The sequence below is a fragment of the Rhipicephalus microplus genome, chromosome 5 (assembly GCF_043290135.1).
Source record: "Rhipicephalus microplus isolate Deutch F79 chromosome 5, USDA_Rmic, whole genome shotgun sequence".
NCBI classification, from domain to species: domain Eukaryota; kingdom Metazoa; phylum Arthropoda; class Arachnida; order Ixodida; family Ixodidae; genus Rhipicephalus; species Rhipicephalus microplus.
In genome coordinates this window covers 30,156,255-30,418,951 of record NC_134704.1, presented here as the reverse complement: position 1 = coordinate 30,418,951, position 262,697 = coordinate 30,156,255, and the positions used below count along the sequence as shown (strand labels likewise).

The 262,697-nt window shown below is 45.7% G+C and overlaps 6 protein-coding genes across 14 annotated transcripts; 3 read left to right on the top strand and 3 right to left on the bottom strand.

The window, feature by feature from the left end:
- Window positions 1-3,024: 3,024 nt before the first annotated feature.
- Window positions 3,025-47,625, bottom strand: LOC119174786 (transient receptor potential cation channel subfamily A member 1 homolog). Its single transcript, XM_037425847.2, has 22 exons — window positions 47,243-47,625; window positions 44,286-44,460; window positions 33,925-34,001; window positions 33,124-33,303; window positions 31,161-31,355; window positions 30,208-30,316; window positions 29,049-29,244; window positions 26,358-26,541; window positions 21,756-21,863; window positions 21,275-21,363; window positions 19,945-20,203; window positions 15,579-15,724; window positions 14,747-14,868; window positions 12,549-12,719; window positions 11,308-11,408; window positions 10,549-10,748; window positions 9,203-9,335; window positions 9,008-9,139; window positions 7,179-7,379; window positions 5,389-5,628; window positions 4,457-4,627; window positions 3,025-3,356 (listed from the first exon to the last, which is right to left on the bottom strand). The coding sequence occupies exons 1-22, from the start codon at window positions 47,333-47,335 to the stop codon at window positions 3,162-3,164; spliced, it is 3,477 nt and encodes a 1,158-aa protein (XP_037281744.2). The 5' UTR covers window positions 47,336-47,625; the 3' UTR covers window positions 3,025-3,161.
- Window positions 47,626-72,866: 25,241 nt separating this feature from the next.
- Window positions 72,867-116,918, top strand: LOC119173938 (uncharacterized). Its single transcript, XM_075894301.1, has 11 exons — window positions 72,867-73,038; window positions 75,174-75,298; window positions 76,889-77,093; window positions 80,010-80,185; window positions 87,260-87,353; window positions 90,649-90,854; window positions 91,549-91,681; window positions 104,271-104,327; window positions 112,329-112,453; window positions 116,076-116,280; window positions 116,713-116,918. The coding sequence occupies exons 1-11, from the start codon at window positions 72,988-72,990 to the stop codon at window positions 116,890-116,892; spliced, it is 1,557 nt and encodes a 518-aa protein (XP_075750416.1). The 5' UTR covers window positions 72,867-72,987; the 3' UTR covers window positions 116,893-116,918.
- Window positions 89,624-91,730, bottom strand: LOC142817708 (neprilysin-2-like). The gene has a single exon (XM_075895118.1). The coding sequence runs from the start codon at window positions 91,717-91,719 to the stop codon at window positions 89,650-89,652; it is 2,070 nt and encodes a 689-aa protein (XP_075751233.1). The 5' UTR covers window positions 91,720-91,730; the 3' UTR covers window positions 89,624-89,649.
- A 3,254-nt stretch (window positions 116,919-120,172) lies between the features above and the next one.
- On the bottom strand, window positions 120,173-144,833 carry LOC142817234 (uncharacterized). The gene is made up of 7 exons (XM_075894296.1): window positions 144,668-144,833; window positions 141,797-141,885; window positions 134,347-134,554; window positions 129,892-130,023; window positions 128,645-128,736; window positions 121,481-121,688; window positions 120,173-120,773 (listed from the first exon to the last, which is right to left on the bottom strand). Exons 1-7 carry the CDS (start codon window positions 144,764-144,766, stop codon window positions 120,651-120,653), a joined length of 951 nt encoding a protein of 316 aa, XP_075750411.1. The 5' UTR covers window positions 144,767-144,833; the 3' UTR covers window positions 120,173-120,650.
- A 3,650-nt stretch (window positions 144,834-148,483) lies between these two features.
- On the top strand, window positions 148,484-202,376 carry LOC142817706 (uncharacterized). Of its 3 annotated transcripts, none has more exons than XM_075895113.1 (35): window positions 148,484-148,581; window positions 149,969-149,984; window positions 150,573-150,688; window positions 152,081-152,143; window positions 154,160-154,219; window positions 154,958-154,993; window positions 157,273-157,332; window positions 160,106-160,147; window positions 160,723-160,851; window positions 164,019-164,159; window positions 164,983-165,224; window positions 166,982-167,103; window positions 168,094-168,208; window positions 169,734-169,904; window positions 170,811-170,927; window positions 172,912-173,041; window positions 173,856-173,897; window positions 173,993-174,037; window positions 174,944-175,081; window positions 175,699-175,940; window positions 179,826-179,944; window positions 181,623-181,737; window positions 183,777-183,929; window positions 187,009-187,128; window positions 188,221-188,350; window positions 189,236-189,283; window positions 190,450-190,473; window positions 191,434-191,475; window positions 192,025-192,159; window positions 194,543-194,778; window positions 197,352-197,473; window positions 197,580-197,694; window positions 198,755-198,916; window positions 201,056-201,172; window positions 202,151-202,376. In XM_075895113.1, exons 1-35 carry the CDS (start codon window positions 148,548-148,550, stop codon window positions 202,298-202,300), a joined length of 3,849 nt encoding a protein of 1,282 aa, XP_075751228.1. In that variant the 5' UTR covers window positions 148,484-148,547; the 3' UTR covers window positions 202,301-202,376. The 3 variants fall into 3 exon arrangements, with proteins under 3 accessions (XP_075751228.1, XP_075751229.1, XP_075751227.1); XM_075895114.1 differs by having other exon boundaries at window positions 148,493-148,575; XM_075895112.1 differs by lacking the exon at window positions 148,484-148,581 and adding an exon at window positions 148,667-148,845.
- Window positions 202,377-209,207: 6,831 nt separating this feature from the next.
- LOC119174787 (uncharacterized) lies at window positions 209,208-262,165 on the top strand. Of its 7 annotated transcripts, none has more exons than XM_075895107.1 (28): window positions 209,208-209,296; window positions 211,595-211,822; window positions 221,817-222,191; window positions 224,860-225,007; window positions 226,109-226,175; window positions 226,720-226,801; window positions 229,639-229,734; window positions 231,378-231,449; window positions 231,927-232,004; window positions 232,093-232,155; window positions 232,319-232,456; window positions 233,081-233,179; window positions 241,573-241,630; window positions 241,802-241,888; window positions 242,168-242,230; window positions 242,806-242,874; window positions 242,965-243,030; window positions 245,188-245,304; window positions 247,813-247,875; window positions 251,143-251,205; window positions 252,949-253,098; window positions 254,056-254,181; window positions 255,619-255,681; window positions 256,884-256,946; window positions 257,152-257,296; window positions 259,998-260,199; window positions 260,571-260,705; window positions 261,658-262,165. In XM_075895107.1, exons 2-28 carry the CDS (start codon window positions 211,646-211,648, stop codon window positions 261,760-261,762), a joined length of 2,970 nt encoding a protein of 989 aa, XP_075751222.1. In that variant the 5' UTR covers window positions 209,208-209,296; window positions 211,595-211,645; the 3' UTR covers window positions 261,763-262,165. The 7 variants fall into 7 exon arrangements, with proteins under 7 accessions (XP_075751222.1, XP_075751221.1, XP_075751224.1 ...); XM_075895106.1 differs by having other exon boundaries at window positions 245,188-245,316; XM_075895109.1 differs by lacking the exon at window positions 247,813-247,875.
- Window positions 262,166-262,697: the final 532 nt, after the last annotated feature.

Sequence of the window (262,697 nt, the reverse complement as noted above, 5' to 3'; positions counted from 1 at the left end):
GGCGGCAGGATACTTAAATGAAACTAAAATGAAAATGAAGCCAATCTGAAAAAGTAGTTCAAAAATAATACTACCCCAAAAAAAATGTTTGCTGAGCAAGTGGTCAAACCATCTCTTGTTTATGACAGACATAGCTACGAATTATAAACTAAAAATCTGAAAAGATTGGGGTTCACTAGCATGGTAATCTTTTAGTTGCATTGATGTAATCAAACACAGTGGAGCATACATCCCTGTGGCAGTAACCAACTGAAGTTCCGCCAAGTGATAAAATTACTGGTAGATTTACTCCTTAAGCTTTGCTTCTCAATTAGGATGATGATAATAACACGCGTACTCACTTATAACCATGGATCACTGTGGGGTTGACTTTGTAAGTGTATTAGAAGCATATATACAAGTATACAGACCGGAGTATCAGTTCAAATGTATATTTTGTAGCGTTTCAGGTTACGGCCGTGTGCTCAAGGAGCAGCAAGTGAAGCATCTGTTCCAGTTTAAGCCCAAAAGTCTGATTTCATTGTGACCCAACACGTACATGCATTCTATATGAAGTAGTTCAGTTGCATTTCCTTTAAGGCTCGTATTGAAGTGGTGCTTCTTAAGGAGTGTGATTTCAAATCGCAAATGGTGAAAGATTTAATTATCATTTGTGATGATCAGAGATGCGTTCTTGGAACGTAGATGAGGAGGAAAAGGTGACGTTATGGTGTTGCGTGCTCTTGGCAGAAGGGTGGAAATATCAATAGCTAGACTATGATGCTGAGTTCCCCCTCCCCCCACACTGAATTTTTATCTACAAATGCCTGGTCTAGTGCAGTTACCCTTATGCCCCCACTGCAACGAAAGCGAATCTCTGCATCATTTCTTCTTGACATAAAGGTTATTTACTAATCAAAGGAAACGACTGTTGAAAAAACCTTTCCGTAGGGTGGCTTTAAATTTGTCCCATCTGGTGGTCCTTGTCTTTGGAGCAACTGAAAAGGACTTTAGCCTCAGGCACGTTTGCTAAGCGTTTTGCGATTTCCCAAAAGATTTATTTATCTATTTGGTGTTGTTGTTATTGTTGTTGACTTCACATTGCTGGTTGTTTGCCACTGCTGTCGTGCTAAAAGGTAGCTGTGGGCCTTTGTCAAGCTGCCTCTTTTGGAGAGCAGCTTTTACCTGCAGCTGTCTTTCATCAAACTATCGATGAAAAATAAACATTATTATTATTATTATTATTATTATTATTATTATTCTGATTAAACAACTAAAATATTAAGCTTGGGCATTAATTCACTGTATTTTCAACACTATTAGTTTGTTGGGTTTTCTTGTTTCTTCATTCATTTTATTTATTCTATCTTTAATGCTATTTTATTTGTTTCACCAATACCTTTTTCAAACATTGATATCTCAACGTATTTGGCTGCTAATACAATGTTATTTCTAAAGCAAGGTATTGTCCGTTTCATGGCCGATCCCCCATGGTGGGCTGCGCCAGGAATTCAGGAACCAAACAATCAACCAACCAATCTCCCAGCGTAGGTGTGTGCCACAGATTCAAGGAACTTTACTGTTAGGCATTGTAACAGATTAGTACATTGAATGAGAGAAGAAAAAAGACGAAGCATAAGTGACCTTGTGAGTTTTTATTGCCTCGTTCCTTAAGAGTATGCAAGCGTTGTGCCCCTATCGGTGATGATAATGATGATAATGGTGAAGACCTTATGTTGATGGCGCTCACCCACAAAGGAGGATGAGCGAATAACCGGTTGGCAGGATGCTTAAAGTAATGAGAATAACACCAATCTTAAAAATTCACAGCATATTCATGGAGTGATGATGATGATGATGATGATGATGATGATGATGATGATGATGATGATGAGAATGATGAATGATGCTGATGATGAGTAATAATGAGTGGGGCGAAGCTTCGAAGGGTTTATCGGCAAACCATAAATCATTCGCTGGCCACGTCCATCCGTCTGTCTGTCTGTCTGTCCAACCGCCCGTCCATTCGTCCGTCCATCTAGTGAACCCTTCTAGTGCCGCTATCTCGCATTTTTTCGTCATATACAAGCAACGCCATCCAGCAGACATTCCAAGGACTAAAACGAGAGGTGGCTACTAGATACAGGAGACGCACGACCAACGACTTAAGGAGCTTCGCCATATAATTAGTTTAGGGATAAAACTCTGAATAAATAGAAATGCTTACGAAGCAAACGTTCAAACCATCTGTTTCCTGATAGAAATAACTACGGTCAGATTCGTGAGCCTCTTTCCTCGTTGTTCTTTCTTTCTTTCTTTCTTTCTTTCTTTCTTTCTTTCTTTCTTTCTTTCTTTCTTTCTTTCTTTCTTTCTTTCTTTCTTTCTTTCTTTCTTTCTTTCTTTCTTTCTTTCTTTCTTTCTTTCTTTCTTTGTATGTATGTATGTATGTATGTATGTATGTATGTATGTATGTATGTATGTATGTATGTATGTATGTATGTATGTATGTATGTATGTATGTATGTATGTATGTATGTGTGTGTGTGTGTGTGTGTGTGTGTGTGTGTGTGTGTGTGTGTGTGTGTGTGTGTGTGTGTGTGTGTGTGTGTGTGTGTGTGTGTGTGTGTGTGTGTGTGTGTGTGTGTGTGTGTGTGTGTGCGTGCGTGCGTGCGTGCGTGCGTGCGTGCGTGCGTGCGTGCGTGCGTGCGTGCGTATGTATGTATGTATGTATGTATGTATGTATGTATGTATGTATGTATGTATGTATGTATGTATGTATGTATGTATGTATGTATGTCAACATGGCATAATTATACTTGGTCTTCGTGAGGTTACGCAACGTGGTCTAGGCTAGGACTAGGATTCATTACAGTTAACTCTTCAACCTAATTAATACGGTAACCTTCATTAGTACTTAACGATTTCAGACTGTATGATACGCCGGACTCTAGGCCGGTCCGCCAGAGTGGGTAGTTGCCCAATCATCCCAGGAACATCAGCATTATATGCCTTGACATCACATATTAAAATAACGAAACACTTCGCTAAAGAGAGGCTGCCAGCGTTTGACGTGCAACCGTTTCTTTATTTACCCGTTAAAACGTAAAAAAAAAAAAAAAACGTGAGGACGATCACACAAACACGACACTCTATTAACGATGGACTGCAGTCGGCCCGCGTGGTCACAAATCGTTAGACAACGACGTTCTCGCCGAGCGAGACCTGCCGTCCGAGTCGTCGTCCAAGCGATGCGACAGCGCGTTCAGGGCCTTCTCGAGCCGGTGACCCTGCTGGGTGAGGATGTTCATTCGCTCCTCGAGGTGTCTCAGCATGCGCTCCATGGCCTCCTGGTGCTCGTAGACCTTCTCTACCGTGTACTGGGCGAGAAGGAGCGGATACAACGGGTTAAGCTAACGGCTCCGAAAATTTTAGAGAAAGCGCAGTCAATAAATACGAATATTTATGCATATCTGCGTTGTTTTACAGACAGCGTATTAGAGACTATGTTCGCAGTTTCGGAACTGCGTTCGCGTTTCTATTGTGGCAAGTTTTCATTACTAGCGAAAAAAGACGAGGGGTCGAAGTTTATCCTAGCCTAACGTAGCGTCCTGTCACAAGCTTGAAAAACAACATAATTTGTGTGTTAAGCAAAAACCTTTTTAACAATCCATATATTTTTGAGGTCCATAACAACACATTTACGGTATATTTACATTTCATATGTCTACATATTTACAATCTGTTTTGAATGTACTTATTTTTCACCTCTTTAATTCTAAACTGCCGATGCACGTATGAGCCGTTGCGGAACTGCATTTCTCAGAAAGGAAGGCATCCTAAAATTATATAAAAATGACGTGTTTACGAGTATATACCGATATAAGATTTTTAGGCGGTACATACGAAGAATGGTTGAAATATACAAAGTGAAATATATTAAAGTGTACTTCAAATTATTCTACTAAAACTTAGCACAGCCAAAGAGTGCCACAGTGGGGTAATGATTGTGGCAGTTATTCCAGGTCGAGGTACAGTTCAAGTGCTGACACAGAGCAATTCCTACAGATTGACTGCTAGTGACGTAACCCCCGTATTAAAAAAAAAAACGCTGCTTAACTTGATCTTGACTTGCCACCGACTTCAATGCAGCACAAACGCGTTTCGAACGCTCTGTCTTTACGCCGTGCCAAGGCAGCACAAATGCACAGACACGTTGGGAACGCCCTGCATTGAAGGCGGTTTCAAGACAATTTCAAGTCAAGTAGCGTTTCCGAATACGGGGGTTAGAAGTGCAACTCGGATTTTCACTATAATTAAAAAAAATACCTCATCATACATTTTCAAATCTCGTAGGAAGCATTTAATTTACACTGGTCTTTCACTCTGTTCGGGTAACCGCATTGCGTAGCACGTCCGTCGAATTTCAGTTGATCGAATGTTTAACTTACGTGTGGTGAATTCGAATTTGCTCGCTTACTTTCTCGTCTTGGCCTTTGTGTTGAACCGTGTGGACGTTGATGCCGAACATTCGTCGCAGTAGGATGGCCAGCTTGGTCTTCTTGTTAGGCTTTACGGTCCTCTTCTGCACGATGACTTGGCGTCGGACCCACGTGGGCAGCATCGTCTCCACTGTCAGAACTAGCTTCACCTGTGCGTGAACATTCGTTAATCGTCGACTGCGTCAAGGAAGTTACCATACGCCGTTAACTATATTCACTAACTGTGTCAACGGCTACAGTATCCGATCGTTGTAATTAAAAGTTGTTAGAAAAGATGACGATTGGTGCGGGACGAGATTCATAGCTGTAACGGAGAGAAATTGTTTCATTAATCGCCAACTCAAATAATTATGTAAGCACGTTTCAATAGAGAAAATTGAAGATTCTTTTCGTCTTTCCCTGTGGGATATAGTATGGCAGCAAGAGATCACAGCATTGAACGTGTGCTCTATAACTGTCCCAAGCCCGGAACACATTGCTCACTATTACGTTGCAAGCCACATCGGACAAACAGAATTTCTAAGACATTTGACGAAATTCACGCGATGCTTCGTTGAAATACACCTTTTGTTTTTGTTTTTTTTTCATCTTCATTGTGGTATTCTGTGACTGATCTGCGTGTGTACCCTTCATTTTTTAGATGTACTGCATTCTACAATGGCACCGACGGTGTTCACTGAAAAGAAGTGCTATTTCTAATTCTAAAAAAAAAAAAAGAGTCTTGCGCTAGAATGGTTTCGTACGATAAAATTTCAGCCAGTCACTACTCTGGACATACCATAACTGAAGCCCACTGTTCAATGGGAAAACGAACTTACGAAAAATAAACTTTGCGAATTCAGCTCCCGAATATAATGAAAGCTGTCATTGAATTTCTGTATGTCTTGCGAGCGCATCGGTCTATACATGCCTGCATTCCTAGCCTCTTGAGCTCGGCCTGTTCTAGGACCTCCTTGATGTCGTCGACCGCCAGACCGACGAGCAAGTTGGACGTTATGATGGTCATAAGCACGATGAACAGTGCCATCAGGATGTAGGAGGAGGTCTCGTAGGGCAGCACGTTCTCCGTGAATATGCTGTCGTATTCGATCTCGCCGACCATCATCACTGTGGTCTTCATGATTGCCTTCCATGGGGTGTCGAAGGGGGCCTGCAACGGTACGGGAGAACGCAAGTGGTACTTGTGCAGTTTCTCTAACTTCATCGTTTCGTTATAGAGGACGCTGGAGCTTCTGCAGCGAGAGGACGCATGAGTTATTCCGGCTAGGGTGTGGTAATGTGTCCGACCGACACTGGCGTACCAACTCCCAACTTTTTCACGAGTGGGGGGGGGGGGGGGCTAACCTACCGCACTCGTGAAACAATATTTTGAGCGTTTCTATCTACTTAAAAATTTTATCTTCCCGCTGAGCTCGAGTTCACTGCTTTATTCATTGCGGCTTTGCAAGCTGCCTCCATCGCTCCAAGTTACCGTAAACAAGGCTGATCACATTTATTGGATATTAAAGCGGAAACCTTTCCTGGCGCTTCCAATACAACAAAACTAAAACATTCAGAAGAGATTCGTTTCAATCATCGGCTCACAGCAGCTTTGACAAAGCCGCGGTGATGCTACTCCTTTTCGATAAAAAATTATTTTCCTGAAACAGCAAATGCTTTGACCAATTCTTAAAAGGTGTGTTCGTTCCCACCTATAACTGCATCGGCCAGTCACAGTAGAATACAAACATGAACAAGTTATGTAATATTATAGGGCCGCTGTTCAACGCTAACCTTCTGTGCAGTGCTACAGCAAGCGACGATGGAAAATCGTCACTGCTGAAATGTTTGAAAGTCATCCCTATGTTGTTACATTCTCTCGTAATATTCTCATTTTCTCGTAACAATATAGCTGAGTGATTACAGTGATGAAGGAAAATTTTTGCCTATAGTTGTTATTTTCCCCAGCGTGCAGCCGACAGCGACCACTGTCGAAAATCGGGGGCCTCAGCCCCCCCAACTTTTCTCAATTGGGGGACTAGCGCCCCCCTTGCCCCCCCCCCCTCCCCCTGCTGGTATGCCTACCCGACCGATCACCGCCACCATCATTATCATTGATAGGATATTGCTATAAGTTTTTGTGTTGTTGTACGGCGCGTTTCCTGGTTCACTTCGTGTTCCCTAGCTGCAATATACGTTTAATTTGTTTTGACGGGTGACCTTGCGAATTATAAAAACTGCTGCATGATGTTATGTAACTGGCTCCTCATTGAATCACCCATCGCGTTCGCTAACGTGTAGGTATGAGTGGTAGTACGCTTCGGGAATGTTTTTATTCTAACGCCTGCCTTCATCTGAAGCTCTTCTCAAGTCACCCCTCAGCCCCGAAAAAAAAAAGGTCTCCAATTCACTGTTGAACAGCATGTTTTTGTTTGTTTGCTTGTTTGTTTGTTCTGTATACTTCCCACTTAATTTTATTCAGAAAGAAACGGTCTCGCAGACAGCAATAATGGGAAACCTGGACAACGTTCATCTTTGTACGTATTGCTGTTTTATAGCTGATCACAAGAAGCGGTTTAGCTATGGTCAGGTATGCCAGAAACCTCTAAAACTAAACATAGCACCTCTTTGAACGCAACAGAATGAGCAAATATAAGAAAACTGCATGAGAGTTTTATTTTCATTACCGAGTAATACCGCGTGACGCAATACGATTCCTACCTGATTCTGCAAAAGTGCGAAGAAAGTCAGGGCGAAGGCCACAATGAAGAGGAAGAAGACCATGAAGAACTGGCAGAAGGTGCTGAGCACGTTCGTGAACATCACCACATAGATTCCTAGGAAGGGTAACTTTCTAATGTAGATCACCAGTAGGGCCCAGCTGAGGAACACGGACACAACACCCAGGTGCCACTGCCACGGCTGTAAGACACACGAACGTGACGTCATTTAGAGGTAGGCTGAAGTGCTTAAAAGGATGATCTTGGAGTAATCACAGTTCGATCTCTGTTGGAGTCTAAACCCGATGTGAGAGTAGTTAAAAGTGAACATCAATAGTATTTTTGTCGAAAAAATAGCGGATGCAGTCGCCGTACTTCTGAAGATGCAAGTGAACGCGGCGACGTCATCCTCGATGTGCCGTGTCATGTGCAACAACAGCACCAATTAAAGCTTGGCCTCCGCGAGTAGCTCTGGAAATACGCGCCGCCGGAGCTACTCACGGAGGCCACGTTTGCAGATACGAGAGACACTTGTTCACACTGCACTCGGCTGCGTATCGTTATGGCAGATACTGTAATTCGACTGCATAACTTTCAGAGTATATATGCTCACTTGAGTCCGAGGAACATAAACAGTGCTCTCGAATTTAAGCGGATTAATAAGCGGTGGGAAATTTCCGTCGCAGTGCTGCGCGGCTCCGCCAAAGGTTGCAAATAGGACGTGGTTCCAGTTCGTTTCCACGTCCAAATTTTCAACATGCTCACGTGTACGGGCAAGACAAAATTTCTTTCACGCAAAGTTCCTGCTGCAGCAACTGCGGAAAAAATTACGGCATCGTCGGAAATAATGTCGGTCCTTGTTAACTACAAATATTTACCAAAATATAAAACTACTCCAGCGTCCACTTTAAAGACTGAAACATTCACATTCCTGCACTTGATCAATTCTGTTTCAAGGAGGCCAGTGGGCGAAAAAGTTTGAGGTTATTAGTGCAGTCCCAAATTTCCTCGTATTCGTTTTTTTTTCGTTTTGACAATACGTCATCTTCGAGGCGTTCACTCGGTGCATGTGCTTCCGAATCAATCAGATAGTAGTGGTGCGTGTGCTTGAATGCGCCAGAAACAAAACATACGTGAGTGAATTTGCATAAATGATCATTACATGATTTCTGAAAGTTCGCCCGTACTGCTACTACTGTCTCAGCTGATGTTTCACATTGTGGGTGCGACAAAAAGAGCCACCAGAAGCAGCAGTGTTTTGATTATTGCGAAACTGTTGCCCCCCCCCTCCTCCCGCCAAGAAAAAAAAACGCTGCGAATCTAATCAGTGATGGTAAATGCTGATTGATAAAACTGCGTGATTAACTGATTGATTCGTTATTTCATTTATTAACCTGTCGAGTGATTGCGAGTGTCATCAGTGCTTACCGATAGCGCCTCGGGTACGTCAAGTCGGGCCACAAAATGTTTTAGGAGCCGCCGCAGTGGTACCGTAGTTATGGTTCTTGGATGCTGACCTGAAATGCGTGTGTTCGATCCTGGTGGCGGAGGAACTACGCTGGGGGTAAACTGCTAAAGACCTGTTTTCTTAGATTTGGCGCTCGTTGAGGAGCACCAAATTGTGATTGCAGTCTGAATTTCTGAAGCCTTCTCCTATGGTGCGTCTCATTATCAAATCAAGGCCTGGCATCTAAAACCCTAGAGACTCTTGCTAAAATGTTTTAAGACATGCTAATATCTCGAAATGCACGTGAAAGAAAAAGAAGTATACGACATACGCAATATCAATTGTAGGGCGCTGTACACAACTGAAAATTAGCAGAGGAGTACCTCTGGGACGCCGGTTGATGCTGAACAGTCAGTGAAGTTGAAGACAAAAAGTAGAGAACAGACATAGCAGCTCCATTCCGACAGGTTTTCGAGGTCGAGGTAGTTCCAGCGCGTGTTGTACATTTGGAAAACCTGCGAACATGGTGTTTATTCTATCCACATTTCTGCACGCATTTATATGCGCATAAGACTGACCTCTTTCAACAGGAATATGAGGGACACCATGAATATGATAATTTTAGCTTTCCGAGCGAAGTCCGTCTGCATGTACAGTCCTTCGTCAGATGCTTCACCGATGACGGCGCAGGTGTTGTATCGCGAGATAAACCTGCACAGATAAAACAAAGGAACAAATGGTGTCATCATCATCAGCTGCAGCAGCATCATCATCATAATCATCATCATCCTGACTGCGTCCACTGCTAGACAAAGGCCTCGCCCATGTTCTACTAGTGAACTCGCTTCTGTGCTTGCTGCTGCCACTGTATACCCGCAAACTGTCATTAACTGCCCACTTAACTTTGTCTCCCCCTCACCTGCTTGCCTTCTATGGGAATCCAGTCAGTTATCCTTAATGACCAGTGGTTATCCTGCCTACGTGCTACTTGTCCGACCCATGTCCATTTCTTCTTCTTGATTTGAACTATGATATGCTTAACTCCAGTTTGTTCCCTGACCCACTCTGCTCTCTTGTCTCTTAAAGTTACCTCAATCATTTTCCTTTCCATCGCTCGCTGCGTCGTCCTCAATTAAAGCTGAAACCTCTTTGTGCATCTCCAGTTTTCTGCTCCGGCAAGATGCAGCTCCTATATACCTCCCTCTTGAGGGTTAGAGGCAGATTAACATTCATTATTTGAGAATGCTTGCCGAATGTGATCCACCCTATTCTTATTCTTCTAGTTATCTTGCTCTCATGATTCGGCCCCGTGGTTACTACCTGTCCTAAGTAGACATATTCTTTTAGAACTTCTAGCGTCTCTCCACCTATCGCAAAGTGCTTTTTTTTTCTGCCAAACCTGCCCTGTTGTTTTTTGCTGACAGTGTTAAAAAAAGGTGGTGCATAAAGGCAGGCATCTACAGGACAAGAAAGTTTCTCATGTTGCTCATCAACCTCCTGTATTTAGGTATAAGGATGATTGGTTGTTAAATTATATGCGACATAATAGCAGCATGAATGCGGTAAATACTGAATATTAGTAGTAGTTCATAAACTGTACTGGATGCGTAACATTTTGTGAAACACTAATAAACCAGAATATGGGCAGCCAAGGACTTAACATTCGTATTCTACACCATAAAACGAAAATTCAATTACCGCTGGTGCCTATTGAGTTTAGGTATAATACGCGCAACCGCGTATGTGCTCTTTGTCTTTTGAGTGCGTAGAGCTCTATTTGTCATAGTCTACCAAGTTCTAGTTCCGGCTTGCCCGGTCAGAAGTAGCGAATCACAATAGTAAACAACTGAGCTTTAGAGTTACAATTCGCAATTTCAGTTATGTAATTAGGCTTCAGTGATTAATTCGTAACAACGTCACTCACGAGCACGTGGTGTTGAAATGTGGGAAGTCGAGCGGGCATGGCGCCGGAGTGCCCATGGCGAACGACGTGAGGCATCCCAGGAAGAGCAGGTAGATGGACATGGTGGAGTAGTACACGTAGCGGCCGTAGCTCTCCCATTTGTGCAGCAAGAGGCTCTTGCACAGTTCGTGGCCCAGTAGGGCACGCCGCCTCTCGTTTGCCTGTGGCGAGGAATCAAGGATACGAGAGGATATATGCTCCGCAGCCGCTGGAACTGGGGATCGTATACCCTATACGCAACGGCAGCGCGCGTCCGCTCTACAAGAGTTTCCCACATTTCCATTCTCTCTAGCAGCGTTCAAACCAATGGTGGTTCGTTAGTTTTGCCTGGAATTTTGTCGTCCATTCATCGCAGCGAGCACCATTTGGCCTAACAAGATCCGCACACTGAAGGCTAGAATTGGATAACGCTACTTACGATACTGATCGGTTCTTATATAAGCTATAGTACGTTTATTAGTCACTCCTATAGTCGTTCTTTTATCCATGTCATCAAGGTCCGTCTTGCTCCCCGTGTACCGTAACAAGGTCGGCAGCCCATAAGGAATTCAGTGATGGTGATTTCACAATGTTGCCTCGCTGGATTGACTTCAAAATATGCCATTAACTCTGCTATATACTCAGATGAATTAATGCGGCATCTGTGAATACACTTGAAGAAGGTTAGTTGCACTTAATCTACGCTTCGAGTTGTATTGCAAGAAGGCGCTGATCACTGACCATGATCATGAGTGGGTGATTCTGCTTGAGGGTACCGAAGTCCTTGGAATAGAGTGGCGTACCAGGAAGCACGTTGCCATGGTCATCGTACACTTTCCTCACTGCGAGAGAGGTGAATATGATGTCTTAATAATCATCGTCGTATGTCATGGTAGTTAACAGTAAATTATTATTATTATTATTATTATTATTATTATTATTATTATTATTATTTGATTTGCATACACAGATACACAAGGACCCAAAGGAAAGAGGGAGAGAGCAAGCTGGCAACTGCCACCTGGAGGGGCACAACGCCTGCTCACTCTTTCAGGAAGAGGGAACAGAGGAAACAAAGATTAGAGGGGAGAAAGATGAAAGAAGATGAGGAAGAGAGAGAAAAAAATGACGATGACTTCGACGAGTATGAAAAAGAGAGAGAGAAAGAGAGAGAGAGAGAGAGATACCGCCTATAAACGGGTGGCCAGGTACGTTTGGTTCATAAATGTAAGGATCGTGTGGTTCATTCACGGTGGGCCCACTGGCGGATTCGATGGATCCGCCAGCGTGCCCACCGTGAATGAAAGAGAGTATCTTACAAGCATCAAATTTTTGTTCACGTTGTACACTGCGTGGTACATCGGTTTTGCCACGACTATAATAGTTACTTGTAACTGTGCATCAAATGGACGTATGAATCAGAGCACTGGAATAAGGGTACCTTTGTAAGTCGTTGCTTTTCAGCGCCCGCATCTCAGTCGGTCATTGACATTCGATCAGATGAGTACTCAGATTAGCCAGACTACAATGAATTCTTTTTTCGCTTACTGTCAACTTCGTTACTTATTGGTCCACGGTATGCTGTCGCTTATCGAGTTAGCACAGCACAGTTTCACACATCGATGTAATTGAAGAGCGTTTATCACTTAGATTTCTAAATGACTTTGGCACAATGTGACATATAACACGTTGCGTTGTTCGGGTGCTGTTTATCTTAATTGTCATAGTTATAATCTCGCCTTGAAAGACTTTCCCGCTATCTAGTGGCATGTTCGGCTGTCTAGAGACCCGTACTTAATTCGCGCTGATATGAAGGGGTATTGCACAAACGGGACACCAAAGAGAAAGCAGCTTGCCCGAAGAAGCGGCGCAGAGGTGGAGCTGTAAGAGTGTTGAGATTCTCGCAGCCATCCTTTTGCGTTTATTATTCGACTCGTGTGAGGTGCCACCATTCGTTCTCACGCCCGCACTGAGGCACTCACCTGGGGCGGGCGAGTCCGAGTCCGAGTCGCTCTCATCGTCGGAGTCGTCGGCGCCGCAACCGCAGAAGGCGTCGTCCAGGAACTGGTACTGGTACGTGACCGACTTGTTAGGGTCTTCGTCAGATCCGGCTTCCACCATGACACAACTGTTGAACACGAGCGTGGCCAAGTCTGCGCAGAGTAGCAAGTAGAATCGAAACCGCCGATAGGTTTTGGCAATAAACAGTGAATACCTCGATTAGACATCGCGTTGTGGTTGAAGTCAATGATAAACACTGATTGTTGATGAAATATCGTTCATATTTCATCGTTGATATTTAGGCGTTGATATTTATCATTGATATTTATGACAAAATGATCGTTGCGGACTACCGTATAATTATATCCTTACCTCGTTTTAGCCTAAGTTTAATGTTAATTTACATTTGCTATATTCTGTGACTCCAAGGCGGCTCTTCAGTGTGTGCGAAGCCTACGACGCGGGAACTACCATCAGTTGGTGTCTCAAATCGTTGAAATCAGTCATCGCGTCACTAACCAACGACATGACATCGTCTTTCAATGGCTTCCGGGTCACTGTGGGACCAGTGGTGACCACCGCGCCCACAACGCAGCTCAATGTGCCCACGAGAGAGCGCCCACACTGCTCGTACCCCCTGTCAAGGGGTCAACGCTGCAAGAGAACTTCGCCACATCGCGCATAATGCCACACTTGGGCATTGGAACCTTCCACTGAACTACACTCGACGCCCACAGAACCTCGGTTCATTAGCGCAATTAGTCGCGACGTGACGCTACAATGCTGTGTCGGTTGTAGGTCGGCGTAGCCTTTACCAATTCATTCAGTTATCGCATTGGTATGGCTGACTACCCCAACTGTGATAACTGCAATTGCGAAGAAACTCTCGACCGTGTCCTCTGCCATTGTCCCGGCTTTGAAAAAGATCGCCGGACTCGCCAGTGTGCCTTAAGAAGGCTGAATGATGAACGCTTTACTTTTGAGAAGATTTTGGTTGCGTGGCCTTCAGGTACACCAGCCCAGAATGCCACGCGAGTCTTTCTACAATTCTTGAGGGCGACATCATCACTGAGCGACCACCTGTGAAACCTTGCACTATGTGTGCGGCATGAAATGCCCATTTCCCTCTTTCCCTCTCTCTCTCTCTCTCTCTCTCTCTCTCTCTCTCTATATATATATATATATATATATATATATATATATATATATATATATATATATATATATATATATATATATATATATATATATATATATATATACACAGCCGTACGTTCTTAATTACTTTCGGCTGATTCTTTTCCTCGAGTAAGTCTTTGCGATCGTGTTACCGCTATCGTTAAACACCATAGTTCGCGAGAACGTTTTCACCACTCAACACCAATACACACCCGTCTTTGCCATATCACACCATCCTGAGTGGAGTATAGTGAATTAAAGGGCCTCTAAGCTATCTTTCGCTCGAATGCAAGATGACGACTCGTTTCTTGCCTTCGCTTCCCTGCCTCATTATCTACTGATTTCCACTTACATCTTCAGAAGACACGTGCGAACTACATCACTACTAATCGACAGGTAGTGTTTGCGATCACCTGTAAAAGCTTGACAGCCGATGGATCCGAACTCGTACCCTGGGTATATGAACCAATCAACAATCTATAACCTGTTGTTGTCTCACTCCTCACCCTGTTCACATCAGGAAGTTTGATGAAAATACAAAATGGAGCCGTGGGGGGAGAATGCGACTGACCTTGAATAGTCAGACGTTGATCAGGGACCTATTATTCAACCAACGCAAGCCCCAGCGAATGCACCTGAGCAAAGAAAGTTGATTCGATTACCACCGAGTGGGTTCTCGGCTTTATTGAAACAAGCCGTTAATTTGAATTCTTGGCGCAAGCTAGCCCGCCAGAATATCAGATTAATTTATTGACTTCTGCTTATACTCTTTCTCACCTTTTATCGGCGCCATCGCTTACTGGCGATATAATGTATTAGAGTTTTACTTGCCTAATTGCAGATAATGGGTCGTTCAGGTACGGCTGCACTTTATACGTCATAGCGTTTTACATACAAAACGTGAACGGGTTAGATAATGAAAGACGCCATCGTGGCATAAGTCTAAGACACTTGGTACTTGAACTCTGGCGGATGAATCACAGGGAATCGCCATACTGACCTGGCATAGTGCGAATCAAGTTTCGCAGTGGAGTCTGGTGTGTTCCGTACTGCTCGCTCTCGGTCGAGTTCTGCAGCAGGTCCTTCCAAAACCGGCTCTTCAGCAGCACTTCAACCACATCTCTGAGAATTAGAAAACATCATTCAGCATTCAGGCTTTCAGTGAGTAAGGCTGATAGTTTGCAAGCTTAAGTCTAACAAAGTTGTATTTTTTTATTTTGCATACAGTATAAAAACACACATACGGCTAGGTACATATTTTGCAAAGCTTCCATTTTCGAGGCATATATCACATATGTACCTATACGCAGACCACTGCCAACACCATGACTCATGCGTTATTGATCGCAATTCGCATTAAGGTACGAGGTTTCTGTGTTATCATGACGTCATTCGTATGTGTTGACGTCGTTGAAATTTCGAATATGCTAATGGTAGTGCGAAATACGCAGGAGTAAGCACGGTTCTTCATTTTTCAGGCAGAGAGCACGGGCAATAACATCGTCAGTTAGAAGTGCATTTTCACCCAGTGACTAGCAAATAGCATCAGAATGCATAATTTGAGTTACGAAACTGTTTTAGAAATAAAGAAACGTTGTTGGCAGGTGCTTTCCTTAAATCGAAATGTTCGAAGTGTAGGTCTCGTTTCACTAGTTTGCCATTTTGTTTGCCTAGTTTGGCTATTCTCATTTGGTCACTGATTTTTATATTTTGTTGTAATTAATATCAGTGCTGTCTTCTAGCCCAAGTTTGTCTTAAGAGTTGCCTCGCTTGTAATCTTTGGGGATGACTTAAACTCGAGAAACGTGGACAGTGCCTAGAACCAGCCTCACCTGTGCTCTTCCTCGATGGCCATGTCGAGACAGTTTTTCTTGTTTGCGTTCCTCTTGCAGACGAAGTCCCTTACGTCCTTGCGATTTAGCAGGAGCTTCACAACCGACTCGTTTCCAAACTCGGCCGCGATGTGAAGTGGCCTGTTCTGAGGAAGCAACGCTTTACCTTGGCCGCTGTCACAACGTCACAGAGACACTTTTCAAAGAGAGAGGGAGAGAGAGAGGTACTTATTTCGGAAAGTGACATGGCACTCTACTATGAGAGAGCAGAAAGCCATTCCTGTCTACTAAGCAATATGAGCTTTCACCGTCCCAAACAATGGAATTATGATTGTTAATTTTGCGCAGATTTCACTGCAGCCACCGTAATGGATCCTGACTTGCCTACAATGTGGAATTAGTACAAATCGATGTAAGAAATAATGTAGGCCCGTGTGCTCAGATTTGGGTGCACGTTAAAGAACCCCAGGTGGTCCAAATTTCCGGAGCCCTCCACTACGGCGTCTCTCATAATCATATGGCGGTTTTGGGACGTTAAACCCCTCATATCAATCAATGTAAGAAATAATAATTACAAATTAAGCACGAGGAATTGCGCGCATATATTTAGTTCATTGGTAAATTAAAATGCGCACAAAGTAACCTTTATTTTGTATCCGCTGATGATACGTTGAAAGGAGAATTCGCGGCTCCTGTGGCCATCGCTTTGCATTTATGTTCGACATGGACACTGTTGTTTTTAGCGGGCATTGACCAGAGAAGAACCATAGCGACACACCCAAGGAGGTTTAAAAAAAAAGAATTATATTGATGCCATGCTCGTGCAGTGTGTGGGCATCTCCAAAGAATGCTTTCTGTGTCTTTTCAATCACCAAAACCCAGACGAGACGCGTTGGCGCGACGCTCTGGCTAGCTCAGAATTTGAAGACCAAAATTGGACCATCCCGCAGGCCTGGCACGCAGCGGAAAGGGTGAACCTTACCGCGACCACGCGGGTGGCCCAGGTTCGGCCGCTAATCTGCAGCGCTCTTTTCTGTCCTTGTTTTTTAGCTTCTGTAGTTATGAAGCAACTACTTCTAGGTTGCGCTGTTCCTACATTCAGTTTTAAATAAAGTTTTGTTCATTCCACCCAATGTCATGGTCATGTCCATCCGTCCGTGCATCCGTCTGTCCGTGTCTTGGCCCAGTGCCAGGTGGCCGCCGGGGCGTGCCAACAGATGCCAGTCTAGCGTCGCAATCATGACTTCTTTGCGCAAACACGTACACGGACACAAGGAAAAGAGGCAAACAACACGGGCGCATACTCACAATTGGTTTATTTTGAACAACGAACTGTACTTATATCTTCACGTAGACCACACGCCCCCCCATCGGTGGATCCAGGAACAAACGAGATAACCTAAGGAAAGCTTATTCAGCGCTACGTTATGATAAGAACCACAAAACGGCAAAAAATTGAAGAGTTCACGCATCTGCAGACGGATTGTAGCACGTGCCTTTCAAAAAGTGAAATTCTTTATCGGACAAGGTGACGGAAGCTTGGCTAACACATTTTTTGTGGTTCTTATCATGACGTAGCGCTGAATAAGCTTTCTTTAGGTTATCTCGTTTGTTCCTGGATCCACCGATGGGGGGGGCGTGTGGGCTACGTGAAGATATAAGTACAGTTCGTTGTTCAAAATAAACCAGTTGTGAGTGTGCGCCCGTGTTGTTTGCCTCTTTTCCTTGTGTCCGTGTACGTGTTTGCGCAAAGAAGTCATGAATGAGTACCAACTCGCCCAACTTTCAGTACTGTTGTTAGCGTCGCAATGCCCAGCGTGTCCATTAATGCAAGAAGGGAGACACGCGCGCCGCGTCCCATTCCAACTGACCCCGTCTCAATGGGCACAGGCATTCGCCGAACACACTTTGGAATTTACAAAGCCTTCTTTTTTTTTTTGGAGCTCCTTGGTTTGCTTCTCGAAGAGTGATATCAAGCTCTACACCGGAGATGGCAGCGTAATACCCAGAGTCGACTCCATTCGGGTCCTCGGCATGACCATCGAGTCCAATGGTTCCAACGGCAAGACTATACTCAAGCTCGCCGCCAAGACGGATAATGCGGTTCGGCTGGTTCGGCGGGTGGCCAACCGCTACCAAGGCCTCAAGGAAGACAACCTAATCCGCCTGGTGCTCTGCCACTTTTCATATGTCGCAGCCATGCACAATTGGCAGCGTGCCGAGCGTGACAAGATCAACGTCTTGCTCAGAAAGATTACCAAGCGGGCCCTCGGTATCCCGATCAGGACGCGCACCGAGCGCCTGCTCCAGCTCGGAGTACACAATACGTTGGAGGAGATTGCCGAAGCGCAGGAGCGGGCCCAGCTCGCGCGCCTTTCGAGCTCCCAGACTGGCAGACATATACTCCGAGAGCTCGGTCACTCTCCGGCTGAAGTGGACGAGAAGATGAGACAGGTGCCCCGTGAGATTCGCGACCTCATCACCGTGGCACCGATACCGAGGAATGTCCATCCCGAGCACAATCGTGGTAGGCGACGGGCTAGAGCTGCCACTCTTCTCAAGCAGATTCACAGTGAGGAGCACGGCGTCAGCTTTGTCGACGCGGCAGCGTACCGTGGGAGTCGCGCCTTCTCCGCAGTCGTCGTCGACTCCAAACAACAAATCACCAACTGCGCATCGGTTCACACTGACGATCCGACGATTGCCGAGCAAGTGGCCATCGCCCTGGCCATCCTGGAAGGTGAAAGGGAGGTCATCTATAGTGACTCTAGGTCAGCTATTCGCGCTTTCGAGCGCGGTGTAATCTCCAAAAAAAGCCCTGCGCGTGCTCCAAAGTGGTGGCCGCGACGGCATCAAGCACCACGTACTGATTTGGTTTCCTGCACATGTTGGACAGGTCCAAGGCGCTCCCCCCAACCTCAACGAGTCTGCCCACGAGGCCGCGCGCGCACTAACCGACCGCGCGGGTTCCGGGCAACGATTCGGGGCCAACGGGGTTGCGGAAAACAGGGACGCGCCTGCCACGTACAACGAAGTAACAAAATATTTTTACCTCGCGCGGAGACTATATCCACTCCCTCATCCAAATCTTAATAGGCCACAGGCCCTTACGCTCAGGCTACTGCAAACCGACACGTACCCTAACCTGAAATCCCTTCACGCTATATATCCTGACGTGTTTCCCAATGACGCTTGCCCCGCATGTGGGGATGTATCCACGCTGGCGCACATGCTCTGGGAGTGCAAGGCAATGTACACTAACCCCAACACTACATCGGTCAGGTGGGAGGCGGCCTTACGCAGCTCCCTCCTGGCCGACCAACTTTGGGCCGTCCAGCAGGCCCGCGGAGCGGCCGATAGGCTTGGCCTAACGGTCCCGACGTGGGAGTCGCCCGCTGCGCGCTGACGCGCGCCTTGCAGGACCTCAATAAAGTTTCGCAACCAACCAACCTTGGTTTGCTTCGTTAACAAGTGACCGTTTTCGTATAGTCTTTGTGATCAGGTCGGCATGTTCGTCACTGCGCACAGAAGCTCTCCGCGTTAAATTTTTCGGGGGCGAAACTTCTTAAGCCGTGGGTGGTGCGTCCCCGATGTATGTTGTAGTAGTAGTAGTAGTAGTAGTGGTAGTGGTAGTAGTAGTGGTAGTAGTAGTAGTAGTCATCTCTCGTTTAGTACTTGGAATGTCCGATGGGTGGTGGTACTTGTATATGATGAATACAAGATGAAAATATGCGAGATGGCGGTACTTGGAGTGTTCACTAGATAGACGGACGAATGGACAGACGGACGCACGAACGATTGCACGGACGGACGGAAGCACGAACGGACTGATGAACGCTTCGTCCGACTCATCACCATTCACTCAGTGGGTATGCTGTGGCTGACACCATGTGATTTCATTTTTTGTCTCCACACTTTGTAAGCGCAGTCTAAATTATTTTCTGCCCAGTTTTACATTGTGAATAGAACAACGCAATGCAGAGCACCGATCCCCCGAGGTCACCGGTGCGGATTGTAAAAAGGCGCTTCAGCGATCACCTCCGGAAGATCAGGGCCGGGAGCTGGTATACTATAGTTGCAACAAGCGAAATGCCCTGCTTTCTTTTCGCGCCAACTGTAATGATATGTTTCATTGTTGCGGTACCTCTACTGGCTATAAAGAAAATTTACTTCTGGGACATCTGTTACCCTCGGTTTGTCCGTGCATTATCACACTATCTCAAGGAGTGGGTCCACTTGCTGTTGCGTTACGGACGAGCAAGCTTTTCCCCAAAGAGTAACCTCAGGATGCCGACGAAATAATGAAACGAACACGTTCGCGTGGAGCCGTTTCAGGCAACGTGTCCGAGGTTCGTCTCGTACCGACCTTCATCTTGTCGACGCTGTTGACGGACGCCCCGGCAGCCAGCAAGTTGGAGACGGTGTCGAAGTCTCCGTTCTTGCAGGCCACCGTCAGGGGCGTCCACTCGTAGTAGTTCTTGGCCTCCAGGTAGGCGCCGGCTTCTATCAAGATGGCGGCCGTCTCGCTGAAGCCGCCCTGCGCCGCCACGTGCAGCGGCGTGTTCCAGTGAATGTCCGTCTCGTTCACCAGGCGAGCGTTCTGCTTCACGATCTCGCGCACCACGCTGCGACAGGCGCGCATTACGTGAGCCGCACATTCGTAACGTTTAGTCATAGCGTTTTAGCACGAGCCGCACATTCGTACCGTTTAGTCATAGCGTTTTAGCACTGTCATTACCGTCAATCGGGGCACGTGTCCTGTTGATTAAAGTGCCAGACAACAGGCTCTGAAACGCGCAGGATAAGCTTGCGCATTTTTCCTGTGCGTGACCAACCTCCTTCGACGCGCAGTGACGTCAAGTCGGCGATCGGCGACGTGACGTAGCACGAAGCGCGTCGATTGGTCTAAACGAGGTATCAAATAAAGAGTAACTTAGTGAATGTCGCCGATCGCCGAGTTGACGTACCTGCGTGTGGAAGAAGGTTGGTCAGGCGTACTGAAGATGCGCGAGCTTTTCCTGCACGTTCCGGAGCCTATTGACTGCTTTTTAAATGCACTAAACGCGTTCGATGAAATACGCTCATTCATTCCTACCTCAGGTGGAAAAGCGCAGTGAAACGGTAACGCTGTGCCAGAATGCTCCCCGTTTCGGCGTTTCTCGCCCGCTGTATTAAAGAGGACACTGAGGATGTCTGGCAAACTGTTACGTTAACGTAATACTTAACTATGCATTTGCCGAGGGTTAGTGTCACTGCCACCAAAGCTTTGTGCCGCCGTGTGCACTACTAGTCGCTAATGTAAACCGGGAGTTTGAACCCGGTAGTTTCCTATACACCTGCTAGAACACATGAACTCAGTATTACGTCGAATTTCGCGTGGAAAGTCCCCCCCTCCTTCTTTTTTTCCTTCTTGGCAAACAGTCCATTGCACACAACACACAGACACAGGCTGCCGTTTTTGTGAGCTGTTCCGACAGTTAGCTAACATAGAGTATAGTTGATACACAGGCACTTTATACCTAACTGATATTTATAGAGTTTTTTGTTGTGTGGTTGGCATATACGACAGACTCATTATAATGACTATTAGAGCTTATATTTCTGTATGCCACTCCTATAAAACTAATTTCCACCCCACAATAAAGTTCTGCAACTACTACTATTGGCCTCGACCCATAAAACCAAGTAATGCTCACTTTGGGAAGTTGTAGTGGCAAGCGGCGTGCAGAGTCGTTTCTTCGCTCGAATTTTTCGCCGAAGCTCTGGCCCCATGCTTTAGGAGTACCTGCAATTTTAAACTGGAGGTAAGCACTCAGCTCAAGTGGTTCGGGCAAACGTGCAAGTCACTGCAGGTTGACTGATTGTACATGTGTCAGGGCCTCAGTAAGAGACTGCTGGTAATAACAGAAAGTGAAAAAAATAAGTGACCCACGACAAATTAAAATACACATTTTCATCAATTATAAAGCACTGCAATGGGTGAAAGCATAAAGACGAGTAATTGTCCGTAATTGCAAAACGGACATTAGTGACAGTGATGACGTGGTGAATCCTTCAGGGTCATGAATTTGTTTTTTTGCATGCGTAAAAGATTAAAACACCGTTTGTCATTCCTCATGACCATTTGCCGTTGTTTTTTCTCTTTAGTTTGCATATTCAGGACGTTTAATTACCCACCTGAACAATGTCGAGAAAAGCATTGCGTGCTGCATGGTGAAGAGGAGTGTCCCCATCGCAGTCTTTCCGGTTAATCAGGTGTTCCGACCCTTTGACTGCAAGGAGTAGCTGCAAAAGAATGAAAAGAAAGCAATCCCTATCACGCGAACTCGGTACGCACTTGAAGAACAACCTAAATATCTCCGTTATTCCGGAGCATGTTTTCGTAGATTTGTTCGCAATAATTTGGTGCGTTCTCTACTGTCGCTTCCTCAGCGATCTTTTTTCAGTTTGTATCCGGGGATGGCTCACTCGAAATTGTTAAACTATTTTTAAACCCACAAATAGGCGCATTAAATCACGAACTCAGCTCGAACTCACGTGGCACACTTCGAAGGGATGGCTCAGAAGTCCTATGCTCCGACATTTCTGACAAATCACGTCAGTTAAAATTATACGTATCCTACTGGGCATTAGCTTCAGGAAGCGATTTCTTGGGCACTGACAGCTAGAAAGGGTACGATTTCTTTCGGTACACATCGGAGAACGAAAGTGAAGAAAAAGAAGGGAGTGTGGCTTCTTTGTAAGAGCACATGTCCGGGTCAACTTACGATTTACTTCTCAATTGACGCCACTGCAAGCAAACGTGCAGTGAGAGACCCCGCATGAGGTGCAGAATACTGACATATTATTGGCACGTTTACGTTATGAGCGCAGAACTAATGTGAAGCTTTTATATCATCGCTGCAATCATTTTTTTTCCAATACTGCGACGCGCCTACTGGTCAATATGTATTGTTGGGTTATTTGGTTTCTTTTAAATGGGGCAGGAAGGCCGCCATGTCGCGAACACGCAGCTGTTTCTTTTTTCCAAGCTTTGGTTCTCGTATATGAATGAGCGTGAAAAGAAGGACTTGTCGATTGAATGACCAACCGACTGATTGACCGATTACAGTAGCAAAGGGTGCCAGATAACACATTGCATAAGAAAATAGTCACAGAGACGATCACGAGGCGATAAAACCAGCTTCTTCACAACCTGAAAATGAAAAATGAAGCTCAGCCGCGATGGTTGCGCCGCGCGTGTCATTCATTTGTTCAAGACAGTCCTACTTAGTGGTTCTTGTTCTAAATAAAAGTACTTTTTCTCAGCTAATTTCAGCACTTCTCGTATTATGAATTAAAAGCTCCTCCTTTACTGCGAACTTGACATGTTTAGCTGAGCTGTGAAATCGTGATCTTTGCTGACATTAGTTGGGAAGTTCGAGCTTTTGACAGAAAACTAGCGACGTGAACCTGCGCCTGTATGTGAAAGTCACTTGAAGTGCGCGACACTCGCTCGATGCAAATAAGCTATTGGCTCTAAACATAAGCACCTTTTAACCCGTTGGTTGATTGATAGTGATATTCTCGGGGCGGCTTTAAGCTCTTTCATAGTAGAGTACCCTGTGCTCTAAATCGTTACCACCTTTTTCTACCCCCCCCCCCCCAGCACCTCTTACTCCCGTATTCATAAATGCTGCTTGAATTGATCTTGACTTACCCACCGACTTCAATGCAGCACAAACGCGTTTCGAACGTGCTGCATCGAAGGCAGTGTCAAGTCAAGTAGCGTTTCTGAATACGGGTGTTACAGAGCTTTGAAGCTCGTTCTTGACTTGACCAAGCAAGACAGCCTGAGCGTCTATGAAACGCGAAGGCTGACTTGGGTGTTTTGAAGTCCGCTGCTTGCTTCACGCCGACTTGCTCAAGTTAAGTTGAAGTCGCGAGCCAAGTAACATCTCTGCATTCGGGGGTTAGTCTAACCTTGTCCTGCGTCAGGCGTATCTCCCGAGCAGTGTATTAGATGACGCTCTCTTATCGCCACTTCTCGTCTTATTCCTTAGATGGCGTTGGTTCAACAGAAGTGTGTGCAATAGGAAGGACGGACGCCAGGACGGATGGACAGACAGACAGACAGACAGCCAGACAGACAGACAGACAGACAGACAGACAGACAGACAGACAGATGCTGTGATTTTGTTGTCTGCCGTAATGTTTGCCGACAGGACCTCACCGTGTGCGAAGCCCTAGGGACGGCTTTATGCTCTCCGATAGTAGAGTACCGAGTACTCAAAATTGTCAGCTACATTTTTTAAGCATTCTTTTTATAGATAGAACAGCTACAGATGTGAGCGGAGCCAGGGTTGCCAGGTTACGCTCATAATAAACGGATTTGGGCTTGTTTTACGCCGCGTCACCTGTAAAATTTTCCAGTAGCTTGCCGCGTTTTAGGGCTTATCTACATTTTTACTTTTTTGACGTAAGCATGTGGGAGGTAGTGGCCAGATACTGCACCAGGGTGGCCAATCCTTCTCTGGTGAGGGAGTGCGTTCCCGGCGGTGTTTGCCGTTGAGGCCGCACCCCAGGCCTCTTAATGCAGTTCCATCAACACGCGGATTTTTTTTTAATCCCGCTATAAACTGCGCGGTACCGGCATTTGAACCACGGACCTCTTGCATGCGAGGCGGATGCTCTAACCACTACGCCATCGCCGCGCCTACCATTTTTACTGCAATTATATTTATTACAGCGAAAGCTGTATATTGCTCGGAGAAACAAAAATAAAAACCATTTGGCATTAATGTCATGCATGAGCGGTCCGTGTTGGCTGTGTGTCAGTTACGTCATTCTCAGCGTCGTATAGCAAGCACGTGCGCCATTGGTCAAACTGGGAGCGGTGCCGAGCACGCGCGAATCAGTTTCTACAGAGAGCTTCCACGTGGGTAACCGAAGGATTCTACGAACTTCCCAACAGCGGAGAACTCTAGAAAAGCGCCGACAGGGGAAACGTGAGAGAGCTCGCATTCGTCGAACCGATGGTGCATTCTGGGATCAAAAAACAGGCCCGGGAGGACGAGGGCCGGCAGCAACTGCGTACCGGTGATGTGGCAGTTTTCCAAGTCACGCTAAATAGTGCACGGGAGCGCGAGAACCGGTGGTGGGCAGATCCTGCAAAGCACGCCGCCGTGTTGGCTCACGATGTCAAGCGCTTAACAACGGCGCGCCGTACAAGCGCCGTTGCAGGCACATCAGAATCGACAGTATGGTTGTGGGAGTGCGTTCGGTGGGAGTTTCTCTGGTGGCACGTTGGCTTCGGCTGTGACGTCTGTGACCATCTGTGGTTTGAGAACAACCTGGCAACGATCGACGGAATTTGGTCTCTAGAACAATGGGGTACACTGGAGCCACCGCGTGGAGCCACCGCGTCAGTGTAACAATGGAGCCACCTCGTCAGTGTAATGGAGGTACACTGACGCGGTGGCTCCCGGCTGCTCCAGACATCGGTCAGTTTCGCATGTGGGGCCGTATGTTTCAGGTTTCCCTGGTTAATCAATTGTACGGAGTGGTTGGGCAGTGATATTTAGCGATCACCTCATTGACACATAGCGCGTTTGTTGATGAGCCATGGTGGTCACATTTCGAAAGAGGAAAAATGCTGGAGGCCTGTGTACAGTGCACGCAATGCCAGGGCTCGTAGGACACGTTAAAGAACAAAGGATGGTCAAAATATCTGGAGCCACGGCGTCCCTTTTGACCATGCTGTGATTTTAAAGCGTTCAACGCCTGATATGATTATTATTGTTATTAAGTCGAACATAGGTTTAGAAAATCAATAAGTGACGTTAATAACGCAGTAAAGAACGTGCATAAACCTGTCACTGTTTTTCAAACAGAGGCCTTCGATGACATCCGGTTTCGTCCATCGATGTGCCCTAATAGCATCGGTGAGCAAGAAGAGCTTCAGAAAATAGCCCGCTCATTTTCAAATTTTCTTCCCTTATATGGCAAAATATTTTCAAACAAATGTTGTTTGGAGCTCCATTAAAATAGTGAGAAGTTTACTTGAACTTTATGCACATTTCTTTTAGCTGAAAAGCTAAAGAGACACTTTCATCACCCCTGAAAAAAAAAAAAACTTGAAAACGTGCTTTCAGTTTTGATTTTAGGAACTGGTAAATGAGGTGACTGAAAGTTTTTTTTTTTGGTGGGGGGTGGGGCGGGGGGTACAATGCTTGCAATCTTGAAACCGTCTAAAAAGTAAATATCTACACTCATTTATAAGCACCGCGCACTGACCAGAGGAAGATGCATTGCTCACACTGCTGCGTCTCAAAGTCTTTGACATTCTCCGTTACGGGCACGCAGAAAAGAGACGCGTGTGCGCGTCCCCCATGTATGCCGGCCACAATCCGCCGCCAGATAGAGGGTGCGAGACGCGCACGTTGCGTTCCATTTTCCCCGAAGATGTCTCAAGGTTACTTTTTTTATTCGCTACGCTACGTATTCTGGCGCTGAAGTCAGACTGGAAAAGTAGACTGAAGGGTGCCTATAGTTCAGTACGTTTTCCTTGCAAGAATTAACTAAAGTGGTGTTTTGAACTTTCCTTCGTATTTGAGTGACATTTGCAATGTAATTAACAACATTTTTAACGATCAAAAAATTGTTGAATATTCGCTCTTTTTTGAGGGAGGGAAGTTTTGTGATTATTGGTTGCTCGGCAGCATGTGGCAGCACTAAGCGGCACTTACGATAGTTTTAAGCTTGTGATCGGGAATGTTTTTTTTTTTCGGCCAACCTAACCTGAAGTACATCCTCGTTCTTGGAGAGCACAGCCATGTGCAGTACATTGCGGTCGTCGTTGTTCCGTGACTCGATGTCGGCGCCGCGGCCCAGCAGCAACTTGACCACCTCCACGCTGCCGCTGTCCACGGCTCCCAGCAGAGGGCTGTTGCCTTCCACGTCCCGGTCTTCAATGCCAGCGCCTCTGCGAGAGACACTGCACTATGGCTGAACAGTTCGCACACATGGCCTGGGATGTAGGCAGAATTTTTTTTTGGTGTTAGGGGGGGAGGGGGACATTGATGTGAAGTGGGTCGACGGTCAGGTAGATCTATACTGTCATTTCGGGCTTCACATGCCAAAAAAAAAAAAAAATGAGGAGGTGGATATGGACCCAATGTCCCTGGCTATACGCCACTGCGCACGAAACCACATTTCGTGTGGATCACCACACGAGTCTACAAGTGCTGCACGTGACAGGCCTACCCACGTTTTCTTAAATTGACACTAAGTTTTGGTGTATCCGCAGAGCACGCTCATAAGGGAAGCTGCGTTGTCCAGAACACCAAGGCCCGTATTCACAAGTAAAGCGTCTACGCCGAACATTTTCGTAAGAGAATATTTCAGCCAATAACCATGCGGGGCTTGTCCGTAGTAAAGCCGGCTAGTCAACGGGAAAAGGCACTTACGAAAGGCAAGTTTTGTGGATTTGTATCCAGCTATATATTGATGCGACAGCGTTAAGGAGCTTGTTTGGCGGAAATTCTAACGTAGGCGTCCTTGATTATGAGCGAAAAATTATCTTGTGCGTGACCGAAAACCAGGAAGGCTGCAAATAAAATAAATAATAAAAAATTGCGGGTGCGAGTGAGGATGGAGCCCGGGTCGTACATGTGTCTAGCGAGTGTTCTGCCATGCAACCACGCATTCCTTTTTTTTCCTTCATGGTATTTATTAAAATATGTGCTATAATCAACACAAAATGACACTAATAGTATGGAACTTAAGTACGATCACACAGTGACAATAAGCGCTATAGTGTTACTGAGGAAACAATTGATGATTAACGAGGTTCAATAGAGCAGCGAGAGTTCTTCAAGTCGTGTTATACAGAAAAAGTGGCAAGGCTGAGCACCTCACCAAGATGAGCCACCGGAATTTCCCCGCTTTTAAACATAAAAGCCCGTGGAGCGTTGACGCCCCGCCGCGGTGGTCTAGTGGCTAAGGTACTTGGCTGCTGACCCGCAGGTCGTGGGTTCAAATCCCGGCTGCGGCGGCTGCATTTCCGATGGAGGCGGAAATGTCGAGGCCCGTGTGCTCAGATTTGGGTGCACGTTAAAGAACCCCAGGTGGTCAAAATTTCCGGAGCCCTCCACTACGGCGTCTCTCATAATCATATAGTGGTTTTGGGACGTTAAACCCCACAAATCAATGAACCGTGGAGCGTTGTGATATGACTGTAAAACTTCGTGTACTTAGCACTTTTTCTATTGTCATTATGGGTGACTCTAGCGTTGTCCCGTGTTTTTACTTTTTTTCTTGCCAATATTCTACCACTTTCATTCGCTGAAATATTCACACTACAACTTAATAACGCGTTTAAAAAAGGCAGGCGGTCTAAATTATTCCAGATTCTCACGCTACGGGATGCCTGATAACCACACGGTTTGGCACGTTGAGCATTGGTGTAAATCAATGCATGAACTTATGGCAGCGAATAACCACCAGTTAATGAATATTAGTCATGATTATACAACGCGAGCTGGTGCTATAACGGTGCTGGTAGTATGTGAGAGGTGACGGTATTCAATCTGTTGTATTTCTCTGCATTTTGAATGCGCCCATGTCTTTCGTCAGAAACCGGGACATCGTTCCCCGTTTCAGAGAGAGAGAGGGGGAAAGGAAAAGCAGGGAGCTTAACCAGATTGCACTGTTTTCTACCCTACACGGCATAAGGGGGAAAAGGGGAGGAAATGAACAGAGAAAGGAAGTAGGAAGGAGAGGACAACCAATACGCTCACACGCATGGCAGTGTTAACTACGCATAACCAGAAGGTTTTGATGTGCGACCTGTTGAAGTGAATCCACGACGTTAAAGGAACACTAGAAAAAACGAAAACAGTGACTTCTTTTAGATTGATAAATTTCACTCTGATAACTCCAATGCCATAAGTTTCATGAGTTCATTATTCGCTGAGATAATCGAAAATGAACTTAAGTTTTGTGCCAGAATCTTTGCGCGTGACGTAACAAAATTTGAAATCTATTTTTTTATATTTCCGTGACATTTGCTCGATGAAATTTTCTGAAACTTCGTATGCTAGGCCTATGGCACCGACAGATGACAGTTTACTTTAATTTTGTCGATTAGAAGTTGCGTGTGACCCATCAAAATTTATGACGCCACGGTGTTTGGTGCGGCAGTGTCTTTTCGTGCCTTCTTACGCCTACGAAGCGTGATGTCGCAATAAGAGAGATGTTTTCGTAATTATGAATTTGTTCTTAACTAATACGCAAAAAATCTACGACTTGCCGGCATCCAGGACTTACCGCGGGTTTAAAAACGATGGGGTTGCCGTTCCGGCAGGTGTGTTACGTTTATCAATTAGTTCAGTGATGACAAATTTCAGAAAGCGGCTAAAAGAGGCCAAGGAAAAGAATGCCTCCGGTGTACGCTGAAACTTAATTGCTGCAGTCTGACCAGTGACGCACTTGTCCAGCAGGAAGGCGACGATGCGGGGTCGGTCGTTGGTCGCCGCCAAAAACAGGGGCGTCTTGTTTCCGTCGGCCAGCACGTCGGTGGCGGCACCGTGGTCCATGAGCAGCTGGCACATGGGAACGCCGCCTCGCATAGCCGCAAGGTGCAGAGCTGTCAGGCCGGTCGATGACGAGCAGTTCGGGTCGACGCCTGCGCACGCCAGGCAGGTGGGTTCGAAAAAAGGTTCGGGCGAGTTACGTTGAGTTATGCTTCAAATATAAGTTGTCTCTCTTTTCTTCCCATGTATATATATATCACTCAGCAATATGCTTAGGATATTGTTAATGCATGCCTCATATGTTGACATTAAGAAACTGACTATCGTTTTTCTGAAGTATATGCGTGAATCGTTTTTATAATCTCTATTATCGTTGATGAGATTATACGCTGACGTGGGTTCTCGTGATTGCAGAGGAAGGCCTGACGGTTGATTGATATGTGGGGTTTGACGTCCCAAAACCACCTTATGACTATGAGAGACGCCGTAGTGGAGGACTCCGGAAATTTTGACCACCTGGGGTTCTTTAACGTGCGCCCAAATCTGAGCACACGGGAATACAGCATTTTCGCCTCCATCGAAAATGCAGCCACCGCAGCCGGGATTCGATCTCGCGACCTGCGGGTCAGCAGCCTAGTACCATAGCCACTAGACCACCGCGGCGGGGCTGCAGAGGAAGGCTTGCGTTGTTGCTCTGTTTGCCGGAACTTTTAATTTGTAAAATTTTCTTTCATCTGTTATTATTCAGTGCCAATGTCGGCCATTTCAACGCAGCGTTGGAGTAGCAGGGCGTCGGAGTAATTTAGAGTGCGTGAGCGTTAACCTGAAGTTAACCTAAGGTTATCCTGCAACGCACGCAGATATGAGTACATATACGAGTGTTTTTTTTTCTTTTATTATTCTAGTTGGATTTTGACGGTAGCAGCGAGCGAAATTCCACGACAATCATTATTCTTCTAATCCGTTATTGTGCTGAGTGAAACGGTTTGGCGAAGTTGAGGAATGGGAATGGTACGACACATCGATGAGACCTGGTCATTCTGTCTGTTCTAATACATAGTTCGTTCACGTGTTCGTTGAGACCGTGTCGCGTGGTTCGAGATGAGTGTGCGAACCTTTTTCCAAGAGGAAGCGCGCGATCTCGACGTGGTTGTTCTCGACAGCGTAATGCAGAGGCGTCTTGTTCTGCTTGTCCCTCCTGGAGAGAACAGCCACGGGAATGTCCTGCAGTAGCGAAACACCGCATAAGTGCGTGTTCTTTGCGATTGTCGATGTTCAACTATATACGACAAGCCTTTTCAGGTATACAAACGTGCCTCTTCTTTGCCGATCGACAATAGGTGCAAGTATGCAACCTAACGCATTTTGACATTCTCTGTCCCCGTTTTTTTCGTAGTTTCACTGAATTACTCTGGCGCGAAGATATACTTGAAATCACCTACCTAACAAAATAACTTATTGCTGTCATGTGCAGGATAGTTTGATATATCTGCAACTAACACGTTAAGTGCAGCAATATATAGAAAAATGAAAGCACCGAATTACAGGAGGGACGCTTTGAGTCATGTATTACACGACGAAATTGATTTTAGAGTCATTCCAAAACGTGGAATCAGTGTCAACCTCACAACCTTCAGTTTCACCCTCACAAGCGGTTGACAGTGAAGTAAACAACACGAATGTTTTCTTGGCTTCATGCGCGTATAGTTCTTGTAGAATCTGCTGGAGATGTTGCACTACGAAAACGATGTTTAATCCTTTAAATGCCTGGCGTTTCTGATTTAGTTGGTCGCTGTACGAGCCACATTCACCTAATCAAGGTGCGCATGTGACCTGGCTATAGTTGATATTCCATATTCTATACGTGAGTAACGCGGGAACAGCACAGCGTCAGCCCTCGATGATTCCAATTGTCCTTGTGAATCTCCCGAGCTTTTCACGAAGCTACAGTATCACGAATGACTGAAGGTGCAGTTCTGGGCCAGTGCGCAGGCACTGCGTCAATTGGGGTAAGATTAAAACGTGTTTTTAGTCTACACATATCGTATTGCCGGCGAAAGGTGCTCGCCTCTTTTTGTATTTCCTGGCACAGCAGGCACACGGCCTGCAGGCCCCCCTCCTTGGCGGCGATGTGAAGCGGCGTAAGGCCCTTCTTGTCCACGGCGTGGATGTTGGCGCCGTGACTCAGCAGGAGTCGAACCACCTCGGCATCGCCCAGGGTGGCCGCGTTGTGCAGCGCAGTGCGACCCTGTTTGTCTGTCACCTGCGCGTATACAGACCGACACGTAAGGTGCGTATATACTCCTTGTCGCATCACAAACACTCCAGTGCGAATTTCTTACGACTGACAGCTCTTGAATGCGTCGGACGCATGACAGTTTATTGGTGCACGTTAGGTCGCGGCGGCTGCATTTTTGATGGAGGTGAAAGGTGTTTGAGACCAGTGTACAAAGTTACACGGTCAAAAACACCAGGTGGATGAAATGTTCTGAAGCCTCCGCTATGTCGTTCCTCACAATTATATAGTGGCTTTGCGACGTTGAATTCCAACAAATAATTATTGACAGGCCCCAGACATTTTGTGGAAAAAAACTTAACGCCATAGGATGCCACTCTCATGCTCTTCAGCCACGATGATGGAGGAGTAATTAAAAATGTATCGTTTGAGTTGTCGGTCATGTGGTGCTTTGTCATAAGAATAATTGTTTTACTGACTCGAAGTACATCAAATATTAGTGGATTCTTAACGAAAAATAAAACTGAGATTTTTTATCATTTTCGTGGTTAGTGACATACCGAACATGCAATCAAACCGCACAGAGCCTCTGTCAAAGTGACAGATCTTTAGCATATACCCATAATACTGCTAGTGAAACGAATTCGCATTGAACTTGAAAGAGGTCAAATGCACTCAAAGCTCTACGTCTGTTACTTCTTTGTCATCAGTGACCACAAATGGCAAATGCGAATCGAGTACACAAGTTTTTACACGTATTCCGCAGGAAATATCGCCTAAAACAATACATGTCTTCCCACAAGTGCATAGCTACGAGCAGCAGTTTTAGAAAACACGCTACAATCGAACGGCTGTAGAAATATGTTAAACACTAGGTTTTAAAATATGCCACAATCAAGTGCGACTCGTGACCTAACATGATAATCTGGTACAATAAATTCCGACCGATGCGCTTTCATTACGTAATGGCAATTCGCGATGCATTTTTGGAGTTATCTGTGAAGGTGCTAGAGGCCCGTTTGCTTAGATTGATATAGACAGAAAGAATATAGGAAAAGGGGGCACACATGTTCATGTGCATAGGTGCGGCCTCCTCCTGTTTAATAATCTACTTGGTGGGGGTAGGGGATGTCTGCCTCATACCATTTCTTAGTCGAACATGTTCCGTCATAATTTTGATTGATTTATTGATTGTTTGATTGATTGATTGATTGGATTGATATGTGGGGTTTAACGTTCCAAAACCACTGAATGTTTATGAGAGACGCCGTAGCGGAGTGCTCCAGAAATTTCGACCACCTGGGTCTCTTTAACATGCCTCCAAATCTGAGGACACGGGAGCATACAGCATTTTCACCTCGGTCGAAAATGTAGCCACCACAGCCGGGATTCGATCCCGTGACCTGCGGGTCAGCTGCCGAGTACCTTAGCCACTAGACCACCGCGGCGGGGCGCCGTCATAATTTCAAGTGCCGGGTCAAGGCCATGCAGTTTTTTGGCTGTTGATTTCAATTAACTGTTTGTATTCTACCTTTGCGCACAAGAAGCGAGTGACCGAAGGCAGGCCTTTGTGAGAAGCACGCTATTGCTTCAGTTTCAACTTACAACCCATTGCGGAACTTTTTTTTTTCGGACTCGACCGGGTGTATCGGGAGAGGGAGGAGAGGGCGCTGAGGTAAAACTTTACGTCCTCCTCTCCCTTTAATGGGGGACGCCGTGCCCGCCTATGCGCATGCGGTTAATGCACCCAGCGTATGCGGGATATAGGGATGACCTCTACGAAAGGAAGGCTCACCTCTTTGTCCACGCTGGCGTAGGGCAGCAGACAGCGCACCACGTGACTGTTGCCAGATAAGGACGCATGGTGCAATGGCGTCATGCCCCAAGCGTCGATGGCATTGGCTCCCGTGCCTACCGCCGTCATGAGCGTCTGGATCATCAGCGAAGCCGAATCCTCGCACGCAAGGATTATGCTCTGCACGTAGAAAAAACAAGTGAAACGGAGATAAACAATAAAGTTATGGAAACACCAAAGTAAGAAATGGCAGAAAATTGTAACGGGAATGTTTCTTAAGCCCGCGTCCCGGGCGGGGAGCTGGAATAATTGGTAACTTACGAAGAGCAACTGCGAAATCCGCGGTGTTCATACATTTTTAATCGATAAATCTATTTCTAAAAATCTGTCGCTGTTCAGCGAAAATGTTTGTGCTTTCGAGTGTTAGGAAACGCGGAAGGGCACTGATGAATGAAATGATGGACTGGTCTTGTTGCTAACAATGCCTAAAAGGCTTTATAGGGGGAGTAAAATAGTTATGTTACCAACGTGATGTTAAATTGTAGTGACATATTTAGTGATTGGGTATCCCATCAAGCATAATCTTAAATTGGGCCCAAATGCTGCGGTTGGTGTAAATATGAGAGAGAGAGAAATCAAACTTTGATCTCTGCGTGTCGGCTCCCAGCAAACCACTGCCTTCCTCCGTCTCGAAGAAGGACGAGATAGATAGATAGATAGATAGATAGATAGATAGATAGATGCGAGTGAAAGGGAGTTATGGAGCAAGGTGCGAACAATCATTGTTCAGAACGAACTTACCCTCCTTTTTTCTGGTCTCACAAACTTGGCGACGTAGTGCAGGGGTGTGAAGCCCATTTTATCCTTCACATTTGGATCTGTGGAAAAAAAATAATTCTCATATTCAAACTTGCTACGAGCATCAACGTATACCGGAAATCGCACTGAAAAAACTTCAATAGGCTCTGTTTTGCAGACACCGATGAAACAGTGAAGCTGGTGTCACACAGGTCCCGTTAATCAGGGAGGCGATCGCCGGGCTAATTCCAAGGGCCGAAGTATCGGCCCCCCGAACCGCACCGCGAAAGCTTGGACAATTTAGAAATGGTCCTTTTTGGCGCGCCAGCGGACGCTGGCTGTGGCCCAAAGAACAAGTCAGAGCCGAGAGTTGATAAATAAACAAAGTTATATTCTCAATAATGGCAGATCGAAAACAACACACGAGAATGCACGCTCCACAATAGTTGCATACAATATGTCACCAATCAAACAACGTACTACACAGTACAATCAGCCACACTCGAAACAACGGACACAGACAACAATACGCACTACAATGCAGTCGCATGCATTGAACAACCAAGACACTTAAAGACTAAAGAGATAGGAAACCTATTCAGTCCAAAGTTCTTGGAACAAAAGTCTGGATGATACTCTTCCGAGAATCACTCACTCAAAGTCCAGCGTTGATGTCGTTCCGCTGCCCCTGAAGTTTCTCTTCCAGGAAACCTCGCGTCTTCAATTGGCCCCTCTCCAAGCTTCAAACTTCTTTGCCGCAAACACGTCGGCTTCACACACGCAGCTGTTGCCACGGTAAACACACACTCTTGCCTGTAGCTCGAGTCGTCACCCTTCAGGTGGAAATCATCTTCCTCTCCTGCTTTGTCTCTATGGACAAAACCTTCGCCGACCACACGGCGGAATCCCTACGCGCTCTGGCGCTAACTTCCGTCTTCTCCTGCTCTCGCGTCTCGGCCGCTCAATTAAATACCTTCCGCGTGAGATTCCAAAAGGTTCTCGTCATTTCGTCGGCGCGATACGCAGCGAAGGCTAGGGAGAGGCGCGAGACTACACGAGGGTCGTCCCCGGCAGATGACTCAACCCGGCATAACACGCCCCTTTCCTTCTAGAAATTTCCTGTGCTTGCTCGGCCGCCGTTGTGGGGTGAGGAAGTTCGTCGGCGAAGCCACGCTTCCGCGGGGAGAGGAACCGTGCCCGGGGAGCTTGTTTTCTTTTTCCTTTTTCTTTTATCGTAGACCTCGCGGCGTCACTCCGGTGTTTCGTCGCGAGGAGTTGGCGGCTCGCTCTTTTTGAGCGCTTGTTCTGTGACACTGCCCCCCCCCCCCACTTTAAGAATATTATCTCATAATATTCAAAACCCCACAAACGAGCGCGAACAGTCACCACACACTTAAAGACTGTAACATAGTCCGTCGCTCATGACACTTCACATTCACAATAGATCACTCAATACAATCGTACATTGTAGTTCAATTCCACAACACATGAAATATAGCCACAGGTACATGACTACAACACTTCATCACACATTCCAAACAATACAAACGTACAAAGTTCTGTCTTCACAACAATTATACAACACTATACATCACATCATCGCACAGAACACTTTGACTCGCTCGGCATACACTTGTGACACAGGATAACAAGATTATTGACACAACATATGTCACTCAGCCCTGCCAAACACATTCCGATTCCACCTCAGCACCTATCCTGAGTATTTCGAGCTGCGCTTGCGTCCTTTCTTGCGGTGCTCGCTCGATCTCTTCTTATTCTTTTTGCTCGTTTTGTTCCGGCGAGCCTCTTCCAACGACGGTATCTGAGGCAGCGTCTCAGCCATCGTTGTCACTTCCGACACTGCTAACGGGTCATGACGCTCAACCGATCCTGCCCGGTTATTCACCCGCTTGTTCACGTCCCAACATTTGGCCTGGCTGGCCAACTCCGTCACCTTTACACTGTCGCTGGGTTGAGGTCGTGCCGACGTAAGTCCAGCTGCTCGGCCCGTGAAGTCATTCAACACGATCATGTTCTCATTCGCTGTCTCTTGCGCCGCGGCTTCACCTTGGGCTCTAGTGAGATCCGTCACGGGATGCTCCTCCACTGTATCTCGCGGTCGCTGGGTTGGCGAAGGCTCTATCTTAGGGTCTTCTCCCAAACATTCCGGATCATTCGGTCCTCGCGCCCCGTCGATGTTCCCGATGACAAGGTCGTACAGGGGGGTCGTCATGCATAAAGTAGTAACCTTCCCGCTGAAGTACGGGGTTCCAACCTCAATTTCTTCTTCGGGAAGCATTCGAACCGTACGGTCAATTAGGCAAACCGGTTTCGTTTTGCCTGTTAACTCACTCTCCCGCACCAGATTTCTCCGCACGATAACAGTGGAGCTGCCGGTATCTCTTAACACCGTAATCTTTTTGTCCGCAATTTTTCCAGGCAGCGTTGGCATCCCTTCGTAACACCGGTTGGCTGTTTTGTCATTACAGCACCCACAATGGGAATTTTCTCCCCATTTTTCAACTCTACGAATCCGTCGGTGACGGCATTATTACCGGATTTCGGTGCCGCTTGCACACAGGATACCTGGTGAGTTTGACTCACTCCGTTTCGACAAGCGTCTGCTTTGTGCCCAGTCTGATCACACTTGAAACATTTTACAACCGTAGGGCTCGTAAAGATCACTCGACAGTTTTTCGCGCGATGACCCACTCGGTTACACAGAAAACATCGAGGAATGCTCTCCGGTGCACGCTTCTTTTCTTCGGGAACCGATGTCTTCGAATCTTCGGGACAATCCTTTTTGACGTTGGCCAAATTAGTGCCACTTTGCGCTTCCAAGAATTGATCAGCCAATTCAAGCATTCTTTCAAGTGACTCAGCCTTCCTCTCTTTCAAGTACAGCGACAGGCTTGGGTGGCAACTAGTAACTCTAAGCTCATCGTACTCCTGCGCTGTCCCTGAAAGTTCAATCCATCTGTCGAAATAATGGCAAAGTCGGGTGGCATACTGCGTAGCCGTCTCACCATCAGCTGGATTTCCTGTCCGAAATCTGTCCCGGAAACCTTCTACGGTAAATCTAAATCGCTTCAGCAAAGCAGTTTTCACCTTTGCATAGTTGGCTGCATCGGTCAGCGTCAGCCTACCGTACACACTGAGCGCTTCACCACTCAAGCAAGTGCTCAAAGCAGTTGCCCATTGATGTTCCGGCCAATTCTGGCTCCTTGCAATCGTCTCAAATCGGTGAAGGTACGCGTCAAGGTCGTCCTTCCTTTCATTAAACGCTACGAGCAGCTTGCTCGGGTTCAAGCGGAAGCCATGATCTTCCCGTTCGCTGCTTTCAACTCTAGCTTGGACGGGAGTTTCACTTCGCTGTTGCAAACGGAGCCGCTCGAGTTCCATCTCGTGCTGCCGCTGCCGTTCCCTTTCAGCCATCTCCGCTTCTCTTTCTTCTTTCGCCCTCTCAGCTGCCAGTTTTTCTCTCTCCAGCTCCCACTTCAATTGTTGCTCTCTTTCTTTTTTCAGCTGTCGCTCCTTTGCCTCTCTTTCTTCTCTCGCCCTTTCGGCTGCCATCTTTTCTCTCTCCAGCTCCAACTTCAATTGCTGCTCTCTTTCTTCTTTCAGCTGTCGCTCCTTTGCCTCTCTTTCTTCTTTCTCTCTCGCAGCTGCCAACCTTTCTCGTTCCAATTCAGCTTCCTTTTCCGCTTTGGCTCTTTCGACCGCCAACCTTTCTTTTTCCAGCTCAGCTGCTTTTTCTTCTTTGGCCCTCTCCTTTTCTTCTTTTTCCTTCTGGGTTACCCACTTCCGTAGTTCGACACCAGAAAGACCCATCTTCTCACCAAGAGCTACTAACTTTTCGAGATCCATCGTGTCTCGCAATTAAAGTCTGGCCGTGTGCAAAAAGTAACTGCCTAAATCAGCCTATCGGAACACTCCCCTGCACTTGTTAACGAGAACACTGAACAACACACAAAATAGTTCCGATAGCACTATCAACAACTCGAGGCTCTTTCTCACTACTTTGGACACACTGTGCACCAAAAGGTCTTGTGTCGCGGACGCCAGATTAATTGTCACACAGGTCCCGTTAATCAGGGAGGCGATCGCCGGGCTAATTCCAAAGGCCGAAGTGTCGGCCCCCCGAACTGCACCGCGAAAGCGTGGACAATTTAGAAGTGGTCCTTTTAGGCGCGCCAGCGGACGCCGGCTGTGGCCCAAAGAACAAGTCAGAGCCGAGAGTTGATAAACAAACAAAATTATATTCTCAATAATTGCAGATCGAAAACAACACACGAGAATGCACGCTCCACAATAGTTGCATACAATATGTCGCCAATCAAACAACGTACTACAAAGTACAATCAGCCACACTCGAAACAACGGACACAGACAACAATACGCACTACAATGCAGTCGCATGCATTGAACAACCAAGACACTTAAATACTAAAGAGATAGGAAACCTATTCAGTCCAAAGTTCTTGGAACAAAAGTCTGGATGATACTCTTCCGAGAATCACTCACTCAAAGTCCAGCGTTGTTGTCGTTCCGCTGCCCCTGAAGTTTCTCTTCCAGGAAACCTCGCGTCTTCAATTGGCCTCTCTCCAAGCTTCAAACTTCGCCGGAAACACGTCGGCTTCACACATGCAGCCGTTGCCACGCGTCTTCGCTCGATAGCGGTAAACACACACTCTTGCCTGTAGCTCGAGTCGTCACCCCTCAGGTGGAAATCATCTTCTTCTCCCGCTTTGTCTCTACCGACAAAACCTTCGCCGACTACACGGCGGTATACCCTACGCGCTCTGGCGCTAACATCCGTCTTCTCCTGCTCTCGCGTCTCGGCCGCTCGATTAAATACCTTCCGCGCGAGATTCCAGAAGGTTCTCGTCATTTCGTCGGCGCGATACGCAGTGAAGGCTGGGGAGAGGCGCGAGACTGTACGAGGGTCGTCCCCGACAGATGACTCAACCCGGCATAACACGCCCCTTTCCTTCTAGAAATTTCCAGTGCTTGCTCAGCCGCCGTTGTGGGGTGAGGAAGTTCGTCGGCGAAGCCACGCTTCCGCGGGGAGAGGAAGTGTGCCCAGGGAGCTTGTTTTCTTCTTTCTTTTTCTTTTATCGTTACCTCGCGGCGTCACTCCGGTGTTTCGTCGCGAGGAGTTAGTGGCGCGCTCTTTTTGAGCGCTCGTTTTGTGACAGCTGGGAGCGTTCCCTTTTTCGAGCAAATGCATTTCAATATTTTGCAAGCCTTTCTCATATGTTGTATGACTGCTCTTTGTTGGACGCTCTTTGTTAAGCTTCGAGGTGGTAATATAGCCAACACCTTTTATAGCCGTCAAGCATCGCTTGACAGTGGTGTGACTATAACGCGCACGTCATTTGTTGGGCTGACTGTTGTTTCATTCCTTTTAGTGAAAGTTGTGTGCAGTGGGATTTACCCAATGTGTAAGGGACATGCGCCTTTATGACGATGCTAGTTTCACGGTACACCGCACAGATCTCTGTGGCACGTTCCTGTTTCTTGTGGCTAGCTGTTTCTTTCATTTTAAGCGGACCAGAAAGTAGGGGTGGAATTTATCCAATGTCTGTGCCGCGCAACCGTTTATGATGTTACTAGGCATCCCGTTTTTGATGTTACTAGGCATCCCCAGCGTTACTAGGCATCCCGCGCTAGGAAGGCACAACCACGAACAACTTCGCTGTTAGGAAGAATCAGTATTTTTTTTTAAGAGACAAAGCCTCTTAAAGCGGCACCTGTTCAACGCTCGTAGTAGTGCGTAACATGTCTTACGCTTTGACCTGCAAGGTGGTGCCGGTGGGAGATTTCTCCTGTGCGTTGTTGAGCAATAAAAAATTTGCAGCGTGTGCGTTAACTAAAAGCCGAATTCTCCGCCTCTCATTTCCCATTAGCAGCCATTGGCATGTACATTGAGCACTATCTGACTGAAAAAAGTTTGCTACGTCATACTCGCTGGGCGTAACCTCCTAGGTTTTAGAAAGGTTTAGTGAGCGTTGGGCCGCAGTGCCATGAATACAGTGAACTAGTATATACCATGAACTCGAGGTTGTTAAAGGTGGGAAGTAGACACGAAGCGCAAGCCGTAAAAAAGAATGCATGTGCCACCTCTCGTTTAGTCCTTGGAATATCCGCTGGATGGCGGTGCATATGCGGAATATATGATGAAGAGATGCGAGATGGTGGTACTTGGAGTGTTGACTAGGTGGACGAACGGACACACAGACAGATGCATGGGCGGACGCACCGATGGCTGCACGGAAGGGTGGACGCATGTACGGACGCAGGGGCGGATGCAAGGACGAACGCAGAGATGGACGCACAGATGAACGTGCGGACGCCCGAACAGACGCACGCACGGACGGGTAGATGGACACAAGGACGGTCACACAGACGGACGCATAAACGGACGGAAGCAAGAACGAATGGACGGATGGATGCTTCGCCCCACTCTTCATCATTCACCCCGTGGATATGCTGCCATTTTTTTTTTGAAATAGCTTTACGAAGAAACAGAACGATGATGCCTGCCAAAGTAGGAGAACTATATATTGGTAAAATTACGCGTCGACGTCAACATGGGTGTTTCGTTTCTAATCTGAGCTGGAATATGGTCAACATTAGATGCTAAATACTTGTAATAAGACGGCTCGAAGATGTAAGTCATCTTCTTCTTTTTAGTCTGAGTAAACTGCATTAAACCCCCTTCCCTCATCCTGAATGTTTTCTCCAGCCAACGCGGTTTTTCATCACCTTCTGCACTACTGTTCCACTGCTGTTCTGCTCTGCTGTTACACCATTGTCTGCAATATCAGAAGTGTTGCAGCTCCAACGAGCTGGTCATCTATGAACTCAGCTTGTACTAGTGCGGTACATAAAGGAAGGAAACACGACACAAACGTAAAGAAAAAGGTAGGCGCTATGAAACTAGCGCCAACCTTTTTCTTTTCTTGTGTAGTATTTGCTTCTTGTATATACTATGCTATTACAAGCTAAGTTCTTGCAATATGAAATCTTTGACTGCAAAGGCAGTGGATTTACTAAAATTTCTTTAGTTGTATGTATTACACTACACTTTCTCAATATATGTGCTTCGTGGTCCTTATACGTTATAAGAGTTGTGAACGAAAAAAACAAAAACAAAAATCAAACACATGCATTTTCGGCTAACTTCAGGGATTCTAGAAGACAGTGAATAAAGAAAGGTCATTGTAACTAAGATTCTTCAAGTACAGTTTGCAATCCAACTTTAATGACATAATGGCGCGACCAATGCCTCCGTGGACGTCACGTGATTTTGCGTCGCCTCCGAGATCTGTCCTCCTTTGACCGAGCGACAACGGGATGCAATGACGTCATCGTGTGACGTCACTTCATGTGACTGCCTAGTGACGTTATGATGGCGTCATGGATTTCGCGTGTATTTGGCATCATGATGGCGTCATAAATTGATGTCATCGCGTGATAATACCTTGCACAACTCGGGTTGACGTCGGCGCTGACTATTCGCTTTCGCTGAGGCACTTGAGGCCTTCGTCTTGATAATTTAACCTTATTCAACACTTTCGTCACTCAGGCTGTAACAATTGCTACTCGGGTGAATCCTACTTCAGCACTGGCTACAGAACCGCAATAAAACAAGGAAGAGAAAGAAAGAAATGGGTAAAAAAAAAGATCAGCGTAGTGAGTGACGGTGCGTGTTTCAGCGCGGGGACGAGTGCCAAAGACGAGCGCTTCAGTGAAAGAAAAAGCTGTGGGAAAATACTCTGCAAGTTGGCGTTGGCAAACGCTTGACGAGTGTGCTCGTTCAGCAATCTGTCAACATCTGCGGCTTTCAGAGAGCTAGTAATGCCTCGCTCCGTCACCTTTTATGGTTGTGTTCGTCGTTTGCTAATAAATCATAGTCTCTTTTAGTGGCCTATCTTTTTTTGGGTTGTACTTCAAATTTCGCTAGCTTTCTCGCATTCTCGAGGATGGATTTATTGCTTGGCAGGCTGTGCAGACGATTGACGGGTAGATCGTGGATGCCTTGCCGTTCAACTGAATGAGGTTGAATTTTAAATGGAAAGCCGATAGTCACAACTTTTTTATAATATTGTGTTCGGAAATGGACACCAGGATTACGTGGCGAGGTCGTCTAACTGCGTATGAAAACAAGAACTACAGCAACGACGGGACAGAAATTATGATGAGTATTATAGCACACGCAATCCGTGAAATAGAGCCGAAAATGGTACGAGTTGGTGGCTGTTCGTGGTAATATGTCAGAGATCACGTGCAGCTCAAACTTATTGATTGACTGATACGCGGGGCTCAACGTCTGTCACAAACGACTCCAATTTTCGGATTATCCGTGGGCCCCATCTTCCAAAGAGGGGCGCTTTTGTGTTCGGGGGATGACATCCGGCGACTAACGACCCAGCGTGGCGCCGGCTTGTCTTCCCTGCACCTGTACCGAAAGGGGCACCGGCGGTCTAAAAAAGGAAAATTACCCCCAGATGAGACGGGATCATGTGTACGCCGCTGAAGAGGTTTTGACTGCATCGGGGAAGGGCAGTTGACGTACAGCCAGCAAGAAGTGCGGTCGTCGGTGTCGCTAGTCTCGCGTAGGCGGCGAGCATGGAGTGACCCGCGCAACGTATTGAGACGGCTGCAATTCCGGGCACCCTCGTCGTCTACCAAGCCGGCGAGATCGTCAGCGGCACCCGTCAACTCCCTTACGTGCACCAAGAGCTGGCCTGGTCCGTATGGAACTTTTTATTGTGACATTTTTTTAAACTGTTAAATTATTTTAACCAGCCTTTTTTTTTAAATATTTGTAGGGTGCACTGCGTCGAACGTTGAAATTCAAAAGCGCCACCATGAGCATTCTGTAATTATTGCCTTGTATCTCCTTTGATTCATGCCATTAGTTTAACATTCCGCGTATTTGTCTTCAGTCTGTATCTTTTGTAATGTTTTCTTTTCCATATTTTGTTATAGAGCTGTTCTTTCCATCGCGCCTCAGTGTTATTCCTCTCTGTTATTTTCCTGCCTTTGCCCTTGTTTCGATTAAATGCTTGTTTATGTGTAATCAAACTCTGTGTCTGCTCTATGAGTGCGTCGGTCAGGCCCCCACATCACCACACGTGCAACCCCGCACGGGTCGACCAACTCGCAAATAAATTTGAAATGTGCCACTTCGAGGCCTTTCAGGCGTCGCAGGCCGAAGCGTAAAGTGGAAGCCTGCGAGTCTGCCGCACGTCGATGTTGGATCGGCGGGGCCTCACCCGAAGTGTGTGACAACGTCCCAAAACCACCATATGATTATGAGAGACGCCGTAGAGGAGGGCTCCGGAAATTTCGACCACCTCGGGTTCTTTAACGTGCGCCCAAATCTGAGCACACGGGCCTACGACATTTTCGCCTCCATCGAAAATGCAGCCGCCGCAGCAGGGATTCAATTTCATGACCTGTGGCACTGCAGAAATTCCCCGCCGCGGTGGTCTAGTGGCTAAGGTACTCAGCTGCTGACCCGCAGGTCGCGGGAACGAATCCCGGCTGCGGCGGCTGCATTTCCGATGGAGGCGGAAATGTTGTAGGCCCGTGTGCTCAGATTTGGGTGCACGTTAAAGAACCCCAGGTGGTCGAAATTTCCGGAGTCCTCCATTACGGCGTCTCTCATGATAATAATAATAGGGTGGTTTTGGGACGTTAAACCCCACATATCTATCTATCACTGCAGAAATTAATTGGCTGCTGCTTGTATATTCGGTATTTTTCAAAATAAAGAGCCCAGGGTTGGTTAGTCAGGGTTGGTTAGTTAGGTTTGGCTAGTTAGCTCATGGTTTGTTAGTCTATCTTTTTTTTTGTCGTTTGCCGAGTTTGTCGACTAATATTTGCTGTATTTCATAGGAATTAATCTGTGGGAAACAGAAAAGCGCTAACACCTATTAGAGATCTCGAAACCAGCTATAGTCGGATATTTTGCAAACCGATCTATAACGTTCTGATCAGAATTTGTCGCCCACCTTCGTTGCACCAGTAGTTCATCAACCTTGTTTAATTAAGCAAATAGCAGGAAGACTAAGAACAGTGGGACGTATTTCATGCTATCGCCAGCAAAGCGCATTTGGTCGCGCCAAAGTGCGCCGGCATAATTTTGTACTATTGCCCGAATTAATTAGCTCGGACATCTTTTATAGAGACCATTGAAGTACGAAACGCGAATCAACCTCCGAACGTTGTACTTTTCGTCAAATATCAGCTCTTCGTAACTTGACGACTCATTGTTTGTGGAGATGCTTGCAAACGCAGTAGCTGTCAACTTTTTCCCGTTTCGTTACACGGGCTCGCAGCATGCGTACCTGCACCAAAGGTCAGCAGCATGTCCAGGATGGCGTTGCTCTTCATCTTGACGGCCTGGTGAAGCAGCGTGGCGCCCGTGTTCTTGTCGCGGTCATTGACCTTTATCCTTCGGATAGGGTCACTCAGGTCTTCGAGGTACTGGCTCAAGACCCCCTCCTTGCCCTCGGCGATCGCCTGCACGCGGAAACGCCATATCTTTATGACACCGGAACTCTTTCATGTAAGCTCACCCCGGCTTACATGTCTTAAGCCTTAGCAACACGCGGGAAGCAAACTCATTAGCTCTCTGCGACTCTTTGTACACGTTTTTGTTCCCCTTTTGTTTTTGCTAGTTGTCTCGACTAGCGACATAGAGCAATTACAGAGGTTCGGATGAACTGAACCCCCTTCGTAGGGAATATTTCTTTACTTAACTCTATTTTGTACTATATTGTTGTACATGATCACTTACTAAAGGCACTACTATTCTAAAAAAAAAGTCGTTTGACGTGTCGCTTCCAACTATCCATGTAAAAAGTATGCTTTTTTTGTTGCTTGAAATGAACATAAGCAAGAACTAATCTGCACTATATTTTTAGCCATTGGCCCTATTTATGCAAAAACAGAATACGAATGACCTTGGCATATGAAATCTTAACGGAAACCAGCAAGATATGAGGCCAAGGAAGGCGTAAGGGCGTTAATTGCTTTATTTGGGGTCACTGGAAAATTTTCATATTGTCGCGTCTGCTTTCCGCGTTCCGCCACCGATGCGATTGGCTCACTCTCTTCACGTGACCTAGCACCGCCATATCCCTTCCAAGCGATTTGGAAGTGCGCGTGGTTTAAACGGGCAGCATGGCTGTGCCTTTAGCATTACCACAGTCCGTATAGTATTTCGTCGCCTTCTTAACGCGCCACGCGAACGCGAAGAAGCATACCTCAGCAGCAACCGAACGTGAACCGTGAATCTCGTTTATTTTTGCATTCAATGCGGGAAAAACGTCAAAAAACGACATTCTACGTCACTGCGAGAGTTGGTCGCAAAGAATTCGCCGAGATGACGAGGCTCGTGTTTCTGCAGTAACATGTGCGAAGTTTGCTGATGGGGGAACTCACATTCGAAAGGATATTTGTGAGTACCGACAGCACCAATCGCTAGCTCTTCTTCTCTGTTTTATTCAATATTTCGTCCCTATTGCTGGCGACAGGATGGGTGTGAGCTATCGATTTAGCCTCTGTCAATATGTACGTCTTCCAATATTGACGAAGGATTCACAGATTGGGGGAGATTGGCAATTGCTAAGAGTATCGAAACAGCGTTCCCGCCGCAAAGACCTGTATGCGTCAGAGCTCCCAACGAAAACTATGAGTCCTGACGGTGGCGACAACAGCCCTGGCGAAAAACAAGTTCCTTTGCTTTGATGTTGGCATTGAGCTGATGCTCGCCTTGTTCGGCCACTGCGTTTCGATTGCGCGCAATATTTTTGCAGCAGTTGCTTCAGTGCAAAATAGATTCAAGTACTCTTCGGACATTATGCAGCAGCCTGCACATTTTTTGCTAAGATTTTAGGAAACGTAAGGCACTTTTCTAAGATAGTTGCAGTCGTTACTGTGTGTTATTTGCCATGCACGGTTCAACCCCCCCCCCCCCTCCTCCCACGCCTTCGAAAAAGAAAAGTTTCTTGCTACTTTAGTAAAACACTTGTTGGGCTAGTTGATGAATCCTCGCTACGGGCCTGCCCATGAAATACTCAAATTGCGCACAAAAGTCGGCCCAACTCCCAGCGCTTGACTCAATAAGTCAAATAAATATGGCACAGGCCACTACTATCTTACAGCTTCGCATGATATTGACTCCCAGAATGATTTGAATTTGCCAAATTTTTTCAATATATTGTATCGCCAACAGCTAGAAGTATTACACGCAGGTCTGGTTAAGCGTTACCACTATATCGGTGATTTTTTTCATCATTTTCACGCATAGCGTGAAATTTGCCAAGTTTTGATTGATGTTGTTCAGTGCCGCTTTGTTAGCAATCGGGTCACGTTTAGATAAAAGATATTCAACCACTATAAAAACTTTTGGCACGTTTTGGAAAATCGACTTGTTTTGCAAGAATAACCGTCGTCTGGCCTGCAGGCGTTTACTTTCTTGAAAGCTATGCACTCGCTGCTTTTTTATCAAAAATCTTATGCCAGGCTGATACCAGGCACTTCATTCGTGGGAATAATATATGTCCTGCAAAAGAAATGCTCGACTGCGATATTGAATGAAGGCTATGAATCAAAATAACAATATCGTGCAGTGAGAAGCTTGATTAAGCTTAGTTAATCTTTGAAAAAGTATTAGACTGAAAGTGCCTACGCAAATCTCTGGCACCGGCAGAAAAAAAAAAATCGTGTTTCGGTTAATGTTTAAAAATGGAAAGCTTGGGTCAAGTTTACCTTTTTAACTCCCCGGAGCTACTTACTCTTCGGCTACGAGAGGTGATACTCGAGGAATGATCTCGATTACTTGCGAACGTTGAAACTTCGTCCAAAGAATGTATGTTTTTGCGTTCCGGTACCATTGCTACACTTAAAATGTCACTTCTCAGGCTCGATCTGAAGCCACTATACATTATACGCAGCACCTCGCCGTGGTGGTCTAGCAGTTATCATGCATGACTGCTGATCCTCAGGTCGCGGAATTGAATCCCAACCGCGGCATTCAGATGGAGGTGCTGTGCTGCAGGCCCGTGTGCCTAGATTTTGGCGCACGTTAAAGAACTCCAGGTGGTCGAAATTTCCTAATCCCTCCATTAGGCCATTTCTCAATCATGGTACGTAAAACACCGTGCAGCAAACATTACAGGCATCTGAATGCGCGTGCGTCTGGGTTCAGCTGTCGATGGAAGTGTAATGATTCGAAACACGCAGACAGATGCGTTTCTACGAAGAAAAAGCCCAGAAACCTATGTGTGTAAAGTCAAACCTGGAACAAGTCCATGGTGGGTATCGACTTCGTGGAGCGTAGTGGTAGATGCATGGACAGCAGCGATGGCTGCCTCTTGGGAAACAATGGCATGACGACGCAGGGCCTGTTCCTTCTCGGGATCCGAATGCAAGCAACGCCTACTCACTTTGCACCCTAGCAGAGCACACACACTGTGAGGTCGACGCCACTGTCGCTTGAAACTCAAATCCGCGTGGGTGGTATTAAGGCCATTACGCCGCCGCAGCACATCGCCAGAGAGAAACGTGCTGTGCAGTTGTAGACGTCCAGGTTACACGAACTAACGTATCCGCCGGCGGGGAAACACGACATCCCACAAGCAGATTGTTGAGTCGACGACGGTTTCTCGCCGAGGGAGCAGATAGTGGCGATGTGCGCTGGCTCGCCGAAGAGAGCATTGAGGAGGTGGATGGGGTTTGTGATAAGAGCGTGGCTGCTGCAGCCAGCAACGCAGTGCCGTACGAGATTACAGGGCCCTCGGCGTGTTGTAGTAAAGTGGAAGATTCTAGTAAAGCGTCTGGGGAGAACAGTAAGCATACTTCCGAACAGTAAGCCTTCTTTCGCTCTAAGTTCAAGCACACAGATTCCCCCACACAGCTGATGACAGAAAATGACATCCCCCTCCTCGAAACACGTAGGCACATTCTCCGCCTAAATTTTTTACAATCGCCCCGCCGCGGTGGTCTAGTGGCTAAGGTACTCGGCTGCTGACCCGCAGGGCGCGGGTTCGAATCCCGGCTGCGACGGCTGCATTTCCGATGAAGGCGGAAATGTTGTAGGCCCGTGTGCTCAGGTTTGGGTGCACGTTAAAGAACCCCAGGTGGTCTGAATTTCCGGAGCCCTCCACTGCGGCGTCTCTCATAATCATATAGTGGTTTTGGGACGTTAAACCCCACATATCAATCAATCATTTTCTACAATCACACATTAAACGTGAATTATTCATCGACCCCGCATTGTATGTAACACCTCTGTCCACAAGTAGTACACGTCACGATCACACACACGTGCTTTAACCCCTCATTTTGCTAGGACAAGTATTCACAAACACTCATTTTTTCTCAGGACTGTGTCGGAGTGGAACTCTAGGCATGAAATAAATGACCTTTTTTTGAGTTACCGCAATACCCGCGTTAGGTGTTGTGTTTTGATTTTGTATGATTTTGTATATTGGAGTGGAATTCTGGGCATATATTGAAGGACCCTTTTTAAGTTACCATAATACACGCGTTAGGTGTTGTGTTTCCATTTTGCATGTTTTACTTCATTTTTACTTACTTCTGTTCTAACTACAGCACTGCATTTATTTTATAGTATGTAGTCTGAGTGCCTTTACTAAGTTGAGTGTAACAATTTGCGCATTCCTTGTACTCACTGTATTGATATTTTGGTATTGTATTTATTTTTTTAGTGTACTATGAGTGCCCTACCTGCAAGGACCGAATTCTGGTCTGCAGTATGTTATAAATAAAAATAAAAATAGCAAATCAAGCCTCGGCCATAACGTAAGGGGCAACCATGCGAACATGAGGCGGAGCGCGCACGGGGCTTGCATGAGCATGTAACAAAGCAGGACAGAGAGTCGCTAATTGTGACCACATAAAGGTTTTGAACGGTACATGATACAGTAGGACACGAACGAATTGATAAAGGGATTGCAGTAGGCCCTCACGACATCTTATCAGTGAGTCCCTCGAAAAAGCGTTGGTCGTGGGATCGATCGCTGTGCCAAGACAAATTTTCTTCGACTGAGAACGTTGCTTTCTTAGAAATGCACATGGATTTCGTTGTAGCTGCCTGTACTACGAACTGGTGGTTGTCAATCATACCTTTCATAACGCTAACACCACAATGCGGCATTCTGTGGGACTTGTTTAGCGGATAACCTTCTATAAAGGCCACTAAATATCGGCATGCGTGACTCCTTCTACGTAGGTGGTGTGGATGTTACCACGCTAGCATGCTTGCTTATTAACGTAACATAGATATTTTTTTATCCTTTAGAGGTTCATATATCAGAGCTTAGAATCGTGTGTAGCTTGAACTAGAAAGGCCCGCCATGGTGGTCTTGTGGCTAAGGTACTCGGCTGCTGACCCGCAGGTCGCGGGATCAAATCCCGGCTACAGCGGCTGCATTTCCGATAGAGGCGGAAATGTTGTAGGCCCGTGTTCTCAGATTTGGGTGCACGTTAAAGAACCCCAGGTTATCAAAATTTCCGGAGCCCTCCACTACGGCATCTCTCATAATCATATGCTGGTCTTGGGACGTTAAACCCCACAAATCGATCAATAAATCAGCTTAAAGTAGAATAACACCCATCGTAGGAGAGGCATATTCTTTTCCTCATCGATTTTTGATAGTGTGTCTGTCTTGAAGCTGCAGGCTATTGGCCCAAATTTCGTGAAGGTTCTCGAAAATTTCTCGCAATATAATGTGTTTTAATGTGTTTAACATCCTCATGCGTTAATTCACGTGAGGTGTCAGTAGACTATTTTGTTTAAGAAAAGTAGCGAGAAACTGGTGGAACCATAAGTTTTGTACTTAAATGTTGAATGTGATAGCGATATACTGTTCCTAGTGCGTACTTCAACCACTTAGTTCATAATTTTTATTGTATCATGTTACTCGATAAGATTAAATTGTTGGTTACTACAATGTAGTGGATAAAGTAGAAAGTGGCGTGTGTCAGTGAAGCCTTCGCACTTGGCTGCATTCCGTATAATGGGTAGCATGCTTCAAACCACGGGTAATTATGCACGTCAAATGTTTTAAAACTTGCTATGCACACAAAATGTGGTCCTTAGGAATTACGCGTAGTAACATGCATGCCTTCTGTAATCGGTGGCCGGTTTTAAACCACGAAGTCGTTATGATAATTCGAAGATGATAATTCGAATACATATAATAATCCAAAGATTCTGACGCACGCACGCACACACGCACGCGCGCACGTACGCACGTACACACACACACACACACACACACACACACACACACACACACACACACACACACACACACACACACACACACACACACACACGCACGCACGCACACGCAAACACACACACACACGCACACACACGCACACACACACACACACACACACACACACACACGCACACGCACAACACACACACACACACGCACGCACAACACACACGCACACACAAAAACACACACACACGCAAACACACACACACACACGCAAACACACACACATGCACACACACACACACACGCAAACACACACACACGCACACACGCGCGCACACACACACACGCACACACACACACGTACGCACATACACACACACGCGCGCGCGTGTGCACACACACAAACACACACACACGCACGCACACACGCGCGCGCACAAACACACGCACACGCACACACAACACACACACAAACACACACACACACAACACACACAAACACACACACACACACACACACACACACACACACACACAAATAGGCGCCGGAACGAGTTTTGTATGAACGTTCAGGACAGACTCAGAATATGGGCGTGTTTCCAACTTCGCAGCTTATCTATGCTTAGTAAGGTAGCAGATATGAATTTCGCGCACTATCTCTAGCGCGTTGATTCCCTGGTTTTGCGGTGTTTTGTTTTCTGTTATGCATAAAGTGTACAACTTGGTGGTGAAGCAGCGTGGGTCGACGCCTCAGTCATATCTTGCCCTCGTTTATGTTGAGGAAGGCAGCGATTGGTAACTAACGTCAAAGTGGCACAAGAAATGAAAAAAAAAGGAACGGATAGTTTATTGGTCAGAAAGGTAGAGAAGGTCTGTCTGAGGGATGGCCCCTTGTATTCAACCAATATGAATGTCGTAACTCAGACGTTTATCCAGAGCTTAAAGTTCACGCCTCTGCTATCTGAAACTTCTAAACGCATGGCCTGGAACTCTACAGCTGGGGTAACGTGGAAGAACCCCGTACACCGTTATCTGATGACTACTGCTGTCAGGACACACTATAGTATCAGTCAGCTTCCGTCCACATTAGCATGTATCGAGGGCCATCGCGCAGTGTACAGGATCTCCAGGTTCAAGTGCACGGGCAAAGGTCTCGCGACTCAGTGCGCTGCGTTAGCAACGCGTGATGGCACGATAAGACGTTCCATAGGACACTACCACGAACAAAGAAAAAAATATAGAGGAACATTGGGGAACTCACTGATCTCACCGCAGATGAACACATATGTTGTCTATAACCTTTAGAATGATAGCACAAAAACACAAAATATCACTGACAAGCGCTAACTTTCTACTGAACTTTATAGTGAAATGAAGCAAGATGGGTAAAGACAATGTTCACAGTAACTAATGAAAACAGGATGAGCAGGTACGTATTGAAACAATTGAAGTCAAAATAAAAACTGGGCAGGAACGAAGCATTTGGGGATGGGTGTCTCTGCTCTGCTAACGTCATCCGTTATTTGTTGGGCTAGTTGTCGCCTTCTTCATATTGAGTAGACCAGCGCTTAGAAGTGGGATTTACTCGTTGTGGCGCACACCCGTCTTAATGATGGACCGTGACTGCATGACGCACCGTGACGACAGGTGACACCGACAAGCCTCTAATGTGATTCGCACCTATCAAGCACGTTTTTAAACAGAGTTAACGTATAGTGAGTGCAATAAAAGAGTGGTCACCGCACACGCGAACCAGCACCTCACAAAAAAACGGGAACTGAAATGAATGATTTCATCGCACGGGAGAGCCTCATCGCCTCATGCTTGTAGGTGTCCTCCCTTGTCCTTTGTAGTGGTACCGCGCCTTTACGCTGGCGTTCGTGCTGTGCCAATTAGTCAGAATCACTTCCCTTTCAGGTTATTCACAAGTTTTGCTTACGAAAGTTCATCCTCGACGTGCGGCAGACAGGTGTAGTCAAGAGAGAGAGATAAAGATGCAAGGAAAGGCAGGGAGGTTAACCAGACGCACACCCGGTTTGCTACCCTGCACTGGGGAAGGGATGAAGAGGAGAAAAGAAAAGAGTACTTGGGAGGGCAGGTGTAGTCAAGCTCTTGCAAGAAGTAGAAGGCCTGCATGACCGGTCATGGGTCTCTCTCCAAGTGATTATGCAAGTGAAAAGAAGAGAAAAGTGCCACCCGTAACTCTCCATCACTTGGATGACACCTCAACAGGTCGGCACAAGGGATGGGGTAGTGGGAATAAAAGTGGATAGTTAGGTCACGGATCGTGCAGGCTCCCTAACTAGAAGGTCGTCATCGTGTTCTCCGCCTCTAACTAGCAGTGTAGACAACCAAATGAACACTCGAAAACCAGGCGTTCGCAGAGGGTTGCTCAGACGCGAGGCTAAAGAAAGAACGGTCAGCACCGTAGCGACTGAGGAGGGGTGGTGTACGCGTTCAGTGCGAGGAGGTCCCACTTATATGGAGGCGCTGTGAGGCTTCTCGACCAGAATAGCGACAGCCTCACGCGAGAAGTGCGCCTCTCGCGTCTCGCGTTTACGCCAGGCGCGCGTACTGCGGCGGCGTACAGAGAAACGTATGCGACGGAGGAGGTTCGCGGGCGAGAGAGGCTTGCGGCGTACTCCAAAGCCTCACTTACCGAGCCCCTCTCTGTTTCTTGGCTGCCTCCTGCTGGGCTTGATTTAGAGTCCGTGTTGCGAGGTACTGACCGCAGGATGAGGCAGGAAGAGAGAGAGAGAGACAGAGCCAGATTGGAAAGCTGCCAAGCGTATAGCGAAGGTTTTGTGGACGGGAGCGCACCTCTCGAAAGTGGAGGAGATTTTGCACTTTCATCAACAAACCGACCCGAATGGGGGAAAAGTGAGAGTTATAAAGTAGACTCTAAACAGTAAATAATATAACTTCACTTTCTTTCACCACAAGTGCAATTACTCCAACTCTCATACCTCCTGTAAGGAAACAATGCAACGCGATTTAACGCAATAGCGGTGGCCGCCATGAGTACGCCTACGCAGACAGGCAACACATTTTCTATGTTTATTTATGGTCCGAAGCATGCCATTAACGACAATGAAGGAGGTGAAAATATTGTGTGAACGCTTCAACCAGCCCCACATGTCAGGAAAAGTACTATGACGTCTGGCTTGCGATGGCGTTTATTCAAGGTGAGACCTCGAAAAAAAAAAAACAAACGGGCGGATGATGGGTATTATGATCATGCTGAGGTGAGGAACAACTAAATAACGAATGCCCACACTAATTACCTCGCCCCCCCCCCCCCCTGTGGAAACGGACATTCCTGCCTCCGTAAGTCAAAGTGACGAGGAACGTCATGGAGAGGGTTTTAGGGAGAGAACGTGGCCATCTCGGGGCTGTCAAATGCCCGCAGTGCAAATAAGTTCAATTCAAAGCAATATTGCACACATTAATAAGGATAAGGGAACGAAAAATGTGAAATTTACCTGAGGGAGCAACGGTGAGGTGGGTCAATCAATGACCTATAATTGATAAGTATTGCGAATGACTCATGATCGCCCCTTGTTTGTTTTTCTACTTAAAACCGGTGGCATTTTTTACACTTGTTTGATACTGTTCGTGCAGGTCGAGCTGGCGTCATGTGTAATGTGTTTTTGGTTTTAGACCAAGCAGTGACAAGATGAGAAAAACGTCTACACCACCTTTTAACATCTTTACACCACGCAGAGACTACTAAGAAAGTAGTATGTATATTAGAGCATGATCTGCCACCTTTGCATAGTTGTACTTGTTTAATGTGCCCCCAAAACGAGACACACAAGCCTTTATGTGGCCCTCCCCGTCGAAACCAGGTGATCGCTGTCAGGAATGGAACGCAAGACCTCGTTTTAACCGTGGGAGACCACCAAGACCATTACCACGTGAGGATAATAGACAAAGTTATTTCGTAATAAGCAGAAAGGCATACCCAACTCACAAGAAGAAGAACTTTGTTGTTAAGTTCTCCCGCCTGTTTATGTTTTGGAGGTAAAAGGAGTAGATATCGCCGTATGCCCTACCTTGGTGTCTGGAATCCGGCCATTGTTTATTATCTGCTCTGTCTGCAAGGTTCAGCATTTTTTCAATCATTGTCATGACCAGGTCCACCAAGAGAATAACAAAAATAAATAAAAATATACGCGAAGGTGTTTCGAAGTAAAACGGGAATTTTCCAGGCTGTAACATGGCGCCCATATCATGACTTTTGACTGTGAATTATACTTGTTTATGTATCTAATCGAGCTACATAATGAGGAAATCAGTCATAGCGGTGCATTCAAGGGAAACATGACTGATTGAAATCGAGAAATGAGAATAGAATGCTTGAAAGAAATGACGAAGTGCACAAGAATGCTCCTTTCGTAAAGCGGGAGCTTGGAAAAAAGAAAGCGAAATGACTCAGGTACGCCGTTACAGTCAACGCTGGAAGCCGATTCAGTCAGGCTATAATGGCGAGAGATTTCACAAGCGCTCGGTCTTAAACACTAAAAATGATTGCAGGTACTGCCGCAAGAAACATGGCGTCAGGCCCGGTGCCGAAGCCAGGTGATGAACTGTCTGAGGCACGTTGAAGTTGGCAGCGTAATGCGATGGAGGGGGGGGGGGGAGCGGTCGAGAGGAGATTTTGGAGGAGAGGCAGTCGCCGGGGTACTAGTGCAGTTTCAGTGGCACGCCGCTGGAGCTCTGGCGCCTCTGCGGAGTAGAGGGACGTGCGCAAAAATAGCGCGGTGACCCGGCCGGCTGCGCCTTCTCGGCACACGAGTTCTCGCTCCTGCCGCTGCTTGAGACGTTCTTGTGAGTGTAGGCACCTTCCGAGCCGTTCTTGGTATGTGCCAGCCCGCGTTGCTCAAAATGGACCTCGCGAAGTTTGTTGGTTGCTCGCTCTCTTCATTTTGTACCTTAGATGCCTCACCAAGCACGAAAATTGACTGTCGGCGTGATGATGCACACGAGTGATGCCAAAATGGTCAACCATGTGATGACGTCACCCCATGACGTCATCATAGTGCCACCCATCTTCAACATTTGTGACGTCATCATGAAGTAACTGTGCAATCACATAACGTGACGTGGCATGATGACGTCGTCACATGACATCGTCGCTAGGTCATAGGTGGGACTACCCGCAGGCACGTGAGATGCAAAAACATTCCAATGTCTTCGGTCTTGGTTACGACGATAAATGCCACCGCTGCTGGCGCTAAGAGACGGCATCACACCGAAAACAAACACACCTGTGCGTGGACCAAGACAAGAGAAGATGATTTCGCTGGTGTTGTTCTCCGTTTTGTTTAAATGCGAATGCATTTCTTAGTCGGACTATGTCAGGCGTCCGTCGGGATCCGTCCACCGCCCTCTCCCATAGCAACAGCTTCGGCGGGCGCATCCCTAGGCACCGGAACCCCCACCATGGCACGCTTCGGTGCTGGCAGCTGCCAGCAACAGCCGCGTGCGCGCGCGCTTATCCTCGCCCTCAGCAACTGGAGCCCGCATCCCCTTGGCTTAAACGTGACCTGCCACCGCCTCAATCGAGTGCGTTTGAAACGCGTTTGTGCAGGTTTGTGCTGCCTGGGCACAGCCTGAAAACAGCGCATTCTCAAAGCGTTTGTGCTGCATTGAAGGTGGTGGCAACATCCCTGAGGGGGTTAAGAACGCACGTAGGAACCGGTCGTGAAAGAAGCACTCAAAAGGGAGAAACTTGAGCGCGTTGATGTGTCCAGCGAGTGTTTCATTTTTAGGGGCGAAGCTCTTTATAGCGGCAACCGTTCGTCCCTCGTAGACGTTGTAGTATGTAACAAGTATAACATTTTGACCTCCAAGGTGGGGTCGGTGAGAGAATTCTGTGCGTTGTCAAACAATAAAAAAAGTGCTCAATGTGCATGCCAATGGCCGCTAATGGGGAATGAGAGACAGGAGCATTCGGCTTTTAGTTAACGCGCACGCTGCGATCCCCATTAGCAGCCATTGGCATGTACATTGAGCACTATCTGACAAGAAAGGGTTGCTACGTTATATTCGCTGGATGTAACCTCCTTAGTTTTAGAAAGGTTTAGCGAGCGTTGAGCCGCAGTGCCATGAATACAATGAACTAGTATATACCATGAATGAACTCGAGGTGGTTAAAGGTGGGAAGTAGAGACGAAGCGCAAGCCGTAAGAAAGTGTGCGTGTGCCACCTCTCGTTTAGTCCTTGGAATGTCCGCTTGATGGCGGTGCTTCTATATGGGGAATATATGATGAAAAGATGCGAGATGGTGGTACTTGGAGTGTTGAATAGATGGACGAACGGACACACAGACAGATGCATGAATGGACGCATGAACGGACGCAGGGGCGGATGCATGGACTAACGCAGAGACGGACGCAAGAACAGACGCATGCACGGACGGGTGGATGGGTGCACGGACGGTCACACAGACGGACGCATGGACGGACGGATGCTTCGCCCCACTCTCCATCATTCACTCCGTGGATATGCCGCCATTTTTTTTAACCGTGCACGCTAGCTGCTAGAGGTGAAAACGCATACCGCATTTTTTGCGACAGGTAAACGCCACGTGCGGTTAACGGTGCTATTGGCGGCATGCCGTGGGGAAAAAAAAACACGATTCTTCTAACGCTGGGTTCTCACGTGCGAAACGGAAAGAAATTGTTGTTTTGACGCTTGAACATTAACGTTGTCGCGCCCCTCTATCGCGTGCTTTAGGTAGCGGTGCAAGTTACGGACATATTGCGTATATGCGTGCTTCCTTGCCTTTCATACGCCCAATTAGAGCGGAGCGAGCGATAGCTCCCAACCTTGGACCGCACTAAAGAAAACAACATGCTTTAGGGCACTGGGATTATGGTGTTATCGTGATTAGATTAGCGTGTTTCTTTCTTCAAGGTTGCTCTTGTACCTGTGCGGCAGGAAGATAATGGGGCGGTAAGTGCTTCCATAATACGCGTAGCCAGCCAGCAACCTACTTTCTTTTCTCCGAAATTACCACGCAAAGGGAAATTTGTCACTGTCATGTAAAAAAAAGATAATAATATAATAGCTAGGGTTTTTCGTCTCGAAACCACGTCATGACTACGAGAGACGCTGTAGTGGAGGGCTCCAGAAATTTCGACCGTATGGTGTTTTTTTAACGTGCACTGACATCGAACACTACACGGGCCTCAACCATTTCGCCTCTATCGAAATGCGACTGTCACTACCGGCATCGAACCCGCGACCTTTCGGCCAGCAGCCGAGCACCCTATAGCCACTGTTTCACCGAGACAGACAAAAAAAAAATAAAAAAATAAAAACGCCAGGTCTGTACGGAAGAGCAAAAGCTAGAAGAGTGGCCTTTCAGATTCCTTGTTTTAAGCATTATTTGGGTAATTGCTATCAAGCACGCTTGCCGGGTACCCGCTATGTCGAAAATCATAAAATAACTTTTGCGTAGTAGGCAGGCATTCTTGTTCACCCTCTCTTGTGGCTCATACGCACTGTGTGCGATTGGCCAAACATTCGCTGTGCCATCTGTCGTCATTATTCCGAGAAGCGTGGTACCCGCTAAACAATTGAAAGGAATTTGGCGCGATTTCTTTATGCCGTGGCTGACGACGATGAGGAAGAATGCCCGGTGCTTTTGTAATGGGTTGGAGCGTTCGACGACCCTCTAGTTCGGTCTCGCTTACGACACTAGTTCGGTCTCGGTGTCACAGAATGCTAGCAGTCACATTGTGTGACGCCCGGCTGTTCTTTTGATGTTCTAAAATGCTTTATTACTCATGTTAACCCGATCCCTTTGCCGACATCAAGCCTGCCTAAGGCTAGTTTGCAATGTAGTTCTTAGCAGTGGCGTACATCTGTGGCAGAATACTGGGCTGCACGCAGGGACCCGGGTTCGAATCCCATTGTGCCCTTGTTGTTTTTATTTACTAAGTTTTTTTTTACTTAGTGCGATGGGGGTTATGGACACCGACGGCGGCGGCGGACAACTACCGCGCACGCCACCTTTGTTGAGATCTCATAACAGCTTTCGCTGTAAAATAACTTGGAGCCTTTTGCGTGTTCACCTAAGACGAATTGAAGGCGAAAGCACAGAGTTTCCTAAAATTAACTAGAGAGGACTCTGGCGCTGCGATCATTCAGCGACCATAGGAATGATGAGTAGTACACACATTTGCCTAGTCTTCGTACTTGCGGGTGGCAAATCGTACTTCCGGCTTCGTTTACTGCTGTGTTTCGGTTTTGCTTTGAAAGAAAGATTCAACCCTTTTGAACTTCGTGACCCGATTTGGAAAGGTAAGTCTAAAAGAACGAGGTGGTGAAGTTCAACCGCTGAACATTTGCTGATTTTTGTTTTGTGAGGAAACAGCTCCAAGCCACACGAACACACACGGAGCCAAAGCAGACCAGAAGTACGAAGATTAGACAAATGTGTGTACTACCTGTCATTCCCGTGCTCGCTGAAGCGCCGTGTGTGTCAGCTCCCATAGACACTAGCGCCAGAGTTCCCTGTAGTGTATATTAGGAAACTCTATGGGCGAAAGTATATCTCCTTCGTCTTTTTCGTCTCAGGCAATGTACTGATGCTCCACCGAGCTTCGTTACATTGCCTCATCAGTTCCGTCACAGGATCGCAGGCGCTGCGAGTTAGCGGGGCCTCGGGCCCTGTCCAGCCTCTGCCACTTTTACACGTAGTCAGAATTTTTCACATCAGCGTTATACAATAATGTCAGATGCCCAAATCTCGTCGCCACATAGGTGCAAAATTAAAAAAGCTCGTTGTCGATCAACTGTGGTGGCGTCCCAGGCATACAGGTGCAGGACAGGTTGGTCAAGCTTGCGTATTTCTGCTCAAGCACCGTACATGGTCTCGTCCGAACGAACAGTTCGCCTTCACACATAAAAACATCGACGCGTGCGTAAGGCGTGTCGTTACTGCAAGTACTGCCATTTCGAGCGCAACATCCGACGATGACGTGGAACGTGAAGCGCTCCGCGCGCGCGCGTCGCATTGTTTTGTAAACGTGGCCCGACGCCCAAGCCCGAGGTCGCTCGCGGCATGCGTCGAAAAGGCGCGTTCCGTGCAAGCCCAACGCGTCAGTTAGCGAGTTGGTCGCGTGCCATTAGATGTGACGAGTGTGCCACAATAAGGACTCCTCTCGCCAACCAACGCCTTTCGCGCGAACGGCAGCCGAAGAGGCGGGAAGGGCATCGTTATGCGCTGTTGTATCATCACGGAAGAAACACTTCAGACAGCGGCCGGAGTTAAACATTATAATCATCCACGAGTGCGCAGCAGCGGGCCAGCACAACCAGTAGAGGCACCTCTACTTAACCACTTCGCCGGCGCGACAGCTGCAATCGCATAGTGACGCTGCTGGATCGAATTGAAAAATATGGCGCAAGCGCATGAAACGCGCATTTACGAAACGGCACGCTGTCCTCGTTTCTGCTGTGTCAGCAAGTTATAATTTGATCGTGGGATTACGTTGCGCTCTAGCCAGAAAAGATGTCGCTTCATGGATGATGTAGATTGAATAACAGTTCAGTATGCTGTGTGCACGTCCTGGACGGCTAATTAAAAAAAAATGATCGGGTACTTAGAGCTATGGAAACGAATTCCCTAAACACATTTCTCATGTAGAAATGCAACGCATGCTTGCTTTATTGGGACATAAATAGCCAGGAATAATAGCAGTCAAGATGACTTTCAAATGCAAAAGAGAGAGCAATAAACGTTTATTTTGAAACAGTGTTCCGAGCGATGCCCGATATCACCCTAAAGTGGGAGGGTTCCCTAGTCCCCTCTGGCTTCAACTGATCTCTTGGCCCTGGGGACGAGTTGTCACTGGTCTTCCGAGTCTTCGAAGACGAGCTTGGTCTCCCACGTTTCGATTAAGTGGTCGTAGTTCATTCTTGGTGCTTGGTCCCGCTCCCGTTGCATGTCGTGGTTTGCATGGCACCAGCAGGAGCAAGTGTGCCAGGGTGTCCGGTAAGCTGCAGAGCGGGCACATGTAGCCATGTCTTGTTGGGTAGAGGTGGTGCATTATTATTCCATGTATGTACATGTTGCTTTGCAGCCGTCTGAAGATCACGCTTTCTTCTTTGGTCAGTTTTGGATGGGGTGGAAGGTACACCCGTCGCTCGAGTTTGAAGTAGCGAGGAGTAGGTGCTTTCTACTACCTCCATCTCTGCAGCCACGGATCGGGTCACCTTTGGTCCCGGGGCAGCCCGGCTGACGTGCTCGCGGGCAGCGGTATGGGCCGCTTCATTTCTCTGCTGACCCTCTTGTCCAGGAACTCAGATTACGCAGGTATATGGAAGTGGAGAGCTTCGCCGTTTCAGGATGTTAATTGCGTCTGCTGAGACGCAGCCCTTCACATAATTCCGGCAAGCGGTTTGCGAGTCAGTGATGATCACTGCGGCGTCTCTACGTGTGGTTGTGGCGAGAGCTATTGCCGCTTCTTCCGCTGCGTCTGAGTTGCGTACTAAGTCATGACTTTAAAGCAAAAAGCTTGAACGGTTAAGAACAAGCATGGATGTCCTTAATGAAGCGATTCGAAATGGCGCGACGTCATTGAGCCTAGCAGCGTTGTCTGTCTCATCTGCCCCACTTTTCAGTATAGCGTCACTAGTCTTCGCAAGGAAATTGCTGAGCTTGACGAATGGCTTACCACGGTGTTCCAAGTGCTTATTAAAGTAAGAAAAACATATGCACGAAATGATCGCGCTAGTACAAAGTGCTTGAAATACTCCCGCAGACAACGTACAAACGTTCTCGTTTTACAAATACTTGACCATTCAACTGTCTCCGGGGAAATCTCGTAGAGCTTCGGAAGCCAGTCTTCTCAGCTTGGGTGAATGCACGGTGTTAACCACCCAGCTTGTCGACAAGGCGTACCACGGCTTGCACGAACAAATATAAAGAAAACACAGCTATGTTACAAACGATTGTAACCACCACACTCTTGTAGAAACACGTGTTATTTCCATCTTACACGAACGCCTCCGTGTTTGTTACCTGCATACGCGAGCGCCATGTACTGCTCGATTACGTAACGGCACCGAAATTTCGACACAGTGCGTCGCACCCAAGCCTCGTTCCGTTCCTCTCCGCATCTCATTTTTCTTTCCTGACCTTGTTTCGTGGCGCCGCACATTTTTTTATCTTTGACGCGCACTCCTTGCACCTCTCGAGTGGGCAGCGCAACTAAACGAAGCCTCGCGGGGGAATATGCAGGGTTTGGAGGAAGAAGAGGATGGCCGTTAGAGGGAGAGTTTGAACCCCGACTGCTTGCTTTCACAGTCGAGTGAGAAAGGTACGACGGAAAGTTGCGGGGGGGGGGGGGGGGCAAGCGAGGGCAAACGAGAGGATAGGAGTTAGAGGGAAAGGGCGAGCGTGTATTTTGGGGGGAGAGTGCCTCCCACGCGTTTGCAACTTCACGGCGCACGCCTCCGGGGCCGGAGACCCGAGATTTTGGGGCGCGACGGCTGCTTCTGGAAATAGGCGCCCTTCTGGCCGGCTTCTAGGTCGCCCAACTTGACGCGCGTGCAGGCGCTGGCGGTGGCAGGCGAGACCGGCGTTGTGGGTCATTCGGCTGCGCAGTTAGCGGGCGCATGCTGCGCATTGCGAAGTTGCTGCCATAGCGCAACCGACAGGAAGATGGACACCGGAGATATCACAAGGGTTGACCCGAGTTTCGACCCTGCTATCATCCTTGTGGTATCACTGTAGTGAATACGGAACCACTGTGGTCTGAGGAGAATCTGCCTCAAGGACAGTGGTGGCATGGCTGCCTAGTCTTGCTGGCCCAGACTGGGGGCCGCTCAACGATCCTTGACGGGCCTGTTGGCAAGTTCGCGCGCAGGTGGTATAAAGAGAGGGTGGAGGGATGGGGGAAGCAGTCTTAACGACGCAATAAGAGGAAAGACAAGCGACGTTTTTGTCATGCTGAAACGGGGGTCTCCTTTCGAACAACTGCTGGCGAGCGCGACGAATAGTAGTCGACGATGCCCGATTGGATTGTTGCTCGTGGCAAACAAGCGAACACTGGGAATCATTAGAATAGGCAAGCTTTAGTGGAGCACCTGATACTGGTGGGTAGAAGACAGGGCAGATGGGCCGTGGAAAGTTGCTGTTAAGACTAGTGCTCTAGATACACGAGTTTAAACACACGGGAGAATAAGGAAATTATTTCTGCTGACGTCACCTATATGAAGGATTTTTAATGAACAGGAAGGAACTGAAGCCGAATCTAGTGTCCACTTTTAATTTTAAATACGCATAATTTTTTTTTGTACTGTTTTAGGTATCAACTTTCGCCATAAACACGTGACGGAAAGTGTGTGATAACTGCGTGGAGGTAAAGTAGGATGAAGCAGTAAGAATAATGAAGCTCAAGCGAGCACATAATCATTTTTTCACTAGCATTTACGAACACTCTTGGATGAGATTGGTATGCTGGTGAGCCTGTGTTCGAGCTACAATGATTTAAAAGTGTGCTCAGGGCCGCGCGCAAGTTTCCCTTTCAGGGGTCATTTTTATGTCAATGCAGAGGGCTGACTTTGAGCCTCCACCCTCTTAGGTGACTAGGTGAGGGAAGCGGGAGGCCAACCATGAGAGGTAATGGAGAGTATCTTAGTAAGTTGCGCACCAATACGTCATGAGAGTCGTATGCTGGCCATCGAGAGGCGCGGACACTTGCTCTCCGGCGCCAATTCGGACCTAAACAAAACGTATTTTACACGGACATCGCCGGTCCTTACCGTGGGGGTTGGTATACGGCCGCCGTGGTCTACCAAGACAGGCAAGTGGATGGTCTGTCCTTCCGCGCAACCAATGCTACCCATTCTGAAGAGCTGGCCATAGCTGTGGCTATATCACATGACAGTGCTAGAATGATATTATCGAACTCTAAAGGAGCTTGCCGAAATTTGCAACTGGGATGGATCACAGCTCTAGCTATTAAAATTCTTAAATCTTGTCCTCGAGTAGGTTACCCCTCTCCACGTTCAATAATCTGGTGTCCTGGCCATCAGGGCCTCGTAGGCAATGAGGCGGCGCACGCTGCCGCCCGCGCACTCATTGCCCACGCCCCTGCCGCGCACACAGATGACCCCTGGGTTCCTGAAGAAAACGCTCCTCTCCTAACTTATCGAGAGATAATTACCCATTATCGGGACTCCCACCGCCGTTTTCCTCCGCCCTGCAAATGACTTAGGAAGGCAGACGAGAGAAATCTTCTCCGGCTATTTACCAATACTTTACTGTGCCCGGCAGTGCTTAAACACTTTCGGCCTCTGCTACTACTGTGCGGAGCTGGCTGACACCTACCACATGGTATGGGCATGCCAGCTCAATCCTTCTTTACCTCCGAACCCAAAACCAACAAGAGAGGACTGGGAGGCGGCCTTGCTAGGTTGCCAGGACCTTGCGGCCCAACGAACCATAGTCCAGCGTGCCAGGACAGCGGCCACGACCAATGGGGTCCCTGGCTAAGCACCCCACCTAGTACTGCATGCAGGGAGGCTGACCCACTAGAGGCTGGTCTCTCTAGCAACATCTGTTTTTTCTTAAATAAATGTTTACTACTACTACTACTAGTAGTAAGCTGCAATTCACTGATGGCATTGCATTGATGAATATTTCAGATGACAAATCACAGCTCATGATTACTGAACTGGACACAGAAAGCAGAAGAGTTGGTCTGAAAATTGATATGCATAAAACTAAACTAATGTGCAGTCGCTGCAGAGAACAGCGCTTTGCGATAGGTGACGAGACACTGGAAGTTGTAAAGCAATATGTCTACTTAGGAGAGATATAGTAACCGTGGAGCCGAACCGTGAGAGCGAAATAACCAGAAGAAGAAAGATCCCTCAAGAGGAAGGTACATAACAGCTGCATCTTACCGGTACTTGCCGATGGGGCAGAAACAGAGAGGCTTACAAAGATAATTCAGCTTAAAATGAGGACAACGCAGCTAGCGACGGAAAGGGAATTGATAGGGGTAACCTTAAGAGGCAAGTACAGAGCAGAGTGGGTCAGGAAACAAACAGGGCTTAAGGATATCACAGTTCAAATAAAGACGACGAAATGGACATGGACCGGGCACGTAGTGCGCAAGCAGGATAACCGCTACTGACTGGATTCCCAGAGAAGGAAAACGCACGAAGGGGGGACAGAAAGTTAGGTGGGCCTCGGATGAGATTAAAAAGTTTGCAGGTATAACGTGGTGACAGACAGCACAAGACCGGGTCTATTGCCAGATCATGGGAGAGGCCTTTGCCCTGCAGTGGGCGTGGTCAATCTGATAATGATGATTCTTAAATCACGAATATGTTTTATATATTAATCGCATGCACTATCGTTGAAGCTAGATAGCTTCAAAAATGCATCTCTAAACGTGGTTATGTCATGAAAACGGATCGGTTGAAATTTATTGACCGAGATTATCGCCTTCCGTCATAAAAGACAGGTGACGAGTTTGACAACACTCGAATTACTGATAATGATAATTATGATCATGAGATTCTGAAATTATTGTTTATTGCCTTCAGCAGCCTCACAGAGCGTTATTGTATATCGTACAAGTGCGTTACACACATATGGGGCGCGACGGAGATTATCAAAATGGTATTCCCGACACGTTGCAAGACGTCTGAACGGAGAACAGTTTATCTATCGATGGCGCCGTTGCAGAAAACAAGCACAATCCATGCTTTGTCTGGCAATTCAGTAAATAAAAGAAAACTTAGTATGCATAAATATAGGTGTTCAAACTGTGACTACAACGGCAAGTGTACATAAAGCATGCACTCATAATCAGAGTTCTAGAAAACGGGTTCATTTTAAAGACAATGTCTCGCATTGATTCACCCTGAAAAAAAAAAGGTAGCAATAAATTTAAGAGAACGAAGGTTTATTTGTAAGATGTGTCTCGGGCCTACCTTTCCCGCTTACCCACTCTCCGATCGAAGTGGGAGAGACGACGCCTGCTCCCGTGTCATGCACTTCCTGTAAAAGATGTGTTTAAGACTTAAAGAAACCAATTCACGAAAACCTGAAAAAAAATATTGGCATTTCATGAGGGACCACGAAGCATTAGCAGTCGCCCTTCTTTATACATAGCGCTTTCGCAGCTGTCACATTGAACGCTATACTGAGTATTTTTTGTTGATGGGGCCGAATTGACTTGTTCTTTTTTTTTCTATGTGAGCAAAGTTTTACGTTACGATCATTCGGCATATGCTGAAGCATTCAACAGACTGAGAAGAACATAATGAGATGAACCCTAGCGGTAAGACTCCTAACACGAAGATCTAAACAATGTACCCCTCTTAACGTAAAAAAACAACAACATTGAATCCTCTTATAATGTATCGTGTGTAAATAACATTTTCAGGTCTACTCGGTCATTTTCAACACACTCTTTTTTTCTAGTTTGTCCTGTCTTATTTACAATGTTTTAGAACCATTTCTGCTTCATATGCAAAGTATCATGCCGGCTGTTATCTCCATGCTGGTGAAAATTCTTCAGTACTTGAAGCTTCTCTCATCATCTATTTTTTTATTTTAAGGAAACAATTAAGCCAGTCTTCCAAAATCGCTTGACACATTATTACAATCGCCCATCATCTCCACAAGATGAATGAGAAGGTTTTTTTTTCTTCATTATTTTCTCTGAAGCCGCCGTAAATGCTCCTGGCGCAGTTCTAGAGCTGGTGCCAAATCAACTTTTCTTGCTTGACACGAATTAGCACAACACTTTCCTGCGATGTATCGCGTGGGCATCTCGGAACGTCGGCCGCCCCAAAGAATCATTCGACGCTGTCGTGCGCAGACAGCGTGGGTTTTATTGGTAAGGCGCTTAAGAGAGAGCGCGCGCCAAGGTTTCGACTCGCACTCTCGTCAGTGTGACGCAATCACTCTGCGAGACCCCCCTGTTGTTCTTACCGTTGTAAAGATACAGCGGACCTTTTGAGTGTCACGTCCCGCAGGCTGCTCCAGAACAAACTTCAAGCATCGAAAGCAGCAGTGGCCCGGTGTGCCACTGCTGCTCCACTGATTCTACATGTAGAGTGCACGCATGTAGAGTGCACGCAGGATAATCTATGTTTTTTCTATTTAAACACATGCTCTGTTTTTTCTGTTTTGTACATCTTGTTACTCCCACTCCCCTCTTCAATGCCCATGGCCTTGAGGGTATAATAAATAAATAAATAAATAAATAAATAAATTCTTGCCACGAATTGTGAGATTGTGTGTCAAGGACATCTGAGCTCTGAACTACGGCGTCGTTCATAATTATGTAGAAAGTCTGGGACGTAGAACTTGAACAACTATCATTCCTAACGTAACGACCGTGAAGGTGTTTCGCAATAACGGTGGCCGAGGACTGCAAGTTTTGCATTCTGAGCACTATTTACTTCCCATTGCTACAGCCGAAAACCCGAGGGCAAAGACACGCCGTCGGGATGAGCACGTCATTGCTCTCCATTTTCATATTTTGTTTCGTTCATTGTGACGCTTGTTTTGGATTTTTTAGAATTCACCCAATACAGAGGGTCGCGGGGCTAACGCGGCAATACTTCGCCCTCCCCCTTTCCAGACCCCCTTTGATGAAAGACCGTGCGCAGACGAGTTGCAAAGACTACAAGGCAGCTTTCCTGCGCAACTAAAATGTATGTACAGGGGAGACGCTTCTTGTCCGTGCTGGAACAGTTCGTTTTAACGCATTTTGCGTAAACAAATGAAGAGAGAAGAGTAACCCACGTGCGGGTACACCATTTTTTTTTGACAAGGTATAAGCGGTGATGTTTAAGTTTTCAGTCCTGTGCACGTGTGACTTGGGAGTCCTAGCTTCTTTTCACTACAACCCCGGCCTCCACCAGGTTTACATCGACGTGAAGCTTGGCTTCTCTATCGCCTTTGGCTGGGAGTTGCTTTCACGAAAGCTTATACCACGTTAATCGGGACGACTGACAGTGCAGCATGCGATGTTTGCGACACCGATGAAAATATCGAACACCTTCAGTGCCACAGTCCTCGATTTGCCTCAGACAGACAAGTACTTGCCAACGCAATGCGGCGACTGAATGATCGGCCTCTTTCTGTGCAGGTGCTATTACAGCAGCGTCCACATTCCTCGACAGCCTACAAGGCAATGAAAGCCCTGCTGTGTTTCTTGAGAAAGACAGGTTTGTGTGAACGCCTCTGACATGCGGTGGAGTTCTACACACTGCAGTAAAATTACTGTCAGTCTCTCCTTTTTTTCTTTTTCCTCTCTTCTCTCTTTCTCATCTTTCTTGTCCCCTTCCCTAATCCCCCAGTGTAGGGTAGCTAACTGTCTTTTTGGTTAACCTCCCTGCCTTCTCCCTTTTGTTGCTTTCTTCCTCCTTATTTGTTTTTTTTTTTTTTACGATGCTGCGATCTCCCAGCCGGACCTGATCGAGCCGCGTCAACTCGTCGCTCGAGCCCGGTAGGCTGTCCAAGCCAGAGGGTTCCTGGAATAAGCGACCCTCCCACCTTCACTCACAAGCTTCTTTCAATAAATATTTTCTCTCTCTCTCTCTCTCTTACGATGCTTCAACTTATTCGCAGTTTACCCCTTCCAGCTCGAGTCAGAGTCCTCTACAATGGTAATTCAAAGTTTTAATGTTTTATTTCCACAATCTTCGGCACGAGCTAGAATGGAGCAGGCCCGAATGAACTCGCCTCGCCCAGCCTTGACCCTCTGGCCAACCGAGACCAGACAAACGGCAGCCCTGCCAGGGTTTCCTCTACAGCGCAACGAGCGCGAGATGCGCAACGCTCGTTAAGCGCTTACGAGCGACGCTGCTCTCGCGACGATTCATTAAACCGAACATCTCGCGCGATCGCTCAGAGCCCGGGCTTTGAGAACGGCCGCCGAGGAATAGGAGCCTCCTTCCAGTCTCAAGCCACAGCATCTGCGGTTCTCGTGTCCGGAGCCGAGTATACTATTTATACCGGAACGTTTCGCTTGTCTGCCGACCGAACCGGTGGGAGAACACAAAAGCGTCGTCGTTTGACGACCGGTGCTGCTTTCGTAATCTCCAGCCTCTCACTGATTCAGCGCCCTATTCTGGGACAATAGGGTGGTTGGGAGAGGAGGACCGTCCCTCCTTTAGAACATCTCGTTCTAGACGTGCATCCGTGTGCCGTCCTAGACGTCACAAGAAAGAGGTGTGCTTTGGAATAGGCGTGTTTGAAGAAACAGAGAAGCGTCTGTCAGCGTTCTGTTACACACTAATACAACTGTCGTCTCTTTTTCTTTCTTTTTTGATGGTGTGACAAAAAGACGTTTCTTTAACTAACCCCCGATATGTTAGCTTGGGCACGCGCCTATAGGATGACGTGGTAGATCGCGAACGTGATGTGTAAAACGACTCACTCGTATATGTAAGTTTCTTGCACCTATACCTACACGGCCTGGTCTGGATACACCCACCCTAGTCGGAAAGTCGAATTACATCTCAAAAAAGGTGGCAATACAGGCACGTATTCACTCACGCACAACAGCGCGTATTACACGAAGGTAATTTATAATTCACTAGGCATCTCTCGAGGCTCATGGCGTTTACGATGACGTCACATGTTCATATTGTGGATAAATATGAGTGCGTTGCGTCCCCGATTGGTACACTATACCGCTGGTCTGACTGTCTAACCTAACGCACCAGCCGCAGAGAACTTGGCAAATCACGGGGATAGTTTCCGCGTCGGGACAGGGACGAAGACTCTGGCGAGCTATCAACTTTGCGCGAATTTCGTCAGGCAATCCGAGACATTGCTGTTTCGCCTTCACCGCGCTTATTTTGTTAGTCGTTATTTTTGCAACGCACCTGTTTTCCTGCGTTACCAAACCAGACTCACTTATGGAGTTCGCTCGTGGTATTTCTGGTCTTTCGGTGGGGGAAATCAAGAAGCCAGTCAAGTTTCTTGAAACATGTGGAGTCTGCGTAATCGAGAGACACGCCGGTTGTCGCGCCGCTGGAATCTGAACAGTCAGAGGCGTTGCAGCACCGAAACATAAAAGAGCGCCAACGGCAGCTTGGCGGTCGATTATCGGGATGATCTATATACGCTATGTCTATTCGGAGCGTCTTGTCTGTACAAATTGTTGGCAGTTCGCTCTTGTAGTCATTGTATCTGACTTAAATGTCCAAGAAAGAATGTAAAATCTGTGCGGAACGAAACGCGCAGTTCGGTCACAGCACAAGCTGGAAGAAGGACTTTCTGATAGTCCATTGGAATCTTTTGGAGCAACTATTACAAGTACACTTGCAAGGTAGCCGCTGCATCACAAAGCGTCAGAATTTTGGGGAAGTGGGAAAACACAGACTGTACCATTATTCGTAATTCTGCGGGGAAGCGAGTTATCTGCTGATTGATTGATATGTGAGGTCTAACGTCCCAAAACCACCATATGATTACGATAGACGCAGTAGTGGAGGGCTCCGGAAATATCGACCACCTGGGTTTGTTTAACGTGCACCCAAATCTGAGCACACGGCCCTACAGCGTTTTTGCCTCCATCGAAAATGCAGCCGCCGCAGCCGGGATTCGATCCCGCGACCTGCGGGTAAGCAGCCGAGTACCTTGGCCACTAGGCCACCGCGGCGGGGCGCGAGTTATCTGCTGCACATCTGTAAGGAATCATATGCGCTTTTTTGCAGCGGCTAATGAGAATGGAGTTTTATAGTTCAGCCTTTTGAATTGAGTGGGAAGGTTTATACAACACACCCGCTGTAAAATTCGCGTTGTGCGATGCCTGGTTGTTATTATACTTTTCTACCATGATATATTAATGTTTAAAAAAAATTACCCGATTCCTTGAGTGACATGACGCCTCTAAACTGGTGTTTTACGAAGGACATTCAAGCACCGGTGCGGCTCTGTGGTATAATACTCGACTGTATTGCAGTGTACAGGGTAGCCAGCCGGTCTGAGAACTGGCTAACCTCCCTGTCCTTCCTCTTTCAATCCTCCTTGTATTGCAGTGGGCCCGGGTTCGAATACAATTTAATCCAAGATATTTTTTTCCTCATTTCGCGTGATCGCGGTTCTGAATACCGGAGGCGGCGGACAGCTACGCCACTAAATTACTTGTTATCTCAAAACTGCTTTCGCTGTAAAAGTAGCTAAAACTTTTATGTGGACCTGACGTGCTGTTTATTCAAGGTCGTACATACAGACATACATATATACATGTAGTCATCATCAAAAACTAGATACCACTAGGTAAAAAAAAACTTAAAAATTTTCAGCTTTGAGTGACTTTATCCGGTGGAACTGCATGGTTCATGTTGTCATCTCGTTTTAGAATAGGCCGAAAGCATAAATTAAAGTCTGTCTTGTAAGGCATCCGAAATATCCGGCTTTTTTGTGTGTCTTGGTGTCCTTAAACATTTTACGCTAATACATACATACATACATACATACATACATACATACATACATACATACATACATACATACATACATACATACATACATACATACATACATACATACATACATACATACATACATACATACATACATACATACATACATACATACATACAGACACATACATACATACATACATACATACATACATACATACATACATACATACATACATACATACATACATACATACATACATACATACATACATACATACATACATACATACATACATACATACATACATACATACATACATACATACATACATACATACATACATACGAATGATTCACCCACTGTACTTGCTTGTCACTACTTCGCTTTTTTTTGATGCGTTGAATTCGTAAAATACAGAATACCTCCTCACTCTGCTCCCGAGTCCATCAGGTAGCCGCAGCTGCTCCAAAGTTTCACAAGAAAGGAAGTTTTAATTGTTTCTAATAACTTTCACTGGTTCTGTATACCAATCACTCACAACACTCACAACATAAACAGTAAATTATATTTGTGTGTCACAAGACACGGCGATAGCATCTGGCAGTGTTGTGCTCTGAAAAATATTTCCTTAAAGGCATTATCAGCATATCTAACATCCATGATTTATTACTTGTTCGCAAAATTTCATCGACGGCTTTGTAGAATGTCGTCGATAACTTGAAATTGAACTATCATCTGTTTTTCCGTCTTATGTTACGAGTACCACACTTCACCACTTCACGTTACATTAGCCTTGGCTGCATCGTGCAAAACCTGCGCTGAAGGCGAAGTGAAGTTTGATCATTTTGGTTGCTTAAGCGAGCTACAGCTGTGTCTGGATGCATTATTGTCAAACGAATTCATTCTACATGCGAATTGCATGCTGCAGTCATTGAGTATCACTACGAGAAAAACATGATGTTGCAATTGAGCAAATTGGTGAACTTCAGAGCAAAGTTGGAAGGAAACTACGCCTGATTTGTTGTGGAGCGTATATTTGAGTAATGATAAAGCTAATCGCATTGTTTTTAGTTGAACTTAATAACATCAATAGAGATGGAAGGTAACGCCTAGTCACGCGAAATTATGGGCGCCACGGCGATAAGGAAATGTATGAATCAGCTGATGAGGTCACAGTGACAAGCACCTGCAATTTAATGTCGCTGGAAGGACCAGCAACGGAGATAAAAATTTAATATTCTAACCCTGTATACGTTCCTTAATTTAGGTGGAGGGAATATAAAACGCAGTAAAGTGTGCAGGGGAAACTAACAAGAGTGTACTATTGATTCTTGCGCTAAATTCTGGTATTATACAATGCCAGGCTTTACGTTTATTCTCAGATGTTAACACTAAGAAGCCAGAAATTAAAGAAGCCAAAAGTGGACGTATTGTGGCTGCTGAATGATGTATTTATCGCCATGAATAGATAGCCAGTATTGCTAGTAAAACTAGAGAGACGTTAGGTCCAGCAAGTTGCAGCTGACACACGTTCTTAACACTTCATTTATCCCTCAGAGGGAGTGCCTGCAGTGATTCACGGCATGAACGCGCCGACGTGACGTCAAAGCGAGACCGCTCGTCTCAGTCATCCCCACAACAAACCATGCCACAGGCTTGCTTTATTATTGTTTTCTTTCGTATCCTTCCCTTCAGTTTACCGACACACTATACGCGTTCGCCGTTCGGCTTGCTCTTTTCGAACTGCATAACTCAGCTCCGGCAACCCCCGGTTTCAGTAGAACTGTGCATCGTTGGAAGAGCTGAAGCTGGCGGGAGCTAATCATTCACGAAGTCGTTAGGGCATGATACCCGTTAGCGACCGCACCTTGCGGTTGTATGATTGTCATCAAGACAGTTAAATATACCCGACCAGTGTTATAGCCAGTTCTTAAACAATTTCGCAGCTAGAGAGTATGGAAAACAAAGGCTATTGATAATCTAACGTCCGAGCTAGCCTTCACAGTGCTGCACCGTATTATTGAGCGGGGGAGAGTACGGCATCGCTCGCCATGGTGCGTGTTCCGTGGAAAGCCGAACCGTCCTGTGCCTAGGGATGCCGTCATTGGCTAATTTCTATCGCGGCCCCGTTATGGGGGCGCTTGTGACATCATCGCCGACCAATCGCGTGGCTCCGCGCGGACCCCGGGCGCTGACAGCGGCCCGTGAGGACTGGGTATTTTTAGGAGGCCCGCAGGCACCTTGGCCGCAGCGCATCCCAACACTGTGCCCAGTCGGAGTCCAGTGCTCGCCCCGAACGCACCGAGGAACAGCTCCTTCGCTTAGCACACGCTACCAATACACAACACACAAGCCATGGCTAACCGCGGACCCGCCTACGGACTCAGCGCCCAAGTGCAGAACAAGGTGAGCCTACGCGTACGATGCTGTGACGATGGACTATGCCGTGCGCGTCGTACACGAAGAAAGCGGCTAAGGCCTTTCGGATTACGAAAGTTCTTCGGCGACTTGTGTCTGCGTCCACTCTTCGGCGATGCGACTTATGGTGAATTCGGAGAAAAGAGGCGGGGGATATCGATGAAAGTGGGGAAACTGTCAAGAGACGTAAAGGTTGCGTCAAACCGAGTGTAAACAGTGATGGGGCGTGGCATCTTCGTGAAGCATAGGGAAGACTGGCTATATACTCATACGATGGAAGCGTAGTTTGAATCTAACGGTTTCGTGCAAACGCGAGCTCCTTGTTGTCACGCTCTCTTAAGAGACACGGATACGGCACGCCCTGTTAATATATCCGAATGCAAGAGAAACTACAAGTTTAATGGTGGTCATGTGATCTATAGGATGAGTTGAGGATAAACGTTCTGAACGACACGAAGTGGCAGCCTACTTAAGGTACATGTTTCATTCCAAACAATGCGAAGGAAAAGCTATGACACGTGGATTATCGCATTATCTGCATTAAGGAACGTCGAGCTATTGCATATACATCGCAATCAACGTATCTGGACGAAAGCAAACGCGAAGCTATCTTTTTCTAACCCGTTCTTGATTGTTCTAAGATAAAAAAAAAGTGTTGTCGCCATTCGTATTTGGAAGAAAGTAACTTCACTTACAATGTCAATTTTACGCCGCAATTGTGAAAGCCGACGGCGGCTCGCCAGACACGTCGTCACAAAATATGGCTGACTGCCCGAAATTCCCCAGACGGTGTCAAACTGGAAAGCGCAACGGCGAAATTTTTTTTTCTCGAATTTCTAAAATTAGCGTCTACATTAGCCGGTCACCAAAATTGGCAGCGTGCGCCCAAGACCGCCCAGGCGACGCCTTCCGCCGCCCACGCCAAGAATAGCAACATGTCGGCGAGACCGTGCCAGCTGACACTTCATCGCTGACCGAAAAATTGGACCAAAATGGCGACGCCACGAGCTCAAAAGGCCTTCCGCATTGCTCGGTCCATAGTTTTTTTTTTTCTCGAGATATATGAGCGAAAGCTGTGTTTACAAGCTGACAAGAACAACGCGCTGACAGCCACGACATTCGATGCTGTCAAAGTTGACACAAGCTTTGGAGACTGTTTTAACAGCGTTTCTCGCCAAGAGTTCTTGGCACTAGGGTAAAGAGCATGCTGAAGAATGAGAAGTTGATGGGTTCAAGCTAAAATGACGGCCACTCCAAACATCTAGCAAATAGGAGACGGCATGCTCCCACGGACCAGTTCGAATACGAGAGCTGCTCAAGGAACGTGAACTCCAGATATTTTCATTCAATAGAGGCGTAGTTCAATACACGAGCTTACGTAGAATGGGATGCTACAAAAAGCACATGAAGGGTCGCTAGTCCTCATGCTAACGAGTGTTAAGCAGATTAGCATAAAGGCGCCACAGCTTCATCAAAAGGTTCACGACGCAGATGGCAGATGGCATGAGCTTTGCCCTTCGTATGTCAGTTTCAATAAGTCGATTCCGAACTTATTGCACCGACTTCCCGCTATACCGCTTCCCTTCACACCGATGAATCATTTTGATCGTATGAAAACTTGTTCTTCTAAAAGCTCGGAAGAGCGTACAATGTCACCCGCGTCGTTCGGACAACACCAGCTACAGATTCCAGGTATTTTATCATTATCAGTGTACTTGTATTCAGTGTTTCAATGTGACCGATTGTAGTGAGCACAGGCGTGCTCAGGGTTATTCGTTAGGGAGGGCCATGTTTAGGACGTGGTCCTCATGATAGAGTGCCTTTGGTCACGAACTTTCTAGCGATAACGGTGGTAAGGAATAGTTCTTGGAATCTTAACATTTGAGGTACTGGGCCATCATTATTGTTGAAAACCTGCACGGCCATTACCCTGCACATTAAAAGATGACAGTGCAAGTCCGACTGGATAAGAATAGAAGACAGACTTAGCGGACCCCCCCCCCCCCCCTCTTCTTGTGCGTACAGCTATGTCAATGTGTCAATACACTGCATAAAAGCTACTGTTTTGCGTAACATGCCAGGGGATCGAGAAGTCATTTTAAGTGGAAATAATGGCATTGCAGATCGCTGGCAAGCGTGACCCAGCTCTGGAGGAGAGCATCATGCAGTGGATGGCCGCCATCCTCGGACAGCCCCTGCCGAACGGTGACTTTGGTGACATCCTCCGCGATGGCGTTGTCCTCTGCAAGTGAGTGGCCATTTTTTTACTACCATTTCTACGCACCCGAGCGTCTCAAAGAGACACGAAAGAAAAAAAAATTAATTGAAAAGGCTTAAAATGTCATTCTACAGAACATTTACTTTTCATTTCTGGTACGTTATATTCTAATCCTATTGTATATGCATTCAATAAAACAACGTTACTAATCTTGACATCTTAATCATTCATTTATCATTGAACATTCATCAGTATCGTTATAACTAAGACGCTGCGCGTCTAGACAGCCGAAATCAATAGGTCAACCCCACCGATTAGCAGAAAAGGCCAATCACGCCACGAACACCGAATGCATAACAGAGGCGCTTCGCGAAAACTTGTCACACGTCGCGTGAGACGTAGTTAAAACGTACTGTTACGCACTTCTTTTCAAGCCCGGAGACATAATTCTATACGGCCCCTCTCGCGCTTCAATACAAACAAATGTATGTCAGTGGCAAAGTGAGAACCACACGGTGTGCGAGACTCGAAGGTTACAGAGCAAGGAGGCTCCTCATACTGCCTGAAAACACCGAGAAAGGACAAAAAGGCAGGGCACCCAAATGTACCTGTCACGCCAGCGTACTACCACAGGCGTAATAGGCACACGACCCGTAGGAACGATAGACAAGAACATTGGCGTATGTGATTGAGGGCAAGTGTACCCATTCGATAACTATAGTTAACTATCTAACTCTGACAAAAATAACGGCGATAGTTTGAAAGTGTTCTGCGATAAGGGAATTATGAGGTTTTGTTTTTTTTAATATAGAACACCTTCCGCAAACTCATGTTGGAAGACGACGAATGAGGTCATCCTGTCAAGAATTAGCACTAGTGCGGCTGCAGTATCGCCACACAATGTGTTTTGCTCAGTTTCAAAACTAAGGCGACGTGCACGAGAATTTTCGTTTTGCGCATCGGCACAAACGTGGCCGTGACATCGGCGAGCGCGCTGGCAACCTCGTAGTTAGCAGCGAAACCACCTATTTATTCGTAAGTTGCGGTTGTTATTAGCGTATATATAGAACCCTAGATAAAGAAGAAACTAGAATGAGCGATTCGCATGCTAGTCGATGTAGGGTGAAGTAGTTAATCGCTAATGAGCGTGCGAATTCTCACTCGCTGTTCCTTTTTATGGCTGCGAATTAAGGCGGGTCTTTTCTAGCCAGGACAAACACTGTGCCACATACAAACTACACGACTTCCTTTCATTATTAGAACTACGAAACCCGTCCATGCCTTGCGTAGTGTAGCACCTCAGGGTGTATAGGGATGGCTTGCTGCTCTCCCATAGTTGAGTACCAAGTACTCGAAATCGGTAAACATTTTTTCGAACCCCCCCCCCCCCCCATGTTCTTATTTTAAGGACAGTTTACTGCTCTCATAGTTGAGTACCAAGCACTCAAAATCGTTAAACATCTTTTCTAAACCCCATAAAGTGTGAGGCCCACGGTACATATAAACGCAGAATATGACGTAGACGAAAAAGATAACTAGCCGCTTGCAGGAACCGAACCTGCGACCTTCACATAACGCGTCCGGTGCTCTACCAACGACTTCACTTCTAATTTGTTTTAGCCTGATGAACAAGCTGATGCCCGGCTGCATCCCCAAGATCAACACCTCCGGTGGCCAGTTCAAGCTCATGGAGAACATCACCCACTTCCAGAACGCCGCCAAGGCCTGGGGTGTGCCCGAGATCGACGTCTTCCAGACCGTTGACCTCTGGGAGAAGAGGAACATCCCCCAGGTCGCCCAGTGCCTGATGGCCGTCGGCCGCGCCGTAAGTATTAAAGCGAAAGCTCTTATGTCTCATGCTCACGTTTGTCCGTCCGTCCGTGCCCTCGCATGGTGCCAAGTGGCCGCAGGGGCGCGCCAACGGAGCCGGTCACGTCGAACTCTTCTACAGCGTTCGCATAGCGTCGCTGTGTCCAGTCATGCAAGAAGGGAGACGCGCGCATGAAATCCTATTCTGACCGACCCCATCTCGTTGGGACAGGCATTCGCCGAACACACTTTGGAGTTAACAAAGTGTCCTTCAATTTTTTAGATGCGAAAGCATCTTATACTCGCGCCTTGTAGTGCGCCGTCCGCACCGCTTCTCGAACATTCGACAGCTGACGCGCGCGCATGCGCCGTCGCGCCGTCGCCCACTCTTCCACCATCTGTGCATCCCTTCCTCCTCTACACACCGCGCGCGCTTCACTCCTCCACCATCTGTGCACCCTTCCTCCTCTACGCACCGCGTTCGACATCTACAATTCTCCTGATTCTCCAGTGGACGCGCATGTGGCGTCGCGCTTCGAGAACATTCAACAGCTGACAGTGCATGCGCCGTCGTGCTGTATATATACTCAAGGTCGGCGCTCGCTCGCTCAGTTGCCGCTCGTCGGTTGGTTTGTACGGCGCGTCGACGTCCAAGGTCACGGTGAAATGAATTCCAACGAATCCACAAACACAATGATCGACGTCCCTTCGACCAGCGCCGCCCTTTCGCATACGTGTGTACGTGTTCACTCATTTAACACCCCCTCCTACAACCACGTTAACCAATTTAGCCATCGACCCAAGTAAGTCGCAATTTAACACCCCATTTCACAACCACGTTAACCAATTTAGCCATCGACCCAAGTAAGTCGCACTTTAACACCCCGTTAACCAATTATATGCTCCGCATCCTCCTCAGTGTTCCCCCGAGGGAAGCTGCGGGCAATTTTTTTTCACCAATCCGTTTTAGTGCATTAAGCCATGACGCATCCGTCTTTGCCCTGCCGGGAATGTCGCGTAAGGAGGCGTTAGCGTCTGTGTGCACGCAGTTTGTTTTAGTTACCCCGGTTGTCTCGAATACCCCAGCGAAGCCCCCCCCCCCCCCACACACACACCAGAATGGTAAGGGGTAGAACAGGAGGGTGAAAATGGGCGATTGCACCAAAAGATGCAAAGTACAGAAGTCATTCAAGCTCAGGAGTCTTAGGTACGAAAACTGCAACATGAATATTGGGACCACCCTGCATCTGAACCTGCATCCAAAAATGTGCACACGGGCATTTTTTAAGCATGACTATCAGCAAAGTTAAATTCAGTAACCGTCCGGCCGGGAATCGTATCTGCGACCTCTTGCTTAGCAGTCCAATGCCACAGCTATACTAACCCACTTCTTCGCGTCTCATCTGAGAATCGGACAATGCAAGCCTGTAAAGGGCTCGCTGTTGCTTAACTAGGTCATAATGTAAGGTATAATATGCGACATCGCTCTTGAAAACCGCGACGCCGAGAAAGAAACGAAAGCTGGACAACGAAAGTGTTTCTCTTATCGGCCTGCTATTATGGCATGTACGAAAATCCAGCAAAAGAAAAAGAAGGAGCGACGGCACGTTGTTCAAGACTATCTTAGCTATATGATAGCTTATCACTGCCGTTGCGACAGACTGTGTCAGCGGGGAAAAGGAAGCGACGAATGTCTCGCCATGCACGCATATGAACTCACTTACAAAAGACCATGAACAAATATACTTCTTGGCATGATAAGCAATGAGCTACTTGTACTATAGCGTGCTTATAAACTTAAAAATGTTGAGAGACATTTGAAAAATGCTTTGAATTGAGTACAGCGTCATTTAAGAGAGAATAACAATATGAATTTCAGCCAGGTTCACCAGCCTAAAAACATAAGAACTGTTATTGCCTCATCGATCTGAACACAACTTTCCAAACATCGTCCTTACATCACCTAAACAACGGAAGCTACATTTTGGCATAAGGTTCGCAATACGCGCAGTGAGATTTAGTGAGCGAGTGAGAGAGATATGCGTAGTGAGAAACAGAGCTGTGTTTTATGAAGAATAAAATGCGTAAATGTGAGGTCCTTATTGTCACTGACGCGCGCTTTACTAATAGGAAAAAAATATTAAGCCATAAAGCTACCTCTACGATTACCGTTAGCACATCGAACAGGTCGCACGATTCCGTGTACCAGTGACTAAGGGTGTGGTCAGAAATTCTGTTCAGGAGGCTGTCCGATTTCGCTTTTTGTATGTTCTTGCCTGTGCTCGTACGTGTAAGCATTTCGGAGGCCGGGTGCTGTTTGAGCTCCCCACAACACACACCCCTGGCGATGTCACTGCCTGTGATAAACATTCTGGCTGTATCACTTCTCTTGTTTGATTCAGGATAAAGGAAGGCAGACATTTTGAGACAGGCACAAGCGAAGAGACTAAGGTTGCACGGCGGGCTTGTTGGTTATCCGCAGCGTCCGATGTATAGCGCATTCAGGATGGGACAGAGCAAGAGACAAATAACATACACTAGCACTTTGTGTATGTGTGTTATGTTGCCCTTTCTCTGTGCCGTCCTGGATGTGCTGTACATCGGATACAGAGTAAGACACCAAGATCATGGTTGTGTCCGCGTCTGGGGTTGCGGCTTGTGCGTTTGGTTTATGGTTATAAGAGGGCTCAATTCAGATGGACACTATACAGAAAAGGTGCGACAACAGCGTTGTTGTGCCTTCTTCATTTTTAGTCTGTATGAAGTTTGCACTTTTTTTCTCCTCTTATAAATCCACGTCTGAACGCTGTGAATCCGTACCACGACTTCATGGGTCCGTACCAACTATCTCAACTTTCTGTATTCCGAAACACTGCGCTAACACCTTTATATGTGTGTCCATTCGTCTCATGGCTGTAACCTTGTTGCGCAGTGCTACATGCACCCCGAGTACCGGGGACCCTGCCTCGGACCCAAGCCCGCCGAGGAGCAGAAGCGCGAGTGGACGCAGGAGCAGCTGCGGGCCGGCGAGGGCATCATCAACCTGCAGTACGGCTCCAACAAGGGCGCCACCCAGAGCGGTCAGAACTTCGGCAACACCCGGCACATGTGAAGCGCTCGCCAGAACTTCCCCGACCTGCACGCACGCTTCTCGACACACGCAACAACAAAAGATCACGTGTCATCTTACGCTTGCCGCCAAGCTGCTGCCCCAAGTCGTCGACGAAGAAGAAGATACAAAGCATCCGCGTGAAAGCCTGATGCAACCGTTTAAGGAACTGTACACATTACTAAGTTATTGTTTTAAAAAATGGCACTTTTATCTCGACATTTCCTGTGCGCCTTTACTTTCTCTTCCTTTTCTCCTGTCAACGGTTTGAACACAAACCAAAATTCACGCTGAAACTCGAATAGACTCGTCCCTGTAGCTTTGACGTCCATCTGCAGGGAATTCGGCGATGGACTAAAATTCATAACGGGGGTCTCGTAAGCCCCCTTGGTATGTCCATTTGTCTTTATGCAATCGAGCTATAAAAAAAAAAACCCAGTCCACTCAACACCCTTTCTTTCTGCCCTCTTTCTTTCGTATGCACCTTGCAGCATACTCACAAGTGCTGTAAACATTGATAACGTCCAGAGTTGTTATCAGATACGACCACAGCTGCCCCTCCGCTGCTATCCTAACTTCCTGTTCCCTAGCAATGCTGTGCGTCACAAATCTTTCCGACGTTGAAGCCATGCGAAGATGAACCCTTGATTTGGAATGCCCGATTAAGGAGCATGGCTGGAGTTTCTCCCTTTTTTCTATTAATTATTCGTCCATTAAGACGACTGCGCGAGGGAAGTTCAGTCCTGCTCCTTCGCCGAGTATTTTTGTACGTGACAGGTCACGCGAATGGTTTAAATAAATCATTGAGTATGACTGGTTAAGTCCATGCTTCAGCCTCGTTGTCTCGGCTTTTGCGGTACTTTGATATTATGTCATTGACCAATGGAGCAGTGATAATCAGTTTATTACGGAGAGCTTCTACTTTCTAATGACACGTGTTGCTCTTCTCTTCGTGAGTTTTTCGAGTACTCTCTCGCCAATGTTTCTTTTTTAACGCAAAAGTGTTTTATACCTGGTTCTGCCGAAAGTTGAGGCGCGTCATTTCCGTCACGGAAGTGATGTCAATAAAAGGACACATTGGTTGCTCAGAAGAAAACTAAAAAAAATTGAGCAACCCGACCGAGACGAACCTCTGACTGCTCTACACCGCGACATAGATACGCATACGCTGAGGACTTTCGTGTCAGCCCAATAGCAGCATGCTGTGGCAGTTCTATTTCGTTGCATCAAGCGCAGCCTCACGTTCACGTTCTCTTTACGTGTTATGAATGATTCCTCTAAACAGTGAACAGAAAGAGAGCCGGAGAAATTGATGGATTATCGACGTAAGATGATAACTCGTACCTGTCTAGGAAGCTCCTCGCTTTCTCAAAGGAACAATGGCAGTGGTGGTATATATACTTCTTGCGGTGAAAGCATTAGGGCGTCTTTGTATCAGGGGGTGATTCTGTTGAGAACATAGGAATTATTTACCACACCTGTAATGATGATACTATAGGCGAACAGCACAGGCGTAGAGCCCTCCCGTACTTCCCTTTCGTAATGTTATTTCCACAGAAGATGTCTGATTTCGCACGCACCTTTTGCGTTTACATGTGAGTATGTTTAAGAAAGATGTTTCATGTGGGGGGCACAGGAAACAAAGTACTATAAATTGTCTCTCATTCTCGTGAATACATATGTTTTACTTCACACGAAAACAGCGCAAGAAGACCGAAGATCAACTCGCCCAAGCAACCCCTTTAGCTACATATACGTTTGTTTACGTGATGAAATCCACATTTCTTTTTCGCAATTCCATGACGCATGTGCGTTTCTCCTAGGGGCAAAGTAGCAAACCACCTTTTCATCTCATAGGTGTTTTCTTTCTGGCAATAACTATTGTACTGGCCCCTGCGAAAACGCCGCAGGGAAGCACACACACACACAAAAAAAAACACAGCGCGTGTTCAATCACGGTCGCGGTGCACTTACGGTGTAGGTGAAATGCTGGACGTCCATGTACGTGTATTTGAATGCACGTTAGGAACACCATATGTGGTCGAACATACGCGAAGCCCACCTCTACGGCGAGCCTCGTACTCATAGTTTCAGCATTTTGAAACCACTGAAATTATTATTACACAGCATAATATTCTTACTCGTAGGATCATATTCACGCATCTCCGAAAATCAGGATTAGATCTGCCGGCTACCTACAACACACTAATCCTAATCCGAATATTACTATCGCGCGTGGTCAGTCTTTCCAGCGTGCCCTCAATGACTTTATACGCAACAGCTCGGCCAATACCTTGGACTCAATTCTTGAGCGCTGATTTTTGCTCATTCTCGGTGACACTTCTTTAGTGAGATTTGACGAGACTGTTATAGTATTAAAAAAAGGCTAAATAGACAGGATGAAGCATAGCCATGGTACCGTGGTTTGCGTCTTTTTCTCATTTTGTCTTTTTAGTCCTGTTTATTCGTGCACCAACAGCCTGAGTCAACCTTCATTGGGTCGGACCGATCCCAACATTGCTTTAAGGGTATCCAGGTGGCCATGAAGAAATTTTACGATAACGAACCACCGAGGACCACTGGTCTATTTCAAGAATGGTTTGCTTTCAATATTAACTCCAGAAAAGCTAGGAACGGAAGGCAGGCCGTTGTGGAAAGGACGTCCGCTTAGTTTGTGCGATATAAGCGTGCGATTTTGTTGTGCTATTCGCAATCCGTTCATGATCAAGTTTGCTTTTTGGGACTATAGGACATGGCGACAAGGATGCCAAAGCAATACTTTACCACGGCGAGACGAAATAGAAGACGCTTTTTTTTTTCAGTCTACTGATGTGCTGAGAAATGAGAAGCGCCTGAAATAATAGAAAATTGGCCACATGGACTTCTATAGGTTGCTGCCTTTCAGAAAATGTACAATGCACACTTCATAAAGACCTGAAATTCGCACCCCAGGCACACTTCAAGACGATAGAGTTGTTAAGAATGGTGCGCATAGAAATATTCCCGGAGAAAAGAAAAACGACAGTATTTCTCAAAGTGTTCATTGTATCTCGAAGAATTTTTAAAGACGCGCGGATTTGTAGTAAGGACCCTGTTCGATTCCAGAAAAGTAGCTACCTGCAACTTTCACTTTCAGACAGAACAGCCCACTTTGCGGCCATGCGCAAGGAAGATTACAAAAAAAAAAAACTTCGTAAGTCTTGGGTTAAAACGTTGTTGCAAACATATTGACGTGCAATAAATAAAACAGATAAGCAAGAAATCTGGCAGGATATGGGGAGAAAGGCCTGGTGAAACTTCAGAAACAAGTGGAAGACAACACTGAGTTCACACTACGCCCTATTTTCTCTGCGAAGACGCACAAGGAATGCAACCGGACACAAGGATACATGACATAACCGACTTTCAAGATATTTATTTACAAGTACCTTACAGGCTTCTCGAGGAGCATTGAGTAAGGGGAGCATCACAAGTATAAATGGAAAAGAATGCGATACATGAGTCTGAAAACGTGCAAGAGTAACGTACTTGCGAGACGGTGAAACAAATTGAATTACATGGCAAAATAATACTAAGAATAACACCAACTACAAACTAGCAGCACAATAATATGAAAACAATACTCAGAAAAAAAAAGCATCTATTGCTCATTTCAGTTGATGACGTTTTCCTAATAGATGTATCGAAGTGAGGAATAGAGCAACAGAAAAATTTGTCAGTTGATGTTGCAGCAGTTTTATATTATCCTGCAAGGTAAATCGACTAAGTGTAAGTACGTATCTATATCTATAGTTGAAACTCAATTTAACAAACTGCTGACGATTGTCGAATCAGTTCGTTACATCGGGATATTTGTAAAATCGAGAAAGAGGTTTTGACTCGTGTGCAATCGAAAACTGTTATGTGGAAACGTCCGGAAGTTACCGCAAAATTGTATTTGCCGGCTTCCCGCGCCCGTCCACGTGATAAGCCCGCGATGGCGGCCTGGATTAGCAAAGCTCACATACCGCCCGTATGAGGGAAATACATACGCATGAGGGAAATACAGGCCAGATACACTGTCAAGTGTGTCTATATGACATGCTGTGGATATGCAAAGACGCGGAGAATGACTGCGGTGAATGTCTGACCAGAGCAGGCTGAGCGAGAAAGTTGCGAGATATGTGAGGAAGCTATTAGTGCAATCTGTTGTGTGAACTGTGAAACAACGAGAGCAGCCACCACCGGCTCTAGCGCCATCTGGTACATAGTAGAGTAATGGCTCTACGGACCGTCGAGTCCGTTGTTCCATGCAAGGACATGGCGGGCAGCCTAGTCAAGATATAGCGTCGTGCATAGGGCGTGTATAAATAAGTTTTAACACTGTAGTGATAAAGCGCACGCAAAAAATTAATGAAATTATTCAATGAAAACGAAAAAGAACAAATGCGCGTGAAAATTATAATGAACTCACCGCTTTTTACTCATTTATTTCATAAAAAATGCGGCCAATTCCACTCATTCTGTAAGTCAATGTCATGCGATGCAGTAGGAGAGTAGTGGCTTCTTGCGCTTTTTTTATCTCATTGATTTAAATCAAGCGTTGCGAGTTCTACTCACTTCTTTGTGCATACTGCCCGCGTAGCGAGACACTTTTTTTCTGGAAAAGAGCGACGGTTTACGCACTTGCTGAAGGCCCTGACTATTTAGGAAAAGTACCTGTTTGAAGAAGCCACTACACGGAAGTGGGGCAGCTGCGTAGCCAGAAAATTTTTAGGTGGGAGAGGGGAGCGGTTTAACTATACTTTATATACGTTCGTGCGCGCGTTTTTACGTGAACGCGTATATATATTATATACGGAAGCAAAACGGAAAAATTTTGGGGGGAAAGGGTTTGCGCCTCTATCAACGCCACTGGAGGGGAGGGGGATCTCCTAGGTCCCTTCCCCTTTGGCTACAGAATTGATGGTGGGCTTACTATAAACACGTCCGCTACATGTTAGATCGGGTTTGGTGGCCGAGCTGTTTTCGTGAATTCAGATTGGTGACAGGGCTCAACTGTATGAGTACCTCCCGGGAAAATGTTTTCCTTACATCGGGAACTTCGTTAGATCGAGTTTCGTTATATTTATGGGCACAAGACACGCATTCATTTACTGGAGCCTTCGGGAATGTTATCACCGATTCCCTGGTAAGATGAATTTGTTTTGTATCTAATCGCAGGCATGACGCGAGTATTGGTTTATGCTGCATAACGTACACTAACGCGAGCGATTAAGCCGGAAAGAACGCTGAGTCATGCACGCGACCATGTATAGAGCTGGAGCGTTTCGCTCTATATCCACTTTTGGCGGCTGTGCATGTTCACCACTCTGAGCTTGTGTGTCATTTGCTTTGCTTGAAGCACCGTTTTCCCGTAACAGTTGAATTACTGCTACCGCTGCTGTATTCTGCACGATTTCGACGCTGGTTACTGCGCTCGTCTGCTGATCCGTAGGTAGCGGCTTCGATCGCCGCCGCGGCGGGCGCATTTCGGTAGGCGTGAAGTGCTCGAGACCGGTATATCGTACGATGTCAGTGAACGTTAAAGAACATCAGATCGTCGAAGTTTCCGGAGCCTTCCACCACGACGCCCCTCATAATATTGTCGTTGTTTTGGGACATTAAGCACCGTCATCATCATCAGCATCATCAGCCTGACTACGCCCACTGCAGGACAAAGGCCTCTCCCATGTTCCGCCAGCTAACTCGGTCCTGTGCTTGCTGCTGTCAATTTGTACCCGCAAACTTCTCAATCTCATCTGCCCACCTAACCTTCTGTCTCCGCCTAACCCGCTTGCCTTCTCTGGGAATCCAGTTAGTTACCCTTAATGACCAGCGGTTATCCTGTCTACGCGCTACATGCCCGGCTCATGTCGATTTCTTCTTAATTTCAGCTATGATATCCTAAACCCCCCTTTGTTCCCTAATCCACTCTGCTCTCTTCTTGTCTCTCAAGGTTACACCTACCACATATTATACCTACCATTAAGCACGGTATATTGTTACATAGCTATATTTGGCCACATATCTTTGTGTCATACTGGCAGGTCTTTTACAGCGCACCTACGTAGGAAAAAAGCACAGAGTAGACAGAAAGACCGCTGACATCCAACTAAATTTATTTCGCAGAGTGACAATATATGTTTGTCGAAAAGGAAGATAAACAGGAAGTCTAATATATTTATGAGTATCAAAGCACGTCTTACGGGTCCTCAATGCCTTTGGCTACATTCGGACTGCAATTTTCCTCGCTTTCGGCTGCGCCATCTTGTCCGACCTGGCAACACTGACCATGACCTTCTCGCCCACTTTTCACCCGACTAGCCCGCTTTACACATGTGTGGCTGTCGCCGGCGTCTGCATTTCTCTGTTCATTCGTAGAAGGTGGTGTTGCGAACGAGATTTTTCTTCTTTTAGATGCGGAGCATCTTATACTCGCGCCTTGTAGTGCGCCGTCCGCACCGCTTCTCGAACATTCGACAGCTGACGCGCGCGCATGCGCCGTCGCGCCGTCGCCCACTCTTCCACCATCTGTGCATCCCTTCCTCCTCTACACACCGCGCGCGCTTCACTCCTCCACCATCTGTGCACCCTTCCTCCTCTACACACCGCGTTCGACATCTACAATTCTCCTGATTCTCCAGTGGACGCGCATGTGGCGTCGCGCTTCGAGAACATTCAACAGCTGACAGTGCATGCGCCGTCGTGCTGTATATATACTCAAGGTCGGCGCTCGCTCGCTCAGTTGCCGCTCGTCGGTTGGTTTGTACGGCGCGTCGACGTCCAAGGTCGCGGTGAAATGAATTCCAACGAATCCACAAACACAATGATCGACGTCCCTTCGACCAGCGCCGCCCTTTCGCATACGTGTGTACGTGTTCACTCATTTAACACCCCCTCCTACAACCGCGTTAACCAATTTAGCCATCGACCCAAGTAAGTCGCAATTTAACACCCCATTTCACAACCACGTTAACCAATTTAGCCATCGACCCAAGTAAGTCGCACTTTAACACCCCGTTAACCAATTATATGGTCCGCATCCTCCTCAGTGTTCCCCCGAGGGAAGCTCCGGGCAATTTTTTTCGTCCCAGCAGCGCTCTACAAGACGTCATGGTGTCAACTTCTGCGGTTGACGACAGCAAGGTGAGAACACCGACGTTTGTGTTCCTCTGTGCACGGCGTAATAAGCTTGTTTCCCACACTGCTGCTTAGTAGGCTTACAGCACGTCGACTGCTTAGTGAGCAAGGCAATCAAGGGCGTTTACGAAATCTTCAGGAACGTTTGCGACGCTTTGCATGCCACCCAGGCAAGTATTTCTCCCGGAACTCGCGTTATCAGTTGGATCTTTGAAGTCGATATGTAACGTGGCGCTGCTTCCGCGAGATAAACCACTGATTCCAGAAAACTGCATATGATGCCTCATGATAAAGGCCACGTGATGAAAAGCCGGCGAGTGGTATAAAGAACAACGAATTTAATGCACTACGAAAATATGCCGTCCTTGCGTATAGAGATGGTCTAGTTCTGTAAATCCCGCGCTAAATGCGGTTCCACTACTCGAAAACCTGAGGAAGTGCGTAACTCGGGCAACCAACGATACCGTGTCGTGGTTCCCAGTGCTACGTTTGCGAAACTGTCGATGGCATCAGTATTTGACATAAGCGTGCACCATTTCCCGACACTATCTTGTTAGAGAGATTCGCAAACTTGTTGTGTGTCGTGCGCGCTTCCTGTCGCTGCGTTTTATCGAGTTCCTGCTCGTTACACCAGCTGAGATATGAATGGATGAAAAACTTTTTAATAAGCTTCTAATGAACCCGGGTTTGAGCAAATCTAGCCATGTTTTAGGGCCTGCATTGACCACTTAATTTTGAGCACGACCACGTGATATGATACACTGGATGGACTACCAGCTCCTGAGGCGGTATACGCACTTAAAAAGCACGCATGCACACACCCCCACGTGCCCGTTGGTTTGGAAGCGGCTGGCTTCGTTATTCCGACGTTTGCGTGCGTACGAAAAACAAGCGCCGTCCACGTTAGGCCTAAGATCACATGACCATCCGCATGCTTCGTGGCACACTATAGCTGCGCGTTCACTTGGTCTTTGCGGTGTTCGCGTCATTGAAAAGTAACCGGGGTTCGCGCGACAGACTTCGTCTTCGAGACAGCGTGAAACCCGATGCTAGAGAGTGGGGGGTCTCAATGTGACTTCCGCTATCGGAACACGCGGGTACAGCAGACGAGGTCGAATCGAACCGAACGATTATGTTTAACTGCTTTTACAACGACGATATCGCCAGCCGAATGAAATACGTCACTAGAGACACTCTAGTACAACCTTTTACAATATTCCAGTATACTCATTAACATAACAACAAACGCAACATAACGCGAAGGTGCGGTCGCCAACGCTCGACTCACCACGAGGGACCCACGGGAGACGATCCGCGGCGCGTTCCCCATTGACCCACCGCGGGAGACGACCGTTTTGCGCCAGCTGCGCCACACGCCAAAGAAAGCCGTTCATGTCTCTAGTGCCTAAGCCCGCCAGGCGTTAGTCCTGGTGCTGCCTAGCTCGCCAGCCATAATGATAGGACGGTACAACGCACGCGAACAATGCGCTGCCTACCGCTGGATAAATGTTAACACGAAATGCGGCTTATTCGCGAAATACGTGTGTGCCACGAGGCACAAACGACATTACAGGAGAAGATAGCTCCCCCACAAGAGAAAGAGGACGATATCATGGGCCATCTAGCTGAAGTCAAGCTAACTGATGGATAGGCGATCGAAATTCATGCAAAAAACAAGTGGAACTTTAACTGGGCATAAATAAGGTGATAAGCTAGTTAAGTTGCGAATTCGCAAAATCTGATAATTTTTCCAGTGGTTATTTAATTAATCAGTTAAATGCATGACATGAAATCATGTTGACTGCATCATTAATTTGTGAATGGTAAATAGTGACAGTCAATTCGTAATATTCTTTAGGGAATGTTGCGCGTCGATATAGCGTAAACTGGCCCCACCGCAGGGCTATAGCGTTAGTCTTAAGCAAATGCACAAAGGACTCTGCGAGTTATCGGGGTCCTTCAACCATACATGGTTAATAAAGTGGCTCATTTTCATCTAAAGCAAACATGTAATTTAAATAGTCATTCAAAGTGTTTTTACCTTATGTAAAAAACAAAACGCCGACCACAGATAGATATACACCGTCATCCTCCACTTCGTTATAAATTGGGCGACTCAATTACTACAGCATAGCGGGACCACTTCAACACTATCCGCACAAAACGCCGCAGTGTTTTTGCGCTCCTCATAGCGTGAAAACGTGGGTCTAAAAGATGGCCGGATATCGAGCTAATCTGTTTGAGCGTGTAACTATTATGTTGCTGAAAATAACACATTTTTCTGAGAATACAAGATAAATATTTATTTCTGGTTCGTAAATACAGCGCACTTATGCTGGGGGTTCATGGGGGCGTCCGGCGAACAATTATAAGCCTTCGCGAACGCTTTGAAATTTTTAAGCGGTGCGTTGCATCTTTCCCTCGCATCGAGATCAGTATGGGATGAACACAAGGCACTACAGTATGTCATGAAGAAAAGCTGCTTCTCGGTGTATTGCTCCAGTGATTCAAGCCTCAGACCGGAATCTGAGTGTCGGCGCAAAGCATCTAAAAAAGTGCGATAAGTGATTTCTAAACCAGCCACCAAAGGAAACACTTCCAAATCAACGCGTGTGTCTTTCGTGTACACGCACGCCATTTTTTCTTTGTACGAGTAATATATGCGCTGCCAGTCCTTTACGATAAGCTGACAGTCGGCATCGATTACCCTGCCGAGTAAGTCCATTGTCTTCGCTGCTTCTTGGGCGTACAGCGTTCCAAATCCTCCGTATATCATGGCATCCGTTCCGTCGAAGTAATACACCGGTGCCTTGAGCACAGCCATGGAAACGAGGGCTTGATTGAAGCAGTAGTGGAAGTCGAACGATCCGTGCGGCAGTGCTATTTGCATCGTGTACAAGTCATCGAAGTGCGCGTCAGTCAAAAGACCTCGAAGCGTGCGCAGTGACTGTACGAAGCTCCCGAAGAATGGTCCAGTCATGTCGGGGAACTTTTCGTACAGTTCCTTAGTCGCGTTCTGGTCGAAGAACTGCGTGGCGGGCCAGATTTGCGCTTTCAGCTTGCGAATCTTCGCGAGCGCCGAGTTTTTGGCGTCGACGTCAAGCCACGTCGCGCTTTCGACGCTGTCGTAAAACGTCAGCGTTATCTGTCCCACGAGGCTGTTGACGCGTTTCCGCGTGCGCGCGGGGTACTCGTTTCGCACGTAGTCTTCGGCAGTGAGCAGACCCAGAGACGAGCTGACGTAATCGAGGCAGGCACGCTCGACAAGCCTTCCACTCTTTTCGCTCGTTCCGACCCGCAGGTCCGACCTGCCCGCGACGATCCAGAGATGTTCTTCGATGAACATCCAAGAGATGGCCTCGACTATGGCTCGGTCGGAATGCCTCGTGAAAAGCACGTCGATGTTCTCGAACAGCTTGCTTCCTATAACGACAGGACTATCAGCACCGAACTGATACGGCTTGCTGTGTTTATTGATGAGCTCCAGCAACCAAGTGTCATTCCAAGGCCAGCTCGCTGCTAAGGAAGCGATATTTAAGGGCACGTGATAAGTATCGCCTCGGGCCACATCGATAGACATGCTAACAAAGTGACTTTGCAGTGCCTTTAACGCGCTTATCGAAAACGAAGTGGAAGCGTTCAAAACTTCGAGGTGTTTCCTGACGTACGACTCGTACTCGGCCTCCGAGTCCGGCATGACGTCTTCCGGGTGCCATCGAGAGCTCAGTGTTCCCGGAGTGAAAACGAACACCGGCGTACCAGACGCCGGTGACAGGAGGATGCGAGCCTGGAAAAGCAGACCCATGCGCCAGTTTATGGCCAAATTCAAGAGCATGTCCATCGGATGTGCGGTAGTGGCACCTCGAGGTGGCGCTTCGGGCCAAAACATGCTCAAGTTTCTCCTGAATTCCTCGAAGAGCTTCAGGTTGGACTCGACGTCAGACTTTGACGGCTGAGTGCACGCCCCGAAGAGCTTGGCCGCCTTCTTCGAGCTTCTGGACTTGGATCGTAGACTGCCGATGGCGACGTTCGAGACTTCGGCCACCAGGTCGTCGATCCTGCTGCGGTTCTCATGCGATTCCCAGGAGCCGCAGGAGAACGCGTAGAAGTCGTCGCATGGGTCCACGGACGCGTTTGAAGCCATTCTGAGGAGTTGGGCGTGAAGCATGCAATCCTGACTGGTGCACACGGCGTGCGCTAGCATGGGTGCCTCTGTACTCATTGCGGCGACCAAGGCGGTGACCACGACGACGCAGATGCCGACGAACACGGTGAGCAAGGGAAGCACCAACGTGCTCAGGCCATTCGCCTGTCGAGAGTACGCGCTGCTGCAGGTACGCTGTGATGGGGGTGGTGCACTTACCTGTAACATTGCACAGAAAGACAGCCACCATAAGAATGGCAGCGTACGTATGCGAGATTGATGTTAACCGAAGTATCAACGGCCATATCAGCTGTCGTTAAAAATATAACCCTAAAGGTCGCTTTCGCCCTACATTCTGATTGTTTCACTGGAAGCGAGATGGGAGGAATGGTGAGGTCATGTTTCTCTATCACCTCCAATCCCTAAAGGCGCACGCCTATGACTGTAAAACAGGTTACTTCTTAAAAGAGACTATACATCAATATTTTTAACCCGGAATCCCTTCGACACTGCTGCTACTCTTATCAGCAACCCCGTGGGCTTAGTATCATCTCCTAACAATAAACTTGGGAACTTCAAAACGGTGTGCTTTCATGTTTACAGTATGGTGTTGTATAGCCAATGAAAACCTCGGAGGATTCTTATATTGGTCAAATAATCGTTTTTCGAGCTAACGAAGCATGTGCGGGAACGAAACAGATAGTTAAGGATACGATAACGCGACGATAGTATATATTGTGTCACTAGCTCTGGATCAAGAGGTTATGGGTGGACTAACAATGTATATTTAAACGCGTGACATCTCGATCAACTTCCCTCGGTGAATCGAGAAGTTATGCGCTTATATTTTATATGGACGTCAAGCTTATATATGGACGTCAAGCTGTCCATAAACAGCTTTTAGCCAGTGAACCTCTCCAGAACCTGTTTCTTTCTGGGAAAATAAAATGATTTGATTTGATTTGATTTATTTTCACAGGTGGGGTCAAGTGAGTCATACCAGATAAACAATAAGACATTGTAAATGAGTGTTGCGTTATGCCTACCAGATTTAAGTTTTCGTTCTAAATTATTAGCTATACCCTCGGCGACGACAACGCGCAGCTTCAAGCTTGCGACAGTTTAGTTATTCTGCGTGACCAGGTATTCTGCGTGACAAATATTCAATGAGCCTGCATTACTCCCTCGTTATTTCAACGTAACGCTTATTTAGAACTTGTGAATTAACTGAACGAAGTTTTCGCGCTGAATATTCTTACGCTTTCAGCTGTCTTGGACGGCGTAGTGGCACTGTCTTCTTGCGCAGTGCTGAGAACGACCGCACTTGAACTACTTCTCGGAACTGTACTGAGCTTCCCTTGGCTTGGCTGTAAACACAGAAAACAGGACACAAGCAGAATGTAATCGCCTACTCCGTGCATACATTTCGTTGCATCGCTAACTTTACACAGTGTCTGTAGTGCAAAGTGTAGTGCTCGCTGCAGGGACAGCGAGCGCACTTACGCTGCTCTGATGATCTCGCTGACGTTGGTTCGACCCGGTAGTCCTGCTGCTAGAGGTCGTACGCTGGTCACGTGCTCTCTGGAACTTGGAATCTCGACTGCTGTGCTCTGTCATGGCTGTGAAATTTTTGTAGATTTGAACTCTAAACGCTTCAGGCAGAACAGCCGAGCACAAAGGGTTGTTGTTGTTGTTGTTGTTGCCCCTTCGCACTGGCACATACCCACTATGGGGGATTGGCCATGAAATCTAGAAGTATCCTAAATGATATATATTAAAAGGTTTATCCTTAATCAAAAAACTAATGATGTAATAGAAAATAATCATTAACTAAAAAGGAATATTAAACTAAACAAATAATTAAAGATTGAATCAAGAAGAGAAAAGGTGAGGTAATACTACAGTGGAAGACAGAAATTTTGAGTAGACCAGACAATCGAGCTTATCTCACCCGGTCACAATCAAATGAATATGCAAATTTCATTCAAAATTAGACAAGTGTCGTCAGAAATATATTTAAGCAGGCATTATTATGACATGCGCTTTGATTCTCGAATGAAATTGCATACAGCATCGAATACGCTCCTGTGGCAATGTCCCAAGCTAAAGGCACCGAAACTTAGAACATTATCTGCAGTTAAATTTAAACCTACTGCTTGAAAAGGAACAATTAAAAGTCTTTTCCTAATTAATGAATAGTTTTTACATGTTATAAAGTAATGCTCTATTGTTTCCGTTTCTTCACAGAATGGACACAGGGGGGATATCGCCAGACCAGCTCTGTGCAAGTAAAAGTTTAATGGAGGGACACGGCATCGAAATTTGGTTAAAATAACTGCTAACTTTTTAGATTGACTCCACTGAGGTTTCCAGGGGTATGTTAGGTGCTGATAGTCCGTATGTTTAGTAATATTTTCCATAATATCCGTATAAATAGCCCATTTTCTATATCTGATCGACACTATGTGTTCCGATTCTAGTAGTACCGAGATCACAGGGCCATCAAGTGTGGCTCGAGATAGTGAATCGGCTATTTCATTCAACCGTATGCCACAGTGTCCCGGGACCCAGACTAACTTCAGGAACTTCACATGAGGTGGAACTAATGTTTGTAATGTCGCTAGAGCTCTTGATTGTTCTGAAGCTGTGAGAGTAGTACACAGCGAAAGAGAATCAGTAATTATCATTGCACTCTCTTCGTTTGAAGGAAGTTTTCGTAGCGCTAAAATAATAGCCAGGAGCTCAGCTTCGAAAACCGGAGTGAAGTCTGGTAGTCTTACCGAGAATGACCAACCGAGGTAATCAGAGACGATTCCTACTGCTGCCTTTTCTTTATTCACAGAAGCGTCTGTGGCTATTATGTTCTTTATTTCCGCATGAGCTATGTAGTCTTCTAACCTGTCATTTAAGTAACTCGAAGATTGAAACTTAGATAGTGGGGGAAAAATTTCATCACATTCTATCGTAATATTGTGATTTAATGCTTTGGTTCCAATTACCGATCTGATATCCACCTTTATGCTTTCAAGTTTCTTTTGTACAAAAATAATCTGGGGAGTACGAAAGCGTGGCCAGTGAGCGAGGAAGAAGGCGTCGGGGTCACTAATAAAGGCATATGCAGACCGTCTCGCTGATAAGCCATAAAATTTCAAGTATGTTTGTACTGTTAAGATACGGAATCGGCAAAGAATAGTTGGTATGCGAGCTTCCTGATATAGTACATTAATAGCGACATACCTGGGGAGTCGCAAACACAACCGTAACGCTTCTCGCTCTAATAGAACTAACGGTTTAATTTTGTACGTAGGGCCACCCGAAAATAATATACACCCAAATTCGAGTATTGGGCGCATGTACATTTTATATATCATTAATAAGGTGTGTCTACGTAACCCATATTTTCTGTTGCTCAACCTTCGCAATAAACCTGAAGCTCGTTGTGCCTTTGCCACGATATAGTCTATGTGAGGGCTCCAGTTAAGTTTCTCGTTATAAATAATGCCCAAATATTTGATAGACTCTACTTGTGGAATCGGTTCCTGATTATAAAGTACTGAAATTTGAATAGAATCTGCTATAGGGAACACCAGGAGCGCACTTTTACTGATGTTTAGAGACAATGAAATTGAATGCAGCCAAATTTCAAGAGAATACATGTACTTTTGCAATTTTTGATGCAAAGAATAAATGTCACTGTCTGCAACGAAAAATGCAATGTCGTCTGCATAAATGTAGACAGTGATATCTCGTTCAATGGGAATTGAGCTCATCAACACATTGAATAACAGCGGAGATAGGACCGCCCCTTGAGGTACTCCACGTTGCTGTTTGAATTTAGATGAGTGACATCCATCCTTTGCACAATAAAATTCTCTCGATTTTAGAAACTCTGCTACCCAATCAACAATATATCGCGGAAAGTCACATTCGTGTAAAGAATTCAATAAAATTGAGTGCTCAACGCTATCATAAGCTTTAGCTATGTCTAGTGTTACTAGTACCGCGTATTGTCGTCTTTTTCGGGCAAGCTGTATTCGGCTCTCTAAGTCGGCATGAGCACACCAAATTGAGCATTCGCTACGAAAACCTATTTGAAATGGTTTCAATATTAGCTTGTCAGCCATCCAAACTTTTAATCTATTATTGAGAACTCTCTCTATAATTTTGATCAGGTGAGATGTTAGAGAGATTGGTCTGATGTTGTCAATGTTAAAACCTGACCCTTGTTTTTTTAATATGGGAATCACTCTAGCTATTTTCCAGTCATGTGGTATCCAGGCATTGCTTAAGGAATAGTTTATAAGGTTGAGGACGTCGCCGGGTGATATCTGGAATAAAATTTTAATCATAGGAACTGTTATACCGTCAGGACCAGGAGCCGAAGAGGGTAAGTTTCTAATTACGCTTGACATTTCGGACAATGTCACTTTTTCGTAGTCAGTCTTTATAGAGGACTTTTGCCAGTTGATTGTCAAAGTCGACGAAAATCTGTTAGCTAAACCTCTTCCGATTGCCTCTAACGAATTAGTCATTTCTTCCGTCGATAACCTGTCATAATCAGAGTTAGCTAGAGACGGCAGAATTTTGCGCGATCTCATATATCGGAATAACGCTTTCTTATTTCTAGGTTTGGAAAGAAAGTCGAAATGTTTTTTGTCATAGTCTTCTTTAGCTTTAGCCACGGTGCGCTTAAATGTAGCAGCAATAAACTTGTAATCTGCCCAATTTTTGGGGGACTGATTATGAATTAGCTGCTTCCAAGCCGCTTGTCGTCGTCTATGATCACGAGAGCACTCAGAATTCCACCACTGACTACAAGGCTTTCTCGTATCAGACTCAATAGAAAATTCTGCTTTTTTGAACGTTCTTTTAATTACCGCACTTAATTTCATGGCTTTATTTTCATCGTTGTCTTCAGTGGTGGTAGTCAAAGCAACTTCTAGGTCATTTTTAAATTTGGAATAATTGATAAAGGTTCGAGCTTGGGAGTAAGATGGAATAATGGGGCAAGAAATTTCAAACAGTACTGGTAAGTGGTCACTGTTGGTGGCGCAGTCTAGAGTAGTCCAAGATACGCTAGAAATACCCGAGCTTATAAAACTCAAATCTAAGGCAGAGCGGGATCGGTCTCGGATAAATGTGGGAGTTCTAGCGTTGAGGCATGATAAATTATGGTCTATAGACCAGTCCCACAAGCGTTGTCCACATTGATCAGTCCTAAAACCCCAACTAGTGTGGTGAGAATTAAAATCTCCAACCAAAATTTTTTTTGTGCACCACGAATTAACAGCCATGTCTAAACATCGCGTGTCTTGTACACCCAGAGGAAAGTAAAGATTTACCAGAGAGAAGGGAGAGCATCCAGGCAAGGTGATGTCTAAAGCGAAAATTTCACATTCGGGGGATATACTTTTGTACGAAGTTTTGATCTTTGAACTAATTTTATTATTGACAAAGAACGCTAAACCTCCACCTTTGGATGGGCGATCCAGGCGAAAAGACCGGAAATTAGGTAGGTAAAACGAATTATGTGCTGACAGCCACGTTTCTTGCAGTGCAACAATGTCTGGATTGAATTTACAAGATAAATACAATAAATCTGTACTAGCTGAATGAATAGATCGGCAGTTCCAATGAAGAATTTTGATAGAACCTATCATTTTGACAGAATTGTTTCGGCAACTACCTTATCTAAAATGCTGTCTTTAAGAAAATCGCTCTTCGATAGGTTCTCCTTCTGGTATTTTTTGTTTTTTGAATGTTTTGAAGAGCCAGTATTTTTGGAGACAGGGGATCGAGTGCGCTTTAGTGATTTGATGTCCATGTCCATATCATCATAATCCTGACCATCCTCTAGTATGTCTTCACCTATCCTCTGGTTGTCTGTACAAGAGGGCCCTGCAGCCTGTACCCCTGAAGGAGATGACTCTGCGTCTGCTTCACTTGGTGGGAGAGTTACGTTGTCTTGGGAAGTATCCTTCATATCTCTTGGTGTCCCATATATTTGCGGCAACTGAGTGGCTACAATATGAGATAAGGAGTCACAAAGGGTGGTGGCCAGGCGATCTATAGCTTTCTCCATCGCTTTTTCAATCATGTCTGCAATGGACACTGAAAGAGAAGCTTCTAAAGTTGCATTATGTCGGGCTGCAACACCAGCATATCCCTGGGTTCTTGCCTGAATTTCAGCGATGGCGTCTTTTCGTGAACAGCGTCTGCGATCAACAATTTCCATAATTTGAGTCTCCCGCGCTTTGGCTGAGCAATTAGCGTTATCTGCGCAGTGCTGCTCATGACAAAGACAACACTTTTCTTCAGTACAATTGCATTCATTTGCAGTATGTGCCTCACCACATTTTCGGCATCTGGGAGCTGACCTACATCCTTTTAAAGTGTGTCCATAGCGCCAACATTTCTGACACTGGAGGGGACGAGGTGACAGTTGTTCGACTCTGAATATTAAAGGCCACGCCTTGATTTCAGTGGGGCGAATCGACCCGGCAAATGTGACAATTACAGACTCAGTAGGGATCTTTGTCTGTTCTACAACTCGTGAGCATCTATAAACTGCAATAGCACCTGCCTCAGAGAACATCTATAGGACCTCAGCTGGAGTCATGTTGATGTCTACGCCTCGGACAATACCTCTGACGCATGCTAGGTGAGGAGGAATGAAGGCGCTCACCGGATTGGTAGCGAACATCGAGCATTTAAGTAAGTCTTTGACACAGAGCTGGTCAGGAGAAAAGCAGACAATGCCTCCCTTGCCAAACTGCCGGACCTCTGTGATGGTGTGATAGTGAGTTGTCGCTGCTTTGAGTTCCGACTGGATCACTTTAGGGTTTTTCATCTTAATGACTCCGTCGTTGCTTGGGACTAGGGCCACAGGAACGGAAGCGACGCCATTGCGTAGGAACTGGTCCACTGGTAGCTCCTGCGGTGAAAGAGAAGCAGACCAGAGATAAGTCCCTGGTCCAGGCGAAGAAAGCGGCATCTGTCTGGATTGACTAGCCAGAAGGGTACTAGCTAATCAATGCTAAGGCTTTAGATACGCCTATCCAAGAAGAAATTCAGTAGAGGCTACTCAGATTTCAGCCAAACCCCCAGAGCAAGCAAGCGTGCGAGCCTCTTCTTCAGAGAGGACCTCGTGCGGCAACCCAAAGGGTCTTCTTCTTCTTCTTCTTCTTCTTCTTCTTCTTCTTCTTCTTCTTCTTCTTCTTCTTCTTCTTCTTCTTCTTCTTCATAAGTTCCCACCGACCCCTCGTGCTTCCGGCGAGATGCTGGTAGGCAAAGTGAATAACAAAATACATTGATGATGATGACGATGAGGAGGAGGAGAAGGAGGAAAGAAAAAGACGCGACATTCGCAGTCATAGATGGGAGCACGACTCAGCGCCTCTAGAGGAACGGAGAGACTATTAATGACGTGGAGGATCGAAAGATAAGAAAAGAGAAACAAAAAAAAGAAAACAGCCATTCAAGACCATAAAACACGTTCCTCTTAATTCCGCGTCAGCACTTTGATAATCAGCACGCAGCGTATGGCGTTGTAGTATTGCTCAACAATGAACTTCATAAATAGAATATGAAGGAAGGAATTGAACACTCGTGGTGGGGACGGCGAAAAGGCCTACAGGCTAACAGCGGTGAAACAAATATGGCTCCATTAGATTCGCCGTCTATCCTTTATGAGTAGCCCTTTCTAAACTACAAGCAATTGTCATTGCCATCTTAGTGTCACACAAGAACATGCAGCGCTCGAGATTTCTACAGGGCCAATTATGTTGTCAGTATTAGTTTACTCGCCCCCCCCCCCCCAACTTCCCGCCCCCAATCATCGAAGAGGGGCGCGAAGCCTGCCTTGTGCATTTACTCAGTCGGACCTGTCTTGCCAATAATCAAAGTACATGGTTATACCGTCGCAGGTGCTTTATTATAATGGCTGGTTTGTGCATGGTTAGGGGCCTATCGTTGTGACAGGCGCGTCCTCGCTTCGCTTTTGCATTGTTTCTTCGGCACTCGAACAACGAAGGGGTCCGGAGGGAGGGAGTCAGCAGTAAAATTCTTTTTCCCGCCCCGATCACTCAGTGGAATACCTTGCGTTTCTCTGCCTGTGCGACCAGTGACTAGTCGCCAGGGCCGAAAGGAAAGTCGAAGCCAAAGCCAGAGGTCTGCTGGACTACGGAGCTTTACCCTGGCAAAGTGGTTCCAGGAATCACTTGGCATGTTGTGTCAACAAATGAACGTTGAGTTCTCTCTTCCTCTCACCCGCTTCTTTAATGTGATTTGATTATGAAATGCTGACGAGAAAACGCTTTTCCCTACAAACATGTTAGTACATTGAATAAACATCAGCGTCTCCGCATGTCGTTTAACAGCCGATGCCAAGGCCTTTAGATAATCCAAGACATTTTGAGTGCAATGTTTAGAAGTGGCCCTATAGGGACCTGCAGGTGAGCTAGAGCTGGCGAACTTCCAGCGACACGTCACTTTACAAGGCCTAATTGGACAGCCGTACAATAACTGCGTGAATTACGTATACTAGGCTAATTCCTTTTTGGCGACAGTTACTCGCCAGCAACATCCTCTGACTAGGTCGTACCTCATAGACTGAGCATCCGTCATTGCACGAACAAGGATGCGTCACTTTTTGCATTGTCTTTCTATTTTAGTGGCGTGAGTGCGTATTTTGTTAGTACGCGTCGTGTTTGTGCGTTTAGCCGTATGCAAACAACCACCGCGTTTTAATCAAGCGTCGCAAAAGTTGTATATACGAAACAACGATGACGCTCAAGACGGATTAGTGCTAAGGGGAGCGTCGCTTCAAAATAGCACGCTGGAGAAATAGGTGCGTGGACAATATGGCACCGAGACAAAAACTGCACAGGGTCACACGAGCTCAGTTGTGGAGACATAACAAGGGTGAAACATTACTGTGGGGAAAAACAGCGATAACGACTGGTGGCGCAGTGAATGAACCAAACCGGGCACAGCACGAGCAAGCTTATGCATATGCCGGCAAATAACAGTATTTTGCGCAGTAGGGAGAAAATACCCCCGGTTCACTGACGCATAAACGCACGAGCACGACGTCATCCGTCATTCTTGTGTAATGTAGTGAGGGGTTGTACGCACACTCTATACCCGTCGGTATAAACCGTAACCCTCAAACCATATAGCGGTCGTAACTAGTGTTATGGTTGGTATGTTACTGATAATGTCCGCACATTTCGCGTTTACTACCGGCCCTCCGCCTGCGATATCTATTTATCGTTGCCTTGTGCAGTGAGCTCCATACAAGTTTGTGAACTTATAAAGAGATGACAAAATTAAACCAGTGTCTCGCCGTCAAGACATTCAAGTAATGAATCTGTAAGGATGATGACGTCTCAAAAAATTATAATTTCAACTACAACAATGGTAATCGTAATGCTTTATTTATTTGTTTACCCAGCCACTTCACCCCTGGTTAAGTGACCTGCATGACTACTACTACTACTATACTGCAACTGATGATGATGATGATGATAATACTTATATTCTATACTACTACTGCAACTGCTGCCACGGCTGATAATACTACTACTACTGTCCCAACGTGGGTGCGGCGCGCAGCCGACCCGCCCCCTTGAAGGGCATTCGTTGACTGACTGACTACTACTACTACTACTACTACTACTACTACTACTACGACAAGGACGACGGCGGTGATGACGACGAATAATAATAACAAGAAGCAATGTTGCTGAAGTCAGTTTCGACTGGCGGACTTGCAAGGTAGCAACGAAGACAAGTCAACCTGCAGAAATGTTGGCGCCAAAGGCATTGCATGTTCGAGAATTTTTCTCGTCTGTTCAAACGTCAACTTCCCGTGAACTTTCGCCTTGTCGAAATTCGTGAAATATGTTTCAGTGTATGTGCATACAGGTGTACGTACATTGATTGTCGTCTTAGCTATGTGGGTGCCTATGCGGCAGATCAGCGGAATTCCACCGCTTCGCCAGCTATGCGCCTGGGCCGAGCCAGCGGGGGCGGCTTCATCCTTCGGCTCTGAGTCAGGGCTTCGCACCTCGAAATAACTCTTCAACTCTAGCCCCCTTGGTTCACACCAGGGCCCGAAAGAACACCGAGACTTTTGTGTGCTGCACCGTTCCACTTGACTTCACTTCAGACCCTATGCCTCGCATTGTTAGCCAAATACTTTATCGCTTTCCCGTTGCCTTTCTGGACAGCTCGTCCGTCGGGCCACGGGCCCATGTGTTGATACTCGGCCGAAACTAGTAGAGGGCGTCCGAGTAGCTGGAGGCATCGTCAACGCCGCGGATGACAGCTGTCGCGAAAGATTTGGCGAGCTGGATAGGAGCACCCCGTCGCGAACCGTTTCGCACCCGCGTGTCACGCCTCCGTATAGTGCGTTTTGCGCAATTCGCGCGCTTCACTGGGTACACGTTTTCTCTAGGAGGAGTGACCTAGGCGGCACGCTGGGAACACGCGCTTGGGATTCTGAGCACATGCCGCTACTGTCAGTCACTGGACCCCGCGTTCTTATCCTCGGAATTCGCGAGCTCGAACTTATTAACGGGATTCCGCCTGTACACAAGGTCAATGGACTCTACGCTCCCGACTGCGACAGAGTTTGTTGGACTTCTGCCGCTCCTTTCCCTAAAACAACAAAGAACACCTGTTTGTGCATTTGGAAAAGAAGGGAAGAACAAATGTTTGGGAGTAGGAAGTGGGGAGTGAGAGGGTGTTGCTATTCCATTACAGTATACTAGAAGCTCTAACCTATATAGCGGACAAGTGCTAGCACAGCTCGACGAGAATAACAGGGCTCTTAGTGCGGCTACTGGAAATTTTGCGGGCTACAGTTTTGCCCGAGTGCTTACTTGTTGTGTGCGATTTCCTGTTCGATAATGCGATTGTTAACGGCCTCCGCCAATTGTAATGCCACAGCTTTAGACGACTGCTGCTGAAAATTAACGGGTTGTTTGTGATAGCCAAATAAAAAAAAAGTATCCCGCAAACCTCGTTTCTTTTATGCGGCGTTTAAGGATTAGCCTCAAATGAGATCACTTGCGAACCTAATCATTCTCATTTTTAAAAAAAGTACCTAAATGAAGCAAGAAATGAATGTTCAAGGCCGCATTTTTTTATTTCATGGCCATTTTTACCTCCCTTTACACCATTTTTACAAAAAAAAAAGCAGAGTCGAGTCATTTATTCTGCGATGGTGAAAACGAAAACGCGTTATAAAGGTTTTGTGGTCGCACTGATTATGTGGTGTTCACGAGTAAGTAGGCAATGCCATCGTTCAAGAAGCTGTTCTCTCTCCACACAATCATTCACGCACTAAATCTAAATATTCACCCACTAAATTTGTTGGTTAGAGGGCCAGTTGAACGAATTGTTGTTACAATGAACAGGGTCCTAATTAAAGCCTTCACGTAGAGACAACGAGAAAATATGACAAGACTGTTGATCTCGAGTCTTGCAAGAAGCCAGGAGTGGTGTTGCTTAGTACCGGAGAGTTTATAATTTTCCCGCTCTTGCATTGTTCGAGATGATCTCACTTATATACTCCCGGAATAGGTCATCATTTAATACCTATGTCACACAACGTGTGTAGAACAGAGATGGTGTCACATGAAAGGTATGTACTAAATGTTGGCCTTATTTACTGGAGTGTACCGAATGCTCGAAAATGTGTGCGCTTCACGGTGTTTAGAGGATGAAAAAAAATGAATAGACAATACAGGCAATAATCTTGCCTACTCTTTTTGTCTATCATCGAAACATTGTTAACTGCTATTGACCTTCTTGCGGGCCAAGAGCCCGAAATAAACTTGGTAAACAGTGTAATGTGTGTGTGTGTGTGTTTGTGTGTGTGTGTGTGTGTGTGTGTGTGCGTGTGCGTGTGCGTGTGCGTGTGTTTCTTATCAAGTGGTTCATTGTATATATCATAATCATCAGGCAGCACCTTAAGTAGCGTATGTCCAGCTTTTCATTAAAACTTTTATTTCTCTCTCTCTCTCTCTTTCTACCAACTCGCTCAAGCTCCTATTCTAATGTACTGACTACCTTTCGATTGTACTCGTGTATTATTGGTCTGCAATATTGTGCTCCATCTTTCTTGCTCACCTCCACTTGTTGCGCAAAATGAAAAAAAAAAAAATCGTACACCTTATATACCGCTTGATTTCGTTGCCATTCATACTTAGCTTGTCTTTCTCTGCTTGTTGATATTCACAGGCGCCAGATCTTGACGAAACTCACCAACCCCCGTTTCAAGAAGCCGCTATTGCGAAAGGCCCCGGAAATCGTGCGAGTACGGCGGCAACCAAGGTGCACGATCCTCGAGCCCGAAAAGAAGAAAAAAAAAAAAGAGGATGAGAGCGAAGCCCCTGCCACCGTGCCGTACACCGCAGCGGAGCCCGTTATGGGAACCTGAGCCGGGGTTCATTTTCCCTCTCTCGAAGACGAAGGGCCCTTCTTCACCAGGACGTTTCTTCAAAGCACGCACTCGGGCGGCGCTTGCAGTGGGCTGCCGCCGCGGTAGCCCCTGGTGAGGAGCGAACTATCTTTAGTAAGCACTCCCCCACTCACTCGTCCCCCCCCCCCCCCTCGCTTCATGCCCGACGGCGAGGGCGTTCCTGGAGCCCTGGGCGGTGGACCTTAGTCGTGGTCTGTCCCGGCTCTTCGCTGCCGCCGTCTACCCGCCGCTGCTGTGGTCAATACTACCCTCACGCTTTCATCGCCTTGTCTGCAACCGCACGTCGTAGTTCGTCATGGCTTACCGTGGTCCGGCGTACGGTCTCAGCGCGCAGATCGCCAGCAAGGTGAGGAACTGCCCGAAAAAGGAAGTTCGCGTTCAGTTTGGCCGTCGGCTTCTTTTCGGGGCTCGGAGAGGATCCGCTGCTCCTCGCCATCCCTCAAGTCTTATCGCCTTGCATCCTCCGCGAGGCTGACGACCCGACGGAGACTTTTTAGCTTGCCGTGGCTTTGGGCTTAAGTGCAAACTCGCCGAGACAATAAGAGAGGCTCGTGCTGCGGGGTGTGTACAGCCGATAGCGCAAGCGAGAGCCTTCACAGAGGGCGTAATGTCTGTGGAGAAGTCGTTACAGAACTGGCTAACCTCCCTGTCCTTCCTCATTTATTCCTCCTCTCTCCTCTCGTTACAGACATTCGATGGAACAAGATTAGACTTGAGGGTCACCGAACGACTTCGTTCTGGAGGGGCATAGGATGAAAACAACGAACGTGACGGCCGTTTAAGTCCGAATACGGTGCTTTTTTCTCGAGATACGAGTCATAAACCGAATACAGAAACGAAACTGATATAGCAGGCAGTCTTTTTCTTATAGTAGTGCAACTGTTGATCTTTTTTTATTTTTCCTATCATATATCATCATATTATATGTCGTTAATTGTGCACTTAGTATATTTTTGCAAAGGGCAAGGTTGACACAAAGTGCTCTCCGCAGGCACTGCACATTACGAGAGTTTGGTCGAAATTTGCAGCAACGCCGGTAACTCCTAGATATAACGTATCTACGACAACTGGATGAAAAAGAAAGACTTGGTGAACACTGATGGTGAGGAGCTGACTTGTTTACTTGATAATGGCTCAGACAATATTTATATAAAAGAAATCCTTCATTATATACGCGCAGTTTGAAATTTTGAAGCCATTGACATGATTATAACAAAAAATTGAAATGAGAGGCAGCGGGAGAGGTGTAAGATGCAAAACAAAAATTTGTATGGTATTCACTGTATTGTAATAACGATGCATACTAGATGCGCAAAAACACAAGAAGCAAGGAGGAGGAACCCACCTCAAAAAATACTTTTCTCACCCCTATGACAGATATGTGGGGTTTAACGTCCCAAAACCACCATATGAGAGACGCGTTGGGCCTGGTTAACCTCCCTGCCTTCCCTCTTGTTGTTTACCCCCCCCCCCCCCCGTAGTGGAGGGCTCCGGAAATTTTGACCACATGGGGTTCTCTAACGTGCGCTCAATCCTCAGCACATGGGCCTACAGCATTTTCACCTCCATCGAAAATGCAGAATGCACACAGCCGAGTACCTTGGCCACTAGACCACCGCGGCGGGGCATTTCTCATCCCTATGTGGTGCCTCAAAAGATGCAGAGTCTAACGAACACTTTCGTACCCTCTGTAACATATCTATTGTGCGTTAGCGTGAGTGTAATAATCCCTCTTACTGTTTCTTTTTGTTATTGTTGTTGTTGGTTTATTGATCGTTTCAATTGAAATCTCATACCAAGGTCGCGCAGCTGTCAGTCTTTCAATTAACACTGAGCAATCAATGAGCTTTGATCGTGACTTTACGTATTCTTCCATTTTTGTAGCACGAATTTTGCTTTTTTCTTTGGTGGAGCACACAGGTTCTGATATTCTGTGTGACTGTGGTCTCGCTCTTGTTCTTATACACACGCAGAAAACTTCTTTCAATATTTGGTTCTGGAACGCCCCCTACATTGTATATAACATGGGTTACATGACGTAACATCCACAAGCCATGTGTGGAGATTTTCTCGACTGAGGAGGTCTTTGTAGATTAAAGAAAAATAATACTCCAAAAAGTAACCAGTGATGCAAAAAAAAAACTAAGTTGGCTAGAAAGAATACCTCACATATACAAGTGCCCGGACTTGTTTTATTTGTGTTAAGCGGATAAAAATAGTCACTAAATTATATAGAATATTCACAGTGCCTAAAACTCGGATAAAAACGCACTCAGTAAACTTCATTACCATCGACTAATCCATTTAGTATCCCCGTGTATAATAAATGCATTATACATTAAATCAAGTGTAATCACATCCTTGCAAGAATGGTCACAGTTCGCAAGCTCATCAGGTTCTGCAGTTGCCCTTGAAACCGCGGAAATTTTTTCCGGTTGTCAGTTGTTTGGATGGGTGAGGCAGTCAAAATAAACTCGTGGAACAAACAGAACGGTCTCGGCGCTTCCTTGTAAGCAACTGTGAAGTTCCTTCATTGTGCTCATTATTTCGTAATTATTCTTGTGGTTGCGTTGAAGTGCCTGTTTATTTAACGCAGCTGTGCTTGTGCTCACAGTTAGACGCCGTGTCTCTGCTATTAGCGATAAAGAATTACTCCTAAAATTTAAAATAGTATATATAAAACGGCGATTTTTTGGTGTAGATAATAATAGCATTTCGTGAACTTAACATGATTCGCAAACAAAAAAAGAAAAAAAAAAACCCTTGCGATGCGATGCATCGGAAAGTTATTGTTTCAGTGTGCGTGTGTTTGTGTGTGGAGATGGGTTGACATGTGAAATAATTTCACTGGTGCGCGGTTGTGGGGAGCAGCAGTACGCCTTTTAATGAGATGTATTCTGGTACAAATAAAGTTAATGAGAGGAGAGTGGGAACTGCACGTTAGACATTCCCTGGCTTCTCCCGTAGTCGGGCGTGTGCGAAGTGATGGTTGATGATCATCATCACCACCACCAAGCGATCAAGCGCTGCTTTTTATCCTCTAAGCATCGATTTTTTTCTGTCTCACCTACCTCGGTCGCACGTACTGTTTAATGTGTATATTCAATTTATTAGACACAGATAGTTAATTTCAAAATTTTTATTCGTACATCAGCAGAAATGTGATTTCTCAAGCTTATTTTTATTTCATTGACATCATGAGAACAATGACTGTCCTTCATTTATCCGTAACTTTTGGCAGCGCCGTGACAACTGATCGTGAAGGAAAAGCGTTTACACCATAATACACAAAAGCGATACTGGGCTTTTCATAACTACTTATATTTTACACTTTTGTAGCTAGAAGGTTTTTTTTTCCCCTCCCGTGTAAAGTGCTTTGGAGTAATCTGCCAGTGCTCACCCAACGTTGCGAGCGTGTCTTTTTTAAATACTTTTGTTTTACGTTTCACCGCGGTGCTCGGTTTCGTCTAGACGACTCAGCCTGTGGGTGTTATTTATTGCCGACGGCACAGCCAAGGAGTGAAGAACAACGCTTCGCAAAACAAGCCAAAAGGCAATGCGTAACCGAAGACGCGTTTGTTCTTGTTTTTACTGACGCTAGCTCACGCGTCGCAAGTCCGCCAATACGGTGGCCCGGCACCCGTTTACTGAGGTAGTTCGTCTTCCCCGTCTCGCAGGGCAGCGAGCAAACGCTGAAGCCAGTCGTGTCACTTGTTCGTTAAGAAAGCGATCTATTTTAGGACCGTCTTCCACACAACTTAAAAAAGAAGGAGGAATACATAACCACCGACGCGCCTTCTTTTCTGTTTCGGCTTTCACGTCAAGCTATCTTTTGGCGCGCCCCCCGCGCCAACGGTGACTGTACGCTTAGACAAGAGCCTTCTTTGAGAGTGAATGTTAGACGGGTTTTTTCTTTTGATTGCTTGGTAAAGTCTGCGCTGTCGTCGCACAGAACAAGAAAACACGGCTACTAGAAACAATGTTTGTTTCACAAATCGCGTGATTAAGGTGCTGTCCCGAGTGCAACTTCATGGTCAGTAAAAAACAAGACAGTGAGAGTTGAAACAACTGCGTTCGTTCTGCAAGAAGTTTTACTTTTCTCCCTGAGAAGCAGAACAGTCCTGCTGGCTCGAACAACTCCACACATGGACTAGGGTCGCAGTGCTCGTTGCACACTGACGAGCTCTCTGGCATGGCAACCAAATAAACGTCCTCACGAGGCATCCATAATATCGTGTTACTTTCTCGCTTAACTTGCTCTGCATTTCGATTTCCATAAGAATTCTCGAATCAGCGTTAATTAGGAAATGCACGACATTTGAGGCGAATGCCACTTTTTTTGTGAACGCGTAAGCTTTATAGATGCCTCATCAAACGCAAAAGATGGCCGTCAGCGGCGTCAACTCAAATAAATAAAAAAATGGCAGCATATCCACGGAGTGAATGATGGAGAGTGGGGCGAAGAATTCGTCCGTCCATTCGTTCTTGCTTCCGTCCGTCCATGCGTCCGTCAGTGTGACTGTCCATGCGTCCATCAGCCCGTCCGTGCGTGCGTCTGTTCGTGCGTCCGTCCCTGCGTTCGTCCATGCAGCCGCCCCTGCGTCCGTTCATGCGTCCATCCAAGCGTCTGTCTATGTGTCCGTTCGTCCATCTATTCAACACTCCTAGTACCACCATCTCGCATCTTTTCATCATATATTCCCCATATAGAAGCACCGCCATCCAGCGGACATTCCAAGGACTAAACGAGAGGTGGCACACGCACACTTTCTTACGGCTTGCGCTTCGGGTCCACTTCCCACCTTTAACCACCTCGAGTTTATGGTATATACTAGTTCACTGTATTCATGGCACTGCGGCCGAACGCTCGCTAAACCTTTCGAAAACCAAGGAGGTTACGCCCAGCGAGTATGACGTAGCGAACTTTTTCAGTCAGATAGTGCTCAATGTACATGCCAATGGCTGCTAATGGAAAATGAGAGACAGGAGAATTCGGCTTTTACTTTCTTACGGCTTATGCTTCGTATCTACTTCCCATTTTTAACCACCTCGAGTTCATTCATGGTATATACAAGTTCATTGTTATTCATGGCACTGCGGCTCAACGCTCGCTAAACCTTTCTAAAGCTAAGGAGGTTACACCCAGCGAGTATAACGTAGCAACCCTTTCTTGTCAGATAGTGCTCAATGTACAGGCCAATGGCTGCTAATGGTGATCGCAGCCTGCGCGTTAACTAAAAGCCGAATGCTCCTGTCTGTCATTCCCCATTAGCAGCCATTCACATGTACATTGAGCACTATTTTTTATTGTTCAACAACGCACAGAAGAAGTCTCTCAGTGGCACCACCTTGGAAATCAAAATGTTATACTTGTTACATACTACGGGGGACGAACGGGTGCCGCTATAAGGAGCTTCGCCCCTAAAAAGATCATGTAATGGCGTAACCATTTGATTCCATCATGACGTCAAAGATCACCAAAATGTGACGTCACTATGACATGACGATAGTTATAGCGCGAGCACAGAACGACGACTAAGAGACAAGAAGGAGACGAGCGCTAACTTCCAACTCTGGACGTTCAAAGTTAGCGCTCGTGCCTGGTTCTTGTCCTTTTGTCGTCGTCATGTTCTCGCGCTATAACTTATCGTCACGTCATACCAACTAGCCCGAACCGCCACACTTCCACGTCACTATGACGTCACACAACGATATCTTCACGTGACATTGGCGCTTGTTGAAAGGTGGGCCGGTAACCCCGCCGGGGTTGTCTAGTGGCTAAGGTACTCGGCTGCTGACTCGCAGGTCGCGGGATCGAATCGCGGCTTTGGCGGCTGATTTTTCGATGGAGGCGAAAATGCTGTAGGCCCGTGTGCTCAGACTTGGGTGCACGTTAGAGAACCCCAGGCGGTCGAAATTTTCGGAGCCCGCCATTACGGCGTCTCTCACAATCGCATGGTGGTTTTGCGACGCTAAACTTCACATATCAATCAATCAATTAATCAATCAATCAATCAATCAATCAATCAATCAATCAAAGGTGGGCCAATAATAGGGTTCTCGGCTGCTGACCCGCAGGTCGCGCGTTCGATCCCGGCCGTGGCGGTCGCACTTTGTTGGCGGGGAAATGGTAGAGGCCCGTGTACTCTGCGATAAAGAATACCAGATGGGCCCAATTTCGGGAGCACTCCGTGATAACTATTGTGCGGTCTCACGTCGACGCCGGCTTTTCTCTCAAGGCCACCTTCGTATGAGACATGTTGACGCCCCCGTTTTATCAACAGCTGATTCCTAACAGTCGGAGAATTCGACAATGCGGTGTAGATGTATAGCATGCATTCCTAATGCGGTATGCAGCAGGATGATTTGATCGGCGGCGCCGCACACGTATAAACAGTAACTCGCTTCCTGCGTCAGTGTCCGTTAGTTGCCGTGTACGCCGACACATTGAAGACACGGCCTCTCCCTCCTCCTCCATGCGTGAAGGCGTGAGTCAGTTGCGGGCTGGCAGCTCTGCACCACGGCTGGAGAACCGCCAAGACAGAAACCATTCCGCGTTTTTTTAGTTGTTTTTTTCCTCCAAGTACTCCTCGGTCTGCTTGCCTACGGTGTTCATGTGTATGTGAGCCTGTGTACCTCTGGTACAGTCTGACTCAGCGAGAGTCACGTTCAATGAGTCTTCTTGTTCGCTCGAATGGAGCTGGCCGAGCATAAGTTCCGGCTTTGCGAGGCAAGCTTTGTCTCTCTCTCTCTTTTTTTTTTCTTCTTCGCAGCGTCTTTCCCCGTGCTCTCAAACAACAACGGCCAAGGGCATCAGTCACTGTCAAGGCAGCTGCCATGCCTGAGGTTTCATGAAATATATGAAAGGCAGAAGTTTTCGATATGTCAAATTTAAACTGAAGTAAAAGCCACAAAGTGCCCTCTTAGAGCGGTGAGCAAAGTAGCAATGAGTACAAACTCAACTCCTCTAGTGCGCTCAGGGTTAAAAGTAACGCCAAAACGTGCCGCTCTCAGTCCGTCACTATACACATGTGTGTTAGTATACTCGAAAAACATGCAATGCATTATCGTTTCGTAAGGTTACACGCCAAGCATTTGCTTTTACCTTGGTGAATGCTTTACCGATTTTTTTACATGAAATGTGGATTAGGGCAACTTTTTCGAGCTGCTCGTTTCTTTGTAAGACGCAACAAAGTAAATTCGGCAGACAGTTATGTGCGGGAAACCTCCGGGGACATTAATTGTTGTCTCTAATTGTAGTGTGGTAATCATGACGTAAATTTAAAGGAATTGAAGTGGACTCAAAGTCAGCCTTTTCGTCGGTGGTATCCGTACCGCCGATTTTCGTATCGCGTGTGCGATGCTCTTCGGATTAAGCTATTTTAATTGAGCTATTGCCGCTTAGGCTTCATTGGTTAATTCGTTATTTGAACACCTTGGATTCGAATTACACCGAAGGCAACAGCAATTATCGGTTCTCGTTAATTAATTTCATTTCCCAATTAACTCACTATAATCAAAAACAACCATCAATTGCAGGCTATAGCTAATTTTGAAAAGCTTACGACGCCCACTCGCTAAATGAGCCGGCAAAATGGTAGCTGTCCTTCGTAATTCGCATTTCGGAAAATGGATAATAACAGAAAAAAATATAGCGTGTTTTTAAATAAATCTTTATATTGTTTTTATTTAGTGTTAGACGGTGAGAAGAGACGCCAACTATGCCTCTTCCTTACGGTGCTGTGCATTTATTTACTTTTTTTTTTAGAATAATAAGTTTCTTCGTTGCAGTAAAAGCTACCACAACTTATCAATATTGAAGGTCATTCAGTTGTATGATGCATATTCTTAATATAACCACTTTCACTTCTAATCATCGTTAATTACAGCACTGTTACTGCTCAAATTGAATTGAAATTGAGGCTGTTCGCTCATGGACATGCTACTTTACAAATGTATGCGTATACGAGCAACTGTTGATCAGTTTATCTGTAATACTGTGCTACACGTCAGCACAGCATGTGTATTGGCATAATGTGGCGTGACACGCAGGGGGAACATAATCAAATTACTTCGAATTCAAATTGATTATAAAAAAAGAAAATACACGATTTGTTCGTCAAATGGTCACGTATGATTTTATTCCAATGCGCTTCCGTCGTTGATCTGTGCGAAAAGCTCACAGTATTGCTTAAGTATTTTATAAATAAATAAAAATATTGCTAAGTGACGTCCTCGGGGCTTTTTATCTGGTTTGCGATTCATTCGTAACATAAATGGTGCACCGCCAACCTGATTTCCATATATGTCATTTTTAAACCGTTGGTTTCTCCTTGTGTCACCGCAGATCGCATCGAAACGGGATGCCGAACTGGAATCTCAGATCTTAGACTGGATTGAAGAGGTGCTCGAACAAAGACTTCCTCAGGGACCATACGAAGAAGTGCTTCGAGATGGAGTTGTACTATGCAAGTAAGTTGTAACAAGCCAAGCCATGAAAGATTTCAGTGGCTTGTCATGGTTGCAATGTTACGATTATTTTTTTGTGTAAGTGTTTCCTTCTGGTTCTCACGTTATTAATATTATTTGTGCCCCGTATTCGCCAAGCAGTTTTAACAATTCCACAGTTATAAGAAGAATACAGTTTAGCAGGCTAGACTATTCACGATATTGTGCAAGAATCAGTGTGCGTTGTGTAATTCTACAGTTGTGAAAGACTTCGTTTGTGATTAATGTCGCTGTATTCACTACAATGAGTATTTTACTGCATTCGACAAAAAAAAAAAAACGTCGAGGACGGAAACAATGTGATTGAAAAGCTGCTCTACACTTCAACAGTATTTGGTTGAAAATTGTCAAAATGCTAGTCGTCTTACACGAAAATAGAACTTGACTTTGCGGCCGCATTTTAACGAGGAAAAAATAATTTGGCTCATTAGTCAGGTCACTTGTTACGAGTAGATTACGAGCTTTTTTTTAGAAATATAAGAACAGTGAATGGTTCCTTGTTACTAATCACATCCCTGCATCAGCTCGTTCGTCGACATTGTATAAACTTGCGATTCCTACTCCAACTCCCAGTCGAGCCTTCGCATTCCCGAAAAATTCTGGCCTCGTCCGGACTGTCAGTTCTCTCGAGACGGGATGTTTATATCGGTGAGTGAAGGAGACGAGAGAGGGGACACGGGCGTATTTTGGTGCCGACTGGAGAGATATGTTTTCATTAGTGCTGCCGAGCCAGGGGCCCGTGGAATGGTCGCGCGCTGCCAAATCTTGCCTCGCCTGAGTTTCGAGGGCACTGGCGTCCTGACAAAGAAGAGGAAAGGGGGGGGGGGGGGGGGGGGTGGACGCATTCGTCCTCGAGAATAACAGGTGCTGCCACTATAGCGAGAATGTGCCTCCCATCCCAGCCTTCTCGCCATAATACGCATGATATGAATCTCAAAACCTGCGACGGGAATGCGCTGCGCTGCAGGAGCGTGTGTTTGCCAAGAGGCAAAACCTTGGGAGCTCAGGGAGCATTAATCAGCGTGACGTGGCGACGCCATTCGTAATTTCTATTCCTCGGGTTCTGAACAGTTAGCGCAGGAATATATACGCTTCGCGATGCTCGCCCCTGAGACGCATATAACTGAATGCGAGGACTCGCTTATCATGACACGAGAGAAAATATCGGAGAGGATGGCTATAAGCTGGAATTCTAAAATAGCTGCTACGTTTCACCTTGCGACATATTTCAGTGGGAAATGTTGCAGATAGTAATGAGCTTGCGGATGTTTTCAGAAGCTAATTACACGAAGCGAAAGCATAAGTCGGTCGGCATTAGGGTGCCAAGTGTCGCCAATGACTACAGGGAAATAGATTTACGATTTTGTCGGAAATTTTCGTAGAACGGTCCCAGCATATCTGGAGTTACCAGCACCCTTAAATATATGATCAGTTGTCTCCTTTGTTAGCGAGAAAGAAGGAACAGAAGTGAGAGAGAGCAAAGGCGAGAATGTTAACCAGTCTATGAAAATATGCTACCCCAAGCTAGAGAATTGGAGAGAAGGTTTCGAATACCAGAGGTAGAGAGGAGAGGCCCAGACACGCAGTCACGCACCTCACAGTCACAATGTTGTTGTTGGTCTATAATGGCCGCTAAAAGACCAAGTGACACATGACTACGCGTCACGTGTGAACTTGTTCAAACTTGCACAGCAGGGCTTCTTGTCGGTATACCGTTAGAATCGCTATGCTCCCCTGTGATGAGCCGTATGGACAAATCTTGATCTTGCGCTCTCGTTCGCAATGCCAGCCATGCGTAGGCTGTAAACTACACTGGCGTTCACAAATAGCATGCGTAAAGTACAAGGGACGGGATGTCAGTGGGTATGGCTTTGATCTGTCGAGCTTGAAGTCACGCTTTCAATTGTTGATGCGACGGCCGCATTCACGGTGGAGTATCAAACCATTCGTTGATTATCCTTCAGTGAACGTTCAACAACATTGGGCAGTGTAAATTGATCCGTAGTCTTCCGTTGCGGTGCGTCTGATAATGAAACTGCAGTCTTGGCTCATAAAACAACGTATACCTCAATTTTAAGGAGTGTAAACTTCGCATTCACTTGGATTTTCACGGAAGCAGAATATAATCTGCTGTTTATAAGAAGTGTACGAGGCTATTGCTACATGACTTACTAGCAACTGTACTAGCCGTTTGACTAATGGTATCTTCCTCTCTGATTTCTGTGACTGAACGGGCTATGATGTCATCTCTAATGACTAATGCGTATTTCTAATGGCAGAGCCAGATAAACAATCTCTGCTCCGAGTGGAGCAATCCTATTCTAATGACAGATTGAGAGCGCGAGTTGTGAATTCCAATGGCAGATTGGGAGCAACCACAACTTGCGCATTGCTCCGTGGAGCAAGAATTTTCGCTTCACCGAAATCGGCGGATTTTACCGCAAGTTCGCGTGACGTATACTCCGTGCGCCCACCTTTCTCCACGTCACATCCGGTGTTTGAAGTCTCCGGCTGCCATGGACGGGCACGAGAACGCTTCACTCTTCCTCTCCCTCAAGTTCTCTCACGTCCCGTCGCCAGAGTTTTGTGTACCAACTACTCCCATCGAGGCTCAAGTGTTGCAATTGCAGATTTCGCGATAGCAATCCCGCTCCGTTCACGACCCAGCCGAGCGATCGCACAATGTCATTGGAATTCAACATAAAGTAATGTATGCAGGCGTTTTAAAGACGATATTCCTTCTTGGGGACCTTCAACGCAAAAATGTTGGTCTGTCTGACTGTTTGTGTCTGTCTGCGCATTTGTCTGTTCGTCCACTCTTAACGCGAACTGGATATTCTAAACGGCACCAGCCGATACCCCAACGGCCTACCCCATCCGCAACGCCCACCAATGTTGCTCAAGACTCAGCGTTCATACTTGTGCGATTGTCAATTAAAAAGCAATTATTGCGCTTATCTGAGACACCATAACAACGCGTATACGTTCTACATGTGCGTCTTTTACTAGTAAAGGCATACATAAGTAATTCCAAGGACCGTAGCGTTTATCACGCTGCACTGAACATGCAACGCTTGCACGAAAAGGCGAGTGTTTCCAACGCTTTGCTAAGACGACATGGTGGTGGCACCTACCCGTTGCCTTGGGTTCTACACCTTATCACCTCTGAGACAGGGCCGCGCACTTCGTTTTTCAAGAAAACTGCCAGATGGCGCTCATGTCTCACGTGTGACGTGACTTGATGCGCTCGTTCGCCTCCGCTGCACGCTCGAGGCACTCTAACGCAGCGCCTCCAGAGTACCATTCACCGATTTTCTTGCGCAGAACATCAAATAAATGTTTTGTTCCCTCTCTCCACAGGCAAGACTATCGTCTTTCGACGACATTTGCAGATTAACATGCAGATACGGGGCCAATTTTTTTCGTCAATGAGCTCCGTAAATTACTTGTGTCACTGTTGCGCTCAATGTACAAGCAATAGTCTACGGATTCAGGATGTTTCAGATATCGGACTCACATTTTGACGCAGAAAAATGCCAGGTCTCCTCCCCATGTGCCCACTGACACTCTCTGCGTGTTGTCGCAGGCTCATGAACGCTCTGAACCCGGGCTGCATTCCAAAGATCAACACAACGGGCGGCCAGTTCAAGAAGATGGAGAACATTGTGCTGTTCCAAAACGCGGCCAAGGAGTGGGGTGTGCCTGACCTCGACGTCTTCCAGACCGTTGACCTTTGGGAGCGGAGGAACATCCCGCAGGTCTCGCAATGCATTCTAGCACTGGGACGAGCGGTGGGTACATACTTCCATGGCACTCCCTGATGTTGTCTAGGTGTCCTAACTAGTACGTAACGAAAGCTTTCGCGTGAACTCCGTGTTTGTAGGTTGTATGGTATATATAGTCGCGCGACAGCGGTCGCAATCCTCTGTACCAATCAGACGCCCAGGAATAGATCATCAGCTTATTTTATGGAGCAACGGCAATACGAGCGGACTTGAATTCTACGTGACGAAAGGTGCAAAATGTAAAAATGCACGTGGATATGAACATCGGCTGTGTAAAAGTTGCCTTCAGATCGCCAGTCGCAAATGGTCACACGGCCAGTGCTGGACGCAAGTGGGAATAAAGGCTCCCTCTGGTGACATTTTCCCTGCAATTATCCTTTCTCTAACTCACTCTCTCTCTCGTCATCCTTAACGATGCCAGCATTCTTCGATTCGCAGTGCTACCTGCACCCGGAATACCAGGGACCTTGCTTGGGACCCAAGCCGGCGGAGGAGAACAAGAGGAACTTCAGCGAACAGCAGCTCAGAGCGGGAGAAGGAATCATCAACCTCCAGTACGGCACCAACAAGGGCGCCAACGCGAGCGGCATCAACTTCGGCAACACGAGACACATGTAACGCCCCGACATTTTCGAAAAAAAAAAAAAAACGAAAGGAAGAATCGTCGCATTCTCCTTCACTCGACGATTGCGTCGGCGTCCACCATATTGCGTCATCGCCCCGTCGCTTTAACGATTTCACGGTTGCGCGATTCGTGGTCGATCGCAGGCCACCGGGCAATCTACGTGAAGCGCGTTTGGCTCCTCAACTTGCCATGCAACATGATACTTAAGGGGACATTAAACAGACACGATCAATTAGTGTAGACTGATACTGATAAACCATACTTCGAAAATTCTACCGTCGCTAATTTCACCATCCCGGGTTTATTAAGAGAAAAAAAAGAGAAAACTCAGTCAATGTTTCAGGCTTCGACTTTAATGACGTACTTTTACACGTCAGCATGACGTCATAAGTTTGAGTGTTTTTTGTGTTATTTCTTTTGTTCTGAGGGAGGAGGGATTTCGCCCACATTGGTTCAACAAAAGTAGCCTATACTTGAGATGTTAAAGCTATGGACCGCTTCTGGGAAAGCGTACCTCATTTTTTTTTTACCCTTTAGAAACTACGCAAGCTCCAATAGACACCTGAAGAATTTTTTGACGTCACGATGATTGGTGTGGGAACTTTTTTTTTCTTTTTGTGCATTGCTTTTTGCACGTCTTCTCGCTTAGCAAGAGTCCTCTCGTGGAAGACCTGGTGATTTTGGTATTGCGAAACAGTATTTCACCGATTCGAGAGAAATGGTTTTTCTCTTTAGTGCCCCCTTAACATTGACACCTGGCGTACCGGTTGGAGCGTCATTGTTATATCGGCAACACTGCCTACAGAAAATGTGGGGAAGAAACACAAATAGTCATCGTCAGTATTGTTAAACGTAACCAATTGATAGCCCAAGCCTTCATCATATTCGATATGTGTGCAGTGAAGAAGAGAAGATTGAAAGAAGTGGCACTAACACACACAAATGTAGCCTGAAATAAAGGTGGCTCATTGTGAAAACACGCAGTGCTTTGTTATTGTGGTGCTTCGGCTGTGTCTTCCTTCTTTGCGCACCTTTGTTGTGTTTTTTTTATTATTCCCATAAGAAATAAACGGACACTCGAGGCGCACTTTTGCCGTCACCGTCATGTTTCGTATTACGTCCAAATCGACCGCATGCATCGCCCGAACTTCGTTTGAACTTCGTTTGTTCACACGCAGCGTTTGATGCGTGTGGCTCAAGCAGTGATGAAACGCGCCGGCGGCTTCGTTGGTTGAAGGAGCATGAAATGATGCTGGGGGAGAGGGAGGGAGGCTGTGTCGCTTGGACAGCAACTGCGAAGTTTTATTGATATTTCGTTTTTTGACAGTTTCAATATCTTACAGCAAAGCTTCGAGAAAAACTCCCAAGCATTTCCCCGAGGGTGAACATGGTTAAGTGCGAATACACGGGGAGATGCTATGAGGGGTATTTATTAATTCGCACTATTATATGTATTAATCACACTATGGTGCCTTTATGGTGTAATGTTTCCTGGGAATCGCAATTTGATCACACGGGGGAGTTTACGTTAACTCACTGGCGAATGCCAACGGATTTTAACTTTACTCCCCCTCACGACCCGCTCTCGACGGGAGACTGAGAGAGAAGGCGGGCGCGCGCGAGAGAGGGGTGCGCGCGCAGCTGCAGCGAGCGAGGAGAGCGGAGGAGCGAGCGAAGGGGGAGGGGGTATAAGGCGCGTTCCTGACACCGATATCAGCGTCGCGTCCGTGGCTTATTCGGTAGAGCGTCGCGCTGCGGCCCGCCAAGTCCTCTTTCTTTTAAAGATAGAGAGAAGACTGCGGACGCCGCCGACGGCGGTGGATGATTTGGGGTCGCTTATAAAGTGTATTCACGCCTAAAATATTTGATCAAGAGAGCGTCACCCTTTGGGTTGCAGGTACGAAGGAGGCTGTGAGCCAAGTTTTAAATTTGAAATGCGTGTGGTGGCATCACGAATATTTCCCAAAAATTGAGGATCTTGAATAACGCAGACAAGTTGGGTGTGTTCCACCAAAAGTGTAAACAGCTTTTGACACTTCGTTTGCTGCAGCGAAAATGACCAACTGACTTGTGGAAACATTGACTCTTGCAACACATATGCTCAATGATATTGTGTTTCTTAAAGCCCGCACCTTTCGGTGAGCTTCTTCCTCGTTTAGCTTTAACGTCGAACCAATTTAGGCTAACTGTATCTTGTGCGCCGTCGTGCGAATTTCCTCAAGTGTGCCATATAAATTGGGCAAGCCCCAGCACCGAGCACAGCAGGTGCGATGGTTAAATGAAAGCCCTGCTCGGTGAAGTGGAGCGCGTGAAAAAGAGAAGAAAAGAAATATGGAGAAATAAAAATTAAGGATAAAGAAAAACTTTTAGAAAGAGAACAAATAGAGAGAAATAAAGACATAAAAAGATGGAGGACATTCAAAAAAGAAAGATGAAAAGAAACGAACATGAAAGGTAGAAAAGGCAGAGCAAGGCAGAGAGAAAGAGATAATGATAGAAAGAGAGAGGGAAGAAATACAAATATAGAAAGAGCGGGAAGGAGGAGGAAATAGAGAAACACTTATGGAAACACAGAAACAGAAAGTGAAGAAATAAAGGCAAGGAAGTCCACTCTGCTCTTTTTTAAAGGGCCACTCACCAGGCCCCATACCGAATTTTAGTTAGACAGTGGAAGTTGTTGGGTGACTGATGAGGAACATCTTGCCACAAAATTTTTTTGAATCGTTTCATCACGAGCGGAGAAAACAGGTTTTTTGAAGGGGCGCAAAACGAGGATGAGAGGAGGCGAGCTCGAAACCATTGCCGCTCCTCCGCGTAGCCTTCGCAAGCCAAATCTCTTCCCCACCCTCTCCGGCATCCGACCAAGAGGTGACGTGCGTATGACGTGCCCAAACAATTCCAACCCCCGAGCACGCGAGCAGCGTTACTTTGTTGACCAGCGTTATTTTGTGGTCTTGTGCCTGTTCCTGCGTGATGGTTTGGAAACGCTGGCTTAGACGCGGTAGAGTAGATGAGCACAATGAGTGCGCCGATGCGTAGGAGCGTTCCACGGTGGTCGTCTGCTCAATGCGCTGACCGCAGGAACACGAATGCATGCGAAACGCTGGCACATTAGCCCCGCATCTCGTAGCATTTCACGGGGAAAAATGAAAGAAGAACGCGCACAATTTTTTTATTGCGTCTCATTATTTATTTCAAGTTTTATTAATCTCTTAAAGCAAGAAATACCTAAACTACGCATGTTGTGTTAAATAATTTTTGCCACGTCCCGTGGTATACTGCTGACAACGTCAGAGCAGAGTCGTCTACGTAGATGACCAACGTCACTGCATTGCCGTGTACGTATAGGGCCATTCGTACGTCCACGTCATGCCCTCATTCTGTTGGCGTGCTCCGGCCGAGGGGAGGGGGAGCAGCGTTCATCTTAAAATTTGAGGCATTTCCGTGGCGCGTAGAGCTGCAAATTTTGGCAGACGTGATCATGAACGCCTCGTCTATACGCATTGCGCTTGTCATCTCAAAATTATCAAACCTGGTGAGTGGTCCTTCAAGGCTCAGCACCACTAGTTGGAAGCTGCCATATTTTCCGAACCTGCAGTTGAAGAAAACGTCGCCACTACTGCTACTCGTATCCTGCTTCTTAGACGTATCGAACACAAGCATTCTGCTTAGAAATGTATACTTTCTGCCACTAACAGAACGGGTATTCTTTATTGTCCCAATAGCCACTCTTGAAGCACCACCCGTCGCACTATTCTTTGACAGACTCCTTTTTCTCTTTCGCATTCTCTGTGGCTTTTTCTTTGGCTTCCTCCTTTGTCGGCTCGTCTCCTTGGCTCTCTTCGATGGCTGCTTCAGGTCCACCAGGCTTGGTCTGCCAAAAGATATGGCATCAGATAGAGATATAATTGTTAAACTGTGCCTGTCTCTACTCTTTTCTTACTTATTCTTTTTTTTTATTTGTGCAAAATGCCATCCGAAATATAGCATCAAATTTATTTAAAAGCGTGGTGGGGGACGCTTTGTGAAACGAATAGCTCCCGTCGTCATCATCGCTAAAAAATAATGTATGAATGGGAACACACAGTGACTGAAAAGTGACTCGCAGCTTGAAAACCTTATTGCTAGAATCAAATACAATCCATACATCATTTTTTCAAATGCATACGCTCTACACCATAAGTTAATCAGGCGCGTAGCACATCGGAGTGCTTATATGTTTTAAACAATCCATCTTAATTTCTGCTGAACTCATGTCAAGAGTTCACCTTTTCAAGCTCCGAGTGCTTGAAAAAAGCCGAGAAAAAGGTCAGGTGGTACAAGCAGTTGATGCTGGTGCAATGAATATGATCAAATATTACACCCTAATTGACTAAATTTTTGCAAGTGCAAGAAACAAAAGAGCTCGCAGTGACCCTGATACTAGTTCCGTACAAGGCTACGGAACTGTTCGGCTCTTGTGAGTTCGCAGTTACAACGATACCCTTTACAATAATGTTTCAACAATACAGATGTAATTTGTGACACCAGGGTAGTCGCGAAAAAGCTTTTAGGTTGGCGGGGTTCACGAATGCTCCTTACGATGATAACCCAGTTGAAGTCGACGTCTCCCTCCAAGACCATCCTGTCTGTCAGGAACGGGCCTTTGCTGATCACGCCTGGCAGCTCCACGTCGTTAAGTTTTGCCGTGCAATGGCCGTCTTCTTCGCCCGTAATTTCTAGGGCAAACTCTTCAAGGTCGGGACCGAGGGGAATCTCCAGTGACTGGTCACCAAAGACGAGTCGGAATCTGGTGTAGTACAGACAAAGCAGCAACAAGGAATTGGTAATAATAAAAACAAAGCAAAGTAGTCCCAGAAACACACAAAAACTTTAACTGATAGACGATGGTCAAACGATGGTTAGATCAGGCTAGAGCCAGCTTGTCTTACGACACAGATACAAATATTGCGACAAAAAAAAATTGAGGGTACCTTAAGATTCGTCTTCAAAAGTTGAATGCGATAGCAATATTCAGTTTCTAGTGCGTACTTCAAAGACTTAGTGTATGCCATCTTTTCGTATTTGCTATGCACCCACTACATGGCCTTGATTGTGCAGTAGCATGTGTGTCTTTTGTAGTAGGAGACTGGCTTTAAACAACGAAATCATGATAATCCTATGTTCTGACACCCTATGGCAATGTACGCTTGCATCACACTTTATTGCGGCCATATTTCATGTTGTATTGCGAATCATGTATACAGGACGCGTCTGTTTGTAAAGTATGAAACTAACTTTCACTGCATTTTCGCTGTATTCACAACCAGCTGGGCGCGAGCTCGCGAACCTAGCCAACAAACACTTTCACGTTAAAAATACACGAGTAACACAAAGATTGCCACAAAAGCTCACAAATAAATTTCGATCGCGATTTTTTCCCAATCAAAAGCATTCGGTGTGGCAATGGTATTCGACAAGAGATTTCTGTCTAAGCTCGGGCTTAAGCCTGAAGAACCAATTGTTTGCATGCTGCTGATCAACCATTTGGCGCTTATGCAATACGGATGTGGACTTGAATCTATCAAATATACTCACTACGTGAATAGTGTTAGACGACCGAGGTTAAGTAACTGTTCCTATGTCACTATTTATATTGTTACGTGAGTAACGAGACAAAGTATTGCGAATATATTCGAAAAATATATTTGCAAGAGCGGTTGCAGCACTGGCCAGTCTGGCTCCGAGCTCGAGCAGCCAGCGAGCCTCATCTTCTTCGTCGGGCGCACACGCGCATTCGCACTATGGTTTGTGGCAGCCTACAGGTAGCATATAACCCCCGTCGGCAAAGGCGCCGTCTCGGCGCATCTAGATGTCAAGATCATTGGGCGAGTGGTACTGCTTCAGGCGTGCGACGTGTACGATGTCGCTGGCCCTAGGGGTGGATGAAGACGGCGAGGCAGCAGGAGTGATTTCATAAGTGACGGGAGTCACCTCACGAAGCACTCTGTAGGGCCCTGTGTACCGAGAGAGCAGCTTGTCAGACAGGCCAACGTGCCTGGTCGGAGACCACAGCAGAACCAACGAACCGGGCGAAAAGTGCACATCGCGGTGTCGTTGGTCGTACCGACGCCGTTGGTTTGCTTGGGAGGTCAGAAGGCGAGCACGAGCGGTTTCGCGTGCGTGGGCGGCCCGGCTGATGGCGTCCAGAGCATATTGTGAAGTTGGAGCTGCTGGTAACGGAATCGTCGTATCGAGGGGTAATGTGGGTTCGCGGCCGAACAGCAAGAAAAAAGGGGAGTAACCAGCCGTGTCGTGGCGCGAAGAATTGTAGGCAAATGTCACGTATGGTAAAGCGATGTCCCAGTCAGAGTGATCTGAGGAAACGTACTTTGCAAGCATGTCAGTTAGGGTTCGGTTCAGGCGTTCTGTGAGGCCATTTGTTTGCGGATGGTACGACGTAGTGAGCTTGTGGCGTGTTGCACAAGAGCGTAGAATGTCCGCTATGACTTTCGATAGAAATGTGCGGCCTCGGTCCGTGAGCAGCTGGCGTGGAGCACCATGTTGCAAGATCACGTCGTGTAGAAGAAAATCGGCGACGTCAGTGGCGCAACTTGTTGGAAGGGCGCGTGTGATTGCGTAGCGTGTGGCGTAGTCTGTGGCCACAGCTATCCACCTGTTGCCAGCAGAAGACAGAGGAAAAGGGCCGAGTAAGTCCAAGCCGACGCGAAAGAAAGGTTCAGTAGAAATATCGAGTGGTTGAAGGCGCCCAGCCGGAAGCGTCGATGGTGTTTTGCGGCGCTGACATTCCTCACACGCCGCGACGTATCTTCTGACGGACCGTGCCAGACCTGGCCAATAGAAGCGACGGCGAATCCGGTCGTATGTGCGGGACACACCCAGGTGACCGGCAGTAGGAACGTCATGAAGTTCGTGGAGTACAGCCAAGCGGAGGTGTTTGGGTATGGCAAGCAGCAGAGATGGGCCGTCTGGATGGAAGTTATGCCGGTATAATGTGCCATTCTGGAGTACGAACGAGCGATAGGATCGGTTCGATGGGGAGGAGTCGAGGCGCTCAATGATAGCTCGTAGGGCTGCATCACGGCGTTGCTCGTCGGCTATGTGGTTCAGTTGAGAAACGGAGCACACGCAGGCGTCGTTGTCAGGTATGGTGGCCGATGGGTCAACTGGATAGCGAGAAAGGCAATCGGCGTCCTGGTGCAGGCGTCCAGACTTGTATATCACAGAAAAGGTGTATTCTTGCAGTCGCAGAGCCCAGCGACCAAGTCGACCTGTAGGATCTCTTAAGGATGAAAGCCAGCAGAGCGCGTGGTGGTCGGTGACGACGGAAAAGTGAGTGCCATATAAATATGGACGGAATTTTGAGACCGCCCAGACAAGAGCAAGGCATTCTCGCTCTGTGATCGAATAGTTACGCTCTGCAGGTGTAAGGAGGCGGCTAGCATACGCGATAACGCGGTCGTGTCCCTGTTGGCATTGGGCGAGAACGGCTCCGATACCGTGACCACTGGCATCAGTTCGGACCTCAGTTCGGGCAGATGGGTCAAAGTGGGCGAGGATAGGGGGCGTCGTCAAAAGTGTTATGAGGTGAGAGAAGGCGGCAGCTTGAGTGGACCCCCACGAAAATGGAACGCCTTTCTTCAAAAGATCGGTAAGTGGTTGGGCGATTGCCGCAAAATCTTTCACGAACCGCCTAAAGTAGGAGCAAAGTCCCACAAAGCTCCGGACATCTTTGGCGGATTGGGGTACTGGGAAATTCGTGACGGCACGAATTTTCTCAGGGTCCGGTCTCACACCAGAAGCATCGACAAGGTGGCCCAGCACGGTAATCTGTCGGCGGCCGAAGTGACACTTCGAGGAGTTCAACTGGAGGCCAGCTTTGCGGAAGACGTCGAGAATGGCCGACAGACGCTCAAGGTGGGTCTCAAACGTAGGTGCAAATACGAGGACGTCGTCTAGGTAACACAGGCATGTTGACCATTTGAACCCGTGTAGCAGAGAGTCCATCATACGTTCGAACGTGGCGGGGGCATTGCATAGGCCGAAGGGCATAACCTTGAATTGGTATAGGCCATCTGGAGTGATGAAGGCGGTCTTTTCTTGGTCTTTCTCGTCTACGGCAATCTGCCAATAACCAGAACGAAGGTCGATGGATGAAAAGTAGCGTGCGCCGTGGAGACAATCGAGGGCGTCATCAATACGTGGTAAAGGATACACGTCCTTTTTGGTGATTCGATTTAGATGCCGGTAATCGATGCAAAAACGCCATGTGTTGTCCTTCTTTTTAACCAGGACGACGGGTGACGCCCATGGGCTTGATGAGGGCTCAATAATGCCTTTAGTTAACATCTTATTCACTTCAGCTTGAATAATCTGGCGCTCCGACGCGGACACGCGATACGGTCGACGGTGAATGGGAGCAGCATCACCGGTGTTGATGCGGTGCTTTACAAGAGAAGTTTGGCCAAGTGGGCGGTCGTCAAGGTCGAAGATGTCACGGTAGGAAGCTAGAAGGCGTGCGAGAGCGGCTGATTGCGCTGGGGGAAGGTCAGGGTCGATCATGGGACGTATTGACATGTCGAGGCATGTGGCATCGAGTGGGCGACAAGGAAAATTGGGGCATGCGTCGGCTGCGAAAGTGGTGACGTGATCATCGGCTAAGGACCGCAACGTGGCAATTAGGATGCCTTCAGGGAGGACTTGCTTTGTGAAGCCGAAATTTATGACGGGTAGACGGGTCCGGTTGGAGGCTACAGTTACGATGCAGTGAGGGACGGTGACGTCACGTGCCAGTAGGACATCAGGAATCGGCGTGACGATGTAATTTCCATCCAATACGGGTGAGGTCGTGGCGAATTCGGTGAATGTGAGGGCTTTAGGCGGTAAGCGGAGGAAGTCTGTGGCAGAAAGGCCGTGTTGAGGTTCAGGGTGAATATCCGGCTGAAGAGGAAGGTCTAAGCAAAGAGTACCAGCGGAACAGTCGATCAGAGCAGAATGGGTCGACAGGAAGTCCATCCCTAAGATGAGGTCATGAGGACAGTTCTGGAGCACCGTGAATAGAACAGGGATGTAACGGTCGGCGATGCGTATGCGAGCCGTACACATGCCAATGACAGGAACAGTGCCGCCATCGGCCACACGTACAGCTTCGGTAGCAGGGGGCGTGAGTACTTTTCTTAAGCGGCGACAAAGATGAACGCTGATTATGGATACATGAGCGCCAGTATCGACTAGTGCCGACAGAGAAATACCGTCCACGTGTACATCGACAAGATTTTTGTTCGTATGAAGCGTCAATGGAGGGTTTGGTTCAGACAGGGATGATGCAGCACTACCTCCAGGGGCTGCACTGTCTAGTTTTCCGTCGGGTACGATGAAAAGTTAGGCGGCGAGTGATGGCGGCGTGGCTGGGGCGACGGGGAACGACGGCGTTGAGGGGACGGAGAACGAGCAGGAAGGCGGCTGTTAGACGTGTCGAAAGCAGGGGCGGTACGGCTGGACGAATACCGGCGAAGATCTTCATATGGGCTATAAGGTGCGAAAAACTGGCTCCTATGTGGCGGCGTCCAGGAGGCACGGCAGTAGCGGGAGACATGTCCAACGCGGTGGCACCGGAAGCAGATCGGTTTGTCGTCAGGAGTTCGCCATTCCGCCGGGTTGCGAGATCGTGGAGCAACAAATGGGTCACGTCGAGGTGCATTAATGGGAATTGGTCTGGAGGAGGGGCAAGAGATGGGGCAAGCATCAGGGAACCCGCGGTTGGCGAATTCTTGTCGTACGACCGCCTGAATAACGGAGATCGCGGGGGTTGTCGGTATCGTATGTTCGAAAGAAGTGGGCTGAAGCGGCGCTGGACTTGCTGCTTCAAGTTCCCGTCGAACGATACGCGTTACACTCTGCTCAAAGGGCGGTGTGACGGTAGAATCGGAGCAGGTGGACGTAGCCGCCGTGTTTGGCAACCGAGAAAAAGGAGGGCGCACCCGACGGCTTTTTGCTGTTTCGAAACGGCGGCATTCTTGAATTACACGGTCGATGGTCGAGACGTTAGTGTACACCAGCAAATTGAAGGCGTCGTCCGCGATCCCCTTCAAAACGTGTCCAACCTTTTCAGCCTCAGACATCGCCTCGTCCACTTTTCGGCAAAGAGCGAGAACTTCTTGGATGTATGACACATACGATTCAGTTGGCGACTGGACACGGGTAGCCAGCTCCTGTCGTGCAGCTGCGTGGCGACCGGTCGGGTCCCCAAAGATGTCACGTAGCTTCTCCTTGAACGTGTCCCAGCTGGTGAGTTCGGACTCATTTGTCTCGTACCAGACACGCGGGGTTCCGTCCAAGTAGAAGAGAACATTAGCGAGCATCATGGTAGGGTCCCAACGGTGAGTTTGACTGACCCGTTCATAAAGGCGAAGCCATTTGTCGACGTCGAGGCCAGGTTGCGCAGAAAATGTCCCGGGATCACGTGGTGTTTGGACGGCGACAAAGGTTGTCGGAGAAGCCGCAGATGATGAAGCGGACGCGTTGTCACTGGAAGCCATGGCGGGAAGCTGGAGGATGCGGCCACTGCGGAGCTGCGTGGTGAGGACGGGGATCGTTCCACCTCCACCAAATATGTTACGTGAGTAACGAGACAAAGTATTGCGAATATATTCGAAAAATATATTTGCAAGAGCGGTTGCAGCACTGGCCAGTCTGGCTCCGAGCTCGAGCAGCCAGCGAGCCTCATCTTCTTCGTCGGGCGCACACGCGCATTCGCACTATGGTTTGTGGCAGCCTACAGGTAGCAATATCTTCGTGCAGCCCAGCTAAACGCAATTATGTACTGATTCGGTGCCTTTTGCGTAGTACCGATATCATTCTCGCTTTCATTTAAGTATGAGACCGTATTGGTATAGAGAGACGGTTCTGCTTATACAGCACGAACCCTTGCCACATTGTACGACAAAAGCCTGAACCTGTTCACATCACCCCACAAATCACGTTGGCTGCGTTGCTCAGAATCTTCAGAAAGTTTCTGCAACGAACGTAATCTTAAATCTGTGTGATCATGTAAGCATACCGCTCAAGCGACAAAATCAGTGTTCACAAGCGTATTTTCTAATTTTAATTCCAGCGCTCACAATACCACGTGTTCAGGAGCTTCAGTCAACTTCGGAGGTCTTCTGCGCGAGGTGCGTTAACCATTGCCGAGGAAATGTATTTTTCTGTTCGTCTACTCGAACACTAGTTTTGTAGTGAACGCGCGAGCACATACACATACATAAAAACAAGGAGTAACCAGTTTGATCATCGCCATGCCCGAAAAAAAAAATATGATGTCGACAACTTCCTTTCATTCAGCATCTTTGTCAGCCCTTTTGCTGAGATGTTGAATTTTGAACAAAAATAAGAGTAATTTATTGTTTGCCAAATAAAGAAGCAATGAATTGGACTACATTAGATCGCAGTGTGTTGCACTGTATGTTCTGTGCTTGAAAGGATATGCACAAGCTTCAGTGTTTCTATTTTAATTTTACAAGTACTGTTGTCTTGAGAGTAAACCACAAGACTGATTTCCGGCTTGTTCGCAGTATCTACTTGCTTTAGCTTTCTAGTACGTCTCGTCTGCTGAGAAGCTCACTGAAACCACATAAGCAACGAAAAAACACAAACAAATAATATGTCGGAAACAAAAAAGTAAGAGAAAACTTGAATTGAGGCAATGATTGTGGCGTCCTCTGCAATTTCGTTATCTTGGTACTCAACTGTTGGGCGTTCCTTGGATTCTTCCCTTTTATTTCGTAGCGGTCGCCTTTGAGTATGCCGGCCGATGTGAGAGGCAGGGAAAGAGGCACCGGCTGCGAAGAAGTTTGCGAAAAACAAAAAGGCAATCACAAACAAAACGGAAGCGTCGGGTCCTGAGGTCCATGACGGTTCGTGAGTAATCACTCATGTTCTGCATGCGTTTCATCAAAGAATTCCGTCATCTACACTAAAAGGTACAGCCATATTGTACGTTTGAACTACTACATGAAAAACAATGATGGCTTTTTTTTAAACTATGAGATTTTTTTTACCTCTAAGCGAATGGTACTTATTTCTCGTCTTTAATATTGTTGTCATACTTGCCCCCCCCCCCCCCAAAGAAAAAAAGTAACAGAAGAAAAATAAAGCGAAACTGCATACTTCCTAACAGGCAAATGAGCTCACCTCCAGACCCTTCCTACACGGTGCGAATCCTTCAATTCGACTTAGATCAAATTCTTCGAGTTGTTTATTTAGGCTTCTGCTGGTAACGCTTGATCATTCCAGATTGTTCTAGTCATGGACGGATGCGAGCTTGTTCAACCTAATCGTATTCTGCAGTATCAAGGCATTGGTCGAACTTTGGACCTGGCACTATACATTATATGGATACTTTTTCGGCGCTCTTTCTTCCTTCTCATACATTAGGAGCCGGACTTGGAGTTTAGATTTTACGATTCACCTGCAACCTCAAGTTTACCTTGTGATACAGCAAATTTCACACAAATCATCGACCAAAGTGGTAATCTCTGTGTTAAGCCTCGTGTGTCAACTCGTAACCAACCATCCCGTTATTGCTCGCCATCATTCTTCAAATCGTACCTTCATTCTATTTGCATGTTCATGTAGGTTTGATGCGCTAACAAGAGACCATCATGTGTTTAATTAGAAATTCATTTCAAATGCTTGAGCTATATACTCAACAAGTCAGCATCACCCCACAGCTACCGAATCGTTAGCGAAGGTGTGAGCCTACAGCACCTATATGTCCTTATGAGCGATTTTCTTTGAAAACTGTCACACATATGGTTTTGATTGAACGCTACTACGGCGCTTGACAGGAAAACAGCTATGTTGGGTCATGTACAGCTTTTTTAGCCAGATTGAGTTGGTGACTCATTATCTGTCGCAGCAACCAGCATGTCTGGCGAACGCGCACAAATTGCACTAGCATGTAGTGCATAGAACTACTGCTCTCTTATACTTACCAGGGGGTCTTCGTAAGGAATTCTGATGACCTTTATGTCGAGGTCACCTTTTATGTAGAAGCGGTCGTAGGGTGATGCATCGGAGAACCTGTCGAGAAGCTCGAACAGGGAATACCGGCCGTTGATTCGTATCTAAAATGAAGTAGCCCGTTAGAATCAATAAAGCAAGCAAGCAATAAAGCAATCTTTATTAGTAACATAACAACCAGAACGTTATAAAGCTGAAAACGAGGAACAGATTTCTTTCTTTATATAATTGGAGGCATCGCGCAAAAATTTAGGAACACCATTTTTCCGGCTTCGGTGCGCAATACTACAATAAAAACACGCAGAAGACAGGCCGTCGTAAACTGCCAGAGCAAAGACAGATTTCAAATCGTTTTAGAATTACAACCTCCTAGCCCCAAAACATTTCTCACTTACGTAGCTATGTGAAGAAACAATATTTTATTCTTTGAGCACATAGGAATTTCCCCTACAGCTCCTGCATTTGACGGCCGCAGAATGACCAAATTCAGAGCCAATAAGCACTGTCAAATCCGCTTTGTCGTACTGGAGTTGATAGCAGCTATCGATGCAGAGAAACCACGCACAACACACTAACAGAAGCATACTCCATGTAAATTATTGATTACCTTTATGAAGACATCACTATAATATATGGCAAATTATGCTTGGATTATAGTATCACCAGCGTAATGTATGGTGCTCTCACCATATACTTCCATTCTTGAAATGCACTATACACTACGCGTATACCGGCTGCATAGTACCATCTGGAACGTTCACAGCAATCTGCAGCGATAGGCAGTCACCCTACCCAACTGAGTACCGATAGATCCTGCCCAACTTATACCCCTCTATTCCCTCTTTCTCATCTTTCTTGCCCCCTTCCCTAATTCCCCAGTGTAGGGTAGCCAACCGGATGTCTTTCTGTTTAACCTCCCTGCCTTCTCCCTTTTGTTGCTTCTTTCCTTAGTACCAATTCCCTAGACAGGCATGACACTTGCACTGGAGTAAGGCGTATTTAATTCTGCATGCAAAATTATAAGGGCATCGATGATTTTTTTTGCACATCCGTCTACACTTATCGCACCAGTGCATTGTTGTTGTCAGGATCAAGGTAAAGTGTCTATAAGAAAACCTGGGCTTCCTGAATACGCCTAATAAACTAAATCCTGACCATATTCCAAAGAAGATTGACTCGTTTACTTCACTATTCGGGGGAAAAAACCAACACCTTTTGGCTGGATGTTGTGGCCGTAGTTCAGGTACACCAGCATGTAAGTGATGCTCGTTAACACTGGGCTTCCACGGTGTACACAAGTTTCCAAATTCCAGGAAGAAGCTCAACTCAACGCACCGTGAAGCCGTGGATTTTAAAAGACCTTTCATCAGGTTCGACCATTACAAGCAAATAAGTGCTTCATATAGATCTATGCGTGGCGATCGCGTCTGCAAAGTATGACACACCTGCGAGGCGGAACACCAGTAGCAAATTAAAACGGAATGGTGCTTAGCCGGGTTTGTTGGTACCAACACGAGCCGTTTTTCCTGCGCTGTAGACAGAAGCGCGTGTTCTCAAAAGGGAGACGTGCTTTCAGAGATAGAGTTTGCTTACGTAACAGACACGTCCTAAGTAAATGGAACATCTACAAACGTCGATTGATCACGACTCTTTTCAACAAACGAGGAGATCGCAATGCACGCGATGTGAAGAAACATAAAAAAAAAGAAGGGAGGGTGTTGAGGTATGGATCTCGTCTCGTCTACATGAAGTGCTCCCTCGCCTACAGCACTGTGTACTGGACCCACGCTTGCGGACGCCATCCAAGACAACGGTACAGAGCATCCGCTTATAGGCAGTTACGCTCTCTTGGCGGTGTGTTGGGGCAAGGCTAAAATTCAGTGCAATTTCTTTCACTCTGCCTAGTGATGAGTCAATCGGAACGATTGACTGGTCAAGGACCCTTTTTAGCAATGTGGTGAGGAGCTGTTTAAACAACCTCTTTCGGACCTGAGATCTTACGCAGTGGATCAGCGGTCACGGGATCTATATCTGCATCCGCGGTAGATTCTCTCGACTTTCGGATCGAGTAACTCACAACTCACGACAAACGCGTTCTTCAGCTTCTCCGGAAATCCGACTCCTGGTTGATAGACGGGATTCAAACGGTATTGAACGGGCGCAGGGTCCCCGTCCTCAGCGAGTTTTGTGGTCTCCGCTGGTGTAGGCTCTACAGACCCGGCAGGCTCCGTATGTCCTGTAGGCTCTGTAAGTCCTGGAGACTCCGTGGGCTGTGCGGACTCTGTAGGCTCCAAAGGCACCGTAGGCTCTTCGCTTTCTTCATTCTCTTCAGACTTTACCTTTTCAAGCTGCACGCACAAACACGCTATTACGTCGACGCCTACACCTGGACCTAAAGCTCCCTATAAACGCCGGTTCCACGATAAGCCAGTGCTGAACTACTGACCCTCCGTGGTGCAGTAGACTTGGTGACAGCTGCCGCCGCTTTACCTATACTGGGTGAGATAATGCTAACGTGCGACCAGATCCATTTCCAAGCAACAAAGAGATGCAAAATGTCACTGCAAGCCCCTTCGCCATCGAGATTCGTCGAATGATTTGACACGAATCTGGCCAGCTCTGGACATGCGAGGTTTCCCGCGACCTTCTGTCTGCTTGTGTGCAAGCACAATCCGCCATCGCACTTTACACCCACTCAGTTCTCCTGCAATGTGTCCAAGTTATCCCCACGGTTTATTTCACTGCCCAAAGAAAGACCTATCTCACATGATTTTAACCTACCATTTGACCGTCGCTCTCTGCGGCAGATTATGCTATCAATGGTCAATCGCTGTGTCTTAACGCACATTGTCGGTCAACAGTTTGTGGGTGACTGCCCATGGTAAACGCCTAGTATGCAGTGCGTACGAACTCGGACGAAAGGTGGAAAAAGCGACCCCAATGCATCGCCTCTGTTGCGTACTCGGTTTTGCTACATATGACGGTTGAAATCGACTCCAACTAACTTGCCCATCTCGCCATATTGTTCGGTTTCCGCGTCGACAGCTGCCATCAAGCGTCTTTAGTGGTAGTGCCCTAGCCTCAAATACATACGGCGCCGTAAGTGAGGGAAGCAATAAGCTTGATTGATTGATTGATTGATTGATTGATTGATATGTGGGGGTTAACGTCCCAAAACCACCGTATGATTATTAGAGACGGCTTAGTGGAGGGCTCGGGAAATTTCGACCACCTGGGGTTCTTTAACGGGCGCCCAAATCAGAGCACACGGACCTACAGCATTTTCGCCTCCATAGAAAATGCAACCGCCGCCGCTGGGATTCAAACCCACGACTTGCGGGTCAGCAGCCGAGTACCTCAGCCACTAGACCACCGCCACGATGCTGAAGCAATGAGCTTGTGTGTTTAGAAAATGTGTTTAACGATCTCGAGTACTTCGTACTCAACCGTGGGATAGCAGTGAACAGTCTCTAGCTCTGTTCAAGTGCTTAAAGAATGTGCTTAACAGTTCAGAGTACTTCGCACTCTACAAATGGAGCAAATGGAGGGCAAGAAGCCGTCCTAAATAAAACTGCGACTTTCAAAAAAGTATACGCAGTAATGTATTGAGCTCTATAAACCCCGCAACCTCTATACGAAAAAGAGTACTGTATGCGGAGAGTCCTGAGTTGCGTACGTATTTTACTTTCTTTAGATCGGTACGTTACCCATCTTTTTGGGGCCCGTGACACTCAAATGAGATTATAATGACCCCTAAAGATAGTTCACGTGTCTATTTATAAAGACTCGTGTATACGGCCTCAGCGAAGAGTTGATGGACTTGTTTTTTTTTTTCATAGAGTGCAGTGGTGTGTTTTCTATTACTGGCATAAAAAGACTGCCACTTGACTTCACAAATGAAGAATGGTTCCATCGACCACCGTTTGTAGGAACACAGACGTTAACATTTACAGGTGCAATTTTTAATTTTCTAGTCTGCACCATCGAGTAGATTTAAAACTGTCAAAAATGAATCGTCACATGCAGATCTAAGCAATCACCTTTGCGGGCTCCCTTTGGAGCGCTTCCTTTGTTCGTGAAGTGTGCATGAAGCAGACCTTCTTCCTTTCGTTTAGATACCGTATTATTTCCTGCGGAAGCCCGTAATGATAAAAGCAAAAAAGCAAAAGAAAATCCTCCTCAATATCTAGGTATTTCATACAGCGCCCGTCCAGAATTTTGGCGCAGCAGAGCTTGTACGATATAGAAGCCAGAATAATAGAAAGCTGCCCGCCGACTCTTTAACCACCTCTGTTCCTTAACATGCGCCGAAACAACTGTCTTTGTGGCACAAACTCGTCCCCACCGGATGAAAGTGCAACCTGTATCGAGCGCCCTATACGAGCGAGCGTTTTCGATCGGCGCAACGAAGCACAGCGTGTACTGACCACTAGGTAGCGGTCCTTGACGTCGTAATAGAACCTGGTGCGCGTCTCCTCTCCAATGACGTAGTAGAAGTCCCTGTTTCCTACGTCCTTGGACTTGGTGTTGTAGTCATCGATGTAGTACTGGAGCATTTTCTCTCTGTATTGTTCGCTCGTCACTTCGAACAGCGGGAAGTCCATCGTCTTACTCCACCACCATTCGTACACGGCGCTGCAAAAGTTTCGATTTCCTAAATGTCGTACAGTGGTTCCAAACTCAAGTGTTGAAGTAAGGTTGCTTGTTTGAAACTCCGAGAAGCACGACGGGAACGAAATGTCATCATGAATGCCGTGAATTGATGGCACATTAAAAGTTGCTCTATGACATGAAATGACGCGGCTTCGAGCGGAGCGCCCTTCTTTGTCCTAATGAAATTAACAGAACTACGGCTGAAGTTGACAAAGATTGTGGCGATTTCATGAAGCCATTCACCAGCCAGTACATACAACTTGCCACCACTATGCAGTGCCTCACTTGAGTAGCTTGTGGCAAATCGAAACATTGTCTTTGTCCTTGCCTTGAAGAGTACGCCAGTGAAGAATTTCGAAAGCTGATCCTGTGTGAATACTGTTCTGCCTTTCATAGTGCACATAATTGTACCTCGTTATTCCCTGTGTAGCGAGTAGAGTCTATATAAGATCAGCAGTTTTTAGTTTTGTATCCTTAAAAGACATTTCTTGATACGCACGCTGTTCTTCACGACATGCATATGGACGTACAGTAGCATATGTATCAGAATTGGCACTGACGCTAGACAAATACGCCACTGACCAAACAGATAAACGTACAAGAAATATGACTATACTAGCTTAGATGACGGCGTCTTTATAAGATTACTTTAACTTAAGGTCGGGATGAAAGACCTCAGCCGTCGATTAACACTAACCTACAAAAAATCAAGAAATCTAGGTGCATCGTCAAGCGTTGCTTATGTCTGTTGTTTACTCGTCTGTTTAGACTTTCACTCAGAGAAAATGCTTCAGGTTGATCTGAAAACACCTTCGAGTTGACACTACATGACTTAGATTAACCAACAACTTTTTGACGAAGTTATTTCTGTGGTTTAGTGACTTTTCTAGCATCACAACGCGGGCTGCCTTCAAAGGCTGTGCTTTTTGCTCTGTGCTGACGAAACTTTTTGTCTTGATTCACTTTGTTTCTTGTTTTGTTCATTACCTGGTGGCATAGATATTGATAATATGGAAGTTAGTTGTTTTAGAGCGATACTTACTACGTGATGCAAAAAAAGGCCTGACTTTTTACTTGATTTTGTTAAAGGAATTCATATTAGGTTCACCAACCTCTTACAACTGCGCGTCATGAATAAAGACGCTTGGGGCTGTTTCTTAAGAAGTAGTAAGGGTTAGTCCAAAGGCATTACAATAATCTTACAATTTAAAGAACTGGAACCTGATGAGAAACCAAGCAAGGATGGCGTCAAAACAGCCACATGAATTCAAATGTAATAAATTGGCCCTAGAACTGAAGCATAGTACGAAAGAAATAAAAAAGCATTTTATTAATTAATTATTAATTAATTGTTATTAATTAATATATAATTTTTTCATAGGTATTTAACCCAATTCTTATGGCGACAAGGATACCAGTTAAAGTATGCCCATCCCATAATTACTGGTCATCGTTAAAATCCCAGCAAATAATTATGTGTACTGCTATATATTGCTTGACGTTACGATCTTCACTGCATGGGGCGCATTGTATGGTAGTTCTAACTTGTGTATAGATCCCAATTCACGCGATCTCATAAATCACAACAGCATTTATTTGGATGTATGTCTACAAAGGAAGCCTGGCAATTCAAATTGATAACACCAAGGTATAGCCGAGCTAATGCCGCTTGTTGATTGATATGTGGGGTTGAACGTCCCGAAACTACCACATGATTACGAGAGACGCTGAAGTGGGACGCTCCGGAAATGTCGACAACCTGGAGTTCTTTCACCCCAATCTGAGCGCACGGGCCTGCAGCATTTTCGCCTCCATCGAAAATGCAGCTGGGATTCGACCCCGCGACGTGCGGGTCAGCAGCCGAGTACCTTGGCCACTAAGGCCGCTTGTCCTTAACTTTTATTTACCCTGCCGTATGAATGCCAGTCGTTCCTGTTGTAGTTTCATATCAAATGAACTGAATATTATACTGAATATATAGGCGAACAACAAAGTGAGAATTCAACACTGATCTCAAGATGTTTTCATAAGCTCTTAAAACTCGATTACTTATTGCTACTGAGTATGCTAGCCCAATGCACAAGGTTAACGCGAAACAGCGTGCCTAGACGGGACAAAAAGTTGCGAGAAGCACATATACACATTGCTGAGTAAGTGTGCTTTTTGTAACTTTCTGACCAGTCTATAGGCACAATGTTTCAAGCTGCGCATGTACCGATTGGCCCGCCAACAATCAGTGTTCCTAAACTAATATCACATCAAATCTCAAAGAGCATCTCGGCTAATACTTGTCTATGAAATCAGACAAGAATAGTTTGGTTTTGTCGCTATGCCTTCATAAGTGGACGTAATTCAAACGTTTAGAGCGATTGCAGCTTTACAATGAGCACGTTCAATTCCTTTAGAGCACTCGCGAAATTTTTGGACGAGGTTGGTCCGAAATCCTCAACGTTAAAGCATTGCAGTTTGGCTTGCAATTTGGCTTGCAGTTTGGCTTGCAATTTGGCTTGCAGTTTTGCTTGCAGTTTTGCTTGCAGTTTGGCTTCGACAGTTGTTGCAGTGCACTTAAACGAACAACAGGCTGTGTTGCAATGAAATCCAAAAACTGGCCTCCGGGATCCTTGAATGGCAGACAGTGTATTATATTACAAATTATCCAAAAACTGGCCTCGGATATCCTTAAACGGCAGACAGTGTATTATATTACAAATTATCTTTTTACACACTGACGTCGGGCTGCTTCATCCACACTTTAAGAACAAACAGAAAGGTAGCAGCATTGATAAAGGCGCAATTATACAACTGCTACGGAAGTTTGATTGTGTTTACGTACAGGAACAAGGGACAGCAGGCCACAGCTTGTCCTATTCATGAAATGGCTCGGAAATAATGTGGTAAATCAAGCAGGCCCGCCTAACTGTCACATAATGAGCATGCGCCAAAACATTTTTTTTTAGATTTTTTCGCTACTGATCACGTATACTTTAAGCAACATGATAAGTTTGAAGTATGGACATCTTGCACGTGACATCATGTACACAGCTTCTTAGAGCACTGGTACATGAATATGACGGCTATGACGACGTCAAAAAAGTATAATCGCGTGGCGGTTGACGTGTTTCATTGTGGTATTGACACGACTAGAACACTTTTTGGCCTCTGTGCATAGATAGCGAAAAACTCGGCATGCGATTTGTACTGCTAACATGAAAATAACAACCCCAACGCCTTGTGCTGCAATTAGGGTACTCCGAAAATGAGATTTCAGTGACAACAACGCAAGCCATCCATAAAGTAGTCTGCGGAAGGCAACCAAATTTAAATATAATTTTAGCGCAGATAAGAATAATTCATGGCCATCCTAAGGATACCACGGAGGTTACAAAGTTCTGAAAAGGCACTTAGCATTTCAAAACTGCTGTATACTCGTAGTAAAGCCGTAAAAATAAGCATTAAACTAGGAGCCTGTCCGTGGAACCGGCGCGTTTGTACAAGCTGCTGACGAACAATTTGAGAGACAAAGTAAAAGCCTAAAGAAACGCCAAAAACCTATCAATAAAGGTGAGAATAAAACTAACATAAAACCTCGAATAAAACTTTGACTGTAAGCGTAAATGTGAGTTCACTGGTCCTATTTCAATTCACACCGTTAAGCTTTTGTTTTTCTTTTCTTTGTTGGAAAATGCTACATAAATTGAGAAGAACGTTACAGCCGAACGATGTATCTAAAGAAACAACACAAAAACCATCTTGTCTGTCACAGTGTACTTTATCAGTTCGAAGCTGGCTAATCTGTTTTCTCTCATAGTAGAGTACTAAGTACTCTAAATCGTTAACCACTTTTTCTAAACACATCTGTTTCTGAGGATGTGCAAGTACGCTTTAGTACTAAGTACTCTAAATTGTTAACCACTTTTTCTAAACACATGTGTTTCTGAGGATGTGCAAGTACGCTTTGCGCCTGTGCTCCTTTCGACCACTGTGCGACCTATCAGTTGAAAATCCGCGTTTGCGTTGTTTGCTAATCTCCTCTTGTGTTAGGGCCTGCACGGCTTAACGATTCCCATATTTAAATCCCACCAATTGTAGCTCACAATTTGTGTCGTTGCAAGCCTCTCCGTAAATTCGCGTTCCCAGTAAAGCTTCTGGTACACCGAGTGTCACTGGAGCCAACCTATGGGCAAGCAGCCTTGCAATGTTCGAGGCTGCAGCGTTGGAGTTGCAGCATTAAGCAAAACAAGTCGGCTTGTTCAACGGTCAGTGACACACCATGTTCAGAGGATTTTGCATCGCTTTGAGATTCTATCTTCCGCCGAACTCGTAACAAAGTTTGCGTTACGTGCAGCTGCGGTGATGCGCATGCGTAACGTCCGGCAGCAGGACAATTGCGACTGACCGAGTACAGCGGGTATCCTTTCTCCATGCCGAGGTGAAACTGCAGCGCGTGTGGCTTTCCCGGCTCGAACTGGTAGTTGGTCTCGGGTATCACGTAGCGCCTCAGGTCGTAGTCGTCGAGCGTGTAGTTGAGGCAGCCCGGCCTGAGCTGCTCCGTGAGCAGCTCCAACAGGGGCATGTCCATCCGCGCGCTCCACCAGTACTCGAACGACACGCTGCGCAAGTGGGCATCCCCCCCGCACCACGACGACTTCTAGCGCGCTTCGCTGTGCGACCCATCCGCCTTCATGCGCTACTGTTGTAATTCTATAGACATATTTGATGCGTGTAGACAGTGGTAGGCACTGTCGATATACTGAGGCGCTTGTAGCGACGTCGTGGCGCGCAGTCCGAAACTCGCCCCCACGCTCTGGCACAGCAGCTGCTGCGCCCATTGTCACGTGATCATAGAGGGTTGATGCTCCCCGACGAGCTATATGCTCCGAGGTAGCTTTGCAGCTGCTGCACCAGTTGTCACGTGATCATAGAGGGTTGAGGCTCCCCGACGAGCTATATGCTCCGAGGTAGCTTTGCAGCTGCTGCACCAGTTGTCACGTGATCATAGAGGGTTGAGGCTCCCCGACGAGCTATATGCTCCGAGGTAGCTTTGCAGCTGCTGCACCAGTTGTCACGTGATCATAGAGGGAGGTGGCGAGCTCGGTGCTGGGCGGAGTCTCTGCAACGCGACGCTGCTACAAGCGCCTCCGCATGTCGACGTCTTCCATCGCTGTTTACAAACAAACAACAGGTGTATACACATGAGACATGGCGTCCGCTAAAAGAACACATTCAAAGGGGCGTGTTTATTTACACCTCGACAGCTCAGAGTCACGTGACCTGATAAGAAACATCACGTATGACGTCATACCAGCACCGAACAACTTGAATGACAGGCAAGGTGTTGCATAAGTAGAAGTATTTTCGCAGTGTTAGCAGTTGGCCCTTGCCGCGCTGTTTTTAAAGACGATAGTCTTTCTTGGGGACTTTCGACGCAAAAATTTTGGTCTGTCTGTCTGTACAATTGTCTGTATGTCCACTCTTAACGGCATCGAGTACTTGATACGCCCGACCTCATCCGCAGCACCCACAAATGTTGCTCAAGATTTAGCGTTCATGCTTGCGCAATTGTCAATTAAAAAGCAATTATTGCGCATGTCTGGGCCACCATAACAACACGTATATATTCTGGATGTGCGTCTTTTACTAGAAAAGGCATACATAAGTAATATTAAGGACCGTAGCGCTTATCACGCTGCGCTGACCATGCAATGCTTTCACGAAACGGGGAGTCTTTCTAACGCTTTGCTATGACGACACGGTGGTGGCACCTACCCGCCGCCTTGCGTTCTACACCTTATCACCTCTGAGATGGGCGCGCACACCCGTCTTAGAGCCACGCGCTTTGTTTTCTAAGAAAACTGCCAGATGGCGCTCATGTCTCACGTATGACGTGACTTGATGCGCCTGTTCGCCTCCGCTGCACGTTCGAGGCACTCTAACGCCGCGCCTCCAGAATACCACTCACCGATTTTCTTGCGCAGAACATCAAATAAATATTTCGTTCACTCTCTCCACGCGCAAGACTGTCGTCTTTCGTCTACATTTGCAGAAACATGCAGATACGGGGCCAATTTTTTTTTTTTTGGTTGCCTACGTTGTTTCGCTTTGCTGTTCCTACAAATTTGCCAACATCAGTGCAGCGAGAGACGGAATCGACGGCGACGTACCGCTGTCCGAAAGACGACACGGGACATTCCTGCTCTACTAACGTGACCCGGAGCTGTTACGGCGCATGCTATTCCCTTCAAAGCGGGGACGAAAGAAAGCCCGACCACTCGTTCTCTTTCTTTCGTGGGTGATCCGTGTAGGTTCCTTTAGCGGTATTTATGGCATACGCGGCGTAGCAAACAACAGAAGTATCCATTAAGACAAAGAGTTATTAAGTTATCATGTTCAGACAGCGCTACAAAAACAATATAGTTAACTATTTACTTTTTTAAATGCCCTGAACATTAGATCTTGAATTGCTCCTTAATGGCCCGTAAGCCAAAACGTCGTGCCTGTAATGACTTTCTCGTGCCATCAGCGTCACTGGTAGTATACCATGTAAACAAACTTCATTTCTAAGAAGGTTTCTGTTGTCTTATATCACTGTGGATTTCCTTGTGCCATCGTCCAGTGAACTAGTGGATCCCAATTTTCCTATCCGAAGCATCTCATCACCTTGCGGGATTCCGCAGAACTGATTTGCAAAACACAAAGGCCGTTCTCATAATCTGCGTTGTAATGTGCCTATACGCACACGTAGCCACAACTGCAGGTCTCGTCAACTTGTGATTTGAACACCGTTGATGAATTGACACATGTCTCAGGGATGAAGAGGCGAAAGCACTAAAGCGCTGTCTACGTGTTCGTTTTTTTTTTTCTGCAACTTAAGGGTCGTGAAAAAAAGGACAGTGTAACCCGATAAGAATGATTTAAAACATGAATTAGTCGCCTCCGTTTACTTTATGATTACCAAGCTCGTAGAATAAAAATTCCTTTGGAGAGCAAGATACTAAATGTTGAAGAAGCCGGTGAACCTAATATCACCCCTCCGCAATTCAGTTTCTGCGCTAAGTAAAAAACGTTTTCATTGCCGCGTTAATGGCTTGATAAGAAGTTGGTGTTGCCATTTTATCACCCTGAAAAATACTACGGTTTGACGAGCATGGCTGATGATGTACCATACATGGAGTGCATGAAAACATGAATAGAAAGGAAAATAAAAAAACTATGTTGCCAGTGTACGTCTTCATATCCTTCCGGAAGGTAGCTTCCATGAAGACGTCGTTGAACTTCTGTATTCCTCCTGGAAGATGTAAGGCTACCGGTGTTTTCTGAAAACAAAAATAGCAGGAGAACGAATGGTATGACCTCAGTAAAAAAGACAGATGCTTTCGTCTATGCTGGGGACTAACACAATTTGGTAATGTAATTGAGGTAGAAAGAGAGGAGAAAGCGGGCGGCACTGTTTCGTCACTCTGGATTTCCCGAAAAAAAAAAAGTACCTAGACCACTTTTCCTGTGTCAGTTTTTTTTCCCTCATATGTGCACGTGCGTTTCCCCCCTCTCTCTACCCACTCTTTCTTACCCCTATTTCTCCACCTCCAGTGCTGGTTAGCGAACCGGAAACCAATATGTGGTTAACCACCCGGCCTTCCTCTCTCTCTCTCTCTCTCTCTCTCTCTCTCTCTCTCTCTCTCTCTCTCTCTCTCTCTCTCTCTCCTTAGGGTACATAGCAATTTCTCAAGCAGAAATTCGTCTACTTGAGAACGCAGGATTAAAAATTATATGGGTGCCTGTCAATTTCTCCCGCACTCGCCATTATCACCATCATTTATTAGACCTTTCAACACTCCTTAAGCGGCATTACATTGGGGAGGAGGGGAGAGGGGTATAGAAGCAAAAACAGCGGCAAGCTAAAAAATCGGATCAACGTAAAGCCAAGTGGCTATTCTCGTGGAAATGGTGTCGCAGAAAAAGCATGTACGCAGAAAGGTTGAACTGTAACATGCTTATTGCCTAAACGCTTAGGCGCCGCAAGTCGCGGGTTCGAATTCCGACTGCGGCGGCTGCATTTTCGATGGAGGTGGAAATGTTGTAGGGCCGTGTGCTCAGATTTGGGTGCACGTTAAAGAACCCCAGGTGGTCGAAATTTCCGGAGCCCTCCACTACGGCGTCTCTCATAATCATATGGTGGTTTTGGGACGGTAAACCCCACATATCGATCAATCAATCCATAAACGCTTAGGCGAGTAATAGTCGTTATAAACGTGCATAAGCGTCCGATAAAGCCGCATTAAGACAAGGTCAGTGTTCATCGTTCCTTTTGAAAAAAATCTGGTGCTGGTGATGTCCTCTCCGCGCCATACGTTCCAGCCTTGTATACAACAACAGTTCGCTTATGCGCAGCCAGAGCAATATACTCTTGCGCCCAACAGTTGCGCATTTAGTAAAATGTGACCACGACTTCACGCCGCTTATAAGCTCTGATTTAACATACGAAGATATGTTTACGAAAGTGCGCTTCATGGATGGCTCTTTTTTACCGCTGTCCAGGACACATTCGACGGTGGCGCCACAAGAGTCGTTCGTAGTGCATCACACGCCTAATCTAGTTCCATTTCGCTGTCGTATTTACGCACATGTCCAGTCGCCCAAAATTTTAACTGGTGTGCCCAACTGACAATGGAAATTTTTTCCTTTGTATCAGGGCCATATGACGATTCAAGCTGTAAAAAAGGTGAGGGTGAGTGCGCGGCCACAACGTCATCATCATCATCAGCCTGACTACGTCCACTGCAGGACAAAGACCTCTCCCATGTCCAGCCAGTCAACTCGGTCCTGTGCTTGCTGCTGCCAATTTGAACCCGCAAACTTTTTAATATCATCTGCCCATGCACCTAACCTTTTATCTCCCCCTAACAATCTTGCCTTCTCTAGGAATCCGGTTAGTTACCCTTAATGACCAGCGGTTGCCCTGTTTACGTGCTACATGCCCGACACATGTCCGTTTACTCTTCTTGATTTCAACTATGATATCCTTAACCCCGAATTGCTCCTTAGTCCACTCTGCTCTCTTCTTCTCTCTTATGGTTACACCTACCATTTTTCTTTCCATTGCTCGCTGCGTCGTCCTCAATATAAGTTGAACCCTCTTTGTAAGTCTCCAGGTTTCTGCTTCGTGGCCCACAACGTGCACACCCACAAAGCCTTGTTTTTTTTAAGCTTCAATCCGTTATCGGGCTGACGAACAGAAAAGTCTCCAGCGCATATCCTTGGTAAACATTGATGTGACTGTACGTTCCTTTACTGTGATACAAACTCGCTTTGGATTATATGTTCGGTGTGTATGTGTGTTGTGCGTGTAATAGCACTGCAGCGGAGGCCAGAGGCTGGAGCGTTCCTATTGAAAACGTTGGCCTGTCCCAATAATAAGCAATACGCCGATCCACCTGATCGTTTGTCTCGCCGAATGTTCCGTATCTGGCTCGCGCGCCTTCGTTGAAATACGAGCATTGTGCTACCATCTTACCGGTCGTCACGACATCTGTTGCGCACACTTCATGTACATCGGCTTCACATATTAAGACGTACTAGACACTTTGCAAGACAGCTTGAAAGGACCTTACGGTGTGTGCCCGTTCTGCGTACCACTCTCCTTTGCCCCTCATCTTTTAGAGCTGACATGCTAAGGCCCGTATTTACAAACCAATCTCAAACTTTCCTCAAGTTTTTCTTATCGCTTTTTAAATTTTTATTGCGCATGATAAACAAATTGCACCAGTATTATTAAACCAGTCTTGTCCTTATCTATTGCCCTGTTACCATTTTTGTGGCTTTATAACACATGTAGAGGGCACAGAAAGTTGAGGAAAATGTTAGGTAAGGCCGAGGTTTGTTTGTGAATACGGGCCTAAGTTTTTTTAGGGCGCACCAATGAACTGTTCCGCCAAAGGCGTTATTATCTGCTTCGGGCACGGATTGTTCCGCCATCCACGGGACGGCTCTCAGCTCTCCCATAGTAGAGTACTAAGTACTCTAAATCGTTAACCACTTTTTCAAACCACATTACGTGAACCCCGTGGTCAGTGCTCAAAAATATCTAGACCTACTTACTGGATTATAGATATGGATGCCGGGCTTGTCTTTTATGCTTTTAAATTCTGTCTTGCTCTCCTCGTTGTGGAACTCGGGGCCCGCGAGCACGTTAGTCATCCTTCAAGATGGCAGTGCGAAGCCGTCGATGTAAACGCCACTCCCGTCTTCGCGCAGGAACAAAGCCGCTGGCACCTATAGTGGTAGAAATGGAAAGCGGAGTTTTTCCCACAGTATCTTCTTAACTCGGGGGTCTTAAATGTACCTCAGCTAGTGATCCGCAGTTGAAACTTTCGGTCGCGCTGGGGCTGGGACAGGGAAGAAGGTTTGAACCGGAAGGAGGAGTGTAGGTAAAGAGTTTCAATTTAATCTCAGATTACTTTACCATTTGAAAAAAAAAAAGACGGTTCGACCTCATTTAGAGGCAATTTGTAATGAGGATTAGGGCTCGTGACTCGAGTCCCTTTAGAAATCAGGGCTGATTCTAAGAGTGATTGAAATCTACGCACCAATTCTTTATAATGAGTTTTTCTTCCCCTGTTATGTGTCAATTCACGGTCTGTGCATGGGTTGCCTCACGAAAAAAATGTGCAAAGAAACAGCCATGTACGACTAGCAAAAGGAGGGAGGGCTGCGTGTTGGAAGCCGCCTGCCTCATACTGCCTACTCGTGGTGTGACGTAGCATGGTTGATAGCAGTGCAGTGAGTGGAAAAAGAAAGCAAGCAAGCTCGATGACGTTTACTGCTGCAAAGAGGATGGGAATTTTCTCGATCGGCTTGTTTCTTTGCTAGGCTTCCAACAGACAATTATGCCAAGGAAAACATGAGCGAGAGTTCTCGTCTGTAAGCGTGGGGTAGGAATTATGACATAAGCTGAAATGGATCAAAGTGGGGTGAAAAATTATTGTTGCATCTCACAAAGACGTCCAGTTTGTGCGCAAGTTAGAACGACAGTCAGTTGAGGTCGTTGGTTGGGATCTATTGCAAAAGAAGGTACGGCGTACGCATCCGGACGCAAGACAACAAGAGAGCACAAACGTGTTCTCAGTAGCATCCGTGTTTGCATGCCTTAGCTTTTATTACGAAGTCATATCTTTCACAATGGCTGGCCAATAGAAAAAAAATGTCTGGCTCTTTGAAAAAGGGAAACCTCGGAAACAATCTGAGCTTGCGGTTTTAACCCGAGCAGAATATTTGCGAGTAAGAGCTCCGCGATATGCTCGACGACCTTTAATATGAAAGATCATAGATAATTTTGGACATATGGAAGTAATTCGTAATCAAAGACAGTGACCCGGTATAAGGGACTGAAAATATCCCGTAATATTTTGAGTCACGCGTATGAACGCATTGGTAAGCACCGAAACTTAGTGGTTTTGTACATACAAGCGTGATTTATATAGCTGCAGGCTTTCGTATGTGGAGCCACTTGCTGGATTAGGAACGCGTTAATTACAACGTGTATTCAACAAATGGGCAGAATAAAAGAAACACACGCACAGCGCTGCGTATCCTTCTTGCTTAAACTTACTAATTTACTGATATAATAAAATAATTAAAAAGCAAGAAAATTGACATATTGTGTATTCTTCTCAAAGATGAACTTCTTTGGCTCGAAATTTTTGGCGATACTCACAGTTGCCCGTTGTACAAACGTTGAGATTGAGGCTCCCTTATGCTCGGTATTGAACGAACATTTACGAGTCGGCTCTTCCGAGAAAATACTTATTTTCCCCTGGAACCATCTGGAAGCACCGCGGAACAGTAAATTCTCGTCTTTTCGCGCAGCTGCTGGGAAAAGAAAAGAGCAATACATTGTCTGTCACTCAATCAAATGTGGGATCACCTCGCGCTGAATGTGGACCTATAAATCCTCACGAGCTCTACGTTGGTTCGTATCGCAGTATGAGTGAGATGCTTTAAATCACATCTAAAAGAAAGATATTAAAGGCCGAGTGGCAAACGTTCCTTTTTAGCATCTCTTCCGGAAAATTAACTATAAATTAACTCTCATTTTTTGAGGTTCATGTGTGGCGATAGTAATTGCTGAGGTTTTACGTATTTCAGACGATGACTCGAGTTTCTTTAACGTTTATCTAAATATAAGTACACTGGTGTTATTCGAATTGCACCCAATGAAAAGTGGCCAATGTGCTGGGATTGAAACCCTAGAGCATAGCAATGCGACTGCTCAAGTGCTAAGCAAGCACGTCAAATGAAACACATGTCTGACTGATGCGGGATTCATGCTATGCATGTACAGTTATATAATCACGTATCACATGTTCGTGCTTGCTTTGGGAGAGAACCCTTGAATAGGGTAGCCCAAAATAAATATTTAAGTGACAGTGCGTAGTGTGCATTAAAAAATAAAGTTAACGCCTGTTACTTAGTTAGTCATGACGGTTTGGTGATTTAGCACAACTATTATAATAATTTGGACAGAACATATCGAAAATTAAAACAGATAAATCATACAAGCACAACGCAAACCATCATTAAACGCACGCCCTTTAATTGCAGTGTCCAAAAGTCTAACCACCCAAAAATAGTGTCCCAGCCACGTAGCCAGGAATATTTTTCTGGGGTGGAGATGGAGCCGGGGAGTACTTTCTGAACGCCTTGACTGTTTTATAGAACATCCGTTTTCATTATTTATTTTTCGGAAAACCATCCACTTCTGCACAATATCGGCAAATTAAGGCGGGAGGGGGCAGGCACTCTACCTGGCTATGTGCTTGTTGTGGGCAGTTCATGGCAAGTACCCACAAGAACAGAATGACTGAATCTACAGTTATTATTTTGAAAATTAAATATAGATTAATAAAAATTAAGCACATTGACTAATTTCTGAGTGTCGGCCAATTATAAAGTCAAACCAAACCAATGCGTGGTCAAACATTACAAAATGAGTAGGCGAAAAACCACTAATTCTCTTTTGCGATCTTTTGTTTGTTTCTCTTTGAGTGAACATCTGTTTGCTACACTGATTTCAGCCACGTTTCTTTCGTTCTTTTTACTTTTTTAAGTTACGCAGCGTTTATTATTCTTTATTCAGTGTTCTTTCTCCACTTTTTTGAGATCACTCATTTCTCTTTATAATCGGCAGTGTGGCCAAACCCACTAGGTGGTATGAGCCAGCTTCCATATGCACCAGTATACTGTCATTAGTCAATTACTTATCCGAAATTTACCTTGTTGTAAAGCTCTAATGGTGCGATAACCCCCGTAGGAAAGCCTTGATTTACGTGATACCCTGATCGTAAATAGTTTTGTCAAGTTCGTTTGGTCACAACTTTTTTTATATTTCTCTTTTCTTTCTACTGAAATCTTTCAGTCCCCTTCCCCGTCCTTATACAGAGTAGCATACCAGCGATATATAGACGCCGGCAAAAATCTCTTTTCCCGAAGAAGAGTTTTTCTCTCTCTCTCTCAAAATAAAATTCATCCGCCTGGTGGCGTGCACTATATGGATGAAAGAAGTGGAAAGAATGGCGGTAGCAGTATAGTAGGCGTAGTGGTGCTTTGTAGGAGTCGTGGTAGGAGTGGCACATATCCGTAGTGGGATTTACCCAGTTCCTGTGGGTAAATACCATCACGATCTACGACGGTCAGTGGGCGTGAAAGAACAGCGTCGTTGTTGAAAAACCATAATCAAGCCAACTTTGTTGTGAAGTCATTTCAAGATGTCTTTTCGTGTTCTTGTTATTCCTCATCAAAATAATCTTTTGTTTTCTTCTCTATTTGGTTTGTACTATTTACGTATTTCCGGTCGCAATTTCATAACTTCCTTCTCCTCTTCTGCAGCGCAGCTCGCGCGGAAAGCGAGAAAGAAAATGTTTGGGTGTTGTTTTTTGTAGTTTCGCATCCGCTTCCTAGCCGGGTCGTCGAAAGCGGAGCCATGACCAAGGAGGAGTCTTACGGCTACGGTAACGGCAAGTGTCGCACTTCTGTGTAGCGCCGCTCTCTCCCCTAGAGTACCGTCACCCAGGCCTGCGGATCTGTAGTGGTGGCCCGCCGCAGAGGATCGCGTGCATCGCGAGCCGCCAACTGGATCGGGGGCCCGAAACCAGTCCGTGTTTGAGCTCGGGTCCCTCGTCGAGCCGTCAGAGCTGCGATCATGCAGGGCTTCGCGGCCAAAGTTCGTCGGAGCAGCTCTTCGCTCATGGAGGACGCGCAGCGAATGATGTTCGGATCGAGTCAGTACAGAACGCGAGTCTCATTTTCGACGCGAGTGTAGACGGTTATATTTCGCACGCGTGGCGACGATTTGGGCGAGTTTCGTTTGGCTGGCTCGGCCGTTTCTTCGTTTGAAGCGCTGCTTGCTAAACCGTTATCTGTATGGCACTTCGGAGACAAACGGAGGATACAGAACCCGTGTTACCGATAACGTTATCTGCTTTCTCGTTGTGTTTTGTAGCAATGGACACGTTCTTTAAGACGGTATGCGCGTATGGTTACGACCGTGATTATTCACTGTACTGTGAAGCAACCACTGTGAAACGGCATCAATGTAAAACCGCATTTACTTGCGAATGAGAATAGCACAATTTTACTAATGCTATCGCCTTGTCGGGATTGAGCTACCTCTTTCCCAGTTATGAAATTGCAGTTCACGGGATGATACGTTCTGTGGGACGCCGTGGCTGACCCGCGATATACAAGAAGAGTGTGCAATTTAGGTATTCACGCAATTATCGTTCCCACTTACCTTTGATACTAATCTATGGAGAACCTAGCTTCCATTCCTCCCATTTTCGCTTCAAGTATAGCGCAGAGACGCAGTCGAAATTTGACACGAAGTGCATTGCTGCTAGAGTGCATTGTACAGATTACAATGTCACATCGCAAAAAGAAAGAGAACGAAAGTGAGACTGGAGTGGGACACGGCATGTGCGCGCGCTAACAAGGTGTTAAAGATGTTACTTAATTGATTATTTCGAAACACTTCTACGTTCATGTTCAATGCCTATTTTTTGCCGGCTCCGTGCACCAACCCTCATCTCACAAATTTCTTTGCACAATACCCTAAATCTGGCTTAACAAATACATAAATCTCTAAAACGCTAATGATTTCACGAATTTTGTTGTAGAGTTAATCTCTCGTTTGCAACGGATCCATTGAACATATGTCAAGCACTCTTTGATGTAAGTGCGATTTATTCCTCCTTTCGATAAATGTTCAGATTATCCGACATAGATAGTAATGAAATATTTATAAAGGATTGTAATCTTTTGTAATCATCTTAAAATTATTACAATATCTTGTGTGCGCTTGCTATCGCGAACATTGCTACAATTGCTAGTTCTTTTACATTCCAGCCATTGATGGAAGACCGTAAGTACACGTATAATGACTTTTTCAGGTCAAACGTTAGGATAACTTCTACTACGGCTATGCCAAAACTCATTCAGCAGCTAATATTACTTGTATCAAATAAAAAAAACAGCAGCAAAGGTTGGGTTTATGTATTCAAAAAAATATCAACGCTCTTACATGAATCGCTTAACTAAGTGAAACAATCCGCAAGAATAACTTACTTCGACACCGATTTTCACAGAAACAAAACAATGTAAGCATAATAAAAAAATCATTCCTTCAGCAGCATGATAATTCTTTTCAGACAACGAGATGGACATGTCCGTGAATTGCAATAGTGAAATTCATGGTACACTGATTAGTATGAAATAGCGACCCTCTACATTTTATTATTAAGCGTCACACACTTGTATTAAGCGCTATAACGCTCTTGCACCAATATGCTTCCCTGTTTAAATGTTCCATTGTCGCTGGCACTGCGCCACTGAAATTCCCGATAATATAATTTAGGGAACACAGTTCGCTGTGTTAATAGGCATTGTGGTTAAAGCGTAATACGCTGAACTCGGTGTCGAAATCGGTCGTTACAACTTCACTCCTCCGCAGGGCCCCGTTCACGCGTTTGCTCACGTGGGAGAGCATGGTCGTGGTGTTGTGTGCCCTGGTGCTGTCTATTGTGTTCGGGTTCTTCATTCACCAGAGTTTCCACTCCAGGATGTCAAGTACGCCAAATACTCGCGCTTTCTTTCTTTCTTTCTTTCTTTCTTTCTTTCTTTCTTTCTTTCTTTCTTTCTTTCTTTCTTTCTTTCTTTCTTTCTTTCTTTCTTTCTCTCTTTCTGTTTTCTTTTTTTCTTTCTTTCTTTCTTTCTTTCATTATTTAATTAATTCATACATTCATTCATTCGCGGTAACGGAGCAAGAAGCTGTAAAACACATGCCGCAGGGACATGAATCGCAAATAAGTTCTGTGTGTGTTTGGTATTCTATTGAATGCTCTATACGTATTCCTACGATATTTACTGAAGCAAACTGCCATGTGTGCGATTGTTCCGACACAACGGAAATGATCGGCAGTAAACGTACTTTCCTGCAGTCATCGTGCTTGTGGGTTCAAACGCACTTGTGGCTTTTTGTTTATTGTTGTGTTCTGCCTTTTGTACGAGATGAAATGTTGACCTATTGTTGGTCGATTTTGAGTGGTGAGCCATAAAGGACCATTATGGTGTAGTGAGACTGCTGAAAATTTTTTTGACAACGTTTGTCTTGCGACAAGGCAGCTGCGGGCAACACGGGGCCCAAAGAACCAAAATTAGACAAACCCGTGCACTACCCATCATTACCTTGCTGGCTGAAGTGTTACGCTGTGTTGCAGTTTCCATAGACATTAGCGCCAGACTTCCCTATAGCGGGCTGTTAAGAAACTACAGAGTGTTCTAGCACTTCTGACAGTTAGTCCGTCATTGTGGATCTGTGGCTAAGGTACTCAGCTGCTGACCTGAAGGTCGCTGGTTCGATCCCGGCTGCGGCATTTTGATGAAAGCGAAATGGTTGGGGTCTCTGTGCTGTGCGATGCCAGTACACGGCAAACAACAACAGAAGGTAGGAATTTCCCGAGCCCTCCACTACGGCGTCTCTCATAATCATATGGTGGTTTTGAGACGTTAAACCACACACATCAATCAATTAATCAATCAGGTTACTAGAAACGTTTCCAGGTGTGGCCATGCTCGTTTGTTTGTTGGTAATGAAGCTGGATTACCAATATTTAGCACTATGTTAAAATCGCGCGTGTCAGTCACTGAGCTACGTCCACTTGAAGTTAGGAATGTGGATATAATATGTGTACTATCGCAGTCATTTGCAAAATTAAGGAAGTTACCCACTTCATACGCGTGCAAGTACGTAACGCACCGCGCAACACGCAGCAAAACCAACCATCACTCGCAACGCATTGCGATGGTCAGAATTTCTTTTACGACCGACTGGGCATCCCTATTTGAGCTCCGACAGTACTAAGCGTTACTCGGAGTTGAGCGAGCCGTTTTCAAGCAAACGTGCACAACCCTTGCACATGCAAGGTTTGGATGTTCACGAAGCTATCGCAATCATTACAGACGGACTCATGGTTGCCTACGACTCGCACGACGACGCCCACGACAACGTGCAGCGAAATAAATGTAAGCAACATTCGCGCTATTTTCATTCGTTTCTGGGTACTTCTATAGGTAGCGTTACTTGATACAGATATGAAACATCCGGGCAGCCTCTCTATACCTAACGTAAGCGGCAACCGTAAGCCATGGCTTACGATTTCACATTACGATAGCCATTGAAGTTGCAGCTTCAATGACTATAAAATGGTTTGATGATCTCCGATAAGTTGGTTTATTCTTGATACTCAGTCGCCTTATGCGACTTCATTAACTCTGCGAGAAGTGTTCTGGAAGGATGCAGCGAATATACTAAAAAGCAGAAAGATAGCAACAGCCAGATAAAAATGTGGGGGCGATGTCAAAAACACTACCACACACGATTCTCATATTTCTCATCCTCCTTTCTCTGTGTGCAGTGTTGTCTCTCTGCGCTTTCACGTCAGCCAGCGTTACTTACTGCTCTTACTATGCCGAAATCAAGTACTCACGAGGGAATATGGTAATTGTCAAATAAATACGAATGGTGTGTCGACATCCTTTTGATAACACATAGTGCACGATTACACTGCAGGTGCATCGCTAATCGTTTTTTTTTTACGAGAGCACACGTAGTTCAGAACTAGTGTATATTCACTGTATAAACTGTAGGTTCCCGTCTTGGCAGCGAATAGCGTAAGGTGAACTCGCATTGTATGCGCACCGATGGGCCCAAACGCGCGCTTATTATAGAGTAACATAGCTATGTTATTCTAGGCGCTTATGATGAAACTCGATAGTCAATGCCTCGGGAATGGGTTTAGGATTAATAACGTTGCCTATCTTTCACGCGCTCTACGCATGCTTTTAAAGCACGTGCTGACGTTTGCATCACTTCCTCGATGGCGAAGAAAAGACACTGGCCTATTAAAATTCGACTTCGTTGATCCAGTTTACTATACACTCTAAAAAAATATCGAGTAAAAAGGGTGTATTTATGTCCCACAACAATAATCGTCATCAGGCTTGCGTGCGCTTCCTTTCTTGAAAACTCGGCGCTGGCCACTTTCCTATCGAGAATGCAATGTAACCCTGATAATGGGCATGTCGATCGTGACCGGAATGTACCAGGCACGGGGCGATAGCGCAAGGATGGAACGCAATATAGATGACGATTATTGTTGTGGGACAAAAAGACACCCTTTTTACTCGCTCTTTTTTTAGAGTGTAGGCGTCAATTTACTCTCGCGGTGCGGCCATATAAAGAACTTAGATCGGTACAAATACTGAAGTAACGCCCACAAAAGTAATTCTTAACAAAAAAGCCTCACATAAGTAATAAAGCCGAAATTATTCGAGCTAAGTTTTAAAAGCGTATGTATATTCACCTCTGATCTTTCAACACGGCTTATGTTTACATTGTTTATTGTATTTTGTTCCGACTGTCGATCTACTTTACTTCATCACTGTTTTTCTGTAAGTGCTCAGGTTGTTCTTGATCATTGGTCGCTTGACTTGCTGATCAAACGCTCCCGGTGGGTTGTACGAAGATGTACATGCGTATTGTTTTATGAAATTGCTATGCGACTCCTCCCTTTTCCCTATCTAAGACCACCATGTTTGTGCCCTTTATGGGCGCATTTAATTGATTAGTTGAGTCACGAAGTCATAGTTCTGGCACAAAATCCGATCTTACTAGTTTGTTTTTTTTCTTTCTATAATGTCCGCCTCGGCGGGAGAGGTGTTATGGGGCTCGGCCGCCGACTTGGAGGTTGCGGGTTCGATTCGGGCTGTTGCAGTCTCATTTCCATGGGCACGAAATGGCAGAGGCCCGTCTACTGTACGATGTCGGTTCACGTTAAACGAACACCATATGGTCAGAACTTCCCAAGCCCCACGGCATCGATCATAATCATATCGTGGTTTTGAGATGTAGAACACCACACATTATTGTTAAATTGATCCTATAATGATGTTTTTTTTTTCAATTTGTGCAAAAAGTAGTCGATAACGACGAATGAGCGAAAGTGTAAATACTTTTTCTTTCATCTTTCTTTAAAATAGGGCCACACAGGGAAGTAGACTCCGTGGACATGCAAGGAGGTGTAAAGATTCGACGCTTAGGTAAGTATTAAAACTCAACACCACCCACCCTGTTAAAAAGAAGGGGGTGGGGAGCTTAGCTATCAGTCTTCGTTTTCAAATACAGTAGGAGACGCTCCACTTCAATCTTGTGGATTAGTGAAAAGAGGCCGTGAGCAGGGTAGCGCCTTTTTCAACGCGCACAACTCCTGGCAAGATGGTAAATCAGTCTCAGTGTGCAAGAGCAGGTAAAAGTAAAAAAAAATATGCGCGTTTTTAACATTTGTATGAAAGACCTTTTTGTCGGGCTTCAAATTATTTTGCCTTTGCTTCGTTTTTTTGTTCTTGTACAGAGAGAAAAATTAAATAAAGAATGAATAAACGAGTTCGACATGTGAGTGAATAACCTTGCTAGCAGCGAAACCTATCTAGTAATTTCGAAATGACTAGCGACGGTAGGACATGAAATTGCACTGAACCCGATGCTTTTACGTCAGGCTTGTCTGCACATTTCCACTGGTGAATGTTCGCTTCAGTGAAATTCCTTTTTCGAGAATCGCTAGTCGCTTCGAGAGTCCATCTTCTTCTATAGGCGTGTAGATATCGATCTACACGCCTATAGTACAGCATCTGTGCAGTTGTACTTTACCTTGCTGTGAGTTGTTTCATAAATTACGTGCAATCTTATTTTTTCAGTTTCACATGCTGTTCTTTCAGTGCTGATAACTAATTAGCATTTAATATCAAATACTATCTCTCCGCTTGTCTTTGTCTATTTAGAAGCTCCGACAATCAAGCCCAGGATATCGGACGCTCGTGAGTGCAGTCACTTTCATAACGTTCTCCTGTCTTCACCGACATGCAAGGGGAGCGCACAGCCCCGCCGTGGTGGTCTAGTGGCTAAGGGCCGTTTCATGCACTTGCCGCACAGCCGCAACACACGGGCCAGCACACCTGCCGCATCCAAGCGGAGGATGAAAAAGTGTCGCCAATTGGCTTATTTGTCCCCCGCTTGCGTGCGGCAGGGGTTCCGGCACGTGCGTTGCGGCTGTGCGGGTAGCGCGTGTAAAGGCCCTAAGGTACTCGGCTGCTGACCCGCAGGTCGCGGGATCGAATCCCGGCTGCGGCGGCTGCATTTCCGATGGAGGCGGAAATGTTGCAGGCCCGCGTGCTCAGATTTGGGCGCACGTTAAAGAACCCCAGGTGGTCGAAATTTCCGAAGCCCTCCACTACGGCGTCTCTCATAATTATATAAAGGCTTTGGGACGTCAAACCCCACATATCAATCAATCATTCAATCAATCAGGGGAGTGCACATTCGGCCACTCTCTCTTAACGCCCTCCTTCACGCGTGCTGCATAGATGACCTCCGTGTAAAGCCCGATTGCATTCTCTTGCATTTTATACGTGTTGCCAATGCATGCTTTCCTCCATACAACTTTGTCTAAACAGATAGCCTGGTAATGACAGCCCTTTTGATTTAAAAATAACTATAGGGTAAGTTACAGCGTGGTTTAGAATCCAATTAGAGCATTAATTTGAAGGGAAGCCAACTTTTACGACCTTTGCAAGTGGCCCATTAAACACGGATAATGCTCATGTACCTCAATAAACGGGACATGTTATTTTGTATACAGGGCAGTTTCTTTTATGTTTCAACAAGCTGACAGGAATCCTTCAAGATTATACGTAGACTTTTTTCTATTGATTCCATGGAAAGTTTCAACAGCGTTAAGCAATACGCAAGAAATTGAAAGCTTTCTTCAGAGTACCATCCAGGCAGCCCGCTTCACCTAAGAAAAAATTGGGGGAACCTTACGCTTCGCCTTTAGAAGTTGAACGCGATAGCGAAATCCAGCCCCTAGTGCACCCTTCAACCGATAAGTACATACTTATTCATATATTTTGTTACATACACACGCACGCACACAAACACTCACACAGTAGATTTGACCATGCAGCTCGCGCTATTATCGCCAAATGGGCTCGTTTACGTCGTGACACCAGTCGAACAAAATGCGTTAAAGGGGCCCTGAAACGCTTTTTCAAGTAACCGTGGAATTAATTCACTTGAAGAACTTATTGTCTCACGAATTCAACGCCGCAAAAGTTTAAGAATCCATCCAGTGCGAGGGGAGTTACAAAGGTTCGTCGCATGCTGCAACTGCATTATCTCTTCTCTCGTCCCGACGAAAGCACTGGAAGCTAAGCAGGGAGGGGTGGTAGGGCAAAGAAACTACCGCGCCTCGTGACCTTGAGCAGATTTCTTTTTTCTTCGAATGCGTGGCTTTGTCAGTGTGATCGCGTGCGCACGCGTGGACAAGTAGCGGCCTTCCGCGGCTATCTCGGTAACTTGATTTTTCGGTAACAGACGCACAGACGATTTTTCGCTCACAACCAACGGGGCCGACGCCGGCGGCGGATTTTCTGCGACACGAGGTCTTCAACGCTATCGCGTTAACATATGCAATCATGTCTCTTCCCGTCGTGCTCCGATAAGTGTGCCTTGGCTACAGCACGTTTATGTGCTCGCGCATGTCTGTGCGGACGTTTGCGCAGTGAGCTCATTGCAAGCGTGACGTGTGTGTACGTAAATATTAGCGTGCGGTTATGAGAACATGTACGATGCCGCACGTCGTCTGTATGCCTGATGTGGAGATTAACTGTGGACTATCAGTTGTGCGGTTGTTCGTTGTGCACGTGCATGCATTTTCAATTGCGATTTCATAATCTTGTACCACATTTCTTCCTATGTGGAAGTAGTGGGTTTCGTCACTGCTTTCCACCAACGTACTACTGCTGTTTCACTTGTTCATGCCTGATCAAAAGTTTAGTAACTTTACGTTTATGTGTGATTTTCCTTGTAGTTCTATAAAAAAAAGTAAACGGATCTCCTACGTCATTGACAACCACACGCTCCCACCAAAGGCTTTTCTAGCCGGACTTACAGCCGCCTTATGAACAGTCTTTTGTAAGGACGACAATTTTGTCAGAACGCAATGACATTGGTCGTCAATTCAGATGTGTTTGTTAACAATAAGCACATAATTTCTTTGGCAAGTGTCATTCTAATCACAATTTTTTTTTATTTGCAGGCAAGCACAAGACTACGAAAGGACATGGAACCGAACGAACCATAGAATACAAAAAGACGCGTAAGTCATCTTTTTAAACCTTCGAAACTAAGCAATATTTCTTTTCTTTTATATAGAAAAATAGGAACCAGTATAAGTAAGGTCGATATTGTAAAACACGTATTGCAAACCCATCTTAAAGTTCCAAGAACTTTGAGCGGTAGCTCCTGCCACCTTAGTGCTCCTGAAATCCGTCACAAAAATTTACTTCATTTATTTTAAGGAACAGCCGAATGCATCGATTATAGTCCTTAAAAACAACCTACTTCGGCGAATAGAAATTATCTGAACACGAGTATACTGACTTACTCTTTTTTTACAATCAGCAGCAGCTGTAAACGAATAAATTCATGGGCTCAAAGCCAGAGGCATGAAGTGCCACGTGTCAATAAGTTTTAGACCCCGAATGTCGTAAATGCCGATGCACTATAAGGAAAGCGTAGTGACTGTAGCCCTTTTTCGCGTCTACGGCCAGCCAAACGCATTCGTTTTTTTTTTGTTATGGACGCTTGAAAAGTTGCACATTACGATTGTCATCGCAGTTCGCAAACTTATTTGCACAACTACCACTATAAGGCCGCAATGGTTACATATCTGTCAATGTGTATGGCTAAAAAATACAAACATTTACTGACACTCTGATCGCCGTGTGTCTTTAGATCAGATGCGTAATCCCATGCGACAGAAATTGTCATTACGAGTGGTTTTTTAAGCATAAACTTTTGTTAGGTATCGAAGGTTAATAATAATAATAATAATAATAATAATAATAATAATAATAATAATAATAATAATAATAATAATAATAATAATAATAATAATAATAATAATAATATGAATTTAGTATTATTGATAACAATAGATATTATTATTATTATTATTATTATTATTATTATTATTATTATTATTATTATTATTATTATTATTATTATTATTATTATTATTATTATTATTATTATTATTAATATTATTACGTGAACTCACGTAAGCATGCTAGTTTGTCTACAGTGAAAAGGCACGTGTTTCGTGCAGCAGTCGTGGCGTATGTGCAGTACTCAGGGTTTGGACTGCGAAAGTAGAAGCGCGTGGCCACTTGTACAAATACTATCTCCCAGTGAGCAGCGGTTGAAGCAAGCTTTTGCATCGTGGTATAGGCCAGGGTGTTGTTGACGTATCATTTCTGCTCCCTGTCTCCAATGAAGCTGTTGAGTGGTTCACCGTCCAGTCGTGCACTGCAGACCTGGCGTGTTGCGAGTGGCGGAGCGCGAAGCCGAGTCACTTCGGTCAGCACGTGAAAGCGCGCCGAGATAGTAGCGCCCCGCTGGCGCTGTGGTGAACCATCGAACAGCCTGTTGGTGACCGCGAGTCAACAGCGCTCTTCTCGTGCTATATAGATGGCTCGCGCTGACGCCATTGAAGCCGTCATGCTGATGAGCTGCACGGTATAGGACACAAGTTTGCATTGCTTAGTTGTGGCACTGCATCATGTTGTCGCTGCATCACTGTCAAGTTATTTGAGGACACAAGTTTGCATTGCATAGTTGTGGCACCATGTTAATAATATATCTTTGCATAACTGCCAACTTATTCGTTATTTACACACAGAAGCCAATAGCAGTGTGACCACATCGTTATCACATTGAAGCATGCTAAGCGTAATGCGATTATGTTGCCTTTACATCATCGACGTCGCCACGTTGATCGATAAGTACTTTATGAAGGCGCGTCTGTGACGTCACGCGCAAGATGTTTATAAGAAACCCAAGCTGAAGTTTGGGCGTGTTGTTTGCGCGGCGGAGCTATGCTTCATGGATTACAGACGCTGCCGGCTAAGGTGTTCTGTCGCCGGATTTGGCAGCGGTGGTGGCAATGACACGTGCGCGCACGCGCTTCCAATTTGGCCCTCTAGCACTGCTATAAATCAATCAATTAAATAGTTACACTGTGACGTACCACAGGCGTACATCCGAGAGCTGAGAGCAGTGCGCCACTCGAAGTTGCTTTGGAAGCCTATATCTCAATGCAAAAGCCTGCTTCTATACTGACGTCCAAGGGTATACCTCTCCTCTCACCAGTGGCCACGCGCTCTCATAGTTTCGATCCGTGAGTACCGTACAATCAGCCACAAAAGTTTGTGGACCACGCGGGCACACATGGCCTACAGCCTCTTCGCGACATTCACGCTACGTCAGCGGTGATGCAACACGGTGCTGCGCGCACGACGTAACCATCTCCTAATCAGTGGCCTAGCTATATTTTCTCGCTGGGCGCAAATATTTCCTTCTGATTACTTCCTAACGCAACGGGCTCTTCGGCTGCCGTGCCTTCGTGCCTCTGCCTCGAGATCAGTCTCACAGCATAACTGTTATCAGTTTACACGTTGTGTTGTTCCATGCACTGCTCCATGCCGTGCATTGCCCCAGAATCGGCGAAAACGTTGTAAGACTATTGTTGGGCGCGTCGCGGATGCGAAGAGCTACCACCAGCCGTATGACGCTTCGCTATAACGGTGCCATTTTACTCAGCGCATGCAAATAAGCGTGCGGCATGTCGCCCGTGCCATGGACATTGCGCAGTATTTGTTTCCAGTGCGTGCGACCAGTGGCTTGACTACAAAGCCGTTGAACCTAATGGCGGACCTATGCGCAACTCTGCTCCCGTAACGGGGAGGATTATGCAGTGAATGTATTTCGGCGAGCGTTGGCATGTTCTGTAAACATTTACTGTTAGTTGTACACTGCGAATGACTGCCTCTAGTTTCTCGTTGAAAGATTTTTTTTTTCTGCGCAAGCAGGTCACCCGAGTGCCCAACATCGTCTTCCTGAGAAGCAGAAGTGTAAGTATTAGAAAACGTGGCTCCACATATAATAGTTTCATTATGCGTTTAGCTGCTATGTGCTCTACTTCCGGTTATCAGTGATGTTAGTTTAACGAATACTGCGTGTTTATTCTAGCATTATTACTCCGTAATTATTATCGCAATGTAGCGAAACTGTCGGGCTAGTAACGGGCACACAATTCCTTCCTTGACGCTTCTACCCGCTTTTCTGTAATGTGGTGCGATTTCGCATTATGTTAGGAAATATCGGCTGATTCTGATGTTGGTGGGTAGGTTGGGGCACGCAGACTAAATCGTTTTACTTCAACTACCACATTCGCTTTTGTAGTATCGGCATTCGTTAAGCTGGATAATCTTGACCTAATAAGAGCCTGAGTCGACTGTGTGATACAACTGCATCGCTGTCTTTACCCATTCTCAATTCTGTTATTTAGCTCTACAGCAGTCGTTATTTCTCAATTTTCGAAGAAGTAAGAACGCGTTAATGCTTCCCCACATTTGATGCAACTTAAAATGAAACGGTAGAGGGACTCTTGTACAAATGTCGTAATACGGTGACATCGTCTTTGCAGCTTTCGACGAGCAGCTCAAGAGGCTGAAGAAGAAGAAAAAGGACAAGGCTGCTAAAGTTCTCAAGCCTAAAAAGATTCCATCCACGACAGAAGAGCCGAATGAACCCGTCAAGGGTTTGAAACCGAGCGGTAAGGTCAATTCCGCCAGCCTTAACCAGTACGGTTTCCAGTTGGCCACTTATAGAAAAAACCATGGAGTTTAGTAGATTCCAAGTTCAGTAACTTAACTGTTTTGAAACGAGAGCACACTGCTTCGACTTAATATAGCAGCTTAAGTTCAGTTTAGTGGGTTAAAATTCCTCTGGATCGGACGCCCTCAAATGGGTCAAGCGTCACTTTAATAACGAGCGAAAAATATTAGAGACATTATTCTCATATTTGTCGATGATATTTTACATGCATATGGTAGTGATTTCGTGCACACTATAATTGAAGAAGTTCTCTAGAGTACACCATTCGGGACAACCATTTCAGAGCTGTTTTGTCGCTAGGCACAGTTAAAGAAATCGTCACATCGTTTCTTCCGGCTTCAGTTGAGACAGCTTAATGCTGTCCCGTAGTAGAGTACATGCACTCGGAATCGTGGAAAATTTATCTAAACGTGGACACTGCTCTCCTATACTCGAAATAGTTAAACACTTTTTAAACACAAAATCATTGACCTCTTTTTCTCAACACACATTAAAAATAACTAAGGCGCATTCAATGAACAAGTGTATGAACTGATGTTTAGTCGACACTGCCTCATAAAATGTGAGGCCTACGGGACGGTTTTTTTTTCTCCCATAGTAGAGTACAAAGTACTGTAAATTGTTAACCCCCCCTTTTTTTTTCTAAATGCACATCGGTCCATTCATGAAGCTATTGGACTGACATCGGGACGGCTCACTGCCTTCCCATAGTTGAGTACGAAGTAATCCCATTCGTTAAACCCTTTTCTAAACACACATCGCTTTGTGTTGTAGCGGATGCCACTCAAACGGCGTTCTGTTCTTCCGTAGTGGAGTACCAAGTACTTTAAATGATTTAAAACTACTTCTAAACACTAGCAAAGTGAGGTGTTGGGCTAGTTGGTTTTTGGTGACTGGAAAAAATTGCGCTGATTGCTGCGGAAAACGAAGTTCGATAGGAGACAAAAAAGCAGTGGACAGTAGAACGAGGTGCTTGTACTGTCCACTTCTTTTTGTTTCCTCCCTAACTTCGTTTTCCGCAGCAATTTTTCCAGTTTTCTAAACACATTCCCACGGGACGTCTTTCAGCTCTCCCATAGTAGAGTACCAAGTATTCTAAATAAGTGAACCATTTTTTTTTCTAAACACACATCGGTACTCTCATGAGCTATTGGATGGGCATCGGCATGGCTCACTGCCATCCCATAGTTAGTATGAAGTACTCACATATGTACACTTTCTCTAAGCACAGATGACTTTGTGTTGTAACGGATGCCACTGGGACGGTGTTCTGCTCTCCCATAGTGGAGCATCAAGTACTCTAAATCATTAAACACTTATTTTAAACACACGCAGAGGTAGATTTTCAGATGCGAAGCAGATCTTTGACTAGCCTGTGTAACGGTGTCCCTCCGTCCGCACCGCACCCCTTGCCGCACGTGTTGGAGTGGTGCCCAATACGTCACGCCCTCCGAGAAGAGCGCGATGACGTCTCTCTCCCTCGTCTGCGCTCGCTCGCCGGGTATCAGCTCTTTCTCGCTTCACCCTCTCCATTGCTCACAACACTCTAGCCCACTCCTCACGTGGACATAATCTCGTCCACGCCACCTCTTTCCATCTTTCGGCGAGAAGAAGCCGTGAGCCGGCGGGTGCGTGCGCCTCGAGAATCTTGCCGTGCCGACAATGTGGACAGCGCGCCGCTGCTTGCCGCGCGATCGCGCCGACGGGCGCGAGCTGTCGTGGCATGCTTCTTCCTAGTATGCGCGTGCCTTTCACGGCTGTCGCCGGCGTTGCGAGGGTTAGCAAAGCCGTTCGCGAATCGTGACTTCAACACCGACGAGGCGCGAGCCAGGGAAGCCTAACGCAAGCATCGGCAGTGGAAGACCAATGACACCGTCGAGGTACGAGTCAAGAACAGAGATTGCGTTCGAAGACGGCGCGCGGGTAATACTGATGAAATGCGAGCCAAGGAAGTCGAGCGCAAGCGTCTTCAACGCGTCCCTCCTCCCGTGTCTTCGCGTTTCAAACAAACGTTTGCTCGAGTGAAAGCTACACCAACTTTCACTTCAAACCGTTCTTCCAGCACCTGCGTCGACGCTCATTTTAACCAAGTCAACGCCGCGCGCACCGCTGCTGCTTCGAATCCCATCAGTGTTCCCTTCTGAGAGATGGTCCATAGTTTTTTTTTAGGGGCGAAGCTCCTTACGCCGTGGGTTGAATGTCCAGTGTCGTCGTAGTATTAGCCACCTTTTGTTTAGTCCTTAGAATGTCCGCTGGTTGGCGGTACTTGTATATGACGAATATATGATGAAAAGATCAATGAAATCACAAAACACGTCCATATTTCAAGACAGGTATTCCCCCTCGCACACCCTGCTTTGTGCAGGGCGCAGGCAGTTACCCTTAGACTATTGCAAGCCAGCGTGTACCCTAACCCTGCGGTTCTTTGTCATGTACCCTGAACGCTGTCCAAGTGCGGATTTCTCTGCCTGTGGACTATTAGCAACATTCAACTATGTGTTGTGGAAAATGTAAAGCCATCAGCCCAGCCTTCAGCGAGGACAGGTGGGCATCGCTCTTACGCAGCCCCGAACGTAACGATCAAACCCTAGCCGTCCAGAGTGCCCGTGAACGGGCCGCCAAGCTCGGCTTGACGGTCCCTACGTGGGATTAGCTGGGTAGCGCTGGGTCTCTTGCGTCTTCTCAGAACCAAAATAAAGTTTTTAATCAATCAATCGATCGATCAATCAATCAATCAGATGGCTGTATTTGGAGTGTTCACTAGATGGACGGACGGAATAATGGACAGACAGACAGACGCACACATGCACGAACGGATAGACGGACGGACGAACGCTTCGCCCCACTCATCATCATTCACTCCGTGGATATGCTGCGATTTTTCTTTATGTTGCCCAAGTGACAGGAAGTACCGTGACACGAGTACACGTTGGTGCCAGGTGCTTTGGTGTTATTTTTTCAAAATCTTGGCTACTGCAATGATTACTGGTGGCCATAGCAACGAAAGTTGCATGCACTGCATCCGCGCTTGTTAATAGCATGACACTTCGTCACGCACTCTGCAACCAAGCACTGAAACAGCTACGTTTGCGGTTCTGCTCGCAGGCATTTCGAACCACCTGCTGTGTTTCATGTCGGACAACGCCACAGACAAGATGCAGATGCCGGCCGAGTACTGCACCCATCTTGTCTACAAGGACATGACATTGAGCAAACAGAGTCATACCTTTGTGCCCGTCAAAAACGGTGAGGCTGGCGCACTCGGACACTTGTTGCGTGTGCATAGGTGAACTCCGAATAATCAACTCGAGCTCACTTAGTAGTGATGACTGATCGCACGTTGCCGGTGCTCTCGAGAAACACTGAATACGGTTAATTATGTGTGACACTGTTTTGAGCGTCAACAACTTTGGCAATACAAGTCTTTTAAGGCATCACATCCCACGCGAGTAGCTATTGCCAGGTTTGCTTTACTCTTGTTTTGTACCTCGTGACATCGATTCTCACCGGCAGTCGTTACTCAAAAGACCTCTTTCTGTTCGTATTTATGTGTCATTAATACTTGATTGTAACTTAACCTCGATTGTAACCCGAAAGGTGACATTTCATTGAATTCAAAGAAAAAAAAGAAGAAAATAGAATTTCGTTATCGGATTGTTACGCGAGGGTCGGCTTTAGATGCCAAAATTCGGGAAAAGAAGCTCACTTAACGTTCGAGTAAACAGGGCAATTTACTAAGTAATAGAAATTTCGTTGACTTGAATCGATTACAACACCATAAATATTGTAATATTCGGAAAAGTTTGTGAATGGGCTAATCAAAACTGCTTGCCCTTGCAAAAGCATCTCTCCTATCTGACACAATGCCGCACTTAATTTGTCAGTCTGTAACAGCCGTTGTGTGAATCAGTTATGCATGCTGGGCGAGCGCTATACCAGGCTGTTGTTGTTGTTTGTTGTTGTTGTTGTTGTTGTTGTTGTTGTTGTTGTTGTTGTTGTTGTTGTTGTTGTTGTTGTTGTTGTTGTTGTCGTCGTCGTCGTCGTCATCATTGACGCGTCCTCCATGCAGGCACCGGCTTCGACGAGTTCATGTCTCTGCGCGAGCGCTTCGTCACGACCAAATTCGCGGTGTCCCTGAGCGCGACGATGGTACGCGAGCTGCTGGACTACACTGACCGCGACGAGAGCAACCTGGCGGCCATCTCCACCCAGCTGGCCAAGTGGATTTCGCAGAACGAACTGAACGGCGTCGCCTTCACGGGACAGCTCATGACGAGCACACGGCACAAGAGCATGATGACCGTGCTCAAGGTGCGGCGCCGTGCTGTCTTCTTATGCTCACATTTTTATTTATTTTTATTTCCAGGTACTATTGGCCGATTGGGCCGTTACAGGGGTGGGGTAGAAAACTAACATAACAACCGTCATGTCATGCGTAAAAAAGAAATGCATAGCCGATACAAAAGGGATACATCACTATACTACGTTCTACGACTTACATGCTACATCACATACATCACAAAATACACTTCCCAATATTACATCCTACAACGTACATGAGACAAGTTACAGCATTTGCTTACAGCAGTTACAGCTACATTTGCAATGCAGTTCGCCGTATCTGTCGTCACTACTGGCTTTAACCTATGAATTCTTTCCTAGTTTCATGTGACGTATTATTAGCGCGTTCGCTATCATCATCACCGTAATTAGGTCTGCAACATAAAGGCCTAGCTCTCCAAGTGATGTCTGCCAGCTGACTTGATAAATTTCCCTGAGCGCGCCACACTGCTGCGTTTATTGCCATCCTCGACTGTGCTTCCTTTCTACAGAAACAGGTTTGCTCTAATTGATCACGGATCATGTCTTACATGAGTGGTACGTAGCTTCATCTTGTCATTTTATTAGGATATCACTCTCACGTAATAGGATGATAACATCCTGTCTAATCCAGGCTGCTGTGAACGACAGTGGCGTCTTCAGTGATCCAACCTTGAAAGTTCAAGATTGTGCTCTTCTGTTAGTACTTCTAGAACACACGGATTGTGCGCTTTCTTTAAAACACTCTGGTAAGCCACCGGTCACGCCTGCCGCATGCGCTGTAACCTATTTTTCTCCTTCGGAGTTGTTGTGTCACGCTCAGAGGACGAGTGACAGGCATAACAAGATCTTGCCAAGGCTCTGTAGCGCATTCCTACATGGACATTGCACTTTATTTCAACCCAGTAAGTTGGGAGTTCCCCACAGCAAAAAGCTGTCGAATACAGCCTGAAGCTACCTGGGGACCATACAGTCGGCAACAATGGATGCAGTCACAGAAGAAACGAAAGTGAGGCTTCCATCACTTCATATTGTAACGGAGGTATAATTGAATTTTTTAAAATAATATAAATGTTCTGCAGAACAAAATAAAAGGTATGGCAAAATACAATCAAATTCCTATTTCGCAGTCTCTCACCGTTCTATTAAATGTCTTCTGCAAGCATCGGTTGATACTTGCACAAAAATATCAGTGGACAACATTGGGTAAGTTCGTTCAGCATCATAAAATATCACACAAGCAAATACTACTCTGAAGATATCGATCCAATGAACGTAGCCAAGTAAATGCTATGTGCGGTTTGCAATGATGAACAAACACTCAAAACACAAAAATGTTATCGGCTAGTCTCCGTGTCTTTGTCTGTGTGAGAGTTTGGTTGCAAATAGCAGGTATGAGAGAAAGCGTTTTTACCGATGTCACACATTGGCTATTAGAGAAACCGTAGCATTGCGTCAACTAAGGCAACTAATTGTGACCTCGTACACTTCAGCACTCATAATTTATTCTTACACATGAACGTTCTTGATTTATCCCCCGGGAAATCGGTGACTGCAGGACATTCGAGAGTCTACTCGATGCTCGGAAACGTCGTCGCCTCTAAACCTACAATGATTGCAGCGTTGTATCGAATGCGAGTTGTGCGAAATTTCTTGCGTCAAGTGGCCGTTTGAAACGTGCGCATACAAGACCAGCTGTATATGGCATACTATCTTGTATACCTCCTCTCCTCTTCTGGCTCCAACAGAGCATTCAAGATGCCTTGAAACGTCTGGGAGAACCTAAACCTGCTCTGATCTTCTCTGGCTACGCGCCGCATGACCAGTACGCGCAGAAAATCATGCTGGACAGAAGCAAAGATTACCTCCGGTAAGTACTTCTTCCCATGCAGTTGTCAAGTCGATGAGGGCAGGTACTGCTGTGATGCAACGTACAATTTGAAAATGTATAGTGGATAACTGGTCGTCACCCATATTAGTCGAGGGAAACGGTATGATATACGCCACGGAATAACGCCATGTCGGACACAATAATTCAATTTATCCGAGCTCTTTTAAAAATGAGCCAACTTGAGAAACATTTCACTGCATAACGCCCTTAAGCCACGCCTTAGATTCATTGTGTAATTAATTCGCCATTGGAGTCTCCTAAGGGGCCCTTTAGCGTGTGACAAGTAGACGTTGTACGTTTAGAGAAGATGGGGACTTCTGTGAAAATGATGATAAGGTCACCTGTCACCACGTTAGTGTAAAGGGGTGACTCCTAGATGTGCTACCTCGGTCCTTAAACATCTCTGCATCTGCAGCCATAACTATACATATAGCTTCCTGCCACAGTGTAATGGCAAGATTTCTCGCGTATAATTCGTATATATTCAGCTGTCTTCGAATGGTCATCAAAATGCGCAACTACTTATATCGAGAGAACATGTCATCCACTGACGTGTATTGTAAAAAAGAAAAGTGCCCCCAACTCGCCTATAATAGGGAAGTAGTTCATTATCACTTCGGTAATAAACTTTCCATTGCATCTGACACATGTCCTGTTACACTCGATATGATTTACAACACGCCGGCTGTGATTAAGGTGACCCTAAGCCCGAACAACAAAACCGAAAAAAGTTAAATTGGTTCAGAAAGTACAGCTAACTGAGGGAGTTAAATTCATCAGTTTTTTTTTATGGGGGTGCCAATTTGCAGTGGGGGTGCCATTTTGAGCCCAGACAGCATATTCAAACTCATAATGAGCGGGACTGTACATGTTAATCGCATTGCAGAAACATACAAAAGAAAAACCGAAGGTTGTTCGCCATTTTTTGCCTGACACCCTTGCCAACCTGTTTTCACTTGCGTTTCTCAGCATCGTGGACATCTTCGTGATCGAGACGCACTATCACGAAGAGGAGCAGTTCTGCAGGCTCGTATACCCGTCCATTTTCGTTCGGGTCGACGACACACCCAGCAGCATTCCCGTGGTAAGTGCCGTGCGCATAAAGATAAGGCCAAGCATGGAAGCGACGTACAGCAGTGAATAATACGGAAGGGATAACTGCAACAACCTGAAAGCGGCCATAGTAGTTGGAATCAGTTGTAAAGTACAAAAAATTTCATAGCAAACGTTAAGTGGAAAAGTACCTCTTGGCAATTAATACGACACGCGTTGTCACGTGACCAGTAGTTGCTAATTAAGCGTAAATTTTATGTACCCTTTAACATTGCTCCCGACTGTACAGTCAGCATCAGCAGTTCACTGGATAATAAAAAAAACAACACTTGATGTTTGAGCAGATGGTGAACGTATGAGCAACAAAACCGCAGCGTTAAGAAAGACCATTCCTTCTTTTTTTTAAATATTATATCTTTTTATTTATTTCTTTTTTCATTTTCTCCCTCTTTCTTAATATTCAGAATATTTTGGCTTTTGCCCTATTCACTTTTTTATGTTCTTCGCTTCCTGTTTGTGCTTGCTATTTTCTGTTAAGAAGCTGTACCATCGCACCACTGCATTCACAAATCCTAATAACGGCTACAAGTTTAAGTACCCCTTCACGGACCAGCCGGGTACGTAAATAATAAGCTTTTTTGTAGTTATCAAGGTTCATAAGTTTAACGTTGTCTGTACGTCAATTTGCATCATAAAAATGAAAAATTCTGTGTCGACAGGAAACTTGGTACATAATAGTATCCTGCACACGTATTTTGTACGCGATTCTTTCGTTTAATTTTTGCTTACATGATGATAGGGGTTGCAGCTCAAGCACAAAAATGCTGGGGGAAAAGCGTAACGTTTTTCCGTTTTCTCGCCTTGCCTTCCCTTACGCTTTTTTTATGGTACCTCACAAGTTCTTATCCAAAGACAGAAAAGAAGTATTCTGCCCCAGTGAACATGACTATAGGAGGTGCGCAGGCTAAGAATCTCGGGAAGCCACGCACAGAAATATTCAATGAAGTGGGCGTGTCAACGACCGCCTTCCTCAATTTTTACGCGTTACCCGGAGGTTGTAGGCTCGATCTTTATCAACGGCAAGTTGTTGTTTTTGTTTACGGTAATTCCTGTCTGCAATACAGTGAAAAACTACAAAAAATAATGTTTTTTATGCTTTCGATAGCTACATTACATGTTTGATTTTATTAGGCCGTGTCTAAGAGAGGAACAAACTTCCAGATGCATTCCAATTCAATCGTATTACTATTTATTCGCGCTTCCTCACATCCTGACCCGGCACGGGAGTCATAGTGGTTAAGGGGCTCGAGAGCTGACCAGAAGGTCACGGCATCGAATCCCATATTTTGATTCAGAGAAAAAGGTGAAGGCCCGCGTGATTAGGTTTAAGCGCACGTTCAATCATGCAAGGTGGTCGAAGTTTTCAGAGCCTTCCACTTGGACACCTCTCATAATTATATTGTGGTTTGGAGACGTAGAAAAACATTTATTGTTAGCCTTACACTCTGCGCCGACGCCACACAAAGAAGTTTACTTGAGTTTCTCGAATGCCGCAGAAATCGGCTCTTCTCTGGATGGAGATGGTCAAGGAGGATGACAGCCTCAACGGAACGCACAACATTTGCTTCTCGCTGGACATGTCCACGATGTCGTTCGACGTGGCGGCCAACAGCCGGCCTTCAGTCGGCGGATGGTGCACAGGCCGCAAGTGGCTCAATTACGGACAGGTGAGCGACAACTGCCGGTGCTCCAGCATGCATGCAGCCAATTGAACTGGTGGCTGATTTTATAGGGAGCTTTTGCTAGCTGAGATCATCCCATTTTAATGTGATTACTGGCTAACAAATCCAGGAAGAAAGAATGACAATTCAGTGACCCTTTCAATTTGTTTGTTGCGATACGGAAAAGAAAGAATACACAAGAAATAACAAAAACCGCGACGTGCTATGCAATTGTCTTGCGTCTGTAAAAGGTTAAAAACTCGGCCCCAGATTTTTCGCTATCAAGTTTCCTGACAGGCCGTGTCTGTCGGGACAAACCACGGGCACTGAACAAATTGGAGGCTCGGGGTCAACCCGCATGTTCATTTGACATTTTAGATTTTCATGAGGATTCTCAGTATTCGTAAAGCACTTTATGGTTTAATTTTCGTCCTATGATACGACATTGCGAAAAATGATTCTGTTTTAGGTGTCCGAAAAAACAATCTATATAAAGCAACCTCCTCATTTTTCATTGTACATTTACCATGAAATCTCGATTGAGTGCTCTATTTTGGAGTGATCCGCATACTAAGCTACAAGGAGGTAGAGGATGAAGCGCTAAATTACTCGATAATGGCAGGTATTACCCGAAGAAAATGTTTTCATATATCCATGCGAAAATTAACGCTGTTATTAAATAAAATAAGGCAAACTAAATGTAATGAATTTTACAAACCAAGCCGTAGCATTGCATCCTCTGTACAGGGCTACACATGACGTGTGTACCGAACGAACAACTAGTTCTCTACGTCCTAACGAAGCCTGTGTCTGAAAAACTGGCTTTCCCGTACATGCGCCTCAAGCTTTTCCATGTTTGATACGCGTTCACACAGACTCTGTCTTCTCCCTCTCTCTCTCTCTCTTTCACAGATGTGTGGCTCGAATATGGGAGTGACGCCCGACGAGGACCGCGTGGCCCTGTCGACTTCGAGGCGCAGGCCCCAGACGTGGCTCTCCTACGACAGCGAGGAAGCCATCACGAAAAAGGCACGTCGTCTTCTTCATACTGCTTGGGCCGTGAAAGATGCGTAACCATGGACTTCCTAACACTGTGCAAGACTGTTGGTATCATCATCAGTTGGCGTTGACGGTTACGACAGGGCGTAGAAACATAGACTTTGCTCCACGTGCTTGTTAACTATGTGGTTTCTCTATCTGCATAACTAACGGCGTGCAGATAATGATAATGTGGAGGGTGTTACGTACCGAAACCATGATATTATTACGAGGGACGCCGTAGTGGAGGGCTTCGGAAGCTTTGGCCATCTGGAGTTCCTTAAGGTGCGCTGACATCTACAGTACACTGGCCCCCTACAATTTCACCTCTGGCGAAAGGCGATTGCCGCGTCCGGGGTTGGACCCGTGACCTTCTGGTCAGCAGCCAAGCACCCTAGCTAATGATCCACTTGAGCAAGCAACTGCATGCACTTGCAGTTAGTTATGGATACAAAAAAAATACTTGTAACTGCATTGAGCTCTTGCGACGGAGAATGGGTGGGAGACTTGGTGTCAGTTATCGCATAGTGTTCCACGTGGGTTCGAATGAAATCTTCTATAAATATTATGATTCACGCTGCATCCGTACGGAAACACGAGGTTACTTATCTGAGATCGAAGTCTTTTGTCAGGGCCATTGGTCACTCTTTCAATGTCGATACGGTGCTATGACTTTCATTCAAAGTCGAAGCTCTTTTTTTTTCAGTTCTCTATAATGAATGCCAGGTCTCTATAACGTAATCGACGAACATAATTTACATGTGTTTAGCAACCCATATTAGGCAGAGACGCGTTTGTCTTTTTTCACAAAACGTGCTACCACAATCCCGCTCTTCGTTCCTTGTTTGTACTCGTATCTCCGTTTCACTCAAACCAACTTGATCGTCACCATAAGGTTAACACACCCCATTTCTGAAGTAACGCAGACTCGTAATCATTTTTTTCCAGAAAAGAAAGTAGTTAGAATCATTTGCGTGCCACGTAATTGATACAGATTATGCAACTGCATTTAAAAAAAGGCCCTGTCAAGTCTGCGGTAGCATTACACGCTTGTTTCTTCCACGCAATTTACTTGAACTGTTTGTGACTATTTTGTATAACTCTTGCCTGTTATTGTAGAGTCTTTGAATTGAAGCCCCAATCGTCCTGGGACGTCAAAGAAGTAGTGTCAAGGCCACTGCGCATCAGCGAGACCCTAACAGAGTTTGGGTTTTGCTTTCAAGGCGCCATTTCTTCTATTAAGAAGGAGCCGCAACTCTTGCCCCAAAAGGTTTGCGACAGACAAACATGACGTCACCTCCTGAAGTGACGGCTCTCCGCCAACATTAAAGTGACCTACAATAAAGATAGTGTCCAAAGTGCCAAAGACACTATTTGAAAACTCTTTGCTCCTGATTGGCCCGAAGCATGCATACGCAATGGGCTTCGGGGCCCCAAGCTTTTCGGGCCCCTATTCGAAAACTCCCTATTGTTTTTATCGTTCTTCATGCTCTTTTAAGGAGAAGACATTAGATGCCTGATCAAGCGTGAATATCAATCGTCGGCGGTTTCAACCCGAGTGACGTAAAAAGTCACCATCACGTGATGACGCCACCATACGACATCATCATGACGTCACAGAAACTCAACATTTCTGGTGTCGTCATATCACCAACTAACGTCACGTCACGCGATGACGTAATCACATGACACCGTCTCTCGGTAAACTGTGCGACGATCCCGGACGCAATTCGAAATCACGCGGAAAACGTTCGTACGAAGGCTGAGAAACAATTAACACACAAACTTCACAGAAGAATAAAAGAACAGAGTTTGCCTCCGAGTCATCTTTCACGAATGCATGACAAATCTTTGAATTTTTTTATGTGTGTTGTTCACCACCTCTGCGATGAATTTATAATGCGAGCGTATTACAAATGAAATTGAAAATAAAAATTTAAATTGTTTTTTTTTTTGTTGTTGTTGTTGCCACTAGGTGGGTCGAGCGATGGACGTTTTCCACGGCGTCTGCGTAGCGGTCTTCCACGTGGATCACGACGACAGCGCCGCCATCTGTGACGGCGTGAAACGCTTCCCCAGGCTACAAGCGATTCGGGAAGTGCAGAGTACGTCACTTTGTCTACACAGCAGCCTTCACTGATTGATTGATTGATTGATTGATTGATTGATTGATTCGTTGATTGATTAACTGACTGACTGATTGAACATGAAACAGCGTTGAAATTCAGTAGCTCGGTTACTTCCCTCGTGTATTTGCATTTCGCCTTGCTACCGCCTTTGTATGCGACTCCATGCCTGCCTATGTCTATTTTTTTTTCGTCTTAACTTCGTCCTTGTTAAGCACTTGTTCCCTGACGCGCCCCGCTTTCTTTTCATACCTTAATGTTACATGCATCATTTCCCTTTACGTTGGAGTTGTCGCCGATGATTGCGAACGAGCGGCAATATGAAAGAAGAACATAGAAGAGAAAATGGTCGTAGCGGCGGCATCACAAAATCCTCCAGGCTGCAGATGCGTCAAGCTTGTGAACGACGGCACCTGCAGCAGATAATACTGCACGCACGTCGGCAAAAACGAGCCAAGTGATTCCTCCTATATACCGCAGCGGTAACGATATCGAGCTCGGCGCAACCGCGCCCATTTTTTCCTCAGCCGAGAGTTGTATGTTGCAATCCGCGATGGTGTGCTGATGCCTTGGCCGCTTGGCAACATGTTGCCGCTCGTATGCAATCATCGGCAACATGCAGGAATCACTGAATCTTGTATAGTAACGGCAAAGTCAACGGCTTGCTTAGCAGTTTTTCGATACGTCTACGCTTATGTCCTCGAAAGTACATACATGTCATGTCTTTCAGTGGGCGTGACACCAAGCTCGAATTCATATTACGCGCCTCTTTCGCTTTTCTTCAATTTTTCAGAGCACCACGTGGAAAAGGAATTTTACGGAGATCGAAAGAAACGTAAGAGGCGCAAAAATCCTTCGGCATTTTGTTTCAGTATACTGAGATATAGAAGTGTGCTGCCAAAATAATCACTGCTTCTCTACTCCTGACAGCGCCTCCACGCTATCTAAATCGAGAGAGGTCTGGCAGTTCACCGAGTAAGTACGCTATCTCTATGATGGAGCGTGTTTTGACACTAGACTTCAGTAAGCTTCGCGTCCGCTGTAGCGAAGTGCACTCATTTATCGTGACGCTAAGCTTAGAGCGTGAGCAAAGGCAGAAAAAATGAGAAGCGAGTATCGAAAGAACAATATAGCATAGGACTTAATAATTTTTCATGTCATCCGCTGAAGTATGATTACTAGAATGTGTTGTTGGGCTAGTTGGTTCATGCTAGTTGGCTAGTTGGTTCAGACGAGAAAAGGAAAGGAACAGGATAGAGGGGATGTTCTACCGGATCCCCTTCTTTTTTTGTTTACCTGGTTTGCATCCTTCACCATTATTCAGCATGAAGTTTGATAGCTTTTCGTTAAAAATCATGGCACGTTGAAGGAACCAAATTCTGGACCTAACATGCTTCAAAAGCTTTCCCAGCTGCACACAAAAAAAGCTCAAATTTGGAAATTCGTGCTGTAGAGTACATTTACACAAATACATAACACAAATAGTTATTTTGAATTGTGAAGAAGAATGAATTCATGCTTAACCTCTTAGAGTTTCGAAACAATGACCCCGAAAAGGATAAAAGTAGACTTTTAACCAATTTCTTACTGTGGGTTAACGTCTGCCGATATTCCGCCCCATTGACTAATGCGTTTCAGTTACGGAAAGTTACACTACAAATCAGAAATACCATTATGCTTTGGATCCGGGTACACGCGTAATAAATCATAAAATTGTTAAACTTAACATAATATCCAAATCGTTCCGACACTCTAATGGTCGATGTTCGACGGCGGGTGCTAAATGCAATGCGTCCATATTTCTTTGCTGTTTTCATGAAGTAATTTCTCGTTACGCGAGACTTGTTTCGAGATAAGGCCAGGTTTATTCGTTGTATGCAGCTGAGCCGGCGGTGTTGTGCATCGTGGGTGACCTGCTCACCGACATGGACCACTATCCGACCGAGCACTGCACGCACCTCATCTACCGGGACATGATATTCTTCTCGGAACACAAGTGGTTTATGCCGAAGGAGGATGGTGAGAATTGCGATCATACTGTGCATTTGTTATTACTGAAGGCATTGTGTTTCCTGGTAGTGAACACTATTGGGTAGCACGCACAATTCACCCATTCAACCTCTTCAACCTCTTCGTCACCTGCAGCCACGTGGTTGGAGACGACCTCTTGAGAAGATCACACCACAGCAAACTGCACAGTGTCACCAAGAACTCGCGGCCACCTATGTCGCCCTTAGTGTTCTTTACAAATGCTCCAAGACTGAGCATGAGAAGTCAACATTAACGGCTGGTGTGCAAAGAAAACAAAACAAACAAACAATTGATTTGCAGATCGCGCCGCGTGCGGCTGCCCACCATTAGCGCCGTTTCACGCGCTTCCCGCACAGCCGCAACGCACGTGCCGGGACCCCTACCGCACGCAAGCTTGGAACAAATAAGCCAATTGGCGACGCTGTGAAGGGTGAAAGAGCGTCGCCAATTGGCTTACTTGTCCCCCGCGTGCGTGCGGTAGGGGTCCCGGCACGTGCGTTGCGGCTGTGCGGGAAGTGCGTGGAACGGCCCTTACTGGGTCATGCGATTATTGGATTATGTCCAACTCAAGCTCTTTGATTCTAATGGGTTGGTGCTCTTTTCAGAACAAAGCTTTAATCAGTTCAAGGAGCTGCGCACCAAGACATCGCTTCCGCTTCTGGTGGGTGTTTCGGCCGAGCACCTGTCGGACTTCTACGCGCGGCTGTGGCGAAACCCTCCCAAGATGGGCCACTTCGCGCGCAGCGCCATCGAGTGGCTCAACCTGCAAGGATTTGACGGCATCGCGCTGCTCGACCAGGAGGTCAAGTCCACCGACATTGCCAGGCGCTACTTCCCCATCGTCAAGGTGCACCCTGATTCGCAATTGAGCTGAACTGCTAGCCTTACCTACCCACCGTCTCTAAAGCGACCTATTCGGGTTTAGCCTAGCATCTGATAGGGAGCTCACGCCGTCTTGAAGTCTCAAGCTTCTCAGGCACAAAATTGCTAAGGCTCTACGCTTACTCTCGGGGTAGCCCTCTGTCGTTGCAAGCCAGGAAGAGAGTATTGTTTACTAAGGCGTACCGAGCCATGTATGAACAGATAGACACGCTATGTACACTGTACACTTGGCAGCGCAAACATAGGAAAAGTAGTACACCAACAGCCTTTTGGGACAGATACCCTTCTGAGATACAGATCTACAGATACATACCATGCAGTGATAGACACACTACGCGTGTGGAGAGGGGGAAGAAATGGGTGAACACCTAATACTTTTCTGTAAAGGGCTTCGCCCCACAGTCGAGGACGATGGGGCTGAATTGTTCTAAGCATTGAAGTGTAGGGACAGTGGAAACAATATAGTCAACTGGAGGTTACCTAACTGGTAGCTAACATCAAGGCAGTTGTGAAGTGCAATTGATTGATTTGTGGGGTTTAACGTCCCAAAACCACCATTTGATTATGAGAGACGCCGTAGTGGAGGGCTCCGGAAATTCTGACCACCTGGAGTTCTTTAACGTGCACCCAAATCTGAGTACACGGGCCTACAACATTTCCGCCTCCATCGGAAATGCAGCCGCCACAGCCGGGATTTGATCCCGCGACCTGCGGGTCAGCAGCCGAAGTTGTGAAGTGTAGTCTTTCACTATGTACAGTTGGTGCTTCATTGCGAGTTAAAGTTGCGTGAGCTGCCACCCGATCAAAAGGTCAAAAGGATACAGCCCCATCAACCGCTTAGTGGTTCACGTTCAGAGAAGCACCTTGAGTGGTTTTAACAGTGGACACATTGCGCGGCGCTAGTACAGTCACTTTCCTCGCGTGTATACCTTCTTTGTCACTCTACAGTAAAGTTCTTCTAGCTCGGTGCTCTTCTATGGCCGAAACACAAACTACAATATGATACAACATTACATTCAACAAATTTACTGTGGTTCAAACTTTATGGGATTAACAAATGTAAGTACAAGGTGGCGTTTATATCAATTTTCTCTTTCGTACACTTATTTCGTAGGCTCGGCGGGGCATTGATCTTCACTATCTTTTTTTTTTTGTAACTTATGTCGGAGCATAGTAGTACGTGAATTCATTAGGAAATGAAGCGAAACTTAGATTAAAGAAGTGGACCAGCCACAGGGGACTTAGGATGACAAAATAATGCAGGGCCGAATGGGCACTACGGTCACAAGAAAAACAGCCGAAAATAATATGGGGGCTGTGCTGTAATAGCATCGGTGGGTTATTTTCTAACGTTCTTCTTATAAGAAGAGCGTTAGAAAATAGCCCGCTGATTTTCAACGCTGTCTTTCCTTTATTTGGCAAAATATATTCGAATAAATGTTCTTTTGAGCTACATAGCAGTTGTAAGAGATTCCTTTGTATACTACGCACGTTCTTTTTATCTGAAAAACTAATAGGAGATTTTCCGTACCGTTGAAGAAACGTCATAATGTGAAATTGATTCACGCCTTCGTAAAAGTACCTGCAGCTTTTAAGAATTAAAAGTGCAAACATTTGCACAGGGTGCGCTTGATATGTCTATATAATTTTGTTTTATTTATTTAATACTTTTAATCTCACCACCAAACTCCTACACGGCAGATTTCCTTGCTCTAAACCCGCAACTTGGACAAGAATATTTAATCTGAGCTGCATGTCCCACCTAGGGCTCTCGTATAGACCCTTTCACTGTACAAACAAAGGCCCTGGATGGGGGGGTCAGAAAAAATGGGTAACGATTTAGAGTACAGGGTACTCTACTATGGGAGAGCTTAAAGCCGTCCCGGGCTGTTCGTATGCAGGATAAAATCCGACACTGCTGAGTTGTTATTTTAGATGCGGAAGCATCTTATACTCGCGCCTTGTAGTGCGCCGTCCGCGCCGTCCGCGCCGTCCGCACCGCTTCTCGAACATTCGACAGCTGACGCGCGCGCATGCGCCGTCGCGCCGTCGCCCACTCTTCCACCATCTGTGCATCCCTTCCTCCTCTACACACCGCGCGCGCTTCACTCCTCCACCATCTGTGCACCCTTCCTCCTCTACACACCGCGTTCGACATCTACAATTCTCCTGATTCTCCAGTGGACGCGCATGTGGCGTCGCGCTTCGAGAACATTCAACAGCTGACAGTGCATGCGCCGTCGTGCTGTATATATACTCAAGGTCGGCGCTCGCTCGCTCAGTTGCCGCTCGTCGGTTGGTTTGTACGGCGCGTCGACGTCCAAGGTCGCGGTGAAATGAATTCCAACGAATCACAAACACAATGATCGACGTCCCTTCGACCAGCGCCGCCCTTTCGCATACGTGTGTACGTGTTCACTCATTTAACAACCCCTCCTACAACCACGTTAACCAATTTAGCCATCGACCCAAGTAAGTCGCAATTTAACACCCTATTTCACAACCACGTTAACCAATTTAGCCATCGACCCAAGTAAATCGCACTTTAACACCCCGTTAACCAATTATATGGTCCGCATCTTCCTCAGTGTTCCCCCGAGGGAAGCTGCGGGCAATTTTTTAACGGCGGGTTGCCTTCAAACGCTCTTCTTATAAAAAAGCGCGTTAGAAAATAACCCGCTGATTTTCTACAGTATCCTTCCTTTGTTTGGCAAAAATATATTCAAATGAATGTTATTTTAAGCTACATAAAAGTTGTAAGAGATTCTTTTGAACATTACGCGTGTTTTTTTTATCTGAAAAACTAATAGTAGACTTTCCGTACCGTTGAAGAAACGTGAAAACGTCCTTCAGTTTCGACTTTAGGAGCTGGTAAATGAGGTGACTAGAAGTTTTGTTGGGACACAACGCTTGCAATCTTGAAACCATCTTTAATGAAGCACCCTTAGCATGGATTTTGCCAAAATGCATAAGCAAATAATCGATCTTTTTTTTACCTATAGCGTTTTGAAGTTTCATATAAAAACCGTATGCATTGAATAAATCTCTCTTAGAATGCCTTGATTAAAGCCAAATCTAGTAGAAACCAGATAAGATAAATGATGCTAATAAAGTCAACCGACACTGCCATCACATTTCTGAGGAATACATAAGTTTGGGTATGTAAGATGTCGTGCCTAACAATTCAATCAGTTGGAGCAATTGGCAGGCTCGATCACTTTTCAGTAACAGTACTATCTACTTTCTTTCCCAAGGGACGGCTTTCAGCTCTCCCATAGTAGAGTACCGAGTACTCTAAATTGTTACCCCCTTCTAAAGACACAGGATGTCTCATGAAATATGAGGTTCAAGGGACGGCTTTTTCTCTCCCATAGTAGAGTACCAAGTACTCTAAATCGTTCCGCTTTTTCTAAGCACACAGGATCAGTTCTGCAGGGTCAGGAGGCTTGACATGTGCGCCGTCATTATAGCGAACTAGAGAATATTCTATAGTTTACTAATAGCCGTGATAGTTCTCACGATGTGTCATGTACTGCGATATCTTTATGCTCTTTGATAGTACAGCGCGAAATATCTTAATCATTAAACACTTTTTCTAAACACATGGTGTTCGGTGGTTTACAGTTTGCTCGTAGTATAAAACAGGGCTCTAAATCATCAGTGAATTTTCTAAACACATTCATGTCGCAGACATGACGTCGGTAACTTTTTTGGTAAAGCCCGGGATAAAGCACTTGGGCGTCAAAATTTGGCTAACACGTTTCACAAGCGTACAATCACCAACAAAACGTGCCCATACGCCTCCTGCTATGTTGCTCGTAACTGATTACGCCACCATATTTGGCCGCAGAGACTGCACGACGAATTCTCGAACGTTAAGCGCAAGCTGCTCATTGTGGTGGGCCTTAGCGTCACGGACCACGAAAAGACTGCGGAGGACGTGGCCGAGCACCTCGAAGATCTCGCCAGGTATGGTCATTATGTGTTGCGATTGGATAAAGTTTCTATTCTAGATATGCCAATTTGGCTGGTCTATTTAGTATGACGCACTTTAGTGACCAGGGCTGTCCTCTCGAACAGGGTAGTATGCGGAAATTTTTTTCGAGAAATAGGGGGGGGGGGGGAGGGGGCCACCTTCTTGATCTAAAGCGGTGGCCGCGCAGGCAAATGGTCATTTTGAGTTACGTATGCGCATGATGAAAAAAAAACATTTGAGGGGAAAGGGGGAAGGGGGTGGTCCTAGATTGTGGCCCCTCTTGGCTACGCCACATGGTCTCGACGTCACTTGGTGTCTCGCTCACAGAGTATCAAAATAGGTCCCAAGAAGGCTCTACAGTTCAAGTTCATGCCAAAATAAGTTGAAAGATGGCGCCACTAAATCACAAACGGTTTCCTTTCCCTCAAAGGACGTCGAGCAGGCTGCATGCGCGTCTGGAACGCCAACGCCACTAGAGGGCTATTTAGTCGGCCCGAGTCAGCGAAGTGATGGCGAAAACGCTTGCGCTGGTAGTTAGCCGCATACCTACGGAAGGAGGGAAGCGAAGTCGAAGCGCCAGCGATTGTGAAGTAATCCTCAGCTACGCGATACTCAACCGAAAAACCGAGCGCCAACAAAGACGGGTGAACCCGCAGCCTCGACTTGGGCAAGGCTCCACCCCAGGCCTCAACAGAAATCAAGTGAATCCTCAGCTCTGCTCTGAACTTGTACTGTTTTGGCGGCGTGAAAATAGCGCGAACATTTTTTTTTTAAATTTGAACGCGATGGTATAGCTTGTGGTATCGTTATTTTAGCGCACAGCACTTTAAGCAATAGCGTATGAAACTCGGAAATGACTGCAGCGTAGGGCTCTCAAACTCACCTGACCCTGTGGGCAGCACTCCCGCAAATTTACTACAGCAAGGGCCACGACGAGGTAGAATGTAGAAGAGGAATGTACTAATTCAATCTGTGTATTACTGAACATTTTTCAATAGACCAACTGCCACTGTCACTATGAGAAATTAACGCGCACGTCAGAAAACATTCGATAACAAAAGAAGAGAAACTATATCGTGGTGACGTTTCGGCACCACACCCGGTTCTCTCTCTCTCTCTCTCTCTCTCTCTCTCTCTCTCTCTGTTTGTGGCGTGCTTGAAGTTAGTTGGTAATAGGTAAATAGCTACACTGGCATTCTTACACTGCCAAAGCTCAATCTGGCGAGCTTCCTACACCATGGGTTGCCCAAGCATGATAAAGTGCTTTGCAATCAGTGACGCGACATGATGCACCATCGCTGCGTTTTGAACGAAATCAAAAACAAAAACAAAATTAGGCTCACAATAAGTACGTCTCTCACGTCTCTCAAGTTCATCCTGACCTTACTGAAGCATTGCGAATGAAAGGGATAAAGATACAGCTACAGCCATACCCGGATATATGGAATATGGAAAAGATTTTTATATACGGGTAATGCGATATTCAAAATGTTGTGTTTGTTGAAAATATGGTCAGGGAAATTATACAATTATTTGATATACACAATTATCCATCACGTGGGTTTGATTTCGTGACTTCGACTGTATAAATTACGAGAGTACTTTTCTTGACAGATTCAGAGTTGCTGTTCATCGCTTCGTTAATGTCTTTTTGCTTCACCGGCTTCGCAGGTACTCGGACTACTTGATCCTCGAGACGCACCGCATCAAGCGGCAGGGTCAGTGCAAGCTCTCGCTTCCCTCGTCTTTCCTCGAGGACGGCGCACTCACGACCTCCGTTCCAATCGTAAGGACGCCCTCTGCAGCGTGCTTCCATATTCTAAATAGCGCAACGGTGGAGATCCCCCGTGCCGTCCCATCTGGACGTGTCACGTGGTCTGCAACCAAGTGCTTGATTGGGCTTGTTGGTGCTGCATGGTGGACGAAACTCTGTTCTCATCCATTCTATCCCCTCCTGTCGTTTGCGCTGTTAAGCCCTTTCTTCGTCTACCATGTGGTCTGTGCAGATACGTCATGGTTGACGTCCCACTGCTCCCCGTGCAATGTGAACGAAAGATTTTAGCTGTGGAGCTTTTTAAATCCGGCGGTAATCGGTCCAACGCGAATAAAACATACTCCCCGCCGCGATGACGTCGCCGGGTGTCACCTAGCAACAAGCTGCTGAGCTGCGCGCTAGCTTCTAGCCCATAACTGTATACTCCGCCACCAGCCCACCTGCCTAGATACTGCGCGCAACCGCTCGGCCGCACCGCGTGTGACGTCACGGCCAATTGCGCGTTCACTCCGTCGTACAAAGCCGGCGCTTGGGTATACGGTGCTAGACGCAGCCATGGGGAGATGGAAGAAGTTTCGCACTACCGTGGTGAGGAAAGGGCTTATCGGGCCCTCGTGAGCCAGATTGCTGCCAGATTGCTGGACTCGACCAAGCCAGATTGCTGGACTCGACTCGTGACCTCCTAGCCATTTTTTCTTTAATTCAGAAAACACGCACTAAAAACGTTGAGCCAATCAGAATTTGCCACATTTACCCCCGTATTCCAGAACGTCCCTTCACTCAACGCTTCACCTTCACTTGAGAAAGCTGATGGGAGCGCCTTCTCTAGGCACAGCAAGTCACTGCGTACCACCGTTAATCTGGTGCGATTTTTGAGTAGCGCAGTGTCATTTTCAGCCGAGCGGTGGCGCAGTGCTCAACTCTGTCGAGTGAAGGGTGAAAGTCGAGTCGAGGAGCGTTTGTGAATACGGGGGTTAGACTATACGCTTATATCACCTCTTGCGCGGTCACAAACACAGAAAACGAACTGAAATCAGCTTATCTCGCACGATCGTTATACAAGGCAGAGCGTGCATGCGACTGCATGGTAGAGCACAGTACGAAACAATTCACAGCAGATATCTCCCGTATATTGACCAATAGAGCCACTATTGACCAATTCTGACGTCACTTGAACAGACTGCTGACGTTAAGAAATGTGCAGAGGGTATAGCAGACGCCAGGAGAGAATAAAACTGCTTTTTTGTATTTTCAGGGGCTGTTCAGGAGCCCTTTAAGGTAGTCCACGGTGTAGTACGGTCGAAACGGCGAGAGGTGACTGTGCTAGACTCGAGTGAAACTTTGCACCATTTGGCATCACTTCATAAAGCCTAGCATCACTTTATATTGACCAGGACCCGCTAGAAACCAATCAGCTCCACGCACTGTGCTTTTATCCTTGCTCCACTATAGTGCAAGCTATGTGCGGCTTTTTTATTTGACCTGCAAACACAATAAAGGGACACTTAAGAGCAAAATTATGTTTCCCGTATCAGTGAAATACAATTTCATTATTCTTGCAGCAGTATGAAGCCTGGTAAGCGAGAAAACTCGCGAAAAGAAAATGCAGGTGGAAACGCCACCTTGACATTTACGTGCCAAACACCATGACGTCATAAAATTTGACGGTGCACCTGACCCTACGTAACATCTAATCAATAAAAATTAAGTACAATGCCATCTGTGGGTGCCAAAGACCTCGCATATGAAGTTTCAGGAAATTTCATCGAGCCTATGTCACGAAAATATGCAAAATACATTCTGGAACTTTCGTCGTTTTGAGCGGAGATTTCGGCGCAAAATTTAAAAATAGAACTTCGATTTTCGCCGCTAATAATGAACTTATTATTGTGAAACATATCTCATTGGAGTTTTTGGAGTGCAGTTTGTCAATCTAAACCAAGTCATTGTTTCTCTTTATAGTCCCTTGAACAATGCGCATGTTTCTGGGAGTGATGTTTCTCCGAATGTGCACACCGTTCCCTTTCTTTCTTCCTCTCTCATAACCTCAGCGAACGGCCCTCGCTTGGATGCGTATCCTGCACGTTGAGAATGAGACAGCAGCGCAGCTCTGCATTTCCTTCAACATGGCTGCCCTCAACTACAAGATGAGGAAAGGAGACAACACGACATGCAAGAATGAGCGATGGTCCAACTTTCGAGACGTAAGTCAACTTTCCAAAATAAAGGATGGTTTTCTTATAATAGTTTTTTCACGGGAATTGTTCGATCATTTAAGCGGTATAGTCTGGATTATAAAACAATGTTTTTTAAAGTGTCTATACGTATACATAATCATTACTCATTACTGTATTTAAAAGGCGGTATCTTTTTGGATATGATCATTTTGCAAAGTTGAGCAGCCTCTTCAAGTCATAAAGTCGAATTATAAACTACTCTGTAGCATTACAATTATCGCTTTTATAGTTTAACAGCCATGCTCGCGGTCCCCATGCGTAACTAAAGTCACATTTCAACTGCAGTAACTTTTGAAGTATGAAGACCGTTCACCAAACGTTTTGATGATGCAAACGGTTTTTTGTGCTTAGAAAAAGTGGTTAACAATTCAGAGTACTTGGTACTCTACTATGGGAAAGCATAAAGCCGTCCCGTGAGCCTCACACTTAATGAGGACGTGTAGACAAAAATTACGCTGGGGGGGGGGGGGAGGGGGGTTGGTTAGAAAAATTGGTTAACAACTTAAAGTACTTGGTGCCCTATCTATGAGAGAGCTGAAAGCCGTCCCGTGGGCCTTACCAAATATGTAAGGCCCACGCGTGCGCGCGCGCGCGCGCGCGTGTGTGTGTGTGTGTGTGTGTGTGTGTGTGTGTGTGTGTGTGTGTGTGTGTGTGTGCGTGTGCGTGTGCGTGTGCGTGTGTGTGTGTGTGTGTGTGTGCGTGTGTGTGTGTGCGTGTGTGTGTGTGTGTGTGTGTGTGTGTGTGTTACAGAAGAGCCAAAGGCTTCATAACATTCCAGTAATCTATATGTACTTCGTAATCTATATGTACTTTTATATAGATGTACTTCGTTACATCTATATGTACCACGACAAACATCACTACGTTGCAGTGAAGACATTATTGCTCTAATATACACGATAATATACTGGCGTGTTTACTGATTAACGAGATTTTAGACCATAAACCACTCTGTAGCGTTGCAATTATTGCTATTAGAATATAACAGCTATTAGAATATGACAGCCTTACTTGTGTCCCCCGTGGGCCACTGAAGTCATATTTCACTGTATAGTAACGTTTGATAAAAACTGCATGGTATGAAGGCCGTCCACCAAACGTTTTGATGATGCTAACGGTTTCTTTTTTCTAACAACGATGGTAGCTGAATGATTGGTTCCACCAAAACTAAAAAATGACACTGAAGATAAACGAGATTCTGGGCTATTTTATGAGATCTTCCCAGACACAGCACACCGATTGTGACTCGCTGTGTCTCGTGTTTTTCGCGTAGCCCTGAAATCTCAGTTTATTGTTTATGCGTTGATTTCAACGCGTTTGCGTAGACAAAAAGGCCGCCTCCAAATTTGCCGGTCATTTTGTGTCATTCTGAACAAAAGGAGAGTGAATCTATTTCGTCATGCACAGATCAAACAAGACACGGTGCCCGTGATTCCTGTACACGGTCGGACAATTTTAGTGCGCGATCTTGATACTTAAAAACCTCATTATTAACTCCAAATAAAGCAGCTTCCAGCAAATGGGAAATGCTCGCGTGTGCTCAGCCGACGAACATATTCGATAAACTTTATGCATGCTCTGCAAAGTAGCAAGCGCTAATTGTTGCGCATATAAGCGGGGCTCGCGCGTTTTGCGTATTTACTATAGCATGCGGTGTCGGCTGTTGCTGACGGGTCACTGGTTAGCGGCAAGTAAGAGATCGATGGCCACGAATTATGTCACTAAGGAAAAAAAAACGCGTATTGCTGCTCGAGTTTCTGCGTCTGTACGAGCACTGGGCAGATAGAAATGGATCCCGTACTGCACTGTCGAGTAGCGAAACAAAGACATGTACGAGGAGCGGAAGACGTGATTGCATGCACAACACGAAAAGGAGATCGCGTAAACCATTCAAAGGCCTCACTTTATTACCAATAATATGCACACCTCATTGCGGCTCAACTTGCCTCAAAGGATTACAGCAAGGATGTCGCCTTGTTGTATTACGAGAGTGTAACATCTGCCAAACTTTAGGGAGGGGGGGGGGGGGGGATGTGGCGTGAAGGTTGTTAGAGCGTCTATACGATGGTACGAATCCTATGCGCTGTAACATTAGTACTTGCAAATATCTGTACTTGTTGTTGGGCAATAGTTTGTAATATGTCATGTGGAGAATTATGCATGATTTGACACTCCTTCATTCGTACGCGCACATTCACCCATGCGAGTGTGGTTAGTGTCGGGTGTTCCGTGTTTTCTTGTGTTCGTGAATGTGCGCGTGCCAACGTCGGAGTGCCTCTAGTTGCGCCTAATTTTCAATACGGCACTCATCAAACTCGCGGGTAATGGCCACAAGAGCGCTAACGGGTATTTATGTAGGTTGATTATGTGGTAAGCACACCGATACGTGCCATGATGATGCCAGGTAGTTTGTAGTCGCAATTCATGACCAATGCGTGTTTCCAGTGGTGTGGATCAAGAGGGAGGGGGTCAGGGGGGGTCCTGACCCCCCTTGTGCCTAGGCTGGAAGGGGGACACTCCTTTACGTTCAGTTTCATCATATACTTTAATTACTTGGCCGATTAGTATAGCGCATTCAATTTTTTTTTCTAAAAAGCTCATGATTATTTATTAGCGTGTTCGATACCGCTCAGCCGTATAAGACTACGGAAATCCCAAAAGTCGCTCGATTTAATCGTAAAAGGCTGAATAGGAAAATGCAATTACTCGAGCTTTGACCCCACGCTCGTTTTTTTATTTAGCCTGAATGGTTCTGCATTCATTTTCAATAAAATTGTTCTCTCTGACTTTCTCTCTCTACTTTATTCTTTATTCAATGATTACCCCGCTTAGCCCGAAGGCGCTGCAGCAGGGGATGCAGCGCCTTCGGGCTGCATCCCCTGCTGCAGCGCCTTCGGACAATTTAGTAAGACTATAAAGCACGATCTAACTATCATGTAAAGAAAAATACAATTACCCATATTGAAAGAACAAAATGGCCACCATGGTGCAATTCGTGTCTCCGCTGGTGATTCTTTTGGATTTACGCCCCTGCGTGCTCCCGCAGGTCTGCTCAAGCAAGGAAGGCTACCAGGCGCCTGTGCATGTGGACGGAGCGCTCAGCACCTACCGGACAAACCAGAACGCCTGGCAGACGTATGACGAAGAGGAAACACTTCGCGAAAAGGTGGACGAGGAATGCGATAGCGCGTAGAAAGGTTCTTTCGTGATCTTTACGCAAAGAGCTGGTTCATATATAGGGCTAAGTAGAGGTGACGGTATGTTACTTGCTAAGCGGTTTGCGAACTTCGCAATAAGATCCAGATTCGACTAGTTTCTGTGGTGAGCTTAAACGTAACACCAGTTTTTGAACTGTGTTCCCAATGTTGACCACACTCTAGTACCCTTTACCGTCTCTGTATAGCTTAACTGGGTACCGATTTGGACGAGTTGGAATTGCAATCACGGCGGATCACTGGCACTGGTGCGAAAATTGCATGAACGTAGAATTGCGGACATAGCACCGTCTTTGTTGCGTGAAGACAGAGTTGAAAGCAATACGATCGAGTTCCCCGGTCGTGCTATCGATGTGTCATCCAGACAGCGTCATGCCTGGTGCACAGCTGCTGTTGCTTCAGTGCCAAGTCTGCATTTACTTTCTGTGTTAAAATATGCTCTCAAGTGTCTAATGCAAACAGTGTTGGCGCCTTCCGACATCAATACACACGAAACGGTTATGTGTGCTGCTCCGGCAATGATCGGTGACGATTGGTATAAATTTAATCGGTGATGAACACGCATAATATTAAAAAAACTGTGCTACAGTTCACTGCAAGGTGGTTCATTGTATGGTTACTATCTTGGTAATCATCGCCGGCAGGCGGTACACAATGGATTCTTTGTGTGGGCGGGCGTTGGCACACTCAAGCTACGTCGCAACGTCATGAATATAATTTGACTCGCCTTCAGGGTCTCATTCAATCAGTTCAAGTTTTAAGACCAATCACGAAGCCCTTCCCATCCCACTGTACATTTCTTCACATGCAAACAAAGCACACACACGCTAACACTTAATATGTCGTCTCTGAAATGAAGACGTTGAAGGGGGCTTCACCGTACAATCTCTCTTATTGCGGAGAAACGAAGCCTGAGGCACGTCTTTCACAATTAAACACGCTTCGAGAGAAGGCTATTCGGGCGCGTAGGACATCTCCGGACAGCCTTTTTGTAGCGGTAATCTTAAGCACACGCATCTGTCAATTATTTTGTCTTCACGCAGGTGGAACGTGCGGTGACGTTGTACCCTCGTCTGTGCGTGGCTGCATTCTATCTCGAGTACGAGGACTCCATGGGCCTCTGCCGACCCAAGTTCGCGCGGCTATCTGAAATAGCCCAAACGCTCAAAAGAGGCGAGTGCTCTTTAAACGTTTTCTTTTTACTGTGCGTATACGGTTAACCTAGAGGAATATGAATGGGGTGGAGCACATTTGGCAAGCACTCTCAAATTATGACAGGTAGATTGCTACTATCCCTCAAGAGGGAGGTATATAACAGCTGTATCTTGCCGGTACTTAGCTACGGAGCAGAAACCTGGAGACTTAAAAAGAGGGTTCAGGTTAAACTGAGGACGCCGCAGCGAGCAATGGAAAGAAAAATGGTAGGTGTAACCTTAAGAGACAAGAAGAGAGAGGAGTGGATTAGGGGACAAACGGGGGTTAAGGATATCATAGTTGAAATCAAGAAGAAGAAATGAACATGGGCTGGGCATGTAGCACGTAGACAGGATAACCGCTGGTCTTTAAGGCTAACTAACTGGATTCCCAAAGAAGGCAAGCGGGTTAGGGGGAGACCGAAGATTAGGTGGGCAGATGAGATTAAGGTGTTTGCGGGTATAAATTGGCAGCAGCAAGCACAGGACCGGGTTAACTGGCGGAACATGGGAGAGGCCTTTGTCCTGCACTGGACGTAGTCAGGCTGATGGTGAGGATGATGATGACGATGACGATGATGATGATGATGGTGATGATACGGTTAACCACTTAAGTGGTGCATAGAACGAAGTTCTAAGTGTGTAAACGAATGACTCGTGTAAACCGAATTGCATCGTGCTGCATTTGTTCACGTTTGCTCTTTCGCTGTTTCCGCCATATCCCCCAGTTCCTGGCAAAATATGATTTTCCCAACAAAATCATTGAAAATTATGCTCGATGAAGTGTGTCCAAGGTCGCAGAAGTAACGCGCAACCACTTCATTCGGAGCTACGTTATTCAGTGCGATAATAACACTTTGCGCAGGCCCCGTCGAAAATCTGGTCGAGCTGAAGCCACCGATCAGGGACGCAGGTAAACACTGAATTCGCTACTTTCAGTAGTCGTCTCTGTAAGGCCTAACCACTACAGCGGGATCTAATATGCTTTCACTTGCTTTTTTACCAAATCCAGCAGCTATGGACTATGATCTGGATGTACTACATTCTACGTCTTGGAAGTGAGCTTTACTAAACGACAAAAATGCTATAATCGCTGTATTATAACTTTAAAACCAATCACGACGCTGTCGCATATCTGTTGTAGGTAGTTTATTTATTTATTTATTTATTTATTTATTTATTGTTTGTTTGTTTGTTTGTTTACTTGTTTGTTTATCTGTTTATTTATTTATTTACGACCGGTGTTGGATTGTGGTTGCGGGCATCGGCTGCTGACACAAGCAACGTGAATTCGATTCCTACCATGGCGATTGCATCTAGATGGAAAAGAAATGCCAGAAGCATGTGTGCTTAGATTTAGGTGCACGTTAAAGAGCTCAAAAGGTCAATGTTTTGGGGGCTATCTCCTGCACCATGCCTCATAATGATGTTGTGGTTTTCGCACGTAAAACCCCTGTAATTATTAGTTGTTTATTTCTTTTGATGAAGGGACCATAGAAGGTAGAAGTGGGCATTTTTAGGTTGTTTTCAATTTGCTGTTCCGGGGTGTTCAAGGCAGTCTGGGTCATTGCTCTCTGCCAACTAATTCCCGCTTTGCTGGTATACCCAACATACTTGTAACTATATACGTTATAGGGGAACACAATAAGCCACCACCTACGAAAGCAAATAAAAGGCTGAAAAAGGAACGAAAGTATGAGGCAAATAGTTCTCGCTCGCCTTTCTCTGCTTGTACATTTTCGCGTGTTATGCGTACGTGACACCAAAGTATATCGCAGTGCTTGATAAGAAATTAACTTCAGCGCAACTTCAGCGCAATTTCAGCGCAATTTACGTTTACGCTAATGTGTAAGATGAAGCGTGTTCATTTAGGGTGTAAGCATCCAGCCCGCTTTAGTAACTTCAAGATTTCGGCCTTTCTTTTTGTGAGCACAACCATCTGTATGAAAAAAAAAGGCGAAATGCTGTCCTTATGAAGAGCACAGAGCAGCCGTTAGCGTCACCACTAAACTCTGCTTGAAGTGCATATCAGCCAACTACACTAAGTGTGCCACTAAAGACATTTTGTTTCGTTTGCAGATTCTCGAGCTAGGCATGGTGGAGGTAAGGAGTTCTTCGTCTAACTTTGCAACCGAAAACAGTTAGAATTCTGTGTATTTGCATCGAGTCATGCGAAACACGTGCGCCTGCGGTGGTATGCGCAACACGTGCCTCACAGCTGTTCGTACGCTCTCACTTTAAGATCAATCGCAGGGTTGTTCACAGCGTTGTACACTGTGTTGAACTACTTTTCTCCATATATGGATATTGCAGTAAGACTATAAATCGACGCTGATATTATGTGGAGACGAATGTGAAGTGCGCACGTTTTATGAGCTTCGGTGGACATCTTGCGTGATCTGTTTGCGGAGATGCTCTACCGTTCGAGTTATTAACTTTTCAAAAACGAGGTATAAAAGTGTGTTCACCGGAAACTTACGCTCTTTACGGAGTGCCCGAACTGTCCATGTAGTACATAAAAAGTGATACATAAAGGGAGGGGGGGGGGGTCTACTTGAACCTTAACAGAGTATGATCCCGCCACCTTAGTAGTAATGTCACATGTGACGTCACCGGTTGCGTGGAACGTCTCTGTCAAGCATAACTGTGGCAGTAGGGATAGTGGCAAAATAGCCCAAACCGCAAAGGGGCATGCGTACATCGCTGATACCCTAGTGACAACGGTCAACCACTGACACTGCTAAAATGGCGAATGTTATGCAACGTCAGTCAGAGCCTTATCGTTCATTGAAATTTGATGGTGGGACCATGACGTCATGCGGAACGGTTGATAGTCACATGATTTGCACTGTTGAAGTGCAACTAGACTCTTCCCTTGGACCGCAGTACCACTGACAAGGACATGGGAAGAAACAACAAATATAAATGCAAGCGCTAATTTTTAATGACTAAGCTTTCGGTTTCGAACTTTGGACATTTACCGCAGTAATTAGTAGAGGTGTGTTTGACATCGAATTATTAACGAACGCTTTTTTCTTCCTCTTTTCTTTGTGGAACTTCCAGAGGACACGACTCCTAACCACGAGGAAGAGCGAAAAGTTCCCTGTAAGTACGTCCGACTGGAAAAGAAGGTGGTGCTCGAGATTTTGTAAAAGATGCTTTTTCTCAAAATTTCCTTCCACACGTTTGGGAGTGTTCAAATCGTTTGGGAGCGCTCAAATCAATATACTATGTCTTGGCGCATTGGGAAGGAAATTTCAAAATCTACTGACTGCAGCAGACAAGCAGAGTCAAAGTTTGATTTCTCAATTTCTGTACGAAAATGTCGCACTTCATGGAATGCAGAAACAACTTAGACGCCAATTATAAAACCTAATTTAAAAAAAAAACTGCAGCAGGTTTGCACAAATGAATAAGTTGTTTTTTGTGCAGACTTACAAGTTCGTAAACATTGGACTTCAGGTTTCTAAATGATGTCCTTTTTGTTTCAAAAAGCCTTCTTGCACTCCAAGTTTCATTGTAAAAAAAAAACTGGCTTCGCTTGGTGAAACATTACGGCCATATTGACAAGGGTGTCTTGAAGGGCCTGTTGGTACGATGTTGGCAAGATAGTCGTTGTTGCTGTTGTTGTCACGTAAGAAATGACTTTCGCAGCACACAACCTCATCTGCGTGATGACGGAGAAGACGAGCGCGAAGGAGCAGTTCCCCACCAAAGCGTGCGACTTCGTGGTCTTCATGGACCTCACCTACAACGGCCAAGAGGACAAGCTCGTGCCGAAGACCAACGGTTGGTAGTAGTCTTTAGTAGTCTTTACAGCTTTCGCGTCGAGTATTTATTCACCACGCAAGCTAGCCGAAATTTCGGCGAATCACCCGCGCATTAAGGATGTTACATTTGCGTTTGGCCTCGGTTGATTTTCAATAGCGAAAGCCTTAGAAGCTTCATCAAATCGTCGGTGTCGCGCGTCGTCGGCATCAACATAGGGGAGGCGAGAAATCTTCGTGAGGTGACGTCAGCATATAACGTCACCATGACGTCACGCATTTCCAAAACGAGTGGTGTGTTTCGTTTGGCCGAGTTGGGCTCCCAGCCGGGACAATAAGACGCCGTAAGAAGGAACAACGTGCCCCACCGTGGTGGTCCATGTGTGTGGCTAAGGTACTCGGCTGCTGACCCGCAGGTCGCGGGTTCGAATCCCGGCGTCGGCGGCTGCATTTCTGATGGAGGCGGAAATGTTGTAGGCCCGTGTGCTCAGATTTGGGTGCACGTTAATGAACCCCAGGTGGTCGAAATTTCCGGAGCCCTCCACTACGGCGTCTCTCATAATCATAAGGTGGTTTGGGGACGTTAAACCCCACATATCAATCAATCATCAGAAGGAACAACGTACGTTTAAATGCGCCATGCTTGCCGAAAGAAGGCGTACGAAAGAATAGTCCCACAGCGTGGTCCGCAGTCGTTTACAAAGGAACGTCGTGAACAAAATGGAGAAGGAGAACACATCAAGTGATACGCGCGACAACAGATTATCTCCCGGAGCAGATGAGCCAGAATTGGGCACTGGCTGATAAGCGGTGCGCAAACGCAACAGGTGTCAAAACGTAATAATGGCGACACTGTGACGTCACGTGGCGTAACTCCAGACAATGAGGTCCTCGCATGACTCCCTTGGTCAAAGGCGGGTCGATCACGGAGTCCGTGTAGAACTAGGTGACGTGCCTCTGATTTCGGAGGCAGCTCAAAATCACCTTGGGTGCAGAGAGGTTTCTGAGGTTGGCGAGGCAGCATCGATGCGTCGCCTGAAAAGAAAAATAGAGTGGCTTTTGCAATCCAGTCGTCTCACGTGAACGTGTTGAAGACCCTGTATTAATGAAAAAAACGAGCCCTTAAATTTCAACTTCTTTCCTTTATTCATAGAGGCACTGCGTATTTTTTACAGTCGACACGTGGAGGAATTCAACGTTGAGTTTGTTGATGGTTGGACCATAACATCACCGTTAACAGCGCAACCTGACTTCGTGCTTCCCTTTTTCGTCTCGCCGCTCATTATGGTACTAACGTCCAAACACCGACTCGTCCTACATTCAACTTATATAACGTGAATGAGACCTTACGAATAAAAATGATATTATGCACCCGTGAGCTTGCCAATAGTGCCATGGCCTCATTTGAGATGCAATGCACAATTTGAATTTATTTTACAAAATTGTATTTCTCTTTTATAGAGATAAATTTCTCAAAATGCCTATTGGTGGCTCGCCCTAGACAGAATCAAAGGAATATCAATGCTCGGAGTAATTAGAAATCGTTGCATAGGCGATGTCGCAGAGGTAGATACAGAATTTGTTCGATTTGAGGGAAAGGAGGGTGGTGAATGAGAAGCCTGATTTCGAAAGCTGACTACTACGACCTTGTAGGTCCTGTTTTTGGGAACATACATTTAAAGAAGAAACGGCGGGGGGGGGGGGGGGGGTCACGACATATAGAGTCACGACATCCCGACCCTCCCTTCCCTCTTCCTCTCTATTCTCTCGTGGCGCCCTGTATATAATTAGCTGGGCGTCACCACACTAAAGCTATTCGACAATGTTCCGTAAACTACCGTTACTTGTTACTTAAACGATCTAAACGTTCAGGTAGTCAGGTGCGTAAACTGGTTCGCAATACTTGGGGCCCATGCGATTTTTTTTTTTTTTTACTAATTTGCCCTCACGCTGCCAATTGCCAACTTCCCGGTTAGCTCGATTGGTAAGGCAATTACCTCGAAAAAAACGTTGGTCCCGGGTTCGACAAACTGACCAGGCCGAGTTTATCTTCACTTAAAAGCTTTCGTTTCTGAGCAAGACGTGTGGATTTACGTGTGCCTTCGTGCTACAAAAGTCTGGTCCTCCCTTCTCTTAAAGGCCTCCCCTTCAGGGTGGGAGGGGGGAACATATACAGTACTTCTAGGCGAAGGTAAAGCGGCGCTTTAGGCGAAGGTTTATTGCAGCGCCCCCTTCTCTATTTAGTCTTTGCATCAGGCCGTCGTCGCATCTTCCCCCTTTCAAGTTACTAGGGGGGGGGGGGGCAAAAACCTAACTCATGCCCCTCCCCCATCCTCTCTACCAATGCGCATGCCTTTGGTTGTCATGACAACCGAGGACGCTCGCCTCGCGTCGCTGCCTTTTAGGTTCGGGTTTCGAGCTGTTCAGCGCAATGGCCGCCAACGGGACGGGCAACCACCTGGTGGCCGTCAGTCAGGAGGACATTCGGGAGTGCGTCGACAAGTGGAAGGACCCGCTGGCGCTGTCGCACTTCGTCATCACCACCTCGTCGTGGATCACCAAGAACAAGTTCGACGGGCTCGCCTTCCTTGGCCTCGTCGTCGCCAGCGACCGCTTCCCCACTCTGCTCAAGATGCTCCAGGTGAGACACTAAACAGAAACAATTAAACTCTAATCTCATTAATCTCACCATCAGAGGTTTATTATCGCAGAAGAAAAAAATAAATTTCAGACGTCTCTAATTTGGACTACCAGTCAAAATCTCGGACATTATAACACGTTTTCAGACGAGTCGGCGCATTGTATCAAGATCTATACATGTATCCAACATGAACTAGCGCAGGAAATGGCGAAGAAGACTGGAAAGCGGCCCACTAATGATTTCCTGTCCAGCCGGTAGTCTTGCCACTGTCCTCTTCTGCAGCGTTTCACTACACTTTCATCGTATTTCCGCCATACTGGCTCAACGAAATTTCCTGAAACTCTTTATATTAACATGTTAAGTCACTTGTTTTATTAAAAGACAAAACACTACATTTTAACAACTGGCAACTATGTGGTATCTATAGTGTATGACGGCTCCGGCACGGTAGTCTAGTGACTAAGGTACTCGGTTGCTGACCCGCAGGTCGCGGGATCGAATCCCGGCTGTGGCGGCTGAATTTCCGATGGAGGCGGAAATGTTGTAGACCCGTGTACTAAGATTTGGGCGCACGTTAATTAACCCCAGGTGGTCTAAATTTCCGGAGCCCTCCACTACGGCGTCTCTCATAATCATATGGTGGTTTTTGGACGTTAAACCCCACAAATCAATCAATCTAGTATACGACGTCCATTTTAACTGTGTGTGTGTGTGTGTGTGTGTGTGTGTGTGTGTGTGTGTGTGTGTGTGTGTGTGTGTGTGTGTGTGTGTGTGTGTGTGTGTGTGTGTGTGTGTGTGTGCGTGTGTGTGTGCGTGTGTGTGTGTGTGTGTGCGTACGTGCATGTGTGTGTGTGCGTGTGTGTATATGTGAGAGAGATATTCACCATTCACGATGACAGAACACCCCTTAATGAGCTGTAATAACAAATACCCCATTTTTTTGCGTACAACCTACCAGTAAGATAAGAAAATCCGAGCGATAGTGAATATGTGAATTATGCGCGAATTTTTCTGTGAATTGTTTTCACGGAACTTCTTTACAATTATAAAAGAAACTTACATGCATGGTACACAAGCATCGTAACTGTGTGCAATGGATACTGCACACATGCATGAATGCACAAGGGACTGGACGCATTCGTGTATGTCTCGTATTTTTTTTTTCGCGCTGACATGGTGCGTAAGTATTCGAATGACCGCTTAGGCCGTATTTCTTCGCTTTCAGATAAAACAGACCTTCGTATACTATGCGGTAGCCGCGTAGTTGTCAGTTACGATAAACAGTTCGTATACCAATGGTTCATATAACAAAACATCCGTTTCCGCTGCGTGTTATAAGCTGAATGGACTGGAACGAACTCCAAACAGAGTACACGAACTATAGGCTTGCGTGCATATATAGTAACACGCGAAGTTCAAGCTCTCACCCATAATAAATACAATACAAGTTTTTCAGAAAGGACTAGAAAAACAACAAAAAACAATCAGTTTGGAGAATAGAAAGTATCATTGATTGTCTTATACCGTTATTGCCAAGTAAAGCCATGCTGCGCGGACGTTTGAGGCTTTCGTGTTACATATCGACGAATGACACGTCCACTTCAAGGCACCTCTCCATGTGGTAAGATTGCGAAAAGGGAAAGCATAGAGGGGGTGTATAGCGCCCTAGTTTTCGACGACGTAAACCGGAGAGCACGCGACTGCTAGTGAAGAAAATAAAGGCGGTGCTTGGCTGTGTCACATGAAGCCACAACTCACTGTCCCTGCAAGCGTCCATTATGCTTCAGCCATCTCTCTCCTTCACTTAGGTAGCATAAGCCTGCAAAGGAAAAGCAATTGAATGTGTGTGTGTGTGTGTTGGGGGGGGGGGGGTGACCATGCCCCTAATCACGTAAGAAAGTGCCAAGTCGGCCCTGTGTCTACAAGGTCGAACCTCCTTGGTCAATCTTCGATCTGCATGTATATGGTCATGCACGTTCTTTATCATATAGACGTGGGCCAGAAACCTGATGTTACGTTCGAAGTACGACTCTCTTGCCAAGTTTACCACCAAAAAGCCACACCCCACAAGCAGTACGTCAGTGCTTCATTTTCATTATTGCATATACATTACTAAGTTTCTTGTCTTTTACGATGGTTAGAGATGTGAATATGCAATAATAAACAGGGACAGCATATTGCTCTTCCATAGTAGAGTACCTTGTACTCTAAATCATAGAATACTTGTTATAAACAAGCTCTGAGCCTTTTCTTTGCTCTTTCTGGTTGGGTGCACCTGCAGTTATGCGACTAAACGGCCCCTCTCCAGGTTTGATTTGGGGCGTATTCCTGCTTCTCTACATTAGTGTACCCACTATTCTAAATCACTAAACGCTTTTTCTGAACATACTGGAGAGGTGTATAGTGTACCAGCTTCAATAAAATTTGCCCCCCCCCCCCTTTTCTTCAAACGGAGAACGCTGCGCACGCCGTTACTTCCTAGTAGTCTCTCAGATAGTCAGGTTTACTTACTGCTTCGTAAAATTGGCAGTACCTTTTAAGAAAACCAATGCTCGCTCTCACTTTCGGTGCAGAAATTCCACGAGTCATTCAAGGAGAACCGGCCGCGGTCACTCCTGCTCATGTTCGGCATCCAGGTGCACAACTACAAGGCACCACCGGCTGACTTGCTCCAGAATCTGCAGAAGATCGTCAAGTAAGACATGTACAGTTGCCACACGAGCGAGGACCAAACGGGGTGTAGGAGCACCTGTACTGATCCTTATAAGGCACTTGTTTCATGAAATGGCTTGTTGTTACAGGGTAGTCGACTACACTATCTTGGAGACGCACCATTCGCGGCCTTCGACCACGTGCAACGCGCTTCTCCCCACGTCATTCAGGGAGTACAGTGACCTGGCCGACAATCTGCCTGTGGTATGTATCCTGAGACGCTATTTCATCGAGCCTTTCTCTTGTTGTTGTTATGTAGGGTTTAACGTCCCAAAACCACTATATGATTATGAGAGACGCGGCCGAGCCTTTCTCTGTGTACCAAGAAAGAGAGAGAGGGGAGGGGGGTTAAAGGTTTATTAGTACTTCCTACCAGTAACAAAAGTGGGTATGGCCCTTCGTCCAGAGCTCCTGGTCCAGGGTTGTCAATCGGCTTCCCAAGACCTGATCCGAGAGTCGCGCCTCCCACGACCAATGTGGCAACGTGTGTTCTTTTATGAACGTCGAGTTTGCCGCAACAGGACGCGATTGACAGCAGTATGTAATGGGTGTCCGTTTCAGTATACCTCCGCACCAGGGGCACTCATCGCAATATTCGGAGCGGTGTAATTTAGAAATTGTGTGTAGGTTTGACGGTGCACCGAGTAACACCGTTATAACCAAGGATATGCATGAACGGAAAACTTAGCAGAAAACTATAGCAGACATAATCCTTAACACATTGAAGAAACTCGTACGACTTCCTTCCATTACCTTTTACCTGAATCATGCATGCAAGATGAAGGAAATACCGTTGACGTAACAAAAAAAAAATCATATGTGTGGCACAGAACGCGTAAGGATAGTATAGCACATGATGCTACATCGCATTTACTTCATTACTGATTTATAAAGAAGTGTCAACACCTTTTTAGTGAGATGTGTTTTCGAGAATAAGGAGGCAAACTGCTTTTGTCACGTACATATAACCAGAGCCATTGGATGGCGTAGCACAGAGAATATAGACTATTTTACCTGAGAGACGTTGGCGCCGTCCTCTTAGACCGCCAAGCCGATGTTTTCTTAATTTTTGTATATCGCGACGTGAATGAACAATGCCATGAAACGTCGTATGCACCCGGAACCAATCCACTTTCATGTGTATGCGTCTATACAGTAACAGTGTTCGTAAAAGATCCGAAACACAAAGGTTAACAGCCCAGCAGAGTGCCTGCCACTCAAACGTATCCGTAGTATATTCTATAATGTACGTTAATGGACGCAGGTGACGGCACTCGACTGGACCAATCAGCTTCAGAAGGGCGTGGAGCCGACGCCCAACCTGTGCTTCTCGCTCAACTTGGCTTCTCTGCACTACACGCTCAAGACGACCACCACCAACGTGGGCGCGCCCTGCGACAGCGAAGAGTTCATACCCTACAACAAGGCGCGTACATTAACAAATATATCCTGAACGAGAAGCGAGGTTCGGTTACTCTAGGGCCACCTAAACTTTGGGTCATCAGATACATTTTCGGAGCCTAATGCAGGTAAAATTACAAGCCCAATGCAACTATTTCGATTTCAGTACTGCGTTACAGGAAATATAGTCACTTCGGTACAATGTTACTGGTAATATCGTAATATAGTTTCGCCGCAAGAGCGATGAAGTGAATGCGATCACAATAAATTGGAATGTCGTAATACGTAGGGCTATAGAAGCTTACTCATTTAGAAAAACGCGGCCGCGGCCGCGACCGAAGTCACTTTCGCGCTGTCAATGGCTTCGAACTGAAGTTCTCGATGAGAGCAAAACATGTACGAAGGTATGCCCCGTCCACTGCATCCATATAAAGATACCCGTGCCACCGCGCGCCAGCACAGCCGCACGGTCATAGAACGCATGCACTTCTCGGTAAAGGTATGCAGCGTTCCCCCGGATCTCATTCTCATACGTACCTGCCCGACGGAGACGGCCGCCTCGTTTCACGCGGGTACCCGTAGCAGCGCTCGCGCGATTTCAGTCGGACATTAAAGAATGCGAAGTTTGGGGTGGTGTTGCGATTTTTTTAAAGACGAGTCTTTCTTAGGTACCTTCGACGCAAAAATTTTTGTCTGTCTGTCTGTATATTTGTCTGTTTGTCTGCCCTTAAAGGTACTCTAAACGGCACCAAAGTGGCCAAACGATACTCCAAACGGCTGACCCCATCCGCAACGCCCACCAATATCTCTCAAAAATCAGCGTTCATACTTGTGTGATTGTCAATTTAAAAGCAATTATTGCGCATATATTAGGCACTATAACAACACGTCAATATTCTGTATGTGTGTCTCTTATTAGAAAAGGCATACATTAGTAATTATAAGGACCGTAGCGTTTATCACATTGCGCTGACCATGCAGGCAACGCTTGCGCGAAAAGGCAAGTGTTTCCAACGCTTTGCTGAGACGACACGGTAGTGGCACCTACCAGTTGCCTTGCGTTCTACATTTTATCACCTCAGAGACGGGCGCGCATGCTGAGTGCTTCGTTTTCCAAAATAACTGCCAGATAGCGCTCATGTCTCACGTGTGACGTGACTTGATGCTCTCGTTCGCCTCCACTGCACGCTCGAGGCAACTCTAGAATACCATTCATTAATTTTTTTGCGCAGAACATCAAATAAACGTTTTGTTCACTCTCTCCAGACGCAAGACTCTCGTCTTTCGACGACATTTGGAGTGTAACATGCAGATACGAGGCCAATTTTTTTATTTATACGTAACATCACGGTGACGGCAAAAATGCTTCTGGGGCGTTCATGCAATTGCTATAAGAATAAAACGAGCTGGGAGATTTAGTTGCTCATCGGCTGTGATACAATGCTTTTAGATGGTACGCACATCAAGTTTCTTGTCCACCTTTGTTCGACTCATAAAAAAAAAAAAACGCGCGCTTGTTCATAATGGGCTGATGAGATATGCCGTAGTGGGGGGCTCAGAGTTACGTAAGCATTGACTAAAAACGGATGTACGACTCCGTGCGTCATACTATTTTTCGCAATGTCCAACGTTGTCTTGACGCGAAGCTAGCCAGTTTGACAGCATGATGTAACACCGAAAATCGGTCGTCGCAGAATCACATCGCATACAGCGGAACAAAGCGACGCGATACATGTGCGTAGATTCTACATTAGTTGGCCAGCGGAAACTATTTCTTTAACTTCCTCTAAGGCTTTAAGCTTACAGCACCTAGCGAGACCTTAGTTTCTTGATTAAGCATACGATATCATCAAAGGCATATTCAGGGCACTGCCCGCGTAATGACCATACAACTGACGTAAAATCATAAGAGGAGTTTGTGTTGGGCTAGTTGGTGTACGTTCATAATTGATTTAAGGAGCAAAAATAGACACAAACAAAGAGAAGACGTGCGACAAGCACTCAGTTATTGCGTTTGTGTCTATTTTCCCACACTAAATTTGATTACGATGAATAATCGCCAACGCTAAGCAGCGTTTCGCGACGAAGTGCTCAGTTTAACGGCAGAAGCATGCACTTTAGCCGGTTTGTAACTTATCTGTGTGCGACGCCGGTTTGCGTGCAGACCTGCATCAGAACCGACTGGGTGGGCCCCATCCAGGATGAGCGGGCCATCGCGGCTTACCACTTCCGCAACAACGAGTGGCAGTCCTTCCTCACGCCCGACAGCATCACCAAGATGGTAATAGCGATTCATGTGTCCGGGCAAAAAAAAAGCTGATGTAAACTGGAAACTGATGTACAGTGTCAATTTTTATGAAAGGAAACACGGCGAAGCGCGGCCTGCGCGCTCCGACAGCTGCTGGCAGCGCGTTCAAGCGGGAGCGATAGCAACCACAGTCTCTTCTCACGTCATCTAGCGGCGAGCAAAACAAGATGTCAGCGCTGATGGGGAACCGCTGGAAAGATCGCGACCCTCTACCCCTCCAAGGCGATTACCGGCTCTCGCGTAATCACCTTCAAGGAAGAGGGTGTCGCAATCTTGCTGCTGGTTCCATATCAGCAACGAATGGTTGTTTTGCTCACCGCGAGATGACGCGAGAAGAGACTGTGGTTGCTATCGCTCCCGCTTGAACGCGCTGCCAGCAGCTGTCGGAGCGCGCAGGCCTCTGTCGCCGTGTCTTCTTTCATAAAAATTGACACTGTACATCATACACAACGTGAAGCTAAAAGTTAAATGCAGGGTAACTGTACTGAATGCAAATGGAACATCAGTTTTTTTTTTCTTTTTTAGTGTAGCGACTGGTATGAGCAATCGCTCAAAGTAATTACGTCATGTCGTGACGCATCTTGTTTCTAAAGATAATGTTGACACTTGTCTACGCGTTCGAGTCAGAATTACGCCGATATGACCCGGACAGAAGACGGTGGAGGTGACAGCATGTGCATAAATTAGCCCTAAATTTTCCTGTTTCAATCCGAGAAGATTGTACACGCAACCAACGTTTTAACTACGTTATCTGGCAGCACAATAAAGTTACCACCCATCCATCGATCCACTACGTTTATCACGCACACACACACTCACGTGCACAACCACGCTCGAGCATGTATGACGGTAAGTCAGATTACTCCCTCATACACCGCCACCTTGAGTGCTTCGTTGTCTGTCTGTGAAGGGTGCGCAATCAAACGGGTCATTTGCCTCTTCTTGAAACAGATGCGACTGGCCCTGAAGGTAAACCCGAGCGTGTGCGTAGCGGCCTACTACGTGGACTACGAAGATTACCAGGGCGTGTGCAAGGTCAACCAGACATTCCCACGGCTCACGGCAGTGCGACACGTTCTCGATCAAGTCAGGGCACGCTGACCGCCATCCGTCGCTCAACTGCGCATCATCGTTCATCCCTGGCAGTCACTTGAAATGAAGATGCTTGCATGTCTTTCCCGGCCCATAAGACTCATCGCTGTCTTGTTCTTTTCCTTCAAGCAACGCTTGTTATGAGCTTCAGGTTATGGCGGTGGCGTAGCCGTAGGCGAAAGTTGCGGCTCAGTCCAAAGCGTATATACGAAATGTCATCTTGGAAGGTTCGCTGACCACATTCATAGCTGTATGCGCTCACAATTGTGCTTGCCTGCAGCTCGTTGTTAGTACATAGCGAGGGAGTTCCAGTCAACTACTGAGACGAGGACACAAGGGTACTCACCTTGTGTCCTCGTCTCAGTAGTTGACTGGATGGAATCCCTTCGCTAGTTCTGTGCCCCATTTTCCTAAAGCCGATGCACTCTCGATCGCGAATTTTTCGGAGATCAGCGGTTTTTAATATGGCCACCTGATCTTTTATTGAGATCAATTTTTGCAATTTCACGTTGACATGTTTCATCGTTGATCGGGTACGAACGCACGACATCGCGTTCCGGCGCTAAAACGTGTCATTAGACAAAAATTCGAACTGCATTGTGCTACGCAAACAAACAAAAGTACTTGGTCAAGCGCGCACACGCCAAGTTTCGGTTGGACCCATTTTTCCCGAATAAGGGTGGACACCTGAATTAAATGTTGGCGCACGGCTGGGAAAGTGTGCGCAGAGCAAGCACTGTGGTAGTGCTTTTACGCACGCTCCCCCGTTGACGCACAGCTGAGGTGTGCGCAGAGCAAACACACACGGTAGCACTGCAGAGCACGTTTCCCCGTTTAGGACATGTATACAGTCTTGACCACTTCTCGAAGCTTGGCCCTCGCAAATGTTCTTATACGTTCGAAAATACTGCGTCCTGAATGATTATTAGCTGCCATGTGTTAACAGACCTGTAGCAGTGGCATGGTTCAAAACCGTTTTGCACAGCTCCGAAAGTGTCAAACAACTTTGGGCGGTCTATGGGAGCAGTCGAAGCGGCAACCAGGCAAGACTTGAACGTCCCAACGTAGGTTACTTGAGCCTGGATCACCGCACCCTGCAGAACGATCTGTAAAAGTTAACCAACAAACCAACGCCCCTGCCAGGATCGGGGTGAAATCTAATCCGAAGCTCTTCTTAGCCAGTTTTCTTTATCACTATAAGCGTAGTTTAAAGGCGTTGTAACCGACACTTTTCATTAAAATTCTATTGTGACCAGTATAGCTGTTTGTGGGGCCCTTCCAGCCCAGCGCACAAGTTCTGGAGCAAGAGCTTGTTCGGTGCCACTAACAATAAGAGAACAACAACAACAGCAGCTTGTTCGGAGCAGCGATTTTACTCGAACTGAACACACGTGCGTGATGCGTGTAGAGGCCACAACAAACGATTTCCGAAGGCCAGCACTAAGAAAGGGGAGAAGGCCAGCACTAAGAAAGGGGATCCCGACTACACTGTCCCTTTCCCACAGGATCGTGCACCGCGAGGCGACAAAGCGGCGCCATCCCTCCCTTTTTCTTCCGCGTACACGATACCAGTCGCGGGACGCTGCTCACACTGCCCTCTGTCTAAGCAGACTATCTGCAGTGACGGCAAAGAAAAGACGCCGTTTTCCCATCTCCCAGAGTACAAAGTGCCTCCGGTCGCCGCGACTCGTCCCATCTGACAACGGCATCGCGGAAGGCAAACTGCGTCCGAACGTCCATTGCAGAGCGCGAGCTTTCCACAAACTTGCATCGGTAGGACCACCACGTACGTCCCAGTGACTGCGCTTCTGAATCACCCCCTGTAAGTCGATGTAAATGTTTAGATGTGAATGCTGGGATTTCTTCTCTGTGTATAATCTCTTGCTCGCTTGTTGTTGATGCGATAGGCCTTCACTCGCTCCGAAGTGTGTCCCGGCAACGCCGACTAAATTTCAAGGCCGGAAGGCTGCCGCAGTGACGTCAGAGGTTGGGGGCCCAGTTGCCCAACTGAGCATGCTCAGTAAGACTTCTTTTCCACATCTTTTATTCGGCCCAATCAAGCCGCAGCAAGCCGCAGAGCGTTGGTTCTCCTAAAACGTGAACGAAACACAGGCTTTCCGCCGCGTTCGCGGCGTAACTGGGCCCCCACCCTCTGACGTCACTGCGGCAGCCTTTCGGCCTTGAAATTTAGTCGGCGTTGGTCCCGGTCGTGGCACGGGCGGAAAGAAAGTCAAGGCAAACGTTCAACACGGTGTCTCGAATCGACCCACCGCTAAACTGGAAAGGTTACAGCGCTGACGATCAGTGCCGTGTTTAGATTATTTATCCCAATGTTGGCAAAAACTTCTGGATCCCTCCACTACCAGCGCTACTATATCCACTACGGCGTCCCTCATAGTCACAAGGCGGTTTTGGCACCTAAAGGCCCCGCATATGATTAGGCCTAGCGTTTACGATCCGCCCCCGTGATATCTGCGAAAGCTAGCAATTTGCACACAATCGGCATAGAATGAACTGTTGTGCGCGTGCTCAGAACGTGGAACCACGAACGTGAAACGCACATTTCGCCCTTCCCTGGAAACAGGCTGAGCGGGAACGTGCGTCCAGTTGGTGTCACCTTCGTTTTGCAGCCAAGCTGACCGCGTCTCGGCAAGGCTCGAAACGTATGCAGTCCCTTGCACCGTCCCAAGATATGAAACATCTGCGCGGGGCTTAGCGAGAGCAACGCTCAGCGAAAGGTATCCGTTATATTAAATTTCTTAGTCGCATGATGTCGCGCATTCCCGCTGCTCATGCTCGCGTCTCTTGGCACATGCTCGTGCTGGTCCAGGAAGACATCCACAAAACTGTGGCTCCCCTCCCCCTCTCGCGCTTTGCAAGGCCGACCCAGGCAGCGTCTGCTAGTAAATAAATCGATCATTAGCCACTCTCTCTCTCTCTCGCTGCACAACCGTTCACTAAGGCACTGGATCGCGCGTTCGGAATTCTGTCAAGGTCGTCTTTACTTGGCTCTCGCTTGACGTTGAAGCCAACACTTCCCCGCCGCGGTGGTCTAGTTAAGATACTCGGCTGCTGATCCGCTGGTCGCGGGTTCGATTCCCGGCTGCGGCGGCTGCATTTCCGATGGAGGCGGAAATGTTGTAGGCCCGTGTGCTCAGATTTGGGTGCACGTTAAAGAAACCCAGGTGGTCGAAAGTTCCGGAGCCCTCCACTACGGCATCTCTCATATTCATATGGTGGTTTTGGGACGTTAAACCCCACAAATCAATCAAACACTTCTCCTTCATTCAATGGATAAGAATAATAAAGACGAAATAATAATTAAACACTCCCAAACCATACCCAATTACTCAACATTCACGCGATACCCCCCCCCCCCCTCTCTGCGATGCATTTAAGCAAGTTTCCTCCGCGAGAAGATGTGAGCGGCAATTTTTTTATTATTTATGCCACTCAAACACTGCGTCTCGCCTGTGTGCTCTGTGACCTTTCTAAAAGGCAATGCAAACTAGTCCATCAAGTCACACTAATGAGCTATAAGCTGAAGGGTGCGGGCTGATTCCGGGCCATGGCGGTCGCATTTCGTTCGCAAGTTTATGAAAACGTTCAGGGGCCACACCGAGTTGAAGGTCGAGATAGCACTTTCTTCCTCGCTTTCACGCCCACCCCTCCCCCTAGAAGCGCTACCTCCTCCTCGCTTCTTATTTCTGCATAAAACACGTGGCATATCGACATTAAACGTTCCGCCAGTCAGCATTTCGCACTTCTCGATTAAGCACAGTTATCTCTGCTTGTGCAGTCGCGAATTCACAAAAAAGAAGATAAATCAGTTGTTCCCTCACGAGAGTCACGCGAGACAAGGCTGAACGGGCATGCGAATGCATGATAAATCGAGGTAGGAGACAACTAACAAAAGATGTATCTGGTATATTGACCAATCGAGAGATTATTTTATCCGGACGTCACGTGAACGAACTGCTGGCGTCATAAATTGAGTCGCAAAAACTGGCAACGCAGAGAGTGAATAACATGCTAGGTCGTCGTATTTTCAGGGGCTGTTTAGGGGTCTTTAAAAAACCATAGGAGGTAAAATTTTCCCGCAGTCGGCCACAGTGGCGTAGGGGATAACACAGTGGACCCGTGCCACTCCCCCCCCCCCCCCAAAAAAAATATAAGGCACAAAATGACACTCGACCACATCTGCCTGCCCAGCCGCCATATCAGATCAAGGTGCCCCGCCTTGAAGGCGATTTATACCTATGCCCCTGGTCGCCCACTTTGGCGTGTCGATCATAAAGCCTGGTATTGCTGATATCGCCTGTATTCTTTTATCTAGTCTCTTTTCGTGTGTACGATCTGTGTACAGTTCCCTTGTTGAAACTGTTGTCGCGGTGCGTGACGTGATTGCGGCAACAATTTTCCGACCCCGATTGATGCTCCCACACATGTAGAACTTGTGATTTACGATCAGTAGTGACGCTTATTCGAACTTCCGGCCGAGCAGGCAATACAGGGTAAAATAAATAAGTGGCTAAATGATTGACTGGGCCATCGGTTACACGTTTGTTTATCGTATGTGAAACTCGACGTTTGTTTAGAGAGAAAGAATAAAATGAAAAGAGCGTTGTCTTCTGCCTGTCGTGGGGGCACGGCTCAGTGCCATGGGAGATGGGAAAGGAGAAGTAACGATGATAGGAAGAAGAGGCGATAGAAAGACGGAGAGAGTAGCGTGGCAAGGGGGTTTCTTGTCAGCGCACGAAAGCAAAGCGAGCGATGTTTGCAGGAGCACCAAACTCAAAACGCTCGCAGGGCCAATATGTTTGACCAGATTTCCCAGCCTACGCCCATTGCAGCAGGCGAGACCGGGAGTCGAATACGTGCTATCGGGCCAATAAGAACATGCGCGATGCCCACTAAGCTGCAACTGCAAGTGGAAAATAAGTGTGTTGCATTTTCGATGGAGGCGAAAATGCTGTAGGCCTGTGTGCTCAGATTTGGGTGCACGTTAAAGAACCCCAGGTGGTCGAAATTTCCGGAGCCCTCCTCTTCGCCGTCTCTCATAATCATATGGTGGTTTTGGTACGTTAAACCCCACATATCAATCAGTCAAAATAAGTGTGTATGTAAAAGTGACCCCGATTTGCCTGACGATGCTCTCTGTAACAGTGCTGTAACTGCAATATATAGTTACTGCATATGGCTCCACAACGTTACAATAAATTAAGTGTACTCTCAATTATGTACTGTATACATATCCTTACTGCATTTGTAGTGTAATATACGCACGCAGCAATTAAATATACATACGCAGAACCTTACGCAGTAAACCTAAATTATGCCACATCCACTTCACACTAAAGTAACGCTACATAGAACAACGATTTCTCTGGTATTCGTATTAATACATTCCAAGTGCGCTTTCGGAGCACATCTCCAAAAGCACCCTTGCCAGAACACGTTTGCTAAGGGAGAAAGACGCGCCAAGACGAAATGCAGCGGCTGGTGCCTCATCAAAGTTCCCACACATCCGCGACGTAATAGCGTTTAACAGCGCCTACAAAGGCCTACGCTATTCCTTATCGGTAAAAATAAATCACACCATTAAGGGATGCATGGGGCCAGGCACAATGCGTTGGAAGTGTTCGCAAACATTCTGAAGCCGATGTGTTCGAACACACACAAAAGAAAAAAATCAAGTGGTTCCTATGCATTCGATCGTCTAATACGACTGAAAGTCGATATGCGTCTTTTTCTTCCTGATTGATGTGATTAGGTAGGCTACAAGATCGGCCGTTTTATAATGATGCCAGCCTTTGACCCGCTACATGCCGCCAACGCACCACTACCCACAAATATGCAATGTTGCCAGACAGCGACGCCGCGCTATCGTGCCATCTTGGTGCTCGCACAGCCTGGTTCCGTTTAATCCTCTACAATTTGACGCCCATTGCTGCGATAATGTGTTAAACGCTGCCGGTGAAGCCCGAGAATGGCTGGATGCTGCGTACCGCTGCGCACTATCCCCAACAGAAAGTGCGTGCGAATGTTTCACATCCTAGCGAGCCCGCGGGCCGACATAACGATTGTTTTAGCGCGAGAACAGAACGATGAAAAAGGGACAAGAAGAAGACGAGCGACACATGACGATTGTTATAGCGCGAGAACAGAACGATGACAAAGGGACAAGAAGAAGACGAGCGCTCGCCTTCTTCATTTGAAATATCTTTTGAAATATTTGAAATATCGATGGAAATCCGACTGGTGTCATACTAGACAACTGGAAGTCATGCTAACAAGATTACGATGTCGTGTGCCCCCTTTGAATCTATATTCACACAGGGCTGGTCTGGGAATATCTCCCCTATGCAGCTTTTGTACAAATCTGGAGTCATTTTTTGTCAGGTCGCCATTACAGACTATTAAGTAAACGTCTCCTTGTCATACCATTTGCTAACCTTGGGCTGCCATTCACCATTGAGAATATACTCTCCTTTGGTGCTCCGGTTCTGGGCTACAGCCACAGGAATAACGTTGATGCCGTTTGCAGTTATCTTCATGAAACAAAACGAATGCGCCTCTAAATTCCCATTTGTATATTTGTTATTATAGTATTATTAAGCAAATTCTAAACATCAATTTTAAACGTGTTCGAAATTACTGCGATTTTAATTAAAGATATAATTATTCTGTCTGGTCTAAGCGGCAAAAAAAAATATTGCACTCTTTCTGTATTTACGTGTGCTTTATCCTCCTTCTGTTAGGATTACGTACCATGTGAAAGGCCTTAAATTTCACATCCTCAATTCTTGAACATTCCAACTGAGTGGGCAAGAGCCATAGTGGAGGCATCATCGTCATCATCATCTTCTTGTCCCTTTGTCGTCGTTCTGTTCGTCGTTCTGTGCCATACCAACTATAGCCCACACTGCTACGCTCCCGGGCCGACAACTCTGGTTGGCTCAGACGAAGCGAGACGGCTGGGAGCGAGCGTCTCGCACTTGCTCTGTGAGTACTGCGTACTTTGTTCACTGTTTCTTGCAGCAGGACACGTTATATATGCATACTTACGCATATATAACCGAAGTATGCATACATGACCGAAGTTGTGATTACTGCGTTCATGAATTGCAAGTAGAAAGTCCACATGCGGGACGCGTCCATGCGGAGGCGCACTCGCTGTGGCCTCGCTTGCGCGAGCTCGAGCGTTGCTCAGCAGTTTGCATGGTGGCTGTAGCATTGAATACGCGGAAAGATACTGTTAACCATGCATATCAGGAGTAAATCCACTTATGAGCCTTTGTGGACAACATGAGTCCTTCGCGGAGGATGACGATAGTTATAGCACGAGAACAAAACGACGACGCAGAGACAAGAAGGACACGAAAGACACGAGTGATCGTCGTGTCCTTCTTGCCTCTGCGTCGTCGTTTTGTTCTCGCGCTATAACTATCGTCATGCCATACCAACTAGCTCAAGCTGCCACCCTTCGCGGAGCTCAGGGGAGTGGCGGTTGGGACCAAAATGACGGCGTACAGAAAACTGATAAATTTTGGAGCAGCTAGCAACGGCGTGCCCCATTACCCGCTGCGCTTTGGCTCAGTTTCTTGAAGGCGCTTTTTTTTTTTAAAGATGTGTCGACCCTAAACGGCCCGTCATGTTGCTCCCTAGATGTAATGATCCTCTCCCGGCCACCCCCTTCCGAAAACTTTCTGAACCTAAATGGGTACTCACACGTGGGACAAATTCTCGGGCGATGAAGGTGGGGCCGTCATTTGGACCCTCTCACCCGAACCAGTGAACGAAGGGTGAAGCCATGGTGTTACCAGACTCTGGTGGCTTGTGCCTCCCGTTTCACCAGCTGCTGACGACGAAACCACTCCTGCGCTGCCGCTCTTTGCCGGAGCAAGTAAGCGTTCGTCCTCATTACAAATGTGCTGTTTATTTTTTTTTTTTTGCCATGAACCAATACCAAGTAGCCCTCAGATCTTCAGTCTTAAACAGAGCAACTATGGCAGGGGCCTTCGGCAGCAAGTGCAACATTGTGCCCACGCACCTGCTCAAAGTTCCGCTGTATCCCCGACCATGGGGAGATGGTTTGTCCTGTCAGTCAAGAGATGCTCACCTCTTTCGCGAATCCGCGGGGAGGTCGCGCCTAATTCACGACGCCTTCGTCACGTGATCCGCAATCCTCTCTTCTCCCCCGTGGGAGTGGAGGCATGGCAAGACTGCAGGCATGGCAAGCTTTACGCACCTTGCCTGGTTTTCCACTGCCTTCGCGATCGGCCGAGCTTTGAACAGGTGTTTATAATATATGATGACATAAACATATGATGTCATATAATGATCATATGATGTGACATCAACATATGATGTCATCAGGTGACTATAATCTTTTGCATCTCTCGCATTGACGCCAACGCTTTTGGGCGCTGGCGACAATGGTCGATTTTCGCATTCCATGAGGCATCTAAGGCTGTCGGCGTGATTTTACAAAAAAAAAAGTACGGTATAACAAACCCTGTTGTGGGCATTTGTTGCACCCATCTTTCTCATCTGTATACATCATGAACCATGATGATCACCTTACCTATCATCATCTTCGTTGCCGAGCTCTCAGGCGTTCGTGACGTCATGCTTACATTCATGAGTGAGAAATAAGGCACGAAATTTAAAACTTAGACACCGACCTTCATCTTGTTATAGTATTGATAAATTTCTAACGGCATAATAAACTACACGCCCCGCCGCGGTGGTCTAGTGGCTAAGGTACTCGGCTGCTGACCCGCAGGTCGCGGGCTCGAATCCCGGCTGCGGCGGCTGCATTTCCGATGGAGGCGGAAATGTTGTAGGCCCGTGTGCTCAGATTTGGGTGCACGTTAAAGAACCCCAGGTGTTCGAAATTTCCGGAGCCCTCCACTACGGCGTCTCTCATAATCATATGGTGGTTTTTGGACGTTAAACCCCACAAATCAATCAATCAATCAATCAATCAATCAATAATAAACAACAGCAGTTTTCAGCCTTACAACTGAATACAACTGATTAGCTTAATGCAATGTCTTTTGCTGTACTTGTAAGGTTGGGCAAAATCATTGCAGTGGGCAAACGTTCGTACTTGAAGATCAAGCGAGCGCAGCAAATGAGCGAACAGTCGCGGGCCATTCAGATTTACCAGGTCATGGTATACGCTGATCAAAAGGATTGCGCAGTTGGATACATGTCTGAGCCACGTTGTAACCAGCTGACACAATCACCAGTCGCACGCGGATTTGTCGGAGACGTGATTCACGGCATATCGCGCAGGTCATGCGGCGAGAGTGACTGGCTGCTGGGCGGACACTTTGGCGCCCGGCTATGGACGACGTGGACGTCACGGTGCCTTTCATCACTGCCAACGCACTGGTGTCCTTCTCACCGGGAATGCAAGAGCTCCTCGCCAGGAAGTACGACAGTTACGTTCGCTGGCAGAAGCGGCTGAGGTACCTCGCGAGGAATCCCCCAGCCGTGATGCCAGCGAGGCTCCGAGCACGCGTAAGAACCCCTCTCCTTTCTTTTTTTTCTTTTGGTTGCTTCTTCTGCTGCGCTAGCCGATCAGTAAAAGTTGATTGCGAATTGAATTCCGAACTGCGGCAGCTTCACCTTTTTCAGGCCTGGTCACCGGCAAGAAAATGCCACCCTGCCCACCGCTGTGGCGTAGCCAGGGGGTAGCACACCAGGCCCGTGCCCCCCCTTTTTTTCCCAAATACTTTTGGCCGCGCCTTTAGTGCCAGCAACCGGCACATTATCTCGGAAAACAAGTTGCCTGCAGTTTTTTCTTATTGACTGCCCATGACCATGTGACTTATCTTCCGGCACATTTCTGGTGAGCCTGTCTTGCCGGCTTGCTGTATTTCTAGCTTTAAGCCATCATTTAGCTATTTTCGCTCTCCGACATTTCGCAACCTGATCACTATTGTCAAGGATAGTCAAGGACTTGAGCATCCCTAACTTAACCTAACATAACGTAGCCTAACCTAACCTAACGTGCCCCACAGGCATTTTCCAGGCAGTATGCGGCTAGCTCGCAGTGCCATTTGTTTCAAGTGGACTTCACGCCGTGGAAAATATCACGCCTACGTCACGCTATTCCTCTAGCCTGGGCAGCCCCTCGCCGTTCGGCAGCACCAGACCAGCCTCGGCACACTCCCCTGAGAACGTCACTTGAAACCCTCTTGTAGGAAAGAACTGCCGGCACCCGCGGTTGGTGATATACTCTACCGGCTACCGGCAACATAGACCCTACCAATATTGTTTTTTGTTATGCACGCTATACATAGAGCAAAATGGCCATTTGCCTTCCTGGTCCCCACTTCAGACTAAAGGGCTGCCCCCCACCCCCCTCCAGAAAAGAAATGTCTGCCTATGGCTCTGCCCACCACGATGCAACGCGGGTTTGCACTTATCCGTCAATGACAAAGCCATGCCTACACCCATGTTCCCAAGCTAGCTCAATCCGAAGGTAGCTATATAGCGAATCTACTCCCTATATACATACATCGGAGGCCGCGATTCGGTAAAGGCGATATGCTAGAGCCCTAAGGGGTCGAATTTCCGGAGTCTTAATTCCATTACAACATCTCTCATAGTCATATCGTGGTTACTAGACGTAAGTCCTCGACGTTTATTACTAAGCTATAGCTGAAATCCGCGTTCACCTGTCGTATAAGGAGTCGCTGCCGATAACGGCGCCAGGACATGGCACGCGCTCGGCGGCCACCACAGCGACGATGATAAAGATAAAACAAAGAGGAATGAATGTTTCCATTTATGTGTCTTAGCTGATATACACGCCACATTATCTGCAGGATTAGATGACGATATTCACTCGACCGATGAATTGCAGAGCGTACATGCCCACGAATTCATTGGTGGGAATTCGTCCGATGGAGATGCTATGGAATTGCTCTTTCGAATATGTAAGTGCTAAATAAACAAGACAAATGTGCATCACCGCTGGAGGAACAGAAAACAAAACTGTTATAACTCAACCGGGAGGCATATTTAATTCTTAATCGCTATATAGTTGGAAGACCACTGAAACTTATCGCCGTGACACTACGCGTCTTTTCCGAGACATTTCTTTTTCTAGACTTCTAAACATCGACTTGATTAGTGCAAGTTGTCCTATTCACGGCTGATTAGTCCAAACTAGATGGATTTACCTTATTGGGTATTGTATCGCTATATACGGCAAAGGCGTCATTTTAGTGCAGTGTTGTTGCTGCGTTTTGTGTGTTACAAGAGGCCGGTGTGTGCGTGTGCATGTGGAGAAGAGGGGGGGGGGGGGGGGGGCATTTTATGCTGCAGCCAAAATCGCCACAGGATTACGCATGCGTACGGCGCTGCGTTTTGTACGCCACAATGTACGCATACCACTGCTTGGAACGCGTGAGCATATACAGTCACCAGCGAAGAATTCACACGTCATTCTTTTTTTGCTTTCTAACTGAGAACGTGCTTTTCAATTAAAACCTTTTTTTTTATTTGTATGCTTTGTCGAGATCTGTCAGGCGTATACGTCGTTTCGCGAGAGCAATGATGCATCACTTTTGTCATGGCATTCAACCTAGCTCTCGTAACGAACACGTGTGCAGTCTGTTCGCTAAGCGGTTTCCTATATCGTTAGGCTGAGTCAAACATACCTCTATATTCTGATCTATCAGTTTAGTATTTATGTTTTGATACTTTGCTGCCCACGGCCGCTGTTGAGTAATATATGTGACTGACAAGCTCTACCATACCCCCCTCTTTTTTTGTTCATATTTTATTTGTCTTTAACGGCATGTTGGCTGTTATTCGAATTCCGCGCAGACGTTATCACACTTACGACATATTGGGAATCGCTAATGTATTATATTAGTATGTATTATATTAGTATTAATGTATTATAAGATAGCTGGGTAAAACGACGTTGAGCTTCACGATGAACTTTAAGGGTTGGTGCTCATGCGCAATTTCATATAAGTGTATGAAGATGACGCAGTCCACAATACTTGAGTGCATATAATGTTACCGATTTTCCTGTAGCAGTAGCATGTGCTACAACACAGTTTGTACTGTACGTTTTCTAATACGCGCAGTCGCGAGCCGTTCTTTTAGTTGTGCAATTTCAATGACGTCCTTTCGGTGTATCGCAGTGATTGATGACAAGTGAACAATGTCAGAATTCCATAAACAAACCTTTAAAAAAACACATTAGTTCTTTCATTCAGGGACCTAAGCCATGCAGGTTCAGTATACATTCAGGGCTTCCTCAGTGGAAATTCTTGACAGCCAACTCCGCACTGAATCGTTGTGGTGGTTGCCTGCTTACGCTGCGAAGCAGGACAGCGTATTACTTGTAATGTCGTATCGTGATCACCCATAGCTAATATTTCGCTACGCGGTGTCCAAAGCCATGAGTTTTCGCGACAGTTTGCCACTCGGCCTTGCAAAAGAACACGTGCTAAGAGATATGGTTCAGCGAAAACTGAGGAGCGAGGTAGCAAGAAGGAAAGTAAAATTCTCATATTGGTACTCCAGATTGCATGCCTCTAGTGGCGTGCGTATTGGCCGTCAGAAACTAGGTGCTTAGTTTTTCTTCAGTGCAACGTCGCACACAAAGCCTTGAACCTTTCACTGCGAGCTGAAGCAGAAAAGATAAAGAACAAATAAGTTAGGAACCTTATCAGCGTGCTAGTAGGTGTGCCCTGTAATATTCAAAACAAAGTGATAAGCGCTTCGGATTCTTCGCTAACAAAATTGACGAACTATTGTCCAATTTTCAAGCGATGCACCAAAGGAGGTTTACGGTCGCTCAGTTGTCTTTAATATTTAAAATATTGAGTGCCTCTCTCGGATTCCGCGCGTTTTCGAGGCTTTCGGCAGGTGACGCTCTCGTCGCTAGCGCTGCTTCCCGTTTCGCGCCCGGCGGGCGAGAGTACTTGAACGAGCACCTTTGGCAAGTACTCTCATCGGGTTTCCGCAGAGGTTTTTCGACTTTTTGTCTTCATTTACTCCTTCCTTCTCCGCCTTTTTAGCCCCGATTATCGGATCCCAGAGAAACCTGTGCGCGCGTGTGTGTTCGTGCGGTTCGCTGGCCGCCCGTCCCGCCGCCGTCCGTGGTTTTCTACCTGTTTCTTTTTCTGCTGTTGCTGCGGCTGCCTATTCTCGAACCGGGCAAATGACGTTTTACGCTGGGCGCTACCGTCCGATTCTCCCATATGACTGCTTTTTATAGAAAGTGCTGGGCCCTACACGAACGAGGTAGGCCTGCCTCGCCGACTCTCATGTGCTGACTGTGTGTGAAACGTTACGCACCCGGCCTTGTCCACTACGAGACCGTCGTGAGCGGCCGACCCCGACGTTTGCCCTCCGAAACAATCGTCCAGCTAGCGAAAGGAGAGCACCTCTCGCATCAGCAGCCAGCGCTCCGAAGAAAATTCTGCTAGCTCGTCGCAATGGAAACGAGCCGGACGGCGCTGTTTGTGTGCCTCGCTTGAAACTACAGCACAACTACACCTTCGCTGTGGCTGCAGCTTTGGCGGCTTGCGAGATGTCTTTCGTTCGTGCCGTGACCATGGCTTTGCCGTGTGTTTGCCCGTTTGCTCGCTGTTGTGCGGTCTCCAAATGACTTTGCGTGTGTCGCAGTGTTAATGGTTGTCTACCGAAAGGATTCCGCCAAGGTAAGCAAATTAAATGGCATCTCGAGTGCAGCGACCGAGCGCGGTTTGGGAGAACTTGTAGAGATCTCGCTTCGAGATAGGCCCGTCTTGAGCGTCGGCCACACGAATTCGTTTCGATAGATAGCCCAATCGTGTGAAACTTTTCTCTATTTTTCAACCTCGAAGTTTCTGTCGTTGTTTATACCGGTGCAGAGCCGATTCTGTTTGCTTGGGTGGAGCGCTGTCGAGCGTCGATGTGCAAATAGAGCCGAACCGGGCAATGAACCGTGGCTTGCGGAAGGCTTGGCACTCCCTGCGGCCATCGAGTGCGTAGCTCGGCGCGGTTTCGTAAACTTTTCTTCCATCTCGGCAGGCGATGCGTTTTAGCGGACTCGATGAGCTTGCATAATTGCGAACTGGGACCGATGCCTGGTGCTGTGCGGTCGCGAAGCGTCATTTACTTCAAGGGCGTGTGGTATGTGCATGCAGCCTTGACGTGCGTTTGACTCCGTTCGGCTCGCTACTTGTGTTGGGACTAGCTGTGACGCGCGTATCCGCCCAACCACAAAATGTTTTTGCTTGGAGACCATAATACGGATGCGGCATTCTTGACAGCCGGCTCCGCACCAGTTGCCCGGCTACGCTGCTTGCTTTATATGTAGTGCCGCTGACATGTAGCCTTTCCGGAGTCGGTGTGTACTTGAAACACCGTCATTATTGAATGCTTCGACGCAGGGCGTATCACGCGCAACGAGGTGATACTGGAGTGCGTGCACATTGGTGTTTTTCCGGCCCGTATCTCGCTAGCTTTATATCTTAGCCTGAACCATTGGCCCGAGTGATTCAACTTCACCGCGTGGTGACTTGAGTTGCCGACACGTTGTCGAAACTTGTGCACATTTTGTTTCGGGCCTTTGCACCAACTTCACCGTAAGCAGTATGACATCACGCACACTACCATTTGCATGTTTTATCATTAGTCCCTGTGTATTCCTGAGGCCCTGCCTTAATTTGTGACGGACAACATGGGGCATTATGGTAGAATCGTTGCGACTTTCTGAAAGCCACAACGATATGAAGGAAGTGGGAAGGTGGATTCTTTTTCCCGGTCTCAATCCTAAGGGGCACCATTATATACACATCGGCTGCATTAGTTACCTGTACTTGGGATGTTCTCTTCTAATGACTTGTGAAAGCAGGTCATAGGAGAAAGTGAGGTGCAACTTGTGGTGGCTTGATTTTCCTGAAAGCAGCAACTGACAGCAAGATTCCCTTGCTTTGCTTGCTTTCTATCATAATAAGCATTCCTCCTTGTAACCTCATAAACACAAGGCTCCAAGATAAAATAATTGGTTCAGAAAGCTTTCTTTGCATTTTAGTACTCTGAAGAAAAAGGAATATAGAAAAGAATAAACATAAAGCATAATATCTGACACCTATAATAGGCATTTCTATTTTAATTGTGCTAAATAAGTGCAGGCATTGTGCTCACTGCAACAGTATGAGCATGTAGTTATACTACCAATATTGTTGTAGCCCCTGTTTTGATAAGTGAACTTGTCGAAATGTCAATTCCAGCTACAGCATTCTCTGTTCAACAATATCTCATTGCTTCAAGCCTGCCTTTTTCCCTAAACTTTTTTGTCTGTATAGGTATCCTCGATTTGGCTGCACTTTTTGGACGTAGTTCACGAAAGTGCATGCCAGTGCTGCACCAGTTCTTCTAGTGTTGGTGTAGCATGTCACTAGCGGTTTCGGTTCAATGGTCAAATCGAGGGTGAAAGTGCTGTAACACTGATACCTTGCGCTACTTGCGAGAGACTAGAACTCGCAGGGAAGCTAGTGCCGATGAACTCGTGGGCCAGGACGTCGGATTGACTGCAGAAGGGCAAGTGGTGCGAGCTGCGCTCGCAAAATTGAGGACTAAAGTGATGCACTCTTGAACTAGCGCAGAAAGTGCAGCCGAATCAGACCTTATATTAACGTGCACATAGAAGGGCAAGACAAACGCACAAGGTGATCATTTGAAGTCGTGCTCCTATGGCTAATTCCTTTTTGTTTTTTTGTACTAAAATTAAATACTATAGATAATGCTTCACTGCTTCTTTCTCATAAGTAGGTCATGTTTATCCAATCATATTTGGGTAAACAATGCTTTTTCACTGAAACTGAACTGCATGAAATAACTGTAGCATGCATGTGACATGCTCATGGATTGAAAAGAGACACCTTAGTGCTAAGTAATGCACATACTTTTATTTCAGTTTGTCACCATAGTGTTGCAGTTAGGGTGTTCGGCTGCTGACCCGAAGGTCGCAGGTGCGGTTGCAGCCGCAGCGGTCCCATTTCAATTTAGGTGAAATGCTAAAGCCCATGTTTTGTGCAATGGCAGTGCACATTAAAAAACACTAGATGGTCAAAAATTCCCACAGCCCTCCACTACGCTGTGCCTCATTAGCATAGCTCAGATATCAGCATTGCTTTCATTTCAACCATCTTCAGTTTTGTCAACAGGTGCATTGGGGTCAGTACTAATGTTAGTAGCCAGATTCGTAGCTACAGCCTGCTGTGGTTGTCAAGTGGTTATAATGCTCAGCTGCTGGCTCAGTAATGATGGGATCAAATCCTCGCTGTGGTCACCGCATTTCGAAGGAAATGGCATCCTAGAGATAGGTGTACTAAAGAACAGCATGTTAAAGAACCGCAGATGGTATAAGTTTCTGGAGCCTTCCGCTAGACCATTCCTCATAATCATATTGCGATTCAGGAATGTAGAATGCCACAATTTTAAAATTGGATTTGTAGCTGCAGGGTGTGGCTTTTTAGAAAAGTTGTGCATACCTGTTGTCATGTCAACAGTTTTGATGTTGCGTTTCAATCCGCAGGTACTGTACATTCTTTTGATGCATTAAAGAGATTTAAATTGCTCAGGTGTGTAAATGCTCTTCTGTCCAGAGCATTTTCAAAACTCGTTCTGCCGTAAACGCACGGCTTCTTGCTGGAATGTAATTTTCTGTGTGTAGTGTGGGACACTGCTTTATTGTCTCCATTTCACCGCGCCTTTATATTCGATGTCAAGATGCAGTGCAGTGTACAGCGATGAAACTGTGCACATCCGTACTAAAATAAACTCTGTATGCGCAAGTGCGGCTGATGGACGCTTTACACTATCTGAATATTCACGTTTATTTTGCCCATGTAAGTGGAAAGTGCTGCAGTACTGGTTGTCAACTGGGCTTGTTCGCATAATACAAGAAATTGTTGAAACACAAGTCTAGGGTTACAGAACGTTGCTACACATCTACTGTCAACGCAAAAAGTTTACGGACCGCCGCAAGCTAAACTGCCTGTATTCACCACCCATTGATGTGTCATCTACCGTCAAACTTCGCGATAGCCCAGAAACTGGTCTCCGTGATATTCACTAGTATATCGGTTTTCTCATATCGCGCAGAACACTGTTAAGTTTGTTGTTTCCACACAGCGCACTTATCTGTGATATGGGTGTCCCACAACTACTTTGATAGCAGAATCAAAGCTACCATGCTGTGCTTCCAGCGGTGGTCATTACATAGGTATCGCTTTGTGAGAAAGTTTACAACTGACAGCAGTTCTGCATATAGACTACCCTACTGACAGAAACATGGAGCCGCGGCTGCCGAAGAGCTTGTCGTGCCAGAAAGTGATAAACTTAAAAGTATTCGTGCCCAGTAGCAAAATAGGCAGGCCATCAAATGAGGGAGGGATGTGTTCTGGGCATGGGGCTGCTGTCGATTGCCTCTTGTGTAGTGATAATGTTGTAAGGAGGCTCTTGGCGTGTTTGCCTTGTCATTAAACTTTTGTGATTGACTACATTTTCGCTCCAATCCTGTATTGGCACTGGTTGCTGCATTATTCTTGCAGTTGAAGGTTTCTGTCTGTAAGAGGCTGGTGAGGTGGCTTCTGATGATTTGAATGACCCTTCTTAGTGGCATTGTGGTTACGATGCTCGGCTGCTGACCAATTCAACGCGGTTTCAATTTTGGCTGTGGAAGTCTCATTTCGATGGAGTCAAAATGTGACCAGCCCATGTACACTGCTCTTCAGGGCACATTTAAGAACCTCGGGTGGTTAAAATTATCCGAAGCCCTGCACTGGGGTGTTTCTCAGAGCCTGAGTCACTTTGGGACGTTGAACTCCACAAACCAACCAACAAACCACTTCTTATTGAATGCTTGCCTCGAGGAGCAACGAGTAAACTATACCTACATTGCAGGCTTCCGCTTGGCTCCTGTATCAATGCATGGCTTGTAACCTAGCCTTGCAACTGTACTGGATAAGATAACCATAAAAGACTCTCAAGGAAAGAAGTGTAAACTTTCCTTGTTAAATGCAATATTGATGAGAACTAACAGACAATGATGCGAAGGAACCTAGGCATCGATCTACTCCATGGTGTGGCAGGCCATTTCTCCTCATTTGGAAGTTGTTGATGATAAGGAATATTTCAACTCCTTTAACTGTAGCACAGCGTTATTCTGGCAGCATGACTCTACCTTAAAAACAATAAGTGATGGTGAAAGAGAGGCTAACCTGCATATGTAAAAGCTTATGAACATCAGCTTTAGAACTACTAGCTTAGGTTCTGTAGAAAAGGCCAGAAGCCTTTTCCTTCCTTTTCATCATACAGTTTCCCATAAATACACTAGAGGAAACTCTCTGGTGCTAGTGTCTGGGAGAGCTGCAACGCACGACGCTTCAGCCAGCATGGGGTAGTACACAAATTTGTCTAATCTTTGTTCTTTCGGCTTCGTTTGACTTTACGTGGCTTGGAGCCGCTTTATTATGAAATGACAACCAGGAAATGTGCGGCATTTCCACTTCACCACGTTAACATTTTAGGCTCACATATTCAAGTAGGGTCACCGAAGTTCACAATGGTCTGTTCTTTTACATTAAAGAAAACCAAAGCGCTGCAATAAACGAAGCCTCGAGTGCGTTCGAAGCCTGCAAGCATGAAGACTAGGTAACTTTGTGTACTACCCATCATTCCCACAGAGGTTGAATGATTGCAGGGACAGATTCTCTTTTAGCAAAGTTTAGGCAACTAAATGCTTTTAATAGCCTAAAAGGCTTGTGTTAAGAATTTTCTAGCAAAGCTAGGTTTTTGGTGATATCCTTGCTTTTGTTTGTTTCTTTCCTTTTCTTCTTTTTAAATAGATTAATTTATTGAACATTGATTTCCCTATCAATGAACAGATAGTGCGAACATTGGGCATTCGATAGAGGGCATTTGATAGTCTCTGGCACCCCCCCCCCCCCATTCAAAACTTTGGTGTGGTTATATAGCAAATCGGTGCATTTAAGATACTTAGAGATCTGAAGGTTATGCAACTGAGAAGCTAACTTTACATAAATGTTAGAAACACTGTCCTTTGGCTGTAATAAAACATGCATGCACACTTATACAAAATGAAAAGGGCTAGAAAAAGATGAGAGTACTGAGATAGAGAACAATGCAAGTACCAGCGTTTTCTGTTGTATTCTCTTTTTTGTGTGTTTATCTCACTACTTCCAATTTATGTGCACTTTTTGAATTTACGAAACTTGTAGCTAACCTTCTCAACAAACACATATTGTTGATACTGTCAAAAGTTGCTATAATGAGATAAGTAATATGAGTCACTGAATACCCTTGCTTTATTAATTTGTAATGATGATGTTAGTCGTGTGCTGCGAGTGGCAATAGATGTTTAAAATACATGTTTGTTTTATTAAGGATCAACTGTACATGCATCTGGGCATCTGAAATTATGGTATTGTTCATACCATCAGTGGAGTAATGTGCTCACTGACTTGCACAGGTGGATACCCAGATAGCAGCCGCCACGGCTACCCCGGCTGAAAACGGGTCGGCGCCGGATGAGGCCGATACCATGAAGGCTGGTTTCCTGCCCGGGGACGTGACTCCTCCCGCAGCAGTGGGGAACGGGGCACCCCTGCAGCAGGCTCCAGTGTTTTCGCCGGCTGATGTGCCACCACCCAAGCCCGGGGTACCTCGAGCCGTCCTCACTTGCCGGCCCAACTCGCACCCATTTCCCGAACGAGTGCTCGCCCTCGACCAGCCTGCCAAGGTCGGCCGGTCGGTGGCCCGATGCCGACAGGCACCGAACAACGCCATCTTTGACTGCAAGGTTCTCTCGCGAAACCATGCTCTGCTCTGGTATGAAAATGGAAAAGTGAGTGCCAAAGCTTCCCAGCCTTTTACTGCTTTATCAGGCTGTGTATATCCACTTCGGGTGCGAAACACGTTCTGTTTGCAGATGGGTCAAATGCATAACATAATTCTAATCCATTAAATATTATATTTAAAAAATGAAGCAATGTGTTGTTGCAGGAGTTAATTAATTTTGATTGGCATGTAATAGAATATTTAATTCTGCTGCAGTAACTTAATTTTTTACATAAGAATGAAATTGTAGGCATAAAACATGTGTGCAATTAGTCTTTAATTACATTAGTTTTAAGAAACAAATAATGCTTTTGACATTGGTCCGAAAACATGGCACGTTGAACAACCCACCGAGCATGGTAGTGCCTGCGTCAAAGAGATTGGCAAGTCATATGTGGCACATTGAGGTTAGGTCAAGACATGAAGACTACGTGGAAAGTCCAAAAATTGCATTGAGCTGCGTATTGATCTTGCTCTCTTCTGGCCGCTGGTCGACACAACTTGCATAAGTAGTGTACACAAACACAGCCACCGATGCGGAATGGGATGTACCGTATTTACTCGCATAATCCTCGCACCCGCACAATTCTCGCACCCCCCACATCGCCCAACAAAAATACGATTTTTTTTCATCGAGTAATTATCGCACCCCCGAAAACTGCTGCAATAATGTCGTCTGCTCTTTCCGGCCACTTATGATGATAGCGCACGTCATCTGGTGCCATCTCTTAAGCATCAAGCATACCATTGCCAAGCCGAAGTGGCCAGTGCGCGTTACGGCGTGTTTTGTATGTTGCGTCGGTAACCTTCTCAAGTTATGAGGCGATACTGAAGCTGTATGGCTGCTGCTTTCAAGTTGCAAGTGATAGATAATGCACTAAAGAACGGCAACAGGGCCGCCGGTAGGCCCTTCGGAGTCTACGAGTTTTGTGTTCGCTACTGGTGATGGCTGCTGAAAGCCACCAAGACGTGTTAGGCCTGCCGTGTGCCTAAAACTGGGATTGATGGTAAACTTAATTTCTTAAGAAGGAAACTGAGGACAATTCTGTTAAATAGCCATCAGCCCAATACTGACGTCTCGCGCTTACCTTTTGAGAGCTCCTGTTGAGCGACGAACGCTACCGCTACGCCCGCAACGTCCGCAAGCTTTCCGTATGGTATTCTAATTCTCGACTATTTACTTCCACTTTTTGTATCTCAATTAAATCTTGTCTTGTGTTGAACCTCTGCTTTTATTGTTGAGGTAAGTTTTAATTAGTATTTCTTAAGCTTGCTGTTAGTTGCTGGTATGAGAATCCCGATTTGTGGCCACTTCGTTTTCTTTTTCGCTCTGTACGTTTTCGTAGAAAGTTTTCTCCGCGTAATTCTCGCACCCCCCAACTTTTCATCGCTTTTCCGGCAAAAAAAGTGCGAGGATTATGCGAGTAAATAAGGTATAGGTGGCCTGCATGGGACTTCACTTGTGCAGTACCCCGCTATACTGGCGGGAATCTGCTGTCTGTATCACTGCTTGCCCGCTTTTTTTAAACTGTAACTCTTAAGATAATTTGAAGCATCATAAAATGCATGCACTGGCCAAGCACAGCAGTGACTTAAAGATGCGTACTTTCTCACGCAACTCTTCTATGCCCGAGTTATCTGCGTAGGAGCTACCGATGCATATTTCTCTGGGTAAGTAAGACAGAAATTCAAAGCAAAAAGCAGCACAACTATATGGCATCTGGTCCTTCTGCATGCTTTTTCGTCTGTCGCTGCGAGTCTTGTTCACATAAAGGAGCATTTACCAATTGGACTGGCAACAAGTTTTAAAATGATGCAGTTTTGTGGCCACCACACTGCTAGTGTTACTGGGTGGCAAACGATAGAGAAACGAAGAGGCATGCCACTGAAGTAAGTTATTGTTGAAAGCAAAGACGTTAGGTTATCCAGCGACAGAGTAAGAGTTCTTGATGGAATTATTGTTAAAAGCAATGATGTTAGGTGATCCAGCGACAGAGTAAGAGTTTTTGATGGAAACCCGTATTTTCGAATTACTGAAAGGGCTTGTACGTCAAGGCCAAATACTAACAAATGAGCCTACTTATATGTATCTATAGAAAAGGAAAATTTGTTGGGCATATTTACGCTTCTCAACTTGTGACCGGTAACACACTACTGTCACCAAATCGGAAAGTGTGCCACCGTCATATTCGATCGACCGTATGTAACATACAGGGCAACAACCTGGCATATCACGAAGAAACTTGAATAGCTAAGCACCACTCGGCTCGCAGTAAAACAGAAAATGATGTAGGTTTAGCTATGAGAGGCCGAAAGACAACGGGATAAGTTAGAGGACTTGCTTGATATCCTAGCAGCTGTTGAGAGGAAGAAATGGACCTTGGCAGGGGTTATCACGATAAGTGCAGATTACCGATGGTGAGTTAGAATGTATGAGTGGACATGAAAAAATAAGAAGTGTGGCCTACAATGGCAAAATGTCGAGTTGAGCGACAAAATAAAAAAATTCTAGGCATAAGGTTGAATCTGCTCAAGCACAATAGGGTGGGTTAGAGATAATTGGTAGATGCCTTCATCGTGCTGTGGACTACCCGATGATGAAAAGCCATTGTTGCAGTTGCCGATCTTTGTCTCACCAGATTAAAGCACTGCATTTTTCTTTTTGGTGATTTCAGTTTTATCTGCAAGACACCAAGAGTAGCAATGGCACGTTTGTCAACAACCAGCGTCTAAGCAAAGGCTCTGAGGAGTCGCCAGCCCAGGAAGTTTGCTCTGGTGACATTGTACAGTTCGGTGTAGATGTGGTGGAGAACTCCCGGAAAGGTGAATTTTCTTTTTTGAAATGAGTTCCTCAAAAAGAAAAGTTTTCAATATTTTAATACTGGCCTCACCATGGTAGTCTGGTGGCTAAGGTACTCTGCTGCATTTTCGATGGAGGAGGAAGTGTCCGTGTTCTCATATTTGGGTGCACGTTGAAGAACCCCAGGGGGTTGAAATTTCCGGAGCCCTCCTCTACAGCGTCTCTCATTATCACATGGTGGTTTTGGGGCCTTAAACCGCACATATCAATCAATATTTTAATACTTGAAACGAGACCTTGCACATATTAATGATAGTAGGATTGCACATAGTGTGAGATTACCAACTGCAATTGTGTTGTGGTTGTGGGGCTCGAGGGCTGACCCAAAAGTTGCAGGATCGAATGCCAGAGGCAGTGGCCACATTTAGATGGTGAGATTGATGTAAAGCGTCAATCTAACCATTGGTGTAAGAGATTGGTGTGAAAAAAGACCAGGTGGCTGAAATTTCCGGAGCCCTCCACTAAGCATCTCTCATTATGACATCAAGGTTTCGGGACATGAAACACCAACAATTACGATGTTGTGTTAAATTTGTAGGGCCTATCAAGTTTGTTTTTGTGATTCAGGAATATTTTCATGCATGGCATAAGACTTTCCGTCAGTCCCACTTACGTTGGCAACAGACGTTACATTGTGATCCATGCCTTTTGCACAGACAGTCTCAAGCATCTTATGTGTGTGTCCATTGAAGAGAATCGGCGAAACTGCATTTAGGTTGATGTTGTGACACTCATTCTAATGAGCATATTTAGCATTCTATATGTATCCTTTTTCCTATCTGGCATCTGTTGATGAAAATCTGCATAAGGCGGTGAGCCAAGCTGACACAATGATTGTTAGTGGGCGCCGTTCCGTGGATTTTGTTAGATTTTGACTAAAAGCTTGGTACATTTGTTACATTTGTGAGTAGCCGCCCTTCTAGGTAATATTTGTGCTCAAGGTGGTGAAAAATTGCTTCTGTGTGTACGTATTGATTTGTACTCCCTATACCTACGTTTGGTGTGTCCACATTGCTCTCACATGTTTGTGTGGGTTGTTTTGAATAAATATTCTTGTTTTACAGTGACCCATGGGTGCATCGTGGCAACACTGCGGCTCTTCCTGCCCGACGGGAAAGAAGCCAAAGCCAGGTATAGCCACATTGTTTACATGCGCAATATTTTTTTGTACTAGCCCTTTTTTTCTTGGCATACTCAAAGACTTATAACTTGAATTAATTGCCAAAAATAATTTGAAAGATGCATTTTAGAGAGAAACCTTTTCACCTGAATTTCCAAGCGGACTTGACAAGTTATCTTCGTGGGCTGCTCTATTAAAGAGTGAACATCCACGTTATCTGTTCAGGCATCCTTCTTATTCCTTCTTTCTGGTCCGCCTTTGCAGAGTACCTGGCTAACATAATGCAATTAGGGCCAATCAGTTTGTCTTTTTAATAAGGTGTCTCATGAAGATATCTGTCTACTGTAATGTGCAGTGTGTTTGTCGGCATTAGTTTTCACTTCGTGTTGTGCTTGACAGCGATGTTTTGACAGAATATTGCATTTCTACATTCTGCTTTCACAGCCTTTCATATCTCCTTGTTTTAATGTTTGCTCCATCTGTTTGTGTGTTTCAAGCTGCATGTCCGAGGGACTACAATCGTCATATACTCTAAAACTTTTCTTTCATTGCCAGCCCTTCTACAACACTTATTCCTGCTGGAGCGGGTACCTCAATCACAACTCAGGAACTGTATCAACTGTCCCACTGTATTCAGGTAGGTTTGTAAATCAAGAACAACATACTTCTGGGCCATTTGGCCCGCCTCGTGCAATGATAACACGAATGGATACGTACGGTGCATTGGTACTTCCAAGACTTGAATGGTTTCATGACACAAATGGATGTAGTACTGCATCCATTTGTGTCCATTGTTTCCAGTGGCCAACCAAAACACTTACTTCTGATCTCCTAAAAAGTTCTTTTTCGGATCGTGTTAATGTATAATGGCTCCTGTGCAAAATTTTATCTTTTAATTGAATGAAAGTTGTTGTGTCACAAAAAATTGGCAGAAATAGCAGCTTTTGAATCCAGGAATTAAAGAAGTGACGGTATTACCGCTAGCTGGAAATGACCTTGAGCCTAGAACATTCAGAAACCAATTGTTGCACCTGTGCATCACTTCACGAACCAAATGATGCCCACAGCCAGGTGTAAGCTTTCAGCAACAAATACATTTGTCGTAGGTTTCGTTAATTGGGTGCCTTTTTTATCTGTGGGGACTGTTTTTTAAGGTCAAGTAGTTGCACCGAAGATATGTTTAAACTTATCATAGCCTCCACAATCTAAAAGAATGATCATTATACTTTTTATTCTGACACCAGAGCCAGAAATTTCAGCATCTATATTTTTCTTGCTCACTATCATCATCTGGTGCCTGCTTCTGAGACAAAAAACTTCTCTAAGGTAGTGGAGCTCTCGCAAGCACTTTCACTTGCGGCTTTTCTTTTTCTTTTTAACATCAGTTAACTTGATACTAGTACGTGGAAGATGACTTATGACCTTCAATAGTGTAAACCTGGTATTTCGAAGCATAAAAGAATATTGTTCTCGATCAGTTGCCCTTGGTCAGCTGATTATATATCGCAGGATTTAAGCATTAATTTGTCTATAAATGTTAAAATTCATGTTTACAAGCCATTTATGCTGGCAGAAAAAAAAAGTTTTGCATAAGTAGTCGGGCAATAAGCTACAAAGGAACATCCTGTGAACAATGCCTGTCTTTTGCCTGAATCGCATAATGTGCTAACATTTAATAATACACAGAGCAGTCTTTCTAGGAAATGGACTATTATAGTAATAGTTCAGCATGTATCAAGGAGTAAATTTTTATAATGGCATCATAATTTTCTTGTAAGACTTTTGTTCATAATACACAATAGTAAGAAACAGCCATCCTAGAAGCTGTATACCCTAACACCGGCAGCCGGCCAACTCATCTCTGTCAGACTCCATTTCTGCATCGGGCATTTCTTGCTGTAAAGCAAAGCAATAGACAAATGTAGCATAAGTGCTTCCTTCTTTCCTATACTAAATACTAATTCCACTCAAGTGGTATTGGTATTTTGGGGCTGCACTGTCTGATGGCCTGGGCCGCTTTTCATTATTTGCCATAGTCTGTCATTGTCTAGGACTATGTCGTACACTCAAGCCTCGATGTAACGAACCTGCATATAAGAAAACATGGTTATAACGAAGTAGATGAAAAATAGTCGTGCAATTCATATACAGTGGAACTTCAATTACACGTCCCCCAGTTTCGCGACACCCCGCATTTTACGACGAATCGGTTAGTTCCCGGCGAAATCCCCATAGGAATAATGTATTAAAAACCTTGGTTATACGATGCAGTTTTACGCTGACCCCACATCTTGCAACATTCAGATTTTGTCCAAAAGAAAAAAAATGCCTTTACTGAAATCAAGCGTGGACCAAATATTCACTAGTGCTAAATAAAAACTTGCGTTCCCCTATGTTGACGATTAGAAAAGTAGAGATGGAGAGAGATGTCTTCTTAGAATGGAAAATTCATTGTCCCGCAAGTTCGTGTGCTTCTACACACGCCGTAATCGCGTGTGCACGTATCTGGGGTCGTTACCTAGTCAAGCTCTATCCACACGAAAGTAGCTCCAGCCGGCCAAAAAGCTGATATTCTCACGTTTTAGGTCCATGGGAACATTTTCTGGTTGAGATACAGCTGGTCTTCTGCCTTTGTCGCACTCGCAGTCACAGGCTTGCGTACGCATAAGGGTGCGACGCACCTGTTTTCACTGCGAGAGATTACTTTCACTTAACGTCGACGTTCATACTAACAGCGGGAGACATCACTAGTTGCACTTCACAAGGCCACAAATTGCAACGCGCATAGCTGCTCAGTCGCACACGAAGGCATTCTACGCACACTCGTGGTCGGTCGTTATTATGTCATAGCGATGACACTGTGTCTGACTCTTCTGACAGGAGGCCATTGGAAATACTGTTTCAGTTTCATTTTCACGCGCAGGCAATTTTCGGTCTCTATTTATCGGTAGAAAAATGCGCGTAAGATTCGATTCTCTTAAAACTTGAGAATAGAGGTTTGCTCGCACCTCTTTCAACTAAATTACGCTGCCATTAGCTGTCGCTGTCAAGAATTATTTAATCTACTTTTCTAGCAGAGACACAAGGTCGTGCCGTGGGCTTATTCAGGCGGTCTATACCCATTTGTTGGGGCAATGCTGAGTGTCATTGCTATATTCTTAGTTTTTCGGTTATACGGCGCCCGTATTATACGATGGTTTTGCGTGGTCCCCTGAAAGTTGTATAATCGGCGTTCCACTGTTGTGTATGAATATACCTTTATAACGAATTTTCAGTTATAACAAAGTTACTTTCATGTAAGATGCAGCTTTGTGATAATGTTTGAGTGTACCATCTTTACTACTGTTATCAGCCTCTCAATATGGCAAGCAGGAAACAAATAAGGAAAAATGGAACATATTGGTTTGGGATGCAAACTGTGGGGACTGTATTTTGTGTAGGTCCCGGTGTCAATGCATTTTTTTTCCTTGTTAGGAGGCACTTCACAGGGAGCAGATTATTCAGAACAAGATAGCCACACTTCAGCGAGTCGTCACGAGCACACAAGAAGCCAGCGAGAACAATTGGAAGGTGCGGAGTTGTTTTTCTTTGTTTTGGGGGGCACATATATTATTTCTGGGCGACGTTTTTAGTCCCTGAATTACTCTTCAAGTCGTTTCTTTTTTTTAAATATTCAAATTTAATTGAATAAATGCCTAACTAATTGATGTAGTCTGATGCTAAAATTATTATACACATTAATTTTGAAACTGGTCAGCAGGAGTATTGATTCAGTTGCCTGAAACAACAGTGCTAAAGTTCCCACAGTTGTCACTTAGCGGCTCGGGTGCTGCATTGCTAAGTTCAAGGGCGTGGCCATGGCAGCCATGTTTTAATAGGCACAGAATGCAAGAACACCCATGTATATTCAGATCTAGTTGTACAATCTAGAACAGAGGTGCGATAAATTGATCCAAAGTTCACCAGTACAGCATGCCTCATAATCTCACCATAGTTTTGGTTTGTGAAACCCCAGAATTTCATTAATTTGTCATGGCACAATGAACTGTACTGTTAAAGTGCAGGTTTTAGTGTAGTGACAAACTAAATTAATGAATGTGAAATCCTTTGTGTCACTCCCAAAGTGTTTGCAACAATGCGAATTCCCTGAACATTTTTCTGCGAATGCATACTCTATTCTTGTCATGTTTTTAATATTTCTGCATGTGACATGATTCAGACATGATATGCTTTTGAAAATATCTTGGAGCTGGACGTAAAAAGTTTTTATCTAGAGCTGTGTGAAAAGTGAAATTCTGGCTGCTAAAGGAATTTGAAAATTGAAGTGCAAGTGCGAATTGATTACTTTTCGTATGTCTCTTAAACAATGCTAAAATATTTTTCAAGCGCTTCGAAGCAAAACTGCAGAAAAAAAAGTTTGAGAGGATTCCTATGCATACTTTGTTTAATAGCTGTCTTATCAAACGAGACAATGCAGAAGCCAAATGTTATTTATGTACATGATTTCGGGCAACCGAAGTTTTGCTGACAACACTTTACTAGGCTTGCGCGAATAGTGAATTTAAGGTCTGAAGCGAATTTTGAAGTGAATAGTGATTTTCGTTGAATAATTTTGAATCGAATTCCAATAGGAGATATGGCATATTTTTATAAAGAAAAACGGGCATATTTGTGAATACCTCACTAACCTGCACAATATACATGTATTTTTTAGATTGAAACAAGGCCTGTGCAAATGCCTTTTTGTTTGGAGGGGGGGGGGGGGTTAAAAGAATGTGGAAACAACTTTGAATTGTAGCAGGATTGACTTTCAGAAGAATGCAATCAATAACCTGTAAAATATGTAACATTTAAATTTACTCTACTTATAGCATAACAGCCGGTATAACGAGCTTTTAAACTTTAAAAAGTCGTGAATCGATTTCAGATTAATGTGTTCATTTAACCTTCAAGGGGGGCTTCGCGGCAGTGCAAATTTATCTTAATGTTTCCACGGTTTAGCACATTTGTATTGCAGTGAAACCACCTTTACAGGGTGTTATGCGCAGATTTGTATACATTTATTTGTTAAAAAAAACTTTGTGCAGTAAAGTTGTGCTTGGTTCATTTTTCTAATTAGTACTGCTTCATTGGAGCTAATACCTTGATGAGTAGCTGTGAAAGTCTTTTTACTAGCTCGGTGTGGTCCAGAAGTTCTTTTTTTGGTGTTGCAGGCCATGATTGAAGAAGACCGGCTGCTGAACAGGATTGAAACGCTTGAAGCGCAGTTACAAGCATGTGCTAAGGTGAGAATGCAGTTTTATTGTATATATATTAAGCACAGCTACACTGTTGCAACAGAGTTGTGCATGAAATGGAGGCGGAAATGTTGTAGGCCCGTGTGCTCAGATTTGGGTGCACGTTATAGAACTCCAGGTGGTCGAAATTTCCGGAGCCCTCCACTACGGCGTCTCTCATAATCATACGGTGGTTTTGAGACGTTAAACCCCACAAATCAATCGAGAGTTGTGCATGAAGATGATACGAAGTTTTCATTGCGTTTGAACATTCATCTACGGCTTTCACAGCTTTAAGCGTAGCCTAAATCATCATAACATTAGTTGCGGTATATTGGTAAGCAGGTACTGTAGTGCATCTCTAACCAGTACTGGGTTACGTTGTGTTTGTGTTTGTATTTCATTATATTTATGGCAACCTTGCACAGGGGTTGCTAAAAAATACCGCACGGCATTTGACCACGCTTACGATCCTTGCTTTTTCAGTCAGCTACAGATGACAAGTTAAGAGAAGAGATTGCTCGGCTACAGAAGGAGCGAGAGAGGTATGAAGACACCGCAAAGGTAAGCTTTCCTTTTATTCACTTAACTCAATTTGCACAGACACTGCAGCGAGAAAAAGATCAATCCTTACGGAAATGCTTTCTTGCAGGAGTCGTTGAAGAAAGCGTTACAGGAAAAACTCGAAGCCCTTCGACGTGTACAGGAGCTAGAGGTATGCCACTGTACTATGAGAGCCAAGCTGCCTTCTTGGCATGTGCAGCACTGACTGGCCTCTGTCCCAAAATGGAGTCCACTGTATCTCATGCATAGGAATAGTTCCTTTTTCATTCCTTCTGACTGAGTGTACGAAAAATATGTTTGCATTGTTTTTGCAGTATACTGCTTCCAATAGCGAGGACGAATGCTCGCGACTGCGAGAAGTCTACGAAGCAGCTCAGAAAGAGATTATTGCCCTGGCGACCCGCACTGATAAGCATCAAAAGGAAATAGCACAGCTGCAGACCCAGCTCAAGGTTGGTGAACTTGAGGTCTCATGGTCTGGTTTTGTTAACACTCACTGAAATGCAAGGAAAGTGTGCAGTGGGCAATTTTCGTTTGCTCTTGACAAAGTGTTGGGAGCTGTGGTGTTATTACTACAGCCGTCTAGTTCCGTCATCCTCGGCAGATTAATTCGATTGCCATAGTTGTCCGAATTAGTTTGTCTTGTAGGTATAAATTTGACTATCTAAACAAGTAGTATGTTTCTTGTGACATGGCCCTGGCATGTTCTTGGTGTAAGAACTTGTAAAACCTGTTGGTGGTTGCGTTATGAATTTGTTAGCTTGTGTTATATTTTTATTTATTACGTGAGACCCAAACCGTTGAGGGGCGATTGTGCTGGGTGGTGGGGTACAATTAGCATGACACTCATGATGATGTCTGAACTACACTGCCAATGCGTTGCAATTAATATAAAACACAATCTTAAAGATATGTACTAGCAAGACATTTAAGGGTTGAAGATGATGCTATGCTTATTTTACAGTGTTTGGTTTTCTGCTTTCTACATTCCTTTACTTGGTTCAGTGTAGTTTTTTGTCCTTTGATCTTCAAATACTGGTATTATACGTACAAAAATCATTTATATGCTTATGCAGGAAGCTGAGGAGTTAAATCAGGCCATGACTGAAGAGAAAACTTCTCTGGAGAATCATATCCAGGCACTTCAGAAAGCTGAACTGGTGCTTTCAGCAAAAGTAAGTTTCACATTGCATAGTCTTGCTTTAAACACCGAAGAAAATATGTGCACTAAATCTATGAGCACTGATTCAACTACCATATGACCCGCCACCATAGTGGCTATGGTGCTCGAGTCCAGACTCGCAGGTTGCAGGATCGTATTCCGGCCGCTGTGGCCACATATTCGATGGCGACGAAATTGCTTGAAGCCCGTGTACTTTCATTTGCCTGCAATATTAAGAACCCTAGGTGGTCAAAATTTGCGGACACCTTGACTATGGTGTCTCTCGTAATACTCTGCCCTCATTATAACATAGTTGCATCTGGCATAAGCTGCGGGCGGCACTGGCTCCAAAGTTTCGTCATTCTCGCTATCCGATTCCTCCAAATCGCTCTCGTCACGTACTCCATTCACAATGCGCCAATCTGTGCACGGTTCTACAGTGTAGGCATTATCGGCCGTAATTAAACCATCGCAACAGATGTCCCACCCACTCTCCCTGGTCGGAGTCGACGACGCGCTGCTACAAATCGCCACCGCAATGGTCCTGTTCGGAAGCTTCAGGCTCGGCATCGGGCCCGACGTCAACGAAGTCGGCCTCGCGAAAACAGTTTCGCGCACATGTAGTCGTCACCGCAGCCCACGAAATATTCACCATCTCGACAGCTGAATACCGGGACGTCCAAAGAGGCAAATTGGCTGCCAGGCGGTCAATAGCTATGAGCAAGCACTCCGCAACGCGGCACCTAACGCGCGGGTTACTTTCAAGCCAAGTGGTCACACTTTCAATGTTTTGTTGAGCGGCACGAAAAAGCGTGCTAGTGCTCCTGTCAGCCATCATGACCTCACACGCACACCAAGAGCGAGCAAGACGCGCACATGCGACACACATGCCAGAACGCGTGGAACAGCTCTGGGCCTGTTTCCAGCCAGAAAATGAAACTAATTCGAACCAGTGTGGCAGGCGTTGTGGAGTGGTAGAGACAGGCGAAGGGGTTGTGATCAAGAGAGGGGAGGATGCGGCAGGAGGGCGACCTTGAAAACCAAAACACACGGGAAGGAGGCAGGTTGGGTGGCTTGCTTGAAAGGTCCGCGAAACTCGCACGTAGAAAAACTTGGAAAGAAAGTGCACGACCGTCTAAATCGTTACACGTGGTGGTGTTCGAAGAATCGGCGGCCGTGGTCAGAAAAGCGTGTTGCTCCGTCAGCGGGTTTGCATGGCCTCACAAACTTATTGATATTTCATGATTCGTTCCACGCAAATTAACTGCAGCAACATCACAAACGCAATGCAGTGCCCATTGCAAAAGGCGGCAGGAAAGCAAACGAGGCTTATCCTTGCCACGGGCGAAAGTACAATACAAAGGGTGTCACGAGCACGTCTCCGTGGGCAATCGGTGTTCACGGTGACACGCCACAGAAGGAATTGGGCCCTCGCAACTATGCTGCACACTCTCACGATCAGTGACCACAGGGCCCGATCAGTCGCATTGGCTCCGAGAGGCACTGCTTGGCGTAGTAAGACCACGCAAGAACACACCGCACCGCTCTTCAACCTCGCCTGTGAGAGGGCTCAACGTCACTCCCGTTCTTCCAATACAGACAGCACGCAGAAGGGGAGAGTCGTGTTAGGGCGTGAGAATGGCAGAAATAGGCGAAAAGCCCGCGTAATGGCAATGGGCTAAAGCCTCAATTCCCACAAATAGAAAAATAAAGTTTGTAGTGGCCGTCTATTTCATGTTTAGTGTAATTTATGCACTAATCCCCACAAGATGCAGAATATTTTGAATTAGTAGTTTTTGTTGACTTAGTTGCCTTAGATTCTGAAGTGTAATTGTACCTTTCTTGCTGTTTGGGGTGTGTGGTAATTATGTATAGTACTGTAATTACTCGAATGTAACGCGCACTTTCTTTCCAGTTAAGCGAGGTCATAAATCGCATGCGCGTTAGAATCGAGTACGAAAAAAAAAATGAATACGGTCATTCTATTGCCATCAGCATTTTAAAAATGGCCGCCCCCTACGCGCGTCGTCATGACGCGTCGGCCATTTCTGCCATTGTGTTTCCCGTGTGCGTCACGTGTGCTGAGGAGTTCGTCATCTTGTAGTGCATCCACGGCATGGAAGGGCCGACTCCAAAGACTCGACGAGTGTACCACGATGCCGCTTTTAAAAGAAAAGTGATCGCGTGTGCAGAAACGGACGGAAATCGGGCCGCATCGCGGTCGTTCTTAGTTCCCGAAACGTGCTTGTGGAACTGGCGGAAACAAAAGCAGAAATTGTCGACATCAAAGCTTCACGTAAAGGCTTCAGTGGACCACAGCAGGGTCGGAATCCGCAAATTGAAGAGGTGCTCGCCGAGTATGTGCTTGAGCAGCGAGCGGCACAGTGGCCCATGATGGCACAACTGCTCTAAGTGTGGGGAATGCAGTTAGCCCCTGAAAAAGGGCTAACGCGGAGCCAGTTCAAAGCTAGCAGGTGCTGGCAGGCTAACTTTATGAAGAGGAAAGGCTTTTCCGTCTGAATGTGAACGGGCATATGCCAAAAGTTGCCGGAGGAGTACGAAGAAAAGCTTCACAGTTCTCAGAGGTTTGTCCTAAACTTGCGGCACAACAACGGCTACCTGCTTGGGCAAATCGGAAATGCTGATCAGACGCCTCTTCGACATGCCTGGCACCACAACCGTCGAGAAGAAGGGGGAGAAGCAAGTTCGCGTGCTGACATGGGGCCGCGAAAAAACTAGAGTGACGGCAGTGCTCTGTTGCACGTCAGATGGGCACAAGCTTCCTCCGTACCTGATATTTAAATGGAAGACGCTCCCGAAAGGAGTCGTTTTCCCTAGTGGTGTGATCGTGCGGGCCAACGAGAAAGGTTGGATGACGACGAACCTGGCCGCCGATTGGTAAGCGGCCCGGCGCCGATTTGGGCCTGCGAGTGATGCTCGTGCTCGACGCGTTCAGGTGCCATCTCGACCAACGGATCAAAGGCAAGCTCGCTGCGTGCAATACGCACCTTGTAGTCTTACCTGGCGGCATGGCGTCACAACTTCAACCGCTAGATGTCTGCCTAAACAAGCCGGTGAAGGACAAGATTCGGGCGCTTTACACCGACTGGCTGATCAATGGCCGACATGATTTCATGCCAGGCAACAGGATGAAGCGCGCCTCTCTGCAAGACTTCGTTGGGTGGGTGAAGGACGCGTGGTGTGCAATACCATCAGCCATGGTCATCAAGGCATTCAAGAAATGTGGCATCTCCAATGCCATGGACGGTACCGAGGATGAGATGCTTTGGGCCGCTGACAGCAATAAGGAGTTGTCCAACAGCGACGAGGACTGACCTATTACGCGACTCGTAACGCCGCCGTAGTGATCACAGTTTTAGCTGCAGGGCCGGCTGTTTGACTTTGTGTTTTATATTTCGAAACTTCAGCGCATCAAAACCCAAATACTTGTTCTCAGTGTGCGAAGGTTGACTCCTACGGACTTTTTTTTTCTCTTCCGTTGCAGAAAATGGGTGCATGTTACAATCGATGTCTTAATTTCTTTTTTTTTTTTTTTTCGTCGTAGAAATTGGGTGCCCATCACAATCGAGGGGGTGGTAGAATCGAGTAAATATGGTATTATAGTGTTGTAGTTCATACATCTGGATCTGGGCCTCTCACTTTAGCTATTGTGTAATGTTTAGGCTTGTGCTAATAGTAAATTTTAGGTTCGAGGTGAATTTGTAGTGAACAGTGACAAATCGAATTTGGAATTCGGAGTTCTGTTTTTACAGGTCACATGCCCTGTAATTACAATTCTTTAATTTTAACCTGCTTTATGTTCTTGGTCTGGAATTGCCTTTGTGTATCCTTGTTCGACCACCCCCCTTATGTAGAACCCCGTCAGGGGCCCTTAAGGGAAAATAAATGATGATGATAGTTTATATCATCATCATCATCATCATCATCATCATCAGCCTGACTACGTCCACTGCAGGACAAAGGCCTCTCCCATGTTCCGCCAGTTAACCCGTTCCTGTGCTTGCTGCTGCCAATTTATACCCGCAAACTTCTTAATCTCATCTGCCCACCTAACCTTCTGTCTCCCCCTAACCCGCTTCCCTTCTCTGGGAATCCAGTCAGTTACCCTTAATGACCAGCGGTTATCCTGTCTACGCGCTACATGCCCTGCCCATGTCCATTTCTTCTTCTTGATTTCAGCTATGATATCCTTAACCCCCGTTTGTTCCCTAATCCACTCTGCTCTCTTCTTGTCTCTTAAGGTTACACCGACCATTTTTCTTTCCATTGCTCGTTGCGTCGTCCTCAATTTAAGCTGAACCCTCTTTGTAAGTCTCCAGGTTTCTGCTCCGTAGCTAAGTACCGGCAAGATACAGCTGTTATATACCTTCCTCTTGAGGGATAGTGGCAATATACCTGTCATAATTTGAGAGTGCTTCCCGAATGTGCTCCACCCCATTCTTATTCTTCTAGTTACTTCAATCTCGTGGTTCGGTTCTGCGGTTATTACCTGCCCTAAGTAGACATAGTCTTTTACAACTTCAAGTGCACTATTACTTATCTCGAAGCGCTGCTCCTTGCCGAGGTTGTTGTACATTACTTTCGTTTTCTGCAGATTAATTTTAAGACCCACCTTTCTGCTCTCCTTGTCTAACTCCGTAATCATGAGTTGCAATTCGTCCCCCGAGTTACTCAGCAATGCAATGTCATCGGCGAAGCGCAGGTTACTAAGGTATTCTCCATTGACTCTTATCCCTAACTGTTCCCATTCTAGGCTTCTGAAAACCTCCTGTAAGCACGCGGTAAATAGCATTGGGGAAATTGTGTCCCCCTGCCTTACACCCTTCTTGATTGGTATTCTGTTGCTTTCTTTATGAAGCACTATGGTAGCAGTTGATCCCCGGTAGATTTCTTCCAGAATGTTTATATATACTTCATCTACGCCCTGATTCCGCAGTGTTTGCATGACGGCTGATATTTCTACTGAATCAAACGCCTTCTCGTAATCTATGAAGGCTATGTATAGTGGTTGGTTATACTCTGAGCATTTCTCTATTACCTGATTGATAGTATGAATGTGGTCAATTGTTGAGTAGCCTGTTCGAAATCCTGCTTGTTCCTTTGGTTGATTGAATTCTAATGTTTTCTTTACTCTGTTAGCAATTACCTTTGTAAATAGCTTGTATGCTACAGAGAGCAAGCTGATCGGCCTGTAATTCTTCAAGTCCTTGTCATCTCCTTTCTTATGTATTAAGATGATGTTAGCGTTCTTCCAAGTCTCTGGTACTCTTCCCGTCAGGAGACACCACGTAAACAGGGTGGCTAGTTTTTCTAACACAATCTGTCCTCCATCTTTCAGCAGATCTGATGTTACCTGATCCTCCCCAGCAGCTTTGCCCCTTTATATCACATAGTATAAAGAAAAATGGGCATATATGTCATGACCTAACTAACATGCACAATATTTTTTTAAAGTTTGAACAAGGCTTGTGCAAATGCCATTCTTTTAGTTCAAAGGAAGTAGAAACAACTTTGAATAGGTGTAGAATTTGCCATTCGGTAGAGTGCAAGTGATAACCTGTAAAGTATGTTAGGTTTTAAAATTTACTGTATTTAGAGCATATAAGCAGGTATAACAAGGTTTTAAACTTAAAAAAAAAAGAAATGAATTGATGTAAGGGTCAGTTAAGTGCCAACCACTGGCAGGCATATGCACGCGCCTACGCGCCAAAAGCGTCTAGTCGCGCCTGTGAAGGAAAAGGGCGCGCAACCATTGGCACGCGTTGACGCCCACGCGTCCAAGGCCGATGCACAATGTTCCTTGACCTTTTGGCTTAAAACTGTCCAAGTTCAGCACAGAACGGCACATTCCTAACTGGAGCGGATTTATATGTTTTAGAGAATATGAGAACACGTTGAAAAATTGATAGTGCTTCACCCACCACAGTTTAGTGTATTTTAGAAGTAATTGACACAGTTTAGTCTATTTTAGAAGTAATTGACATTCCAGTGCCCAAAGTAACTATAGTAGTATTCACCAGGAATCAATATCGGTGCGCGTGTCGCTCCCGCGAATGAACAATCGCGTCTAGCATACTGTACGTCTATAATAGGCGTGTGCAGAGTTCTCCTTAAGGAGGAGGGGGGGGAAAGTTTGTCGCAGTGCCCCCCCTCCATGTAGGGGCTGACTTAGTGCCCCCTCACTATTATGTTAATATATGGAGTTGACATTGAGCTCCCCCCCCCCTCCTCTCTTTAGAGAATGAGGCGGCGGCTGCCCTCCTGATCAGGTTTAGAAACCACCGGGTTTTCTATACCTGCACTACAAAATTTATTAACAATATCTTGAATATGCTGATACCTTCAGTATATTTACACATATTTTATAGCACTGAACTTAATAATCTTGCCTGAAACTTCATGATCTGACAGATTTAAGTCAGTCATAAGACTACAATTGAGGCCAGAGTAGCAGGCTTTCGGCTGATGTGTGTGCGTTTGAAATATCCTCTAATGCAACAAAGCACACCTGTTTCTTATTGATACAACAGATATTGGTCATAAGATAGGAACCAAATACTGTGTAGAATGCTTTCGGGCATTTTCCATAGTCGAAATGTGCTCTAATGCAACTAACTGAGCCTGACACTTCATGATGTGACAGATATCGGTCATAATATTAGAACTGAAACCTTAATGCAAGACTTCTGGACGTTGTCTTTAGTCAAAGTATTCTCTAAAACGACAGACGACACCCAACTGTTCATGAAGTCTCAGATATCGGTCATAATATTGGAACTGAACCCTGTATGGAAGACTTCTGGGCGTTGTCTTCAGTCAAAGTAATCTCTAAAACGACAGACACCCAACTGTTCATGAAGTCACAGATACCGGTCATAATATTAGAATTGATACCTTAATGCAAGATTTCTGGACATTGTCTTTAGTCAAAGTATTCTCTAAAACGACAAACGACACACAACTGTTTATGAAGTCACAGATAACGGTCATAATATTGGAAGTGAACCCTGTATGGAAAACTTCTAGACGTTGTCTATAGTTAAAGTATTCTCTAAAACGACAAATGACACCCAACTGTTCATGAAGTCACAGATATCGGTCATAATATTGGAACTGAACCCTGAATAGAAGGCTTTTGAACGTTGTCTGGAGCCGAAATGTTCTCCAATGCAACTACCCACACCCTACTCTTCATGATGCGATGGATTTAGGTCATGAGGCGGTAATTGTGCCCTGTGCGGAGGGCTTTTGAATGATAAGCGTATTGAAAATATCCTCTAATGCAAGAAACCGCATCTGGCTCTTAATGATACAACAGATACTGGTCATAAGAATGGAACCAAGCACTACGTAGAATGCCTCTGGGCATTTTTTATTGTCAAAATATGCTCTAATGCAACTAACCGTACTTGAAACTTTCATGATAAGACAGATATTGGTCATAGGACTGCAACTGAACCCTGTATGGAAAACTTCTGGACGTTGCCTGTAGTATTTTCTAAAACGACAAACCGTGCCTAACTCTTCATGAAGTCCCAGATATCGGTCATAATACTGGAACTAAACCCTTCATGGATGGCAGCCAAAATGTTCTCCAATGCAATAAAACACACCCGACACATCATGATGCAACAGATATTAGTGATCAGATTGGAACCCAGCACAGCGTGGAACACTTTCGGGTGGTATATTTATTTATTTTCAAATACGGCAGCCCTATGTGAGGCTACTGCAAAAGTGGCGTACATATACACAAAATGAAAGGATTTAAACAGTAATATCACAATAAGTGTGCCAAGGTAAACAAATATCATAACCCTTGAGTGCACCCCGGTAAGAAATCGGAGAAGTAGAACATTATTATAATACAAGTGCCCCCAAAAAGTCAGACACACTGGTATTAGGAATCAAACCAAGTAGATCAATCCAGTGTTTGATAACTTTATTTGAACGTGTTAGAGAGCACTACAAATGACTTCAAAGCTGGATGGTGGATGGTGAGCTGGTGGCAAAAATATCAAGCCCGGCTTGATCCCTCGCGCCTCCTCGCGTATGCCCCTCCGACGCCGAGAGACGCATTTGACGCTTTTGACGCGTAGACGCGAGCATACGCGTGCCAGTGGTTGGCACTTTAGGCAAGTGCTTTCACGGCTTTGTACCCTTCTACTGCCGTGAAACCACCTTTCGAGAGAGTTACATGCGGTTTTATATTATCTATTTGTTAATTTAAAGTACTTCAAAATTTTCACTTTAAATTCAAATCGAAGAGATTTTGAGTGCATCAGTATTCATTCGAATATTTGCACAAACTTTTTATGTTAGTAGTTGATATACAACTTCTGTATATCACGAAAAACCGTTCCTACATTCTCGTATTTTTTCCAGATCGAGTCTCTTCGAGCTGACAATGATTTCGCGAAGGAACAGTTATCAGCCATGAAAGGTTTGTTCTTATATGATTATTTCACAAGCTTTTCAAATGTGCCTTGTAATGTTAGCTGCATTAAGTCATCTGTTCGAGCAAGGACACTGGATGGGTCCCATAACTGTCACTCTTGCGTGGTTCTGTTAGGCACGCTTCGTTGGAACTAATTGTGCTTTTTCTTTCTCACAGCTCGCTTTGATCAAGTGAAGAAAGCGCAGTACATTGAAGATGGCTTGGAAACACTGAATTCTAAGGAAAACATGCCGAATCATGACGGTGCGTTCCTGAAGATGTTGTGGGGTCCTTGCATACGTTTTTCGTAACCTGCTCGCTCGAGCAAGGGTCATTCTCGCTTACGCTTGAGTTCACAAGTGTCTAGAGTTTTTAGAAAAAAAAGTAATTTGGAATGGGAGATTCCAGGTTGTATTAAAGTAAAGATCTTGAAAGTTGCTTCTTGGAAAACGTCTCATTAGGCTCTGTTTAACATGTCTTTGTAAATCTGTGCATTGTTAATGTATTTTCCGACTTCTTTTCTTTCTTTTTTTTTTTTTTCAGAATCGAAGGATACTGGAGGGGAACTGTTCTTTGAAAAGAGCCTTGCTGATGAAACCATGAAAGGTGATTGCCACATTAGCTTTCGTGCAAAGTGCCTAAGGATATCGCGTAAATAAACTGTTTTCGGTTTTGCTCTGTATATGTAGATTACAGGCTGTCCCAGCGTATATGAATTGATAGCTCACGCTGCTAGGGGTTCGTTACACTTTCATGCAATTGTCATGCTATTTTCAGTGCGTGCTGCGTTCAGCAATAGCTACCCCAATATCGCTCACTTCTTGGCATTGATGATCGAAGCATCATTCGTATTCATTGCTTACACCCTTTGTAACAACTAGTTTCAGGAGCCACGCCACATCCACCAATTGCAGCCCACTTTTGCATCTCGTTTACAACCCACCATGGCGGGCATGGCATTCTTTGGTCACATGCAGCCCTTGCAGCGATAAACATTACACCTAATCATTGTTCGTTAAGCTGGTGCAGATTCTTCCTCTTCTGGAAATGGGCATGACAAGATCATTTGCCTAGTAGGTGATGATTGATAGTGTTCGATTCTTCTGCCAAGCTGATATTTTTGTGATGCCAGCTTTGACTGGGGAACGGATGTGAACAGCATTTACTATTTTACATTTCAGAATCTCCCACACAACCGGAGAAAGAGTCCGAGATGTCTGGAAGCAAAGAGTTGGAAATCAGTTTGAGCTGTAAGCACTGGCATAATTTTGATAAGCTCTTACAGTTAATTTACGTTGATTGAAATTTACATGTTGCACTTTTTTTTTTCAACTTGTTAGCCACTTTAGAGACATCGGTAATTGAAAAAGAAATGACTCAACGTGTGCTGTCAAATGAACTCCAAGGTAAGTTTGAATTCAACACAGATCATCCTCCCCTTTTCTTTTGTGGGTGTGTGTGGATGGGAAGCTGTCATGGGCACAAGGTCTGCAGTCTCAAATCAAACACAAGTAAGCTTGAGCGAATACTTGAACACTTCAAATATTTGGACGAATAGTACAGTGTTAGAGTTCGCTTCGGTTCGAATTTAAGTTATTGAAAATGTCGAAGTATTTGCAATGAACAAATAAACGTATAGAAGTCTGCGTGTAACCTCTTGTAAATGTGATTTTACTGCAATACAGAAGTGCTAAACCGTAAGAACACTTGTTCAGGAGAAATTCACACTGTCGTGAAGCTTCACTTTAAGGTTAAATTAACACATTACCCTCAAATCGATATATCATTTTATCAAGTTTGAAAGCTGGTTACACTGGCTGGTATGCTCAAGTGTAGTAAATTTTAAACATTACATATTTTACAGGTTATCACTTGCATTCTACTGAAAGCAAGATCCTGCTAGAATTCGAAGTTTTTTTTCACTTGCTTTTAACTCCCCTCCAGCCTTGCTTCAACTAAAAAAAAATATTGTGCAGGTTAGTGAGGTCATCACAAATATGCCTAGTTTCCTTTATAAAAATGTGTATGTACTATTCAATTGCGATTCGAAATTATTCGACCGAAATCACTTTTCGCTACGAATTTGCTTTGGACCTGAAATTCACTATTTGCAAAACGTTTAACATAAGAATTAAGTGGATATATCGTACAAAAGATGACTACCTTGCATCACCTAAATTATTACGACTTGGTTGTGCTGAATTTATTAGTTGGAGCGTTAAGTGCATTGGTCGGACTATAGCACTGGTCACCGGGTTTTTATTTCAACGTTTGCAAAAAGTAGATGCACAACTACAATATGACCCTTTTATGGCTTAAGGTCTCGCGCAATGGGTTTGGGGTCTCCGTGGCTGAGTAAGCTTCGCCTCACAGCGGTGCCGTAGCACCACTCCGAAGCCCGTCTGTGCCCATTAGAAGACCAGGGGGGGGGGGGGGGGGGGCACACTGGGCATCGAACCACGTACCTCCCGTAGTGGAAGTTGAAGCACGAAGCTTTTCGTCACCGCTGTAGTATGGCTGCCCCGCCGCAGTGGTCTACTGGCTAAGGTACTCCGCTGCTGACCTGCAGGTCGAGGGATCGAATCCCAGCTGCGGCGGCTGCATTTTTGATGGAGGTGTAAATGCTGTAGGCCTGTGTGTTCAGATTTTGGTGTACATTTAAGAACCCCCGGAGGTCGAAATTTCCAGAGCCGTCCACCACCGCGCCTCTCATAATCATATGATGGCTTTGGGACGTTAACACCGCATATGGACGAATGGAGCACACTGCGAGTCAAATAATAAACTGTTTATTTGGGCGAACCTGTGCCCAGTAAATGGAAAGTTGGATTGCAGTCTTGCACTGATAGCGGCGAACGGAGCGTGTGCCATCAATCAACTGACAAGTGGCGAAGCGTGTCGGCATTTATACTCTTGCCATCGAATATTCTAGCATTATCGCTAGCGGCAACATAGCTTTCAGAATAATCTGTAATGTTCACGAAGTGGTTGTAATCTTAACAAAATGATCTACTACGGCATCGCAGCTTCTCAAACAACTTCGGGGCAGTTTGCGCTGAACGTAGTATAATGAGGCGATTACAAATCTTGAAAGAAACGTGGCAATATCAAAACAACAGTCAATCCTTTTATGGCTTCTGGTGCGAACAAATTGTGGCACCAGTTTCATTTTAGTCTTGTGTTAGAGGGGCAGTCTGCATTGCTTTTCATAATGCTCAAACTTCATTGTAACAAAGTTGTACACTACACGAATGTAAGTTCGTTATATCCAAAAATGTGTTATAAAGGTATATTCCTAACACTGCATTTATTTCAAGACTATTTCTCATTTACTTCGTTATTTTGTATCTTACATGAAAAGCAGTTCATTATAAAAAAATTTGTTACTAAGGTATATCTTAACATTGTGTCTATTGCAAGAGTGTTTTTCATTTACTTGGTTATAACCGATATTTAGTTATATCCGGTTTCATTACATCAAGGTATGAGTGTGTTAATTTACTTACTTGAAGTTATTTGTTATACAGTTAATGTAATAAACACGTGACTTTTTCTCTTTTCAGCTAAGGTCTGTGAACTGGAGGAGCAGTTAGAACAGCTGCAAAGCTTGGAGGACAAAGGAAGGGACGAGAATCATCGTAATGTTGAGGAATTGCAAGCCGAAATTGCTCAACTTAGGGGTGAGTTCTTCGGTGTGTATACCTTTGATAGCATGCACTTCGCACAAATCTTCGCACGATCGATGTTTTGTCCTTGCGATTGTAGTTTCTAGTCATGATTACCTGTACAGTTGCCTTCTTTCGGAAGTATCTAGCGGTGTGAACAGCTGGCATGATTCTTGCTCAATATTTACATTATCACACCTTGGAACTATTGCAAGCTGTTGGTTGTAAGGAGATGTTGGGTATTACGGTATGTTACCACTACTCGTCTTTAACTATTAGTGAAGGATTATGAAACAAAAGCTTTCCAACCTGCAGGTTTCAATGCTAAGGGGAATAAGGGATAGCGTGTTGCACATTGTGCATGGTTGGAAAGTGAGTCAAGAGTAAATGGAGTGAATAAGTGTCACTAGTGGGCAAAGTTTGTTGAGACAGTGCTTCAAACTAAACACTGAATCTCTTAATTAGTCCATTTTGATAAAATGGACAGACATATCACGTTACTGGGTTTTAGTCACTGTTTTGTGCCATCCTTGATATCTGTGTGGTATGATATACTGAAATCTAAAGATGTTTAACATTGTAAAATGCCTCAACTATAACATGGGTGTTGCATTGTTGTACTAGTAGTTGCTGAGATTGTGAAGCATTGTAGTGCTGCAGTTATGGTCATTGCAACCATCTCGTTGCCAAGCTTCGGCTATGACTAATTTTTATTTGACAGTTTGCAGTACATTGATTATGTGCTTGACCTTAGTACCATTACTAAAAAACATAATAGATGGTTTGCCTGAAGGGGTCAGACTGGTAGTAGTGCTCAACAGCACATGCATTATTCTGAAAGTAAGGGAAGCCGTAAGATCACTTTGTACTGAAGCTGAAGGATTTAGACAGTCATAGCACAGACCGCAGTCGTAACGAACAGTCATGCAGTTGTGGCATTCTTTGAAATAGTACTGTCTATTGGTATACTGCACTAAACCCTCAATATGTACATAGTGATTTACACTAAAGTGATTACACTGTAGTGACAGCACATAGTGATCTGTCTGTAGGAGACAGTAGCAAGTTAGTATGTTGCACAAATCACGAGTAGGCATTCAGTCGTAGAGGCACTTCTGTGGCAATAAGCACCTTGCATCCTACCTGCCACGTTTTTGCATGGATATTGCATCGTTTAGTTACCCAACTTTCACCAATTGTTTTTGTAGGTGCCTGACCTGTTCCCTTTTGTGAAGTCTTTGCACGTTTATGTGTGGATTCTAACTCTTGCATGCCACACTTTTCTTGGCTGTTTGGACACACAAGCAGTAATCGAGTCATATCACTGCACCATCTGCTGATGGCTTGTCTGATTATGAGATGGCTGAAGTGTGTGTGTACATTGCTGACACTTCTTAGATACTCTTGCTGAAAACTTGTACAATTTTCTACATCTGTGCATCAATGGCGACAGAGCATTTACAGCTTGTAAGATTTTGGACACATGTCCACGCCCTTCTACACTCTCATTATTTGGTAAGCCATCCGTAGATTACAAAGTTGCTCACTAATTATGATTCCTTAAGACTTCTAACCGATGGCAGTGGAACTGTGATTATGCAACTTGAAATTAAATATGAAAATTTAAATTCTGAAGGCTTTATAGAGTTTTGCTAATGCTAATGAAAGTTTTGCTAATTGACCTCTCGCTAACGTGGAATGCAGAACTTCCATCTACACTTCACTGAGAATTTTTCAAATTTGAAGGTTGTGCAGTGTAGCTGGATAAATTCCATGACAATAAATGTAAATATCCCCAACTCTTTGTAAGCCTTTTACTCTTAGTGGGCATAGGTAGTTGGATGTAGTCCTCTTTATTGCCTGCTAGCACTCACATTTACCTCAAGTCACCAAGGGCATGTGAGAAGTTGGTTGTATGCAGTTGGCTCTGTACAATTTAGACGTCTAGTGCAGCCATTGTATTCAATGATTGCTTAGCCTCCTTTAATGCAAAGATAAACTTAGGCCAGTGTGGTATATTTAGAACATGATCAACAAAATGAAACATGGAAAAATTCACACGCATCATTGCCCAGTAATTGTTGTTTTAGTGTTTTTGCACTATCCTAGACACTTTGATAAATCGCGTGAAACTTGGGGCACCAAAGGAGTGAGGCACGTGTAATCATTGTTCCACTTCAACTGCACTAATCTTAATAATAACTACTAACACTGTAGTTGTAGTTACAGAGACAGTAGTGCTCGAGGGGCAAGGATGAGAGAGACAAAGGCTGTCATTTTTTTTGTCCTCGTTTTCTGAGTGCTATTGTCTCAATATCCTGTTTTAACTAGCCCAACAAATCATACTAACAGTTATGCTTTGTTTGTGTCTGCATAGATAGTGTTTGTCATTCTCTTGTGCCTGTTTAATCCATACCTGTTTGTTTTGTGATATGATGTGACATGACCTAACACCACCTCTGTTGCTGTTGTGGGTGGCGGGCATGCTGCACTGTGTGTTCCGACCTCTTCCTCCCCCTGTAGACACTCGTGAGCTCACAAGCCTCTACGAAAGACAGCAGTCGTGCATGTTGATTCTCATGCAAGGTTAGGCTGATCACTGGTACTGTTTCATGCTTTACTTGGCACTTGACTTGTGGCTTTGGCTTTCTCACTGCAATGTCTTGCTGAAGCGTAGGTGCTTCATTCTCATGTAACTTGACTAAAGCAATATGTGCAGATCACCTTGATGCAGCAGTTGAGAGGGCTGTTTTCCTGCATGCCTGAAGATTTTTCAGGCATGCAAATTGTACCTTTTTTTTTTTTTACCTTGGGCTTGGGCCGTGGGCTAAAAAGGGTGACACATTACACTAAAAACTATTGCATTAGGAATGTATCACACAGCCAGCTACTTAAAAGGGTGGTGTCACCAAATTTTGAGGCTATAAAAAGACATCCTCTGTATATCAATGACACTCTGCACAAAGCGTTGGACAAAGCAAATGTTGAACAAAGCAAATGTTTAGAATATGTTTTCATTCACTTGCGAAGTGTGTCTAAACACACATTTTCGCGATCAAGACCCACCGCTATTGCATTGACACTGTCACTGTGTGGGATGTGTAATGAAAGTTCTAGTGACGTCATACCACATTAGAGTGAAGTGCAATGAGGGATGACCCATACGACCGCTGCATCATAAAAGCCAAGAGAGCTATGGCTGTCGGCTACTAATTCTTTATGAGCTTGTTGCTGAAGTAGTGAAACTTTCTCAGGTTTTCGTAAAGGACTTCAATCGTCATGCAAACAAAAAAAGTTTAGTTCGTTCGCACACATCTTTGCTTTAGCATACTGGATTGTTGTAGCAGTAAACATGAAACCTAATCAATTGGGGCCACCTGGTGATGCTATGATGAGCCATTCAAGCACAGAATTGCTGTTGCAGAAACCTAAGGTATTTTACTTCTCTTCTGGTGTAAACTTTTGGCAGCTGCATAGTTCTGAATGCATAGTCTTTCAAAACATTTCTTTCATGATGGTCACTCAGCAGAAGCAAAAAAAAAGGAAAGCAGCTACCGTATGTACTCGCGTAATGAATGAACTCGCATAATAAATGCACCCCAACTTCAGTTGTCAAAATGCGGATTTTTTTTCCCCCGCATAGTAAATGCCTCTACATTCATCCGCTGCAGTCCCGCTAACCGACACACGGTGCCTCATTGCCCGTTCCTTGTTTATGAATAAAATGTGGTAACTTGCAGTTCACGCCTTGTTCTTCATTATGCTATTATGCTGTGAGCGAATCTCTATGTCAGGGACTTGGAAAATTACAGGCCGATCATATCACTGTCCGTTCTCTACAAACTATTTACAAAAATAATAGCAACCAAGGAAGACCAAGCAGGATTTCGTACCTGCTACTCGACAACAGACCATATTCATACTATCAATCAGGTAATAGAGAAAGCACAGGATACAAAGAACCCCTATACATAGCTTTTATAGATTAAGAGAAAGCATTTAACTTATTCGAGACATCAGCAGTAATGTAGGCACTGCAGAGTCAGGACATCGCGAACCCTACATAAACTTACTAGAGTAGATCTACAGCCACCATATTTCTCCATACAGAAAGCGACAGAATCCCAAATAATAAGGGTGTAAGGCCTGGAGACACGATCTCTCCTATGCTATTCACTGCATGTCCACAGGAGGTTTTCAGGGCCCTAGATTGGGAACAGTTAGGGATAAGAGCTATTGGAGAGTATCTTAGTAACCTGCGATTTGCTGATGACATAGCCTTGATGAGTAACTCAGGGGACGAATTACAGCTCATGATTACTGGACACGGAAAGCAGAAGAGTAGGTCTAAAAATATATGTGCACAAAAATAAAGTAAGGTACAACAGTCTCGGCAGAAAACAGCACTTTGCAATAGGTGGAGACACGCTGGAAGTAGTAAAAGAATGTCTACTTGGGACAGGTAGTAACCTAGAAGCCATACTGCGAGAGTGAAATAACTAAAAGAATAAAGTATGGGGTCGATCACATTCAGTAAGCATTCTAAAATCATGACTGGTAGATTGCCACTATCCCTCAAGTGGAAGGTATAAAACAGCTGCATCTTGCTGGTACTTGCTTATGGAGCAGAAACCTGGAAGCTCACAAAAAGGGTTCAGCTTCAATTGAGGACTACTCAGTGAGCGATAGAAAGGAAAATGATAGGTGTAACCTTAAGAACAAGAAAAGTGGGTCAAAGAATAAGCCGGGGTTAAAGGTATTCTAGCTCACGTCAAGAAGAACAAATGGACAGGGGTCGGGCAAATAGCGCGTAGGCAGGATAATCGCTGGTCATTAAGGATAACTGACTGGATTCTCAGGGAAGGCAAGTGGGTGAGGGGGAGACAGAAAGTAAGGTGGGCCTATGACCTTAAAATATTCGCAGATAAGATACGGTTGATTGGCAGATCATGAGAGAGGCCTTTGCCTTGCAGTGAGCATTGTCAGGCTGTTGATAATGATGATCATGAAATTGGGTTGTGAGAATACATGAATCTTGGAGTGTGTTATGCTTCCTGGAGCAATAAAAATTGTGTGCAACAAAAACATACTAGCCACATATTTGGTGACACCAACTCTTCAGGAATGTTTTCCCATGGCAATGGTTGATTCCTGGAAAGTAGCTTGAGCACTGTTTGGACTAATGCCTTTAAGTAATTTTTTAGCAGATTGTTGTGATGTGTAGAATAATTCATCATTAAATGCACCCATAGTGCATGGCGCTCCTGGTTAAAAAAACATGTTCACCAAAAAGTAATAAAGGCCAAAGTGGGTAGGTCTGACTATTTAGAGCTTGAAAATAAACTTTCACTTTGTTTCACGCATTTTTATAGGACCATGCTGTGTTCCGAGTTTGCATGATTTGTTTAAATTGTACATTGTGCATGGATGTATGTTAGTATATTGCAATTTGCATTTCATGTTTGGAATGTTGTTTCACTTATGCATGCTGGGCTATTTCTGCTTTTGGGCTGTAGACCTGCATATTTTTTTGTTGTTGTTTGATGTCCTGGAACTGCTACTTCTGTGGCACTCATAAATCGCAGGATTTATATTTTCTCCAATTAGCTTGATGTAAGTGTACATCGTCTTGTGAGCAGTATCAAGCATGCCGTATTATAAAACATTTAAGGTCTTCACTGAAATTAGCTTTATATTACCACGCACACATTCGTACAATTAAATTGCCCCTATAATTTTTCGTGGAATGCTTTTTGTGCTTTGGCTTTTGAATTGCTGCACATTTTGAGTTTAGTTATGGAGGTCTTGTTTTTTTCTAAAATTTCCTTTTATTTTGCTTTCTGCACTGCACAGAACTATTGACTGAATCTCGTGAGAAGATAAATGCTGCACAGCTTGAGCTCGCTGCTATGAAAGGTGTGTACAATCGTGAGGCTGCCTTGTCTCTGTGTTGGGAATGTTTCCAATTAAGACCAAGTGTGACATGATCAAGTAATGCTCACTTCACAGACATGTTGGCTGGATAGCATGTTTTTAACATTTGTCAGCATGTACTACTAGAAAAGTTGCACATTTAGGGTGTGTTTCTGTGTTTTCAATTTGTGGCTAAACAAAGAGAAACTGGTATAGTTGCCACGCAATGTCCATTTCTGTTCTTTCAAGGCCAGCAACATTGGATGCATGATGATGGTATAAAAGCCAAGAGTAGTGCTGGCTACATTGTTGTTGAAAAATATTTCAGCTAAGAATTCTTTCCGAAAGTTCGAGCATGTGTATTAAAAGGACTCAAAGGGCAACTATTAAGTCGACGTTGATTGTTGAAATAGCAGTCCGGAAACCTCGTAGTGTTATATTCGTGCCAAGGAAGTGCTTACTTTGAAATAAAATCACGTTTTAGTGGTCCGCATTGGGTTAGCGCACTTCAAATTACCCGCCTCAAGCAGAACGTTTCATGTCACTGTTGCCGTGCACAACGTTGCCCGGCTTTACTGCGGGGCTGCCGACACTAGTAGCAGCAGAGTGAAAGCAGCGGGAGCCACAGCAGCAACAACAACCATTGATCGATTCGCTTCCATTGGCTTGGAGACAGCAGACGTGCTTGGTTCAACTGGGCCCTACTAGATGGCTCAACCTGTTCAGTTTAACCAGGCGAAAATTTAACTTTTGAACCACTCGCGCCATTCCCTATAGTAACGTCCAGCAGTTCTTTTTTCCATGAATCAAACAAACAAGCAAGCAGGATTTTATTGGGTCTCTTCATGCACGGAAAGTTTTTTATTCAGTGCAGCTGGCTCGATTACTAGTGAATAATTGTTGGCTGTAACTCTTACGTCATCGGGATCATTTTGTAAAGGTCCTGCGGCAGTGCGTGTGTTCTCATGCATTTACCTTAATTTCTCGATACGTAGCGCATTGCTGTTGATAATATTGTCGTTCATACGTCATAGATCGAGTTTTCACTCTCACGTAAATTGTTATTTGACCTTAGTGTCCCTTTAAAGTGTAAAGATTAGGTTGTTGTTTCTGTTCCAATGTGGTTATTCGTTTTTTCAACACTATGTGGCACATGTCATGGAAACTCTCTTCTGCTTGTACTGAAAGCAGTATTTCTAGCCATAAGGCTGGCTTTTTTGCTGGCAAGTACACTAATGTACCCATAGCCGTTGCAAAATTATCGAACTCGTTGTCGAAACACTGCTAGTTGCAGCGATGCAAATAAGCCATCCCTTTCTTTCTGCTTTTTCAGCCACATGTTTTGACATGTAGGAAGGAAAAAGCTGACGTGACTAGAAGAAAAAAAAAGTTGTGGATCATTGTCAAAGTAGTGCAAAAGTAGATGGAAAGTTGAAATCTTTGAAATCGATAATCCCAGCATGAAAAATAGAGAGGGATAAAGCAGAGCTAAAGGACGATGCCCTTCATGATCAGTCCACTCTGCTAATTAGCTGTGATTTTTCATTTTGCAACCACTGAGAAACGTTCTGGTGACCTGTGTGCACCTTTTAGACAGGTTAACCGCTCGTCTTTCGTTTGCATTCAATAAAATAGTGCAGCTTTCCTCAGGCTGTTCATACTATTGGGTCCTTGCATTGGAAAATGCTTCTGGACAATGATACTGGCATTGAGTGGAGTGTGGGTTTGTCATCATTTCTGGAGCAGAAGCACAACTGGCAGCGAAGATGAGGCAGGCTAGCATGGAAGAGCAGCCACCTGCCGAGCCATCCGAAGAGACGTCGGCTCTGATGGCTCAGCTGACTGCAGCACGCAAGCAGGTCCAGGAGCAGGTGTGCCAGATTGCCAGGCTGCAAGGTAGGTTTGCACATGTTTGGCTTTGTGCTGAGGCAGTGTCGCATCCAGTGAAGTCTTTAGTTAATGCAATCTGCTGTAATTGTCAGCATAAGTTTGTTGCTTTGATTTCTAGCCACTAAGACGGCATTTATAAGTGGTCAGATTGTGAAAATTTTTGCCTATTTGGCTTGAAAGAACATCACACTGTCAGGATCAATCCTGAGCATATATTCTGTAAGATCCACTTCAGTGTAGAGTTGTTAAATGGCATTCTGAGCTGATTCATTAGTTTTTTTTATTTTTTTGTCGCACATGAAGTATATTATTGTTATGAATTACTTCTTCAATTTAGTGTTATTAACTTGGCTTATTAGCTGCTTTTATTCATGGCCCTTTATTTTGGCCTGCTGAAACTCGTCAGGCTGTGATAGATTTCCGGACTTATGTAGATCATGCAAATGTTAGGCAGATATGGAAGGACCTCTGCACAAAATGCTGCATTAGAAATATGAGTTCATGCATTATGAACCGTTTTCTAGATTAACTGTTTTCAATGCCATATATGAACAATTTAAAAGTTATGTCATTCCTATGGCTTTGCCCAGATTTGAGGAGCTTTTTCTCAAAATGGGCCAAATCCAAATCGAAACTAGTCAAATAAGGCTGTATTGGCACATTCATATGTTTAACTTTTTTTTCTAAAGCAGTAATAATAAATTAGTAATTATTGTCAACAATTTATTAGTTATGTTTATACAGGAAAGTTTATAGAGTTATATCCTTATTTGAGCTAGTTTTGGTTTCGATTTGGCCCATTTCGAAAGAAAGCTCCTCATTTGTGTGTTAGAATTATACCATATCTTGCAATTAAATCGGCCTGAACCGTTTTGTTGTAGGCCTTCCGGAGGCCTTGAGCGATGCTAATAATTAGAGGTGTATGCACCTGAATACCATTTCTTTGTTGGTTGCATTTTGCAGGGGAGCTGTCGCAGTCTGAACAGTCGCTGTGCGAGGTGCGAGAGCAGTTCAATGTCCAGCGACAACAGCTAGCTGAACACGAGCGGCACAGGCGCTTGGGTCAAGAAGAGCTTAGCAGCTTAGAAAGTGAGTCGGCCTTGTAGATTGCTATCGTGGCAGTTGTTAATCGTCCTTGGTACTTGTTTTGCAGTTACACATTCTGTCTGCTTCTTGTTTTTCTTTTGTTTAAAATCTCCGTGCAGAGAGCAGCCTTGACATTAACTATCGTGGCAGTATCTGAACCAGTACCAAAGGAGGTCAAAAAAAGTTTGTAGAGGGTCAAAGTATGACCTAAAGCTACCCTTACTGGATGTGTGATGACTGTATCAAAGTATTGTAGCAATGGATGTTCTTTAGCTTCATGGTAGGCGCTATTTGTAATGCAAAGCCAATGAAAGCCACGGAGTTGTTATATATTTATGAAGTAGCAAAACAGTCAATCTTTTTGCTACAAAAATAGTGTGTAAAAGTGAAACATGTCTACACAGAGTAGATGCCTCGAATATTTTTATGAAAGACTCAAACCTCTAACGAAATATCAGCTATGATGAAGTAAATTAAAAATATTCTTGCAATAGATACTATTGTGTTAGGAACATACCTTTGCAAAAACTTATTCTTACGTGCTTTTATAATGAGTTCCGAGTGTATTACACTCAAAAACTGCCAAAGAGACAACGAAGTCTTCGACATTTCACAGTGGTGGGTGCACACTAAATTTGCTATTGTTGTCATCGGGAAAGATCAGCCCTGCATTATTTCTGCACACTGTCATTGGGAACACAAGTCTTCAAAGCATGCTATAATGTGGTTCAGGTTGGTGTGGTGTGTGTATTACACTCATTTGCAATCCCTGACACCGCACATTGGGGTTTAGTTGTTTGTTAATCATACGAAAATTCGGAATATAAAACTTCAAGTTTCGTACTTACTGGATATTCTCTACTTGTCATTGGATATTCTCTACTTGTCAATCGTTTGGAACTATGATAATATTGTCAGTACCATTGTGGCCACCATTACAATCGCATAATCTTATCATTGTACGCATTCATCAATTGATGGTGGTACGAGTCATAGTACATACATGATTATGGTACAGTAATACCGTAAAGTAAATGATATAGTATCACTATCACTTCTAAATCCTGCATTATAAAGACTGGCTGTCGGATCGGTTGATGGTGAGCGAGAGTCATTTCTGCCTGCCCAAAGTAACACACCTGGTGGTGTCAAGATTATTTTATTTTGTTAATTCACACGAAGCTGTTCTGTAGGTGCCCAGCTATGCTAAGGCACGGGTTACTGAATGCTGTTTTTTAATGGTGAATAGTGGTCTATTTTAATTTCGCCTTGTCTCAATTTGGCTGTCTGTCAAAATAAAATCAAATCGAGCGAAGTTAGTAGTGACGCTTTTCTTCTTTCCTGCAACGTTTCCTTGACCAGTGTCAACACGAAGCCCGTGCCTTGCTTTCCTGAGTTCTGCTGTTCCTTTTGTTTATGTTGCACATGTTTTACACACAGATCTTCTCGAAGAGGAAAGGAAAGCCCGGAGTCGGACAGAAGCCGCGTCAGAGGCTGTGAAGAGTATGTTTGGTTTGCGCACTACTTATTTGCAACGTTCAATTGCTTTTGTTCTCTGCTTTTTGCACATTTTAGTTTGCTTCTTCTTGCAATTTCTTATACTTTTTTTTTCTCTCCCGCTGTGTTGTTTTCACTTGATTATAAGACTTTTCTTGTCAATCCTGTCAGACTTACACTCAATTACATCAGAATGTCACTCGTGTGAAGAGAAATACTGGGTATCTTTTTTGTGGTGTGTGGTAGAGAAGAGTGGCAGTGAAGGTGCAGTAGTTTGTTGGTTGTGTATTGTTTTGATAGGTTGTACCCTTTCACAACCGTTCACGAGTATAGTCTTCAGATATTTGAATAAATTGACCTATGGTGACAATGCTTTTCTTTAGCAATAAATAATTAGTCCCACCCAAGACCAACGATGACTGTACTCCCTGTACTTCTGTTTCGCAATGCTGGATAGCCACACTTGTTCATGTTGAGAGAATTGTCTCTGCTTTCATTTTATTGACTGTTTTGATGGCACTGTAATGCAGTGAAGCCACCTTGAAGTTATTTTCTTTTACGCGATTAGTGAAACAAAGGAATGCCATTGATTTGAAATAAGGATGCTGCTTAATTCAGAGGAGAAATAAAAAAGGCTCTGAAAATTGAGGGAACAGAAAGTTTAGGCGATTTTGGCTTTTTTTTTTCTTTCAGTTGTGAAGGGGTTAAAAACTGATATAGCATGCACAGAAAAATGGCATAATTACACAGCTGCTTCCCCATGCATCTTGTTTAACTAGTATGAGGTAACATACTTAACAATTAGAAATTGGGCTCTTGTTCATTGATAAGGGTTGCCCAATTATCGGTAACTGCCCTCAGCTTTGTAAGATCTGGATGAGGTTGGTGACCCTAGTTGGGGTAAGTTATATGCGAGGAAAAGCTTGTTTACAAAATTGAAAATATCCTGTGTTGGGCGTAATCCTGGAAGGCTCAGAAACCCTGTGTAGCGTACTTGAGGAACAATATGCAAGATACCTATGCAAACATGGACCCTGTATAGTTGCGCATTGCATTTCTTTGTATGCCGTCTCTGCCTGTTTGTAGAGTATAGGTGAAAACAAATTGAACTTTTAGTATTAATGGTGTAAATCTTTGTATTAGCTTGAAGCAATGTTCATGCACTTGCAAATCATAGTGTTTAGTATTCTGCACTCTTTTTACTGCAGAGCAACTTCATGAGGCTCAGAACAGCGCCAAGCAGCACCAGAATGAAGCGGAGCATCTGAGGAGTGAGTGTTATCTTTGAAAATGTGCTTTTCTTTTTAATTTTCCTTCTGCACAAACTTCTATAGTGTGCAGTCCCTGAAAAGTTGACATTTTGTTGGGGCTCACAACATTTATCGACCACGGACAATTTAAATAAAAGCCTTGCCGAAACGACGACCTACAAAAGTAATTCCGAGTGATCACTCTGTTCTATTTCTGTGTTTGCAGAGAAAGTGCGGACTCTGACCGAAGAACTGCGTAATCGAGCCAACACGGAGCGTTCCTTGACTCCTAACCACACCCAAGAGCCCCTTCAAGAGGAATGCGAGGCCTTGCGTGCTCGTCTTCGAGCAGCTGAAGAAGAGGCTGCCATGTGAGCAGCTTTTTTGCTCTTTTATTCCTCCAGGTTGCCGAACAGTCTTGTAGTAGCGTGACGTGGTGACTGACAAGCTATGGCTTTCAGCTACTGAGCTCAAGGTTGCTGCTTTGATTCTCTGATGCTTGAGCCACATTGCAGTGGGAAGTTGTTTAAAAAAATGTTTTTGTCCTGCACTTTGGTAAATGTTAAAGAATCTCGGATTGTGGCCTTCTGTGTCATCAGCCATGTGTGGTATGAATACACAGTCAGATCTTCTTATAACGAACTTCAGGTTAGGGTAAATGTTAAAGGGGCCCTGCAACACTTTTTTAGCATGGTCAGAAAACGCTGCCGATTGGTAGTAGAGGCTCCCGACAACACGCGAGCAAAATATTATAGCACAGCACGCGGCCTGGAATTCACAATAAATTACCAAAGTCGGCTAAAAATTGCTTTCTCTTTTCTCGACAAATGGTGGAATATGCCCAAAAATGGCACGTGAATTACCCATCTATCAGCCATTGGCTGATTTGAACATGGCGCGCTCGCTCGTTACAGAGATCGCCGCGGGAGGCCGCGACTTGTCCATGCGTGTGTGCCCGATCACACCGAAATAGTGGCGCATTCAAAGAAGAAAAAAAAAAGAAAAAAGGTGCTCAAGGCCACAAGACGCGTGTGACGTTTTTCTGTGGCCCTGCCATCTCTCCCTGCTTAGCTTCCAGCACTTTCGTCGGGACGAGAGAAGAGAGAATGCAATTGCAGCATGCGACAAGCCTTTGTAACTCTACTAGCACTGGACAGATTCTTAAAATTTTTGCGGCGTTGAATTCTTGTGGTAATACGCTTTTCCAGTGAATTCATTCCTGGTTACTGCCCCGCCGCGGTGGGCTAGTGGCCAAGGTACTCGGCTGCTGACCCGCAGGTCGTGGAATGAAATCCCGGCTGCGGCGGCTGCATTTCCGGTGGAGGCGGAAATGTTGTAGGCCCATATGCTCAGATTTGGGTCCACGTTAAAGAACCCCAGGTGGTCGAAATTTCCGGAGCCCTCCACTACGACGTCTCTCATAATCATATCGTGGTTTTGGGACGTTAAACCGCACAAATCAATAGATCATTCCTGGTTACTTGAAGAAGCGTTCAAGGGCCCTTCTAAAAATTCTCGTATTGTGGGCTTGTGTGCAATCATACTATATATGGTATAGATACACAGTCAAATCTCATTAGAGCGAACTTCAGATTAACCTTTTCTTTATCATTATTATTATTTATTTTTATTTTTTCAGATTAATGACCTTTCCAAAGATCTGCCTTCAAATTTTCATTGGTCTAATGTAAAAATATTTCGCTACTACAAATTTCAGAATACCGAATGTTTGAGAATAACATAAAATTTTATTCTCGTAATGTCTTCAGAATGCTTCAGAATAATGAAGAGTGATTTTTAAAAGTTACTCGCGGCTGTTTGAAATAATGCCCTGATCCTTAGCTGCCACTATTATCATCATCAGAACACCCGCATATTTCTCTGTCTGCGCACCCTATTCGAATGTGTGACAGCCCTATCGCTGTCATCATCACCTGGGGCTTGTTTTTCGCATCGGGCTCCGACCCGTTGCCATTGTTTTTGTCGCGCAGCTTTACCTGTGCACTTGTTGCACGGCTGTTATTTCTAGCCTATTTGGTTGTTGGTTGAACATTCAAGATGAGCTTCGGAAGCAGCACGAAAGAAATGCTACGACAGTGAAAAATACGACGCGAGCGACATGTGGGGTGAAGCCGCTGATGATTAACCGTGCATGCTTCACTAACGCTCGAACACTACGCACAGTGTGATGACCAAGCATGCACGTCAGCTTAGCTGACGACGGCTAAGACCTGTACGATTCGTCACAAGGAAACTGCTACGGGAGCGAAGACGACGTTGAAACGGCACGTGTGAACCAACGTGAAGAATCGTTATTTAACAATGCCAGTGCTTCACAGTTCATAAGAAGGCTGTGCGCACTTAGGAGTTATTAGTCTTTGAACAGTCCAGCTGCCCACATCAGAACACATCGCGCTCTTCCTCGAATTAATGTGCACTGGTTCCAGAATGTTCGAGTTTTTTTTTTTTTTGCGCTTATTAAAGCGTTACGCGGTCTCGAATGTATACACAGCTCAGATAGGCAACTTGTGTGGTTGCGTTTACGATTTTTGCACATATGTTTAATACTTACCGTATGACTTTTCGAAATTGGGCATTATTATGCGATACGTTGCATCAAGATTTCCCTGTATGATCTTTTATCGAAGTCACTTGTCATTTCATGTTGCCGTTCATTGCTGCATTTCATTGTTTCGTGTGTGACCGTCATCGTTGCCAGTATGCGCTGATTCTAAAAACGGTGTTGTGGGTCCAATTCATGGCATGGTGGAAAGAAACAGTCGGGGAGCGAGCTTTGCACAATGCAATAGAAAGAGACCAGTTGTTTGTCAGGCATGCAGACACAGTTTCGCTTGCCCCTCCCAGTCTCCCGATGGGACAAGGGCTCATGAATTTTCTAAACCTATTCGGAAATAAGCTATGTGTGTTGAACACTCGAGCGTGAAATCCTAACTTGGCAAGTGATCAACATATCATAACTTCTCTAGAAGTCAACATCAGGTACCCGCGTATGTCAAAATTTTCAAAGGACTGCATGTTTCTGATAAAGTTGTTACACCTTGTGTCCTTCAGGCAGCGGGACGAAAATGCCAAGCTCCTCAACGAGTGCGAACGCTTGCTGACAAGCTGCAGCATGCTTGGAACGCAGTCATCCCTACCCTCTGTGCCGGGTGATCGAGGGGATCGAGGTGATAGGGGTGATCGGGTTGACCGGGGCGACTGGCCAGAGGAGCTCGAGAAGCTGCAACAAGAGGCCCAGAGTATGAGGCATCAGGTAAGGCTGAGCGGTATGCGGATTCCAGAAGAGGTGCTGACATGAAAATATTTGTTGTTTTTTTTGCCTCAACTGAAAAACAAAACACTTCGAGATCCCTGAGAATGTACCGGTAAGTGTGGATGGACGCTAAAAAATAACTACATTATCTTTACAAAAGCTAGTTTCAGTTCCTACAGAACCCTGACATCGCAACATGGATGAGCTTCTTGCTTGATGCTCATGGAAGATATTGTGACGTTTCCACAGTCGCTCCGCTCTGTCATTCTATAAATGATACACAAGCAGTCATTTTCACTGTGGCCTAGATTTACTTGTTCATTGTCAACTAGGCATCTCTTACTCAGTTTCTTGTGTCTACCTTTCATTAGCTCCAGGAGTCAGCAGAGGAGTTGGCCCTGCTCAAGGAAAAGTACTCGGTCTGCGCTCTAGAGAAAGCACAGCTTCAGCAGGAGCTCAAGGCTGTCGGTGATGAGCGCCAGTTGCTACTGTACCAGTCCAAGGCGGTAGGTGTTCATTCAAACCCTTTCCATTTGCGGGAGAGTCTCGTGCAAGCTAGCTTGCACTACTGCCATTTAAAAGTGAGATCAAGTGTACAGTTACAGACGATTGAAGTACGAATGTGTTGGGGCTAACCAAAACACAACCTCATGTGGTTTGTCCCTGCCTACATGGGTCGTCTCTGTATGGTTTGGCGTTGCAAACTTAATGTGGGGCTCCAGAAATCTTTTGCGACCGCATTATTGTCTATGTCTGATAGTGCCATTAAGTTATTGCTTGTGGAAGCTGCGTTTCTCGTTTGTTTTTCATCCGCCCATGACAATACCTTTAGAATCAATTATCTCGTGCCACCTGTAAGATACTAAGACACTGAAGCCAAATTGCCACCATAACTGAAATGGTAGGTCACTGCAAGCGTCATGCCTTTTGAGTTTTGGCTTCTTTTGAGTGTCTTTGCAGAAGCCCATTTCACTTGGAGCTGCCATACAGCTGACGCAGCTTGCTTCTAAACATTTCAAGTACAGTCCGAACTCTGTCTTGCTGTATGTTCTGTGTAGAACTTTGTGGGCCTGCTCAGATGCTACAATAAGGTACCATTGAAACCACTGAATTGCTGTCATGTTGTCGAAAGCAACGGACGTTAAGATACTGTGTCAAAGTTACTGATAATTATTGCCAGTCATGGCAAAAATGAAAGAATGTCTTCTTACATTGCTTGGAATCCATCAATATTCTTTACGGTGAGGCTGTCCGAGTCTACACTGTGCCGTCATCAGCAGTAGTAGTAGTAGTGCAGTTGAAGTGATCAGTGGTAGTAGTTAATGAAGAAATAAATGGAATCTTGTACCTACAGCTTCATTGTTTGACTTTCACAATGACCGTTTTTGCAATATTAATTTGAAAAATGCACGTAATGTTTTATTCAGAGCTGTTATTCAGAGCTTCTGTTCTTTGCAGACGTCGGCCTGCTCAATAATACCACTGTGCATCCTTGTTCTGGCTGTTCTCTTGGGCTTTTACCCGACGCTGTCCTACTTCACCGCCACGGCCGAGACTCCATGAGGGCGTCGGCCGCCAGGGCTTTCTCGAGTAATGTTCATGTGTGCTTCCGCCTGCCTACGTCATTTCCATATGATGTGGGCCAGTGAGAGGCAGCCTGAGTCGGCGTCACTTTTCGTTCTTCTGGTTGTGACCTTGCACAGCGAAGACACAGCTTCAAGGACGTGCTTCCCCACGGGTCCACAGGCAGCTTCGAAGTGCTCCGGTGGTATTTGCGTGCGTGCAAAAATGAGCAGTTTTTGAAGCATGTGCTGACGTTGGTTGCTTTCCAAATAGCTCGTCCATGGTACCTTATTGGCTCGCTTACTCTCCATTGTAAGTACAAACCCTTCACTTAGGTTGCACTACCATGTTGTCCCAGCTTTGTTGCGTGCCCATTTTTAAGCACTTTCTCGAAAAGGCCGAATGCGTTTTTTATTTGTGTGTGTCATGTTGGTGTGACTAGGCACCACAGCGGAGATGCTGATCGGTATGTGTTGTCACAAGGCAGGGCAGTAGGCTCGAAAACTTTGATTCCACTACACCGGCGGGTCACGTGGATCATCATATTACTTTTGGAATGGACTCCTTGAACGTTACAGGCCTGTAATTTTACGTCCTTGCCCATTTTTTTTGTGTGTGTGTGTGTGATGTGCAAGCTGATATGCTGTTCATCTTTCCACCAGTGCTGCTACTGTTGGGACATGCATTATTCTTGTGTTTGAAGCATTCACTTAGGATTCTCTTTTTTTTTCTTTTCTTTATTGCGGCTAAGTTTAAGCTGCTACAAAATCTAAAGAGAACAAAATGTCGGAGTGCACTCAAGTTTTCTCTAATGCACAATGAATAAATCTCTCCTGAATGTGATTATTCCAGGACTTCGAAATCGCACCGAGCCCTTGAAGACGTAACGAACCCAACTTGTTAAGGTGCTGATGCGTCTTGCTATAACATTGCTG

Bases quoted from the DNA above. Each gene is read 5' to 3' on its own strand.
- LOC119173938 (XM_075894301.1), top strand. From the start codon at position 72,988: ATGGCTAACCGCGGACCCGCCTACGGACTCAGCGCCCAAGTGCAGAAC. The intron at 87,354-90,648 runs GTGAGAACACCG...TCCGACCCGCAG, and splicing joins CTGCGGTTGACGACAGCAAG to GTCCGACCTGCCCGCGACGA. The intron at 116,281-116,712 runs GTGGGTACATAC...TTCGATTCGCAG, and splicing joins TTCTAGCACTGGGACGAGCG to TGCTACCTGCACCCGGAATA.
- LOC142817234 (XM_075894296.1), bottom strand. From the start codon at position 144,766: ATGACTAACGTGCTCGCGGGCCCCGAGTTCCACAACGAGGAGAGCAAG. The intron at 141,886-144,667 runs GTAAGTAGGTCT...TTTTGTTTTCAG, and splicing joins GCATCCATATCTATAATCCA to AAAACACCGGTAGCCTTACA. The intron at 121,689-128,644 runs GTTGAGTACCAA...GTACTACACCAG, and splicing joins AATCCAAGGAACGCCCAACA to ATTCCGACTCGTCTTTGGTG.
- LOC142817708 (XM_075895118.1), bottom strand. From the start codon at position 91,719: ATGTTACAGGTAAGTGCACCACCCCCATCACAGCGTACCTGCAGCAGC.
- LOC142817706 (XM_075895112.1), top strand. From the start codon at position 148,767: ATGCAGGGCTTCGCGGCCAAAGTTCGTCGGAGCAGCTCTTCGCTCATG. The intron at 154,220-154,957 runs GTAAGTATTAAA...TTGTCTATTTAG, and splicing joins TGTAAAGATTCGACGCTTAG to AAGCTCCGACAATCAAGCCC. The intron at 198,917-201,055 runs GCGCGTACATTA...GTTTGCGTGCAG, and splicing joins AGTTCATACCCTACAACAAG to ACCTGCATCAGAACCGACTG.
- LOC119174786 (XM_037425847.2), bottom strand. From the start codon at position 47,335: ATGCCATTGTTTCCCAAGAGGCAGCCATCGCTGCTGTCCATGCATCTA. The intron at 15,725-19,944 runs GTCGGTACGAGA...TTGCTTCCTCAG, and splicing joins ACAGCGTCGACAAGATGAAG to AACAGGCCACTTCACATCGC. The intron at 3,357-4,456 runs GTAAGCGAGCAA...CTTCTCGCCCAG, and splicing joins ACAAAGGCCAAGACGAGAAA to TACACGGTAGAGAAGGTCTA.
- LOC119174787 (XM_075895106.1), top strand. From the start codon at position 211,646: ATGGACGACGTGGACGTCACGGTGCCTTTCATCACTGCCAACGCACTG. The intron at 225,008-226,108 runs GTGAATTTTCTT...CTTGTTTTACAG, and splicing joins GGTGGAGAACTCCCGGAAAG to TGACCCATGGGTGCATCGTG. The intron at 256,947-257,151 runs GTGAGTGTTATC...CTGTGTTTGCAG, and splicing joins TGAAGCGGAGCATCTGAGGA to AGAAAGTGCGGACTCTGACC.